Consider the following 288,358-nt stretch of genomic DNA (forward strand, 5'->3'; position numbering starts at 1 on the left):
TTTATTTTTCATTCTGTTTCTACAGTGATGCTATAAAAGAAAAAAACTGTTACATAGACTACTTTTAACAAGTATACACATGAGGAAATATTGATTACATAAACAGTCTACATTTTGGGACATTGAAAAGGAACTAAAATAAAGTGCATGGCAAATTAGAATGAATGTGCCCGCTTATAGCAAACTTGTTTGTGCTTTTAGTGCAACAAACTCTTTACAGCTTTTTCTTTGAGGCCAGTTGCCTGCAAAAGAAAAAGCAAACTGACCATGGACAGGCTGCATGGTAAAGGGATTAGAGTAGTGTGTGTATTTGCTGATCACTGCAAGACTGGTCCTCTGTGGCGAGGGCTGCCTGACTGCCACTCTGCTGGGTTCAGCAGTCTGAACAAAGTGGGTGTGAGTAATAGGATGTGTGTAGATCAGGAAATACCCCCACACTCCAAAAAATTGGACTTGGGAAATAGACTGTGCTTTCTATGTAACTTTGTAAAAGCTAAAATTCCATTTGCATTAAACATGTGGGAAGGTACAGTATGTCACTTACATTTAAATTTATTATAGGCTACTCATGTCTTAAACTCTAATTAATTTCTGATTTTGGCATACTTTAGTTTTGTGTAGGTCCTCTACATTTGTCTGAACTGCTTTGTTAACTACAGATCATGTTGCCTTTGACAAAATTCTGTCTGCACTATGCCTGTTCAGCAAATCTGTGGAGCACTGGTGACATCCAGTGGTAGCATTTGCTAACAAGGTTCCAAGTGATTTTGAATCAGCAGCAGTGTTGTAGTGGCACACTTGATGTGTAGATGACAGTGCAACTCCATGTATTTGAGTTATAGTAACAACTGAGAGGCCTCTAGTATCGTTTAGCTGCCAGTGTGTAGCACATGCTTTACCGGCTTTACAGTTGACATGGCACCTACATTCAAGTCCACATTTTTATATTACTGTTACATAGGATGTGATGCATTAAAGTAATAGATATACCGGTAACTGTATTTACACTACAAGGTATTTTCTCTCCGCTAAGAAAATTATCGCTTCTAAAGAGCTCATGAGCCATTGCTGGTCCTCAGTGTCCAACAGACTACTACATTTGTACCAGTTTTGTAGAAACTTGCGGCAGTAGGTTCAGTAAAACGGTTGGTTTGGTGAATGGTCATGATTTTCTATGTAGAGGCTCTGATGACTGAGCCTAACATGCATTTTTTTGGGACTCTTTTTGGATCTTCTGTGACCACATTCACTGGATAGTATTCAACATTTGGTACCACACTCAGCTGCACACTCTCTCTACATCTGCAAAATAGTTTATCTCCACACATTGCAGGCCTTTAAAAACAAGGTGATATGGTTAGTGTTCAAACCCAAAGCTTATCATATGAAACTTAATAAGTAAGTAAGTGAAAGAATATAAATCTGTTACGGGGGAAGGGACCCAAACGCACAGCTCAAAGTACTTATTTTTTAAAGGGGGAAAAGAGGGGAAAAAGGGAGTGGGAGGACGGAGGTGCGGACCCGGGGAGGGGAGCCAGGGAACCAGTGAGGGCAGATGGATGGTGCGGGAATGCCGGGGGTTGAGTCCTGAGGGGGCCGGGGAGCGAAGGCAGGGAAGGAGGATGCGAAACGGAGAGGCAGGAGGGCGAGTCCGGGGAGTAGGTGGCTGAGGAGAAGGCAGTGGGGGTCGGAGACTGACGTTGCAGCAGATAGGATGGATGAAGGGGGCGCCGAGGGAGGAGGACCAGGAGGGAGCCAGGAGCCAGCTGACCGGGGGTGGAACTGAGGATGGAAAAGACAAGAGAGGTAAGTACAGGGAGTAACATGCAAACAACAAGATTCAAAGCTTAAGCAGTCGGTTACTAGGAGTTCACCAGGTAGTAGCGACAACGATCAGGTGAGACTGGAGTGAAGAGCCGGTAGTAGAAAAACTGGTGGTGATGAGGGCAGACAGGTGTGGAAGGCGGGAGCGAGAGCAGGCTGGCAGGTGTGGAGGGAGCCGGTGATTGTACACGGGAAACAGGTGTGGGTGGTCAGCTGGCATTGGAGTGAGGGAGAGGGAAAAAACAAAAAAAAACAGCAGGCAGAGAAGCGGGAACAAAAGGCAGAAAGAAAAAAAAACAACACAAAAATTAAATAAAAGGACAGACTCACGGTCAGCCGGGCCCCACCACACAGTACCCCTCCTCAACGGACGCCCCCAGGCGGACCCCCGGGCTTGCCAGGGGGGTGCCCTCTAGAAATCATCCAGGAGAGTGCGGTCCAGGATTTGGCGGGCCGGGATCCAGGAGCGTTCCTCCGGTCCGTACCCGGCCCATTTCCCCAGGTACCGGTAACCCCGACCCCTACGCGCAGTCGAGGAGGCGGCGTCCCGGGTTTTAGGCCGGTGGCCGTCGATCACCGAGGAGGGGGTGGAGCTGCCACTGGGACGGAGAGAAACGCTGGTGGAGACAGGTTTGATCCGGGAGACGTGGAAGACAGGATGGACCTTGAGAGGGACTTTTAATGTGAGCTCACAGCAGCGGGGTTAAGAACGCCTCGACCGTGTAGGGACCATGAACCTCGGCGTGAGCTTCTGGATGTGTTTGCAGGGGGAGGTCTGGGAGGACAGCCACACCTTTGGGCCCGGGGCTGGTGGGCGGGGGCTGGTCTTCGGTGGCGGTCGGCCGGGCGTCTGTTGAGGATGACGTCCGGCAGCGCGGCCCTGGCCTCCCTCCATACGGGGTCTACACCGCCGTAGGTGTGCCTGGACTGACGGCCCGCTACTTCCTTCTCCAGGCCGGAAGAGCAGGTTTGAAACCCCAGAGCGCACTTGAAGGGGGACATCCCAGTGGCAGCGCTGGGCAGGGAATTGTGGGCGTATTCGATCCAGGGGAGGTGGGCACTCCAGGAAGAGGGGACAGGGTTACGCCACACACCTGAGGGCTGCTCCCAGGTCCTGGTGGGGCCCGCTCGGTATCTGCCCGTGGTTGCGGATGGTCCGGACGACGCTGGCCGTAGCCCCCAGGGTTGACAGAAGCTTCCAGCTGGGGAGGTGAACTGGGGTCCCGCAGAACACATGTCTTGGGGTAAGCCAGGGGCGGAAGAACTTGGAGGAACGAGAAATCCTTGGCGGTCTCCAACCCCGGGGAAGCTCGGCAGGGGTATGAAGTGGCTGCTTGGAGAAGCGGTCCACCATGTCAGGTAACGGGGGTTGCCCGGGGAAATTCGGCAACCCGTGACGAAGTCCGGCGATGTGGGACCAAGGCCGACCCGGGGATGGGTAGGGGCGATGACTGGCGGGCCGTGATGGGATGGTTTACCGCACCACCTCGCAGGGGGCCACAAATCCCGGCAGTCCTTCTCCGCTGTGTCCCAAACCAGAAGCGTTGGCGGAGCAGAACAGCGTGCGGGCCCGGCCGGGAGGGGCAGTAAAGCGGGAGGCGTGTGCCCCTGAGGACCTGGGAACGGGCTCCGGGAGGGGTAGAGTCGGTCTGCCGGTCCGGTACCAGGGTCGGGGTTGGTGGTCTGGGCACGGCGGACACGGGACCTCCACTTCCCAAACCAGGGAGGCCGCCAGGCAGGAGCGAGGAAGTGAAGTCAGGCGGGCTCTCGGATCATGGGGGCGTGGAGGCGAGACAAGGCGTCCGGTTTGGTGTTTCTGGGTCCGGGACGATTGGACAGAGAGAAATCAAAACGGGCAAAGAAAAGGGCCCACCTGGGTTTCCGGAATGAGTCTCTGGGCGGAGTGAAGGTAGGAGAGGGTTTTTTGTGGTCAGTTCCAGATGAAAAAAGGCTGCTGGGCACCCTCCAGCAGTGCCTCCATTCCTCCAACGCCAGCTTGACGGCCAGGCTCCCGGTCCCCCCCACGGGAATCCTGTTCTGGGAGAGAGGCGTTTTGGGAAAAAAAAAGGCAAGGGTGAAGCTTATGGTCAGAGGATGAACGCTGGACAAGTGGCTCCCACCCCGAGCTAGAGGCGTCTACCTCCACCACGAACTGGAGGGAGGGGTCGGGATTAGAGAGGACAGGGGCGGTGGTAAACAAGGACTTAAGACGAGCGAAGGCTGCAGCGGCCTCGGGGACCAAACAACGAAACAGACGGGGAGGTAGGCGAGTGAGGGGGGGGCTACGGAGCTTAGTGGCGAATGAAACGCCTGTAGAAATTGGCAAACCCAGGAAACGCTGCAACTGCTTAACAGAGGTGGACGGGCCAGTCCACTACAGCTTTGATTTTGTCGGGGTCGGCACGTAGCCGCCCGCATTCAAAGATAAAACCGAAAAAAGTGAACGGAGGGACGCGAACTCACATTTCTCTGCTTTGAGTATATCCGATTTTTTCCCTGAGCCGCTGCAGCACTAAACCCGGGCATTTCGGTTTTGTTGGGCTGGGTCCGGGAGAAGATCAGAATATCGTCCAGGTAGACGAACACGAAGCGGTGGAGGTAGTCACGGAGCACCCTTTAGTGACTAGAGCCTGAAACAAGCAGGGGCGTTAGTAGAAACCCAAAAAGGGATAACCAAATACTCGTAGGGACCCCAACGGCGTGTTAAACGCCGTTTTCCACTCGTCCCCTCCCGGATCCGGACTAGGTGGTAGGCGTTTCTGAGATCGAGCTTAGTAAAGATGGCGGACCGGGGGAGGGACTCGTGTACAGAATCCATAAGGGGCAACCGGGTGTACTTGTTTCTGACGGGTTTTGGCGTTGAGCCCCCGGGAATCGATGCGGGACGGAGGGTTTTTGTCTTCTTGGCTACAAAGAAGAAACCGGCGCCCAAGGGGGATGAGGAAAGGGGGGATGTGCCGGCGGCGAGGGACTCTCTGAGTACTGCTCCATAGCCTCTCTCTCCGGGACCGGACAGTTTGAAAAACGGCCACTGGGCAGGGAAGCGTCCCAGGAGAAGGGGTATGGAGCAGTCCTGGGGGTTTGGGGGGGCAAGGACATGGCCTGGTCCCTACTGAACACCAAGGCCAGGCGTGGTATTCAGAGTGACCAGAGAAAGGTCCGGGGTTTGGGAGGTGGTGTGTCAGCACGAACGTTTTTTACCGGGGGCTCGGGCGGCTAATAGGCAGCTGGAATGAACTTCGGGTCCAGTTTCTGATCTTCCCCCGCAACCAGTCCACATTAGGGTTGTGGTTTTGGGCCAGGGGAGTCCGAGTACTACAGGGGTGTGGGGGGGGAGAAAGAGGGGGGAGTGAGAGACGCTCGTGGTGGTTGCCGGAAGGGCAGGAGGTCTAGTGGGGGGGTGCAGTGAGGACGGTGGCCAGGTTTTGACCGTTGAGGCTGGTAGCGCGGAGGGGTGTATCGAGAGGAACGTGGGGAAAGCGAGTTGACGGCTAGTCTACATCAATGAAGCTCTCGCGGCTCCGGAATCGACTAGCGCCCCCAGAGGAACGGACACGTTGCGCCAGGACAGGGAAACGTCAGCAATAAGCGATGTGGGGGAGTGGTACGGCTCGCCAGAGCACCCACCGCTAATGGCGAGCCTGGTCTTTTTGGCCGCACTGGGCAGGTGGAGAGGAAGTGGCCCGATAGGCCCAGTATGACACAAACCCGAGCGGCGGCGGCGTTCACGTTCTCTGGGGTCAGGTGAGCTTTAAACCCAGCTGCATGGGTTCGGACGGAGGCGGGGAAAACCCGGGCCGTGCCGGAGGACGGTGGGGCGTAGCTGGGAAGGCGAGGGAGGGGAGACCCCTAGACGATGGCGGACTAGGCCGGGCAAGGTCGAGCCGCGATGGTGGCGTTCTCGGTCCCTCTCCCGGAGGCGGTTTCCAGGTCGGTGGCTACACCGATCAGGCTATCCAGGTCCTCCGGCTCGTCCCTGGTGGCCAAAAGGTCCTTCAGACGGGCACTGAGGCCAAACAAAAGGAACAAGCTGGGAGAGCCCTGTTGTTCCCCCCCCCGACCTGCGGCCAGGATGCGGAAGTCAACGGAGTACTCCGCGACGCTACGGTCTCCCTGACGGAGAGACATCAGGCAGAGCTTTTCCCCCAAAACCCCGTTACGGCTGGTCAAACACCCTCCTCAAAGGGGGATATGAGACAAGGAGCTCGGGCCTCGCCTGTCTCACCGCCGTGAACCAAGAGAGCACGCGGTCACGGAGCAGCCCGCCACAAAACACCCTGGCCCTCGGAGTGGAAAGTTCTGGTTGTCTGCTGAACACCAGGGAGCACTGCACTAGGAAACCCCGCACGTTCCCAGCACACCTGAGAACTTTCGGGTGGAGAGGGCCGGAGTTTCAAAAGGGGTGACGGAGCTGAATTACCCGGGTGGAGCGTGTAGGGGGTACGGGCGGAGAAGACGGCTAACTGGCGCTGGGTCAAAAAAGGAGTTGAGGGATCAGGGGAAGTGATCTGCCTGCCTAGCTGCTGTACCTCCTCAGTGAGGGAGCAAAGCGCCTCGGCCATAGCCGTAAGGGCAGAGGCATGATGCGAGCATAGCCCCCTGGGAGGGCCACAGCGAAGGGTAAGCGGGTGGGGAAGGTGAAGGATTGCGGGTTGGGGAAGAGCCGGCTGGGTCCATAGCTGACCTGATCGTACTGTTACGGGGAAGGACGGACCCAAACGCACAGCTCAAGTAAAAGTTATTTTTTAAGGGGAAAGGAAAGGAAAAGGGGAGTGGGAGGACGGAGGTGCGAGACCCGGGATGGGAGCCAGGGAACCATGAGGGCAGATGGATGGGGCGGGAATGCCGGGGTTGAGTCCTGAGGGGGCCGGGAGCGAAGGCAGGAAGGAGGTGGCGAAACGGGAGAGGCAGGAGGGCGAGTCCGGGGAGTAGGTGGCTGAGGAGAAGGCGTGGGGGGCGGAGACTTTACGCGTTGCAGCAGATAGGATGGATGAAGGGGGGCGCCGAGGGAGGGGGGACCAGGAGGGAGCCAGGAGCCAGCTGACCGGAGTGGAATGAGGATGGAAAGACAAGAAGGTAAGTACAGGGAGTTAACATGCAAACGACAAGATTAAGCTTTAAAGCAGTCGGTACTAGGAGTTCACCCAGGTAGTTTTCGACAACGATCAGGTGAAGACTGGGTGAAGAGCCGGATAGATATACTGGTGGTGATGATGGCAGACAGGTGTGGAAGGCGGGAGCGAGAGCAGCTGGCAGGTGTGGAGAATGAGCCGGGTTTATTGTACACAGGAAGCAGGTGTGGGTGGGCAGCTGGCTTGGAGATGAGGGAGAGGGAAAAAACAAAAACAAAACAACAGCAGGCAGAGAAGCGGGAACAAAAGGCAGAAAAAAAAAACAAAAACACAAAAATTAAATAAAAAGGGCAGATCACGGTCAGCCGGGCCCCACCACAACAAATCAGTGCTGATGAAACCTTTTACACAACCCTTTTACACAATACTGTCAGGCTATCTTCACAGGCTTCCTAATTATACTCTAATAAACTCTACACACACACTTATATTATCTTAATTTTATGAATCATTTTAAAATACTGTATTTCTATTTGTTTATTTTTTCAAACAGTTATGCACTAAAAAACAGCCCTTACTGTCAACAATGACTCACATACAGTGGAAAATTGCTAGATGATGATTGGTATAGAAAACTGTGGAATGTACTGTATGGCCCTTTATGATATTATGCGAAGAGCCTCCCTCTAAATTCCCCCACTGATTGGCTAGGGTGTGGCGGAAAGACCCCCACATTGTCTGCAGTTCCATGAGTGAGTTTCAGATGGTGACAAAGCTTATGACAGGACGTGAATAGACAAACAGGCTCCCTCGCCTTTCTCTGTGCCAGGATTCCAAGCAATGCCTCAGCCCTGAGATGACAGAAATAATGGATGGTTGTTCCAAGGATCTATGATGATGTTTGTTCAGTATGATTAGACTGGCATACCACTTTGAAGATACTGACACTTTATAAATCATTCTAAGGCAAGACAAGTTTATTTATATATCGTTGTTCAACATCAAGCCAATTCAAAGGGCTGTACATTAGACAGGAACAGATTAACCCGAGAATAATAATGACTATGCTCCTGCATTTAATTTAAGTAAAGAAACAGGTAAACAGAAAAACTTCAATTTGACAGAGTTGGAGATGACTTCAAGTGTTCTAGCACAAACAACTGAACGCTGCTTCTCCATGCTTAGTTTTAACTCAGTGGTCAATTGATTTTAGAGGTCTAGATGCTTCATAACGTGTCAGCAGATGAAACATGCATTATGGTTGTAGTTGTTTAAACTAGTTTTTGTTCTGTATTAGTAGAAGCAGTGAAATAGTACTAGCAGTTGTATTTGTGTTTGTAATAGTATTTTCTGTGTTGGAAATTGTGTGGCAATTTTTGTGAATCAAAAGGAATCCCAGTTCTAGATGACAATCAACCAACATTTTAAACACAAATTGTATGTAAATGTATTCTTAAATGCTTGTGAAGACAGTTTCCAATTAAATCAACAATTGCATTAATCAAGCCAACCATCAATAGGGTCTACAGTTATTACAAAGTGGTTCACTCAAGCCTGCATTAACAGTATGAGTTGTCAAGTTTGAAGAAGACCACGCAGAGCGTCACCATTCTTGTTTTGGGTGATGGGACTCCAGAGTTGTAAAAGGAAGACCAAGTCATCAGCTGGATAAAGAGGAGGAGACTATGCCTAACTAATGGTATTGGATTTCCTTCCTAGCTTTGTTTAGCCTGCCCCCATCTAATTCCTGCGTGGCCAGTGGAGGGCTTTTGAGAGAGCGAGAGAGGGAAAGAGAGCATGTGGGCTACAGACCACAGCCCCTTTAAGGAGCCATAGCCCCTGCTCTTAGAAATCCCAAGAAACTTCACACCTCTCTGTAGGGACTATAAATAGGCTCCATCTGTGCCTCTAGGCTCAGTTACAGCCTCATTCTTTTTGGCATGGTTGGAGGGCAGGAAAGGAAGCCCTCAGGGTTTGAAAAGGATGAGGGCAGTAGAACTAGAATCCAAAGCCTTGCTACTTTCTAGTCATCACAGACTGCACACTAGGTGACCTCTGCTGCATTTCGTGTGGCAAAGGAAGTCCATCGATGCTCCCTGTCATTTCCTTCCTTTCAGCAACCCTCTCAATGCTCCAACTCCCAATGGAGGCGAATGCCAGCGACGGGGAGCATCTTTGGAATCTTACACCGCACGGCACTTATGATTTTTTTTCAAGCTCAGGTTTTTCACATTTCATTAATCATGCTTATCACGGGAGGGTCCCAATGTTAGGACAGGCCCTCTGTCTTAAAACCAGTGCCTCTGTTGTTTCTCTTTTACAGAACCTTAATTGTATATCTCACAGTTTCATGATTGATGTTATCGTCCTGGTAGAGGTAACATTAAATGACGTGTTTCTGACAATTCTGTAAACTGTGAAACTGTATCACTGCAAATGCATTGCAGCAAGCAGGCATAAGTGCTTCAGATCACACCGTCATTCTTGAGATGTAGTAGCGTCTGTACTGGAGCAAACCCTGCCGCCAAAGGACAAAGCCAGAAAGTGAAGAGGTGGTACAGAAAACATGAAAGCGTATTAGTTTGCAAAAGAAAATCCCCTCATAACCCTTCCTCTCACTTCTATCTGTTTTTCAGTCTAAACTGACGCAATCCAAGAAAGCTTCTATGTCTTAGCTGGTAATAATCGACCTAGTTTACCACTGAGTCTGCTTCATTCAATTAAAATGTTTTTCATCCCTGTGCGTGACATCTTGTAGCCTGCAGCATCTCTCTCATAGCTGCCATTTCTCTGCAGAATGCTCATGCAAATTAGTTGAAATGATTTAAATAAAATAAAGTTGCTGGCTAATAATTGTGTTTTGTTTAAATGCACCCCATTTGTTCTGTTCCATTTGTACTCCACTTGGGTTGTTGCTTCCCATTAATGTTTTGTGATGACTAAACATCCCAATTTCCATATAGTCATCACTGATGTTTAATCCGATCTTATTCCCATCAGCCACCGAGTAATATTCATGATAATGTTTGAAACACGTGTGGGTAGATAGAAGCTGACTAACTTTAAACCTTTGTGTACAGAAGGCAACGGGGGTATCCTTACATTGTGAGTGCAGAACAACTTACTTAATTTCTACCATAACATTTAGTGTGGACTGGTTGCACACACACACTTTTGTTGGCTCAACTCTAAAGAAGGGAAAACTTTGACTGGTTGAATTAGAAAAGGGCTGAAGAACTACACTTTTAGATCACATGTTGGCCAGCTGTTAGACCATACTGCCAAAAAAAGAACACAGGTCAAGTACATGTCAATAGCTGTGACAGCTGTCATTCATAGTTTTGGCCCTACTTAGGATAATTACGGATCATATTGTTTGAGCTTGGAAGAAGACAGATACTTGTATAACTTGTGCATTGTACTTAGTGTGCTCTTTTCCCAGTACAGGTGATTGCCTTGTACATAGGTGTCATTCACAGGCAATCGGTGTAATCAAATCTGGAGCTTGTGTTGCTGTATCCCCATTAACATACAGGCCGAGACACCAGACCACTGGATGGTGAAAGGAGCTTTTATATGCTGCTGGTTTTTCATAAAACCAAAAAAATGTGTTATTATTTGTGCCTCTGTCTTGGCCCGGGTGTATTTTATTTGAGGGAGGACAGAGATATGGTTTACAGTAACACAATGCCACCAACTGTGTTTAAGTGGCTACACACTGGTCTAACTAAAAATCTCCCTTTGTCATAATAATATATCTGCCCATGAGGTGTCTGTACATAAAAAAAACTCCATACATACTAGCATAAAGACAAAATGAAAACAAATATGACAGTGTCCATGGGTCAGTGTCATTTTTGTTTTATACTTTTTTAATTGAATTTCCTCTTTCCTCATGCTTCCATTATGGACAGCAGCGGTGGTTGTTGAAATTGATCCCCACATGGCATGTGTCAGTGTAGTGACCCCCTTTAAAATATCTGACCTCACAGCTTCAGTATGGCTTTTCCAAATGAGCTGGACACTAATGATGAATAAGTAAAGGGTTACATGTTTTTCAAAAGGAGAAGACTGTTTATCTTTACTAATGTGGTACTGAGTGAATCAGTAACAGTACACTAAAACATATTTAGATCCAGTTTGGTCAAGTTGGTAAAGGAAACAATATCCACACAGAACAGACTTCTTTGAAAAATGCTTTATGTTATTTATCATGGGAACTGGCAATTGACACTGACTAACCCTGAGTTACAGTGACAATAGCAAACACTGCAATCCTACTCACTGTGGATAAAAAAACTTTATATTGATCCCTAAAATGCCCCTAAATGTGAAATGGATTATTTAACTTCACAAGCATTATATATACTTTACACAATAAAATGTGTTACACTTGATCAAATAAACACGATATCTTCTATATTTTTTTTATTTTCACAAGCTGACCTGCTATCACATCCCAATAAAGAACAGCTCCTCCATGCTGTTGAATCCATTAAGATTCTAAAGTGGAGCTCAGATTGGACTGCAGCACAGGGTGCAAGGACTGAGGCAGAGTTTCTATAGGGGGAGGGAGTGAAGGGAAGTCAGACTTTCGAGAAGGTGCAGTGGGGTGCCAAGGGTGAGCCCTGATGACAGCTGAGGGACTGAGGCTTTCTCTGGCTTGCCTTCATGGAAATGGGTCAGTGAAAGGGGGTGGGGGTGCAGGTGGGGGTGGGGGGCTATTGGGTGGAGGAATTCATGCTGTCCCTTCCTCACCAGGGCCTGTCATGGTGGTGGGGCAGGGCTGCACCACTGGCACTGGGAGACAGATATAGACAAGAATTAAGGAGACAGAATTTGCACTCTTAGCCTTGTCTGGGTTACTGGCATCAGCAGCTGAACACTCCAGTAGATCTCCATCACCCTGTACGTCACATCCGCCCTGGGAGTGGTGGTGACCTTTCACTCCACCAACGACCACCAAATTGAACACAGGTGCTGTAACACACTGAAATAAACAATGACTTATTATTAGAACTGCACAGACAACACTTCCACCACTTGTCCACCTCAAGTTTCTCAAATACAAATTTGAACAATTTTGAGCAGTTTCTTCTTCGCATGTTTTCTGTTGCACAAACTTCCACTTGCATTTATTTCTTCATACATTTTCCACACTGTTTGGCACTACAGTGATACATATATCCATATTCTAAATGTGTTTGTTTCATCGCTTCACTTAAACCAATGTAAGATGTTGGCACTGAGTAAAATATTTAACCACATGTCATGTTCTTGTGGCTACACCATTACATCAAATGCAGATATTCTAGATATGTTGTGCATCATTGCTTATTTAAATTTACCCCCAATTCCCTCTCATGTTGGCCAATATATTTTATATTTTTAGGAAACTGGAATCTATGCTATATTTCACATAAAGTTCAGTGCAATGCTTGGCTACACAGCAGTTGGTAAAGGTGGCGCCATTGATGCGTCCAGTAGAGTTGCAGTCTGAGATGAGTTACACTCACATCAGTAATATGATGAGTTAGGAAGTTTTAAAAGGCAACATCCATATTAACATTTTGACATAACCTCCTCCATTTTGAAACTGCTTATGATGTAGGCTATGCTGTTAATGTGAGACGTAACTCTTGTAGCTCTGGCTTAAAGGACAAATGTAGCCTAGATGAAGTCCTCACATTAAGGGGAGTAAAATATTTTCGGTGAAGTTACCCTTAATTACATTCGAGTCCGATCCTCCTCACTTTAATTCCACTTAGTTCTGACAATTAATTGAATGTATACCTGGTCATTTCATAGCGAAAACTACTCTCCATCTTTTAATGCTCAATTTATGCTTTAATGAGTTGTTTTCCTTGAGGCTAATCGCCAATTAGAGTGTTATTTATCAGAGTTGCCCTCGATGTAATCTAATTTGATAAATGAGCACATTATTCGTCTTTAAACATCTGCAAATTTTACAGCACCAAACCATCCTGAAGTAGCCGAGAACGTTTCTCAGAGGGGTCGTGCTTCATGGTGCGTAAACCTGTGCGTATAAGTAGAAATGTTTACTTCAGGTCCCCAGGATATCGCTTGTCCCCAGGTAACCTTCCACGCCCTTCCGTGTTTTCGTTCTTTATTAGCCTAGATATGTCGCGTAAATAGTTACTCTCTGACCCGCAGCCGAATATTCCATGTTTAGAACAGACCCATCCGCAATCACACACCCCCTTCCATCCACCATCCAATCCTTACACGGGGACAGCGTTGACGGGGGTCAAGAGGAAACATAGCCTCATATATATACGCCCCAGGGGCGATTTCATCCTCCGAGTCCCCTCCACTCTGTTACACTCCTTGTGTTGTCATCCGAACCGGGAATTGTTCGTGCTTCAGGAACACCGTAACTCTACTATCAGCTGAAATGGCACCCAAGAAGGACGCTAAGGCGGCTCCCGCCAAGAAGGCCGAACCTGCAGCAGCACCTGCACCTGCACCAGAGCCAGCCCCTGCTCCTGCAGCACCTGCCGCTGTCGACCTGTCCGCCGTCAAGGTACAACGACCGTGAATGCATGAGTAGCCTACTGCTATACACAGGGATGGAGATAGGACGAACTGGGATTTGACTGTGCTATTCACACTCAAAGTTGCATGACAAACGTAGTAGACCGACTTTAGTGGTTCCCAGAAGGGTGCTTAAGTGGGAAAACTAATCAATGTTGTATTCATTTATATGTCACAAATTTGAAGCAGGGACAATGTGAGAATAAAACAATTTTGTATAGGGCAATAGGGCAACTTTGATTGTACATAATATCCTAGAATAAGTATCATGGTGTTGGCGGAATTGGTCAAAATCTAAATTAAATTATTTTTTTATTTGTCTCTGTTCAATTCACATCCATTATCACTATGACTTAGGGTCGTACAAAAAAAACTAGTTTAAAATTTATACGAACCTCTATTAGTGGATGTACAGTTAAAAGTAAGTTTTTAAGAGAGCATTAGGGTTTAAAGGACTGTACTTGTAGTTGTACAGATGACTGAGGAGAATGACTAGAACCATGGATAGCTCACCATGGTTTAGACCACGCCCCCTGCTCTCTGGATTGGATAATAGAATGGTGACTAATGTATGATGGCTATGCAGGGTGACACCAAATGTGGACATGTTAATGTAGCTAAAGATGGACCATCACCGACCGGGTGCCACTATGTGAAGCTAATTTTGGCAGTGATGCAAGTTCAATCTTAGTGTAGATCTGATAAATTAGTCTAGAATAAATGCAATTGCCTGGTTATGCTGGCTTTTTGAATACAAGTGGTTGTGTTGATTAAATTGTCAAAACTCATGCATTTGAATGGGTTATACTAATATATGGCTGGTTTGTGTTGGCATCTAGATTGAATTCACCCCAGACCAGATTGATGGTAAGTACACCCCATTTTACCTTTGCTGTCACACTCCATACATACAGCTCAACTCATCCCTATCTTAAATATATCATATTTACATTGAAAACTATCTGAGAGTAAAACAATGTAGAGTACTTAAAGTGATCATGACAGATGTCACCACTGGCATTTTTGTCTTTTGACATTCTTGACATTTCTTGGAAACCACAAAGAAACCATTTCCAATATGGAGGTATTTTAAAGAAAAAAATAGTTCTTGAGTGAATGCCTTGCTAGTTATATATACTACAACAACAAAAATCTATACATCAAGTGAGTGTCAGCTGTTTCAAGTAACAGTGAATAAAAAGTAGTGTTTTGTGCCATTTTGCAATGGTCCCATCCGACACTGGACAGGACACCATTTGACAAGACTTGTCGTCTGACCGGCTGCTAGTTCCACTGCAGTCAGCATTCCCTACTTTTACTCAGCTCACCCACAGAAGGCCCTGCCTTTAAAAGGAAGGGGCTCATATTCTCAGCTATGTTTATCAATTCCAAGGTGGTCTTTTAAAGGAGCCAATACCAGTGCTGAGAGAGAGAGAGAAAGGGAGGGAGGGACGGAGGGAGAGGGAGATAAAGAGAGAGAGAAAGAAAGAAAAAGAGGGAGGGAGGGAGAGAGAGAGAGACAGACAGACAGCTGTGATAGAAATAGTAGGAGTGGTGACAGAGCTTGGCAGGAGTCAGCTATAGAGACGTCTTGCCCTTGTTACTGTATATGTTACCCTTGTTGTTTTTTTCCCTTGTTAGTTTGTAGAGGAGCTCCCTCCACCTGCTTGCAGGCGTGCAACAGCCACAGCTATATTTAGTGAAATGCAAACCATGGTCTTAAATAGCGGGAAAAACGCATTTAACACATACTGTAGAAAATGTAGAGATACTGTATATAATTAATTCAAAATATATTTGGAAGTTGGAGATGGAGCTGCATAGGTTATTATCCCTTAAAGGATGTTAATTATCAAACTCGACATATGATATGACTTTGCAGGAAAATAAAAAAATAAGTTAAGTATTTTAAAACAAAAAATACCAATACGTGTTAGCCAAGTGTAAAATGTCCCTTAAGCAAGATTAAAAAAATATGTTGTTCAAAATGATGACATCACAAGGTGCAGTTTAGGCATTCACACACTCACTGCTTAACACCTTACAAACAAACCAGTTCATGAACATTAACGTACTGGATTCATTAAGGTGTTGATATCCTCTTGTCCCTTCACTGTGCAGACTACAGGGAGGCCTTTGGTCTGTTTGACAGGGTGGGTGACAACAAGGTGGCTTACAACCAGATTGCTGACATCATGCGCGCTCTGGGACAGAACCCCACCAACAAGGAGGTGGCCAAACTGCTCGGAAGCCCCTCCGCTGATGGTAAGATAAACATCCAGCATTTGTTACCTTCAGATGTTTTTTTTCCTATTTGTCATGTTTCAATTTGATAATTTCATGCAAAAATAATTCCTAAAAAATCCCAGTATTCCCATATTGTGTGCGTCTATGCAGTAATCAGGAATGCATGGTTCCGCTTTCATTAATGTCAGTGCTGCAACATTTTTTTTAGTGCAACTTTACAGTAGGTATTTACTAGAAGGAAAACATTAATAGTGTCTGCTTTTATCGCCAGTCAAATTATGTTCAGTGAAACAAAATCAGCTGTTTTTCTTTCTGTTGAAATCAGTCTTTTTAGCTATGGAGAAGACACATGGAGTAGATCTGTCACAAAAATGTCTCAAAAATTAAGAAAATACAGAAGTCAAAATCTCCACCTTTAAAAAAAACGTATAGTTAGAGCTTAGTCACACTTACAGAACAAGAACTGGGCCTTACTCTGTACTGTGGCACAGTCAAACATACCAAAAAGAATTATAGATGAGAGAATTAGTGCCTGTAGTAGAAAAGTGGAGGTATATTATTGATGCTGAAAATGTGGAGCCTGTTGTCTAAAACCTGCCCGGCTCATTCACCTCTGGATGGAACTTCTGTCTCCTCTTATGCAGACATGGTCAGCAAGAGAGTAGATTTCGAGGGTTTCCTGCCTATGCTCCAGTCCATCATCAACAGCCCAAACAAGGCACAATTTGAGGACTACGTTGAGGGTCTGCGCGTCTTCGACAAGGAGGGCAACGGCACAGTGATGGGTGCTGAGCTGCGTATTGTTCTGTCAACACTTGGTGAGTCAGGCCAAGGGACACACATGCTGTCTCTCTAAGTGTATGTGTGTCAGTGTGTGTAATTAATACTGGTTTTCCTCTGCCTCCCCCTACAGGAGAGAAGATGAATGAGGCTGAGATTGATGCTCTCATGACAGGACAGGAGGACGAGAACGGTTGTATTAACTATGAGGGTAAGCCACAAGTTGCAACATTATAACTAAATAATATATGCTGATACAACACACTCTTTTATGTGTATTATTCATGGACTGTTAATATGGTATTATTCAACACATTCAACAAAGAAAAATGCTTATATTTTTTAAGGTGGCACCGTGCCATTTTTACCCCTTGCAATTTAGTTTACATGGAGAATACCACTCAGTGTGTCAGTCTTTTTTGGCTCGTAAAGGAGCTCTACAAACTTTGAAAAAAGAAAACTAATCCTGATGATGTCACCATAAGGAAAGATGTTTTGAGCTGTATTTTGGGAAATGTAGGATCCAACATTTTAGCTTAAGCCATACTAGGGACTAAAAGTCAGTAAACCTTAGCTTCTGCTGCTTCAATTTTTCCACTATTTTATATTTAAAGATGGGCAACTCATCTCATCTCTAAGTCCCCCATTTTTATGGAAGTGCATTAATAAATTGACCCTTTAAATGCATACTTAATCCAGAAAGTGACACAAATATTCCAATAAATTCAATATGGAGTATTTTGTATGGTGCATAAACCAGACCAAATACATTTTATTGTGCTTTAGTAAACTGTTTTATATCATCCATAGAAGTGCATTTTCAAGTTATAAATCCTTTAACTGATTTTATTGGAAAGTTGACTTATCCCTCTCTTCTGTCGTTTCTGTGTGCTGCCCTGGTCTTCATCTGCAGCCTTTGTCAAGCACATCATGTCTGTGTAAGGACCCTGCCACAAATGTGCAGACCCCACGGTGTCACGACATCCACTCACTGTTTCCTGTACCACCTGAGGAAGCAGGGGGAACTAAGGACTATGGGATGTCATTTCCTGAACCCTTCTTTTGTTTTGTTCTACTCTTCCCCCCTGTTTTGTTCAAATGGTGCTTTTTTCTCTCTCCTCCTGCTTTTTGGGGAGCCATCCTGATTTCCCATGAGATGTTTCTTTGCTCATCTTCACCCAAGTCCCCCTGTCTCATTGGGGATTCTATCATCACTGGTTTTCGAGTGTGAGGGGAAGGTGAGATAATGATGACAGTAACAGTCTGGCTGGCTCTATCTGCCAGTAAAGTGACTGGTTTGGCCCAGGACTGGCCATCAAAATGAATCCAATTTTCACCCACTCCATCCTTAGGTCTTAACTTAATGTACTTTCTGCCACAATAAACTTTTCACAAACTCCAGTTTTACTTCCAAATTTCTGACTCTATTTATGTGTTATAATTACTTGCTTAATTAATTCAGACAGATGCATGTTAAAGGAATAGGAGACATTTTGGGAAATACTCCTATTAGTTTTCTTGCTGAGAATTAGATGAAAAGTAAATGAGTGTTACCACTCTCACGTCTTTCCGTCAAATATAAAGCTACAACTAATAGTCGATTAGCTTGGTACATTTCTTTAAACTGGTTATTGTAGGTCAAACAAATGAGATCAATTGTATTGATTAGTATGCTTTAGAAGTGCTGGTAGCTGGATTTTGTTACCTTTGGACAGAGCCAGGCTGGCGGTTTCCCTGGTTCTGTTCTTTATGCTTTGCTAAGCCAATCATCTGCTAGCTGTAGCTTCATGTTTTCCCTTGCAAACATGAGTGGCATGAGTTGATTTTCTCATCAAACTCTTAACATGAAAGTATAAAAGCATATTTCCAAAATCAAACAACTGACTGTTAACAGTATGCCTTGTAATCTTAATAGAAAACAGTACTCCGGTATCCCTTTTTGTCTTTTTTTATTCGCATTAATTATTGTAATTGGTGTCATATCCACAAGAGAAAAACTGCGTACATCTACTTGACTTTTTAAGTACATTTACAGTTGCTGTAGGGTGGAGCAGGAGGTGGGAAGGGGGCACACACAGATGGGGTATGCAGAAAAAAACACAGAAGCAACAAACAATTGCAGGTGAGGGCAGTAATTAGGCAGGAGGCAGGCTATACCACAAATGGTGGCTGTAAAAGAAACTAGACCACCCAAACACTTTTTTTCTAACAGATTTAACAGGTTCAGAGTTCCCTCAGCCTTTTTATTTTTCTTCATGATTTGTCTTTTTAATGAATTTTCTCAAAATATTCCCCCCACCCACTTTCCTCCCACGTATTGCAACAAAACATCCAGATACGTTAGCATACGTCGTAAAACGGCATGAGATCTGCACCAAACGCGCACACACACAGACAGATTTTAAGAGTAGCTGCATCTTCTGCTAAATCTCAGGTCGCATTCGTAGCGTCAACAGACTGTCCTGATGAGTCCAACATCAGCCTGTGCTAGCGTAGGAACGTCTGTGAGCTCAGTATCTGCCTTTTAGCTGTAGGTTTGTGGAATGAGCTCCGTGTTGATTAGTGTTCTGATGTACAAACAGGCATCTATATTGAACTACTGAGCAGGTACAACGTGTATGATGCTGTTCAACAGGACTGAGATGCCTTCCTTAGCAACACCAAATCAGCTGTCCGACATTGTCACCAAGCATTACACTGTAAACAACTAATAACTACAAAACATGAACTTGTTTAATCTTTATCCAATAATTGAGGAAATAACTTACTAAAATCGTTGTTTTTTAAGATTACAAAATAGCCTCTTTTAATATTAGAATCAATACATGCTTGTCATAACATGACCTAGTTTTTGCAGTAATGCAATTTTACAGGTATATTTTATAGCCATATTGTCACTTCCTTTTAAAATGTTTTTTAGGACATGTAGATGGCAAAGAACTTTTTATACATGTTTCTATATATATTTGTTAAATATATTATATATCGGATGACAAGAATGACTTGCAATAAGGATACTTGGTTTGTTAGGGGGTTTGGCATCCATGCACGCATGTTTACTGAGTGAAATAACACGTGCTGCATGGTGTGCTAGCCACATTATTTCTTATTTAATGTAGAAAAAATGTTGCAGCTTCTTCAAAACACTGATCTAGGACCAGTTAAGCCCACACCTGGTCCCCCACTTTGTATGTACCACTTCATTTAGGACCAGTACTCAGACTGAACTATTCTATGTAACATCATTCAAAAAGAGAGAGGCCAAAAAGAAAATGAGTCAGAAATAGCACATATTTGGAAAATAAAGAAGATCAAAGTACAGTAGCTCCTAATTTGAGTCTCTACTTAGAGTTGAGTGATGGATATCGAAGTGGAGATGTTTAGAGGCTGTGGTTTAGCTGACGGTGGCCTCGGCGTGGCAGGTGTGGGCAGAAAAGTTTGAGGGGATCGGGGTGAGGATGTCCGGGGCGCAAAGCAGGAATCTAGAGATCCAGTGTTCACAAACCCTGCTTGGCCAGAGCTGCAGTCACATCCTCAGCCAGGGTTGCTAACTGCGGCGACTCCAGTACGTTGAGACTACCGGAGGATGATAGGTGGCTGCCCCGGTGGCGCTGGGGGGACACGGAGCTGGACAGGCCCGGCGACTGGACGACAATCTCAGCCCCGTGGTCCACTCGTGCCTTGGCTTGGTCGCGAAACATCAGCCTGTGGGTCTCAATCTAACAAAGGCAGGTGGTGTAACGTAGGATGTAGAGAAGAAATACATAATTTTCACATCACATAGGGTAAAAATGATTTAAGTGTTTTTTTGTAAGTCAGCTTTAGAACAAATGCAAAAGAACAAGTTTAACTTTGGAGAACCAGAGCAGTTTGTTTTCTAGACTTGACTATTTGTCTCTTAAGCCTGTGCTGACTTCAGAGCCCAAATGAATACTTGATGAACTTTGGTGTTTGGAGTAACCTCTACTGTACTTTTTTATTTATTTTTTTGATTTGTGGCAATACTGTACCTTTACTGGTACCTTCATAGGCAGATAAAGGAATGCAAGTTTTTGAAAGATTGGCTTGTAGGAAACACATTCATTTATATATATATATATATATATATATTTATATATATACACAAACATACTGTATATATATATATTACATGCATACTTAATCCACTTTGATAAACTTCTCTAGTTTTACTTTATAGTATATCAGACACGTATCTTTTAAGATTACAATAATGTTCATACACATACGGATGGTTTTTCTGTCTACATTCTCTTCACTTTACAGGTAAATTGACTAATTAAGGCAACGGAAAGTCTATGCACCATGACTCGCATAGGACATTATACTCAAAGCAGTAGGAGGTAGTGTTTATATCTAAAACTGGTTAGTAAGACAATCTCTCAAAAACTTGTCTTCCTTTAAATCATGTATTGGGAGCATGGAGCTCACACTCACCGTGACACAGCTTCCACCAGGAGTGTGCTGAGCATTTTCCAGGGAACGAACCTTGGCTTGGGCTTTGTCTTTGAAGTCCAACTTCACAGTCTCTATGCGCACGTTACCGCCCCCTGGGGAGAAGTGAAAAGAAGTGTAAAAACTGTACAGACAATTGACATGAAATATCAACTCAAGGTTCACATAGTGGTAAGCAACTGAACAGATGTGTCAGATCAAGGTGGTTGGAGGTTTACTTATACAATACATTGTTCTGTTGAAACAGATCTCATTGGGAAAGTGATGTGTATTGTTGTATTGAAAAAGCTTGCACGCTAAGCAAGCACTCAGTGAATAAAGGTTTTAAAATGGACAGACAGAAAGGACCAGCAGATGGGGCTGCAGCACCATCTGTGAGGAGAGATGGGGGCTTCCACACCTCACAACAAAACAACAAGGCCTCTGGAAACCTGTCAGCACAAACTGTCATTCAGAATCCCTGCAGGTTGTGTTCCGAAATCTTTTCAGTACTGTATTAAAAATAGGTTTGCAGTATTACTGGTCAACAGTAATTGTATTGCTTTCAACAGTACTAACTTCAAAGGCCAGTTCACACAAATGAAACCCTCTCTGCTTTCTACACACTCAGGTTAGAGACACACAGAGAGGCCAGCAGGAATCACAACACCTCCCGCTATGGTGCCTGTGGACAGATCCATTCCGCTGCCAATGTAGTTTACGGCTGGCTTCAACAGAGCCAGACCTTCATCTGACTGAAGTTTAAATTGGATCAAATTGCACTTTATTTACAGTTAACAAATAGCCACAGTGCATGTTCAAGTGCAAGTCTTACACCTTACCTGTGGGACTCTTTGCTCCTATTTACATCTGTATGTGTATAAATTATCTTAATAATGACATCCGATCCACAGGCATTTGCAAATTTGACTTCTTTATCACTTTTGTCGAGGGAAGACTTGCTAACCCCTGGTACTTGTTAGAAATTCATAACTAACTTCGTGTTCTGTTGGATCTCTGAGGAAAAGGAGGCTGAGGGTCGAATTGAGAATTAGGAAAAGGTTTAATGCAACAGCAGTGATGAAGATGATAAGACAAAGACAATCAGACACAAACAAACACAATAACACTGCAGCTGACAGCGGACTGATCCATGCTTCCCCCATGATGGAGTCACGTGAAACTCAACATACTACAGTACTTGTAGCTTTTGGCGGGCTTGCTTAAACTAGCAGGAAGAGGCGGGGTTAGCTGACCTTTTAACATAATGGGCTGATTTGTTTTTTCAAGAAGTTGATCGTACTCCATGGACTGCATTTACCCCTGGCTGAAATCCTATCACAATGCAGATCATATTACATTCCGATCACAATGCGTTTTGGGTGCTTTTACCTTGCATTACCATGGATTTTTTTTGTTATACAGATGTTATATTTAAATATCGATTGCATGTTAATGCTAGGTGCAAATGGGGTCCTTGAGTGGGATTTAATGTAATACTACCAAAAAAAGTGGGATTGGATGCCAAGCTGCAATTTCCCACACCTTGCAGGTCAAAGTTTACAATGGTTACCCTATTGCGCCTCTTGCCAAGGATTCGCTGCTCCTTACAGAAATGTGGGAGCCAACTCATGACATCTATGGGTTTTTTCTATCCTCACACACATTCAGGACTGGGAGCTGCCCAGTACCTCTCTTCACTTAGACCTAAGCAGTGCTTTAAGAGTGCTGTACATTCTCTTTATAAATTCATATCTCAAGGGAAGCAATTGCACCAACTGTTACCTGGCCGATGATGGATGTTATCTAGAGAGCCACACTTGGAGGTCACGTGGCTCAGGTCAATCTTCTTGTTCTGTATCATTACCTGTAAGAAGCAAAGTCAGGACAAGACAAGTTCAGGGCTTACAGTTCACAATAAGGTTATGACCCCCCACTGACCTCAAATAATGCTTACACAGAAGATCCAAATAGTATCTTCTCTTTTCTCAATTATAGAGAAAGGCTGTAATGTATCTGATACTCTCTAAACTGCAGCTGCTGTTTGAAGAAAATAATTGTGTATCAACTGTGTCTGTGTCTTGAGCTAAAAATGTTTTGGCACATTCCAAAAACCTGTCGAATATACATCATAACACTGCGGAAGAATGTAAAGTAGGAACATAGTTGAAAGTGGAGATAAGGATATGCAGTTATGTGACACACCCTGAGGATTGGAAGGGAAAAGCACAGAGAGATATGTTAGGAGTGAAGCGATGAGACAGCAAAAGAAGCAGAGCTATACAGCTTTAGACACAGCACAATGAACGGGAAGAGATACACCACACCCTGAGATGAATCACAGGGGAACGTCTGTGGTCAGCAATCATTATGCCAAGTTACCGATTTAGTACTTTTGTAACCAATGATTTCCAATCATTTTTGTCTGCTTTCTGACATATCCTAAGAGGGAAAAAGGGGGACAAGAAAAATGAGACGATGATGAACAGCGCAGGTTGAGCCATGTTACAAGCCACAACACCATGTGCACAAAGTACACTATGCACCATAGCCTGTTCATCTACCAGGGGTCCCTTACACATGCATAACACAAGCAAATATATGCAGCATGAGTTTAAACAGACAGAGGTGAGATGCGGTTTGTGCCAGCATGGCACAGATTGGCTCATCCTTTCAGCGAATGTATCTTTATGAAATCTATCAACTGTATTGTTGGAATCTTTCTGCATGATTTATTAAAAAAACTATCCTAGTAATAGTTGTGGTACGACAGGCTGACAGGATGGGAACGGTCCACTCAGAGTATCAAATAACAACAAAGATAGGCCTACATTATAAAACGTCAAAATTTGGTCCAGCTGCACTTGGTATTTTGGCACCTTGTCAGGTCTAATCAGAGGTACATAGAGCTTAAATAATATGTATATTATTATAATATTGGGTGTAATATGATATCCACCTGATTAAGTTTTAGATGAGAAACCTCTAGTCGACAATCTACTTGACCTAGATAAATGAAATAAATCTATATAAAGATTTTTTTTATTTAATTAGAAACCATCGACTGTGTTAATGGCTTTCCAAATGCTAATTTGGGGCCTTAATTTTGTGAACCAAGACACAGGGTGTAGACAGAGTTCACTGTGCACAGACCCCAACCAAACTATAATTTTTATTGGGCCAAATGTTAACTCATACTCCCTGCTAACAGGTAACTGTCTGAAACACAGTACTGAAACACAGTACTATGCATCTCCGACATTGTTCTGTTCATTAAGCTTTGGGGATCCACTCAAGTGAGCCACAAACCCTGTATCCTTGGCCTTCCCTTGATACTTGCCCCACGTTTTTCCCCATGTCAAAAGCTGCAATTATTGGCAATTGTGCAGCTAGGATTTAAAGTGAGCAGTACACCTTTTAATTTTAGGTGAGGAAGTTTGGTAAAATCTGTAAATAGGTTTAAAAAGTGTGTTCTGTTTATTTATCAATTAAATTTTGGCTCCATCCGCTGGCCAAAACATGCCATCAACGTCAGATGTCTCCTTAAGTTAAATTAATGATACTCTACACTTTTGTGTGTAATGCTACACGATTAGGAATTGCAAAACCTGTTGGAAGGAAGAAGATACAATGCCCCAGTAACCCAGAGTTTCCAGATGCAAATAAAAAGAGGTTTGATCAGAATAGACTATCCTGATGGAAGTAATGTAAAGTCAAGAAAGACATTTTAATTGTCTTATTGGTATCATCAACCAGCACAAACGAAGGTGAATTACTCAGTGCTTCATGCGGCTTGCTGTTGTGAATGAGAGATGTCGGCAAGAGTCTCTTTTTAAGCATTTAGATTGTTTACTTTCTAAGTAAAGTATAATCAGAATGAAACGTGCAAGCAAAACATGAATAACAGTGTTTGTGTGAGTTTTTTAAGACTTTAACAGTGTGACTTCACCAAATTGTAGTAAATATAATATCACAGGTAGACCGCTGCAACAGTCCTGAATGTTATCAAGTGCTGAAGGAGGAGCCGTTCAGTGTTTAGTATCAAAATTTCTCGCAGGACACAAACCACTACTGTGGAATGCTGTGTTGATTGAGAGCAGTTAGCTGCCTTAATGAGTGAGTGACTTAACAATAAACTGTAAAGTGAGGTGAAAAAGGAAAATGAAACATTGAAAAAACACGACACAACGGAGATATAACACCAGCATGAACACTGAGACAATGGACTTGCGGCACAAGACTCACGTTTCCACCTCTTGCCGAGTAGCCCCACCTGTCCAAGGACCCACACCTAGACTGAACATGGCTATAGTCCAGCTTAACATTGGGGATGAGAACCTGCAAGGGCGGAGGTGAGGAATGAGGTGGGAGAAGCTCTCAAACACCTCCCACTATATAAACTATTCTGGTACAGACATCTGAGTTTGTATGACCATAATGCACTGGGGTTTGTTTGTTTGTTGTGTGTATTTATTTTTTTTGTGGGGGGGATATTAGTATCATATGAAACTAAACAAACCTAGTGCATGACATGCTAAGGGAAATGAGCTAAATAACCAAAGTTAGGATACATTTTGGAAAAATTGGAATGACAATTTTTAATATCCTCATTGTAAATGCCCTCACCTTAAGATATCTACATGAAAATGGGTTCTATGGGTATCAACAAGTCTCCCTTTTACAGACAGGCCCACTATATGCTAATCTTATGCAGTTTGGGACAAAAACAATGCAGTTGTTTGCATACAGGATACATTTGTTATTTTTTGCCTGCATACTGGGTCCCTATACAGTCATACAGCATGCATTAGGTATGAATGGAAAGCTGAGACTTGTAGTGAGAGACCATTTTTTTGACTCGACCCCACTGTATACAATTAACTGTTGGGACCTCTAGGATAATCACAGCCTCACAAACCTGTATAACCATAAACTAAAGACCTAGGGCATTCAGAGGATGGATATATATCCTTGGTATTTTGACAATAGAAGAATTTCTGAGAAGTTTCCAGAACAGAAGTATATACCATCCAATTGCCAAAAAATGCAATTCTTGCAGAAATTTCAAGTCAATGTTTTTTGATACAAAATCACAGCATGGAGTTTTCTGAGGTGTTCCTCAAAGTCTTGATGTCTTAATGTGGTATTTCTGAAACCCTTCTAGAAATCTTTACGTCACACAGTGTGTCACAAGATGAGATACTGTAACTCCACAAGAACTTCCAGTATTTCCTTTATGCTTTTGCACTATGCATTCAGACTCAAGTAGGTGCAAAATAAAAGCAGTGAAAACTAAACCAGTAGTTTAGTGTGCAAGGATGATAAAATATGTGTGCTGTGATGATAAATGGTTCTCTGTGACTGCAAGGAGAGAAAGCAGGAGTGATATGCAGACACAGCAGAGTTGGTACAATACACAACACTAACAAATACATTTTACCCGGCAGCACAGTAAAAGCAATGGGAACAACACTGACTTACATACATACACTTTCAATGCATTTTTGCAGAAAAAGTACTAAAGATGTCTCATGAAGAGGAGAGACCATGAGGAGATACACTTAAGCATACCAAAGCAATACTCTGAAATACTGTAACACCCAGTATAAGAATATACTGTAACCACTTTGCCACCGTGCCGCCTAATCATATAGATCATGCATTCATTTCCCAATTAGCACAGTGTTTACTGTTGTGTCCTTCCCTTGAGTGAGCCACATAGTGAACAATTTGTATTTGTTTTGCCCTTGTGGTCTTAAGGAAGAGAACAAAGGTTGATATGTGATAATAGCAGGCTATGCAATCCTGAATGTTGGAGAGAGTAAAACAATAGAGATTAAAAAGGAAGCTGTACATAACCTGATTCATTTTCCAGAGAAACACTCATTTCTTTTATGATGATTAAAAAGGAGTGTTGTTCCTAATTAAAATAATAAATATGATTAAGGCCTTTCTTTCTTTTGACTACTGTACAGTAAATGAACAATGACAGCAGAAGGTTCACAGATTTATATATCCCGTATAGCATGATGAGACCCATAAAACCTCACATTGCTGTGAGTTGTGGGAAAGACTTCATGCTTAATCATGTATTCCTTTGATGGCATTGAGGAAACTAAGGGAAGCAGCCAGGATAAAACCAAATTTGAAGAAAATGAAGAAAATGATCACCAGCGACAATCAGAGCCATTACCAGGGAAGGCAAAAGGTAGAATTTTGATGCATTTCAGTCTTCAGTGCTTCATCAACAACAAAAACTGATAGTGAAAACTAAGTACCAAACACAAGACAAGACACAATATGCAGAGTATTAAAGGCTTACATGTGAAACTAACCATATAAAAATGATGGAAGCGATTTTTTGTAAAAAAAAAAGGAAAATTAGATTTTTTTTCATTCTTATTTAGCCCCATTCAATGGGAAGTCAAGCTACAGCTGTTGATAGGGATGGTAAGACATAATAAAGTGACGAGCTCAGGGACATTTGAGGAAGGCAGACATTTGCCAGCATATGGTTTGATGATGACATGAGGCCACCTTGGTGCCAGTTGGTTTATTTTGGGTTTTATGGCACTGCTCTCACAGCAAGAAGGTGGCTTAAAGTAGAAGCTGTCAGACCAGTTGCTATGTTTTTATTGGCTGCTCATTTGTATGTGAGTACCATATAATGCTTAATAGAACAATTGTGACGCTAAGCTTTAAAAGTGACTTTGCTTAACCCCACACAGTGTGGAAAGGGATACAATGAATTAAATATAAGCTTCAAGGTGAGAATCAAACTGTGGTGGAAAAAAAATGGAGTGTGGGTAAAAGACAAACTAAGGTACTACTAAATGATACTAGACCACCAAGCTATCCAAGCATATAGATTTGCATAGCACATCAAAAAGAACCTTGTTGCATGCCACTTATGTGGACTTGGAATATAAATATACAGTAGAAACAAACTAGAATCAAATGATGGCCTTCACAGTTCTCTATGTAATGATCAAGAGGGGGGGGGGGGGAACAATTTGTCACGACAGAAGGGTACATACATTGCCTCCACGGGGAGAGTGCTTCAGATTATCCTTGGTGCTGCATTTTGCACTCTGCAAGTCCAGCTTCTTGTTTAAAATATGAATCTAGAGAAATAGAAAGATAGCATGGGCCTCTTACATAGTGGATGGGGATGAATGCTTGTCATAACACCACAGGAAAGAGAGACTATAGTTTATACTGAAATGCAATGCAATAAAACAGGTTTCAGTTGATGAGTTTTGATAGAAATAAAAGGAAAAGTCTTTAAAACGTTGTCAAAACTTAACATTGGTGTGAGGCAGTCGCCTGCTAAACCCTGCAGCATATATTTTAAGAGTTTCTCCGAACTCAAACTTTCTCACCAACTTTAGTGTCCCACGAGCCAGTGGAACAGACAATCTACCAATCACACTGGTTATTGTTGCGTTCCCATCACGATTAAGTTGATAAACTGGCCGGGAGCTTTCGTTTTACTAGTTCAAAGATAATCAAATAATGTAATTATAATAAATAAGTATTGAAATGATGCATTCATAAACTCAGTTTGAAAATATGGAATTGCAAAATGACATACTTTTACAAATCTTTATTTACTTTACTTCGGATCGGTGTAATAAATAAGCGCTTTATTTAAAAACTGACCTCTCGAATCTAAAGATGTAGGCACCTACTGGAACAATTGAACTAAGTTGGACCTACAGAGCAGGAGCTCTGATTGGCTTGATACCACACATGAATCCTGCTTGCTGCTGCTGCTATGTGGGGTGGACTTCATTAAAAATATTCAAAAATCCAATGTCACTTATTCATATAAAAGAAAGAGTTAACAGAATTGTTAATTGGTCAAATAAACAATTTCATTAGATTTTTTTGCTTTTACTTTATTAATGCATTATTAAAATGCAAATGTAATCAATCAAGAATATTCTCTTTAATGTATTAACTTTAATGCTCCTAACCAGGCTTTATATAGTCTGGATCAACGGAAGTATATTTCCAGGATAAATGCCTAACACGGGCCATTTGTCCCTCACCTTTCGCTTTGGGAAACAAAACAAAACTTCGAGCTATCAAGCTACACACTGAAAACGGCAAGTTTAGAAGAAAATGTGGATCGTGCAACGAGGCAGGCCTGCTTGGTTATTTCAGGGAATGATTGTAAAGATTTACAAAAAATATATGTTTACGGCATTTACTCTCTAGCTGGGATGTTTTGGGCCTGATTGGTGGGAATTGCTATGGACGAAGTACAAACAGCAATACAATGGTCAAAGCAAATCACTTTCTAACCATGTATCCAGCTAATTTATATAGCAAACAGTTAACTTCATATTATCAATTAATTTAAGAAATAAATAAAATAGGTATTTGGCAACAGCGCTGTGGAGATAGGGTAATGCAAGACTAGGCTCTATCAAACACATGGTGCCATTATTAACCGTGGTGAGATGTACCAGCAGGTCTTGGGTCCAGGTCACACTGTGTGCCGCTGACAGGCACAGAGTAACGGAGATGAGGCGCAGCACTGACTTCCAGATCCAAGAGGCCCTGTGTTTGGCCTCTGATGGCATATTTTGGTCCTTGTGCTTCTATGAGGACAATCATTTAACAGGTCAGTGGCCAGGGCAGATGCCTATTATTGGCTGAGGGAGGCTAACTACAGCTACTTGGAAATTGGAACTACACGGACCAAGGAGTTGCTAGGAACTACTAGAGATCAGGAGAGGAGTGTATTGCTGTCATGTAAACTGTTAACTGGGTGACCAAAATTTTACATGGTCTACTATGGCTGGAGAGGACCAAAACACACCAGAATACTAAAAACCTGATTGGAGCTGAGCTTAAAACATGACTTAATTTCTTAGTTCTGACATTGTGGAAATAGGAGCTTACTGCATGACAACAGCAATATGCTACAGAAGGGTGATTCAGGAAGATATCCGTCACAGGGGGGAGCAAGACAGTGGGTTGGGAAGAGAACCACAGTAGAACCAGCTTGTTAATTCTCAATTTTCTAACTGTGTGGAGGAACTTAAAGATGATCTTAGAGGTGGCTTTTGCATTCCATTTCACTATACACTTTCAAATAGTCTGCTGTTCGAGGAAGTAGATAAGCAAAGGACACAAGGGAATTAATTGACCACTGTGCCATCTTTATACACCTTATTCAGCAACAACAGTGACTTTGTTTACATACACATGTAAAAATGCCTTGTTTGGAATATCCAAACGGAATATGCTGTTTACATGACCTGTATCAAATTCGAATATCACCATGCTCAGAATAATAGTGTTAATGTAAACTTACTTACTGTATAAACCTCTGCATGAACTGTTTATCTCTGTTAACCACAGCACATAGTTGAGATAGTTTTAAAAGACTGCATGAACCTTAAAGCAGCATCACTTTGGAGTTCAGCTTGGCTTGGTAACACTTAAAATGTGAGCTAAAATGGTCAAATTGTACTACTGGTAAATGCAATCCCAAATTAATAATGTCTTGAGGAGGCTCCTCTGTCTACATTTTCTGCTATTATACTAGTAGAAAGCACAGGGGTCTAATAGTAACAGAAAAGGAACAACATTGACAATGACTGTGTATAATAATATAATAAATCAATGTAGAATTAACTAAAATAATGTATACATAATATATTGTTTTCAAATGCCAGAACTCTTTTGTTGTATTTGTAGTTATTAGTTAGCAGAAAGGGGTGAATAGCTACCCCTTACTGAGGTGCTTTAGTTAAATTCACAAATAAATAGATTCCTTGGGGTTTTTCTAGACACTTCTTTTTGAGTCTCATAAAACGTGCGTATGCCTCTAGACACCTTGAGTCCTCTCGTCAAAAGACCATAAAGCCATTGCCTTAAGAGACAGATTCAATTTTAACTTTGTGTTAGACAGCTTGTGGCTAAAGAGAATCTAGGGAATCACTTGCTCTGCCCAGACAGTCACCCCTATGTTTAGACGAAAACTGCCATTACTGCTTTGTGTCTGACGGGAGACACCTACTGCCACCCAGAGGGGGGACACAAACGCGCACACACACACACAAACACAAACACAAACACACACACACACACACACACACACACACACACACACACACACACACACTTTGGGTAAATACCATGCCATAAGAAATACATTAATAAATTACTGTGTATCTAATGAGAAGATAACCTTCTTATAGGACACACTGTGTTACAGATCACAGCTAAACACAAGCACACACAAACAAAAAACGCTTATTCTCCTATCTATCTATATATATATATATATATATATATATATATATATCCTGCAGATGACAGGCAGGCGTTTGGAGCATGATCCCTCCCTATTTTGTGGCTGGCTGCACAGAGACCTGGTAAGTCATAAAGATGTCAGCCAAACGCTTAGAATCCTAATCAGGTCATCAGGGAAGGCTTGTAAGAGCTGATGGCTACAGACACAGTGCTGTTTTCATAACTGTTCTTCCCGTGGCAGCGCTGACTTTGTGTTTCAGACGGGAACATGATATTGTCAAACTGTAGGGTATACACTCCCAAACACCCTGCTAATGCAGATTCTATGCAGCAATAGAACACATGACTTGAAATGCAGATTTATGTTAGCTGAAGTGCTGTCCTATGTTCCCAGAGCTGGGAGAAAAGCTGAAGGGACAAATGCTGCTCACAGCTCCAACACTCGCCAAGATGTCAAAGTTATGTCACATTTTTTTTGTTTATTAAAATCCGTGTTCCCGGATTGTATCATGAGTACATATTTGACTTGATTTATCACAGAAGCCTAATTTTTACTTGAGATCTTGTCAATGGAAATATTGTGGCAAATCATTCTTAAAAACAATTTCCATCTCAGCTTTTACCCTAATAATCCATGTTATTAATCCATGGATGACAATACAGCCAGAGAAATGAGGCATATTGGTACATTTGGGTGTTTTATCAGAATCATGTTAAATCTGCTTTAAGCAATATTTGACCATTAAAAGGCAGATGGAGTCTATACAAACCTCAAAGAACCTTGATATACTATAATTTCTTGTGGTTAACGTGTTCTCAAACAACTGCTTACTTCTGTACACTTCTGTAAGACATAGAGTAACAAGGACACATACAGCGGCTGGCATAAGTTTACACACCCATGCTAAAGTTGATTGAAAAGAGGAATAAAAAAACATCTTTTGGAAATTGATCTTAATGCCCAAATTCAAAAGATATTAGGATAATCCAACCTTTTAAGGACACCAGTCTTTGTGAATGAATAATGTATTGTAAATAATTAAATGTTGTTCCTTAAAATACAGGGGGCATAAGTATATACACACCCCTATATTCCAATGGAGGCAGGCAGATTTTATTTTTAAAGGCCAGTTATTTCATGGATCCAGGATACTATGCATCCTGATAAAGTTCCCTTTGCCTTTGGAATTAAAATAGCCCCACATCATCACATACCCTTCACCATACATAGAGAGGCATGGGGTACTTTCCATAAGATCATCTCTCAATGCAAATCAAACCAGCTATTAAGCTAACTGAAATAGCACCATGCAAATGTGCCTGCCTCTATGGGAATTTAACATAGGGGGGTGTATACTCATTCCCCTTGTATTTTAAGGAAGAACAATTATTTATTTACAATACAATATTCATTCACAAAGAAAATTGGTGTCCTTAAAAGTTTTGATTTTCCTAAATGTTTTGAATTAAGGCATTAAGATGAATTTCCAAAAGATGTTTTTTTAATTCCTCTTTTGAATCAACTTTAGCATGGGTGTGTAAACTTATGGAAGCCACTGTAGATGCCTTTCATGCCATTTGAAATCTTTGGTTAAATAATTTCTGCTGAGTAACGGTATTATTTATATCAATGTTAGTATCAAATGTCAAAAGCAAAATGTCATTCCATATATCCAAAGTAATATCCATCCAAGTTTTTAAGGCCTGGGTATCTTGGTATTTCTTTCTGTAAAAGTGAAGAAAAATGTGCAAAATTTTATAGAATTCTATTACTTATTTCATAACTTTAATCAACGCACATTCTGTGTTTAATAAATGGTTTGAGAAAATGTTTTTTTCTCCTCCACAACACATCCTCCTTTCAGCAGGATGATTTAGGGACTAACAGTGGAAAGAGGTAGCAAAGAGACTAAAAGACAATGAGCGTGGAGCGGTAGGAGAGAAGGGCCATGGGATATAAACATAAGGCCAAAGAAAAAGCCAGAAGATGTTAGACAAATATGTCATTGTGGTTGTGGTTTTCTGTTATGGTATTTTCTGTTTTCATTGTTTTATTTTGTAGTCTTTGTTTCTCCCATGTCATGTCTTGTTTTACTTACTGCCTTTGTGTTTGTCTGCCCAGCCATGATGTGTTTCACCTGTTCCTGAGCTCTCGTGTCACCTGTCTCCTGTTCACCCTCCCTACCTTGTGTATTTAGTCTCTGTGTTGTCTTTGTCTGTGGTCAGATTATTGTGTGTGTCTGTGTGTGTGTTTGTTCTAACCACTTGTTGCTGTGAACTTTTTTGGTCTTTTATTTTTCTCAGCTTTTTGGAACTTTACTTTTATTATCTTTTTGCCTCTCTGCTATCCTCAGGTCTCCCTTGGTTGTTTTCCGTGCTGTTTATTAAATTCTCAAACGTTGCACTGCCGCGCATCTCTGCATGTTTGGTACCGGTACCAATGGTAGTACAGGGACATTTAAAGCTGGCCTCAGTGCATCCCAATGGTATATATTAACAGATTATTTCTTTCCATAGATACATGGTAAGGTTGTTGTTGTTTCTCTGTTTCTTTTATTGCCACTTAACCCTGTGCTGGTGCTTTATGGTTCAAGGACTTGTCCAGAGGCCTATACTACAAAGCAAGATTTGGCGTTAACGAGGTAACTTCAGGTTCAACCCAGGGTTTTCTGAGTCACGACAGGGGATCAGTTGTTACCGGGTTCAATCGCCATGGTAACTTATGCTGAACACCTAACCTGGTCAAGAGCAGTTTATGTTGGAGATTAAAGATCAACCTGTGTAAAAGCATCGCCTACTGACCAATCAATACTCGGTTGATAATGGCGTCATTGTTCTGAGAGAGAGAGAGGTGCACTCAGAAAAGAAAAGAAACACTTAGAGACCGACAACCCCGTTAACATTCCCCGATGGGTATCTTTATGAAAGACAAAGATTTTGTTTAAGATTATTTTTTGAGGGCTGAAAGGGACAGGGGGGGGGGGGGGGGCACACCACAATGGCCCGCAGGTCAGATTTGAACCTGAGCCGCTGCAGGACTCAGCCAACATGGGGCAAACACTCTTACTGAGTGAGCTAGAGACCGCCCCAAGATGTAGATTTTCAGAGGAAGGAATTACGTATAGGCTGTTTGTCAGCTTCTTGAGCCATGTGTTTCCAATGTGTACATCAGTTTGAATTATGTTTTTATATTTTTTATTTGCTCTCACAATCGCTTCCCAATGCCAAGGTAGTTCCTGAAATAATACGTTAAAGCAACGACAGTTTATGGAAAGGGCAAGTGTAATTATGATCAGATCATGGTCCTGACTGATGGGGAAGTGATATTGATAAGTGTTGTGATTTATGCATTTATAGCATTGGCTATTTTTTTTGTCAACTTTCCTATCTGTTTTAGGAAGCAGCGACTGTTTTGCGTTTTGCCTGTAAAACTGTGTCTGTGTTCTTCATATCTCATCTTATGTAAAATATGCAGCTCTGGTAGATGTTTGCAATTGGTCGTGCTGTGCAAACAATGCCACTTTTATGTGAATGCGCGCCGCTGGATTGGGAAACCCTGGGTTGATTGAACTACGGTGAGGGAAAAAAAGTATTTGATTCTCTGCTGATTTTGTACGTAAGAGAAATGATCAGTCTATAATTTTCAGGGTAGATTTATTTTAACAGTGAGAGACAGAATAACAACAAGAAAATCCAGAGAAATGCATGTCAAAAATGTTATAAATTGATTTGCAATGAGGGAAATAAGTATTTGACCCCCTCTGAATCAGAAAAAAAACAGGTAACAAGCTGAGATTTGGAGCACACTCTTAAAGGGAGTGCTCCTAATCTCAGTTTGTTACCTGTATAAAAAGACACCTGTCCACAGAAGCAATTAATTAATCATATTCCAAGCTCTCCACCATGGCCAAGACCAAAGAGCTCTCCAAGGATGTCAGGGACAAGATGGTAGACCTACACAAGTCTGGAATGGGCTACAAGACCATTGCCAAGCAGCTTGGTGAGAAGGTGACATCAGTTGGTGCGATTATTCGCAAATGGAAGAAACAAAAGAACTGTCAATCTCCCTCGGCCTCGGGCTACATGCAAGATCTCACCTCGTGGAGATGCAATGATCATGAGAACAGTGAAGAATCAGCCCAGAACTACAAGGGAGGATCTTGTCAATGATCTCAAGGCAGCATCAAAGGGATGATAGACAGGGCCATGTCCCGTCAAATCTTGGGTGATTGGGTCAAATCATCCTTCCCTCAGCCAGGGCATTGAAAATGGGTCGTGGATGGGTATTCCAGCATGACTATGACCCAAAACACACAGCCAAGGCAACAAAGGAGCGGCTCAAGAAGAAGCACATTAAGGTCCTGGAGTGGCCTAGCCAGTCTCCAGACCTTAATCCCATAGAAAATCTGTGGAGGGAGCTGAAGGTTCGAGTTGCCAAACGTCAGCCTTGAAACCTTAATGACTTGGAGAAGATTTGCAAAGAGGAGTGGGACAAAATCCCTCCTGAGATGTGTGCAAACCTGGTGGCCAACTACAAGAAACGTTGGACCTCTGTGACTGCCAACAAGAATTTGCCAACATTTTTGATATGCGTTAACATGCGTCTGGATTTTTATGTTGTTATTCTGTCTCTCACTGTTCAAATAAATCTACTATTAAAATTATTGACTGATTAATTCTTTGTCAGTGGGCAAATGTACAAAATCAGCAGGGGATCAAACACTTTTTACCCCTCACTGCCGTGACACAGCTTATGCAGGACTGCAGTTGTTAGGGTTAGTGAAGCCGGGTCACTGAAAGAAATACAGGGCATGTTGATCTTGACTCATAGTACAGGCCTCAGGGCATAGGAGTTATTTACAAAGTATCTTTGTATGCAGTTGATCATCTACATTTATATGAACATAAGGGGTACTGATAAAAAAAATTTAATTTCTGTGTTACATGAACTAACAAAAATAGACTTCTCGAAGACAATAACCATCTCTGAGATCATTAGTAAAACAAAGACAAATAGAAAAAAATATATATATATATTTTTTAATTTCTTATAAAATTATTTTTTTTTTTTAAATTGCAGAGGTAAATTAAAAAAGCAAGTAGCTACAAACAACAAGTTTTGGAGGAGGTGAGGGAAAAGAGCATCACCTGTCCTCCTTTGGGCTGGTACTTGATATTCTCTGTGGAGCCAATCTTGGACCTGACGTTCTTGAAGTCAGGCAGGGGCTGGTTGATGATGCGGAGCTGCTTGGGCGTGGTTGCAGGTGACTTGGGTGGGGTGCGGACCACTGCCACCTTCCTTTCCTGGGAAATCAAGCTGAGGGAGCGTGGGGTTCCAGGGGTCCTTGAGGACGCCGAGTAGCTGGGAGGGGTTCCTGGGGTGATTGCTGTGGAGCCAGATGTGCGGGGGGTGGAGTGGCCACTGCGAGCCGAACGGGAGCGCACTGATTCTGTAAGTGGTAGGAAGGAATATGAGGATAAAGGTAATAGCTGAGGAGGTGCTGTTTTATAAACTATTGGAAATGTTGGTAATGTCAATGTCTCGAATAAGAAATCATAGTTAAAGAGTCCATCGTTACTTCAGATGCTGAGATTTAAGGTTTTTAAAAGTAATTTCTCTGACCACCAGATATACAATCTTTCATGAAACTGAAACATAGACTATTTTATCCATATACACTGAGTTACAAGTTAATTAAATTGGGCTTATTCAATTTAATGTAATCCAATACAGCGATCACAGTGACAGAAGTATAAATATGCCACCTACCTGTCATGCTGGGGGCTCGTCCTGTCCTATGCTCTGCCCTCATCTCTGTGCGAAATGCTAAAGGAGGAAAAAGAGGAAATGTTTCAGATTTATTAAGGGGGGAGGGGGGGGGAAGAAAGAAGAAAATTACATTCAGGGGTTCATGGATGTCCAATTCCAAATTCACTCACCTTTATCTGTGCTGAAGACAAGTACAAACAGTACACAAAACACATGCATATAGCTACATAGAGATGGTGAAACAGTACTGTAGAGAGAAGAAGAATACAGCATACAGTGTCTTATTCAATGCAAAAAAAATATGTTTTCCTATTTTCTGGTAGAGTAGTAGATACCTGCACAAAACCAAGGAAAGTGTTTTAGCTTCTCTGAAAGACAGATGAAAGAAACTCATTGAGTTAAAAAATAGCTAGTTGAACAGAGGCTAGCTAGAAAGGGTGGGCAGGATGTGAGCTCTCTTTTGTCAAATTCAAGAAATCAATTATCAATTATCAGCACTGGTACACTATTTGCTTTCATATTCAATTTGCTGTGGCTCATACTGGAGGCTCATACATCTTGCTACTGGTTTTACCAAATACCGATACTTTGTGTAAGTTGATTAGAGGAGCTGTAACCTACACGTGGGTCTGCGAGGAGCCGTGGAGCCGGAGCTGGTGATGGAGGTGGAGCTCTCCTCATGGTCATGGTATACACGGCGACTCAGAATGGAGGCATGCCGTGGCACAGAGGACCCCTTTTCTGGGCTCCATGACCGACCGTCCTGTAGGGAAACCAACACCAGAGACAGGAAGTAGATCCTTAAGCCAATTATTATTTTTTTTCATTTAAAAAAAAAAAGGTGAAACAACATGTTTAGGTGGAAACATAGTGTAAAAATAGATAGATGTTTTGATGTTCTTTTCGGAACCTCTGCAGCACCAGTACCACTCTACCATTTACCTACCTTGGATTTGAGTCTCTGTAATACTGGGAAGCCTTGAGGCTCTGCTGAGGATGGGCGAGGTCTATCTAATGAGGCAGCCACTCTGGATATGGAGGTGGGGATCTTTGTTAGTGGCAAACGATGGGCATGGCACTGAGATGGTACAACGATGACGCCCGGCGGGTGAGTATAGCATGGCACCAAAATACAGGACACAGGGTGACAAAAAGAGGGATGAAAGTAACATGCATTATCAAGATCACATGTATCCTTTGTGTGATGAGGGATGAGGTATTAGCATCAGATCTTGTGTGTTTGAATTTTACACTAGCCCATCACAGCATCCATTCAAGCAGATTCATTGTGAACATGTTTGTTAAGAATTATATGACATCAAAATGGCAAACAAAAACCAAGAATCTGAAGAATATTGCTTATCATGCTCATACAAGATGAGCCATGGTAACATGGATGAACTGGAAAACGTGTGTAAAAATAAAAAAAAATAAAAAATGTGGGCTCAGAGCACACTTAAAGTATGCTGTAATGACATGACATTTAAGGAAAGCAGAAACTGCGTTATATTAGACACCAGAACTGTCATTACCATGGTGGAGGAGAGAAATGGAGTCACGACCACAGCCGTTGGAGAAATGTCACAGGATAATTCAACACCCACTCAGTAAAAAAATGCTCTAAATGGATCTGCCTTGTGCTACTTATGCAAAAACACATTAAACAACGCAACAATACATAAAATATAATAATACTTTTTCCCAAAAGCAACGTAACCATTTAAAAAAAATAAAATACAAAGGAAAACAAACGGGGTTAATACAGAAATTAAAACTGTTATTCATGCAGTGATTAAGGCTTAGACAGACAGAGGGAAGACAAGACAGCATTCGCTTAACCAGTATGTAATGTGTTTATCTTAATAGATGATAAGGTTGTTCTGGAAGTCACAAGAGAAAATATGTAACAGCTTTTTAATAAGTCTCAATTCTATTGATAATTATTCTGCCTAATTAATGTGGTGTTTATTGTTTCAGAGTCTGCATTAAAGATGCAAGAGGCAACTTGTGCATTAGTTTCGTATTAGTAGCAGGAGGTAAAGATTTGAAATTATTTTAGACTTTATAATGCATTAATTGCATACTGCAATGCAATGTCAGTAAATTGTGCACGGCATGCTCATGTTTAGCAACATTTCTGTTCTAAAGCTCTTTATACCAACGGCCAACAAAAAGACAGCAGATATCATTTTGGAGAGTGCAGTTTTTAATAGACAAAACAATCAGTAACTGCTGTTTAGGAAAACATTTTGTTTTCTATCTTCAGTTTCAGTTTGTCCTGATTGATGTTTATTGAATTGCCCTACTGCAAACCTACTTCGTAATTTAGGCTGTCTGCCAGTAAAGCTTTGATATGGTATTTCTCGGAGTGATTTCTGAGCCAGAGGTCATGCCATTGTTATGGCTGATGGAGTACACTCACCGATGCTCTGTCGCGAGACTGTTTGGCAACACTGAGAGGCTGACGACTGTCTGGTAGCGCCTCTGAGAGAGAGACAGAAACAGAATTACAGGAATATTAGAACACACATACATGTTTTGACCTTCATAGACTTAGGGGGAAGTAGTAAGAACCTATGAAAAGGCCATCTTTAAAGTATCATATTTTGTACCCCTGTGAGCATATTCGGTTCTCATAAATAAAGACGTATAAATAAAACTTTGTATTCCCAAACCTGGCATGGTGAGCTATATGACACATCGCATGTTCTGTGGGAGCGGGTTGCTTCCCCTCTTGAGAGCTCTGTTCTGCAAAGATTTGGCAAGATATCACACAGAATGGGGGATTTTGTGTTATGTAAGGCGACCCTGGAAAATAATCTAATTGGGGCAGTGCAGCAGTATACTGAGCTTTCATCATCAGTGACACAGAATTCAGCCCGTCAGGAGAAAATGAAGTGCAAACTGCCCCTGGGACAGAGTCTTTATGGTATCCGCTCTATAGAACAAAACCATGGATTACTAGTTGCCTGGCAACCATACGTTGAAAAATGCTGAGTGGGTGTCTAATTGTTAAAGACCAGGGGTCAGGAAAATTCTATAGGTTTTTCACACCTAACAGACATCCATTAAATGAAACGGACAAAGCTTCAGACCAACCTCAGCTCACCGAGAACATAAAAACAGATGGCTGGAAATGGAAACAGCAAACAAGGAAGAAGGATGCATCTTAGCACCTGCTGAAAAGCTTGCTTTTGCTGATATTCCGGTATTGATGTGGAAGTATACTTGGAAAGCGTTCACTGAATCCTTGAGTCACAAACTTGGAAAAACAAATGCTTTCAGCTTAGTGCTAAGATGCTCTTAAAAGAACAAAAAGGATGTGCACCAAAACAAATGAAGGCAACTGAAACATGTGTGGCAGTCCATTTTTTATTGTGATCAAAAACAAAACACACATGACAAAACCAAACCATGGTAACCAACAAAACAAAATGAATGCCAAAACCAAATTGAAGCTGACAGTGGAGGTAAGTTGAATTGGTGGCTGGGAGAGCAATAGTTGTGTGACAGACCAAGGCAATGTGTCACCTGTGGGTCTCCTTCTAGGACAGGAATGGTGCTGGGTGGGGCGGGTGTGGCGGACGGCTGTTTTCATCAAACTCCTCTTGGATGGGGATTGACTCTGAATCTCCATTTTTTTGGTAAGCTCGGCCTTCCTTATGACAGCTACCGGAGGAAACCGAGCCATTGACAAAAGAAGACACACAACAAAAAGCAGAAAAAGACACTGAACCATGTTGAAATATGGAATGCTGCAGGATAAACATTCCCAAAAAACTCTTTTTAGTTGTTGACTGTCTATTATGAGACCGCACATTGCTTTGACACAAACAGTTGTATAGTTAAACGATAAATCACAAGACACTGTTTTCAGTGAATCAGAACAGAAGAGAGCCCAATTTCAACACATATTTTAGTCAAGCCAGTTCTTTAAATAGCTTTACTGAACGGACAGGAAAATTAGTGTATAATAATATCCATTCCATTGCAAGTACTACAGTTTGAGCAGTAAGATATTTGGTTATCGATAACCTATAACTACAGCAATCATAAGTAACTACTACTTTTACAAGGAAAAGTGTAACCATTCAAAAGGAAAAGAAATGATGAGGACCTTTTTTCTTCTTGGTTTCCTCTCTGGGGATGTAGACAGGTTCTTTGCGGAAAGGTTTGCGTTCTGGTGTGGAGATTCGGCCTTTAGCCCGCCCTCCCTTGGCCTGTGGTTTGACTGGCTTTTCCTGGTTCTCCATCTTCTTCTTCTTTTGTGTTTGCTTGGTCTGGACCACAGCAGGCTTTTTGACCGGGCTGGACATTTTGGGCAAAGGCTCAATCTGTTCAGTCGCCATACTCTTATCATCATCTGCAGTGTTGCAAAGCAGGACATGAAAATTTGTTTATTTGAAGAAGGGGAAAAACAGCAATATGAAGGAACAAATCATTAAAAAGATCTTACCTTGTGTGTCAATCCAGGAGCTGTCCAAGATGGAGTCGTCCATTGTGGTTTCATCTCTATCGTAGCTCTCTGTTGGTCCTTCAGTTTCTACATTTTGCGCCTCCTTCTCAGGCGAGGCAGGAGTCTCAGGAACATCTACAACCTCCTCTAGACTTGCAGCCTCCATGTCTGCTTCTTGGGCCAACTCCACAGACTCCTCCTCTTCCTCCTCTTCCTCTTTCTGTGCAGCGACACCAAGGGCTTCAGCTTCAGGTGGACCAGAGAAACGAACGCTGTGTCCCGGCTCCTCTGCTTCATCAATGGTCTGGACCACAGTGATAAAATCGTCTTCAACTGTCACCACTGATTCGATGGCAGCACGAGTCTCTGGGATCTCCTTTACCACTGCTGCTTCTGCCCCTGCTTTCTCTAACACATCTTCCTCACCTTCCTCTTGCCCCGTTTTAGCCTCCACAGGGTTTTCAGCTTCTTTCTCCCCAGGCTTTGTGGTTGTTTTTTCCTTAGGTTTGTCTACAACTTTTTTGTCCATCTCAGCTACTTTCTCTTTCTCCTCTTTCAATTTCTTTTCTATCTTCTCTTTCTCTTCCTTTTCTATCTTCTCTTTCTCCTCCTTCTCTTTTAGTTCCTTCTCCATTTTTTCTTTCTCTTCCTTTGCTCTCAACTCTTCAGCTATTCTTTCTTTTTCCTCTCTTTCTTTCTTATCTCTCTCCTCTTTCCTTTCTCTCTCCTCTTGCTCCATCTTTCCCCTCTCTTCTTGTTCCTTCTTCTCTCTTTCTTCTTTCTCCTTTCTCTCTCTCTCCTCTTTCTCCTTTACTTTAATCTCATGCTCTTCCCGTTCTTTCTCCTTCCTTTCTTGTTCTTCCCTAAGAAGTCGCTCTGCCTCTTCTTTCTCTTTCTTTTCCCTCTCTTTCATTTCCTTTTCTTTCTTTTCTGCCTCTTCCCTGATTTTCCTCTCTGCCTCTTCTTTCTCTTGTTTCAGTTTCTTCTCAGCTGCTTCCTTCTCTTGCTCTTCCCTCATCTTTCTTTCTAATTCCTCTTTCTCTTTGTTTATTCCTGCCACAGGTGAAACCGTTCTTTTGGGGGAACCATACACTTCTCTTTCTTTAAGCTTTGAAGGTGAGAGCACAGGAGACAGCAGCTTGTCATCATCAATGTTGCTCTCTACAGACGAAGTAGGTGAAGTTTTGACAGGCCTGGCAATTCGGTCCTTGGCCATGCCGGTCAGCTGGTACACATCTTCGGCATCAACTTCCTCATAGGCCTCCTGGTGCACCAGCTTCACTTTCTCCCTAAGCTCCTGCAGTTCTCTTTCCTCCTCCATACTGAGAGGCCTGTCCTCCATCTCCAATTTGCGGATCTGCCGCTCATAGTCGGCAATCTCGGTTTCTGACACTGAACCCTCGCCACTGGCTTGTCGTTCAGTCTCACTCACCGACCTCCCGCCTTCTTCTAGAGTCACAGTGACCGTTGGTGTCACAAAGAACTCACTTGGCTGAGCAGGTGGCAACTCACTTGAAGATATTTTCGACTGTTCATCTACAACCTCCTTGCCCTTTTCTTCACCAGAATCTTTTCTTTCTCCTTGCTTCTGGTCTTTCTCTTCAGTGACATCAGCAACTCCTGATAGCTGGCTCTTGTCCTCCAAAGATGTGTCCCTGACTGCTAACTTTCTAGCTTGTTCAGCCACTTTCTCCTGCAAGACAGAGTGGGTAAAGACCTGTGCAGAAACGTTTGTAGGGCTGAATACATCTGCAGGTGATGGCATGGGTCCTGAATATTCACTGAACACACAATAACCCATCTCTTCCAGCTGGCTGTCACTCTTTCTGGCCCCAGGACTTAGTTCCCCTGAAACTAGGCTAGCCAGTGGGTCATCGGCAAATGCTGGGAAATCAGCTTGAATTGATTTTCTCCGGCTTATTTCTGGGTCAGTGTTTTCTGACTCCAGCCTGGAACGGGTACCAGCAAGGTCCAGCATCTCAGGCAAGTCTTGCGCCATTACTGTGCCATTTTTATAGGTGTTCTTAAGGTGCTCTGGTGATTCTAGCGACTCTAGTTCAGGACTGGGCTTTGAAAGTGGCTCAGTGGTCCGTGGGGGAGATGAGGAATCTGAAGTGATGGAAGCCGCAGTCTCCAGGATCAGGGGGGGCAAGGATGGAGGCTTATCCATGGAGGGTGTAGTGACTGGGAGGTAGTCTGCTAACTCGTCTAGACTTCCACTAGTGTATGACATGATATCTGTGGCCAGTGGAGAGAAGTTTCTAGGTCTGCCTTGGCCACTCTGATCCATTGCTCCAATGGTGATGTTAAGTGAGTAGCTCCTCTGCTCTAAAGCCAATTTACCTGGGGAAAGCCTGCATTCATTACTCCTGTCAGGAACTGTGAACAGTTTAGTGTCTGCTGCTTCACTTTCTTTTGTTTCTGTTTTATCCTGAGCTTCAGCAAGGGTGCTGTAGCTGATCTCCTGAGACTTGGCATCAACTTGACTCTTCTCTTCACCAGATCTGCTCAGTTCATAATAACCCTCACCCTTACATTGGGGAGCTTCATCAACCTCAATGGCTGAGGTTTCAAAATATGCTGACATGCCAGATCTGTCTGGAGCAGCCCTTGTTAAGTCTTCTCCTTGAACTTTGTTTCCCAGTGGCGAGGGAAGAGAGGGAGCACCGATGCTGCTGATGTCCACCACTTCCACTGATGGCTGTTTCTCTGACACTGTGATTGGCTCGCCAAATGCAGGCTGAAGTGTGAGGGATCTCGCTGATTCTTTGGCTTGGTTTTGAACATTTGGAAGTACAAAGGATGGCATATCCATGGTAGGGCTCTCTGGTACATCCATGGTAGGGCTCTCTGGTACAACTCGTTCACCAGCAAAGAACCCTTGCATCTGGGGCTCAAAAAACTCCTCCGGACGTTTCTCTAATCCAATGCTGTCGGGGCTCATGGAACCACTTTTCTCACTTGCCTGCTTGTCTGAGTCCATCTTCAAAGCTGAAATGACATCTGTAAATTGTCTGTTTTGATCAACATAGAAAAGTAATGCTTTGGCATGCTGTGAGTGAGATATTTGTAAGCTAAGGACTGGGAAAGCCGTTATCACAGAAACAGGCAAAGCTTTCCTCAGAAACTTACAGCACAATGATACAGCCATCACTGAAGAAGTATGGCGAGATTATGGGGCCCACCAAGTCACAGATGGATGAGAATATGAGATGGTATGTGACGGAACCGGCATAAGGCAACTGTGATGCTGATTTATGGAAAACAAGCAATAATAGATAGTAAGAACATCCATGCAACTCGTCAAAACATCAGATACAAAAAGAATAGCATTTCTGTCATTCTTTGTCAAGGACAAGGACATGAAATTATGAGAATTTCATCTGTTCAAATCACATAGTTTCATTAACATCAAATTCATTTTGTCTCCTAATAATGACTTTAGTATGCCATACTGTAATCCAAAGAATATTGGCACAAATACAGAAGAACCTTGCTAGTGAATGACAGAGGTATGCCATACGTTGTCACTAACAGACTGTTAGCTGACCAAAACAATTACAAAAAAAAATGAATTGGAACTTTCAAAATATCATAATGCACTTCATGAAATTTATATATATTATATAACTATACCACACTTAACATGAGACAGCCAACACAACCCTGCAAATTATGTACACAGAATCATGATAATAATGAGTGACTCATGTTTAGTAAATATGATTTATGGTTCCAAAAAGTGTGCAGCACTGGCATACCAGCACCAAGCTGTTTGCCACATGAAAACACCACGAGAACCTGTAAGCTTATAGCTGGTTATAAAAAAAAAGCACTATTACGTTCAGCAACATTTCACTTCATCATACCAATACGAAACAGCCGGCCCCGAAAACACAGCAAGAAAAAGAAAATACAAGCGCAAAGATAGCACACAATAAAACCAGGTTAAGTTAAAAGAAAGTGACTCTTTTCACCAACAAGCCTGTGTTGCCTTGCAGCCACAGCAGAGCGCAGGGAGGATTACTTGCCATTCCACCTAAATGCTTATGTTATGTGCTTATGGGTTCCTTTTGACACATCTGACGTTCTAATACAGTGGACAATACAGTAACATGCAGGCAGGGAGAGCAGAGGGCAGGACACACCTGTCTCAGGGCTCTCCCCACCCTCTGAATCCTCCTCCTCTCTGTCCATAGAGCTTTCTGCAGCAGCACTAGCTGCTTCGGTTGGCTCTAGGTCTAGATCCTGGGCCACGTCTATGGAAACCTCTGCCTGCTCTAAGGACTCAGCTTGGGGGCTGTCCAGCTCGGGCTCTTCCCCGCTCCACTGCTGCTCATCAAGAGCTGCTTCGGACTCTGCTGCCTCTGTACTCTCCTCCTCCTCCTCCTCCTCCTCCTCTTCCACCTCCTCCTCGTATTCAGCTGTAAGAGCCTCCACGGTCTCTTCTTCTCAAAAACAGGGTGAGAGGGGGACACATTAAGACTACAGGCAACACAGACTTGGGTTATGTGAGAACACAACTTATGATGAGACATTTCAGCTCTGGGAAAACATGACCTAATGTGTATGTCTGTTCACACATATAGGTAGATTACACATATAGTACAAAGTGTTGTGTGTGGGTGGTTTTTCATTCTGTTTGTATTATTTTCTATTTTGGGTGCTTAGTGTACCCAATATGCAAGGATACTATAAAGATATATTGGTTAAAGTATATTAATATCTAATAATATCTAATATCTATCTTTTTTTCTTCTCAGTATTTAAAGCACAACTCTCGCCAAAATACAACCTAGGCTCTTTCTGTGAATGTAACCCATACAAACGTTCATTTTAAAGCATAATTAGGGGGCGACCTCTAGCTCACCCAGTGAGAGCGTGCGCCCCATGTGGGCTGAGTCCTGCAGTGGCCCTTTGCTGCGTGTCAGTGGAGAGAGTTACGCTTTAATGTATATTCAGCAATTAGTTTTGTAAATAATATTTGCACTTCTATGTCTCTCTTTATCTTGCACACACCATGCCTTTAACCCAGACTGACCTACCATCATTGATGACTGAGGTTGTTTAAGGAAAATGGAAACATAAATTAGGTTGTAACACTTTTCACTGTAACACTGGCCTAACATTGCTTTATTGTAGAAGCACTTCTGTTCAGAGCACTTCTGAAATCCCTGGCTCTCTACAAAAGGGGACCTTGAAGGGCTGCAGTCCATTACAGTAAAAAGCAGAGATTCTCGACATTGCACAGATGGGATTTTTACCTGAGTAATGGTTAACGTGGGGGCGTGCAGCTTTGGTCTTCAGCAGACATTTCTGCATAACATTTTAAGTTCTTGCGTAGGTTACACAAATTCAATTCAGCTGCTTTGCAGCCAAATGTTTCTGCATGTGACATAGCTGCTGGTAAAAAACATTGTGTCCACTAGACTTTACATCAACAAGATTTTTACAAGATTTGAAAAAAAGACATAGATGGATAGCCATTTAGAGATTGGACAATACTTTTTTCCTAACCACATCAATGTTATGAATTGTGTTAGTCTTACTTAAAAATGCTACACTAGCAAGATGTATTACAGGAGTTAAGGTCTATCTGGGTATGTTTTGGGAGAAAGCAGAGGTAGCAAATGAAGTTGCTGTCTCTGATAGCTGCCCAGCCAAATGATTAATTTTGATGATTAGATAACATAAAAGGCTATATTGTGTAACAGCCTAAGTGTAAACATACTGAGGTCATAGGTTTCTTTCAAACTGCCTCTATCTTGTGTTTCTAAAGATAATAAAAGTGGAAGGTTATATGTAATATAAATGTTTGCGAGTGTGTGGAGCTGAAAGTCTTTCGTGTTGGCACAGTAAGTGTGTGAGAGTAGCTTAGGTCAAGTTTAGGGGGTTTGACATGGTACGGCATAATTAAGCGGTTAAGGGGTCATCTTGAGGAAGGCACCAAAATTCTGGGAGATGATTGGTTTGGAGGAATGTGCACTGAGGTTATCGATCATGCACCGTATCTCTGAGATATTTATGAAAGTCATTTGGACCTTACTTCTCGCTGCAAAAGTAAACCTTGGTGGCCATGTGGTCTTACTGATGAGAGATGTAGTGTATTTTGTCCACTGAGTGAATCCTACTTTAGAGACATCACTGCTATGTGTTGGACTTAACAGCACGGCAACCACAGGTAGCAATGGCTTTTGGTGAAATAAATGGAGGAAAAAAAAAAGAAATATGACTGTTAAACAAATATGAAATTGCTCAGAGTTTGAGCGAACATCACAAGGACACACAAACACACGCACAAGGACTGACGAAGAGACGAACTGACGGACGGAGAGACGGAAGGACGGGAGGGATGGAGGGAGGAGGTCAAATCACAGAAGGAGAGGAATTTGGTGTTAAAAAAAGAGAAAGGAGAGAAACAGAGAGAGAGAGAGGAATGGAGGGGGGAAATGGCAAAGAGGAACCATGCGTGGTTCACCTTCAATCTGTCTAAAGGCCACGGCCTGCCCTGTGGGGCGAGAGCCCGAGTGCGTCCACTCTGGGCTGAACAATGGGTGCTCATAGTACTCCTCGTCGGAGTGGTAGGGGTCGTCCTCGGGCACGGAAACTGAGATGGAGGGGGCGAGGAACTTGCACCTCTCCCGAGAATTTTGGAAGCGACGGAGAGGGCCTGCCTCCTCCTCATCCCCTACATCTACAAACAAGACAGACACAAGGAGAAGAACTGCAGGGAAATCTGGTCACACGGACTGAAAGAGAGAGCGAAGATGAAGAAAAAGATAGGAAAGAAGGAAAAGGAAGACGTAAACAAAAAATGGAGAACACACCAAAGAATGTCCATCTTAAATAAGATTTGACATAATATTGTCAAATCTAGTTTTTCTTTGAAAACATTGACAGGATGCTAAGTGAAAAGTGGTTTTCAAATTAGGTAAAAAAAGAATGAACAAAAATAAATCTATGCACACATTATTTTCACTTGTTTCTATTATGATTTTTTTTTTAACTAAAGAATGAACACCTTTCACAGTTTAGAAAAAAATATTCAACATTAGTTAACTACACCATGTACATTTTCTACATGTACATTTTCTAAGGTTTTTAGCGTTTTGGCATCTGTTGATATACAGAAGTAATTGTGTAGAAAATAGAAGAGGAATGTGTCATGGAAGGACAGTATTGTAACTTTGAAAAATGTTTTAGTCGGACCAAAGGAACAATTCCTGATCTTTTCATTGTTTTGGCTGACGTCCTCAGTTGGAATTTATAGTGAGAGAAGATACTTGTTTGAACAGGAGGTCAAACTAAATTAGCAGTTTAACTGGGGCCAGCTGTGGTCCTAAAATATTTTAAAACTGTTAAATGTTTATCATGTTCTTCACTACATCAAGTTACTTCTTAAGATGGACCTTTTTTGCAGTGAAAGGGGAGATAAAGCTTGAGGGGGGAAAATTAACGACGAGAAAAAAAAGAAGAAGACAAATCTAAAATGGCCAAACAAAAACCGAGAGGGTCACCAGAGAGGGAAATGCAAGAAGAAGACAAAGCTTGATCGAAAGCAAGAAAAAACACAACACACAGGACGTTGACAAGGAGACATTAACAAGCAACTCAAAGGTGACAAAGCTTTGGGGGCCAGCCATACTCTGGGACAAACAAAATTGGTATATTGCATCGTTTGGCAACTTTGGCGGAGGATTACACTACAAACTGCTTCATGTATGAAAAATTAAATAACAGACAAATGACACAAACAACTACAGTTATAAGACTAATACAGCATTACTTGTAGTTGCTACAAAATCAGTAACATGTGTTTTGCAACAGCCACTACACGTACAAACCTTTATATATTTACAAATCACAGGATCGAGTCAAACACCCCATCTAACCCTTATTTTACAACAAAGGGTAAGTTTTCATAAAAGAACACCATATCTAAGGTCTTGAGATGAATGAGCCTTTCAGTACTTGTTTTGTATCATGGCCCCAACAACATCCTAAATAACTAAACCTCTGACCACTCTTTTTGGTCAAGAACACACGACCTGTAACCTGTAACCTGTCACCAACACTGTAACCTTCTGTAGGAAACTCCTGTGACCTCAAATCTGTCCATACTTGTTATACTGTACTGTCCACAAAAACAATGATACCACAACTGACCATCTGTATTTTGTGCATGGCTGACCCACCTACAGACTCTCCTCGTTACATTCCAGCCAGAATGCAGACTGAGCAGACATGAAGACACAGGCCAAGCATGAAGCAGACTGAAGATCTACACTGTACAACAATTTTTTGCAGGTAGCTGCACTAAAATCACTGCTTTGCTTAAAAATAAATTTATAAGTCAAAGATAAAGAATCAACGTGTGTCACAAAGTTAAAATATAACTAAGGTATACAGTAATGTAATACATATTGTCATAGATACACACACACACACACACACACACACACACACACACACACACACACACACACACACACACACACACACACACACAAACACCATGATGATTAAGGTCATCTATACTGCATTTGTAGAGTTTGCAGTGGCATTATTATATTAGTTGATTAGCTTCAGTCTTTGGCTTTAGCTTAAGAGCAGTTATGTCTTCAAGTAATGTTTATAGTGCTAAAACTCTGATCTGTAGCCATAGCCAAATACACCCACAAAAAAAAAACACATACAAAAAAGACTGACAGGGGACAATCACAGGAAAACACAACACCATGATCAGACATGCAAAAAGAAAAAATCCAACCAAAAAGACAAGAAGTTGGAGGGTTACCTACAGTACATTGGCTGTCATATTAGTGTGTGGGAAGATGAGGTGTGGATGTTAGAAAGGGAAATAAAAAAGAGGGCACTTGTAACAAGGTGGTCATGCATGTGAGCGCTTCTTTCTTTTAGAGCTAAATGGTGATGACTATGAAGATACAAATTGTATCTGTTCTAGGTGTATGATGAAAAGGGAAGCAGGATTTAAAAATAAATGGATGTCTGAAAAATGGAGAACATGTTCCTGCTTTTAGCAACTCTGGTATGTACAGGTTTCTTGAACGGCTCCAATGTGTGGTTTGTCCCCTGTACTTGGGGCATGTCCTGAGAGGAGAGGATTAAAGAGTAGCCCCAGAGCCAACCATCATCAGTACCCCAATGTGGTGGTGATCACAAAACTGCAGAGCTTCTAAATGGAAAGGAAGAGAACTACACTATCCTCCATTAGAGACATACTCTCATACAAAACTCAGATCATATTCTTGGCCTACCTTGTTCCAGAGGACCAAAGTGCTCTGCAGCAGGTGAGGGGGGAGGAGAGGGAGGCAAATTTGCAGTGTCTTCAACTACAAAGGAACATAGAGGAAGAAACTGTATAGTCATATAAACCACATATTGTAAAGGACGTGGAGCATCTGCGGCCATTCACCTAAAATCAAGAGCTACAGTGGCTTGAGAAAGTTTACACACCCATGCTAAAGTTGATTAAAAAAAAGAATAAAAAAACATTGGCATGGTTATTTCAGTTAGCTTAAAAGCTGGTTTGATTTGCATTGAGAGATGATCTTATGGAAAGTTCCTAATGCCTATCTCTATGTATGGTGGAGGGTATGTGATGATGTGGGGTTACTTATATTCCAAAGGCCAAGGGAACAGATACAAATCTGCCTGCCTTTATTGGAATTTATTTTAAGGAAGAATATTTGTGTATTTACAATACATTATTCATTCACAAAGAAAACTGATGTCCTTAAAAGGTTGGATTTTCCTAATTTTTTTTAATTAAGGCATTAAGCTAAGTTTCCAAAAGATGTTTTTTTTTTCCTCTTTTTAATCAACTTTAGCATGGGTGTGTAAGCTTTCTCAAGCCACTGTATACAGGTACAAGTAAGGGCTAGACCCACCGTTGAAGAAACAGTCTTATCATCAAAAGCTGTGGATACATGAGGACAAATCAGCATCTGAAAAACTGCCATGCTACCTATAAGCTACCAGCGAATTACACTGTAAACATTGTTGAACCCCCAATGGTCAGTTTTAAAAAGTATTAAAATTGATGCAGCAGAACAGAGATCATCATCTTTTGTATTCTGCATTCTTATTCCTAGTCAAACCCTGCTGCCTACGTTAACCCACAATGCTAGTCGGCCACCAACAGTTAGTAGTTAAAGTTCCAGGTGTGTTATGTCAGCAGCTAATGAGTTATGGAGCTGGCTGACAACACTTTCCCAGATTTTTTACATTTTCAAACGTGTAGTCTTCAAGTGAAAATAGTGACATCACTTGAGGCAATTCATCAGACTTCATGCATATCCTCAATTCCCTCTGGAACAAAAACAATCCTTTTCATTTCGCTTTAATTTTGTTATTTGTAAAATGCTGTTTTACCAAATCTATGTAAAGTCTGTTCCTGCCTCATCTATTCTCACTAACTCCCCAAAACAGCCCAAGTCTTCTTTCGGTGAGGTGAACAAATACAGCAAAGCTTGAGTTAGCTCAGGCAGACAACTGCCATTCTTACACAAAATCCTCAGACACACTGTTGTAACACTCTCTCCAACCACAGTTGCAGGTTTTAGGTCTAGGTTCACATTGGGGTGGGGATTGCTATCATCTACCCCCAATCTCTTCTGTGCTGGGTTCAGTTTACCGGGAAGGATTATTTACTTTGTAAACATTCTGTCTTCACATGATACAAAAGAGGAATTTTGAATGACAGACCTAACTTGTTTGAGTGTGATCATTTTTTTCATTCATGTAGTTTGACTGGCTGCAATATTTAAATAGCAAAACCAATGGGTGTTTTGGTCTCCTCCCCAGACATGCAAGTGAATTGGTGCCTGGCGACCCATCCAATATGTACCCTGCCCAATGCCAAGCTGGGACGGGCTACAGCCCCCTGTGACCACTGGATAGAAAAGGAATGCAGCACTTGTACAAGTGTGTGTGTGTGTGTGTGTGTGTGTGTGTGTGTGTGTGTGTTTTTTGTGTCTTACCTGATGGCAGCCTTTGAGTCTCCTGCTCTCCCTTCAGTACCGCAACTGCCTCTGCCGTTACTTCCTGCACGATCCGTGCTGATACTTGCTCTGAACACAGACACATACAGCCACACACAGTCACCAACACAGTCACCAGTGACCAAAGTGGTTTAAATCCCAAGACTGGCTGGAAAAACAGATGCAGCAAATCCCCAGTTGTTACAGTACATCAGTGTACTGTGGTTGTACTGGGCAGCTTCCAGGTTTCAATCTGTGTGAGAATGTGTAGCAGGATGTTGCTGGGGGACGGCGTGTAACTTTCATGGGTTTTATCAATATCAAACACAACATTTCTGGAAAAAACACAACAATCTTATCTTCCATCCATTTCATTTTACTGTATTTTTGAGTCAAGTCATAAAAAACCTGCAATACAAGCCAGTATGATGGAGCTGAAATTGTTGCCATAACTACGGGGATGCTGGGGCTGCTGGTGAAGGCTGTGATTGTTGCTAAGGAAACCCAGCATTCCTAAACAAGAGCTAAAAATGAAACCTGGATTATTTAGCTACTGCCAAACTAAATGTGAACACTTTAATTCATAGTAAAAAAAAATCTAATCTGGACTGAATCCAATGTTTTTTGCATTTTCTCTCTTTTATCTAATATATGTTATTTTATAAGGGTGACACTGAAATGCAGTTTCAGCGTGCAGATAGTTAACATTCGGAAAATGAAATACTGAATTCAGTCTTTTCCATTAAAACCTAAGTACTACGTAATTTACACTCTTTGTGATAATACTAGCGTCAACATTTACAAAAAGCTGTCAACATTGTCTGGCTGTCTGACACTGGTGGGCAGTGGGAGCTAAACATGGACAGTACTGTAGGGAAAGGATCAAGCTTATACCTACTAAGAGCAAAGAGTAGGCAAATTTTGCAGAAAGAGCTAAATCCATGACAAGGATGTATGCATGTGTTTTCATGCAGAAATACAGCTTTTTCATCAATCTTTCCCTAAATTGAGAGCCAAACACGGACAATTTACTGAACTGGTCTCATTTGTCTGCCTGTATGTCTGTTTGTCTGTATCAGTGTAATATTGCATGCATTGGGGCACTGTAGAGTTCTAATCAAACCAGCCTTCATTTGCAATGCATATTAACATGGTTATGTGGGATTGGGTGATGCTTTTACTGCTGCTGTTTCAGGACCTTTTTCTATTCAACAACGCCCACACATCAATCCAAACAAGCTAGCAGGCATACACACATGCAATTACTCACACACACACACACACACCCCACACACACCACACACACACACACACACACACACACACACACACACACACACACACACACACACACACACACCTTCCGGAAACACTTAACAGCCCACTCACCAGCTCAAAGCAGCCGAATCCCATTTTCAATGGCTAGGGCAATATACAGTACATCCACTTATTCCACTTATTCATTGCATGCAGTCAAAAAACCCTTTCTTCCATAGACAATGGAAAAAAGAGCTGAAAAGTACAACGCCAATCACAATTAGTGGTTGTGACATCAAAAACAGCACCTAAAGCTTAGGTGGGGGGTTAGCCTAGGGGTCGGATGTGTGAATAGTTTTATTTTCTGAGTGAGACAACACCTCAAGATTGAGACTTTTCAAAATATTGGGAAAAATTTGCATGGCACAAAAACCACAATATGCTCCAGGTGTGTTTGTGTAATGTTGTCCATGGCAAGTCTCAAAATGCCTCAAAGCAATTAGTAAACATATACAGAAGCTATTTTTTTTTCTTAAGATTATATTTGGGCATTTTTAGGTCTTCATTTGTCAAGACAGCTGAAGACATGAAAGGGGAGAGAGGGAGGAATGACGCCTGCGTCGAAGACTAAACCTCTAAATATGAGCACCCGCTCTAGCAACTGAGCAATCTGGGGGCCCAATACGGAAGCTATTCTGAAAGAAATTCTCAGGATAAATGAGCTGATGAAAAACATGTGGCTAGTTAAGAAATAATCCTGACTTGTTATGTTCAACAAAGGGCATTTTCTCTTTGTCTAAGTTTTCTTAAGGATATAAACATCTGAATCCAGTCAGGATTTTAAGTAATGTCTTTGGAATTTCAAACAATTATCATCTGGATCACCTTTCACGTTTAGTTAGCGTTGGTGTCATTAGAAAACTGATCAAAGTGATATTTCAAAAACTCTTGGAAGTGTTATGTGGAGATCAGAAATTGAACAAAAAAAAACAAGATAGAAAATTCTAATGGGACTACTCCCTTTTATTCGAAAGAGGCTTTTTGCACATTCCTTGGAAGGGTACAACAAATGCTGTCTCTTTTCTGGACACAAACTTAAAAAGGGACAAATTTAAAAAGTAACATTGAGGGCACTGGGTTTAATGAGGCATCGTGCAGTCTCCTGAACAAATCCACAAAATGCACACAAAGCACATAGCAATAGCACTTTAAAAATGACCTGTCACATTGACAAAGCTAGCTGGCAGTGATAACAATAATGCTGGTCTGGTTGTCTCAGCACATCTCTGACAGAGTGATGTCAAATGACATAGTATCCTGCCTTTCATTGGCTTTGACAGGAGAATAACACACAATAGCTGTTAGATAGCCTTTGATAAAAGGAAAGATTGCATCATATCTGCATATCTACATCCATGATCAACAATGTAACATAACAGCGTACCTAAACATAGACACAGTCTCCCAATGAAGTAAAAGCGTGTATTACCTGTATGACAGGCAGACTGAAGCGAAGAATGCTCCCTCTCTGAGTGGAGACTGAGACTGGAAGCCCAGAGTCAATGCAACACACACACACACACACACACACACACACACACACACACACACCACACACACAGCCGAACTGCGAGGGCACGGAGAGAGCAGGAGTGCCGTTTGGTATGATACCACCCGGCACCCAAAATGTGTGTTGCCATAGCAACAGACTGTGGTCTACTGATTTGAGTCCCAAAGTAATTCAGATTTAGTTCAGCTTTACTTTAAAACCACTTCCTCCATTACTCCATTAATGTAGCCACATTCTCAGACGTGACTACTTTTACAAAACATATTACCCTTAATATTTACTTAATATTATATGTTTGTATTTTATTCACCTAACATTGTTTTTGCGTTTATTCATACTGTATATTCATTTTCCATTTCTACTTCTGTCTTCTCTGAATATACATCTATTGCATCTTTCTCTTCCTTGGCAGAAGAATCCCTCCTCTGTTGCTCTGTTTGGGGTTCGTTCATTTATTTTTGTGTAAAGTATTTTCTTATCCAAATTTAGGGTCTAAGAATAGAAGTCTTGTATTACACATTGTAAAGCACTCTGAGGCAAAGTTGTGATTCAGACATCCTCAAACTTTTGGGTTTGTCCTTTGTTGTTTGTGTCAACACCAGAGCTTAATTTGGTCAAATCCCTTCTCTGCTGCAGCAAAAAAATAAACTGGTTTAGGCTGATGAGATTGAAAGATTTTAACAACAAAAAACTTGTCCCGGCTTCTTGACAGTATGCCCAGTTCCTTGCGTCAGCTCAGTGACAAAGAAATCAGTCAATGCAATAACCCTAATGTAACACAAGGACGTCCTCGATCTATGCAAGTCAATCACTCTCTAGAAAAAGCTCAACCCCCTTTTGCATTGGTTTCTATTTCTATTAACTCACATTGTTTTTTTCTCCAACTCTTTCTCTTGACCACTTTCAGCATGGCAAACTGGCTTTCTCAACTCTGTCTCACAGGAACGTCAAGAGGGCAATTTTTGCTTCAATGGTTCTTGTTGTGTCTGAAGAGCTTTTCACAGGGAGAGAAGGCTCACTGAGTGCCAGCATCAGCCCTTCTGTCACCCATCCTGGCCCACTTACTCCTGCCCTGACCTGCTCTGGAGCAATGCTAATGTATGCTGACAAGAGGCTCTGCAGACAAACGCAGCTTTGGTTAAACAGCGCGACTCAGGGGAAAATGAGCATTATTGACAGTTGCAAAGGGAAGCCACCACCAGAGCGCCTTTCCGCAGCGCAGCTCTAGTGGGAACTCAACAATTTCTCTGCAGCTCTGTCCCTTTATTCAAACACACACACACAGAAGATTCACAGGTGTTGATGTAAGAGGGGTCTAATGCCTACGCCAGAAACCCTGGGCTGGCATGTACTCTAACTGACCTCGGATCTAAGGCTCTTGTTATCTTCTGTGATATGCAACAGTGGGACATTTATTGCCTTTTGTTTAGGCAGCAGCGACTGAAGAAACACAGACACGGCTTGAAAGAACATAGTATTGTTAAATGTGCATATAATAATAAGCATGAAAGTTATACTAATTAGGAAAGTTATACTAATTAGAAACAGCTACAAAGAAATAAGCAATAAAAGACTTTATAAAAATGAATTCTCTATCAGTCTGTATCAGTGTAAATATTGCATGCATTGGGGCACTGTAGAGTTCTAATCAAACCAGCCTTCATTTGCAATGCATATTAACAATGGTTATGTGGGATTGGGTGATGCTTTTACTGCTGCTGTTTCAGGACCTTTTTCTATTCAACAACGCCCACACATCAATCCAAACAAGCTAGCAGGCATACACACATGCAATTACTCACACACACACACACACACACACACACACACACACACACACACACACACACACACACACACACACACACACCCACACCACACACACACACACACCTTCCGGAAACACTTAACAGCCCACTCACCAGCTCAAAGCAGCCGAATCCCATTTTCAATGGCTAGGGCAATATACAGTACATCCACTTATTCCACTTATTCATTGCATGCAGTCAAAAACCCTTTCTTCCAATAGACAATGGAAAAAAGAGCTGAAAAGTACAACGCCAATCACAATTAGTGGTTGTGACATCAAAAAACAGCACCTAAAGCTTAGGTGGGGGGTTAGCCTAGGGGTCGGATTGTGTGAATAGTTTTATTTTCTGAGTGAGACAACACCTCAAGATTGAGACTTTTCAAAATATTGGAAAAATTTGCATGGCACAAAAACCACAATATGCTCCAGGTGTGTTTGTGTAATGTTGTCCATGGCAAGTCTCAAAATGCCTCAAAGCAATTAGTAAACATATACAGAAGCTATTTTTTTTTCTTAAGATTATATTTGGGCATTTTAGGTCTTCATTTGTCAAGACAGCTGAAGACATGAAAGGGGAGAGAGGGAGGAATGACGCCTGCGTCGAAGACTAAACCTCTAAATATGACACCCGCTCTAGCAACTGAGCAATCTGGGGGCCCATACGAAGCTATTCTGAAAGAAATTCTCAGGATAATGAGCTGATGAAAAACATGTGGCTAGTTAAGAAATAATCCTGACTTGTTATGTTCAACAAAGGGCATTTTCTCTTTGCTAAGTTTCTTAAGGTATAAACATCTGAATCCAGTCGGATTTTAAGTAATGTCTTTGGAATTTCAAACAATTATCATCTGGATCACCTTTCACGTTTAGTTAGCGTTGGTGTCATTAGAAAACTGATCAAAGTGATATTTCAAAAACTCTTGGAAGTGTTATGTGGAGATCAAAATTGAACAAAAAAAAACAAGATAGAAAATTCTAATGGGACTACTCCCTTTTTATTCGAAAGAGGCTTTTTGCACATTCCTTGGAAGGGTACAACAAATGCTGTCTCTTTTCTGGACACAAACTTAAAAAGGGACAAATTTAAAAAGTAACATTGAGGGCACTGGGTTTAATGAGGCATCGTGCAGTCTCCTGAACAAATCCACAAAAATGCACACAAAGCACATAGCAATAGCACTTTAAAAAATGACCTTGTCACATTGACAAAGCTAGCTGGCAGTGATAACAATAATGCTGGTCTGGTTGTCTCAGCACATCTCTGACAGAGTGATGTCAATGACATAGTATCCTGCCTTTCATTGGCTTTGACAGGAGAATAACACACAATAGCTGTTAGATAGCCTTTGATAAAAGGAAAGATTGCATCATATCTGCATATCTACATCCATGATCACAATGTAACATAACAGCGTACCTAAACATAGACACAGTCTCCCCAATGAAGTAAAAGCGTGTATTACCTGTATGACAGGCAGACTGAAGCGAAGAATGCTCCCTCTCTGAGTGGAGACTGAGACTGGAAGCCCAGAGTCAATGCAACACACACACACACACACACCACACACACACACACACACACACACACACACACACACACGCCGACTGCGAGGGCACGGAGAGAGCAGGAGTGCCGTTTGGTATGATACCACCCGGCACCCAAATGTGTGTTGCCATAGCAACAGACTGTGGTCTACTGATTTGAGTCCCAAAGTAATTCAGATTTAGTTCGCTTTACTTTAAAACCACTTCCTCCATTACTCCCATTAATGTAGCCACATTCTCAGACGTGACTACTTTTACAAAACATATTACCCTTATATTACTTAATATTATATGTTTGTATTTTATTCACCTAACATTGTTTTTGCGTTTATTCTACTGTATATTCATTTCCATTTCTACTTCTGTCTTCTCTGAATATACATCTATTGCATCTTTCTCTTCCTTGGCAGAAGAATCCCTCCTCTGTTGCTCTGTTTGGGGTTCGTTCATTTATTTTTGTGTAAAGTATTTTCTTATCCAAATTTAGGGTCTAAGAATAGAAGTCTTGTATTACACATTGTAAAGCACTCTGAGGCAAAGTTGTGATTCAGACATCCTCAAACTTTGGATTTGTCCTTTGTTGTTTGTGTCAACACCAGAGCTTAATTTGGTCAAATCCCTTCTCTGCTGCAGCAAAAAAATAAACTGGTTTAGGCTGATGAGATTGAAAGATTTTAACAACAAAAAAATCTTGTCCCGGCTTCTTGACAGTATGCCCAGTTCCTTGCGTCAGCTCAGTGACAAAGAAATCAGTCAATGCAATAACCCTAATGTAACACAAGGACGTCCTCGATCTATGCAAGTCAATCACTCTCTAGAAAAAGCTCAACCCCCTTTTGCATTGGTTTCTATTTCTATTAACTCACATTGTTTTTTTCTCCAACTCTTTCTCTTGACCACTTTCAGCATGGCAAACTGGCTTTCTCAACTCTGTCTCACAGGAACGTCAAGAGGGCAATTTTTTGCTTCAATGGTTCTTGTTGTGTCTGAAGAGCTTTTCACAGGGAGAGAAGGCTCACTGAGTGCCAGCATCAGCCCTTCTGTCACCCATCCTGGCCCACTTACTCCTGCCCTGACCTGCTCTGGAGCAATGCTAATGTATGCTGACAAGAGGCTCTGCAGACAAACGCAGCTTTGGTTAAACAGCTGCTGAGACAATATGTCATTTTTATGCTGATGATTGGAAAACAAAACATACATTGGTCATTATTATCATTACTGATTACTGTCTGCAAACACTGGAGGGAGGAAAGGGGGTTGTCTACAAGTGCAAGGCCACTTTTTTTTAAGGAAATCATTCATTTTATTAATATTATACTGCAGTGCATTTTTAGCCACTGTTTTACAATTCTGTTCCACTTACAACAACTGATAGCGGACACATTTGTTGGTAATCCTCTTACTTAAGTCAGTTCCCTTTGAGGACAATGAGATAGGAGTGAAAGCATAGTTCTATATGCCGGGCTTAAATATACAGTAGATCATTGACATTCCCCTCTCAGAGAGAAAAATACTGTTTTCTTGTTGACATTAGTTTCAAGCCATTACTTTGAAGTTGGAAGGAGGCTGATTACAGCTTTCATATATTTGATACATGCTAATAATGACCCAGAAGAACATAATGAAGCCTTTGCAGTTGCCAATTACTGCATAGATAGATAGATAGATAGATAGATAGATAGATAGATAGATAGATAGATAGATATTTTATTCAACCCAAAAGAAATTTTAGAAGTATATCGGCCCACCGGCCAAAAGATAGCCTCTAATTTTTATTAGAGCGCAGTGCATTGAAGCAATGTGACAGGCGTTCTGGACATAAAAAATGTGTCATCTTTAACAAGGGGTGGTCCAGATAATTAGCAGGGTATTCACCAAATATGTGTTTAAGACACAATTTGCTTGATTTCACTGGCAGAAATTCACCAGATATTTTTGTTGCAGAATTGTTGGTCTTGTCCTACTGGATTCAATGGGTGACACTCATTGTTGATAAGCAAAGATGTTGAAATTGTATAAGCCAAAAATAAATGCAACCTTTGGCAGTAGAAATATGCGTACACTGTAGGGACAACAACCATTATGTTCATATGCAAAGCAGTGCAGAGGCACAATGCACTCCCCAATTATATAAAACATAAAAAGGCTTCAGATGAGTTGTTGAACAATTTGTTTTGTTACTGTTCTATCACAGTCTGGAGACTCAGAAGAAATAACTTTACTGGTCAGAAACAAGTGTCTACACACAAATATTATGTTCACAGGAAAAGAACGATAGGATGGTAAATGTCCAAAAGCAATAGTCACAGTTTTTTTTTTTCAATATTGTATCATAAATGTTACAGCTGTTGACATATAATTGGTCAAATAATCAGTTTTTGTTCCAAGTCAGTCTGATTTGAGTGTTATGAATCAAGCGTCATTATGTAATTATCATATAACAAAATATAAAAGTGTTTGAGGAGAAGAGTCTTTTTCTCAAGCACTTTAAACTAGAGAATTTTATCAAGACTGAATGAAATTTAATAACTAAAGATGGGCATTGAGGGCATCCATGGTCAAATAACAATTTTCAGCTATACTTAAAAATACTGTTATTAGCCTTCAAAACTGGTGTCATTTACGCCCAATGAGCGGAAGGTGGGAGGTTAATTGAGCTTGTCATCGCATGCTAAATGGTCTTGTCTGTGGCAAGCTACAGGCAAAAAAAACAAAAGCCCTGGCAAAGTGAAATGTAGGGGAACCGTTTCCATGGTTACACCATTGGTAGATTATTGTTCTTGTCTCCAAGGTGGGAGTGAGAGTGGGGTTGGATTGGGGGGGGGGGGGTGTAAGGGAGTAGAGAGACAGATTTTGTGTTAATTATAGCAGAGTTAATAACAGTATGTGATTCTAGTGAGAGTGCTGCAAACCCACACACAAGAAGAGACAGGACACACACAAAAAACATCACTATCAAGCACAGAGACTCACATACACACATAACACCACATCACATAACACACAAACACTGTCAAAAGTCATAGACAAATTTAAGCTTAACAAGCACTCACACTCGCACACACATACTTACAAACACACATACAAACTCACACATGCTAACAAACAAATCACACAATACATGGAAAGAAAAGACACAAACGCATACTTATGTGTACACACTCACACAAACACACATGCTCACACACACAAGTGTACGCACGCACACGCACACACACACACACACACACACACACACACACACACACACACACACACACACACTTGAGTACTAAAAAACACAGACATACTCTGGTATGGACTTTCCTTTCCATTAACAAACACTGAGCACTAATTTCAAAGGGAACTAGACTAGTTGATCCAATTTGCCATGATTGACCCTGACTGCAACACAACACAAGTAATCACATAATTTATTGACAAACCGCTTTTCTGTGTCATTATTGTGCCTGCACCTCTGGACACCAAAATGAGCTCACCAGAAGGGTATTAGCTGGCTAAACTGTAATCTGTGCTTGCATCTTAATTTTTTTAAAGATGGCCCATCACATGCATCTCAACTGCAGTTCTACGGATGTGACGCTTCTAGATTAGATTTTGCAAAATGCACCTGTAATTGTTAAAGCATGATGTTGAGTTCTGTATATCATCAGCCAGATAAAAGTGCTTTGCACTCCGTGTTTCATTTACTTTGTAAAAAAAAAAAAAAAAAGAATTACAAAAATGTACTTTGTCAGTCAAAATGATGACTTATAAGTGTTTAATTTTCCCTTAATGGGCTTCCATAGAATTTCTTTACAATATACAGTAAATACCCCTCAACATAACAAGCCGGTGAAAATTTGCAAAGATGTTCGCCTGTGATTACAATGCCACATGTCCACTGACCCATTGAACCCTCTTGTTTGAGCAATCCATCAATGCAAATAGATGCCAGGTGACTCTCTGATGACATGTAAAAAAGAAAAATCTGAATATGTAAATATGGCTTACCTGCAGTTATAGCAGGGGCACCAGTAAGATCCCCATTGAAGCCATTTTCCCTGGCAGAGTAGGAGCCTGTGGTCATGTGGTGGGGCCCACCAGGCTGGCAGGTCCTGTAGGTGGAGGAAGAGTAGCCATTGGCTCCATGGGTGCCAGTGGGTTCCTGACCGCCTGATGGGTCCCACTGAGGGACACCGTCTTCTGGCTGTCGACTGTCTGCCATGCTGGTGCTAGCTAGCAGCAGGGGAGGGTGGGCTAGGTATGGGGTCTCTCCTTCTGACTGAGAGACATAGGGATTGAGGAGGGAGGAGAGAAGGTGAGGTATGGTCAAAACTCAGCATGTCTGCGTTATTAACTCCAATGTTAGCAATGTTTCATAAAGGAGAATGAACGGTGTGCAGACCAGAGGAGGCTCTAGGACACGCTGCATCTGTCACATTCACAAATCTCTTTTTTTGTTAGTCATAATCCCTGCTGCAGCTTCACTGTCACCAATTCGGAAAGGACATCTGCACTTGTGTGTGAGTTTGTGTGTAGGTGGTTGTGTGATATACTGTCCTCGGGTGTTAGCAGGCAGGTGACAGCCACTAGATTAAAACCTATTGATTTGTGTGTGTGTGTGTAATGACTCATATAGCAAGTGACCCAGGTGGAAATCACAACTGGTTGAAAAAGAAAAGAGCAGACCTTGGATGTGTGTGAATCAAAGAAGGTGGCAGGGATGTAAAGTTGGCTCTGAGCAATCTGATAAGATCTAGTTCCATGTTAGACAAATAATCTGAATCATGTAGCCGTTGCAGCGTAATTTTGTCTGATAATCTAAAAGCAAATATTCCAAAAATGTCACATTTCACTACACCTGTAAGGACACTGTGATCTGTTCAACAAGTATTTTTGGTGTTGACCAGAACCTTACATGCACATGCAATCCCATGTTGAGAGCAGATGATTGGTCAGAACAGCCTAGAGAAGAGATAAAGCAGATACAAAGGGGAGAAAAATATTGATCAACCCACATAAATCGCCTGAGGCAGGAACAGGCAGTAAGATTTAATGATCTCTTGGAAGATATTGGGCAGAAGGTGGTGTTTTTTTCTGATGACCATTTTGATTATATTTTATTTTCTATGTTCCATTTTCTTCATAAATATTGACATTGATATCAGCAATATTGTTTATTTGTGGCAATATTTGCGGAAACAGAGATAAACAAAGGACTGAGAGAGAAAAAGACAAACGTGAGCCTACAAAAAGACCCAAAGAAAGGAAATGCTTTAAAAAGGAATTCATGATTGTTGCAGAAGGGTTGTGGTTGGTGGTACTTCAAGAATTTGCTGAGCAGTTTGTGTAGTTGTGGAAAAGGGGATGTGTGAAGGAGTAATTAAGCATTTAGCTCTGCAGTCCACAGAGACTGAAGGGAAGTCTGCTGGAGAAAACAAGATTTAATAACCAAGGTACTGTTACAGTGAGCACTAGTCACTGCATTCACAATTTTTTCAATACCTGTACTATGGCGTTCTGTCTGCACAATTAGAGAAAAGAATAAAATAGAAAAAAACTTAATGAAAAAAAGAATAGAATACTAACCAAAGCAAGTATATCCACATATTTGGGTTTAACTACCAACAAAGTACAGCTGAGGCTACTGGAACGTTTTGGTTATAAACTGGTACTGTAACCAGTATCGGACAAATAGACATTTTGACCTGACCAGGGGTTCACCAAAGTTGTTAGAATTCATCTTGTGTTTGTTCCAAAATTTATAGCAATGCATCCAATCGTTCTTGAGATATTTTAATTAAATCCATTAAATCCAAAATTGTCATGATGGTGCTAAAGGAAAAGTCAGGGGATCACCATGAACATCCATCCAACAGTTGATGAGATGAGATTTCAGTCAGGACCAAAGTAGTAGACCTACCAACTGACCAACAGAATGACGTTACCATCACTCGAGCCATGCCGCTAGCGTGGCTGAATACAGACAGATCCCAAACATAGACTATTCCATGATTAACATTGTTTTGTAATTAAAAATGTTACAATACTCTGTTATATAAGTACTAGTGTTAAATGACAACCAGTTTAAAATCCATTAAATAAACATATTTGGAACATGTTTGGTCAATGAGGGGCAAAAGGGCGCTATATAAATACAGTACATTTACCTTTTACCATCGGATGGGTTGTTCTCGGGAACGCTTCAAACGGGCCCACCACTCCGATAAAGCTGCAACCAGCAGTACTGGGAACCAAGCGTTTTATAACTGCATTTTGTGTCAAATATTTGAGAGAATTTACACAATAAAGTCCTGAAAAAACAAAAACAAACTGTGAACCAAGCAATCGGCCCGTTCTCAACAGACAGGCACTCCATACGGGCGTTGCACTAGTCACATAAAAAAGACTAAGAACCACTGGACTAGAATCACTCAATGATAGAGCACAATGATAGAGAAATGCATTAAACCGACAGAAAGAAGAGAACTGAGGAAAATATGTGACGGCTGTAAGCCATTTGCAGCTTAAATGGATCAGAGTCAGGAGTCAATGGAGCTTTGCGTGACTCAGCTCTGAAGGGAACATCAGTGTGAATGAAGCCTCTTCAGAGAATCCACTGTCTCCTCACTCAGCCTTTATCCAAAAGCCACAGCAGAATATTTTGCATCGCTCCTTAATAGTCATTGACCCTTCTGTTGCTTGTTCAACCACTGTGTCCCTCCTCAAGCCTCCCCTGAAGAGCACTCTCAATATAATCACAGTCATAGTCATAAAATACTGAGATGAGACCGGTGTCCAAATGCTATGTCTCATTGCTGTCTGTCTGATGATGAAGGTCACTTTGAGCTCTGTGGCTGATTTCCAGACCCAACAAGATCATCCTGACTGGTGACCAAGCTCAGGGTGTCAGCTGTGATTCATGGGGGGGCAGTCTATGTTCTGTATGTTTGTGGGGAAGGATGATCTACATGTGTGAATGAAACAGCACCACCTGCCGGTTTAAACCCTGACAAAAGACAATTGGGGCCATTACCAAGCATTAAGAAAACTCAGCATGCTGTGTTTAGAGATTAGAGAGGCATTAGGCAACATTATCATGACAAACTATGCCTGAAACACAAATTGGGGCTGCAATGCAGTACAGTATCTCCTCCCTACTAATTATCATTCTATGCATTGCTCCATTGTGAAAAAACTAAACACTGGTTGAGGGCATGATGTAAAAATGTGAGTATGATGAGCACAGAGCATGAAGGAGGCAACTTAGTGAGGAGAGAAGTGCAGAGGGTTGATAACATAGAGAAGAGGAGAATAAACTTAAAAAGAAGAGTATTGTCAAGATCCATTTAGAAAGAAAATGACGGAAAGGAGCAAAGAGCAGAAAATTGTAGATTACAAGATATCAGACAATATATTATTCAGGTAATATACTGTTCTTAAGGCATTGTGTCCAGTGTGGAGCGAGACTGTATGAGATGGTGATGTGACGTTGAGCGTGCCAGTGGACAGCAGGTCTGTTGCACTTGGCAAAAAGCCTGTTGCACTTTGCCAGAGGGATGGTTGATGCTGATATGCTCTCTCTCTGTGCAGGGGGAGAATAGAGTTGAATAGTGAGCAGATGCTGGACACTGCTGCTACTGGACATTTTGGATAGTGACTTGTAACTTATTAAGGTGCTACAGTTGGGGATGGACGTAGCTCAGTCCGTAGGAAGTTGGGTTAAGAACCAGAGGGTCGCTGATTCAAGTGCCTGTACGGACCGAAGTACAGCGTGTGGACTGGTAGCTAGACCAAACCCCCAACTGCTTAGGGTGCTCCTCCAAGGAGCAGCCCCCTCACTCTGACATCTCTCCATAGTATGTTTAGGTCCTGAGCATGTTTGTAATTCTGGCCTGTGTTTAATGTGTGTGCAACTGTACTTACAGAGTGACAATTGTGACTCTTCCCTTGCAGGATAAACAAAGGACTTTTTCTTCTTCTTCTTTAGTAGTGTAATCAGCAATTAGATTTTAGCTAAAAATCCAAATGTACTGCTCTACATGTTTTGAAAATAATCCAAACACTGATTTATTTTCATTAATTAATAATAAATCATACTAAGCTTGCTTAAATTACAGAATAAAAACTAACTTTCTCTGAGTGCATTTTTATAGCTACTTAGATTTTTTCCTGTTAAATGGGTTTTCAATAGTAGCTGATCAAAGTGGTTGCTAAGCATGATATGTGTATGTATGTGTGTGAATAGTGATTATTGGTTCAAATTTGTTTTACAGTGCACATTAATAATTCATTAACTAAGGCAGTTCATGCAACATACAGCAACCTGAAAATGAAAGGGTTACAAGTGCACAGAAGGCTGAGTATAAAGGTTCAGTATTGCTGCTCCTTTTCAACTACTGCATGCTGGCAAATTGATTCCGACATTGAATCAGCAGTGACAAGATGCATTTTCCAACACAGGGTCACTATGAGGTTATGAAAATAATTCAGTAAATATGTTACACTTTTAGCCTTATGGAAGGCTCTAGTGCAGTATTACTGGAAAACAAACTAAAAGCCTTCTACAGATGCTACAGGGTGCAAAATTCACTTTGCCCTCAGAATAGACCACTCAGGATAACCACAGCTAAGCTGCTCTACCAGAACCACAGGAGGTTTAGTGCCTTGCTAAAGGGCAACTTGACAGCAATTGTCAAAAGGAGAGAAAAATGTGACTCTATCACCATTTCCAACCGTATGTTCCCAGTAAGGCAGAATCCATAGAAAATAACTGATGTTCAGTCAACAAAAGAAGATATACTGGCAAGGAAACACTATAAGAGGTAGAGTCACAACACAGCACATACACTCTACACAGCCATCTTAATGACCATAAAATAGACATCTCATAGTCTGACTGAAACATAAAAATTGTCCATTAATAACTGGACAGAAACAATTTTCATTTGTTACTTATAGTAAATGCACCTGCCACTCATCACATAGCAGGAACAGCTTGGTAAAGTAAAATTGCATGTTTGTTCAAAGGATAAAAGTAGAACTATTTCTTTTTCAAATTACCTCTTAACCCTTGAAGCCATACTAAAAGTTACAATAAGAAACTCTTAACCTCAATTTGTTATAACAGACAGAAATAAGTGTATTGTTTCTAAAATATGCAAACTGGTTGGGAGAAGTTCACTGACTTAACACAATGGTTTCTGTTAATTGTGTTGTAGAATTACTGTTTTGTATTGTTTGAGGGTTTTTATAGACGAACATGAATTATCTTAGCTCAACAAATGATCAAACAAGAGCTTGCAGATATCAGCGGATTGAAGACTAATTACTGGATCTCCTTTCAACAAAAATAGTAATTCCCAAAATCTAACGATGACTCATACAGCAATCAAAAATTGTCGTTGTTTATTTTTTTATGTGTGTTAAGCCATTTCATCCCGTCAATTCAAGCATGTATCACAATGTCTGTCCAGAGTAAAGAGATGAAGCAGGACAGGTAAACTGTCTGTGAACACATCAGCCGTACAAATTCTGCCCAGACAAGGTAAGCAACGGGCCAATTACTGTAAGCAGTCCATTTGTCAAATTCATGGCTCTTATCTGCTTCTCCTTGTCTTCTTTTGTCTGACTTCTTTGCATCCTTTCACTTATAAATATTCCTCCCACCTATAATTTCTTCTTCCCGCTTCACCTTCCTCCACCTCCTCCTACTCACTCCTCCTCCTCCTCCTCCTCCTCCTCCGCCACCAACTCTCAGCAGGCTTCATCCTTAGCTTCACTCTCTTCTCTCTCTCTTCATCGCCCTCCTACGATCTAAGCACTTTTACACGCCACCATCTCCCTGTGTGTTAGTGTGTGTGTGTGTGTGTGTGTGTGTGTGTGTGTGTGAGTCACACATGCTGCATTGCAGAGCTCTCCTCTCAGGGGCGTCTCACTGCAGGAGCCAGAGAGCAGGAGAGGAATTTAGTGATGCAAGATATAGTTCCTATAAGTGTGTGTGTGTGTGTGTGTGTGTGTGTGTGTGTGTGTGTGTGTGTGTGTGTGTGTGTGTGTATAATGTACTTATGTATAAGTGTGTGGCTTGCAAATGTGTACGGTTGCATGTTTGCAGATGTCATTTTTGAATTGACTAAGACTGATACATCAGAGTGGTGTTTCAATTTTCTCATCTGACTCTCATCTCCAATGAACACATTTCCCAAAAGGACAAACAATTCCTTTAACTGTATCAGAACAGCATGCTTTCCTCTGTCTTCCCATATTCCTTTAACTGTTTCAGGCTATAGTCTATATTTCTGTCACATTTTATCCTCAAGGCTGGTTTTGCTGGAGCAGGAGAATCTGGACTATCTTGTGAATAACCAAGCCAAAGTAGTTCAGGGTCGGGTAATTTTATCCACAGATGAATAAAGTTCCTTCCTATAAGGCCTAAAAAAGATGATTGTCATATTGAATGTAAAAGGTCTTTGCAACTTGCTTTCTTTGTCAGTAGATTTTCACAGTAAAACATAATCAGCAATCCTGCTGTTAAAAGAAGCCTCTTATTAGAGCAACTCTCAGCGAAGAGGGGTAACAGAGGTGTACTGTAAATGCGACTTCAAAGACTTTTCATCAGAGAAATATGCACATTTGTGATTTTTTGCGATGAAAGTAAAAAGATGATGAAAGCATAAAATAAGACTTCTTAGCAGCTTCATCCAGGAATTATGTTATCAGTGCTGGATGGGCCTTTAAAAACCTTTAACCCAAATATAGAGAGGGTACAACACAGAAAAACACCAGTTGCTTCCTTTAAAGGACCTACTGTGTATTTTGTTTCCTGAAAAGAGAATTATTATAGTTATGGATTCTAATTTAGATTTTTTTTTTATACCGATGGCCAACCCTTGTTAACAGATTATTAACTGTTAACCGACAAGAAGGCAACTGAGTCCCAGTTTGTCGTGGACACATGCAGCCACTTTCCCAGAACCGCTGGTGTGACCGACTTAAGTCTGCAGCTGTCGCCAGAGTGCATGTCTGAGCCTTTCTCCAACGCATTCACCCGTGAGGTTGTCAGCTGTGTGTCTGCCTTGCATACTCTGTGTTTAGGATGGCCGGTCCTCATTGTGATAGTGGCATGTGTCACTCACCAAAGCGCCTAAGCGTCCAGCAGAGGGCCACAAAAAAAAACAAGAGTTTACAATGCAAGTTGCTAGAGCGCTAGAGCTACTGCGCATAATTTTGAGAAGGAGAAAGACACAACAATTAGAGAATGGCAAAAGTTCAAAGAGAGTGATGAAATACAATCCGAGATAAAAAATAGTGCAAGTAACACCTGCAGCTCACAAGTAACATAAGTATTTATGTTTGAAAAATTAATTTCAGGCAGCGCTTCTACCAAATAGCTTCTTCAGGACTACATTCATCAGTTGCTTCAGTTTTTTACATATATGTTCTGCCCCTAATGTGCTGTTTCTGTCCAGTCTATTCAGTCTATTCTAGCATGATTCTGTCCAGTCTTGTAACTAGATAGATCACGATTTTGCATGAAAATAATAGGAATGAAAAACAAGTACTTGACCTCAGTCATACACGTGTACACAGACGATGGCAGGCACACATTAAAACACTATCCACTATCCATCACCAACCTCACTACCTGGAACTCTCTTTGTACAAATGCAGAAAACAAAGAGAAGCCATGAAAGCGTGACTGCCTTTCAGCAGGCCTTGGTGCTGATCGTTTCACTAAAGGAGCTCTTCGCTTCCCACTCAGTACCCACTTCCCACTCACAGCTCCTAGCAGCCTGCCCTCACATGTACATCCACCCACACAGCCATTTCATCTGTGGAGGTAACAGCCATTCTTTGTGCCTCTCTCTTTCTCTTGTTCCAAATGTTCCCTTTTCTCTTTCTGACAGGTATTCACCACATCCCAAGTCTTTAGGATAAATTAATGTTGTTCTGATCAGGCTTACAAAAATGCTGTACATGTATGTGGTTTTGACTGGTTTTGGCTTCAATCATTCATACATGGCGAGCCACCACAGCAATCCTGGTGCACCATAATGCTTTATTTCTCATCATCATATTGCCAGCAATGAATTATTACAGTGTATATGCTGTATAGATACACATCAGGGGGATAAAACTCTGAAAAAAAAGTGTAAATGTTGGTAACGCAACTGTACATAAAAAATCATAAAATAAAAAAATAAAATAGAGTACTTCCATATTTTAGTTTTACATCGTCATACATGCCTAGCCGGAGAGAGAGAGAGATAACGTTCACGGACATACACCTAAGTATGTCAAAAGTGAGTTGTTTTTTAGGAGATGCATTTATTTATAGCAGCTTGTATTGGTACTTTCAATGAATCATTTGATATGAATTTGATCAGTAATTTAGCTGTAAAGCAGCCACCACATTTGATAAGACATATGGCAGGAATCCTTGGTTACCTGGTTAGGTGATCTGGGACTAGATAATGAGTCAAGCGGGATGCAAAAAAATCTGTCCTCTCCAAATCTCACAGGTTTGTCGTCAAGATTGTCAGAAGAATGCCGAAATCCAAGGGGGACAGCCTCCTAGTCAGACCTGGAGATTAGGAAAAAGCAGATTGGCTTATTATGTTTTGATTCTTGTTTTTTTATTTTAACCTGTATTCCCATGTATTAGACTGGACATTACAAATGATGTCATTCCCCATTCAGACAGTAGATCAACAACAAAAAAGCAGCGCATTACACAATCACATATAGTGTAAAATATTAGGCAATTTCATAAAAGTCGAAAGGAGGAGAGGAACAGGAGAGGAAGAGATAGACTTTATCATGTTTTAAGACTTTCTGTGAGCCACTCCATGCTGATGAGGCAGAAAGAAAACAATAAAACACAATGTAATTCAATAGAACCACACACTGCAGCCTCCAAACTAACCTTCAAGGTATATCAAAGTCTCTCTTGAACAAAACCTGAAAATGTTGACCTTCATAAGTACAATTTAGCACACCACTGTGCTACCACTGTTAGCACTAAGTTTAGGATGGGTGTACCTAATAAACTGGCAGCTGAGTATAAATGGCCATAATAACCAATCATCTGCTGTAGAGATAATTTACAACAACCATTTGTTGTTTGCGTACTAAACCCAGATGGGAGTATGGTGATTAACTCAATGAAAAAGAAATAAAGATGGGCACAAACAAAATACCAACGTCATAGAACAACATCACAAAAAATGTAACTTCTGTTAAAAAAAGATCTGCAAACCCATGACACCACAAACTAGTACATGTTAAATCGCCATAGAGCTGAATTAACAGCTCAGTGACACAATCAAAAAATATGTAAACTTTATAAAAGGTAGTGAAAATACAGAATTAATTTCATGCTCACTTTGCTTTTTTCTCTACTTCTATATAGATACACTTGCAGCTCTCCATATGTTTCTAATCACAGCCACCAATAGCCTCTTTTTGATCACATGATCCATATGTCATTATTGTGTATGCCTTTATGTTGTATGTTCAGTGAGTATTTCATGACTACTGGCTCAGATGGGGCGATTATTTGGATCACCTGCAGGCACAAAATGAAGGAACACCTGGAGGCTAAAAACAGTTGTTCTACTTTACTACCAATGTTAAAACTTGCTGAGCTCTTACCACAGCTCCATTCAGCATTCAAAAGTATTTTTTCCCTTAATCAACACTGATGGCTTCTAATAGATCATTAATATACATAGAACATTATACTTGATAGAACTTGAAATCATTTCTATGTATGAGAGATGAAAGTGTTGCTCTCTTGCCAATATTTAAAATAATAAGACGACTAATGTCAAGCTTTTAAGCAGATTAGTTTCAAGCATCTTAACATTTCAATTTGTGTCTAGAATTGGTATAGAAACTCTCAGACAGATAGACACTTGTATACTTTTTACAAGGTTTTATGAGTAGTGTCCACAAATACTTTTTTTTATCTCTACTTTTGCCAGAAGATGTAATCTCATTTCAGTAAGCATTTTTCAGACAAGAAGATATTTGATTTAAATACTTGTCTTTTGCCTGTTGGCATACTCAGACTCATCTTGTAATTACCGCTGTATCTACTCCAAAGCAATCAATGCATTGACTCATGGTTCAGACAGAGAGCCTATATTGTAATGGAAGAAAGACAACTTGTCTGAAAAAATCAAATCATTAATCACCCGAGGCTCAGTGCTTTGCGATACCAGTCACTCTTATGAGATTGCTGGTATAGCTGTCTTTCATTAATTGGTGTCTGTCTTGTGTATCTGTATCTTTTAGTTTGTGTTTTATGGACCATGATTTTAATAATGAAGGCTATCTATCTATTAATGTTTTCCGCAATTCCATGGTTTTCCTTAATTCGATGTAAAAACATTTATCAAAACTGCAAATCAAATAATACACCAAGTTCTGTGAGAACACCACTATGCCCTCCCAGACTGTACACTGCTTTCCCAACCATAAGTCGTGGCTCACCAGTGACCCGAAAGTCCTTCTTAATGAGAAGAAGAAAGCTTTCAGGTCATGGGACAGACAGGAGCTAAGGGAAGTACAGCATAGACTGCGGGATGAACTGTGGGAGTGTATAATACACCTACAGGAGGAAGCTGGAGGCCAGTCTCCAGCAGAACAATATGAGGGAGGTGTGGACAGGGATGAAAGAGATCACCGGGTGTGGGGGGAGAAGAGGACAAACACCAGGCAGCCGTGAGAGAGCAAACAAGCTAAATCGTTATTTCAATTGGTTTAGCTAACAGCCATCCCCTGCCTCCTCTACCACTCCAGCAGTCCCTACACCCCCTCTTTTGTCCCCACACCTCCCCCCTCACTCCCCTGTAGTCAGCCCATCTGCAGTCAGCCCACGCCCCCCACCACTACAGCACATTTCCTCTCCCCCCCACTGACACTTCAAGCACCCCCCTGCTTTGCATTCACACCTGGCCAGGTGAAGAGACAGCTGGAGAGGCTTCACCAGCGCAAGGTTGCTGGCCCAGACGGCATCAGCCCCTGTGCCAGTCAGCTGTCTGGAGTTCTCCAGTACCTCTTCAACCTGAGCTTGAGCCTACGGAGGGTTCCACTGCTGTGGAAGACGCCCTGCCCTGCCCTGCCCTGCCAGTGACTCTCACATCCCATGTGATGAAGGTACCAGCAGAATGTTGGAGATGTTCTACCAGTCTGTTACCAGCAGAATGTTGGAGATGTTCTACCAGTCTGTTACCAGCAGAATGTTGGAGATGTTCTACCAGTCTGTTACCAGCAGAATGTTGGAGATGTTCTACCAGTCTGTTACCAGCTGAATGTTGGAGATGTTCTACCAGTCTGTTACCAGCTGAATGTTGGAGATGTTCTACCAGTCTGTTACCAGCAGAATGTTGGAGATGTTCTACCAGTCTGTTACCAGCAGAATGTTAGAGATGTTCTACCAGTCTGTTACCAGCAAAATGTTGGAGATGTTCTACCAGTCTGTTACCAGCAGAATGTTGGAGATGTTCTACCAGTCTGTTACCAGCAGAATGTTGGAGATGTTCTACCAGTCTGTTACCAGCAGAATGTTGGAGATATTCTACCAGTCTGTTACCAGCTGAATGTTGGAGATGTTCTACCAGTCTGTTACCAGCTGAATGTTGGAGATGTTCTACCAGTCTGTTACCAGCTGAATGTTGGAGATGTTCTACCAATCTGTTACCAGCAGAATGTTGGAGAAGCTGTGGTGGAGAGGAGGTCTCTGAACAAACAGTTATCCATCATGGATAACACCAACCACCCTCTCCACCTCACACTGGTCCAACAGAGGAGCACCTTCTCTAAGAGGCTCCGACAGCTCCAGGAAATCATTCCTACCACAGCCAATAAAACTATTTAACATTTCATCACTAGGTGAAAGATAAGACTCTGAGACATCACAATACTGCACTAAGTGCAACCTGCACAATAGGTTTATCTACATTGTAGCATACTATTTAAGCAGTTGCACATTTTTGTATTCCCATCCTTTATATATTCAAACATTTGTTCTTATATTTTATTCCTATTATTATTATTATTCCATGTATAGTTCATGTATATTGTATGTATGTATATTGTATCCTAGTATTTTATTTATATTTATATTCTGTGCTGTGTGACTGATTTTTCTGCTGTATCTATCTATCTGTCTATCTATCCAATGCTTTTTCGTTTGTTTTGCGTACCCGAAAGTACATATCTTAACAATTAAACTGAAGGAATGATTCAACAGTTCAGTAAAAACCCTTTTCTGCTGTCTTGCAGAGAGTTCGATGAGAAGATCAATGTTACTCTCATATCTGTCTGTTAAACATGAGGTTGATCAGATTAGTTCAGTATAAAGACTGGAAACAGCTAGCCTGGCTCTGGATAAAAATGCCCACAAACACCTCTCAAGCTCAATATTTCAACCACTTTTCACACTCTTTGAACTTTAATTATGAAGAGTACCTTTATTTTAACAAACTTTTTCTTTCTTGTACAATGTCTTACTCCACAACTGTTTCACCCTATCATGGGTTTATTAATACATTTGCCAGTATCTACTTCCCACAAAAGAGCAATAAAAAGTTGATGTACAACTGGGTTGCTATGAACTACCATTTGGTTTAATTTCATTCATTCTATCTCTAAATCTATTTGAATTGGAAAAGTATAAAGTGTATTTCAAATATACTTCAAGTGACAAATTGTATATTTTTATTAAATGCTGAAAGAAAAGCTATAGCCTACTTTTAATACAACACATTTAGTAATGTGACAATATTTAATTTTTCCCTAGCATCAAGAACCATCTTAACTAGAATAGAAAGAGCAGAGTGACTGTATTGAAATCAATGCAAGCCTGTGGCAAAGAAAGCCAAAGCCTCAGAGCTTGGAAAGCTACGTTTACAGAAGTAGAAGACACATCTTTATTCATTGCCTCGGTCTGACAACAGCTGAGGGTCACAAGTGAGTCATACATCAGACAAGGACCTTGGATAGGCCTGTATGCTCTCTGTGTAAATATGCAGTTTGGTTCCCACACAACACATTTTACCAGGAGAAAACACACCTCAGGCAGAAGGCACATCTCTACACCTTATACGTTATGGCACTCAATGGTGAATTCAACATTTCAGCAGTGTTTTTTTTTAATCACTTATATTGAGAAGGAAAAAATGTTTCATAGAAAAAAATAAGTGTTCCGTTTTTATAGTAGGACTGTAAAAACTGTATGTCGCATGAAAAGTGAAATGATCATAAAAATGAGTCAACCAGTGAAGACTGTATAGCCAAAGAATTCCAGACCAGTCTGCATAAAGAGTGTTAAAGCTCACTGTGAGATGTACTACGCTGCCCTACAGGATCAACCCATGCAACTTCAATTATGTATGGTCAAGAGTTTCCAATAAAAATGCAAATGAAGAGCCTTGAAGCGAAATAACTCATAATTAATGAACGAAAAAAAATCATGTTTGAAAAACCTTTGGTGGTTTCTTTTAGTAGATACAAATTTGAACTGTGGTGACAAAGCAGACAGAAACCAGAAGCTGGTCTGGTGAAGCCATGGCCAGTCTCTGGCAGCCACACTCACTAGTTTGTCCACAATGTCATTACAGCCTTTTGCCAAGCATCATGGGACTAAATGATATTGTGTGTTTAAACAGAGCCTGTCTATGGTACGCCTGGCAAACCTGGTTCCTTTTAAGGATTTGGGTTATCCTGAGTCACTCACTAAACTGAATTGGGTTGTGCGAGTCACTTGAATTACTTGAGTCAGTATTGCTAGGAATAAGAAAACTTTAAATTTTTAAATTGACTGTGTGCTCGACCTAATTCCATTTAAACATATTACATTTACACACAAAACCTACAGTAGGCCTAACTAGGCTACATCAAGAACAGTCTATGTCATTTAAGAAGTCAAAGAATGGCTTTTATCGTTGATTTGCTTTACTCTGAGCTCATTCATTTGCTCGTCTGCTACAGATCCACTCATTTAGCCGGATCATTTGCGTGATTGACTGACGCATGCTAGAGCTCACGAATCAGTGAGGACTCACGAGTTGTCTTTGAGCCGAGGTGAGCCGAGGTGAGCCGAGCCGCAAGCTTGCAATGTTTCGGACTGCTCGACTTAATTGCATTGTAACATACTACATTTATACAATAAAACCTACAATAAGCCTAGCTAGGCTACGTGCAGAACACTGTATGTAATTTCAGAAGTGAAATAATGGCTTTTGTTGTTAATTTGCTTGGTCAACCATCAATCAGATAATAGATACATTTTATTATTTCTGTTTCTTTAATTGCAACAGAGATATCCAGCAGACCAGGAATTCTGCCAGTGTTTATTTAAATAAAATAGATCTGAAAATACGTGGAACTGTATACAGGGTTTATTTTTAAGAATTATTTTATGTCTTTTATGTTACAGCATAAATAACTTGGAAACCTGGTCTTGGTGTAGAAGGGGCACCTTGTTGTGAATTCTTGTTAAAATAGCAATACACCTTGAGAGCTCAGACAGGGATGCCATGAGGTCCAGGTGCCCTGCACGGATTAATCATCTTTCCCAGATGAACAACTCCCCAGCTGAGGAGATACAAAAGGACCAGGACCCCTGCCCACTAATAATATTGAGGGCATATTGGGGCAGATCTTTCATGAGAATTAATCCAGACAAGGCACAAGACCTGACGGCCAAGCTCTCAAGATATGTGCAGACCTATTGGTAGATTTCTTCACAGAAATAAAATAACATTTGTTTCCCTACTTAAAATCCCCAATTGTCTTGATAAGAAGTGATACATTTCACATTAAAACTTAACCATACTCTATAACACATACCGGTAAATACTTTTATTTTTAACACCGTCAAACCAATTGTACGCCCGGAGACCACAAAATAAAGTGTTGAGCTATGCATCTTACTAACAACGAAGCATTTTTTATATTTTATTTATACCTTTACTGACCACATGCAAAAAATAATTACATTTCAATATCACCATAATTATGTAAATTGCAGGGGTTTTGAACTCAACTGTTAAAAACACTGTCTGTTACTGAAGAGAAATAAGCAAAGTAAATACAGACTCAAATGACTTTAAAAGTGACAATGCTTGAAATACTATACTATGTCATACGTTTTGAATTGAATTGACAGATGGACATGGAGAATTATAGTTATTTATCTCTTCCACCAGGGAATCTATCGCTTCCCCTCTCCAGGGCAGCAGGGCAGAAGTCCTGTAACTTCCAACCGTATAAACATGTGTATACCATGGCTAGTGCAGTGACAGGTTGGTACCGTCATACCACAATATATCCCCAAAGTACCAGCAAGAGGCTGCATCCATTCTGTTGTGAGTGATCTCAGAACATTTTGCTAATGTTCTAATTTGTATTTAAATTAAGTGAGACACAGTCTTTGGATGAAACTATTTTATCCCATTAATAAACTATTTTGGGTACCTTTTTTTTGGCCAATTACAGAAAGCAGAACAAGATGAAAACATAACAATGACATATTACCTTATTAAGTCGCTTAAAGAGGGGGAATAATTTGAGAGCTTCCTTTGCCTCTATAAAATCTGTTTGCTATAATATTTTTTATTACACTCATGCTTCTTTACACATCCAGCAGATACAGAAACTTCAACTCCGGTAACCTTTTTACTCAATTCAAACTTATAAAAAAATAACTGGCCAATCATTAGGCCCAACATAACTTTAACCCTCACTTTTTCAACCATGTTACTAGTGGGAAACAGTGATATTGGGTTATTTTACTCATCTAAACTAGTACAAAATGTGTCAAACTTTAAATAGTGTGTCCATTCATGTGTTGTCAAATAATCCTTTAAAAGGTTGTGAAACGTAATTAATTATAACATTATATGTCTGTTTTATGAAACTAGAAGGTGTGCTATAAGCAGGCAAGTAATCTGCACTGCTATCTGCATGATATTTTTTAACATGTTAAATATGTGGCCACACCCCTTCAGTGATGTCATAGCAGATGCCATGTGGTTGAAAACTAATTCACAAATATGATTTTGCTATAGGAAACACAGACACACACAGATACAAACACATACGCACACAGACTTGAGAGAAATAAAGTGTATGCGAATGATTTTGGACATACGGTATCTTTCCAAGTTATGCTGTCCTCCCCCAGTATGAAGGTCCTTTCTGCTTATTTATTATGCAGCCTTGTACCTCTAACAAACACACACAGATCACACACACACACACAAAATGAAAGTGCTTTACTCTGTCTCTTGGCACTGCACATCCAGCAGCCACCTGCCAGCCCATATTTAATGCAGTCTGCAGGGGGTGATGTGTGTGTCTCTGTGCAAGTTTGTGTGTTGCAGGTGACCGAGCTCTTTTCTGCTTATAAAAATGCAAGGTGCTTGTGTATTTGCAATGTGGACCAGTGTGAGGAGTTGAAATATATGTGTTGAACCCTCAAGGCCTTAAACAAAAAGCCTTTTTTTGACTCATCTTGATTCAGAATAGTAAGTGTAAAGGGGTTCCCAGATGAATGATTATATGGTTATGTAAAGCTTTTATTTTTAATGAATGTGTGCTCTGCCAGCTAAGGTCTTAATTTCTGCCTGTATGATGCTCACCTGGAGACGGTCCTTTCAAGAAGAAGGCCAACATCAGTTGTTTCAGTTCCCCAAAAACTACTTACGTTTTTGCATTTGGCATGGACAAACAACATATTCTGTTTCATTGATGGACGTATACTATCAAGGCAACGTCCCCTCTAATGTGTAGGTATGGACCACAATGTTTTAAGGGCAGATGACAATACTCAAATTTCTTGAAGAGATACGAAAAACCTCCATTTTGTCATTGATGAGATCCAGAAACTTCAAAGTACACTTGAAGATGAAAAGAAACTAATGACAGAAAGCAAAACAAAAAATCTTGAGTTACCTTAGAGCAAGGAGATTAGATTTCCCCACAAGCAATAACTGCATACGTGGAACCTTTAGTTAAATAGACAGTAATCTTTTTTCAAGACATTCCTTACCATGTCTAAGTGACAGCCTGCAAAAAGTAATACCAAAATGTAACTGATACCTAAAAAGAAAAATGTGTGCTATTCAATATAATTCTTGGAGAAAAATAATCACTTTCCCCAGCTGAAATTCTGCCGGGCAAAGTGATTTTTTTTCTCCATTAGCGTCTCATGTATCAGCCTACCAGAAATGTATGTGTGTGTTCGTAAATGTGTGAGTGTGAGTGAACTTACAACTATAGAAAGGTGCCCTTCCATACGTATTTCATTACTTTGAGGTAATGTCTGAAGTTCTACCATGGACTCTGTAACATATTTTGCCTTGGTTACCTTGTTTCAAGCCATTCTAGCGTGGTATAGAAAGCCTGCAGGAAGACTCAACTCGATTTGTGCCAGTTCTCTTTAATATTCAACAAGCTAAGCTGCTTGACTCTGATTGGCTAACAGCTAGCCAATGAGAGCCTGGTTATCAGCATCCTTTACCCAGCTCATTTGGGTGAGCTCATGAATAGTAATGAGCTCAGGCAAGATGACATCAGACTGACCAGCTTTTGTAATTGTCCTGATTTCTCAGCTTATTACTTTTCAGTGGCTAGAGCTGACAATGGAGGTAGCAATTCATTTTCACATTCACAACATAACACAAACACATATGGACCTAAGATATTTCAAAAAATGCAAGTAAAAACAGTTTTGTGTGGCAGGGCACCTTTAAGCTTTAATCAGACACTGTTTTATTTAAGAAGTGTTTTAGTAGTAGTAAAATTGTATGCGCAAGATGAGAAGAGATCCTTCCTTGAATTCTGTGTAACTGGTTAAAGGGCACTGAGTCCGTTGGGATTTTAGAATCCCAATTTCAAAGCCATTTGCCACCTCGTTCACACCAGTTGGCATTTTTGGCTGAATTGTGTTGAAATAAAATAAAGAACTGTTATTTAATTTAAGACGGGCATGAGTTGATTGTAAGCACTGCCAGAATGAACTGTTGTACTCTATCTCTTTATGTTAGGCAGATTCCACACAGGCTTAGTACAGTACTATTCAACTTAAATTTCAATAATTCAGTCTATCAAACTTGGACAATACAGTTTAACAATGAGACATAACTGTCTGTACTTCAAAGCACATTACGCCATCCATATATATACGCTCCTTGTAATTTAAGCTATTGTTTATGATGACCCAGTCTCAAAGAAGCATGAGAGGAATATGAATGATAGAGGAAAAGGAAGTGGAGGTGAAAAAAAAGCTCTCAATTGATTGCCCCTCTTTTAAGTTCTAGTCAGTGAAGTGTGTTAATAAGTAAGTAAATGTAACTAATTATGAGAGAATGTTTAACTGTAGTGTATCCCAATCAAACTATTCAGTATCTCTAAATTAAAACATTTTCTTGTACAAAAGTATTAAAAATCTAGACATTTGTTCTTGAAAACCCCTGTAAGACACAACAGAGCAATGTGATTATTGGCTTTCTTGCTGAGAGTTAGATGAGAAGATAGATAACACTCTGTCCTCTAAATATGAAACTATGACCAAGGGGTTGGTTAGCATAGCTTAGCAGAACAAAAATGTTTCATTATTTGGACAGAATCAGCCTAGCTGTTCCCGCCTGCTTTCAGTCTTTATGCCAAACTATGCTAACCATCTCCTGGCTGTAGCTTCCTATTTAAGACAGACAGGAGAGTAATGCTGATGGTCTCATCTAACTCTCAGCAAGTGAGTATATTAAGATATCATTAAAAAAAAAAGTCTCATTAAGTTTTAATCAATTCAACGTGATTACGGACATAGTGTTCTCATCTGATTAAAGCATGTTTCAAATTATTCTGTGAGGGGCCTTTATCACAGCTGTCATTGACCGATGGGCACTAGAGTTACACATCACTTATGGGGACAGAGCAATCTCAAGAATTCATCCAAAAACTACCAAAACCAACAATCTGTATAGCAACAGCATCCCACTCTGCCTTTCAGGACATCACAGGGATAGAAGAGTGTAAATAAGTACGTAGTTAGTTCCTAAAAAAATGTGATCGGGAGTTTATAGACAGGATCCAGCCTCAGTCTACAAGAAACTGAGCTCTTTTAATAAACATTTCCTGAGGCTTTCAAGTATAAACTGTTGCTTTCTGGGTTTTTTAAAATGAAAAACATGTGGCACACATTATCATTTGGTTTGTATTGTTTCTATACAGTCATACTTATCAATCTCTTGACTGAGACAAATATACATATCAGCAAATATTGCATGCAGAAACAAAATTGCTTTCATGTGTGAATATTTCACAATAATTCCTGTCAATATGTGAGTGCCTTGACAACAAAGAGAGGGAAGGACACCGAATTACAGTCGGGTAGCCGAGTGAGATGAAAACAAAACAAGAGACAAAGAGATGAAAAGAGACGCAGAGGAGATGTGGTCAAGAAGAGAGAGAGAGAGAGAGAGAGAGAGAAGGAAAGAAGATGAACGTCTAGCCTAAGGAGTGGGGGGAGTCTGGGCCATTACATCACTGCTGCAGTGGCTGACAACATGAACATTACCGACACCCTCTCTCTCTCTACGTGTACAGTCTACAGTAACTGCCATCGTACAACATATGGTTATGACTGTCCCACTCTTTTTTGCTTTTTTATTGGGACTATTACTCAAAAATAAAAATGCATTTAACATTCAAACCGCAAAAAGGCTAGAAGTCAAATGAAACCTAAGTAGGACCTCTTACACAAAGAAATGTAGAAATATTATGAAATATTATTCTAATGTTATAAATTACATAAAAGAATGTTAAGTCATTACACCTACAAGACATGCTCCAAGTCCTCATGGAAATATTGAAAGAATGTTTTGGAGGTTGGAAACACCTAGCTCATGATTTGTGTTTATTTTTTAATAATTCAACACATGTTGATAGCATTTCTCACCCTCACACTGCTTACATTTTTAATGTGGTCCTGTTGATTAATATAACGTCCCCTGACGATTTCATGACACAAAGAAATGTAGCAATCAATAACAATTTTCTTATTTAAGCTGATATTTTGTATGCACATAGAAATAGATTTGGTTTAATACAACCCTCAAAACAAGGTGAAGGTTTCTCAGTTCTAAGATGCTGGGATAAGGGTTTCTCCAAATATTTCTGTCCAGGACCTAAGGCAAATTAAATTTGTTGGAGGCTTATGTTTTGCATATAGTAAATAGCAATGTTTGTGTGTGTGGTAGATAGTCAAAAAAGAACTGTATAGTGTATAAAATGTGCAAATGATAAACTGTATATCCTTCCTATTTGCAGTTTATTGTAATTAGTAATGGACTGAATTGCTGATATAGGAATTGGAGAAATGGCTACAATGTAGCTGGGTCAAGACCGCCTGCCTTTCTGGTTCAGCCAGCAGTGTGATGGAGGGGTGAGGCGGAAAGAGAGGCTAAAAAACAGGAGAAGGTCAAACAGACCTGCTGGGTAATGCCACTAACATTTTCCCTCATGAAGACAGCAGGGAAGAGAAAGACGACTTACATGTTAACATCAGATATTTTCATTATGTTGGAATGTAAACATCGTTGTTGAAACCTGACAAAGAGCGCCCTGCTAGGGGTGTGTGTGTGTGTGTGTGTGTGTGTGTGTGTGTGTGTGTGTGTGTGTGTGTGTGTGTGTGTGTGTGTGTGTGTGTGTGTAAAAGGAAGGGAGCAAGAGCAAAATAATTGGTGGGGATGAAGCGCACCAAAGTATACGAAGGAGCTAAATGATCAATAGCCAGTGTAGAGTTCTGAATATTTGAGAGACAGTTGAATGAAAAACTGCCAGTGAATAGTCAGCTGTAGCCAGTTAGGACCTTCTAAAAAGTAAATTAAACATAAGGACAGCCTCATTAGAGCAGGAGTCTTCAATGTTTTTTAAGCCAAGGACCCCTTAATTGAGAGAGAGAGACCCTAACCAGGACATACAAGTCATTTAAATTTCAGAAAACACAGCACAACACAAACAATTTTTCTTTTTCTTTTTTAGCATCTGTAACCCAAAGTCATTTGACACAATGCTAATATAAAAAATATTGCCTAAAATAAATTTTAATTAAAAAAAAGAATAACTAGGGATTCTAATTTAGTTGTTTCTTTTTCTAAACAGCCGACCCTCGTTAACCGATTATTTACTCTTAACCGGAAAGCAGGAAACTGAGTCCCAGTTCACCCGTCTGGGAGGCTCTTACATATTTTCCGCGTTCAGTGTCCACAGATAGCTGCAGCTAGTTTCCGAAGAACCTCAAGTTCACAGCGGAATGTATGTCTGAGCCTGCTTAGCTGCAAGGTTGTCAGCTGTGTGTATGCATGGCATACTCTGTGTAACGGACCAACCAGTGCTCATCGATATAGTGGCGTGTATCACGTAGCTCTCCGCTGTGAGCGACAGCCCAGCAGTCGATTGTGAGAGCCACAAACATTAAAAAAAAAAGCTTGATACGCAAATTTAATTAGTAGTCAAAAAATAGATTGTATGGTAGGGCTGCACAATTATGGCCAAAAGGATAATCACGGTTATTTTGATCAATATTGTGATCACGATTATTCTCACGATTTGTTGATTTAAACCAAAACAATTTTATTGTCACATAGGCTGTTTATAACTGCTTTCACATCTGTATTATGTTACTATCTTCTTATGTTGAAGCACGTAACACACGTAAATGAAAATTATCTACCTGAAATAAATAGCGTAGGATATCTATATTTTTTTAAATGTATCTCTGAGAAAGCTCCTTTGCTTGTTTTCAATAATAACTGATTAAAAGAGCTAAGGAGAAAGGGGGAGTGCTACTTACAGAGAGACAGCTGATCACTATGAATGGGTCCAGCACTGGTTGAACGGCGGATACACACGTCGTGTGTATGAAATGTCTGTATCGTCACTGCGCTGCATTTTTATGAACTATGATATTCTGACCACGGGTCACATCTTTTGCAGGTACAGCAAACTCGGTCTCACGCTATTACTCTACGGACTGAAGTTAGTTGCATTCAATAATTTCTTCTGTGTTCTTTACCGTGGCCGCCGCAATAGCAGTTACCCGCGGAAACACTGGTACAAATACAGGTTTGCCCCCCATACTTAACAATATACAGCTGTGTCATTAACAATTAAAACTGTAGACAAATGTCAGAAGTGTGGACCGGCGCTGTGCGGCCGGGCTGCGCGGAGAGTAAGAAGAGAGAGAGTAGAGGAGAGATCCAAACACAGAAACGGCTTTACAGAAGAAACGGGTCATATAACGCACAATTTATATCTTCATATCCATATTCATATCCATATAAACAACATTGCAGCCAATGCAAGGACATTAGGTGCACCGGTGCGTCCTAGAGGAAAAATGTTACTCGCGCCGCAGACCCTGTGAGCTAACAGACGCTAACTAGCACCGCCACCGACTAGCACTGGTCACTGCTGTTGTCTGAATAACAGACGGAACAAAATGTTGCGTTTACTGGTAAACTGGTAAACCTTGAGACCGACGTATGACCGACTGCTATCTGTTGAGTTTCCTCCCGTTTCTCTGTCCTCTGAGACTGTCTACATCTAGAAACTAAGCCGCGCGATGCAGGGGACAACTCTGACTGGCACATGAGCAGACAGTGGTTTTCGGAGCGGTAGATGCGCTATGCAAAAAAAACCGGAACGTTCTATGAAATGACGCTTTAAAAAAAAAAAATCGCTTGATCACGCAAATTTGATCGTAGGAAGTCAAAATCGTGATTGTGATTAAAATTTGATTAATTGTGCAGCCCTATTGTGTGGCCTATTTTTCTTTTACCATGCAATAAGCTTTTTTTTATTGTTTGAATTGTATTTTTTATTTCACTTTTTTTATTAATATTTTTTTTAACTGTTTAACTGATAGCATTAATGGGTCAAAATTCCTATTGTTGGTAACCGGTTAAACGTTCAATTTTTAACAAACCTAAAACTAACTAAAACAGTAATAAGCAATGCTATATTATACAGTATTAATTTCAACATACTGGGTACTATGTTAAGTTTCAAAATAAATCAAGTGTGAACGCATCAGCAAAAACTAGCATAACCTCACCTACACACACCCAGCAGGTCACCAACTCCTACGATTTATTTTCTCTAAATGTCATTTGGCTTGCATCCATTGATTTGCATTTTCCTCCCCACCATTTCATGCTGGTCAGAGAAAATGTAATTAACTTTTGTGAGTTTATAGTTTTACTTGGGGGCAGTTGATGACAGCCATAGCCGCTCAACCATATGGACCAGCAAACCCAAACAATAGTCAGCAGAGAGCTGTGGAGTTAGATCTCAATTCTCGGCAGTATCACATTGCGGGGCTAGGGTTAATCTAAAAATAAATATGGTTATTTACATTTTAGTCCAAAGAAGATGAATTGCTTATTTTGTGTAAAGGCACGACATATCAAAAGGAAATAGATGTAAGGTTGGTAGTCTTTCTCTGGATGGTCAGCTGGACAATTTGTACTTCAACGTTGTCACTTAAAATTGGCAGAAAGGTGACCAGACTGGACTCCAGAAATACATTTTGGACTAAAGTGAATCTACAGTGTCTCAGTAGTCAGGCTACTACGGCTTTCCACTCTGCACTTGAACCGTGTGAAAATGAAACTGCTCAACAGAATAACTGTCTGGAGTGTCTAGACATGTTCACACGCACACACACACACACACACACACACTAATAAAGCCTGATGTTTTCACATATATTCATGGACACACAAAAATAAGTATATCAATATAAAATAGAAATGCCTATGGTTTTGGATTATTATTAAAAACATACAAAAAAATGAATTCAGTTACTCACACACACACACACACACACACACACACACACACACACACACACACACAACACACACACACACACACCACACACCACCACACACAACCGGTGACAGAGATAGACAGAAAAGCAGACGGGACAAAAGAGGGATGCGTCTATTTTGTATCTCCTATAGCAAAATTACAATTGTGTCTATATGAAACCGGCACGGTGACGCAGCATCTTTGCAGTGGCACCCAAAGACATATGGAGAAAAGGATAGAGGGTGAAATGCCAAAACAAAGAGAGAGGGGGAGATATTGAGAGACTTACCTGGCTAGATGGGATGTTGTCCGCGGCTCAGAAGAAAAGCTAACATCCGAGAACTAAAAGGGTGAGGAGATAAGGGGAAAGAACAGTAGTGAGGGGGAGAGAGGGAAGGAGGGAGAGGGAGAGAGAGAGAGAGAGAGAGGGAGGAGAGAGAGAGAGAGAGGATTAGATTTGGCTGCCAGTATTTTGGGAGGGCAGCGGCAGGTGGCACCTTGGTTAACACACACAAATACACACACAAACACACACTGTCCACATATCTTCGAGACAGATGGAAAGTAAGGGATAGAGGGAGACGTGAGAAAGTAGCTAGAAACGGAGCTGAGAGAGTATGACTGAGAGTGGTTTCCAATCAGTTGCGGATCTAAAGGAAGCCCTGTGCTATCGCCCAGCTGGGAATTGCAGAGTACACAGGAGAGACAGAGGAAGAGGTAAAGTGACAGCAAGAAAGGGAGAGCTTATCAGTGTATGTGTGTGCTTGTTGATGCCACATAAGCAGTGTCTATTAGACAGCATTCACAACAACTAAAGATGCTTCTCTTTGCCTCAAAACACACACAGTTGAAAGCTCCATGAAAGGGATACACAAGAACAGAGACACACTAGTTCGCTTTAGTCCAACAGCAACACAGTCTGAACCCACTAATAATTGTAGACACTGCAGGCTATCGTGGGTATTTCAGCAAGAGTGCAATGAGTTCATATACATTTAAATGGCACTGAACGAATAACAAACTACATAAATCTTCCATGTCAAAAATAATGAAGTAACATTTCCGATGCTCGGTACTTTCCCATGATCAATTTGGACTCTTACTTAATCCTGAGCATTAGGGTAAACGGAGACTCTATTGCTGTATCGTGTCCTGAATTAACCCTTACACTTTGGGGTTACTGTTGCCAGGTGCCAAAACCAGCCAAACTGACAAACACATGGCTAAACTCATTGTGGAGGAGCAGCATCAATAAAAAGGTCTAGGGCACTAAAATGCAAAACATGTAAGCTTTTCCTGTATAGTTGTGTGATGTTGGGCAGCAGCCATGGGTTAATATATTCAATTTTGTAGGTAAGTTGTATTGAAGAAAATAATCAGTAATCATTTCAGGAATTTATAAAAACAAACAAAATACCCCAAACTGCTGACTCAGAGTCGACTTGGACAAATTGTTGATTCAGGTGAAGCCCAACTAAGGTCCTTTCACTGAACTCATTACACTGTTGTAAACAGCGAGGACATTGACCTCTGGGACAACCTCAGCTTGAATGCTTGCAATCTCATTCTTCAAGTTATCACACAAAGCCTAAACGCTGTGCATTGTCTTTGTGTCAGAAATGTCTTGAAACTGGACTCCCTGCTCTGTTGTCTCAGTGGTTCCTGGTATCCACATGCCCACACAAACACAGCCCCTTGTTTATTATTATTTTATTTTTTTTAACACAGAGCAATTTTCAGTCCAAACACATGTCTTCTTTCCAAATCTTGTACCCCTGAAGAAAAAGGACAATACAGTGGTGTGAAAAAGTGTTTGCCCCCTTCCTCATTTCCTGTTCCTTTGCATTTTGTCACACTTAAGTGTTTCAGAACATCAAAACCCATTTAAACAATAGTCAAGGAACAACACAAGTAAACACAAAATGCAATTTGTAAATGAAGGTGTTTATTATTAAAGGTGAAAAAAAAATCCAAACCATCTTGGCCCTGTGTGAAAAAGTGATTGCCCCCTTGTTAAAACATACTATAACTGTGGTTGTCCACACCTGAGTTCAATTTCTCTAGCCACACCCAGGCCTGATTATTGCCACACCCGTTCACAATCAAGGCATCACTTAAATAGGAGCTGCTTTACACAGTAAGGTCCACCAGAAGATCCTTAAAAGCTACACATCATGCCGAGACCCAAAGAAATTCAGGAACAATTGAGAAAGAAAGTAATGAGATCTATCATCTGGAAAGGGTTTTAAAGCCATTTCCAAAGCTTTGGGAATCCAGCGAACCACAGTGAGAGCCATTATCCACAAATGGCGAAGACATGGAACAGTGGTGAACCTTCCCAGGAGTGGCCGGCCGCCCAAAATTACCCCAAGAGCACAGCGACGACTCATCCAAGAGGTCACAAAGACCCCACAACAACGTCCAAAGAACTGCAGGCCTCACTTGCCTCAGTTAAGGTCACGCGTTCATGCCTCCACCATCAGGAAAAGAATGGGCAAAAATGGCCTGCATGGCAGAGTTCCAAGGAGTAAACCACTGCTGAGCAAAAAGAACATCAAAGCTGTCTCAATTTCTCCACAACACATCTTGATGATCCCCAAGACTTTTGGGACAACATTCTGTGGACCGATGAGACAAAAGTGGAACTCTTTGGAAGGTGTGTGTCCAAGTATATCTGGCGTAGAAGGAACACTGCATTTCATAAAAAGAACATTATACCAACAGTAAAATATGGTGGTGGTAGTGTGATGGTCTGGGGCTGTTTTGCTGCTGTCAGGACCTGGAAGACTTGCCATGATAAAAGGAACTATGAATTCTGCTGTCTACCAAGAGATCCTGAAGGAGAATGTCCGACCATCTGTTGTGTACTCAAGCTGAAACGAACTTGGGTTCTGCAGCAGGACAATGATCCTAAACACACCAGCAAGTCCACACCGAATGGCTGAAGAAAAAACCAATGAAGACTTTGGAGTGGCCTAGCCAATCCTGACTGAATCCTATTGAATGTTGTGGTATTGCCTTTTAAAAAGGTTCTGCTCGAAAACCCCTCAATGTAACTGAATTAGGACAATTCTGCAAAGATGGTGGGCCAAAATTCCTCCGGGAAACGCTGTAAAAGCCTCATTGCACATTATCGCAAACTTGGTGCAGTTGTTTCTGCTAAGGGTGGCCCAACCAGTTATTGGGTTTTAGGGGGCAATCACTTTTTCCACAGGGCCCATGACTTTTTTGGTTTTTTTTTTCACCTTTAATAATAACACCTTCATTACAAATTTGCATTTTGTGTACTTGTTTTTGTCCTTGGACTATGTTAAATTGGTTTTTGATTTTCGGAAACACTTTAAGTGTGACAACCATGCAAAGGAACCGGAAAGGGGAAAGGGGGGAAAACCTTTTTTCACACCACGTAGGTATAGGAAATGGCACATAGGACCAGATGGCGGAGCATATAAAAACCAAAACTACACTGTGGGTCTATAAAAGCGTTAATTATTTTTGCCCATTACCTGCTTGATAAGAAGGGGGTAACACCAAAAATAGACATGTATCTGTTGTGTCAGAAGACACAACTTAAACATACAGATAATGATGCGGGGAAGAGAGGTGAAGGAAAGATTGAAGAATGCAGGGTTTTTTTCTTCATTCGAGCAGGGTATATTTGTTGTTCCTGAGAAATGTTGTTTAACTTTATCAGCATTACCAATTTGTTCTAGAACTCAAATTGTTAGCTGATTATTCATTAAGTCGATCAACGGAAAAATGATCAGCAACTATTTAACTTTTAAATGAGAAAATGCTTGCAAGTTGCAGCAGTTACAGTTTGTCATAAACACAAGGGAGACTTGTTTAAGACTTTTCGTTGTTGCAGTTTCAGATATTACTTGCCTTTGTAAAGCGTCATAAGCACAGTCAACCAGTTAATAAGCTTGTCTGTGCTTGTTTCACAGCTTCATCAGACTAATGCCCTCTGTATCTGATCAAAATGAAGACAGCTTTTCAGGAAGACAACAGTTCCTAGGGCTTTGCACCATTATTGCACAGTGTCTGTCTGAATTTCCATCATCATTTAAAATGTCTTGAAATTAGTAACCTTTTACCCTTAATGTGAAGTGGTTCCAGCAAGCAAATTTTTCCCAAGGTTGTAAATTCATGCTGGTAATGTTCTTGTTTCTGAAGGCTACATTTGAAAAAAAAGAACAAAGCATTACTAAAAGCTTGTCAATTTAATTTAATTTCCCGCTGTTGTAAATCCCCCACTATTGGTATATGAACCCGTCCAACATACCATGCTCTTCGTGAGACAGAACAGCTTATAGCAAACATCCCTACACATAACAGTACATGTGTATATTCGAACTTGATTGCCCTTTGCATTTCACTCCTGACAAATGGGAACTAACAAGTCATCAGAGAGCTCAGCGGGCTGTCCTGCTCAGCTTCCCGTCTGCCCTGGTGTTATAAACACAAACTATTACTAATCTGATCAAATGGTGTTTGACAAAGTCGCCGGATTCCACACATGACACAGCTGATGATTAACCTCTGAATCTCGTCAATGTGTCAGAGAAATTACATCTGCTGTGTAAAAAGTTTAATCTGTTTCAGCAGGTAGTGCCAAAGAGGTGAACAGATACAACCAGATGGCATTGGATCTACAGTCATGCTGTGGTGACACAAGTGGTAATTAACATTAATCTGATGACATGAATACACCTAGACATACATTTGAAAGTATAAGTATGCAACATCTTTATGGGGATTTCTTTTTTTAAACCACATATATACAGTCCATTTCCAATGGAGGGAAGCAATGGCGGTAACATTAAACATGTGTACACATTGCTCCACTATTTTGGGAGACTGTTTTTGTTGCCCCAACAGCACCCTGGATAGCTCAGTGGATTTCTTGGCTTGACAGGATTGGACTGAACAGCCCAAACAACATGGAGGAAAGTCTAATCCTTGCTCTATCTGGGCATCTGCCTTTATGACCTAATAGCAGACAGTTATTACAAGCAAAATGTAAGTGTTTATTTAAAAACAAAAGTTAGTTATATTTATTTAAAAAAAGAAGGAACACATATTTTGTTTCTGACAGTGCTCCAGTTATCCACTTATCTACTTGCAGCTGTACTGATAGTCTGATAATGAGTGAAGTTGTGAATGCAGCGTAACACCTTTATTTATCAGCATTTTTCTGTACATGATTCTCCTATTACACAGATTATGCCCTTTTAGGGACCTCTTAGCTATGAAATTACTGTAATTCAACATCCAGCCAAAGCCCAGAGAGTCAAACGTGAGTTATGACAAAGGACATCAGAAGTTGTCTTGGAGACTAAAATATGCTGGTGAGACACTAAATGCCAAATGTCAGGTTTGTTATTGTGGCGTTAGTGAGTTGATGACAGTTAGGTATATTTCAACCTGGAAGACAATAAACTGATCTTCTACTTGGGACAGGTTCAATCATCGAAAGGACACTTTTAAACTTTTAAATGCGGATAAGATGAGATTAGATTTCAGCAACTAAATTAAAAAAAGATAAAAGAAGAAAAAAAAGAAAGAACGAAAGAAAACTTGATCCAGTGTATGTTTGCGTCTGCAAAATCCTTGAAATGAGAGTAGGAAATCAAATCATCCACTATCGCCAGGGGACATCGACATTCAAAGGAAACACCTCGAACTGTTGGGTCTTCTGGAGGCTTCATTGGCACTTAAAAAGGAGGAGTCAATTTATTGTGCAAAATTTTAGCCCACTTTTTTTCTAAATTGTTGTAGATAGGTTTCCACAAAGTATAGTTATGTCTCTATCGGTGCTTTGGTAAAACAGAAACAGACTCTGCCCTTGTTATGCCAACAGGATATGCACTCCAAGAAGCAGCAGGACAAAACAAGCTGGGAGAAAATAGAAAAACTGAAAAACAGAGATTATTAGACTAAAAAAATTTAAGATTGATAAATTTATCAATCTTAAATTTTTTTAGTCTAATAATCTCTGTTTTTCTCTCTGAAGTTACCTAATGTCTAACTTTCCTTTCTCTCCCTGGGCAATAAACATAAGACAAATCCCATTTGGTTGTCATGATGGGGAGGGCGATAGCAGATTATTTAGTATTTGTTTGGGGATGCGAGTACCAAAAGAACCAAAGCAAGGCCAAAGCATAAAGATGAGTCAGATGTTGGTATTGGAATGACACCAAACTGAAACATGCAAACATGCCAAATTGCTGCTTTTGTCTGTTCCGTCATTTGAACATCTTTTGGCTTTTGGATGTTGTCTGGACAAGACAAGACATTTCAAGACCTCATCTTGGACCCCTGTTTTAGGCTTTTCCCCCCCCAGATATTTCATTGGCAAAGCAATTCATCGGTTAGCCTAATTGTGTGAGATTAACCTTCTGTTCAACAATATGTGCCTTCAAAAATCCCTAACAACCCTGATGAAGTATATATAGTAATATTCGTCAGGTTGTTTTTTTAGACTACACATACCTGTGCTATGCTAAGTGATCAGGTGTCGAGGCAAGTTTCTTTTGTTCTGTGTGTGTGAAATTGTGAAAGTGTGAAATATGTTTTCTTTGGACCAATTTTGGATCAGGTCATAAAAGAGAGAGAATGTGTACAAGAAAACGCATAAAGAAATACAGTTACAATGACAAGTTATTAGCAACTTGGAAGGTATTGAATCACATTCTAAATATCACTGAATACTTGTGATGGGCTTGGTTCAAAATTAACAAAAAGTTAAATTTTTACCATGTTTTTTTTACCAAGGGGAATACTCAGATCTGATTAGCTGCAGGGTGTCCTCTAAAGAGTGAAATAGGACACCTACTAAACGAGCTCGATGAAACTGACTGTTGACAGGTTCTAAATGAATGCGCTACATTAAAAGAAAAAGAATGTTCACGTTATTTACAACACTGACGGTAGTGCTTTAGTGCCTCGTTCTCTTAACACCACAGGACGGCGCTAACACACAAGCTGCAAGAAGTAAGTCACACTGCCCCTCTGAACGTAGTTTTTTTCACAGCGATCATATCTCATTCCGTTCGCTGTTCAACTCTCTACTACAGGCTGCGGCCGACAGTACACATGGCGGATCATTTGTTCGTGACAGTCTTTGTACTGATTTGGGGACAATGACATAGCTGGATAGCTAGCTTGTCTTGTTGTTGAACATGGTGTCAAATAGTGATAGAGGACATTTTGTGATGACCTCATTATATCCGTCTTATAATTTGTCAGTAAGCAATGCATCATCAAGGCTGTGTTGTAGATGTTGATGAAAGCCCCCTGCACAGTTAACCATATGCAGTGCACATGTCCATATGATGCACATTGCACACATAATTTGGGTGATATGAATGTAAGATGATTGCAGAAGTGACACTGAACTGAGTTTTTGTTTATTTTTTAAAGAAATGGCAAAGCAGATTCCGAAAACAAATCCAGTGTGGCGGGGTTTACATTTTTATGGTGTAAATTGAGGGAGTAAAAGCAGTATCGGCAAAATCGGCATTGGCACTAAAAAACCTATATCAGTTAATCCCTACTGTCAAATTACATTTACAGATTGTCAATCGTACACAGTGGTACTGACTTTAAATCTTGCTTTCTGGCTTGTATCTGTCTGAGGGTTCTATGAGCTTAATTGATTAACAATATCTCCCGTTGCCAGTCGGGCAAGTTGTATCCGAGGTCCGTCCTATTTACTGGAGCAGTGAACAACGTTTGCATTTAGGTACCTTATGGGATGGGAATGCTTGTTCCAGATTTTAGTCAAACCTTCAGTTGTTACCAGGGAAACAGTAGATACAGCTATGTTTATGGTCGCCTTAGTATTCCCCGCTGTTGTTTTTTTTTGCTTTGTGTAAGCTAAAAAAACATCCTCATGGAAAGTAGCTTGTGCTTGTAGACTATAACGGAAGCTTTATTGTTTGAAATTAATTTAAAAAAAAAATCCTGACAATGGACACCTTGTCGGATATTACATAATTTTCAATAAAGACCCCTATATTATTAATTTTAGAAAAGAATTGTCTACAACTTTTCCTTTTACTGGGGTATTTGTCTCCATGCTGGCATTATAGGGAGAAACACTGTAATGGTTAAACAAACTCAAGTCCAAACTGCTTGAATCCTGAGTGTGGCAATAACTTTCATCACATTCATCTTACTGTAGAGAGTTTAAAAGAAGTTGTGTGTTTATATTTTATGATATTTAATATTGGCACAAAGACAGTTGGCTATCCCCACTCTCAATCAAAAAGCTGTGTTTGGCTGTGAAGAGGTATCTGTGTGTACAGTAACCCACGGCTTAATCAGTTAAGCAGGTTCACTGCGTAAACAAAATCACATGACCACCTCAAATTCTTCTGTTTCATCAATTCTCAATTCTGCTAGGATGCTCATTTGTAAACATGTAAGGACTAAGAGGGTTTAGGGGCATTTAAGCGGCATTAGTGGTGGTGTGGGAATGGTCGCACACCATAGCACATTAACTTGTTGCTTGAGAGGTTGGCTGTGATTGACAGTTTGGGCAAATGATTCTGGCCCAAAATTAAAGATAGAAATATCAGATAAAGACCTAGTTCACACATTTTGTTTTGTTATACACAACTTTTTCTATGCGTTTTGGTTTTTCATAGAGTAAAGCATAGTGGGTATAAAGAGAGAGAGAGAAGCCCGGATCATGAGCCACCTCTATCGGTTTAAGTGTGGAAAAGTCTGACGGCTGTGGGGAAGAAGGAGTCGTGTGAATCTCTTCAATTGTGTTTTTGTATTTTTATTTGGATGGAGAGGTTTTTTTTTTAAACAGTGCTTATGTAGATGGGATTTCTTTAGAACGAAGAAGGCAAAAACACTTTTAAAAATACCCGTGTTCGTGTAGACTAGGCCATAGAAAAATTAGGCAAAGGTCATCAGATTACAATCTGTGAGAAAATGCTTTAAAGGAGGGTTTCAGAGTTGCATCTATTGTTGTTTATATCGTTGCTAAGACGGTACTTGTCTGTAATGCCTAACAAGTAAGAAACAGCTTCAATTATCTCAAAACTTATCCAAAAGAACACACAAAACAAATACGAGTTCATTAAAGTCTACAAAGTTGTAGCATCTTTCATTTTTACTAAATTATATTTTTGCAATGCAATAAACATTTTTAAGGTGCTCATATCTGGGTCTCATCATCCAGCCAGTTGGTATATCTAACCCCAATGAGACAGTAGTGTTTCTATTTAGCATACAACCCTTAATTTAGCATCCACTGCCCTAGTTCAACATGTTGTCCTCTAATCCTATTTAAATGACTGCAATTTCTTAAGGTTTTGATGTAGATTTTTTAATTCAAGTCACAACCCTGGAATCCAATAAAAAACCCTTGTCCAGAGGAAAAAAATATTAATTATGTAAAGAATGGTGTGAAAAGAAATACAGTCAAGAGTGCCATTGGTAGTTTAAAACAGCTACATGAAAGAAAAATACACACCACCAATCAAAGGAACACTTATCTTTCTCATGTTGTGGCTGCAATGTAGTGAAACACTATGTGGATCATGTTATTGCAGTAAATACTGTATCCACAATGCATATTGAAACATCCTTCTGTGGTGTGCTCCAAAGTCGATCAAAATAACCCCTAATTTCCATTCCTAAATGGAAACAGAAAAAATGAAATCAACTGGGGGATTAGAATTGAGAGAAAGCGAGCAATACTCTGAACACAACCTTTTTTACTCCAAATTATGGAAGTGAATTTCCTGCCCCTGCTCTTTTCCTGTTCAATGAATTTTATTTCTTTATTGTGTAAAAAAGAAAAGGAAAAGGAAAAGTAATAGCAAAGGCTACACACACATTAAAGAATAACTGACCTTGTTTCAATTAGATTTTTCTTTCTCTCTCTTGTCTTGTTTTTGCCTCTGTCCCCACTGTTATCTCTCCCTTATAATGTCCCTTTTTCTCTCTCTCTCTCTCTCCTCTCTCTCTTTCAGAGGCATTTCTCAACAGCCACAGTGAAAAAAAATCCATCAGTATTGTCAAATAAAATGCTCGCTCTGTCGGCGTCTTCAGATGGTGCTGCTCTTTACAAAAGAGCAAGCGTTTTTACAGCTTCTTTATGAGGTAGTGTGGGCTGCAATATAGACAGCACCACTCAATTATACTACTAGCAAGCTAATGAACACTCCCTAGTCTGTAATCTCACAAAACCACACCATCGCACACTGACCTATAGTACAGTCCAGGCACACACACATGCACTCACTAGCAGACTTATATGGACAGCTTATGCTTGCTTTTGTTTGAGTTTAGGTAGTGACAGCTGTCACTTCCACAGTAAAATTGGTGGCAAGAACAATCTTCAGACCCGTGTTCACTTTTTTTGCATTAAAGAGCACTAATGCTTATGGTATGTCCCTTACTGAGAAATTGGACAGTTTATTTTGGATAAAAAAATTCCATTTTGCTGTGCTTTGAAATATCAAAAGCACTAAGTCCATGACTGTGGAGTTTACCAAATGTAGCCTACTGTACTGTGTATGACATTTTTCTTTCTTAAAGGAAAACTTTAGCCTAACAATGATTCAGAAAATGTATGAATACATTTATACAGAGCCTTACCGATCTATTTTAGGAATCACTGGAAAAAGCAATGAGAACACAATCTACTTTGATCAGTTTTTTGTAATCTTATGGCAAAAAGGCATTCCATCCACATTATAAAGCAATAAGAAACAGGGTGGAGGAATACCTTATCATCAGGTGCTCTGGCAATGCAAATTGTAGCATGTCAATATGTTCATTTTAGCATGTTAACATAGCTACAATTAGTAGGTAAACATGTATGTCAACTGGATGGTAACATAGATCTACTGCTAGGCAAATAAAACGAGTCAGGCTTGCATAAGGTCCATGCAAAACACTTCACACAAAAAACTAAAACTAAAACATGTTCTGTGTGATCACAGCCTTTATAGCTATTCTGTCCTATATGCTTTATGTTACAGTAAAAAAAATTAAAGAAGTAAAGAAGATTTTAGCTGTAAGACATTATTGAGTAAACTGTGCTGACATTTTTGAATGTAGTCCAATATTGTGGTTAGTGTATTCTACGTTAAATACCATATGGGACTTACTGCAAAGCCAGTACTATAGGCTGTGTGTGTGTGTGTGTGTGTGTGTGTGTGTGTGTGTGTGTGTGTGTGTGTGCAGTATCACTATCACAGAGACTATCAGGGGAGCAGTGAAACAGTGAGCCATAGCAGCAAGCAACACAACCACTGTTGAATTAATAAACAACCCCAGGCAGCAAGCACTGCTCAAGTGTGTGACAGCACACGTTTAGTGATGTCAACATTTTGTTTTTATATATTATTATATATATATTATATATATATATATATAATATATATATATATATATAAATCTTTTATCTATGACAATGTAGCAATTCAAATTAATTCATGTCAAACTTTGTAACATAAGTATTCATGCATTTTACAGTATTAGATTAATTTTAAGCTATCGTAATGTAATTTTGATTAGAAGTAACTAGTTTCTGGATATGAAGAACTGATGAATAAAAGGCTAGGCTAGACTTTGGTGCAGATACCATCTGAGATGAAAAATGGTAGAATAACAGGATAGTTGGTTTGTAGCATAACCCATAGGACAAAATGTACTTGCATGGTGTAGCAAAAAGGACAGATAATAGTGCAGGCAGGTTTGTAAGAATAAACTGCTTAACGCTGGAAACTAGCATGGCTAGTTGGCTCACTGCAGCATTTCACAACTTCAATTCTATTATACAACACGTCACTGTCATTAACCTCGATCGTTGGCCATGCACTCACTGAGCAGGAACCCTTCCTCATAGCTACTGTATTTGCATTATTTTGCCATGCAGTTAAAGGATATAAACAATCAGTATTTACTGAATAATAGGTTGATCCCATTAATTTACTCAAATTTGCAACATTTTGCATGTTTAAGTCTAGTCAGATTGAACTCAGATCGCAAAAGGTGAATGAGGCAGGAACAAAAGCGTAAAAACACAATTTGCCCCCCTTCCTCATAGGCCATTTTCATGGCAGACATTTTGTCAAGCCACAGTATGAATAGCACAAGTGTAAAAAAAACAAAATGAATGAAGGCTGTACTTCATTTAGCTGCTTCGGTTTCAGAGTTGTACACTGTCACACTGTCATCTTTATGTCATGGAAACACTGCCATTGTGCTTTTTTGCCAGTTGTGTTGACCAACACATTATCCTCCCTGTCTCAATTCAATTTAAGCCTCACTGTTGAACTGTGAACAATATTGCCAAAACAGCTCGTTGCACATTTGAACAGAAATATATATCTGTCTTTAAGTATTAACTAAAAGCATACACAATATCTATTATATTCATACATCATAAAAACATACATACTGGGGTTGAATGTGTGGCTGTGCGCTCCTAATTATGTGTGTGCATTCAAATATATGTTTGTGAGGCATGATTGGCTCGAGGGAGTGGGGAGGGTTGCTGTGGGTGGTGATGAGCAGCTGCACAGTTTCCACAGCAACGCCCTAACTCAGTCAGTCTCCATGGCAACTGATAACAGCATTAGCTGAGTCAGCCCAAGTGAAGGTTTATTTCACAGGGAAGAAAATGCACACAAAACAATGTTTTTTTTAATGGCTGGTGGTGGAGTGGACTCCTGGGAGATACAGAAAACAATCCATCTCCTCTAAAGCCACCGGACCAAATGTGTAAAGGACAAAGTGACAATGACTGAAAAATATTTTGTTAATGTGGTGAACTGTTAAACATATATTTTGTGTTATGTAATCTTAAAGCACACTGTCACTTTAATTTGCAGACGATGAACTCTGGTTCGAAACCGTCTTAAGGTGTGTTCTGACTTAACCCACAGCAACGTTTCATGTTGACTGTGTTCATTCAACACTACAACAACAATAGCAAATGTACGGACTGTACAGACATTAGCAAAAGCCAGCTAGCAACGTAAGCACAGTATGTTTGTGTGACTAATCTCAAAATTGGCCGGAAATCATAAGCAAAGCCTTCGATTGAGTGCAAATTCTTTTTCTCAAGTTGCAGAGTTTCTATCTCAGTCCACTCACATCTTTGCATTAAAGTGAAATCACATGTAGTCATCCTTTTTGCAATCCAAAATTATATCATTGTGAAAAAAGGGGACAATATTAGCAGTGCTCCCTTTTGTCATAGTCGACTGGAGGGGCGTGTTCAATGTCTTGTTTGATTGACAGCAATAGGCAACGAGGGACAAAGTAACAAACCTGCGCTAGCTACAGTCATGGGCAGACAGCGTGTTGTTAGCAGTGATTTTAAAGAGTAAGAACCACACCAGCATCTAACCGGACTAACCGGAGCAGTTACTAAAATAACGTGGGAAGCATTTGGAGCCAAGCACAGTCTACGGCCCAACAAATTGTATTGAATTTCAAAGAATCAATAACCAGGGATCAAAGACAATGACGAGTACCTGAAACAAATGGTTGCAGAACCTCCGACTGATCTCACGAAATGGCGAATGTATGACACGCCAATTCGTATGCTATTATCGGCATGTTATCAAGACGCATACTCACTTTTTAGCTTGTTTATCAACGCCGTTTGGCCTCCATTGACTTAGATTACTTTGCAATAGCGTGTGAATTTACTAAAGCCAACCCCGTTCTTCTTTTCCTAAACCCAAACCGCCTATCACATTTCCAAACTCAACCATTGCCTTCTTCTCGCATTAACACGGCAAGTGGCGTGTATGTTTACGCTCGCTGTATATAGCGTAGACATACACGAGGATAGCTCAAAATGCATACAGATAACACGCTACTTGGCTTAAGAAAGCCTGCGTGTATGTTTACACTTAGTCATGATGTCATGTTGTTTACACCTGCACCATAAAATATAACCCAATTAGCACAGACACCACCTATATCAGGTGAAAACAATAACTTGACCTTGGTTTTAATATTCCCTCGAGCTACATTTTTCATTGCAAAGAAAACAACAAGGAGCGACTGGGTGGGATGGGGGTGAGGTTAAAGGAGAAATGAGCAAATAAGGCGAACACAGGCGGTGTAGCTTCGCTACTGTCAAAGACAAGTGACAATCAGGTGACACACTACTGCAAGTTTGTTGTTGACTATAGCTCAGTTTTATAAGGATTTCATAAAACAATGGATACTGATGACTCAGCTGTGTTGCTCAGGCATCTGTCTTTTTCGACACTAGTTTTTTTTTTTTCTTTCTTTCTAGCTGTTTGGACATTGAAGGGATAGCCACATGGTAGCAGAATATAGAATACATAAAAATGGTCCAAATAGCTACTTTATGCTCATCAGTTTGTGGTCGCCTTCCAAACGGTAGATAAGTAGAACTGCTACTACTACTACTTAACTTTGATTGTCTCTACTGTCAATACAAATGACAAGATAAATAAATGTTTTTAAGCTTGTCAGTCATCATGAGTTTCTTCTTCTCTCTGTGTCTATGTAAAAAATGCAAATCACCCAATAGTGAGCAGTTTTTATTGATGTTATCGCCACATCACAATTGGATCACTAGCACCAGGAGGACATGGAAGCAACACCATGAAACAATGGGAAACAATGACAGGAAAAATGATCATGCATCATCTAGTCTTGCATTTCCAAGGTTGTCCCCTGCAATAAATGACTATGACTATATAACTATATATATTATATATATATATATATATATATATATGAAGAGCAGGGGGTACAAACAGTTCCTTCTCCAGAACTCCTTCACCCCTCCCCTCATCCCTCTAGCCCCTGCTGCTGAAAAAAAGAAGAAGGCACATAAACTGATGTGCTGCAACCCGGCAGAACACTACAATGTGCCAATCAGAGAGAACATGTGCCTGCTGACATGGATTGGAGACTGTAAAAGACCTGCACGCTTTAATGTTTTATGTGCATGTGTGAGGACGGCAGGTGGTTTACCATAATGGCTTCCACTGGGAGAAAGCACATTTGCATTTGCTTGATATACCATACCTAATGGTGTTGGTCTGACTAGTATCAACTGTGACCATTCAGAGTGTGTTGGGGCTTAACTGAGTATGTCCGACCTCATCAGACTGAATTGGGGGTGTATCCTGGCTAGCTGGAGAAAGAAGAGATAAGTTTGGGCCAGAAGAATGTGATCATGGCAGGTAAGGTCACATTTCTATAGTTTAAGAATAACCTTTATTTATTTGGTAACACTTAAAAAGGTGTAGTAAATGATGTAAATCAAATGAACTTTTTGTCAAATTTAGCGAATACTGGTATATGATCACAGCTAGCTTTCTATTTTCTGTGTGCGCTGAATCAAAAAGCCGTATGGTGTTAATACACAGCCCTGGCTGTATTTGTTTGCAGTTGAGTTCAAATATCAAAAATCTTTGCGCAGCATCACATACTTAAACTTTAAACCATTAAGTAAAACAAAATGATGGATTATTTCCACAAGTCTTAAAGAAGACATGTTATGGAAGCCAACTAGTCCAAAATATCAAAATTGACCATTGCATGAAAAAAAATGTTTTTTGCCTAGCCTTAAATTTAACATCTCACACAACGACCTCAACTTTTCTCCTTACCTCTTTCCAACATTTTCTCAATAAACCAAATTCCCCCCAGGACATATCCTTCCTGCGATCATCTGTTTTGTATTTTATATTACATGTATTCTTTATGTTGTTGCAAAAACAGCTATAGTGAATATCTCATGTAGGTGTGACAAACCTTTGCAGTGGCATGGTCACATGCTCATAGTTACAGTATTAGTTGTGTGTGTGTGTGCGTGTGTGTGTGTGTGTGTCCTGCCAAAAGAATAATCCCATCCTCTGTTCGGCGAATGTAATCCTGTAATTTCCTCCATTAGGGAGATTACCACTCACACTTAATCATATATAAACCACCCTAATACTGGTAATCTAATAATCACTGTAGTCTTTGTGCTGCTCTGTGTGCAGGTTATTTTGCGTGTCTGGTAACCTTTATGGGTTTTTTTTCGTTTTTTTGTTGAGACAGGTGAAAGGTGAAGTCAATAGAGGTAGATGGAGATGATGAATGATGACTGGGTTATAAATATATTATTTTAACAAAATTTCCTGATTAAGCCCTTCTACCTTTTGTTGTGCAACTCTCCCTGAACCTGCCATGATTAACTGAAATCCAATCTTTATTCTATAAATATTTAATTATAGGCAGGGAGATGAAGTGATATCCAAGTATTAGTCGCATTCCTTACACCAAATGTGCGCAAACAGTTTGTACAATATAAATATAAATAGTTATTTATAAATATGAATTAAACCAAACAAACACAATTAAGGTTGAGAAGAAGAAATAAGCGACCTGTTTGCTGTGCGGCGATGGGACTTCAGGGATTCACAGCATTTTGCAACTGAACTTTTCTCCATTTTCCTTAACGAGCACGAATGGATCTCCTACAGGTCAGTAACATCGTCAATCTGCCAATTCATATTGTAAGTTTGCCAACGTATTTCTAACACTAATAACATAAATCCTTGCTTTAAGATTACTTCATAAGATGCTAGATCTATTGTTATTAGTCTTTGGTTCCTGCAAAGAGGGTGAAACAATATCAACACAGCGTGCCACGCCAGAGCTTCACAATAGACAACCCTTCATGCAAATGATGAAATTACTCGTCCACAAACACATGGTAGATGAATGCCTAAGCTATGTGAGCAAGATGTACTGACGCTTTTGCGCCCACTTCAGGCGTATGTGTTTTGCAACGGGCACGTAAAAGAATGGCGAGGTACGTGCACACAGGCCACACTGAGGTAAAAGCACAGACTGCCTGTCGCGGGGACGGAAAATTCTCAGCTTCTTAAAAGCAGGTGTAAACCTGGAAGCGGGTATTCCTCGCATAGACCCTGGTCGTTCAAGATTAAGCCATGCAATATTACAGTTACTGAAAGAAATCAAAGATGAAATTGAATATCTGACTAAGTGTTTTTTGCCCCCAACTTTTCCTTTCAGGCAGGGTGGCAATGGTTACGTTTAGGGTTAGCTGTCTGAAAGGCGACATTGGAGGCAAAAACACCATCGAGCTCTGACTCAGTCTGTTCACATTCCATTCCAGCAGTTGTTAAACTCCTTGCTACATTACAAATTTTGGCATCAGGATCATTTCATAGCATCAGCAGTGGTAATGTTGCAGTCTGCACACGTAAAGTACGTAAAGCTTTGCTACAATGCAATTTACAGTATAGCGGGTGGAGAAAGGAGCTGATTACCCGGTGAACTGCATGTTTGGTAAATACAACGTGAGCTGAAGTATCACAGTGCGTGCTTTCTGCGGGTTGGCCATGGCGCGGTTAACGCTACATTCGCAAATGTTTGTGCATCTGGTCCCTGTGTCTCTCCAGCGCGTTTTGTTGCCGGACATTGCGCACAATTCTTCGGCCGTACTGCACGCTGTATATGAGCAGCTTCCCAGCAGGCAGAGCCGGGCTTCCTGCGTCCCCTGCCCGGGCCTCAGTCTCGTCCACAGCCATAATGTGTGACGGCTACGTGGAAAACATAAGCAACACAGCAAATTTCCAGATGCGGCGCAGCCAAGCAGCGCCTGATTGGACAGCGCTGCAACAAGCGTTACCGGTTGTTTTTTATAAAAAGAAAGTATAAAAAAAACACACAAATATACAATGTCCTTTACCTATGACGTGTGGTAAAGGGCCTTCGACAGCACAGTACAAGTTCTGCATACAAATGTTTACTTAAAGTAAAAAGAGAGGCATTGTCAGCCAAGTGTAATTTAAAATAACTTACTGTCTGTTCAAGGTCGAGATTTCAACTCTAATAAAATAGCTAAATGAATAATAATAATAATACATCATAATTTATTATTATTATTTACTTTGTGAGTAAAAATTGAATCTGTAACATAACTAGTAACATATCCCTGTCCTGTTAAATTAGTTAAAATTTTTTGCTCTGAAGTAGAAAGTAAGTCAGTAGCATTTGCTCTTAGGGAAATTCTTTCAGAGTTGGCTGTAATGCACTTCAGAAGATTGTGTGCATTGTGCACATGGTTCCTGATCTCCTTCCACATGCCACTATTCTAGGACATAGAAGTGATGTTGCTTCATGTAATAGTAGTTTCTCAAAAGCTGTTTATTTACATTGGCATTTCCATTTCTGTGTCAATGGAAAAATGGCTTCTTTAATGCTCATTCTTTTATTTACTGCCATTTTATTCAGGAAATGTTTTTATTTATTATGTGATCTCTTTGAGGTGTTGTTTCATGTAATTGCTTAACATTTTTAACCCCCACTTTTGTGTTTACTGCATGTGGACAAATTGTTCCTCTGCCAAGCAATCCTCTTTTACCATGAGTATTATAGTATATTATAGTTATCTGTGGCTGGTTTGTGTAACTTTCTTCTACCTGTTATTGAAATTACATTGCATGTACTTTCTTGTACCTGTACCTAACCTATTGTTTTTACCCGTAAAAACAATAGGTTTTGTTTGTTTGTTTGTTCGCTGCTTTTAATGCACTGTAAGGAACCCTTGGGTGTCCTGAAAGGCACCCTAAAATGAAATTATAATTAATTAATTAATTAATTGATATTACCTCAGATGGTTTGACTGAACAGGTAGTTCAGCTGACAACATACGTACAGTGAGATGCAGTACGTCGTGTGAGGTAGGGCGTGATTAAATAGGGTTTGGCCAGAGCAGATGGTCAAAGATTAAGGCCTAAAAGAAGGGAGCTGCTTCCCCTCCCCCTGAAGAGTCAACCCACAGGTTGCTTTAGAGGAAGGACACACACACACACACACACACACACACACACAAAACACACACACACACACACACACACCAATAATAGATCTGTGATAATCTTTTGGATATTTTAAAATAAAGCCCTAAGTGGGAATTGGTGACAGCCCAGCTGAGGTTCTTTGATAGGGTTGGTTTGTCAAGAAAAGAGGTGTCTAGTGTAACATACAATGACACACAACATTCAAAAGGGTTCAGAAACAGATTGAAGAGTTACATCATCTATTCATCTCTTCTAATCAACTACCAAGGGATGTCTGTGTATTTATACATACAGTAGGTATACGTGAATGTTAATGTGTGCACCTGCTTTTGCTTTTTGTGTGGGTCTGCATTTGTGTAAGCATGAGTGTTTATGGCATAACTGAAAGAGGGACGGCTTGCTCCCCCAAGATGACTGCTGAAAAGATTAAACGTAACACTTCAAAACAATGAGGGAATAATTCATGTTCCGTGCTTGTGTCTAACTTGTAAGCTTTTACTCTCTGAATTCCAACAGATCTCCAACAAGTTCAGAACCACAGATCACAGACTTTACAAAGCGTCTGGTGACACTTCCAGTCATACTGTTGGAAACTGGGAAAGCCAACATGCCAGGCGATAAAAAACTAAAATCAGATGCCAGCCAAATACAGCATCAGCATTTTGTCAATTTTATAAATTGTGTACCTTTGTGTTTTACTAGGTAATGAATTCATTCACCGTGATTAAAATTCAATTCAATTACATCTCCAGTAGGGTTTAATCCCGTAAACGGGATTCCCGGGAAATCTGATCAAGACTATTTCCCGATTGCCGGATAAAAAACACAAGGAGTGTGCGTCTATTGTTATCATACGGTAACATTGATGCAGACGACGGTGCTGTAATGTAGCTCCGGTAATAAAGGCTCACTAAATTCATTACGCAGCAGTAGTCTACATCCGCGGAGGCGGAGAAAGTGTTTTCTATCTGCGGCCAATTTGTTACAAAAATCCAAAACCGCCTGAGAGCAGTCTATCAACGTTCTCTGCTTTCTGAAAGCACACTTCCAGAAGAAAAATAAAGGGCAGGGTGAGACTGCATTGTAAACTAAAAGAAATACATAGTTTAAGTTGTCACGAGTTCAATGCAATGCTGATATTGCAGCAGAGTGTTTAGGCATTTATTTATTTTTCAATTCAGTTTTCCATCGGCCTATGGCCCTGTCTTTTTCAGTGCACAGTTGTACATTTCTGTGGGTCGTTTTCTTTCATTTAGTTGAACTTGTATGTGTTTAAGAGAGAAATGTGCCTGCCCTGCCCTAATAAAGAAATATGTTGGTTAACTTTGAGTGATCATGCCCGTTTGCAGCTGCATACAACTCTCATCAGCCACAAAATGGATTTCGTTTAATAGAATGGTTTAGGAATCATTCAATGGTTTACTTTGGCACATTTCATTAGTTTTTATAATGGAGTTCTGTAAAATATTGGTTTCACACATGTTACGTTCTCTAATGCTACTCTGGCCTCTTTTTGGAAGAGAGCTGTTTTGTTTTTGTGTTTCAGGTCTGCCCCCCCCCCCCCCCCCCCCAGTGCCTGATCATCCACAGGTGTTTTCAATCTGGTTATCAAAGGCTGCATATAAGCTCCCAGGTCTAACCCCCCCCCCTCCTCTTGCCACAACTTCCTATCATGCTGGGTGTAGTTGGTTAACTACTCTCTGCTGGTGCATTTAAATTGGGAAATTAATTGAATTGTTATCTGAAGCTGGTAAGGGTTCTCTGCCATTTGTTTTGACCCCCTTTTACTCCTGTTTTGTGGACAGTCAGGGAGATTAGCACTGGGGTTTTTGGTTTGACGCTGTAGCTTAGTTGCCATTTTCTTTTCAGGTAGTATGGGTTTGTTTGTTGTTTGGCCTTGAAGACCCTGATGTTTTTAACAGCTTCTATTTTTGGTTGGGTTACTGTTTATTACCCTTTTTTTGTTTAACATCATCCATATATATAATAAAAGCTCACTTGATCACGCAGCAGAATTGATCATTGCAAACTGTGTTCTTTTGCCCAAATAAAACAAATAATTAAAAAAATGTCAGTTTGGGATTTGGGAACGCATGTATGAATGATCAATACGTTACTTGGGCTAAAAAAGAAAAGAAAAAGGCTATTTTCCGGCAAATGGGTCGGAGTCCAACCCGCGGCCACTGCGTCGAGGAGATCTATATATGTGCACGCGCTCTACCAAGTGAGCTACTTAGGCGCCTGCATTGTGTTTTTTTTCTTTGCCAAAATGCAGACTACTACACATATTACTATCTCAGATAAAGTTTACCCCTCTAATCGAGACTATAATCCTCATCTTGCTTGTTTTTATTTGGTATAATTACAAACTGACTGATAAGGCTTAACAATATTTACTACCAAAAAACTAACTACTAATAAACTTTGAGAAGCCTGACATTTCTGGTTAATCTGGAGCATAGTGACATTTCATTAACCCCCTGTTATTGTTAATGTGACTATATGCCTCTCAAACTATCCCTGGTGTAAATAAATGGACTTTTTACATAATTTAGGTGCATTTAAACCTGAATCTGGTGGGTTAAGTAGTTTTCTAAACACAATGCCATTATCTGAAACACGTGTCAATGCAACCATGAAGAAGGTTATAATGTGCTAAGTGCGCTCTGCCTGCTTCTCATTTAGTTGAGAAAGAAAAAGGCCAATTTCATTCCTCTGCAGCACTGTCACTTACCTAAACCTTAAGGGGCATCAACCTCTGTGCTACATCAAGACAAGCCATTAAGAGGAGCAAGATGGAATACGGAGCAGTAATATTAAAATATTTTAATAAAGTGATGCAAGATACAGTTATACTGACAGGGGCTGTAACAAAACAATTTATGTAAGCTTATGTACTGTGTTCAGTATCCACATGTACAGCATGTATGACGGTTTCCTCTTGTTAGAAAGGGATTTCTATAGAACTAAAATAACTATATACATTGTAACACAATGTTTTGTGATACTATGACACTGTTACACATAACAAATGACATACCATAGAAAATGTGCAGCCCATAAGACCAAATTTGAGCCAGGGCTTAATACATTTCCTTTTAATTCTGCTGGGGACTGCCTGAAAGCCCATCAACCTTTTGGTAACCTCTTTTCTATTTACTTCTGTCATAGATTGTTGCACTTTGATTGATGAGATCTCTCAAATGGTAGCTGAACTTTGGTATTAGACTGTGTGGCCTTTCATCAGAGCATGAAGAATTCCTGATTGAGCGATGCAAGAGGAAAATGTAGAGAAGGCTTGGCAATATCCGTGATATATGACTGAGATCTATTTCATTTTGAAATCCTTGTGGACAAGGAAGTGGTGGGTTTGGGAATTTGATGGGCACTAGGTGGGAAGATGGCTATCTTTAGATCATCTCAGCGGGTTTGGCTCTCTGGTAATGAGCCAGGTGAGTGCCACTGTCCGCGCTGCTCACAAACTTAAAAATACCATGGAGTTTTGGCCTACACTGTATATTGTATCAGGCCTATAATCAAGTCAATAAGATGGCCTTGATCGTTTTGATCAGCTTCTCAATAAGTATATGTGCTTATGTACAGGTACATTATTTGTTATTCATTCATTTTCATTTCACACATAAAATAAACTTGCTACTTGTTATTACTGTATTACCAAGATTACAATTATACTATTGAAATATTTCCTGTGCATTTCCTGAGATTTTTCTCCTAGAACAGTGATTATCTAACTGACAGCAATTTTAGCTGTATTTCTTTTCCCACACATTCTTCTATGAAACTGAATTGAATGAAAGAAACTGATTTACGGAATTAAAATAAAGCCTAGGATGCACTAAACATCACATAGGAGATTTTTCATTTTAAACACAAGAACATAAAACTGTAAATGATACCCACACATGAGCATACACTCCCACACAAAGACTGAGTGGTATTTCACATGAACACTAATGCACACACACTAAACAATCACACAGATGTATAACATGTGCACATGTTATACATCACTTTCCTAGAGGAGAGGAGCAGCAACAGTAAATAGTTTGGTGAGCTGTGACTCATCCTTATGTTTTTCTGGTATCAGCCCACATCCTATAGTTACATCCTATAGACTTCTGACATTAGACTGGAGCCAAAAATAAATTCCCCATTCAAAATTCGACTTGCATCTATTTTTATTTGCTGTTTTCCTGTACGTGATACCCAGCAGGAATGCATGCACTTCACAAACAAGCCCTGTTTCAAAATTTGCAAGGATTTTCTGGATTTTTTGTTCTTTGGAAGACCATCAACACTTAAAACAATGGCAGCTGGCCTATTGTTATCGCTGTCAGCCTACTACTTTGCTGTTCTGTTTTTTTTAGATTTTTTTTCCTAATTAATTTTTGGTTTAGTTTTAACAATAGAAACAATGATTTCAGGTTCTCAAGCAAACCATATGCCGTAAACTGCATGAAATTTAGCTTAATACATAAAAAGGATTGTGTTGCATTGTCTACTCCGGCCCCATTTAATGTCACATCTTAAGCCAGAGCTTCAGGAAATTGTAGGACTGTATTAGCCTAGACTGCATTAGTTTTAGCTAGCTGTACATAATAAACTGGCAGCTGACTGCTTTGACAAAAAGGAAGCATCTTTGGAACTGAAACAGAAAATTTGGTATTATTAAAAAACGGACTGATAAGCCTTTACAATATTTACTACCAAAAAACTAACTACTAAAAAGTTACATTCCTTGAAAGTGCACAGTAGTTCCTCTGTAACCGCATTTTCCATCAGTGTTTGACACCTTTGTTTTAACCCACATCAATGAAGAGGTTCACTCATGGAGGTTCGGCATGCTACAAATAGCAGTGGGCTAACCTGAACTCAGAGCTGTCAGGAAGACAGATAGAGTCTGGGTATTGGGACAGACCTTTGTGGGTTTGGCATGACTGCTCTAAGCCTTCCACAAACTAAATGTCAGTTAGCTGAACCCCAACTGTCCCTCAGCAGACAAAATAAAACATTCTAGAACAGAAGCCCACCAAGAAACTTGACAACTGATCATATCACTACTCTGTTTAGCATGTAGAAATCTGTGGATATCCTTTAGCTGCAGGTCAGGTGAGGTCGGCCATACTCCTGAACCACAAGCAAAAGCTTAGACTAGTCAATGTGACGGCCCACTCCCTGACAGAACTGTCAAGAACACAACAGCTGAGGTCCGACTTCATCAGTCCATCAGCCTTTTAACACTGATCTAGGATTACCACTTACACTTTTTATTTTATTTAATGATGGAACAATCTGTGAGTTTTTACTTTTAATGGACATGAGATGATAACCTGAGTCTTTTAGGTAAAAAATTTACTTTGACGTGAAGTCTATTCAATGGAGATAATGGACTGGGGAAACTTTAAAAAGTTCTACAATATATGTCAAAGTATGTCAGAGTCCATGAATACACTTACCTTTTCTGTATTAAATATGAACAACTGACAAGTTTCCAAACAGCTGCCTGCTGAAGAGCCCTGGAGCAACACACTGACTAGGGAAATACCAGCGGTTAAAGAAAAACTCAGGAGCAGCACATATTTGTATTCACATACAGTACGTGAAGAAGGTTCGAGAGACTTTGATAACTTACACAGAAGCATTTAATGGAAATCTCATTTGAGGAGAATTTAAGATTGAACAGTACAGTGTAGTGCCATCCCAACTTCTGAATTGAAACAATCTCAGCCTGTCCATACTGCATTAGAGCCTGTCCTTAGGTGTGTGTGAACAAATTGTGTTGTGTGTTAACTTCCTCCGCTGACCTTTGGTGAGATGGGAGAACTGGAAGCAGGAGTGTCTTATCATACAGCTGTTACGTCTCCCGTCATCTATGGAGACATATTGAGTTGAACTACTCCTCTGCCTGAGACAGGTTATGACCTACTGCTGTCCTGTTGGACACTGCCTGAATGAGACCTGGGTGCCACTGTTTTAACATACATAGCATGGGTTTGTAAGTTGGAATTTCCACCACCATGCCGACGTTAGCCACATGCTCGTAATGCAAGTCAACAAAAGTATATTCTGATTAAATGTTTTGGGGCATATAAACGTATATCTTACTGGATCACTATATGTAACGTCAATGTAAACAGTGTAATTGGTATCTCTAATCAGAATGATTTCAAATTGGGTTGCAGAAATATTGCCCATAGGTTAGGTTATGTGCAGCTACTAACTCTAAAATGTGAATGGACTGTATTTCTATAGCGCTTTTCTAGTCTTAACTAATCAAGTTCAGCATCGGGGGCAACTCTGGGTTCAGTGTCTTGCCCAAGGACACGTTGACATGGGACTGCAGGGATCAAACCACCAACCTTCCAATTGGCAGGCAACCGCTCTACCACTGAGACACAGCCACCCCTACCGCCGCTACACGCTAATAGTTTCCTTTTGTAACTGACCCTGACCTGAAATAGAAACCTACAGGGATCAATACCATTTTATTATCACACAGGTGGTTTAGACATAATCTTAACAACACACTCAACAAAAATCTATTATTATATACTGACCACAAAGCCTGATCTAATCTCAGTTGGAGACATTAAATTGTTGCCTTGTAGGTAGGGCTGCACAATTAATCGAATTTTAATCGCGATCACGATTTGGACTTCCCACGATCAAATTTGCGTGATCGAGCGATTATTTTTTATAAAGCGTCATTTCATAGAACGCTCCGGGTTTTTTGCAAAGCCAATCTCCCGCTCCATAAAGCCGTCTGCTCATGAGCCAGTCAGAGTAGTTCACTGCACCGCGCAGCTTAGTTTCTAGATGTAGACAGTCCCAGAGGACAGAGTAGCGTGAGGAAAACTCAACAGATAGCAGTCGGTAATACGTCAGTCTCAAGGTTTACCAGTTTACCAGTAAACGCAACACTTTGTCCCATTTGTTGTTTTTCAGACAACAGCAGTGACCAGTGCTAGTCTGTGCTAGTTAGCGTCTGTTAGCTGTTAGCTCCTTTAGGACGCACCGGTGCTAATGTCCTCGCATCCGCTGCAATGCTGTTTATATGGATACGGTTTAATTTTGCGTTACATGACCCATTTCGTCTGTAAAGCCGTGCCTGTGTGGGATCTTTCTACGCTCTCTCGTCCTACCCTCTCTCCTCTTACTCTCCGCGCCCCGCCACACAGCGGCCGCCGGTCCACACTTCTGACATTTGTCTACAGTTTTAATTTTTTCATTAACCAGCTGTATATTGTTAAGTATGAGGGGGCAAACCTGTATTTGTACCAGGTTTCCATGGTAACTTGCTATCGCGGCCGCTACGGCGAAGAAACACAGAAGAAGTTTTTGAATGCAGCTAGCTTCAGTTGGTAGAGCAACAGCATGGGAGACGGAGCTGCTGGACCGAAGCCTGGACAGGACCAGAGATGTGACCCATGGTCCAGAATATCATAGTTCATAAAAATGCAGCGCAAGTGACGATACAGACGTTTAATACACACGCCGTGTGTATCCGCGTTCGACCCGTGTGGAACCGTTCATAATGAGTCAGCCGTCTCTCTGTGAGTACGTCCATCACACTCCCTCTCGCAGTTATAAATAGCCTATGTGACAATAAAATTTGTTTTGGTTAAAATCAACAAATAATCGTGAGAATAATCGCGATCAAAATTTTGATCAAAATAATTGCGATTATCATTTTGGCCATAATCGTGCAGCCCTACTTGTAGGTATCCTTGGCCCTTTGCCCTCCACTGTACAACTGAATACAAGCAGCCAGACCATGTTCAATGCCAAGTGCTTTATTACACAACATACTAGTTGTTTATGGCCCATGTATTCTAGCTTATTTTGTTTTATTTACTCTCCCTACCCTCGAAAAGAGGAGAGGTCAAGTTCAAGTGCACAGATAAGTGAGGTAATCCTGGATCTCAGTACTGAAGTCCAGGCAGTTCGCAGTCATTAGATGACGCGAAGCAAACAATACAATATTAGTAATACAGCGATTCCGACAGGCTTTTGTGAGACTATGTGGGTTGGACCTCTGACCCTCTATGGGCATGGTCCCCCAGAAGAAGATTTTGTACATTTTGAAGTTAAATGCATCAATCTGGAGCACTTTAAGAAAAACATTGAGAAGGTAGCTCTATGAAGAATCTGTGCTTTTGTAAACAATGTTGTCTTGTAAGCAATTTAATCATAAACACATTGTTGTAGATATGAATGGTGATAACACAGCAAAAAAGTGACACCCACAAAGCATGGTAAACGAGACGGCGTTTAGTTTATGGTAAAAACACAAAAGAGATGAGCATATATTTGATGCATCCAATCTCATCTCCATGCGTGTCCTAACTTTGTCTGGGGTACCCACCCCTAGCCTATCTCACCACAGATGCAGGAGGTAACCAGCTTCAACTAGCATATTGCTCCCAATAAGTGACAAAATAACATGTTCCTATTTACATGTTATGATTTGTATAGTCACAGCATGTACAAAAAACAAGGTCACATGAGACACAGCCATCTACTAACCATTTACAAACTGGGAACTATTCTCAGAAGCCGAGGCACTGCAACTTTTGCTACTTGGGCGGAGTGATTTGCTCAAAGCACACGAGAAGCCCCGTGGTGAGGAGCAAGTAAGTTAGAGTTAGAAATGTGCTTTTCGGGTGTTCTGAGAATATACTTCCCAGTTTGTATACGTTAGAAGATGGCTCATGTGACCTTGTTATTTGAAGACGCTGTGACTATACAAATCACAACGTGTAAATAGAAACATGTTGGTGTTACTTTGTCACTTATTGGGAGCAGTAGCTAGTTGGAGCCAGTTACATCCAGCATCTGTGGTAAGCCAGGCTAGCGGTGGGTGCGGCAGACGGAGTTACGACACGCACAAAAACGAGAAGGGTATGTATGAAGTTATCTAACTTTTGGGTATACGGTGAATAAGTTAAGTTACAATAACTCAGCGTGTTTCTCTAAGTAGTAATTGCACTTTATGTATAGTCTATAATGTGTGTGCACTAAATGTAGCCTGTCGTATGCTGTTTTATACAATGTCGTTTTAATTGAGGAACCGAAATTTGCGTTCTAATCCAGTCTGGTTCCTATGGGTTGCGTATTGGCCGGTTCCATAGTGGAACCGGGTTTTGGTGCCCAACCCTACAAGTTGACACCTAAGTGTTAGCATAGGAGCATCTTCTCACTACTACAGGTTGACCAACGGGGTTATTTAATCTTCCAAAAACCTGGAGGACTTCACTTGAGCAGAGGGGGGGGGGGGGGATTGGCAGCTAGAAGGCAGACATGCCGGAGTTTAGTGTGTGTTGGTGCTGCTGCCAAAGCTCCAACCAAGTGTTTCTTTTTCATAAAAAGAGCCTTTCCCACATTGTCTGACACACAGACACACAGACACACCGAGCGAGGACTGCTTTTGTATATGTGTGTCCGGCTGCGTAAGTATCTTTGTAGGAATCCGGATTAGGTTGTTTCATGGAAACACAAATCTTATGTAACGCTGACCTACACAAGTGTGAACTGGCCTGCTGCAGTGCTAACTACCCCTGCTGGCACCTCTGCCTGTGCTGCTCACTCCAACAGCTGACTGTACTGAAGAAAATGAAAGTAATCCATCTGGTAAATGTTTCCTACCTATCCAAAAAATGGAGTAGACAATTCCTCGAGTAAAAAGAATTCAATGCTGTGTCCCCCAAAACCCACCCCCACACAAACCACACCACAAACACACAAACACACACAAACCCACACACACACACACACACACACACACACACACAAATTAAAAATAAAGGAATGAGAAAAATTTTGGTTCACAGTCAAGACCACAGAATTTTGGGATTGTTTTAAAAGCGAACTAAAAGACTGTTACGTTTCTATTTTAAAAACCAAACTCCACCACACAGCCCAAGCGAGGCTTCAGCATCCAGCATTTTATGACCTCCCGAGGTCTTTGACACAAGGAAACATTAAAAAGCTTTTGACGTAATAAATAGATTGCTATTAAATTTGGGGGTCCCCCTTTATCTAGCGCAAAGCCCCTCCGCCAACGGATTAGCTCACACACCCCTGACACAAAGTTAGCTGATTGGGTTTAAGATCATTTTTAAGAGACCTCATTTTCTTTTAAAAATCTTTTTTATTCCGCTTTTAAAAAATATACCTTCACTTGTGAAACGTTGCAGATCGTAGAAAAATCAACTAAAAGAAACGATGGCGCGGCCCGATGAAGCTATTCAACAGTTTCCCCTTCAATCCTCCAACTTTTACACAGCTGTAACTGTAAATTAGAAGAAATAGAAAGCATGGCACGGCAGGAACAGTTTCTGTACAACAGTCATAATAATTAGGGGGCAAAAAACATGGGTCAGACACAATCCCCCTTTAACCCAGGGGTGTGCCCAATTTTGAATTCGGTTTCGGTTTTGGGCCCCAAAAGATTACCAAAATAGTACAATCGGAAAAAAGATTATTTCCAGTTTGTTTTTTTAAAAATTTCCTTTGGGGGTTTTGAATGGGGGCGCACACACACTCATCCACCCGCCCTCCCGAAAACCCAAAACCTTTTAGCCTACCTGTCAGGGAGGCAGTCCGTGCATTTCCCCCCTGGAATTTAAAAACTTAGGAAGTAAAATGGCAAAAGGGGGCAGCCACCACGTTTTGGAAACAAAAAGGGAAAACCAAATCCCTTGTCTGGGAACAGTTTGGCTTCGAGGAATCCGACGACGAGCAGAAACATGCTACGTGCAAGATTTGCTACAGGGTTTAGTGGCTGCAAGTAAAGGGAACACCACGAATTTGTTTAAGCACTTGAAAATTAAACACAGAGTGACCTATGACCATTTAAAAAGAAACAGAACGGCAATCCACTCCCTCAACATCCTCCGTAACCCAGACATCCATAACAATCCCAGAGGATATACCCTCGGCTTTCAAAAACGGGCAAGAAAATACCTCTGCATTCCAGCTACAAGTTTCCTTTTCAGAGAGGTCTTTAGTAAAGTGGAAACATTGTCACCTGCTTGCGTTCATCTCTTAAACCGATAATGTTAACAGATTGGTGTTTCTGGCTAGAAACATTTAAGAGATTATTTTAGCAACCCTACTAACTGGTGACTTAAATAATGTTTGTTGTCTTTAGTTAACTTATTTGCTGTTAATGCTGGGGCCCGATGATGGGCCAGCCTTTTAATTTCGTGGAATGAGTTGCTGGAATTTGTTTATATTTTGCCAAAATGTTGCCTACTTGTTTTAAAGAGATTGTGGAAGTAAATACAGGGAATAAATACTTTTATACTTTGATTTGAAATTTATATTTATATTTATTTTAATAGTTCAAAAAGTACAATAAATGTTCAATGTTTTAAGAATTGTTGAAAGGTGTCTTTTTAATAAATGCAACACGTTTCCAAAGTCATGTGAAATAATCGTGTTACATAATCGTGATTTCAATATTGACCAAAATAATCGTGATTATGATTTTTCCCAAAATCGAGCAGCCCTAGTTTAACCTAATTATCTTATCTAATTTACAGGAGCTAAAAACAGAGTTGAACCTAACATTTATTAATCAAACCATTCACTGCTTTCTTAAGGTACGTATCTAGAAACAGTCACACTCTTTAATCTCGTCTTCCTTGATTTTTTTGTAACTCTTAAGCCCCTGACACACTGACCGAGTTGGTCAAAAAAGTACCTCGGAACACACCAAAGTGACAAGACGTAATACGGGTCTACATCAGCTAGCTGCGCTAATCTACATTGTTGCCTAAAAATGAAAACTGGCAGCTGATTGGACAAACACGTGAAGTGGGTCTGGTTTCTAGCGAAGTTCAAAGCCAGACTGTCATGGCAGCTTGTTCAGAATACAAGCTCATATTTTACTCACTAAAACATGTTTCTGAAAGCATTTTAAGCAAAAAATAGGCCATGCAGTTGCTGAATCTGTCTTCATTCCAGATTGACAAAGGTCAGTTTAAAAGACTTTTGTCAGATTTTGTGAGACTCTAGTCACGCTCATCCCGCTCCTCGTTTCCGGGTCTGCGCTCCACCAATCAATTTTGGACTGCCGGCAGTGCCCGCCTTCTGTCTGAGCATGTCAGGTCGGCCAAAATGAAGGCCGACGGACCCTCCGGACCTGTCCAACGGCCAATTATCGGGTTGGTGTGTCACGGCCCTTAGGGAGTCAGTCAGTCTCCCCTGCAGGTGGTCTAAAACGCTGCCACCAGGCTCCTGACCGGCACAAAAAAAGAGATCTCTCAGTACTTCACGAACCCTCTCTACAAGGAGAAACAGAGCTGTAAACCAGTGTAAACAGTCTGATTCTGCACGCCTCCCTTGCTGATTTTGACTGATTTTTGAGAATGCTCTGATTTATACATGCTAACAAATAATACTTTCCTTTGATGACGGTTTATTTTTTCAGCAGTTAGCACCAAGCCTTGTCCAATGTGCTCCAGGCTCTGTGGAGTTTTTTAGCTTTTGACTTGTTCTCTCCCCCTGACCCGCCTTCAGACCCTTTTACTTTGTTCCAGGACCTACTGAATATAACACACAAAATATACCAAACTCGCACAGTAATGTAAAACCATTGTTACCATGCTATTTCCTTTTTTCTTCCCAACCATCTGGCAACCCCCAGAAATGATCTACCAAACTTTTTGGGCTAAATTATGATATTATTAATGTGTTCTATGTGCAGGTTAAATCATACTTACAAGTTGAGTTTATTTGACATTGCTACAAACAGTGAGAGCAAAAAAGACCATGAAAGTCCCACATAAGAAAATCACTGAGCTCTCTGTTACATCTTCTGATTCCTCATTCTGATATCTGCCTGAGTCTTTCAATCCAACCTCCTACTGCATCGAACGCACACAACATTCATTAGCTCAGGTATAGCACCAGACAAGTATTTCAGCTGATGTCTCATCACCTGATTAATACTTCATAAATAATCACCTACTATCAAATAAGTCTTTTAAATCAGTTTGTTATGTACTATGCACTGTCACAAGGAGTTACAGAATGACTCTGGCACTGGCCAGCACCCATCCCTGGGGTCCACTTACCAAAACACAATCAAAATCGGAAAACTCAGCCTGCCTACCTCGTCACTCACACCAAGTTTCACAAAATCTATTTCAAGTATTCAGCACTATAAGTAGTCGTTTCAGTCTACATAAACAAATGCAAACACAATCATAGAATTGCAAACACAAGATGCCAATGCTAATGCACTTTAGAGGTTGCAAATAATAATCTACCTTTTTTAATGAAACATGGTTGTGAAAAACAAAGGCTATGAAATGTAGGCCTACTGTATGTCTATGTAGATCACAAAAAATCATGTCAGTATTCAAGGGCTCAACAATTAATTGGAATTGTATCAAACTCGCAATATGGACTAATGCAATATCCAAATCGCAGGCGGAGCAATATTTGTTAAAAGCAAAATATGTGACAAAATACCATTTTGAATTAAGTATTGTGGTGTTACAAACCTTATTCTACAGACTTAAAAGAAAAAGATCTATCGTTTGCTACAGATCCTTGCAAAATATAAATAATTTTTAAATAATTAAAAAAAATACACATAAATACATTTCAATATACTTCTCAATGAAAATGAGAACAGTGACGCAAAAAATAATCAATACCTCCAATTTCTTGTATCACATTGCAATTTCAGTCAACATGATCGCAATTTCCATTTGTCAACAGAGACATGACAAATTATAGGTGTACTAATGTCCTCTGTCCTTCCTTACAGTCAGGCTAGAAGGATCACGTCCGTATAGCTGAATCTTCTCCTGTGCAGACCTAGGTGGAATGACACATACCGATAGCAACCAGCCTGGTCTTCCAGGAGAGCCTACTCCCCTGGCGAAGAGGCGCTCCAAGCTGCTTCCCTGACCGTTTATGATTCCATGCACCCCAGCCTCATCCTGAATGCATCAGGCATGTAAATGTATCTGCACACACTGTGGGCAAGTGGACATGACAAAGGGAAATCAATAGCCAGCCCCTTTTGTAAATTAGATTGAACTGAAGCCTACATGTACTGAAAACGACCTATCATGTTTAAGATTACTATTTAATATGCATTCAGTATGGTAAACTATATCTGATATAGATATATATAAATAATAAAAATATCTGGTGTAATTACACTTATATAGTTTACCATACTGAATTAATACTGGGCTGTTAATACCGTTAATACCGATTAACAGCACAGACTACTTTAGCTGCCTTAGGTTTATGATGAAGCAGTGGTTCATTGAAGAGATCAGGTATTTATGTAACCAGCTTTCACATTCATTTCAAATGGAATCAAATCACCTCAACAACAACCACCACCACCACCACACAGCAGCTAAAAATGTAATGTTCTACATTAACTACCACGGAAATTATGACGATAACAAACGTGCACATATTGGGTTTTAAATTGTGTGATCCATCAGAGAAGCGTCAACCAAAATGAGTCAGCACCTGTACTTGCACCCCTTTTTCTCTTTCTCTCTCATTAGGCAGCGTTGCTCAGACTATAAATCACGATAACATTTCTATAGGGGCGTGTATTGCTCAATGGGTTTTTTCACAGTGACTCAACGTTATAGCTTTTTTTTCTTCATTATGTGTTATATGCGTTACTACAGTCTGGTAGCTGTGCACTGGCAAGTTCCCGCAGTGACCGCAATAGGTAACCTACAGAGCCTTTATGTAGCACAATGCAGTCATCATCCTTTTAAACCGTGAACAAAACAAGCATTATAGTGCTTAATTGAATCAACACTAGCAAATGCAATCAAGTCAATTATGTCAGAGATGTAACTCCTAGATCTGTTGCTCAGATGTGATTTCCTATCAGACTTGCTGTAATTCCGCTACACTGCTCAGCTAAACCTGGCTAAAATCAAAGATGAGATAGAAGGAAGCCCTAGACCCAGTTCTCCAGTAGGCGAACCATGCCTCCTTTCTGCATCCACACACAGAGGGGCACCTCATTATTTCAGCTTCAATGCTTGTAGAAACGGTCATTCACTCTCGGGTATAAATACTCCCTCTGACCGCAAATATTACACTATTTTGTCTTATAATTTCCATTCATACATATTATCTTGTTTTCTTAAGCTGTTCTGGAAATAAATAAATCGAATTCCTACCTGTTCGGCTCAGCGTCTGTCGGTGCAACTCCGAGTCTGTCGGACACAGAAGGCTCTGCAGCCTACATTTACCGTAATGACCGTACTAGTCACGCCGGTGTATTGTTACTGTGTAATTACGGTGTTGTGCTCCACTCGTTTTTTGGAAATTAGACAGACATTAACAAAACTGTAAATTAATTTAAACTTGGAGAGAATTAAATGCAATGCTTATGTAAATGCAACACTCGTATTGCTTACCTTGGCAGCAGTGCCAGCTATCTTACGTTATCTGTAGCTCCATCCATCATTCTGCAAAATCAGTGACAGCCTAATGATGAAATGTGCTGGCAGGTTCTGTGTAGCTTCCTGCTGTTCATTAAAAGTAAACCATGGTGTTATTATGTACTGACCACATGCTTCATAACCGTTTGTTGATCGTAAAACGTACAAACACGGACATGTTGCTGTTAACTTGGGGTATTAACTTTAGCATAATGTTACACACATAACTTAGCTAACGTTTGCTAAGCTAGCTCCTCCCTCGAGGACGCCATTTCTGACACATTTTTGCGACTTGCTTTTAAAATAAGTGTGAAGCATTTTAACCAGGGCTCACTGTATTATCGTATTGACAATGTTTACAAAAATACTACTTTGTCTGTCTCAAGTTGCTAAGGTTAAGCTGTAACGCTCAGTCTTGCTTTCAGGCGAAGACGGTAGCTTTGTTTTACGTAACCTAAGTGCCGTGGCGGTTTTCACAAGACAAAAGAAACACAGGCGTGGCCTACAGGCCTAGGCCAGGTTTATCTTATTACCTCCTTCTAGTAGTTCTTTCTCCACAATATTTTATTTGCTGAATTTGAGATTGAGAACGGCATTGTGTTTATACCGCTGAAAGATAAAATGAATAAATAAAAAAAAAAATAATAGCAGACTGTCTGTCCAAGAAATTTGTGGATAACCCACATCATTTCAGTTTGATCAGCTTTCATTGGAACTAGTACCCTGGAAATCCAGAATTCTCGCGAGAATCTTTCAGATTTAGGTCTGGATTTCCAGGCTATGGAACTACCGTAGTTTCTAGAAAACAAATAGTGAATTTGACCAGATGTTTTTGTAGTGATATTGAGATCAACATTTTATTTTCTTCAACTAAATTGCAGAGGTGGAGGTTGTGTATGAATTAATGGGCAAGCATATAATTGCATTTTAAAATCCCAGTATCCTACAGTAAAATTATTTAGCAGTAAACGAGCATTTCTATACAGTATGTTGTATTATTATATTGTCGCACTACATTACACAACATCCAATTTTGGGTTGTTCAAGCTGTTCTCTAAATGTAGAGCACTGTAGTTACAACCATGTAGAAATACAAGTGTATAAGTGCAAATACAATTGCTGATCTTCCTAGTTGTGTAGTTCTATAGTTATGTATGTATGTGTGTGTGTGTATATATATATATATATATATATTATATATATATATATATAATATATATAATATATATATATCACATATATACACACATAATCATATATATATATTTATTAGATACTATATATATATATATATATTAATATATATATATATATATAATATTGTATTGGACTAATAAAACTAACTAAAATAAAGGATTTTGCCCACAATTTATCATCCATTTATTCTGATAATTCCAGTTCTATTAACTGATGCTTGAGGCATTCTGGTTTAATGTTAGCTGGCTTCTAAGGAGCAATATGGCCCCCATGTGGCCACCAGACGCTCATTTTGCCTGCCAGCTGAAAGAAAAAGACGGATGTGGCTGGGTGGACCACCTACAGGAGAGGTGAGACTGCTGGCTCCCCTTTCCCTTTCTGTGATCCTGCACATTACTATAGACACTTAAAGAACATTACACAACTTTTTTTCTTAAATAAATATCTAGCTTTTCCAGAAAACCCAGGAATAAATTTAATATCACGAGGGGAGGAGGCTTGTTTGAGAAAGAATTAAAACAAAAAGTTGCCTCAATTGACATCTGACTCATGGAGATGGAAAAACGTCTTCAGCAAAAATCGTATTTACCCCTACCAACCTGGAATAAGATAATCATCTGTAAATTAATTTAATGTGATTGAGTTTCTAATTCTGGGCATTCTGTCTCTCATTCCCCGTTAAAAGCAAATCCACATACTACATGAAGAGGAGAGGGACGACCTTGACCACCATCTGCCCATTAGGCCTCCTGCTAGTTGTGAAGGATATCATAAGTTATGCATATGGAACCAAAGTAAGAGGTGTTGCAGTGGGAGTATAGCCCGAAAACACGGTGACCTCCTTAAATGTTAATTATCCAAACCACTGAAATGACCTCACATTACTTTGTCCTTCCAGTACTAGCTTGTATCAAGACATCTTAGTTAAGTACACTTGGCGGAAGTTGCCGACATATTAGGCGTGACTGAAATAAAAACTAATGACTGATCAGATGCTTCACTTAATGTGTTCATTTTTAGAATGGTTGCATATCAAAAAGCATGTTATGGATTTAAATTGTCCATGTCTTGACCTGTGCTCATACATGCATGCTATAATTAGATATTCCTCTTTTTCATTCTTACTTTTCTGCTTTAAGAGGAAATTCTCAATGGTCACATACAGTGAGATACAGCATGACTTTGTGAGGATAGAGGAAAGCTTTTTGCCCCCAATTCAAAATAAACTTATTCCCTGAAGTGGGATCCCATGTGGGGAGAGCAGAGAGCCAACCTGTCGTCTGATACACAATGGTTGGTGCTTTCCAATAATCCCACGCCCATCATGCAAAGGCCTCAACACAACAGCAGGAGTCAAGAGCTGCAACAAGGATGTGATCCCTCACCAGGTGGCAGTACCACTTTTGTGCATCAGACAACTCTAGAAACTACCAGCTGGCAAAGTATAACAACCGGCACTATGATTATTAATGTTAATGTTTACTAATAACTTTCTTAAAAAATATGTACAAAAATTACAGCGTCAGACAAAAAAAAACATGAAATTATAAAGCACATGTAAATCAAGTAAAAAGTTACATAAATATGTGTTTGTAATTTGGTCTTCCTATACAGACTCTTTTAAGACAACTGTGGAAATAAATAGTAAGTGACAACTACAAACAGTACACGGACCTGAGAGTACAGCGGAGTCCTTTTTTTAAAGTATTATACAAATAACATCAAATCGCTGTTCTGGAATGTATTAAGTATCCCATTAAGGTTTCCATGGCACATTTTCTCCTCCTTGTCCCAGACATGTGGAGTTCTGCAGAGAAAATAAAACAAGTATTGACATATTTTTATTGGCAAATACAACTATTTGAGTAGCCGTCAAAAATACTACTATATGTTGACTCTCAATGTTAGATTAAGATCCAATGACTGAATGGAACAAACCTTCCAATCTTTCTTATTAATATTTAACTTCCTAAATTACCTCAAATTCCTCTGAATAATGAATTAATGAATTATGCCTTTGTTAATTATTCCTGCATCAATCAATCAGTTAGCACATTCTGGAAAATGAAACCAGGAACCATTAACATATGAATAAATCATTTGCGGTGAGCTTTACTTATTGGACAGATGCATAAATGCACAGATAAACAAAATGAATGACTAAATTATTGAATGAATGACAAAGAAAATGATTTACTAAACTGACTACTAAACATGACTTAATTAGTGTGAATTGTCTTTTTTGATAAATATCTTACATCTGATTTATTTATTGACTTACAAAAGAAATTATATAGTAAAAACTTGTCAAATGAATGATCAAATTGAGAATTTATGTAGAACAAACAATATAATAATTCAGCAAAAAGTTCTGGCACACACAAACAAATCAGATCAAACGGGATTCTCAGTATTTCCGAACTTACATTTAAAAGTAAGGCACTGCTCTCTCAGCTGCCATTGGGTGTGCAGCTCTGGCTTAGTCCACCACACGGCAGTGTAGCGCCAGAGGACGGAGCTGGGGAGAGATGGGAGTTGGAGTTCTTTGATGTGGAGGAGGCAGCGCTACACTCTAACCACCCTAATGGGACTTGTTCTCGGTTATCAGAGTGCAGGGCGTCTTCCTCGTCCTCACCCAAGGGAAACACTCGTGGGTCCCAGGGTGTCTGAGGCTGCCAGAGGACAGAGGGCATATAATGGAATTGAGAAAATCTAAAAGTATGTACATATTGTACACATGTGTAAATTGAATATATTTGACACGTTGGCATGTTTTAGAGTTTAGAATGGGCTTTAGGTCTCACTTTCTATAGACACAAGGATGAGAATATAACACTTTTATCCATAAATCAATTATGTACTGAGCCTTATATTTGCTTAAAATTTCAAAAGCTACATGAATAAATGTGCAACAATTTATTGTAAGTATGAATGTATGTAATCCAGTTAATGTAATATTCTTATGAAATAATAGAGACCTCAGGAAAAGCCGCTCCTGTTTAAGACAACAGAAGCTAATGGGGATCTTTATAAACAAACTAAAAAGTTAAATTGTGAAATATGTATAAAAAAAAAAAAAAAAAGTTTCCCAGAATAATTCAGGTGAGTGCCCTCTCAAGTCGAATAAACAACTTGGAAAGTCGGCAAAATCTTTGTTCCATGACTTTGACAAGTCAACTTTGACTTTGGCGTCATATTACACAGTGATATGGTAGACAAAAGTAAATGTTGGGTGGATGGCAAGAAACCATTTATTAATTCACGTATTGCATATCAAATTCTTGCTCACATATGATTTGTAATATGGTATTAGGTCGTAACTGTTGGTTGCTGTACACGTAGTGTAATCTAGATTAGATGGAAAAGTTATTGGTACAGTGGTCTGCCAAAGTTTGGGCAACCTTGTTAATTTCCATGATTTTCCTTCATAAATCGTTGGCTCTTAGGATAAAAAAAATCAGTTAAATATATCATATAGGAGACAAACACAGTGATATTTGAGAAGTGAAACGAAGTTTATACCATTTACAGGAAGTGTGCAATAATTGTTTAAACAAAATTAGGCATGTGCATAAATTTGGGCACCACAATCAAAAAAATAACTCAATATTTAGTAGATCCCCCTTTTGCAGAAATAACAGCTTCAAAACGCTTCCTATAGCTTCCTATGAGAGTCTGGATTCTGGTTGGAGGGATTTTGGACCATTCCTCTCTACAAAACACCTCTAATTCAGTCAGGTTTGATGGTTTCCGAGCATGGACAGCTCTCTTTAAGTCACACCACAGATTTTCAATAATATTCAGGTCTGGGGACTGAGATGGCCATTCCAGAACGTTGTACTTGTTCCTCTGCATGAATGCCTTAGTAGATTTTGAGCAGTGTTTAGGGTCATTGTCCTGTTGAAAGATCCAGCCCCGGCGCAGCTTCAGCCTTGTCACTGATTCCTGGACATTGGTCTCCAGAATCTGCTGATATTTGGTGGAATCCATGCGTCCCTCAACTTTAACAAGATTCCCAGTCCCTGCACTGGCCACACAGGCCCACAGCAGGATGGAACCACCACCAAATTTTACTGTAGGCAGCAGGTGTTTTTCTAGGAATGCTGTGTTGTTTTTCCTCCATGCATGACGCCCCTTGTTATGTCCAAATAACTCAATTTTAGTTTCATCAGTCCACAGCACCTTATTCCAAAAGGAAGCCGGCTTGTCCAAATGTGCTTTAGCATACCTCAAGCGGCTTTGTTTGTGATGTGGGCGGGGGAAAAGGCTTCCTCCGCATCACTCTTGCGTACAGCATCCCCTTTGTGTAAAGTGCGCGCATAGTTGTACGATGCACAATGACTCCATCTGCAGCAAGATCATGTTGTGTGTCTTTGGTGCTGGCCTGTGGGTTGACTTTGACTGTTTCTAACCATTCTCGCTTCTGTTTATCCGTGATTTTCCTTGGTCTGCCACTTCGAGCCTTAACTTGAACTGTGCCTGTGGTCTTCCATTTCCTGACTATGTTTCTAACTGTGGAAACAGACAACTGATATCTCTTAGACAGCTTTCGGTATCCTTCCCCTAATTCATGATAGTGAACAATCTTTGTTTTCAGTTCATGTGACAGTTCTTTTGAGAATCCCACTCTTCAGAGAAGATTCACAGAGGAGGGAAACTTACAATTGCCCCCCCTTAAATATTCTCTCATAATTGGGTTCACCTGTGTATATAGGTCAAGGGTCACTGAGCTTCCCAAACCAATTTTGAGTTCCAATAATTGGTTCTAAAGATTGTGAAATCAGTAAAATGACAGCAGTGCCCAAATTTATGCACATGCCTAATTTTGTTTAAACAATTATTGCACACTTCCTGTAAATGGTATAAACTTCGTTTCACTTCTCAAATATCTCTGTGTTTGTCTCCTATATGATATATTTAACTGATTTTTTTATCCTAAGAACCAACGATTTATGAAGGAAAATCATGGAAATTAACAAGGTTGCCCAAACTTTTGCAGACCACTGTATATATAATCCTGATAAGACAAGTAAAGCAATATTTCCCTGGTTTTAGGGAATGTACTTGTACAGCAATAAGTCTGGGATAAAATCATTCATATAAAGCTTTAAACTGGACATAAAGACTTGAAACGGCTATCAATGTGTTGTTTAAACACTCTGAGCAAAAGAATTCAACACATCTTCTTTGTAGCGTCACATCGAAGTCAGACGAATAACTTCCCAACTCGGGAAAAAGGACCGTCCAAGGAGCAAGTGAATGCAGCATGTCCAAAATTCCGATATTTGCTCTTCCAACATCAGTCCCATCAAATTCAGACTTTGACGGCTGTATCATAGTGATGCATGGCTTTAAAGCCTCTTTAAAATGGAGTGCATAAGAATTGCAAGCAGTGAAGAAGGGGACATTTGTGCTGTGGAGATGGTTGATTTGGCCAGTCTGGTTAAGTAGCAACCCAATCCTTCTACAATCAAAGTGAAGTGGTATAGATCACTGCAATCAGAGTATCAACAAGTGGAGCAGAGTGGAGACAAGTATCTGTGTAGACTCTCAAAGATGCATTTTGGCTTTTTATCTCACACAATATGACTGCCTGGGAAATTGTATTGATTATTCTGAAACCCATGTTTTCCTCTCTATACTCCTACTCCCTCTTCTGAAGCTAAAATAGCACAGAGGTGTCTTTTCCTGAAATGTTACATAAATATACCTTCAGCAACATTTAGGGGTTGAAGTGATAAAACAATAATGTGGCCACTATGTTGGAGACATGGCATCATAATGTAACAGCCAACAGAAGATTGTTGTGTATGACTGAGCACAGGTTCCCTTTTATGGCACCTGAATCATCATACTCCGACATTCAAAGTTAGTTTTGGGGATTTGGTGCTTCAGCTGTGGTGCTTTTGATCTTACCAGCCACTCCTCTGAGCTTTGCTGCTCATCAGTATCCAACTGAGCACAACTCAACTCCACAGAGCTCTCCTCTCCTGATGTGCACATCCCGCCCCCACTGCCTGACAACCTGCTGCCAGATCTGGAGTGAAAAAAAACAAGCATAGCCCATGAAACTTTGCAAGGAAATGACTCAACATTTCCCTTTCACACAGCGTATGTTTACATGCACAGAGATGAGCAAGCCAAATCTGCAATAGTTGCAACTGCACCGTCAGCACAGACAGTGGGTTTAGGATGTAATTGAATTGTCAAATGTATCTATTTGTCATCATCTTCTGATAAAAGCATGACATGTGACAAACACTGCCTGACATTTCTGATGTTTGAGAAAGCCAATTCATTCTCCCAAACCCACCTGAGGCATGAAGTTCACCTTGTAATTTGGTACCACCTGATGTAACATTATTCAAATGATTGCTGCATTGTGTGTGTGTCCACCTTTTAGGAAGCCTGCAGCATTTTCTTTTTCCCAATGATGGCCAGCGCAATTTCTCTCTCTGTTCTAAGTCCAGGTGTCTCAGGGAAAACACTTTGTTTGTGAGATCCTCCACCTGAAACACACACAAAAATAAATACATGTTTTTTCAAAAATCACAAAAAGCTAATTTCTAACGGAATGAGATATTACCTGTCCCTCCTCATTGCCCTCCTCCTTCTCTGCCTCACTGTTCAGAGATGAGGTGTCAACAACCCGCCAACTGCAAAGAAAAACCTTTTAAGGTGAAGGACAATAATGACGGACAGCGTGCACAGCATCTTTCTGCGACAGAGTAAAAACAGTGTGTTTAATTATAGTCACATTGAGACGTAACAGAAGTGCATGAAACGCACCGGAAATTGTGAAAATGATTAGTAAGACAAAATAAGTCGAGCACTCAAATTTATTTCATGTTTTTAAATGAAAACATAATAAACAAATAACTACATGCGTAAGAATCTAGAGGCATGATCAAGAGTCAAGAAATTATGAATTACATTTTTGGAGGCAATGATCAGCAAATGTAATGTGCTGCGAGTCTGACTGTTCATTTACAAAAAAGTCTGTCGTGAGCTAAAATACAAAGCCAGCGTCTTCAGAATTCTGTGCATCTTCTTTAGAGGCAGCTTTGTTCCATACCTGGGTGTGAGGATGTCTTTGTACTGCAGTTTTTCCACTTTAGCCAGAGACATGGGGATGACAATGTTGTTGATGTTGTACTTACTCTCTCCCTGGCGTTTGCGAACAAAGCCCTAAAAGGAAACATGGTGTGACAGTTAACAGCGATGATTCAGAGGCGTTCACACACTCAAAGACCTTCTACATCACCACGTTGCCAAGATACAGGGTTTTCGTAAAATGACCACCTTATTCAAGAGATGCTTTTGAATGTATAGGATAAGAGTGTGTTTTATAATTCTAATCTTGATCTTAGCTCCGGTTTGGGTAAGGATAAGGGTTAGGGCATTACTGTGTATATCAATGAGGGTTTTCACAAGTATACACATTACAAAAATGTGTGCGTGTTACCTGTGAGGCATGCTTGCGTGACGCCTGTGTAAAGCCTTCCTCGAGCACTTCATCTGAACTGTCACAGCGCTGGTACAGGATATCTTCCTCATCTGGGTATAACACCCACATGAGCATGCACACGCGCACACGCACGCACATGCGCACACACGAGCACACACACACACACAAAATATAGTTTTTACTGTAGCCATACGACAAACTGAGTTTCTATAAACCTGGTATACAAGATGAACACACACCTTCTATCAGCCTGTGGATGTGTGTCGTCTTCCTTTTCTTCTGATTGGCTCTCCTGTGTCGACTCTGAGCAGAGCCTGCAATCCTGATAGGTGACAGACCCATAACTCTGCTTTTATGATGCCTTGCATGCTGCCTGTATTTGTGACCTATAATGGCACACACACACACCACACACACACACACACACACACACACACACAACACACACACACACACACACACACACACACACACACACACACACACCACACACACACACACACACACACACACACACACACACACACACACACACACACACACACACACACCACACACACACACACACACACACACCACACACACACACACACACACACACACACACACACACACCACACACACACACACCACACACACACACACACACACACACACACACACACACACACACACACACACACACACACACACACACACACCACAGTTAATACAGCACAAGAATGTCCATTCATTCCAATCTGCCCTTCACTCCCTCAGGGATTTTACGCTTTGGTTAAAGTGTACAAAAGCTAATCCTTAACCATTTGTGCCATTATCTTGGCAGGTGACAGTTTTCTGTTCCTTGCTCACAGTAATGATAGGGCTCAACTTTCAAAAACGTAAATTGTTTAATCTCTTCGTAGGGCTCACGCAGTAGGAACTAAAACATGAACACGATTCATACCATAATGTGTAATGTTTCAATTTCTTTTGTTATAATGGATTTTATAAAATTGATATTGAAAAAAGTATCTTTAGGACCCGGTATCAAAGTCAAGGTATTGGTACCGTTATCAGAAAGTTTTGAATGATACCCTGCCCTACAGAACAGTGCAAGTTTGGTAATCAATATTGGTAAAGGGCAGGATCTTACTATTGTGCAGTGGTGTGGAGCTGTGTCTGTTGTAGTGTGTTAGACTGGATGGTGGGACATTGAAAACCAAAGGCCTTTGGGACCATTCCTCTCTGGTCAGGACCCTGTTTAAGTGGTGGGACCGAGGAGTGTCTGGGGAAAAAAAAAAGATAAAAATATAATGACAATTCAGTCATAAGTATGCAGTCAAAGCAGTTTGAACAATCTAACACTTTTATAATCAATTACTCAGCACATCTCCCAACGCAAGCAAGCAACACACTGGCAGTGTATGGCCCGCAACAAAGCAACCACATCCACAGTTTTCTATGCATTCCCATACACAGTAGCATCCTGATCACGATACACCACTGATTTAGTCTACTTCTGTTTGTCACGTCCGGTGTGCTACAAATGTCAACTGGCAAATTATCCAATATGGCCAGCGTGTGTTGCACCTCAGACAACATACTGTCTGCTAAGTCAAATGTGAAAACAAGAAATTACTCTTGTGAACTACACCTTTTATAAAAAAGTAAATAAATCAACATTACAAATGTCTTTCAAAGGAAAAACATCGGCAGCCGGGTTAGCTCAGTTGGTAGAGCAGGCGCACACATATAGAGGTTTGCTCCTTAATCCAGCGGCCGTGAGTTCAACTCTGACCTGCGGCCCTTTGCTGCATGTCATTCCCCCTTTCACTTCTTCAGCTGTCCTAAAATGCCCCGAAAAATATTATTTAGATAACATTTTTTTTAAACTAAAAAAAACAACCATACAAGCAAACATTGCTTGGAGTTTCCTCATCCTCCTAAATGTTTAAGATTTATAGGATTTTCTCACTAGCAAATGTTATGCAACTATGTTACTGTGGCTCCTACCATATGAAAAAGACAGCACAGGGTGCGATGTGAAGCCGGGGGTCCTGGAGTACAGGGCCCTACTGGAGCTGCAGTCTGGATCAGGGCACAGGACTACAGGATCACAGGATGAACAACTTGAACAGGAAGACGCTGAGAGAGAAGAAGATAGGGTGGATGTGGACTTCCCAGAGTCCTGAAGCACAAGAAAGAGAAAACAGAGAGGAAATTAGTTTTGACATGATAGTAAACAAGAGCATAGTTAATGAGGTATAAGTCAGTCAGGACAGGTTTCTTTAACTACAGTATTACCTGTAGACAGGTCAACTTGTCACTGCCTGTTAAAACTGGCTTAAAAGATTAAAACATACCATATTAAAGCTGCATTAATGATTTCTGCAACAAAGCCATTCATCTGAAGTTGTTTTTTCTGCAAAACGTAAAAAGCATTGTGTATGTGATTTTTGATATAATTGTACAATGTGTAGTGTATGAGTTAATATTACTAAAAATGTGTGAAGCTCAGTAGGGCATTGGCAACTAAGTGACACTTGACCTGGCAAGAACATACAAAAGGTCCCCTGGCTAAATAACGGCGCAAGCTTTAAAAATTACATGTACTTGTTTATTTGAAGCAAATAGCATTCCAACACTAAGGCCGACGTAGGGTGATTGCATGATAGCAACATTTGACATGAATAATTTCAATGAAATAAATGAATGCATATGTTTTACAACTTCTACACATCAGCCAGCCTACAACTGGGATTTATAAGTGGTACATTGTTAATTAAGTATATTGCTGGGGGGGGGGGGAATGTATTTTAGCATCCATCCAGTATCTACACGGGCTTATACTGCACAGGGACATGGGCGGCACTAATGAATAGACACTAATGTATCCCTGTGGGGAAATTGATTTGTTTCAGAAGCGCAGAGCAATTTTAAAATAAGCAATATGGTGGCCGGGTCGGGTCAGTGGGTAAAGCAGGCGCACATATACTTCAAGGTTTATGCCTCGACGCAGAGGTCCAGGGTTCAAATCCAACCTGGGACGATTTCCTGCATGTCTCCCTTCTCTCTTAGCTGTCCTATCAAATAAATGCGGAAATGGCCAAAAAATAATATTAATTTTTTTTATATTTATTAAAATAAATAATAAAATTAAGTGGACACATTGTAATTTAAACAGAAAATAATCCCAGAAATAAAGACATAGCTTCTTCAGGTACAGACTTACATTGTTGACAGGGATTCGTACATGTACCCTGTAGCTACAGTATTCCAATTACGGGAAGATAAATATTGAAAAATGTGTCCATGGTCTGAGTCATGTCACAGAGAATGTGCATGTGTGCTTTGACAGTTGTGAATGTAAATGGTTCAGATGGACAGGCTGAGAAATGGGGGAGACTGCATGTGGGCCTACCTGTGAACTGCTGGGGTTGCAGGTGTTGAAAGTGAACAGTTTAGGCTTGTGGTAGGTGACTAGAGGTCGGGTCCGGGCACACACACATGACACATCAGCTTTGAAGAGCCTCCTGGTAGCCAGTCTCCTTCTCTTAGAGCTCCCAGGCACAAAAACACAGTCTCCTTTCTGACCACTGCAGGGGCGAGATCAGGTGAGGTCATGGAAATGTCAGGGATATGATTCATGCTGGGATCACAAACACTCAAAAAGCAAGTTTTTTCTGATGTGTTGTTGGTTTATGATCTCCTCTAGCAACCAGAAACAAACAATACCTTGTTACATGCATAAAAAAGCAAAAAGTATATTTTATCACCTGACTTTTATCTTCCGAGCCGGACAAATAGAGTTAAAAATGCAGCAGAAAGGAAAGACATGAAGGGATGATTCAAGTCAGGCCAGATGGTGGGGACCGACCAGTATTACTGTATTACTGGTTATTTTACAGACATGGAGCATGCTTTCAGCCTTGATAAGTATAGACTTTAGGCTAAACTGGACAATGGGCAAACCTCTATCAGTACAAGTTTCTCTGTTCTGTATTTCATATTACATGTACATATTGCGTGAGTGAGTATGTGTGTGAGTGAGTATGTGTGTGTGCGTGTGTGTGTGTGTGCGTGTGTGTGTGTGTGAGTGTGTTCTCTACCTTGTGAAGGCTCTCTTGCCTTTCCAGGTGTGTGGTTGTGGTTGTTTTGATGGAGGTGAAAAGCTCAGAGGAAGCATCAGACTGTTGACAATCTGGCTGAGCTGAGCACTCTGCAATGAAGACATCACAGACAAGTGGTGAATTAAACTTCAGGGTGAAAAACACTGTATCTTTATAGCAGCAGTGAGTGAGTAAGTAAGCAGTCCATTCAAGCAAGATGGAATAACCTACATACAGTGTTTAGACTCTCTTGGCCTTGGATATTATTTGCTATAAGTGATTATGGACTGATCAGACTGTAAAACATGCGAGTACACGGTGTGATGTTGGAAAAGATCACAGTACACATGATGATTCACAAAGAAAATGCTCATTTAATTCAGGTATTTCTGTGCTATTTGTGCTTCCAAGTTGCACATTTGCCTGGTGCAACACTAAAGGATTATTCTGGTTATTTTCATTTACCTGGGCCTTATTTTTCTATTGTTTATTGATGCTTTAAGAATCATTCAGTTGCTTCACTGCAGAGCCCAGTGTGGCTCAAACATGCCTACTGCTGCCCAGTACACAACACAAACGTGCTTTAACATCCAAAGAACATTTTTTGCACTTTTCTGGCCAAACAAACTCACTACTGTCAAGTGAAAGCAAAACACACAGCTGAGGTTTGTAAATGAACATCAGTTGGGGCAGGTGCTCATTTTGGCATTAAAGGCTATGGTGAGTAGTTTCCGTTGTTGTAATGACGACAACACTGTCGGCGCGCCCACGTGAAACAAGCCTTCCGTGATCACATACAGCCCCCACCCCTCCTCCACGGCGTTGCTAGTAGCCGAGGAGGACACTGAGGATTAAACAAACATGGAGTCTTCAGAAGAGGTAATTTTCTTCACTCGAGCTTCTGCGCGCGGAAATTGCCGGACATCACAATCTTCTGAACACAGCCATACTGAGTAATACAGAGAGCGATCAAAAAGCTACGCACTAAAGTTTTACATTGTACATGAGTGTTGGCCTGCTCAGACCAGTTTTAGCTGGGGGACACAGTTCCCTGATATCATATAAATTCTGTAGTGTAATTTTAAACTTATGTCAAATCTTTAATATTCTTTTTTTTTTAAACTAAAATAGATTCAAATGCACACTGTAAGTATAGCTGTAAGTATAACTTTTCATACCATTAAAACTGCACGTCTTAGATGAGATTAACAGACAATTCTCAGCATATCAGCGCACGCTCCCTTTGGGTATATTAAACACCTGTAGGCTTCATAAAGCAGCAGGAATTAATGCATTCCAAAGGTCAAGCAGAATGCATACTATAAGTGGCACTGGAGATTTTATATATATATATATATATATATATATATATATATATATATATATATAGTCTGTAGCTGCCTCGCGGCGCATTCATATATTTTTTGAACATACAGAACAGACCAGTACAATTGAACAAGTTGCTCCTTTTTGCACCGTTTGCACACATATTACAAATTCATAACCTCCTGTGCTTTTCTACATAACACTGATTGATACACTGACTGATAAGCTTTAACAGATTTAAAAGGATATTCTCCTCGTGACTTAGTGTATTAAGTTGTAGTTTACTATTTCTCTTGATGATTCCAGACTCTTCACACACACACACACACACACACACACACAGTATTTGTGTGTCTACTAGCTCCTTCCTCTTACCTGTCTCTCTATGTTGTGCAGAAGGCGTGTGGGGCTGCAAGGTTCAGTGTCAGCATTCGAGGCTGTGCAGGACAACCCTTCCATTTCTGTCAGCAGGGTCTGCTGAATTTGTCTGTCTGTCAGTGGCTGGGACGTTGCAAGCACCACACCACCCTGACACCACACACACACACACACACACACACACACACACACACACAACACACACACACAACACACACACACACACACACCACACACACACACACACACACACACACACACACACACACACACACACACAACACACACACACACACACACACACACAACCACACACACACACACACACACACACACACACACACACACACACACACACACACACACACTACTTTGGATGTGGTCTGCATGGATTAAATTATGTTAACTAGGTTTGATGTTTGGAAATTTCAACACATGATTCACAATTATTAGTATTTAAAAGTAGAAAGAACATATTTTCAAGTCTTTAGTTTTACACTCTGCCACGCATCATACATTGAATATACAATTATTACCACAGAGTATTCTCTTTGAAAAATGACCATAAGGACTATTAATACATTTAACCTTTCATAGAGATAGCAGATCATCAAAAGTTGTTTGCATTGTTTAATGCAGCTTTCAAATGTAACTATAGTGGCTCACATTTCTATTCAATACGTAAAGCTAAAGTGCCAATCATTTGTCACAGTAAGACAGCAGAAGTCGGTTAACATTCTCTTCACACAACTGACTTGTCTCAAGGGCCCTTAATGATCTATGGCTGCCAGTTGGTACATTATGTCAACCGCCACTTATTGAGCTGGATACAGAGGATTCCTGTCTTACCTTGGTAGAGCGGATGTGCTTGTGGAGCTCCATCAGTTGTTGTGTCCTTCCCTCCAGCTCGGCCAGACGCAGCTGCAACCAACTCCATCTGCTGCCCAGCTCCGCTCTCTCTTCCAGCCACCGCCTCTCACAGCTAATGCTACTGCTGCTGCTGCTGCTGCAGGCCGAGGGGCAGGGTGATGAAGAACAACAGAGAAGGAGACTTAAAACTCATGTGGTGCTATTATAGTATTCTATTAATTTGTGTCAAAGGCTTTATGTCCTGATACAGCCGTACAATCAGATCATTCACAATGCAAATTTGGCCATGAAGGCAGAAAAATGTCAAGATATTGAATGCAGTCTAAACCTCCATTATGGCCATTAACTGGAAGTGCACCAAGAGGTTAGCATATGAGAGTCGTTAGCAGGAAATGTGTCTCACAAGACGGAAAAGTTACACAAAGTTGGAAGGAGGACAGAGTAACACAAAGAGAGCACTGACAGACCAAACCATTTGTCAATTCACACATTTGAACTGCAGCACTGTCATCTTATGACCTATTTTACACCAAGCATGTTGCAATGTAGTGTGTAAATTGTTAAGCATCCTAACAACATGGGGGGGATTTTCCTAAAGCACAAAAGCTTATCTGGGCCAAAAAATAAAACTTATCTACAGTATGTTTCCAAGGGACTAGCCTGTTCAGTTAGCATTTATGTTCTGTGTGTGTGTGGTTGGCTGGCCCCAGAAGGGCAATAGTTGCAGTTGCTATGGCAGTGCTCTTGGACCTTGGCTACGACAAGGAGGGAGTCCCCCCACTTCAAACACTCAGATGTAGGACGGAGAAAGGTTAGGCCAGTCACCAAGCAGCTACACACTGAGGATTTGACAATACTGATTGGTATTATGAGGTAGGTAATATTAGTGTGTTACCCAAAATGTTTTTGCTTGCCTGATCACACTTAGGCTAAACACAGTTTGTAGTAGAACGCTGCAAATGAAAACAAAGCCTTGGTTAATGACTGCTAAAGAAGTAGGATCTCTCTTTCCTGCACAGACAATGGCCAGACTCGGCTGCCTTGCAGCTCTTTTTAGTTTCATAATGAGAATCTTCCTTAGACAAGCAGTAGGCGAGTCAGTGGGAGAGGACAGGAGAGGAAAGGTAGGCCATAAGGTGAACTAAGAAAAGGGTCTTGAATGGGATTTATGTTCCAAAACCTGGGCACTACTTTTTAAATGTGTTTTTGGTTGCTTTATACCTGTAAGTGTGCAAGAAGCCTACATATTTACATACACGTTTTTCATGGAAATATTAATATTGCTGAATAACATTTGGGGTCTAGCAATCCACTGGCTACCCTCCAGAGTGAGAAAGTAAAGGCCAGCCCCAGCAAGTTGCTGTGGGTTTATGAATTCTCCTATTTGAATAGTGTTTCTTGGCTCCTGCAGAGGCATTAGGGCTTTTGGGTGTGTCCTGCATTTAAACTTTCCAACACGTAGTCTTTCACAAAAATGACAAACGTACTGAAAACTGAAAATGAGCAACAGCTGGAGGTGTAAAGGTCTGCTGCCAGTGCTGTGTGGTTTCAAATTAAAGTCAGACCATGTCACTGCTTTACGAGTTCGTACTTAGAATGTTAAAGATCAACAATTTCAACATTTTTGGAAGGAGGACAATGACCTGTTGCGTCTCCAGCAATGAGATGTCCTCTTCAAGGAGGAACCTGCCATAAAAAGTCCCCGGGAGAGGTTTACTCACAATCCACAGCGCATTGTTCAGCAGACTTGTACAAAAGAGAAGCTGACGATTCCAAGATGACTAAAGCTGGCCAAATAAAAAGACACACACAACACTCGTAAAAAAAAACCTCTCATTCCTGTTCTCAGTGCTAATAAACATGTCCAATTCCCCAAAAAACGCCTGTTTATTTCACTGATTCAGGAAAAAAAAACAGAAGGGTTGAAGAACTACATCTAGCCTAACTGAAAAAATAAATGCTGCACTTATACCAGACATGACTTGGTCCAAAAAGAAAGGTCTAATTGGACTAAAGCCAAGACCCTAACTGTCCTGACATGGATGTCCCCACATTTCTGAAGCAGATATGCAGTATACCCATCTGAATGAGAGCTTTGTTTGCTGGACAATGTTGTCCTCAAACCAAAGACTGTCCAAGCTTGACACGTTGCATACATTCTCTGAAATATTTTTGACGTTGTGTATGACCACTGAAATTCTCATCCAAGCACAGTAAACGCTCCTTTCCAGGATGTCCTGGAATGATGGGCAACTGGCCTAAGAAGTATTCTGCAGTTCATTTTTAATTCCAGTTAGGCCTATTGGATATCCCTGTTTCTCTCTTTTTCTTGGTCTCGCTCCACAATGTTTCCTGTCACTCTCTACTGTCAGCCAGAAAGATGATCTTTAAAAGGAATATTTTTCATTCCTTAATGATGATGTGGGGTGTGGGTGAGGGTCATGTAGTTAAAAAAAAACAAAAAACAGAAAGGTTTGTAGTTGATTAATTTACCTAGAAAGTGCCCTGAATTTGACTGTAATTTTCTTATTGTTGTTGTTTTTTGGGAGACAATTTTAAGATCTGTCCAGGGACAGCGGATGAAAAATAGCCTTTTGGCTAATTCTGGTGCATTTACAGCAATGTTAATTAATGTACACTGTCCCTGTCAAATATATTAATAAAAAAAATTGATATGTTTGCACTTGGTCTGTTAGTCATTGCATTTTGCGCCAATCATGGTGTATGCTGCAAACAAGACACCAACATGTTGGATATGTTATTGACCCAAAATGCCCCAAATTATTTGTTTGTTGTTTTTGAAATTCTATTTTAACACAATTGCTCCCATTCCCTGTATTTAAAAGTGGAGAGTTTCTCATTTAAGTATTTATTTGTGGACATTTGCCACTATATTAACCAGACCAATGCAAAAACATATATAAAATTCTGATAATAATAACTTTGTTTGCAATGTGCACAGTTTTTTGCAAGTTGATTCTGTTGTGTGGTTTGTTAGCACCCTATAAAAACTCTCCTTACAGGATTTCCATTTTTTTTCCTTGCCTTTGACATTACGACTCACAGCACCGCCCATCCAAACCACATACACACACACACACAGACACACATTTCATAAATATTTTTCACTAAAACTAGGAGCACTAAGCACGGTGGCCCAGAATGGCTGGCATGTTCCAGGCTTGCTGGCATGGCAATGTTTATTTCCTAGCCCATGGGTAAAGAGAGCTGGCTTGTCTGCTGAATGTGTTATGACTGCAGCATAGAAAAAGAATGTGTGTGTGCATGTCTAAAAAAAACGGCATCACACTCTCCATAGCTGGGAGGACAAAACTTGTGCTCATGACAACCACACTGTAAACTTGACTGAGGGCCAAGTGAAATATGCACCCAGAGGCACAGTGACAAACATACCCCGAGACAGCTGACTTCCCAAAACTTATACTGTCATCCGGAAATAAGTCTCTCCAATTCACACCATATTTGTATTCTTAACAAACTAGTAAGAACTTTAACCCTATTGCTGTGTTCGGCTGTCGTTCTTGTCCTGATCTTAAAGGTTGCCTAGAGTGAGAATCTTCCTCTGTGTGGCCTACTCTGAATTAAAACAGCAGCTCCAGCGTGAACCACAGCTGGGTTCTGGCAACCAAACCTTTCAGCAGTGAGAGTACAGTGACATTTGTGAAACGGTTTCTGATTGTTTTTGTCAACACTGGCAGGTAACTTCATATCTGACACTGTGAAATCATATGATTCACCTCACTCAACTTGATAAGCAAAATACCTGGTTGAGGGGATTTCTAAAGTCTCTCCTTTGTAGCTTGTTTATTTAGCTGGAATAACCAGCTGTGACACATGTGATACACACTGTGGCTCTTAGAAACACACAACGTTCAAAACGAGAAAAAATACCTCGGTTCTATGGCAGCCCACAACTTAAGAGACAAGGAGACTGGTCTCACTTAATTTGCTAGTCATACACCTTCAGGGCTTTAAAATTGTATTTTTTTTTTTAATTCATGTGCAGTTTCACAGGATGTATGCAGCTTCATACAAACTACTTTCAGCTGCTGGGTACTCACAAAGGTGAAGTCTTGGTTTTGCTGTATATCTTATCTTCCTCTTGCTCCTCCTCTGAGCTGCTGCTGGCCGTGGCCTCGGAGTCCAAAGCCTCCTGAAGGCCTCTCAGCACCGCCTGGCTGGAAAGGTTAAACTCTCTGAGCTCTATGAAGGAAGACGAATCTGTGGACAACTCGACCCAGGAACAATTATCTCCCACTTGCGGTATGTAATGTATGGAGTCCAGGCTGTCCAGAGACACCCCCCCGACTTGACAGTGCCTTTCTAGTCCCTCCAGCTGATGATTGCAGTGCAGCAAAGCGTGTTCTCCTAGTAGGGCATGCAGTCTCCTTTGCAGCCTCTGAGCCCGGCTCTGCAGCCCTCTCTGCCTGGAGAGCTGCTCCTTCACAGCCGCATCTAGCACAGCCCTGAATGCCAGCTGGTTAGAGTTCACCTTGCCACTATAAGGCTGCACTGGAGATGGATGAGGACAGCCCATTCCAGCCACTTTCCCCTTTGTCTCTGTAGGTGGGGGTGCAAAGAAGGGAGTGCAGTCCAGTGAGCTTATCTCCCCAGAGGAATATGAGGGAGGAACACTGCTAAGGACATGAGAGGAGTGATACACATCACCACCATCTGTCCCACATTCAGGAGTAGCATTGCATCCATGCAGCAGACAAGCCTCTTGGCTATTGTGCTCAGGGACTAAAAACATGTCTGGCACACCTGGGGCCACCTGATGAGAATCTCTCAGGCCTTTACTGAAGGAAAGGAAGCTGAGGAGGGAAGCAGGGCTGGGGAAGAGCAGCGTCTCAAACTGGCTGGCAGACGCCTGCGGACATGAGGAAAGCAGAGGGTTGGCAGGGTCGTCCAGGGGGCTAACGGGGAGACTTGAGTCCAGAGAGGGGAAAAGGGAAAGGTTCAGCCACATCTTCTGGATGTCACCATCATCTGTTGACCTCATCTGAGACTCCAGCTCAGTACTACACATGGCTCTCCCATCCGAGTCCATTCTGACAGAGGCAGGAGGCGAGGACAGGTGGATCCCATGGCCATCTTTCAGGATTTTAGTCAGGGCTGGGGTCATATCCCTGATGGTCTAGGTAGCCAAGATAGCAAAGTTCACAGACTGCACCTTAAATCACCTGACAGTAAGAAAAACACATTAGTAGCTCATTTCCCCCCCTGATGCAAAATAAGCCCTAAAAAACTGAACTGCAATCCTACCAGAATTGTAATAATAGTTCTACACAGATTTGCAAAATACTGTTTGTCTAGCAATACGGATTACAAAGACCATAAAAAGTGGTGGAGTAAGATTGATACGCACTGGAGAGACACTATAATCTTGTAACACTGCTGGGAAAAAATAGACAACTTTAACCATACCTGTAGCCAGAAAAACTAACGTTGAAGCGTTTTATGGTTAACTTATGGTTATATTTTGGTGGTGACACGCAACAAATGGGAACATAGCTAGCTAAATTCCTCAATTTGTTCCTGCTGCACAGATTTTTTGGGTTAACCGTAGTGGATTCCCTGTTTTATAGTGCTTAGCTAGCTTACTTCTCGTATTTCTCGTCATTCTCGAATTTTATCCGTTTTTAATTTCTAAACTGTTTTTAACTGCTCTTTAATGTTTTATGTAAAGTACTTTGAATTGCCTTGTTGCTGAAATGTGTTCTACAAATAAAGCTGCCTTGCCTTGTCTTGCTAACGGATGATGTTAACTAACGTTAGTTAGAAGCTGTGTTGTTTGGAAGCAGATTCCCGACTTGTTAACTATAAAGTTAGCTAGCTAAGTTTCCACAACAGGTTAAACGTAACGTTACCGTTTAAACTAACCACGACATGACACGTACAGTCACTTAACTGTTATATTGTTTTAAAAACCAGAGCTAGCTAAGATAGCTAAACCGAATCCAATAACGGACGCTAACGTTAACACTCTGTACAATGTTGTAATAACGTTAACAGTAACGTTGATTTCCTCACCTGAAGAGGAGGGAAACCGTTGACTTGACATCGTTTATTCCAGTAACGTTAACGTGCGGCTGAATTTGATGTTAAATCTTTCTCTTTCTTTCTTTCCCGATCCAGAAAATTGGATCTGCCTTGTTAATCAGGCAATCCAACTGATTGTCCGACGGTGACTTTTATGTTGCCCAGAATACCGAGAGATCCTTACACTGCGCCTCCTCCTCCCATCAACTGCTGAGACAGGACTAAACCCAGCTGAACGAGGAGGGGCTGGACCAACTCATGATGCCTTCACGACCTCTGCAGTAGCTCAGACTACCAGATGCCGTACTTTTCCTAATTGGTTGCATACGTTTGAAGGGCACTGCATTCACCAAAAAAATCTCAGAATCTATCACTTGATTAGGCTATTTTATAATTTTTTAATTTAGCATCTAATACCCAACAATTCTTTAATTATGGCAAACTATCTTGAGATAATATAATATGAGATCTTATTTCATAACTACATGACAAGTATTTTCATAATTACAAAATCTGGATATTGTAATCATGTAAATTTTAGTTAAATAGAAGTTAGAATTTCTCATAATGATGAGTCATCATACAGATTTTGCAATTGTGAGATTGTTTCTTTGTTTTCTCCGATTGTGTATTACATCTTGTAAAAATATTACCAAGTCGCAATTACTACATAAAGTCCAATTCTTTTTTTTTCTTCTGATGAATGCAAAGGGCTTTCATGAGATAACAACAACTTAAACTTAAATTCAGTTTCACAAACAGTTTAATTAACCGTAACTGTCCAAGTGGCTTTGGCACAACTGTAGACAGATGTGAAAAGGGTAACAAAATAACAAAACAATATATAGACTACTAAAATATTACTAAAATTTGTCTTAGTTGTATTAAGTATGCAACAGCAGCACATAAATCATTTCAATTACAAAGAATGAGGAATAAAAATACAGAGCAAACATGTTAGATATATTTTAATGACGAAAAGTAATAAGCTTGAGCACTAAATGTTAGACAAGAATAGCAAAAGAAGCATGCAGCTGTACTAACAATTAACAACACAAAATAATATAAAAACAGTAGGATGCACACCTTTGCCACTTGTTCTTCAAAAGGTTTGCCACAATTCAGCAACTTGTATTTAACTATGCTTTTCTCTTACATTTGGTAGATTGTTCATGTGTGTTTACTCTGGATTGCAATATTTCCGGAAGATCATGAAGGTATCATTTCAGAGCGTTTGTCCTCTGCCAGCAAGGAAGGGCAAAATCGTTGACAGAAATATATTTTCATCATTCTTGGTGTTTTGCTGTGATCTTTGCAAACCAGCTGCAGTGGATGAGGAGAGCTCTCTATGCAGGTACAATCTGGGTGTAGTGGGAGAAGTTCAGCCCAACAGAGGAGCTCATAGTGGTGGACAGTCTGCTGAGTGCCACCCCATGTGAGATTTGAGTGACTTCAATGCCTTCAGCTTGTAGTTCAGGAAAGACCATCAACAAAACTGGCATCAGGTAAATGATTGTACAGCACATCAAGGTCCCCAGGAGAAGCTTCAAAGGTCGCTTGATCCTTTCTTTATGAAGTGGACAGACCAAGCAAAACATGTAAAATGCATTAGCCATGATGTTGAGGACAACTAGAGGCCCATTAATTATGACACATGTAAGATAGTTCATCTTTAATCTGTTTGCTGTTTCCATTTTGGTGTCTTCTGTCCTTGTAGTGAATGTATAAATAAAACCAGTAAGGTTGTCCAAACACATGCAATGTAACAAATCTAAAGCCTTTGCATCTCATGCAAATCAGAAAATGTAAATAGAGCACATTACCGTTAAAAATTGCCAAGAAAAAGTAATACGGACATTACCCTATGTTTAACTCCATGTATTTTAAACAAGATTATTTGTGTGTTTACAAAGTTTGACTTCCAAGCACAATGATTTAAGTGTAGAATGTTGACATTTGTTTGTAACATAAATCAGAAAGAAAGTTGCAGCATCTACACAGTAAGACTACACAAACTGAAGAGAAATATGTATTTGAAATGTAATACAGGCTTCCAGATGCATCTTACATTGCCATTTTTCCAACAGATAATGAATGTAACATCTTTAAATTGATTTGATTTTCAAGATGAACATAGCTTTCTGCAGGTACAATCTGGGTGTAGTAAAAGAGCTTCAGCCAGACAGTAGCCCATACTGGTAGTCAAATAGCTGACACCAGGTACGTTTTTCTTCAGCAAATCAAGGACCCCAGAAGAAGCTTAAATGTGGAAATAATAACAGGCCCTGTTAGGTTAGGTTAGAAAGTCCATTCCCATTTTTGACTGTAGTAAAGACACAGTAGTGACAAAACATTGGTCTGCAGATAAATCAGTGTGTTCCAGTCCTCATTTCATTCTGATGTTCGCTGTCCTTGTTCTGAGAAGAACCTGAGTCAGATGCCTATTCACATTGCTGGGAGATGCACACAGAAACCCTTTTCCTCCATCTTCATATTCTTACTGACAAAAATTGTGAGGTACTCAAACTCTGAGTAATGTAGCTAATCTGGGGTGTTTGCATGTACAGTAGAATGTGTAAATATTAGCATATCACTGTGAAATCACATAGGTAAACAATCATTACTCAATGTTTGATTAATGATAGTTTTTACATTTATTTGCAGTCCTACTGTTCTGAGTAATAATTAAGTATTGCACTTTTTTAGAGTCACAGGAGACAGAATTTTAAAAAGGGAATGGTTGGAGTCGAAGCAGTGGAAACTAAGATATCGCGACTTGAAGTTTTTATGGGTCAAGCTCCAAATAAGCAGGATTCTACATCCCATATTGCAACTCAATGTGGGAATTTCACTGGAAACCCTAGTGATGTCATGAGGGTTATTTTTTCTTCTTTTAAAGCCCCAAAAAGCATTATATAAGAGGGTTCACAGACTGAGTAGTTCCCCTTATGAAGAGTAAACTGAACTTGCTGTGTAAAATCGGTGGAGTGCTCCTTTAATGATGTAATTACACACAAATAGCCTCTTTGTGTGTGTTTACATACCATCATTGCAGCACTTTATGGTTTCTATTGATGCCAGTCATTACATGTGTACATTATGTATCTGCTGTTTGTCCCAGCATGAAGTGACCCTCTTCTGGCAGCGTTTTGCCAGAACAACCCACTGGACAAAAAAATGTACATCTATATTTATTTTGCTATACATTCATCAAATGAAACCTCACAATATAGATAAATGATTACAAGTAACACTACCAAATAACGTGCCCAATAATAATAATAATCACACCGACATTTGGACATCAACAGTTACAGTATTAGCGATTTCACCTGATGCCAGCCGGCCGGGGTTTGTTTTTTAATATCACGTGTTACCATGCCAACGCCACACATTGCTTTGAGTGCCTTCCAGGCATCAACTGCCCTTTGCCTGAATATACCCTGACCAATGGCCAAGTTGACCGTGGGGCCTCATGTGTACAGCGAGGTGGACGTGAAGGAGAACGTAGCACTAAAGTAAAAGTCGTATGAAAAGACGTTGGTGAATACATCAACAAAATAGAAAGTGACATAGAGGAAGTTGAGCACTCCTTGAGAGATCCCAGTGACAGTGACTCTCATCTGACTTTGAATTCTACTTTGAAAAAAGACGCTTCTCCGCTGTGTCACATGTTTTATGTGTCTATGCAGGTATTGGGCGGTGGAAAAGCTAGAACCCGTCAATATACACAGACATAAGAAGATATACACGTTGATGCATAAATAACAAACGTTGCTTGTGTCCATCACAAGCAACGTATCCAGTCCCTGATATTAGTGAGCCCACTGCTTTGAAATACTTCATCTGCAGTAAAAATGGCACTACAGAACAAAATAAAGAGCCTGTTAAAAAGCAAAATCATGTACATGATAGACTTGATGTTTTTTTTTTACTGGGTAACCAACAAACATGGACCAGAAACGTCACATTATGTAAATAGTACCCACCACCCACAAAGGAAGGAATAATTTAGCATATGTTTCTGAGAAGCACCTTAACTGACAATGTTAAGTCATGTGTTTAATGTAAATCAGTATTTAGATATGGCATTGTTTTGTTGAAGTGAACACAATGTAAACAGTGATCGTTACGGTGGCAAGATATGCCTACAGTACATCCAGTACATAATAACGGTCGGAGTATTCGTTGGTTTTTAACTTTTTCTTTACGAACTACATTTTATGCATCTGCCAAGTGCTTTTGTGTTTCGATGACCCAGCTTTTTTCCTGGCAAAGTGACCGAGATTCCAAGAGATGCTGAGAAGTCTCTGTGCCTGGCGGTTGCTCTCCGAGAAATAGTTCCAACACTGTATTCATAATCAGAAAGGATTTATTGCCAAGTAAGTAGCACTTCCAAGGAATTTGCCTTGGTTAATGGTGCATATATAAACATATTCAATACATATAAAACATATTCATATGAAATAAACAGTCAATAAATAGAGACATATGACACGTACAAATAACTATTTACCATTAAGAAAAAAAGAGGCTGTATGGATGAGCAGGAAATGTTGAGGGATGTGCAAAAGTTCAGGATAAATAGAATGTGCAGAGGACAGGTATATAGTCCAGTATGTAGGTCAACCAACAGTATGTAGGTCAACCAACATTGATCCTGTTGATAACCCCAATTTTAATGGGTAATCTGAATATTTCTTTATTTCTCTAACCCTGTAAAATCTAAAATGAAAATAAAGACTAAAAGAAAAGCAGTGACTCTGAGATATTTTGTTTGTCCTGTTCCAGTTGCGCTGTGTGCTACTAAAAAATGATATGAATGCGCATTACCACTCAAACACATTAACAGTAATTTTGTTTGAACAATTTTAGACTCAAACCGTTCAAAATCAAGGATTAGAATAACCTTAAAATAATTAACATCAGAATGGAGTCGAAGAAATTCCGCTGTGCAAATTTTTTTATTTAAATAAGCACGTCTGACTAAAACGCCAGAATGAACAAATCATATAAAAACACAAAGAAGTAAAACAGTCATAAAAATAATACTCCATGTCAGAATAAGTAATCTAATTATGATACACCTTTACACTCTTTAAATTCAAACACTCATTGACAGTTATGATCCTTCTGGTATACAGTTCATTACTCCTCTCACACACACACACACCACACACCACACACACACACACACACACACACACACACACACACACACACACACACACACACAAGTTTATCCGTCTCCAGTCTGTCAGTGTGTATGTAGGGTGTCCAGTATGCTACATGTCAAGGACTTGGACAAAGAGGGAATAAATAAACGTTGTTATCAGAATTCAAAGTTGTTCCACAGTTTCTATTGGCATTTAAAACAAACTTTGCGCATCCTTCAGTGGTTTTGTTATCTCGTTCCATCAATACTTTATTCTCAGACTATTATCTAAGAAGAAACTGATTATTTTCAAATCACAGCAGTGGCACGTACATATTCATACTTCAGCACTTTAAGGACCGTATCAATGTTTTTGCATGTTCTAGTCTATTTGCTACACATCACATACACTTCCCATCACTGCTGTTAAAAAAAAAAAAGTAATGTAATTGTTTTTCTCCCACATTCCTGGTGGTCATAAACTCACATTCCTGTCTTTGAGCACAGTGAGTATTATAACTGCTTTTATTTAATATTGTGCATTAATGCAGTGTAGGTATTTCAAGCAAAACTGCACTGCATTAAAATGCAGCAACAAGGCAGATATGATTGTTTCCTGTCATGGATTGCCTACCTCAAACACATTTCAAGCATCTGGAAATAGTTTTTCATCACACAGTGAAGTAAATGAGAATCCGAGGCTGCCTGCAAGGCAGGAAAACCACATTAAACAGTCTTTAACAACACAGTGGCAGCAATGTAATGTGTAAGTAGAAGCAAATGAGATAAAACATGCAAAAACACTAAAATGGCAATAACACTTGCAAAGGAACTATTTCACTTGAAAAAAATGTGCACTTCCACAATCTGCAGACATACGCGCACACATGCACGCACGCACGCACACACACACACACACACACACACACACACACACGCACCTGCATTTACATAGTTAGTGTGCAGCCCTGAATGCAGATGGTCAAATGGGCTCCCACTCTCACTGCGAAGGAAAACCATTATAACACATCACAATTGTCAGTACAAGAGATAGTAAGTTTTGTGTGTTTGTGTGTGTGTGTGTGTGTGTGTGTTCTTGGTGGGGCAGTCAGAAGTAGTCTCTCCTTCGTGAATCGTCACTGATAAAAGACGGGTTCCACTGGGCAGGGTAGATGCATGAGTGGCGAGAGCCCGGCAGGCCTGTGAACGGGTACAGGCCGTTTCTCTCCAGGTCGGAGTTCCGTAACGCAGGCTGAAGGAAAGGGCACAGAACACACAGAAAATGAATGATATGTACTTAAAAGGTTCTTCTAATAAAGGGATTTATAAGACATATCCAAACACTCAAAACAAAGCCTAATAATAATGAAGACAAAAGAAGGAGTGGGAGGTCTAATGAAAGTTGTATTGTAAGTCTCCTCACAGAGTAGTAAATGTCAGTCATCTGCAGCAGGTTCTTGGTGCTGCCATTCTCTTGCATCTCTATGGTCTCCCTGCCCCACTCTGTGGATATGCGGTTGTTTTTGGCAAAGTCTGCATACGGGGACATCTGCATGTCTCCACTCTTGAATATGATCTTGTTGATGTCATTCTTGTCTTTCCTTGTAGATCAAACATATATTTAAAAAAAAAAAGTTAAATCTTTACCACATATTACCAATATTATTCACTTCACCAAACCATTGAAATTGAGGAAATGTGTTTTTTTTGGTAATTTGGGTAAACTGATGCTTTGAAATACTCTTGAAATATTCAGCCAGATAGTTACACTTGTTTTATAGTCTAGGATCTCTTGTTTTTTTTATTTATCAACTTGAAAATACTGTATAGCAAGGCTATCACCAATAGAATAGTTTAAGATTCAAAGGTTTTTAGTGCTAACAATATCAGCAGTCTTACTTGCAACAGGTGACAATGAGAGCAATGATGAGGATGAGGAGCAGAGCGCCCCCTGCAGGTGAGACCACAACTGCAATGAGCTTGTAAACTGCGAAGTAAAATAACAGCACATTAAATACTTAACTTTAGAAACATATGTAAAGATCACAACAACAAATTTGTAACTTTAGATTACAAAAAATATATCATCTATTGAAGATGAATAGGATATATTTTGCCTGTTCAGGAATTTTTAGGGTCACTTACAATTTCCACAGTTGAATCCTCCAAATCCAAACATGCACCTTAAAAGTAGACATAGAATCCTCAGTAAGAAGCTGGACTTAAATTGTTCAGTATAAGTGGATCCATACTGGATCAATACTTTAAGGAAAAAAATAAATTAAGCTGAACTTACGGAACACAGGTGCCATTTTCCAGCTTGTAGCCATCCCCACATTCTGAAACAAGATGTTTTGTTCAAAAAATGTTTGTAATAGGGAGGTCTAACACCAATATTGGTTTCTTGATACTCCTTATTCTTCATTTCAATGAATTTCATGTGAAATTTCAATATGTTTCTATTTTGTTTTTATTAGGAAGGAAACCTGGTTGACCGGGTCATTTTAATCATGCTTGGTCAATTTTAATCAGGTTAATTTGTGGTTTGCTTTTTCATGTATACATAAAAACCCATGCCCTCACAGTAAGTAGCACACGTTGAGCTCACCTAAACAGGACAGGTCGTCAGGGTTGTGTTTGTAGTATCCTGGAAGACACTGGCAGTTGGCTGTGCCGCTGTTGTCTGTGCAGGTGGAGCGCTCTGTATCACACTGAGTCTTCTGGGCCACACACAAACTTTCCACTAGAACACAGTGTGCACACAATAAGTCAGGACTACAGCAACACAGGAATCATGGTCATGATTTGGACAAGATGATTCCAAGATGTCAGAAAACCCCAAAATAGCGTCCTTGTTTCTCTAAATTCACTATTAGGTTTTATCTCAAGAGCAAGTCAGAATTTATTAACCTACAGTTCTAGTACACAACAAGCATCCTACATAACATTGCTACTGTGTGTGAGCTCATAGCAATCTTTTTGTAGTGTTTTATGGTAGTGCACGGTTGCCCTTTGGTGTTATTGTAGGATTCCCTGTAGTGAAGGGTGGTGCAGCCGGATGAAGAAGTTTTTAAGCGATGTAATTATGTAACTGTGGGAGCTGTTTATGGCTCAATTTTGCCCTCTAGTGGATGTAAACACATTCACAGCTACTTTTAGTAGCTTGTCCTCAATCACAATAAGAGTATGCCAGTTAAAACATGTAATACGTTTGGTTGAAATCAGCAAAAATAAACCTGATGATGTTCATTATAATTACTGGCTATTAGACTCACAGTGGTAGGTGAGCTGGTGGAGCAGGACCATCCGGCAGTGGGCCAATGAGGAGCTACAGTTGTTTAAAGACATCTGGATGCTGTTGTAGACCTCTGTGCTCGTCACATCGGTGGAAATGGAAAACATGTTGACAGCTGAGATACAAACTCCAGTCTCTCCTCTGTTGGAAAGAGATCAAAGGTCAAAACAGAGGAGTACACTGACAAAATGTCCAGGTTGCATCATTCATCTGTTTTCTTTCTTACATTAGATTTACTCTAATGCAGAGATCTTCCACAGGGGGTCCTCAAAGTTGCTGCAGGAGGGCCAACGAATTATTGTTTGATAGTTAAAAAAATATATATGACTAAATATGTCTGAAAATATACATTAACATGAATCCAAAATATTATTTTTAAAGATTTACACAACATTGATGATAGGTTTACTGGCCGTGTAAGCTAGCCATCAACAGATACAGCTACTGTTCCACATTTTAACATCAAAACATGATGTATAAATATATGATATTCCTTCATCCATCCATCTACATCCGCTTATGTCAACAATTATTATTTTAACACCTTAATATTGTATGCATCATAAAAAAGTATATCTAAAGGCTAAAGGCCGCCCTGCACTTTAAGTTTAATAAAATTAATTTTATACATTATATATAGGAGTGGGTCCCTGCTCCGTCTCTTTTTAAACTAAGGGGTCCTTGGCTTAAAAACGTTGAAGACCCCTGCTCTAATGAAGGCCTATGTAATGTAAAGGCCGGGGTGGATATAATTATAACCATGTTTTCTTTTGTTATTTTGAAAATATAACAAAAAATGACTGAAAGATCACAGAAATGGAAGGGTTTAGTGATGGCAAAAACTTACTTCTTACTTAGCGTTGAGCGGCTGTAACCTTGGAGGACTGACAACGAAGCATTGAGCTGAGGTGAAAGACAGGAAGAGAGTGTGTAACAGATATGCAGTTATACACATAAGCTGAATGGAGCTCAGAATTCTGCAGAGACAATGCAATAACGTGTGCTACCGCTCACCAGCTGAATAATCTCTCTCTGGATCTCATGCATGGTGGCGCTCTTGAAGACAACGGGGTCATGTGGCAATCTGTTAACACTGAAAGTTCCCAGAAACGCCTTTGCTGTGGAGGGGGAAAAATACTGTCGGTGATCAAAAGAAGGCCTTTGGGGAAACAACTTTGAATTAATATATACTTTGTGTTTGCATATTTGTATCATCTGTGATTGATTATTGTTCTACTGTTTTACCTCTGGTGCAGGTGCGTCCGTCCTCCAGGTCGAAGCCCAGCGGACATTCACAGCTGAAGGAGCCTCGCGTGTTCACACACCTGGAACCAACAGGGCACTGGTCCCTCTCACACTCATCCACATCTGCACACACCAGTGCATACAAGTATAACTATATATGTTCTAAAAGAGCACTCAGGACAACATAGAAAAAGAATATTTTAAACTTGGATTCTATTTTATAATTTTCAGGAGACAATCTGAAGATCCAGAGAGACAAACATTTAAAGAGATAGACCCCTGTCTTGCTAAAAATGTGTTGAAAGAAGAGAGCGATCACTCCTCCCTCCCCCTTCTTTAATATAGATATTTTGTTTACCTTTTCATATATACATACATATATATATATATATATATATATATATATATATTTTTTTTCTTCTTTTCTTTACTTTTTGTTGATGTTTTCACTTTATTTATTTTTATTTATTCACTTATTTATTTCACATTTTTGGTTGATCAGATAGTTTTTTATCTTACTATGTATGCCTGTGCTGAAAAAATATTTTTTCAGAAAAAATATTTTTCTGAAGATTTCATGCTTGGGTACAGTGCCACACAAAAAAAGTTGCTTGCTGTTGTCAATCTGTCAGGAAGAAAAGGAGAGTAGCTCACCCTGGTTGCAGGTCAGCCCCGTCCATGCCTGCTGACAGTGGCAGGTGAATTGATGCCCTTTATAGCTCACACACATCCCTCCGTTCATACAAGGGTTGGACACGCAAGGGTTCCCTGGAGTTTAGAGAAGAGAGGAGGCTTTTAATTGAAGTTTTTAAAAACAGGGTAAATTCAATTTCACACAAACATTCATTATGTCTGATCAATCTCATAATTTGAATGGTTCATAATGCATTTGTATGCATAATAATGCGTTGTATATCTATATGTAAATAATATATAATATGGAATGTATACAAAGTACATCACTTTTTTTAAGTTTTTGGTCCACAGAGAGTAACATCATTCTTGTTGTGAAAACTGCATGTCAAGGATTGTCAGTTAAAATGATGGAGTACACTGAGGTCTACTGACCTGGTGGTGTTGGCGGTGCTTTGGTGGGGGTTGTGGTCCAAACCAGCTCTGTAGTTCCTCTGTCAATCTGCTTTCTGGTGGTCTGCAGAGCCTCTGTACTCTTTGTTGGGGTTCTGTGGGTGTAGGAGGTGGTGATGTGCTCGCTGTGAGTTGTGGTGATTGCCGGGGTGTCCGTGCTTGTTTCTATCTGCAGGGTGGTGGCGTTTGTGGGGCTATCCATCCTAGTAGAGGGGCCCTGGGTTTGGCTGGGCGACACGCGGGGAGTTGCGTAAACAGCAGAGGTCAGGAAGGCCAGAGTGGTGGAGGGCGTAGTGTATGGGACGGTGGCCTCAGTAGGTGACCCTGGAGTAGAGCTGCTAGCGGTGCTACTGAATCTGGAGGATGAGGTTGCAGGTAAAGGAGGGGTGGTCGTTGTGGTGGTGGTGGTGGTGGTGGTGGTGGTGGTGGTGGTGAATTCAGTGGCTTTGACAGTGTCTTCCTCTGTTATCTGTGATCTGTTAAAAAGAAACCCTTTCAACGAAATCTCTTACAGACTGCTGACAAGAATTAAAAAGAGCATACAAGAACAATTTTCATTTTTACAACACCTGGACTGACATGAGAACTTTATTAATCATATAATCATTTATAACACGTACCTTTCTGTAACAGTGACAGGTGTGGTGGTGTGAAAGAACTCAGTAACGAGCACTGGAGTGTCTGTTAGAGAGTTGTCCCCTTCTGGTGCACTACTGACTGTTGGGGGTGCAGTGGTCAGAGCCAAGCCAACGCTTTGGTCACTAGTCTGGGATGAAACCCCTACAGTGCCCTCCTGGTTCTGAGTGCTGGAGCTGTGGGCTCCGGTGGAGAACTCAATGGAGGTTGTAACACTAAAGCCCGTCCCCTGCTCTGTCCCTGAGATGTTTGTAGGGCCTTCTGCAGGTGAGGTGACAGAAGGTGTGGAGGAAACGGACAATTCTGATTGGTCAGTGCTGGGCTCTGTTACTCTGAGAAGTGGTGTCGAGTCGGAGGTCTCCTCTGATGTTGAGGTGTATGTATGATGGGTGGCATTAGGTTGTCCAGTTAAACTTGTCTCTGGAAATGTCCCCTTGAAGGAGTGCGTCATGTGCTGGTCTGTTGAGTCTCTGCTGTCAGTCCTGGTGGATGGCGCACTGTGGGTGTAGTCCTCAGTCTCGGTAGCCCCAGCAGAAATCCCCCAAGTGGAAGGGGGCTGATGGGAGTTGGAGTCCTCTGTTAAAGCAGAGGAGGTACTGTTGCTTGAAGAGGAGGTGACAGACAGCAGGGTCCTCTCCCCAGCTCGGCTGATGGCAGTAGAGGTGTAGGTGCTGTCGGTGTGGACGGCTGTGTGGGACATCGAGTCTGAGGCATCTCCTAGTCGGAGGGTGGTGTCTGGGCTGTCCTGGGGGAGTCTGGCGTCTTCTGTCAACATCAAGTAACTAGCCTCGGAGGACACAGCAGGAAAAGCGTCTGACATGTGGTTTGTGTTAGTAAAGTCCTTCCAGGCCCTGCTGCTGCTACCAGTGCTGCTACCGGTGCTACTGCCGGTGATATCAGTGCTGCTACCGGTGCTACCAGTGCTGCTACCGGTGCTGCTACCGGTGCTACCAGTCCTGCTACTGGTGCTACTGCCAGTGCTACCAGTGCTGCTACCGGTGCTACTGCCGGTGCTACCAGTGCTGCTACCGGTGCTACTGCCAGTGCTACCAGTGCTGCTACCAGTGCTACTACCAGTGCTACCGGTGCTACTGCCGGTGCTACCAGTGCTGCTACCGATGCTACTGCCAGTGATATCAGTACTGCTACCGGTGCTACCAGTGCTGCTACCGGTGCTACTGCCGGTGCTACCAGTGCTGCTACCGGTGCTACTGCCGGTGCTACCAGTGCTGCTACCGGTGCTGCCTCCAGTGCTACTAGTGCTGCTACTGGTGCTGCTGGAGCTGATACCAGTGCTGCTACCAGTGCTGCTACCGGTGCTGATATCAGGGCTGATACCAATGCTGCTACCGGTGCTAATATCAGAACTGATACCAGTGCTGCTGCTGGAGCTGATACCGGTGCTGCTACCGGTGCTAATATCAGAGCTGATACCAGTGCTGCTGCTAGAGCTGATACCAGTGCTACTACCAGTGCTGATACCAGAGCTGCTACCGGTGCTAATATCAGAGCTGATACCAGTGCTGCTGCTGGAGCTGATACCAGTGCTGATACCAGTGCTGCTGCTGGAGCTGCTACCAGTGCTGATACCAGTGCTGCTGCTGCCTGTGGTGATGCTGGCCTCAGTGGTGGCTATAACAAGGGTGGGGGTGAGTGGCTCAGTAGACAAACTTATGGCTTCTAGTGACCTGATGCTTGTTTCTGTGAAGGTTTGCGTCTGATCAATGTCTGTGGAAAAACAAAAAAGAGAAAATATTAAGTTTGCATAATAACTCGCTTCCTACAAGACACTTAAAACATTCGGAAAGCTCTTTATTTGTGTATCACAGTATCATAGAAAACACAGTTTATTTATGTAGCTCACTTCAAACATTGGCCACCAGAGGGTGCTCACCAGGCTGCATCGGGCCTGTACAGACTGCAGAAAGGGGGAAGATGCTGACAGAAGGACTGTTACTTGCTGCAGAGGCAATGATTTTGGGTGGAGAACAATTGGCAGCCAGGCTTGTCTGCTTTAACAAAGACGTGAGGTCCTAAATATGGCGGTAACTGTCTCTGCTGGGAATTGGCCATTTCCTTCCTAAAGCTGAGTGAGCACAAGGCTCTGGCAGAAAACTGTCACCAACCACGGATCTGGGCGTGTTTTAATGTTCAGTGTCTGTGGATTATTTTATTTTTTTTAGCATTGTTGTTAAGTCATTAACACCATCCAAACATTATAAGAAGTAAAGTGTCAGAAATGAATGTTGCTGTTGATATAATAAATTGTTGTTTTAGAATAACTTCCCTCTGACAGTTGACAGTGGAGATAGACAAGAACCATGCATATAGAGCAAGGATGACAAGCAAACAAAGGTCTCCAGCTGGAATCAACATAGAGATGTTGCAGTTACATGGTGTATGTATTAGACTAGGCCTATAACATGTTAGCGTACAGTTGCCTTTTTACACCTCCAGCAGGCACGAGGTATTTGCATTCATTTGACACTGACATACATATGTCCAATAGTTACACTCCTTTAATTCAGCATGTTTTATTCAGTTCACTAGCTAGCTTTGTTTCACTGTGATTTGATGCAGCGCAAGAAGTGCACAGTAGGTTTATCAGTGCTGAAAACAGCTGTCTGCTGTAGCTGGAAAGCGGTGCAACTGAATTGAGGCTGTGGGCCGTAAAAAACAAATCAAAACAATGAGTTGAAAGACGCTAAAATGCACCATAGAGCTGAAGGGAACTGTAGAGTTTGGTGATAGTTATCTGTGCGTTCATCACTGTAAAGTACACGCATAATCATAAAATCCATTGTTTACATAAATGAGTGCAGCTTTAAATTACATAACTAGTGAGCCCATGTGCTTAAAGGTCCCATGACATGGTGCTCTTTGGATGCTTTTATAAAGACCTTAGTCAGCCTTGGTGCAGAATTACAGCCACTAGAGCCAGTCCCACAATGAGCTTTCCTTCGTATGTGCCATTTCTGAATCTGTAGCTTTTGAGGAGGAAGGTGCAAGGTGGAGGCTGGGGGTGTGGCCTTGACCAACTGCCACTTTGCTCGTTTGAAATCCATGATGTCTCTCTCTCACGGGTGGCCCAAATTCTCTGGGCAGGCAAAGCAGAGAAAGGGGCGGTAAGATTCCAGATTGGCCCATCTGAGTTTTCATTTTCTCCAAGGCAGAGCAGGATACCCAGGGCTCGGTTTACACCTACAGGCATTTCTAGCCACTGGGGGACCAAAGGCAGGCAAGGGGAACTCATCTTAATGTTAAAAACCTCATAAAGTAACATTTTCATGCCATGGGACCTTTAATAGATCAAGATATTATAGTATCAAGTGTATGTGAGAGACAAAAACCTACACACAAGCCAGCAGGGTACCAAGTCTGTGTGTGTTTGAGGTCATTCTCTGACCTTGTCTTCCTTTCTCTTCCCATCACTGATGCTGTCTGACAGCCTGTTATCTGGCAAGTCTCTAACAGCAAATGACTGGAACAACAGCACTATGAGGATGAGGCGTCTGTGCTGGATGGAACCAATGGAGGGAGAGAATTCAACTGCAGAACAGCCCGTCCACTCGGAATCTGTGAGGAGAGCTGGGCCACTGGACTCTATTTTTTTCTTTCACTTCCTCTCCATGTGTCTCACTCATGATTTAATTTTCTCTCTCTGGATCCAACAAAACTCAGACTGGAACGTGGTGTTGGCAACAAGTGAGGGACACTCCCAGATTCTCTGCTGTTTATCTCTTGGCTCTCAACTGTTAACACGGCTGTCAGTGTCGTCTTTTCACATCTGTTGTACACCAGAAGCTCTGTGGCTTGCATATTCATTTAGGCAAAAGCAGTGGGGTAAGCATATTAATGAGGATGGACCCTGGTAGGACGCAGCATTGAATATATTGGCTGTTATTTTGTTGCCAACAGATCAAATAGGTAATGTATTGCTGTGGACTTTTGCTATATTCAGAGTTCCAGATGACTGTAACCGGAAGACCTGGTTCAGGACAGAAAAGGTGAATCTGGGTGAAATCAGGGTGAGGAAAGTGAATCATTTCCACTCTGTCATTCTTTACCAGCAACTACTCTTTGCCCTTGAGATGAAGCATTTGACCTTCACATTGTTTTCCGTGAATTGCAGTCCTGGGCTAGCCTGGAAATCCGGACCCAAATCCGAAAGATTAAGGGTCTGGCATGGAGTAATGAAAGTAACCCATCTGGAGGGGCGGTACCAAGTGGGCATTTGAAAAACTCACCGCACGCAATTGGATAACACTACGACCAATCACAACAACACAAAGGGTGACATATCCAGAGCCCCATCCACTTAGCTGCCAGCGGGGCTAACTGGTAGATTACTGTGGCCCGTCTATACAGATACACCAATGTGATTGGTGCAGCTCGGCTGCATGGGCATAGTTAATGAGCAGCATTACTTGATGCCAGAGTAACTCGCTGTGCAAATTCAAATTGTGCTCTCGCGAGAACTTGGGATTTCCAGGGTAGAACTGGGCAGCACCCAGTCCGAAAGAATCAAGCATGATTGAAACCACGCAAAAATCTCACCGGACAGACAGATCTCGAACATCGCTGTTCAACTTGTAAGAAGTAATGCCTGTGCCCAGTCCGTCTCAGACTGTCCGTGTTTAAATGCAGTGTATACTTCAGGTTCACTTTGGGTTTAAATGCAGAAGCCAGTGATAGTCTCCTTCGAGTAGTATACAATCATACAATATATATAGTCAAGAATAACACAAAAAGGAATAAACTAAAGCATCAGAGAGACACGTGCAATGCAGACTTTTATATCAAGTCAACTTAATGTATGTGTATCTTGTTGTTATGGAGACAACTAGCATAGAGAATTCAATGTAAAACTGCTTATGTAGAAGTAGTTTATGTTATAAGTAGGCCTATATAGAACACTGTATTGTGATGACAAACTGTAGCATTAGTAGTAGCACAGTAGTAATAATGGTAATATTATGTTAAGACTGTTGAATGTTAACTATATTAAAGTCATACATAGAGAGGCAATTGTGTAGATTTGAACAGCAAAACAGTAACTCCATGACTTTTACACAGAGCAGGTGGATCGCCCAAATTCATGACCTGTCTGTAATAAAGGTCCAGTGCTTCTGTTCATGAGGTACAGGCCCCAGCCATTATCGAAAGTTTTATGGTACCTTTCTTGGTATCATACTCGTCAGTGGTTGCATTATTCAAGCTAATACATTTTCTGAAATGTCTTCATTTGTACCCTAAAAGCTTAAATCTTTCTTTCTTCCCTGTGGCTGAAGTTTAGGTTAAAAGCACTAAAAGTAGTTTGGCAGGACTGTACCTCAACACTTTATTTGAGGGATTGAAAATGGTTAACTAAATCTACCTAAAAAATAGATACGTATCAATTAAAGCCCTTGATTCTTGTGTTTTCTTTTATTTTACTTTAAGCCCACACCAGAATGGTGCAGGGATGTTTTGAGGCATGCTTTCCTGGACCAACAAGCTGTATTTGTGACATGGGTTGAGCTCATTAGGGGTCTCTACTGCCACATGCTGCACGTGAAAAGAATCATCTTGACCAATGGCTACAGCGCCCCACACACCTTATCAACACCGGTGTAAGCTGCTGTGAGCTGTGGAAACACCTCAGCTCAATGGCTAACAGGGAATCTCAAAAGAAGTTAGGCGGCTGATCAGATTGGATATTTAGATTACGATAGCAGTGACACATTCACTGGAGGGTCTCTGAGTTTTCATCAAACTAAGTGACTGGGTTCAACTGGATAAATGGTGAACCACATTTAGTTAATTTGCATTCATCAGTTGAGCGTTACATCTAATTTTTGAAAGCAAAAGTGCCAGAAAATGTACTGGTTCCAGCTTGTCAAATGTAATTATTTTGTTTTTCCTCAATCTTCTACAATAGGCTACTAAACTAACTCTTGGTAAAGCAGTTTGAATATGTTAACTTGGGCTTTAGGAATTTGTGATGGGCATTACTTACTATTTCTGACAATTTATAGTGCAAGTGATGAATTATCAATGGAGAAAACCATAAACATAAACATTTAATGAAAATAAGTAGTTACAGCTCTATACTGAAGCAAACTAAACAAAAAGAGCAATGCACTTGTTTCATGACAATGCGATCTGCACACAGGACGCAACAGGAAATCTTCAATTTGGTTGTAATTAAGAGATTATAGCTGTCCTACATCTTATATTGAGATATCTCATATTGGACTACATCAGCTTTGCTGTTGTAATTCTATTGTAGTCTGCAGCCAACCCTTATTTTGAAAAGAACAGTAGACATTTACAGAGCCTTAGCCTACTTTGCAGGGGAAAGAAATGCAATGCGGAATAATTGGGATGAACTCAGCAAACTGAACTAACTTTTGTGCCTGAACAGTTACACTTGTCTTTGCAGGCCTCAGTAACAGTGATCTTACCGAAGTTTCCAGCTGCAGCAGTGTGTGATTCAGCGGTGTGTGTGAGCAGGATGTTCCTCTGTGATGCTGATAAACTCTCGCTGGAGGATGAAGTTGAAGTGGCGTTGTTTTCCATGTTAGTGAGTTCATCTGTGACGGTTGAATAAGAAATTCCTGCCGTTACCGGATCCGTGCTGTTGTTACTTGGGGTCCCAGCCCCTAGGGGCCCCGGTAGACCCAGGAGCAGGACCGACAGAGACACCCCGAGGACATGATGCAAAAACCACGTTTCCATGCTTTCCAAGACCCCCCAACGGTCGCCGATAGTTTCCGTAAAGTCGAGTAGAGGCCGGGGAGTCTCCCGGGGACACCATGGGAGGAGCGCTCCAGCTAGAAGTGAAGTTTCACAAAAAATGAATAAATCCTGTTGCAGGTCCGGATGAGATCCGCTGCTCGGACGGCGGGGAACGGAAGATAACAGAGACGAGGCAGCAGCCTGTTATCACAACGGAGGAGCCCGGGCTCCTCCTCCTGCACACGCACACGCACACACACCACACACACACACACACACACACACACACACACACACACCACACACACACACAACCACACACACACACACACACACACACACACACACACACACACACACACACACATTCACACACTCACACAAAGCACCGTGCTGGCTGCTCTGCCCTGTTGTTCAACCCAGTGGCTGCATTTGCTGCGCTGCCTTCGGGTGTTGTCGGAAGTCCTGCCTTTAAAATAAATGAAAATGTTCCCCTTTTTTAATTGCTGATGCTTCAGAGCCTCAAACAACACAACGCTTCACTGCTAATTCCTCTGCATTGGATGATGTGGCAACCCATATTTGCCATTTAAATCCTATTATTAAAACCCAATTACATTTCAAAGCCATACTTTTGATTCTCCAAGACATTAGGACTACTATTACTGTAAAACTTTATTATTATTTTTTTTTACTATCGTTTATAACATTAGGCTATTTGTTTTTCTGGTGGGAATGGGCTTGAAAAGGCACAAAAAGGTAGCAACTACAAAAATGTTGACTGCTGATACTCGCTGCCAAAAAGGGTTCTAGTAATATAGAATACAGTGTACGATACAGGGATGGCTATTGTGCAAATATAAATTCCGAGTGAAATAACTTAACAATTTTAAATGAATTAATTTCTTAAGGACAGTCATTTTCAAGGATCTTCCCTTTTGGTTACACAACCCTCCTACTGCTTATTTTGGCAAGTATTTGAAACTAAGGTGGCAGGGTGTCATTAAAACAATCCTAATTTAGGCTACAGAGGAAAGGCCAGTGCTGGAGATTTTTTTGAAGGCTTTCCAGACAAATATAAATCAATTAATTTTGTAAATTGTGTAACCTCTTGAATCCCTCCCAGTGATTAGCACGAGTAACAACAGAGACACAACACCCACACCTTAGCCCTTCATCATGGTGGTCTGTTACACATAATGGAGTATTGACAACTACTACTGATTGAGTCATCTAGAGACTCCAATAATCATGTTGGCAGGTTGCTGATTTGATTAAAAAAAACTGTCAGAGAAAGTGTTTTTCACAGCTTAGCTGTTGACTTTAAAACCGTGTGAAGCAAACACTTCACCCAAATAACACCTTGTGTATTACTGACAGTTGAAACACATTTAATAGCGTATTTTGGTTCCGACTGAACCCACTTTAACGCTTTATCTTTAAATGTGGCACCTTTTCCTTTTTCCACTGACACCACTGGTTTGATTTTGCTTAGATTAAAAGAATGTGTCTTTGGCAGTGTGGTCCAGCATTTAAACATTTAGATTTCACTTAGTTCTGCCATTATTAAAAGTTATTTTATTTGAAAACAACATACCTATACTATCAGTCATTCCTGGAGGAAGGCTGTGAGTAAAGCTGGGCTGATGCATCTTCAACTACAGTAAAAGGCTATTTCTAAATTATTTATGCAAGAGACTTTTTTTTCTTTAAACCAGTTGCATCTAAAAACCTAATTTTACTTCCTGATTTTGTGTTGTTTTCCTGTGAAACATTTTCAATGAAGTGAACATTTCTTCTGAGTCTTATTTTCACATATTTTCTTTGAATCAGATGCCACTGATGAATAACAATTTTGTCGTTCTTTGTTATTTCTAAATTATTTTAGGTCTGCAATGACAGTTAGACTACCTCTGAAGTCTGACGAGGAAAAGAAAACTAATGACCGGGGGGGGGAATTTCAATGAACTGTCCACATGCAGTAAGTGATGTAACACATTTTGTTGCACATACACAAGCCGCATAAGCACCATGGTGGCTGGACTTCATGGAAGCGACCCAGCAGTCATTTCACAACAAAGATTATGATACTTTAAAAAGGTTATAACCATACAATTATACTAAGACAAAATAAACTATTTCATCTTTTAATTTAGATTACTTTTAAGGAGGGCAAATGATCTATTTGTGCAGAATGGGGCCTACAGGGCAACATGAGACACAGTTTGAGGCAGAAAATGTGGTTTCAGGCTGACAGCTACTGTATATGACATGTAACAGAGGCAGAGTTAAAGTCAGTCAGTGGAGCGGAGCGGCGGTTGCACCATCTTCTCCGTCCTGATGAATGACGATTGGTGATAGCGGTGACGAGAGGCAAAGTCGGCATTTTCCTCTGTCAGCTGCTTGGTTTTCAGCCCGACCCTGAACATAGAGGGGGTGACTACCATCTCATCCCGGAGAGATCCTTTTCCCCTGAAAAACGTACGGAGAAACAGCTTTCAGGGGACAGTGTGACATGGGAAATTAACACATAACTGAAAAAGGAAAAACATACAGCTAATGTTTGTTTTCATACATTCTATGTCCTACTGTAGTAATACCAGTATAACAAATTACTTTAATGTAGTTTTGGTCTGTACTTTATTAATGCAGAATTTAACAGACATTTCTACGATGAATGACATTTCAATCTCATATTTGTCCAGACAGTACCTGCGAAGCCATTCAATGTTGATTTGAGCCACGAGAAAAAGCTGAATCGATCTGCGATACCTGTAAATACATAGAATCCAAACTCTTATCTGGAGAAATAAGCTCAATGAGCTGGAAAAAAAGTTGTCATATAGTTACATTTAAATTGCCTATGGAAACCCTTTTCCTTGTGTCAATACTGAAGTTGTAACACAGTGCACAGAAGTGCAGTAACAGAGTGGGGAGAAACAAGTGTTTAACACTTGCAGTGCTTGTGCTCAGAAATGTCGTGAGTCAGACAGCTGAGACACACTGTACTGTGGTGAGTTTAGTGCACAGATGCTGGCTGTCCCATCCAGCTGTTCTAGAAATCCTAAACCACAACAGCTGCCGTCCTGCCAGGCAACAAGACTGCAAGTGAAACTCCAAGAAATATGCCAGAGTGCATTACCAGGTCACAAAACAACTGAGCACGGGTTGAGCAAATTAAAAAGCTAAACTGCAAATCAGGAAAATTTGTTGGACCTACTTTGATAATCTAAATAATCTAACACAAAATAAAAATGCAGGAATCGTGCCTCAGTTTATATAAAACAACATTACTTGCAGACTACTCACAATACAAGTTTATGAAATTACCTTGTAAATGTGCAACAAAAATAACTCACCAGGCTTACAGAAGACTTTTGATAATAATAATAATAATAATAATAATAATGTATACTTTATTAATCCCACAAGGGAAATTACAAAGTTTTACCTTCTTTCAGCGACATTAAACCAATTAAAACCAAGAATGTATGATAAAATATGTTCACTGAAAGCATAGCTTTTAGAATGCAAAAGGCAATTCCAGAAGTCCTCTATACATATCCTGGAAAGACAACAGCATAAGCTTCATTTCCCTGTTTGTTAGTATAATGTATTCTTTTTCCGGAATTATAAGCCAGTTTCCACTATCTGCTAAATGAGCAAAAACTGTCAAAACGGTGTAAATTGCTATATTCCTACTTAAATTACTCTACAAAAAACCAACATGAAAAGCACTTTCCACAATTGGAACAAGCGTACGCATTGAACCTGATCTGATTAGGTTAGTCTAGCTCAACAGATTTACATTGCTGCGATAAAGACTGACGTCTGGCGCATCCCTTTCCTCTCGCTATCTACGCTATCTGCCCTGCCCAGGATGGTTTTGATTGGTTTAAAGAAACACAAAAAAAGCCAGAGGGTGTTTTTCCCCCTATCCCAGAATAAATAGGCGGTGAAGACCATACTGTACTTCAGCACTATGGAGATTTGTCTGGCACTGCAAGACTAGTAACTAATCAATAATGTTCAGATCAAATCAAACCAGAACTGTACTGGCATGTCACACCCAGTCCATCACAGGAAATGTGGATTAGGCCAACTAAGCTAACGTTATCTATAGGTGCTAAGCTCAGAGCCGGCTGTGGTACAGAGTCAGAAAGTTTGTTAACTTTGGCCTACCGAGCTGGAAAATTCTGCACAGGTGGTACATATGTTAAGACACAGAAAACTCACTCTGTCCCACATAGTGTTAGTACAGCATTTCAACAACTTGTTTTTTTTTTATTTGTAATGCATTTGCTTTTTATGTTAGACTGTCTTGTCCAAGTCGGGACATTTGGTCACCAGAACAGGAGCTCACCAAGAAGCAGGGCTACCAGTGTGTCTAAACAAGGAATTAACAGATGGAAATTACCTATAGGTAGTCCAGGGCTTGTTTTCCCGATGTAGAAGAAGAGAACCAACGCAAAGACTATGTTTGCTAAGGCATAAGCCCACTGAATAACAAACATAATCAACATGGAGCTTAATGCCTGAAAGAAAAATGATAAATTCATTAAATATTATCTAAACCCTAAGCATTAGAAAAAAATAAAATAATGTACATTATTAATTGAGTAGCCTACCCCAAAAAGAGCAACCCAGTGGTTGCAGAATTTTGCATACAATGAATTCATGGCTTTAATTTCAAAGCTCTTGTGGTCAGCTTCAGCACCTAAATGATGTGGTAAAGGGCCAGGTTACTAAAAAAACAAGTACAATTAACATCTATGATCAGTAATCATGTCTGCTTTAGACAAGTGAAGTGTCGATGGTTAGAGCTGATCACCTGCGCTGTGATTGTGAGGGTCAGCAGATGAATCCTGCTCAGCATGGTGCATTTTTGAACGGCATTTGACCTGTTGTTCTTCTCCAGCTCTGTGCTCCCCGCCTCCACGCTGCACCTCAGCTTCCTCATGTGGTGGAGCTGAACTCATCACCTCCACTTTGTCTTCGGAGAACATATCCCTGTTTAGATCCAAGCTAAAGCTTTCAATCAGCATCTGCTCAGTAGGCTTCCTGCCCTGGTATCTACTGCTGAGCTCTTGCATGGAGGTGGTCCTCTCAAGCCCAGCATTAACATTTGACATGGGGGGAAAGATCTGGTCCATGTCCTTGGTGAACTCCAACAGTGTGCCTTTACCCCGCGGACTCTCGTCTCCACTCCCATAGCTTGGGAGAGTGGCCTTGATGAGAGGCTTAGAGTCCTGCCTGGCTGACCCACACCGGCTTCTTTTGGCCGGGACGAGGGTGTCCCTCTTGTCCCTCTTGTCTTTATTCTGCAGCTGGAAGGCCATGGCCACACTGAAGTAGGAGTAGTCTACGAAGCTGTAGGTGAGCATGAAGTTTATGCTGACGATGGGGGCCAGCACGTTGGCTTGACCGATGAAAATGAAGGCCATGGTCACCATGCTGGTCAGACAGATAGCTGCCACTGGAGTCTTGTTTGGGCCTTTCTGTTAAGGAGGGAGAGAGTGTCACAATATGCAATGGCATTGTTGTATAACAAAAAAAACTAAATAAAAAAAACATTGGTGGATTTATAATTTTGTTGTGTTAAAATTAAGGATTAAGTGTTCCTTTATGGGTTGACACACCTTAACACACCTTAGTTAGATAAGTAAAGCATTTAAAAAGCCATTGGATGGGGCAACCTCTAGCTCACCCAGTAGTAGCCATCAAAAGCCCCAACAATTATCTTTAAAGGGCAAAATGCCATTGGATTTACTGAAAAATACATGGTCACAAAGCTGAAAACAGACCTGTTTTAATGAACTTTTTAAATAACTCATGAAAATGTGTTGTTGATGCTTTGAAGATACATTCACAGGACAGTGACAGTATGAAAAAAAATCCCCTTGTGGCCCTGAGTCAACACAGTGCAGCAGGGACAAAGAAGACTGTCCCATTCCTCCTCTGAGATTCTGTAGCTTCGAAACATTCCACCTTTTGACCAAATAAAAAACTTTCACTTATGGACATTAAGGAACAACAGCCACCTACAGAAAAGTTATATTTGACTAATGTAAAACCCCACCAGTAGGAAGTTAGTAATTGTTTTAACATGTGGTTTATTAACCAGCTTGCTTTAACTTCACAAGTCCTATGTCACAGTTTAAGGAGCACTGCTGTGTGCCTGGCGGGCCTCCAGAGCACACAGCGGAGCTGGGCCCTGCCCGTCGCCCTTCCTGCGTTTGTTCTGAAGCTTTGATTCGGGCCAAGATGTCTAGGGCCTCACAGAGAGGTCAGACACTGCTGCCACTCAGGGAAGTCTGAGGAAAGTGGGGGTGAACAGGGTCGGGATGTCAACGTGACTGTATTGTGTGTGTGTGTGTGTGTGTGTGTGTGTGTGTGTGTGTGTGTGTGTGTGTGTGTGTGTGTGTGTGTGTGTGTGTTGAGTTGTAAGTCTTTGCTGTGATGTAATCAGTCCACTCAGTTCTATGGAGTGGATTTCACACTCTCGTAGTTAGGCAGTCCTGTCACGGTTTCCTGTTGAGTCCATCCACCACACCCCCTGTACATCCAGACTGCACACACTCATTAGCAGTGGTGGAGTAGTACTCAGATCTTCACTTTGGTAGGAGTACTAATACTATAGTGTAAAAATACTCTAGAACAAGTAAAAGGTCTTCCAATGAAATTGTAAAAGAATCTAACTATAATCAGGAAAATGCATTTATACTTAAATGTATTACAATTAAAGTACTTGAATGCAGAAAAAGGTCCCTGTGACTATTATACTATTAGAAATTATAATTAATTCAATAATTAGAATATAATTACTCACATATTCATGGATTTTACATTAGATTTATTGTTGGTTGAGGCGGAGCAACAGTACAGGAGTGCAACTATGGATTATTTTCAATATGGATCAATCTACTGATTGTCTCCTTGATTAAACTTGATGGATTGGTTTGGGTGTTTAGAAAAATTATATTTGCTAAGATTTACTGCAACTATTACTACTAGCGTTTCACTGAGCTTTTGACAGGTCCACAATAGTTTCCCACAGTCTTGATCAATAGAAGCAGTTTGCTTTGATGTCATTGAGTCAGATTGACATGGGAGCTTCGTAGTTCTCACTTATGTTGGCTTAAAAAGTTGAACATCAAAGTTTGATGCAACAGGGTTGAAAGCTCTGCCAAAAGCCAGAAAATGGACCACCAATTGGGATTGTTTTGTCAAACAGCCATTTCCAAGGTCATTAACTTTAATAATTAATTTTTTTCTTTTTGTTTCTTCTTGTTTTTATATACTAAATGTCACTATCCTATGTCTTGTTTACTGTAACTTCAACCTGCCTATTGAACTGCAGACGGAAATTACAAAAATACAATTTGGCACATTTACGTGTACTGCTGTGCTTGTTCATCAATGTGCATTGTCCTGAATTAATGAATAAATTTAAAAATTATATTGTTAAAAAAAAGACCATCCAGCCATCAATCTCCTAAAAACTCAACAGCGTGCTTCTTTACTTTTGAAAGAAGCTGCTTCCCATAGACCTAATGAATTGATCTAAGCTAGGCTAATCTCACTAGCTAGGATAACTAAATGCAAAGACATGAAAAAGGCATCTATGAGTTGTCTAATATAACGTAGCAAAAATAGTCATAATCACTAAGATTAAATTGAACTACACTTACACTAGTTGGTCTTGTGTTTTCCACCTCAATGCATTGCAGCTTAGTCTTATGACCTATCATGTGTACGAACAGGTGCAATAAATACTTTTGTCACCGAGGTAGTGACAGGGTGACTTTACGATAGGTCCTGCTTACTTGGATCATCTCATTTTAACAATTTTAATGTGACAAATAAAATTCATTGTAAAGTATTGTATTGAAATAAGTGAACTCAGTGGTGCATAAACACACACCCTCACTTCATAATCTGCATTTACATCATGGTGACTATTTTTCAGTGCACTGTTTATGTCCAGGCATTCCTCTCTTTCTGGGTCCATCCATCCATCCATCCATTCATCCATCCATTCATCCATCCACCTACCCCTCTTCCCAGGAAGGCCAGAGCAGGGATGACCCTCTCTTGTGCGATGCACTGGAGGATCCTGGGTGCTCCGTACAGGCCACCCATGCAGGAAGCCAGGGAGGAGATGTAGAGGCCCAGCAGAAAGAGGAAGCCCACCAAGGAGACCTGGAGGAAGAAGGAAAACAAACAGAGTGTGGAAGAGGATGGGGTGGGGTTGAGAGCTTCCAACAGCTACACCCTGTTCAATTCCGCTGCAGCCAGCCCCTAATGAAAACAATGAGAACCACTGACGGGCAAGTCAAGGATTTTTTTTTAAAAGTCAGTGATTGTTCAAAGCCAAATCAAATGACAATAATAGCGAGAGTTTTGCAGTAATACTACACCATTTGTACACACTGATCCACAATATAATATACATATCCAGTTAGGACTGGTTAATAATGTTGGAGTTAGAGGCTAAAGAACTCTGGTTGTTAGGTATAACTAAAAAAAATCCCTAATCCATCTGTAGTTTAGGCCCTGAAGCATAAGGGCCAACTGACACATAGCTTAGCTTCATCCGACATCTCGTTGTTCTTCTCTCACAGCCCAATCACTTACTCCCACTTTTCATGGCACATGGTCTTCCTTACATTAGCTGTGCAAATGAAGGACAAATGCAGGCTCAGAGTTCAAATGTCAAACCGATGTGGAATATACAGTGCGTGAGACTGTTCTGCAGCATGATCTGTTTCAATTGCTCAACTCTCTCAGATAAATATATGCAAGAGAGTAGAAGAAACTAATCAAAAGGTACTCGCAGACCTTGAAATGGTAATGAATATTTGTTTCCAATTGGATTTTTGAAGTATTAGACTGCACAACATTTAAGGTATATTCCACATGAAGAAGACTTGTTTGCTGAAACATGTCACATTAAGCAATGAAATAAGCAATGTAAATCTTGTTCACAATACTTACATCTCTACATTATATTCATAGGACAAATCTATCTGTAAAATTCTGTTTATAATAGTATATTAGTATAGGAAACTATTAGAACTGTTGGGTCCTTGTAAATTCTGGAGTGTGGTCTATCTGTAAAGTGTCTTGAGATAACTCTTGTTATGAATTGATACTATAAATAAAATTGAATTGAATTGAAAATTGAATATTCAATTCTATATTTATTCAGTACATATCCATGTCCTGCACTTATGAAACCGTTGTATATCCTGCACTTACTGCTATTGCACTTCTGGTTAGACCTAAACTGCATTTCGTTGCCTTGTACCTGTACCTGTGTAATGACAATAAAGTTGAATCTAATCTAATCTAAAATGACAAACTGAGGCCAGACTATTGAGAGGCTGTGCTTTTGGGGTACTGCTGTTCTAACATGTAAACACAATTATGTAAGCGCTTAATAATCAGTCTGACACACTTGCCAATTTACGATTGGAAAAGTAAAGTCAGTGATCCATCCAAACCCATAGCAGAAGCCACTTTAACATTGACAGACCACGAATACATCCTCATATTACATGTGATAAATGCTTCAATTTATCAATGCACTTTACTTGTGTTTGTCTTATTAAAAAAATGTGAATTTTTACTTACTAGTCATTAACTCACTCATTTAACTTCACTGTCTACTTGCTAAGACAATGCCCAAGAGGAGTAATACAATTAGGAACTACTGTACATAAGAGACCCAACATGATATTATGATATTAGGTATTAGATTTTGTCAAGGATGTTTCATCATTAAATCTATCAAAGGATATGATATTCAACATTTATCTTGACAGTGCCAGATGTGTGATATTATTCTTATCAGTCCAATCAAGAAGAACAGATTATTTGATATGATAACATCTGTGGAGGCTCTGCCATAACTTTGTAGTGTTTGGATGTAAATAATAATATACACGCTGAATTGAACATGTCATATATTTAAATTTTTTTTATTTCAGGCTCTCTAACACCACCGACTAATCTGCTGGGAAGCTTTATATTGAATTGTGGGATACACATTGCTCTGAAAAATGCTTCGAAGCAGTATTAGAAAAAGTGACCATCAAGTGTGGGACTATGGGTCAAGTGGGCTGTGCATTTGTGAAGTCTACTGTCTCAGTGGTTCCCAGATTTATTCATGTCAAGGAACCCTAAACTTACACAAATTAGACCACTGACCCCCATTTAGTTAAAGAGATTTATTTATCTATTAAGATTTAATCCCAGGGCCTCGATCTGATAGGATTTTTGCTCTTAAGAGGTTTTATTACAGAAAGTGTATGAAACCCGTGAGCAGAATAGTCATACATTATGTCATTGTGTTACTTATGGATGGAATTATAGTGAAAATTAGTATTCCCCTTTTTGAAGGGGAACCCCTGGCAATCATTTGAGTGGTCCTGGGGGTCCCGTACTCCACTTTGGGAATTGCTGTACTACCTGGGGAGTGTGTGAAAGTACAATTAGGTGCTTAAGAGCCCCGGTGTGCGTATTAGGTCGGACCGTATTTGTTTTACACACTTGAACCTGAGTATGATATAATTCATGAGTATTTCTATTTGAGTGAGACTAAATCAGCAATGGGTCCAACATGCCAAGGCTGAGAACGTATACAATCAGAACCTGAACTAACCACACCACATCAACAAAGTGAGCCATCGTGGGGAATCCCCTCACTTCACCCATTTGGGTGAGAGGGCCTCTCTAACGGGGCAGGATGGAAACAAAGAGGGGAGTTTACCTTTTCAGCTATCAAGATGTCATAGCGCAGAGCTTCTCTGGTGCAGATGGCCCCCAGAAGGAAGACAAAGACCAGATACAGGAACCACCTGTGGTTCACCAACAGTACACCACACAGGATTATTAACAACTGCTGCTTTGTCACTAATAATAGAATTGTGTCATGACAGCTCCACAAGTGAGTGTCTGATGGGGCCATGCTGGGAAAATGGGTTTGTGTGTTCTCTCCATGAAAGTGGAAAAGGTTGCCCTTTTGATAGAAGATACCACAAAGTAATCAAAGGGCCCCACTAAAGTAAAATCAAAGGAAATCACCATTTTGGATTATTCATACCTAATGGGAGAGATTCCACAGTAATATTTGAAAACAATCCTTGTAGCATGACGTGTAGATCAATAGAAATTTCTAAGATAACTACAATTATTTTTATTATCTGACATGTTGGCACTAAAACTTAACATTTTGCAAATGGGGCACTTCAGGCTCCACAATTAACTTTCACTGTAGGTCAGTCTGTACATTTTTACAATAGTTGTTGTCATATGTACCTAAGTGTGTAGTGTGTTCTTATTTAACAATATTGTTGGTGTGTGTGTTGAGGAGTTGTCATACGAGGTGAAGACAGCTGCCAGTGTTCCCAACGGGATGTTGTGTTCAGGCCGCTCAAGGTCTGAGCTCATGTTGAAACCCGCCATAACCCCTACACACACACACACACACACACACACACACACACACACACACACACACACACACGCAGTTATTATACTGTATATGTAGCTGCAAGAAATGAAAGAAGTGCTGGAGTGTACGTTCTGGACATGTGCTATGTAAACTCTAAGTGTGCAAGTGTTTCCCACATTATTAGATCAGAAAAAGATAAGAGAAAAGAAAAGAGACACCTCACCTGTAGCAGCAGGGAAGAAGACTCCAAAGACTGTGAAAAAGTTTTCCCCTGGTGTGTAATCTGGCAGTGTGTTGCTGTTGAGCAGCTTGGCTGAATAACCAACAAAACCATGTTCTGAGAGGAGACAACAACACACACACAGCATATCAGTTCTGAACATTATACCTGGGTAACCAGCATGTCTTCATTGAGTAAAGAGTCTAAAGTAATAGTATCAGCAGTGCAAACCTGTCACATGTCTGACAGAGGACATTGTGTCATGTTAAATAAGTGTTTGACATGTTTTCATTATTGTGATGTTTTTCATTTGCCTTTATTTTCTTTCTTGCGAGATGATTATTGGTAAAGTTTTGCACTGCATTTCCTGGAAAAGTTGAGACTAACTGGAAATGTAAACACATCACATCTGCACCACGGGACTTTCCCATAAAAGACCTACATTACCAAACCCCAGGTGTTATATGACACCAATATATACCACAGGTTTGGAAAATATAGCATTTTATCAGTAAAAGTTCAGTCCTACTTGAAACAAAATTGGAAGCTGTAACAACTGGTACATGACTCAAGGATGCTGGTTGCCAAAAAAAATTTCCCATTTAACTTTTTATAATCCAAATTTATTACAGTACTACCTGAACTGGGATTCCATGAATCTGCTACATCTTTCTTTTTAGATCAAAATAAATGACAACAATGGGTAGCGAGTCACTTTAAAAGTATGTCTAAAATCAGGACAGGTTAGTTCAGGAAGGTCAATTTGTTGAACACGCAGGGGGAGAGATTGTTCTGCACTGGTGGGGGTTATTTAAACCACAGTCTGAAGGGCAGGCCTGTGTTACAACACCGGACATTTCCCCCTTGGTTATCTTGCGATGGGAAAGAATGTGTTTTCTCAGATTAATGACATGTTTATCCAAAAGGAAGTCGCCACCCTTTTCAGAAGCTCAGCAGCTTCCAAGTATGAGAGAAAGAATGAGAGTGAGCGAGAGAGGGAGACAGAGAGTGAGAGAAAACAGAACACGAGAGAGAGAGAGAGAGAGAGAGAGAGAGAGTGTGAGTGAGAATGCTCATTTATTTCCTTTTGTTTTAGACAGTTACTCCATATGCACATGTTCTCCAGGATAGGAATTTAAGGGAACTGACCTCAAATAGGACTAGGTGCCCAAACTCTTGTTCACTCTGTGACCCTGTGAGACCGCCCTCTGTCCAAACAATCACAACCAGATCCAGGGCAGTCAGTGTCTATGTCTGCACCATGGGCTCCCCACCCATATTACAACACACACTCCAGCATCCAACCATGGATGACCCTCTGAGCGTTCAACTGGAGGTTGTTCGATAGCTATTTCTATGAACACAAATTCATTGCTTGAATACACTGAAACAAACAAATGTGTCTTTTGTGTAGAATGTTTGTATAAGTTGTCTATTTTCTGGTGGAACTGCATATTCACATTCCCCATACCATGCTCCTATATAAAAGGCATAGTAAGATTTACGTAATTGGGAGCCCCCAAGGCAAAAAATGCTGGGCCCTAGTTGCCTTTGAGTACAGTGCACACAGCAGACTAAAGATGACGGTTTCATTTTTTTGTATGTCAGTTATTGTAATTCGATGAAACACAAACAGTATACCTGCTAAACATCAGCATGTCAAAATGTAATTTTTAGCGTGCTAGCATGCAGATATGGGCCTGTTGTTCAAAGCACTGCTGTGCCAAAATACAGCCTCACTGGGCAACTTGAGGCCACATTTGTCAAAACTCTCCACTATAATTAATTGCGCAGCTGCTTAGGTAGACAAGAAATGGGAAGTATGGAAATGACACTCCCTTTGGACACGTAGGCCTAGTCTTGTTGAGTATATTATCTTTAAATATCATGACTGGTTGAAATCAACTGTAAAGTGATATGGGCAAAAGAAAAAAACATTGTTTTATGAAGGCCTACAGAGCAAACAAGCTGTCAGATAATGCTATGGTGAAAGCACTCATGTTACAGCATTATATTGTCTAAAGAACAAGTGTATAGGTAGAGTGGGGCTCTTTTTTGAACTCTGCATTCCTCTGATAGAAACTGGAATGTGTAGTCAGATTACATGAGTGTCTGAGGCCTCTCCCTCTGTCCGGCCGACCTCTTACTCTCCCACACTAACCAGTATAAACTGCTTTCCATGGAGAACAGGGCAGGCTGTGATGTTACAGAGGTGGGGCAGGTCCCACCAGGATGATTGGGAATTATATATTATAGTGTGGATCACAGGGAGAGATGATGTAGCGGTCTCAGGAGTAACAGCAGGCCTCAGATCTCAGTTCCGTTCTTTTCTCCTTGTCATTTTCCAAAAATGTGGGTGAGTTTGGTTAACACCCTAAAGCCCAGACCAGCACATTATAGCTTCCTGTTCTGTGGGGAATAGGCATCCACTGAAGGGGCTGGGTAAGCATGTCAGATTGTATTTCATTTGTGCGCCACAATCGGATTGCTTTGCGGTTGACTTGTTTGGCTGTAGAGACAATATGTTGTCAATGTTACTGACCAAACTAAATAATTGAATACACAAAGACAACAATTGGGAAAGGAATCGTCCTCCCATCAGGGATGATAAAGCACATGTCTGAGGTGTCTTTCATTTTGTTGCTACGCAGCTTTTAAATTCCAAATGTCACAGCACTTAAGATCCTCAATGCGGGGGAAATTGGGAAGCCGAGCCTGTCAGGTGATAGGTCATGTGCATATATAATAGTAGAGGTCAACAACTACTGTTAATAGAAGTCCTTCTGCTCATGATACCAACACAGAGTTGTCAGCATGACATGTACACATTTAGATAGATGGCTGAGAGTGTACTAAGATGAACAGATGACATAACAGGCCAACACAAATAAATACCAAATCCTTTTTGGATTTTAGCTGTTGATGCCCTTCACGGTTTGATTTGTACCAAACCCCCGGGAAGTCAGTTTTTCCCCTTTGTTCTTAGAGTTTAACATTCCCTGAAACTGAATTAAAAATTTAGGAGAATCTCATCGTTAAAACTTAGGATAGTGATACATATTACATACTGGTTCTTGAATTTTCATCTTTGCAATAAACACATCACGGACTGCAACTTACGACTACTGATTAATTGGACGATTATTTTCTTGATTAATCGGGTCTATGAAATGTAAAAAAAAAACAAAAATATGCTCAGTTTCCCAGACAACAAAGAGACATCTCAAAACATCTTAATTTTGTCTGACACAACCCCAACACCTAAACATATTCAGTTGATATGTTATGATAAGATGTAAAACAGAAACACGCAGCAAATGCTCAAGTTTGAGAAGCTGGAACCAGAGAGTATTTGGCCTTTTTGCTTAAATAATATCTGAAACAATTTATCTATTAAATTACTAAACATTCACTTCTACCATTCTACCATTTCAGATCATGAATTACTGACAATTTGATGTCCAATATCCCATTATAGTTTTGATATAGTACATCACTTTAGTTACGGCAGTGATGCACCATGGTGTCTGAAAGTGTACATAAGGGAAGTGTTATCAAACTGTGACCACATGATTTTGGTGATGGCTTTTTCCCTTCAAGATGTGCCTTAGTGAGTTCAGGCTAATCTGGGCTATGTCACTAGCTAATGGACCTGCTGGTTCTCTGCCAACCACGAGGTCATCACAGCATACACAGAAGCTCTTAATTGGAAAAACCTGGTGTGGCCATTATGGCTGGTTCTCCCACAATTCTTCAGGACTGCAAAGTGGCCTCTGCCTACTGTAACATAAAGAAAGCTGGAGGTTGGAAGTGGTGGACAAGTACAGGTTAGGGGTAGGATCAGAATCTGTTTTTGCTTTGTACACTTAAGTTTTAAAGCTTAATCCTGCTTAAACTAACCACTGCGCACAGACGAAATGGTACACTGAGTTCCTTGTAGTTTGCTGGGAAAAAAGCAAAAAATGGGATTGTTTACTATGTAATATATTGCATATTGTTTATGTGTGTATTTATATAGTGTGCACTACATGTTCGTTTTTTGTCTTCTGTTTTGTGCTTATAATGTCCTATTCACATAAAGACTTGGAACACTTTTCTCTTCCTACTGGACAGGACGTTGATAATCAGTGAGAACAGGAAATGTTGGGAAGGACTTCCTGACGGCAAGCAAAAGAATACAAACGACTCAAAAAAGGCAACATTTCCTCACCACAAAAGAAAAGAAAAAAAAATCTTCAGAATAAACCCACTGCCAGTCTCAGACTTGGCTTAAGGGTTAGGGTTAGTCACATGAAAACAGCACATGAAATGGTTCTAACTAAACCAACCAGCCACTGAGGAAAAATAAATGTCTTATTGGAGAACTTATGACAAAACTGGGTAAAATTTGTATCAAAAAGGTTTTTGCTCAGAGACAAACCTCATGAAGAAGTCAACTGTAGCGATCTAGTCTCAGTAGAATTCTAGACTAATGCTGACAATAATAAGTGATACTACAGCTACACCTACTGGCCTGAACAGGTCACAGACATTCACCACTGAAGTCAACAGTCAGCGGTTCCCAAAACTTTGGAGGCCAAACTTAATTTCACACACTCCTCCCCGACATAACTACATTTTTATCAACCAGTAGGAATGCTGTGGAAACTAGTAACAAAATGAGCTAAAAATCTGACTTGGAACACAACCTTCGTATATTTTTGTTACACCTGTAATGCAACAGGTCAAATTGTCAGTTGTGATGAAATTGGTTGTCTGTTTTTCTCTTGGTCATGTGCTGCTACAACCTGCTAGCCCTCTACCTTCTCCATCCTGACCATGCCATGATCAGATGATCTGACTTCCAAAGTCAGTCAAAGTCAACAAGGAGACACGTTTTCTTCCCCCCCCACCACCATTTGCAAACACAGTTAAAACCCATCTGTCCCTGACTAACAGCTGCTCATCCAGCACACACACACACACACACACACACACACACACACACACACACACACACACACCACACACACACACACACACACACACACACACACACACACACACACACACACACACACACACACAACACACACACACACACACACACACACACACACACACACACACACACACACACACACACACACACACACAAATGATATCCTTGATGTTTGGCTACTCCAGGCATGTCCAAAGTTTGACCTAGGGGCCAATCACGGCCCGCGGCCAGATTTCAGCCTCAGTTTGTGAAGGACAAGAGCCATTTGTTGATAGCTTAAATGTTAACAAACTTTGCAATACTCATAATAAGTCATGTTAAAAATGAAGTTGAGGTTAGGATATTTATCAACTTTAAGTTTAAGGTATTCCATACAGTAGGTTTGGTTATCCAACTACAGATGTAAAAATAAGTCAGAACTGTTTTTGTTTACGTCTGAGTGGCATTCATTTGGATACATTGCCATTTAAAAAAAAAAAGATAATTGTGACAATGAAAATAAAAATTGTTATAGATCAGTGCATTTGTATGTCACTTTTATTGTAATTCTTTATCAAATCTGGCCATCTTTAAAAAAAAAAAATTGGGGTTACTCACTCAGTTGACGATTGAGGCATGCATGCTTATTTTCCTGTTTAAATTTCCTGGAAGTGGTTCTGAATACGAGTGTCTGCCTAAAGAATTGTAATCTGGCTAAATGCTGCTTCAGAGGCTTTGACATTAATATGATAGTATATAATAATATAATAATATAATAGTTTGAGGATTATTTTGGCTTGAAAATACCCATACAGAGTATTAGAAGACAAAACATCAGTACTGATTTAAACCTTCCCATGATCCCTGTTACCTTCTCCCTTCATATATCTATATTCATAACCCCTAGCCCTACCTGGGTCAAGGTGCGTGAAGGTGCCGATGACAAAGTCCAGCGTGGAGATGGCCAGCACAGCTAGTAGTAGCAGCTGCAGTCGGACAATCCACTTGACACCGGCCAGGTTAATTCCAAGCAGTGCCAGTAGCACCACCGCCGACATGCTGCGCACCGCCCACTGGTTCTGTAGACCCAGCAGCTCCGCCACTGACTCAGAGAAACCTGTGATGTACATGGCTCCAGCTACGCACTGCAAGGTGGGAGGCAACATGAAAGGGGACAAAACATGAGAACATGTGTGGATCCTTCACAGACAGACACTCAATTCTAACAGAACATCTGGATTTATGACTCACTTGCCCAAACACATAAAGGAGGCCAACAGTGCCCCCGACCCTGCCACCCAGGACGGTGGAGATCATGGAGTAGATTCCTCCACTTCCAACACCGCAGTGCTCACACACTCCAATCCCCGACATCACCGTCACTAAAGCAACCAGCACAACCACGGAGACCAGAAACATCCCAAGCAGCACGCCCGTGTTCCCCTGGATGACGATAGGAGACAAGATGACACAAAATACTGAGTCATCTATGCACATACTACTGCATATGTACATCTCTAGCATGTAAATCATCAATATCTTCAAGTTGAATACACTTTTAGTGATGTACAGCTTGTACTGAACATATCTGCATGTTTACATTTTCTAGACTATACATTTACTGTAGGCTTTGTATGTAATTCACTGCGCACTATACACCCTGCTTGTAGCTTTTTCTCCAATATTGATATGGTTTATATGTCTGCACATTTTTCTTTCCTTTGTTTGTCTTGGTATCTTAAAGACATTTTCAACCTTTTAGTTTTACTTTGTGTTCAAACTGTCGTCCAATATGTTTAATAGTCATAGTCTTATCTAGGAGAAAACTGGGAGAAATAGTTTACGCCTATCATGCATTTTTTTACTTTCTCGCACTATTATCTACTTCAAATCCCCATAATTTTATTTCAGCATTAGTATTAAGAAAAACTAAGGACAAGAATACACGTTTGAAAACATAAACTCTTTACTTTTGTACAATGAGTAATAAGGTAGCAAGTAATTGATGGTAAGATGCAACTCATTCTTACTTTAACATCACATCAACGGTTTAAGGCCAAAATACATTTCTGCTACTACACTATGAACCCCCCTACATCAAAGCTGAAGACCTTGATTTTGATATTGTCTGTCTTTAAATAATTGTTAATTTCTTTTACTGCACTGTCACTTTTATTCTCGTATTTTCTTAGTTTTTAAATTGCTTTTAACTGCTCTTTAAAGCACTTTAAATTGCTCCGTTGCTGAAAATGTGCTATACAAATAAAGCTGCCTTGCGTTGCCTTGCCTTACATGTTTTAGCTGGCACATTAAATCCAAATGAATGTAGCAATTAAGATCGCAGAGTCTTTGGAGCTGTGTCCCGTGATGACACATGCACATTAACTTGTTAGGGATCCACTGACAGTGTAAGACATACTTATTTAATGATGGTTGCAGCTAAAAATAAAAAAAAAGCTTCAACAGAGCTAGATGGAGCTAAAGCACACAGACATGAGTCTAGATATTACGAAACTTTACAATAATATACAGTCTTTTCCATGTAATTCATCGGCACACTGAGTCCTAAAACCAGCCTTCCATGGATGTTTTAAATAATCCATATATAAAGCAACAATCTCCAACATCACTTGTCACAAGACATTTCATGAATGAGTCTACACACTGTCTGATGTAGATCATGTAGCCTCAGCTTACTGTAAACGCTCCACACTATATTAACAACCATGAGACAGGAGTCCCAGTGGGAACCTCCAACACTCCAACAGTGGAAATTTCTGTTTAGGAAAGTAATTATTTCTTTGCTCTAACTACATTTAAATACACCGTTCAAGCACACTTTTCACTATATATGCACTTCAACAGATTTCAACTAACTGAAATGATAAATACACAAATGCAAAATCCAATATGTATTAGTAGGGGCAATCAGTTTGGGGAGCCCATTAAAATAGGAGCATAGTGAATGATTGTATCTTGGGGTAGATCTTTTTTTTGTTTTTAAAATATAACATAGTAAAGGAAGGAAATTATGGGATGCTACAGTTGACAAAAATTCTCAACATACCAATTCGACAGTCATTTGAACCTTAGGCCAAAGTTTTTTTTACAGCATTTTGCTTCATCAATATATAAAGTTCTAGGAAAACAATGACTTTCAGCATACACTGACACATAGTTTGTGATTAGGATTTAGATTAATTTCATTCCGTTTTGTCATTTTTTCCTCTTCAATAAACCGAATTCCTTTTACTGTATGTCTTGCTTGTCTATTAATGAGTGCAGTCTTTTTATCATTGTTTTCTAATATTTACTAGAATTACATGTAAAAGAAAAGGGAAATCGAGGTAGAGAGAGCAACACCGTATAGTCATACTAACCACCAGGTAGCCGGTAAATAGGAATAGCACCACACCGAAGATATTGATCATACAGGTGGTGAAAACTCCATCCCAGGTACCGAAGAGCACCGGCTCCCACACAAACATTTTGATCCTCCACCATGGCTGGCTGGACAGCTGGAAGCCCTGACCAAAGGACACACAACAGTTAGAGCAGAAACACTGAGAGCTGAGATTTCAACATTGACATGATCACATTCGTTTTGAGGTGCAAACACCATACCTGTGCATCTTCATGAAACAGATCATGGACGTGTGTGTTTGAGTTGTTGTCAGTGACTCCCCCCTTCATGAGTCCTGCCCTGTCACCCTCCTGCTGGTCACAGGTTTGCAAAGTCCAACCTATTGGCAGGGTTTCCATTGCAACTACAGGTGTGAAACAGTTGTGTTACTCTTCTACAGGTGGGCCTATTTGAAATTAATCATGAATGGGAAACTACAACATACAGAAATTCAGCTTAGGCGTTTGACGTGACCACATTAGTTAAGGAGCCTAGATGAGTTTGTGTTGAAACTTGACAGTATTGGCCCCGCATGTCCCGGTTAAACAGGAACCGCACGAGGACACCCGGATACAGCAGGGTGTGCTCCGGACGCTGCAGCTGAATCGACTCTGTAATGAGTCCAGCGCCAGGCCAGTGTAACTACTAGCTAAAATATTAGCTCTGGAATAGTCTGGAAGTTTACAGAAGTTAGAACATTGGCATCAAAAAGCGGTGAACAGACGTTCACAACAGTTTTACCTCACTTTTAAGCTACATCAACCCTCGGAACTCTGTTTAAACACATGTTGCAATTGTCATTTAAAGACCGTCGAAGCCAGACCTAATTAACAAACTTTTCAATTTAAAGTTAATGGTGGCGATATGCTCGAGTTACTGGAATTCACACTTAAATGAGCCGCAAAACGGCATCTTAATAAATCTTACGTGTTTTACTGAGTTGATTTGCCAACAAAAGTAGGCAAGGCTAAATTAACGTTTGTGACAGAAGGGTGAAACAAAACGTCTGTCATTTTAAATGTTTATACAAATATATACCATAAAGGCCTATTGAGAGGCACCTCATTCTGAAAAGGTCTTAAATCAAATTTGACAAGCCATCGCGATGCTACCTTTTTAAACAGTGTTTGGCGTGATGCCATCTCCATTCATGGAGCGTCTCAGCTAAACTCAACAGTTGGCTAGTTACCTACCTTTCGCTGAGTCCCATATCATTTAGAGAAAAAAAGACAAATCAGTTCATTGTTCCATTGTGCCTCAGAAAAGACTTCAGTCCGTATGAACAGGACTCCCAGCTGTTATGACAACGTCAGCAGCCCGCAGGTAACATTAGACAGTGGGTGTGTTGCTGCTTTGGACAAGGATCCTGTGTTAGTTTTGGCAAAGCCTAAGCAATGTTGACTAATGATTAAAGCTGAAAAGGGCATGTACCACTCAAAGGAGACTGTTTTTGGGGACATATAAGGCTGATAGCGGCCAGGCCTGCATTAGGATGTTTCTGACTATTTCTGCCAGTGAACAGTTACAAATAACTGTGTATTTGTTAGGATTGTACAAACCCGATTCCAAAAAAGTTGGGACACTGTACACATTGTGAATAAAAACAAAATGCAATGATGTGGAAGTTTAAAATTTCAATAGTTTATTCAGAATACAACATAGATGACATATCAAATGTTGAAACTGAGAAAATCTATCATTTTAAGGGAAAAATAAGTTGACTTCAAATTTCACGGCATCAACACATCTCAAAAAAGTTGGGACAAGGCCATGGTTACCACTATGTGGCATCCCCTCTTCTTTTTATAACAGTCTGCTAACATCTGGAGACTGAGGAGACAAGTTGCTCAAGTTTAGGAATAGGAACGTTGTCCCATTCTCTTCTAACACAGGCTTCTAGTTGCTCAATTAGGTCTTCTTTGTTGCATCTTCCTCTTTATGATACGCAAAATGTTTTCTACAGGTGAAAGATCTGGACTGCAGGCTGGCCATTTCAGTACCCGAATCCTTCTCCTACTCAGCCATGATGTTGTAATTGATGCAGTATGTGGTCTGGCATTGTCTGGCGTTGTTCTAGAACTTGGACATACCTTTCAGCGTTGATGGTGCCTTTCCAGATGTGTAAGCTGCCCATGCCACACGCACCCATGCAACCCCATACCATCAGACATGCAGACTTCTGATCTGAGCGCTGATAACAACTTGGGTTGCCCTTGTCCACTTTAGTCCGGATGACATGGCGTCCCAGTTTTCCAAGACAAACTTCAAATTTTGATTTGTCTGACCACAGAACAGTTTTCAACTTTGCCACAGTCCATTTTAAATAAGCCTTGGCCCAGAGAAAACGCCTGCGCGCCTGGATCCTGTTTAGATACGGCTCCTTTTTTAGACCTATAGAGTTTTAGCCGGCAATGGTGAATGGCACGGTGGATTGTGTTCACCGACAATGTTTTCTGGAAGTATTCCTGGGCCCATGTTGTGATTTCATTACAGTAGCATTCCCGTATGTGGTGCAGGGCCGTCTAAAGGCCCAAAGATCACAGGCATCCAGTATGGTTTTCTGGCCTTAACCCTTACGCACAGAGATTGTTCCAGATTCTCTGAATCTTTGGATGATATTATGCACTGTAGATGATGATAACTTCAAACTCTTTGCAATTTTTCTCTGAGAAACTCCTTTCTGATATTGGTCCACTATTTTTTGCCGCAGCATTAGGGGACTTGGGGATCCTCTGCCCATCTTGACTTCTGAGAGACACTGCCACTTTATACCCAATCATGTTGCCAATTGACCTAATGAGTTGCAAATTGGTCCTCCCGCATTTGAACGTTTCCGGCCTCTTATTGCTACCTGTCCCAACTTTTTTGGAATGTGTAGCTCTCATGAAATCCAAAATAAGCCAATATTTAGCATGACATTTTAAAATGTCTCACTTTCAAGATTTGATATGTTATCTATATTATATTGTGAATAAAATATGAGTTTATGAGATTTGTAAATCTTTCCATTCCTTTTTTACTCACAATTTGTACAGTGTCCCAACTTTTTTTGGAATCGGGTTTGTACACATCAGAGAATATATCTACAAAGTGATTTAAAATAATGTCATTGGATGTAACAGGCAGCAAAGCTGGGGTTTTTACTGCACCAACCACTCTCTATCTCCACCTTCTCCTATGTGAGCATTTGCTTTTCTCTTTTTCTGTATTTTATATCAGTTTTTAGATAAATATCTTTGGGTTTGGGACTGTTGGTTAGACAAAATCTGACATTTAAAGACTTCATGTTGTACTCTGGGAAACTGTGATAAACGTCTTTCCAATGTCCTGACATTTCGACATTTCCCAGGGAAAAAAAATTGATAAATTGTTAATAAAAAAAAATGCAGCCCTACAGTTTCCCCCATTTTTGCTATGGACCACCATAAACTCATGTGACCAAGAAATGGACTTATTAGACCACAGACCAAGTATAAATTGTAAATGACATTGTGAATAGCACTAGCAACTGAATGGCAAAAAACAATTCAAGGTAAAATACTGTGGATTATTTTATTTATAAGGGACATGACACACAACAATCAAAACAACAATGTAATCAGATCGTTTACAAATCATAATATATTGCAAAAAATCTAATCATATGGGTTACTTGACTGAAATTAATCAGCTACAATTAAAGCTGCACATTATTCATAAAACAAGTTCACTCGACCCAACAAGTTAGAGACCATGCAAATAAACCTTACTGTCTAACTTAAGAGCAACCTTACAGTGGAGCAGTAGGGCTTCCTCGTCAAGTTCTTTAAAAGTATGAAAATGCCAAAGTCAAAGTAGATTCCCATCGGCAATTGAAAGATCTTGACACAAACGACTTGTACAGAGATAAATGAGGGTAGCAACAGTAACTGCATATGATATACTGTACATATCAGTGCCATAAATGACGTTTCAAAAATAGTTTTTATCAAAAAATTCAATAATTCAGATCTTTTTACACAAAACTTTTTTTTTTTTCTCTAGCTTATACAAGGACACTTAAGGCCAGGTTACAGACAACAGTTATTTAAAAAGGAAAACAATACCATAGTACTGCTAATATAATTCATGAATATCCATCATTTTAAATTGCTTAATTGAATTAAAACTTCTCCATGAACAATTCATGGGATACCGTTTACCAAAGCAGAATAACTCCTCCACACTGTGCTTTCAATAACTGCTTACAATGAAACGGGTAGCTAGTGAATTATTTCAACCACAACACTTATTTCTTAAGTTGTACTCCACCCAAAAGCTACTTTAACCCGACAAGAATTCAAGCTGACCACAGCTATTGAGATTAAATACATAATGCTAAAAACAATGACTGATTTCAGGTGGAGTATTACTTTAAAACCAAGTGAACATTTTCTGGGGGTGGAGGGCTTTTCATTACCAACAGCTACAGTAAATCCCATCATAATGCACAATCAACTGCATTATACAAAAAAAAAATCAAAATTCACTTTAACCATTCATCAATAAAACTGCAAAAGTGTTAATTCTCTTCAGATAACAGTGGTGAGATATATACAAACCTCAGAAAGCCGCATTGTGTCAACAATAGAAATGGATTCATTGTTGAATGTAATAAATGCTGGAAAACCAATCCATGTGCCTTCCACTGACAAAAAGTGTCTCTTGCACAAGCCTCGTCTCTCTATTGACACAAAGATCCAACAGTACTTCTCAGAACATAAAAATATACAATGTATTTACAGCAGGGTATCTTCTGTACATTCTAGTGGGAATGTTTGATGAGGAAAAAATAAAGCATTCGATGATTAATGTGGGTGCTGTCTGTCCCTGATTGTCCGCAGAATTATAACAAGAGGGAGCTTAACATCAATTCTCAAACCTAATGTGATGGTGCATATAAAAACAGTGTTTTACACAATAGCCCTATGCCAATCACACATACATTCATCCATAACAGGGAAATACAGATGCTATTTCATCATATTTCTTTTACAGGTCTGAGTGGTGTATCTACTGGTTGATAAGATAAAACTACAGATTCTGAAATGATTCTGTACTTCACCGATCCCAACACCTACACACAAGCTCACACATTCCACACAATGAGTCACAAAACACAACACACACACCACACACACACACGACCAACCATGACCACACACACATATACAACACCACACCACCACACACACAACACACATCACACACAAACACACATGCCACAAAACACAATACAACACACACCACACACACACCACACACACACACACACACACACACACACTGCAGCACAGTCAATGAAAATGCTATGTCCTTCCAACAGATAATAGTTTTAAAATTAAACTCTGTGCTATTTCTTGATACAAACAATATGATGGGCAAAATTAAATAAAGCTCCCAGATCTCAACATATTACAGACTGAATAGGTTGATAGCTTATGTGTTTGTTGTTATTGTGCAAGTAGAAATAGTAGCATCAGCTAGGGCCGCACAATTAATCGAATTTTAATCACAATCACGATTTTGGCTTCCCACGATCAAATTTGTGTGATTGAGCGATATTTTAAATGCGTCATTTTGTTCATATAACACTCCAGGTTTATTTGCAAAGCCAATCTACCGCTCCGTAAACCACTGTCTGACCATGAGCCAGTCAGAGTTGTTCCCTGAACTGCGCAGCTTAGTTTCTAGATGTAGACAGTCACAGAGGACAGAGTGACGGGAGGAAAATTCCACAACAGATAGCAGTCATACATCGGTCAAAAGGTTTACCAGTTTACATGTATGAGAGGCAAACCTGTATTTGTACCAGTGTTTCCGCTGGTAACTCTGTTAAAACACAGAAGAAGTTATTGAATGCAACTCATTTCAGTCCGTGGAGTAATAGCGTGTGAGACGGAGCCTGCTGGACCGGTCGAGAGATGTGACCATTGGCCAGAATATCATAGTTCATAAAAATGCGGCGCATTGACGATACAGACATTTCATACACACCGGGTGTGTAACTCCGCTGACCCGCCATTTGACCCGTGCTGGACCCGTTCACAATGAGTCAGCTGTCACTCTGTGAGTAGCATACGTCCATCGCCCTCTCTCTCTCTCTCTGGCTCTTTTAATCACTTATTGTTGAAAACAAGTGAAGGAGTTTTCTCAGAGACACATTTTTTTTTATTTTTATTTTTTTATATATATCCTAGGCTATTTATTTCAGATAATTTTCATTTACATGTGTTGCAGCTGTAAGTATGTATAACAACTTCAACAAAAGAGGAATGTAGCACAACATGGATGTGAAAGCAGTTATAAATAGCCTATGTGACAATAAAATTTGTTTTGGTTCAAATTAACAAATAACCTTGATAATTAATCGTGATCTCAATATTGATCAAAATAATCGTGATTATCCTTTTGGCCATAATTGTGCAGCCCTAGCATCAGAACACTAACTAAGAAAAAAACAATACATATACAGGAATAAGTAAAGGAAAGCCTGGAATAAAAAAGAAAAAAAAGAAAGGTACAGATGCAGAACTGATAAAACTGGAAAATACCTACTTTCCATTTGTCCTGTTTTTCCTAATATAGCCTTGATAGCCTTAATGAAACTTTGAGTTTCAATCAATACAAGGTGGCCTAATCCCATTGTTGTTTCCCCAAAACCTGTGCATCTTCCAAGAACAATCAAAGTACTAGAAAACTGCAGCACTAAGAGCTACTGTCCATTATAAGTGACAAAAGCAACAAGCATTATCTGTAATTTCAAATAACCCTAATCTGAAAGTACATACTACATTCCCTGTAGTGAAAAAGTGTGCAAATTGTGCAAAGGTTAAGCACAATCTTCTTAAGTAATTTCATTACAACTAACTTATACTGCTGAAGGAAAAATAAAAATTGACCTGGCAACCATTAAATGAATGCAGCTTTTTGATTCCTAAATCTTTTTCTTTTTTTAAAGCAGGGGTACGGGGCGAGCGGGTGGGGTTATTACACTGCCTAATCTGCACTAATCACAAACAGCTGTGCCGAGAAATTTAGGCACAAAGGGAATAAAATGATGAATGAATTCATTTACTTTGAATGAGAACTATAATTCCTTGTTTTTGGCCATCACACCAACCAAACTAGGCCCAAGCTGTAAATGGAAAATACACTAGATTCCATTTGAGATGAATACAATCGGTTGCATCTTTCCTGTAAAGCATTCATCACACATCATGTGGACACACCCGTCTCAGGTGACAGTAAAGTGACTTCATTATAAAGTGAAGAATCAGTTGTAATCATGGTGTCAGTGTCAGTAGACAATTTACCAGGAGTTACACAGCTGGAATAACTAGGTTCTAGGAGTGGACTTAAATATAACCAGATAAACAGCAAGGGGATGTATCTACAGTAAGAGCAAGGTGGTTATAAATAGGGCCTACGTTTTAGTAAGTGGAAATATTGCATTAAGCAGCAATAGTGACTTGATCATTTTTTGTGCAAGGCAAACTGATTGACAAAACATTAAAATTTGGTGGCAATGGCATGAGGAAATATTTCCCCATATCTCTAGCATTACACTTTGGTCGCCTAATCTCTCAATGTACATTCTCGAGCAGGAAATATACCCATGCGCAATTACAATTAATTTTTTTCTTTTAAAAGGGGAAATGCTAATTATGATTTATCAATTTCCATTCTTTCCATTTTAGGAGGTTGCACCTAACAAAAACAAAACAATAATATGTTTTATAACAAAATGCTTAGAGAAAGAGCACATGGCTGCAGTGGGACTTGTTCTGGCAAAACAAGTGACATGAGATAAAGTGCCGCTGAAATTATGAACAGAAAATTAATTCTCTACCCATCCGTTCAGCCAAAAGTTTCACTGGATGTAACATCAGGGGAGGAGTTCAGTTGAGACCTGGTCTCAGTAACTCTGACTAGGGGGAACTCTGAGAAGTCTGTGCTGTGTCCTCGAAGACTTAATTGTCCATTGGCAACAGTAAACTGTGAGGAGGATCCAGATCTTGAAGTCTGGAAATGAGTTTTGAAGTTCTGATCAAAGGAGCTAATTTGAAATGTCTGCAGTATGCCTTGTGAAGTGTCTGTCTTTTTGGAGGGTGAGACCTGCTCCAGAAAGTCCTCCTCAGCTGGGGACACGGCGGAGGGAGGGGTGGTCTCATCACCTGAAAATGAAAATGAGTGCTGGGAGTCCCCGACCAGTAATCCAAAGTGAGGTTTCTCTAAAGTGGACCTTAGCGGAGAGCTCATCCCTGATTTGAACCTGCTGGGGGAAGGGAACGGTTTCTCGGTGGAGAACAGAGGTTGTCCAGCTAAGGTTGGGTTTTCGGAGACCAAGCTGAGGCTCTGGCTGGTCAGGTAGCTGTCGTTCTGGCTGGTCCTCTCCAGTGCTTGCTGGAGAAACTTGGAGTATTCCTGTAAGAGACTGACCTTCTCAGTGGCTGGCTGAGCCTGGGCGGTAGAGGCTCCGAGGCTCTCCACAGGGCTGCTGTCTGAAACATCAGAGGAATTAATGGATATGCTTGATGTCACCTCTGTGTCAGCCACGCTGAAGGAAATGTCTGATTGCCCATTGGCTTTGTTGGAGTAATGGTCCAACAGCGTCTGAAGAACCTCATCTGGCAACACACTCTTGTCATGTGCGGCTTTAATATCTGTGTTGATGGGCTGGGGCTCCAGAATGGTGGCAGGGACAGTCTCCTCAATCACGGCTGACACTACAGTTTGCGTAACAGGCGGCTGAGAAGAAATGCTGCTTGAGTTCAGACCGTAATCCCGACTGTTGTTGGCAATTGCAGCCTGAAGATAACGTTTCTTTTTGAGAAACTGCATGGCATCGTCATAGTTTGTGCTGCCGGCTGCTGGCTTTGCTGGTCCTCCTTGAAGAGTTTCAACGGACTCAAGATCAGTGTTGCTTTCCACTTCTAAAAGGCCTTGCTTGTCTACAATTTCAAAGGTGTACTGTGTGACCTTGGTATTTTCTTCAAAGGAAGACAAAGTGGACAGGCAGGGAGGAGTTTGTTCACTGGACTGTTTAAGACTCCTCTTGGGGACTTTCTTTAAGACAAGTTTGGGAGGAGTTGTGTCTTCTGTTGACACTTCTCCTTCTTGGTGTTGGCTAGCCGTTTCTTCAGGAAGTTCCACAGAGTAGTCTGCAATAACATACTCATGTTTGACTTTGGAGGACACAGCAAAGAGAGGTAGACCTTCAATTTTATTCTGTCTCTGCTCCTCCTTCTCTTCCGTTTCGACAACAGCGACAGTGTACCCATCTGTCTGGGCAGCAGTGGAAGCACCTGAACGCTTGTCTGTACACTTTTGCCGCTTTTTCTTAGGCAGTGAACACTCTTTGGCAAGAAAGGGGAGGCCCAGAGAATCTGCTTCATGCAAAGGCCCAACTCTACCAGCTGCCTTGTTGGCCTTTCTCTCTCTGTTCTCGTGACACATTCGTCTGTGCTTTAAAACCCGGTCTGTTCTGGAGAAGTACTGTGCATGGAAGACAAAATATATATATTTTAATGTAGTGATGAACCTTAGGTGAGGCGATACAGACAATCTCATTGTTGTGTCTTTATTTTTCTTTGCCACTCATATGAATACTGGGTTAAACTATACAGAGACTTTGGCTAGAATATCATCAGTACACACTCTGCGTTCTGATTTCATTCTGCAGTTTGGCACATATAAAAACCAAACAGATTTTATGCAGTTTTTAATACCTAATTTGATTGTTGTTTCCATGTGCACTAATTTACTAGCAAATAATAACAGCTCACCTGGTGACAGTAGTCACATTGGTAAGGCTTCTCTCCACTGTGCGTCCTCTTGTGTCTCTCCATGTGGTATTTCTGGATAAACCTCATCCCACACTCATCACAGCGAAAAGGCTTTTCACCTACACAAAGAGACAAACAAGGAAAAAAGAAAAAAAGACTTGAGACTAAAATAAAGCTAAATAAAAACCTAGTGCATACGGATTACATTCATTCCTTACTCACCAGTGTGGATCTTTTCATGTCTCTGGAGAAGATATTTTTGAATGAAGCGCATATCACACTGGCTGCACTGAAATGGCTTCTCACCTGGAGTTTGAATAATAAACATCAGTATACAATAAAGATACTGTATTCCATATCAAATTACAGGCAATTTATTAATTTAACATTCCCCCTCTTTTCATCCTGTAGTTAACCAATTTCAAAGTAAGAAATTAATATAATGGCCTTTTTAAAACGTGAATGGGTAATTCATACCAGTGTGAATGAAGACATGTCTCTGCAGATGGTAGTTGGTTCTGAATGCAGCATTACAGTGAACACAGACATGACACTTGGGGTTTTGTACGCCCAATGATTCGTCATCATTGATGTTGAGAATCTACAACAGCAAAGGGAACAAAGACATTAGTATTTAATTCCTTCTTCAGTAACTGTGGAAAACTCTCACACACACATGCAGGTCAGCCCATTAAAAAAGTCAATTTCTGAGATAAAATTGATTTGCACCTTTGCTGGTGAACGCTGCTTCCTTTTTTTCTTCTTGGGGCATACCATCAGGTCCTTAACTCCTTTTTTGTCCTTCTTTATCTGGTCCGGTGTCTCAGACAGCTTCAGTTCCTGCTTGATGCTCAACTGTAAAAGTAGGACCATAGAAAGGAAAGCCATTTAACAGGACACATAAGCTACTTTAACGCCCGCCCACTCATCCAGCAGCTTATCGGGGTCAGGCAGGTGCAAAAGCCCAGGCAGAGGATAATCAACCAATGTGAGGGGAACTCACTAGCAGCTTCTCCTTCACAATTTAAGAGGCCAGTTAATGTAGTTCAAGCATCCTCTGAGGATTACCTCCTGCTGAGGCATAATACACCAAAAAGAAACGTATATAACCTAGGACATTCTGAGAAATCACATCTTCCAGCTGGCCTGGAAACATCCGCAGATCTCCCATATTATGTTTGCAAATGATTTGGTGAGTACAATACTTTTCTAACACACAGAAAAAATGGCCAAAACAATGGATATAACATCCAAGTTAGAATAAACAGGAATTAAACATGCCCTAAGCCTGATCCCATGGATCTGTTTAAGTCATCCTCGATGTTCACACTCACAAAAATAGTCTTTTCAATTCACATGTGCTGTATCTTCATTCCTTTTTAATGCAAAAGATTATAAAGCACAAACATTTCAGCTAATGTCTTTATCTCTGAAGGTTTTGGCTTTTTTGTCTAAGTGGAAACCAGGTACACAAGGGGGAGGGAGGTGATCCCTCACAATAGATTATCCTTAATTTAAAGTTATTTCAATGATTTTCTGTGGGGTGACAGGCTTTCTACTTGTGATATTTGTGTCACATGGTTTATATCACTGTTTTTAAAATGTAATCACTGTGGTGGTTTTCATGTACTATTAACAAACACTGTATAGGATGACATGAAAGGAGGACTGTCTATAATGACATGGAAACCATAGGACCCACACAAATAGTCTTATCAAAACATGAACTACTTCTTAACCGAGATGAACTCACTGGCATATGTAGCAAGCAAGGCAACTTATTGGTGAGTTTTAGGGGGAAATGCACGCCCACCTCGCCTCCCTCCTCTTCCCCTTCTCCTCTACCGTTCTTTGTCATCTCCTCCTGCATCATAAGCTGCTCGGGAGGGACCAGGTCATGAGTAACCAGCGAGCTTCCAGTCAGGTCCTCATCTTCATCTTTATCATCGTCGTCGTCCTCAGCCAACAGAGGGTGGTTTGCCAGTGATCGTTCCCCCAGTGTCATCACCACCAGTCCTCCTCCGCTGCCCAGCCCAACTCTGCCTCCTCCATCTATTCCTCGACTGCTGCACTTCAGCAGGATTCCCTCCAACTTGTCCTCAGTGTTCATCTTACATAGAGTAGTTCTTGAGTCTGTAAGAAGAAAGAAATAGAGAGATGAATGGACAATGTTGGCAAGCTAAATATCAAACATACATTCATTAAGAGGAGGATGTGAAATCACACATAACAAAAACAACAACCAAGATAAAAAGTCCAAAGCATTTCCAATGTGATTTTATAGCAACAAAGAAAAAGAATATAGCAAAGTTGCAGGAGTCCAAGTGACTAAGATTTAACTAGGGTTCTAAATTTACACTTCCAAGTTACCCATACGCCCATAATTTACCTTTTTAAAATTGGGATGATTACTTATTATTTTATTGTGGAAAAGTAACTTTTTTTTCTCTCCAATTCCTGGAACCATGTTTGTACTGAACCCCAGCAAGAAGAAGTCAACAACACTAGCTCTGAGTTTCCCCCAACTCTATGAAGGTGGTCTCAGGGGCTCTTTTGTTATGAATATGATTAAGATTCTAGTTCCAGTAGGTTTCATTAACTAGTTGAACATATAGGATTGTAGGTCTAAGAATATGATTTACAACCTTACAAAACATTAAGACGTATGATCCCACTCAGTCCCACAGCTATTGCAAGTACAATGCCTCTTCCCAGTATTGTGTCAACTTTTGCAACTGGGTCAGCTGTTGTATCTGTGATCGTATCCTACAAAATGCACTTTACAGTGTAAAGTGATAGCAAGCACCGTAAAAAAAGTTCTGAAAGATGAGATTGACAATGTATTGAAGTGATGTTCTGCTTTTAGATGTTTATCTATTTTACTCATAAGCCAAGCACGCTTTTTTAATGTTTTTTTCCCCCCAATACGAATACATGTCATTCTACGTTGACAACTTGATGTGTCCAGAACCAAAATAGTTAGAAACCAGCTATGCATTTCTAGCTGCAACATTAACTACACTTGCGTTTCCCTTACTTGGCGTTAACGTTTCACTTCAACAAGACCGAATTAGCTAGCTAGCTAGTTAACTAACAGTCACTTGGTCTTAAACGTAACGTTAACGCTAGCTAACGTAGCATTTGTCGACCGTTTGATAACAGTTTTGACAAAGTAGCTAATATAGACTGACACTAGCAGAAAAGTATCGGTCACGGCTTAAGCACACACCAACAACCACTTATTCCCATATGTAAACACACTCACTGTGTCACTTAGGTTAAGTGGGTTACGTATCTTGCTAGCCAGCGAGCTAGCCGCGCTTGTCAAGGCTGCTACATTACATTTGTAACAAGTGCTGGAGAGATGCAGGAAAAGAGAAGAATGTGCCTTCAAAATTAAAGCTTTATCACCACTTACGTTACACATGAGCACACTGGCCAGGATGACAAACCGAATAGACAATCCATTGTAACTATTAATAGAAATTGTTCATACAAACATACAAATGCTACCTCTACAACTGTGCCACAAACAATAGTAACCATATACAATATAAACCACTCTCCTTGGCAATAGTTTTGGGTAACTTTTAGGTTCATTTGAAACCATTACGAATAATTTTTCTCGAAACAACAATATAGTCCTTATGTTTGTGAAGGTTCTTAAGTCATCCAGGTCTTTGTAGTGCTTTGCGATAAGCAAAGGCAACTAGAACATTCTTGAAGATATTTCGCCTCTCAGTGGGGAGTTCCTGCTCCCATGGGACTCTTTAACCCTCATGTGACTAACGACCCATAGGTGACAAACCAACAGAGGTTAAATATACGGAACTCCCGACTAGTCAATCAGACGTGAAGAAGTCTTTTGGATGAGGCGAAACAAGTGCATCACTAGATGCTTTACTTTGAAGGCTGTGACCGGAAGCTCTATTTCCCTTGTACCGACTTGAAAAACCTCCAAGGCCTGTTGGAAGCTAGTTAGCTAGCTGCTAGCAATTGCTGCAAACATTGGTCTGTAATGCTGTAAAGACACCGCATCCTCATAGCATTAGACGTGCAGTATTTTACAATACATTTTCGCTCACATCAAAGGATATACATGGCACAAAACACAACTTTCGTTTCTACATTTCACCAAACTTGTCAGCAGGGCTTGTACGCTTTGGCGCTATCGCCTCAAGCTTCCTCAGCCACTCTGCTCAATAGGCCCCAATGTTATTGCCTGCTAGTAATGCTAACTGAGACAAACAACATACGTCTCATTAGCGCTGAAGTTATGTCAGCTAAGCTGCACTGTTTCATCTTACCTGCTGTGCGTCTTAAACCCGTTTAGCTGTCATGATTGTTATGCAAGCCAACAGTGTAATGATGGTGTGCCGAATAATCAAGTACACCATCACATTTCAAGACTTTAAAAAAATCTATTTGTCGCCATCTAGTGGTTAACATTGGTCGGGACAATGGGTGCCAGATCACTGCTGATGATTATGTTACCACATGCTTCAGTTTGGCTACTACTATCAAATACATTTAATAATAGTGTCTTAATGTGATTTTTTAAAATATCAGATTTTATGTGGATTTTTCAATAGGCCTAGGCTAATATGTAGGCTATAGGTTATCAACGCATGGTCAAGCAGAGATAATAAATTCTATTAATAGCCTGTATGGCAACATATCTTTTGTGGTCATCTGATAGAATCCATGCCGTAATTAATGTGCCCATGTTATGAAAAAAATACTTTTTCTGGGATTTGTGGTGTTATTTTGTGTCTCTGGTGCTTCCACATGCATATAAACCTGGAAAAAAATCTATCCACGCTATTTTGAGTGAGATACAGGTTTCTGATTTTCCTTCAATCAGAAAACTTCATCTACGGGTGAGCTGTTCAAAGTCTGCACATCTTTCTACGTCACTAGCCGAGATGAGGTGGCTAACCGTAGCACATGCTAGTGCTAGCATTATAGCTCGCTCTCAATGGTGAAACACTGCTACAACACACTAGTTCACCATAACCTACAAAAGAACTACTTCCATGTCCCTGTTCTGCAGGTATTCCACAAGTGTGCCCTCATTTAGAAGAAGTCTCCCAGCTAATCCTGCCTCGTACTGACCAAAGTTGGAGAAAGAGTTATCTAGTTGATGTGATCTTACCTAGCTACTGCACATGTGCAACTCCCAACAAAGATAGTATAGAAGTGAGATGTCTAACTCTGTAGCTAAAACAAGTGAGATTTCTTACTCCGTAGTTAAAACAGAGACCCAAAGACAGGGTGAAAACAAGATCTGCAGTACAACAAAAATATGGTGTTTTTTGAAAATGAAAACCATGTAAACCTATTCTGGTACAACCTCAAAATACAATTATGAACCTGAAAATGAGCATAATATGGGTGCTTTAAGCACAACCCTAGTGGATTAGAGGAAACTATATGAAACTGCAGTTTCAGTCAGTCTATGGTTATGGGATGTTTCAATTTCCGGATAGTTAAACAACAAGAAAATCCTCGCAGATTTTTATATTTACTGGGTGATAGTGATCATGTAGCTATAGGCCCAGGCTCATAGGCAGTGGATGAGGTGGAGGTTTGGGTAAGCTAATGTGTGAAGGAGGTAGAATCGCATAGCCCAGCCCGCATACACTTGATCCTATGTAAAAACCCATAGACAGTAAAAGAAATGGACAATGTGACCGCGTTGATTTCAACCATAGACAGTGAAAGAAATGCACCAACAGATCCTGTTGCTCTGGACAGTGACAGTCCCGGCCCTCCTCCGAGAGACCTTGGGTTCCTTAAGTAAATTTCCCATTCACTTCTCCTATTGACGTCTCCGTATATAAAGAGTTTTAGACCATGCCTTAGGCTAACCAGCCAGCACGTGACTCATAAACAAACAAAATATAATTTAGAGTGAAAAAGCAAACAGAAAATACAAAAATGTCAACGGTACAAGACTGTGTACATATTTTCATTTTCTCCAATTGTCAATGGAGAAATTGCATTGTGTTTTTTACTTCTAGAACTTGCTGTGGGCGGGACTGTTGAGCTTTAATTTTAGCATGAATCCAACAGAGGCTATTGCATTTTTTCCTGAATACCTTGCCACCAAATGTGTCCGTCTCCACGTACCAGCATCTTCAAAGGGAAGAAAACAATTGACAGGATTAGAGGTCAGAGGTCAACTTAATGTTTTAGCTAACGTTAGCTTTGGTTAGCCCAGCTGGGTGTATTATGTAACTTGTTAACTAAATGACTATAATACTTAATTAGAGCCAGCCCAATAAACTTCAAAAGATGATAAAAGTCTGGGGTTAGTCTTCACTGTCTTCAGTGTATGTGAAATTTTCAATGCTCGTTGTAATACCGTTTCAATTACATTTAAATCTGAATAAATAAACTTGGCTAAATGTCTGTGTACACTACAGTAATCATTATGTTACCAGCCAGTCTCTTAATTTTAACATCTGAAAGACACCAACAACTCTGAACTTCACAGAGGAAGTGCAGTTCATCTATGGTGTTCTTTTTACAGAGGTAGGCCAACCATGTATTTATGTGTGTTGCTGCTCCAGCACTTTCAAGCCTATATAAGCATTTTACATACTTGTGCATAATGGCTTCCTTATCTGTATGGGTATACTGGTATATTTTAAAACAATATTGTTTAAAAATGTAATCAATTTGTTCTGGTAGGCTGTCATAAATGGCCTGGGGGTGTTGCAAAATGTATCTTTGCAAGAGGCTGAGCAGGTCTTCTTCTCTGGGACAATTGTTTTTTTTTTACACAATGTCATCAAATCAATTTAAACTATTTACTAATATTTGCAAAAACAATAATTGAAAAGTAGAAGTGAATGCATATTTTGTAAGTGGCACCAATATGCTTAATAACCCAGCAGTGATTATGTTGTTCACTTACAATTTCAGTGAAGTGGAGGAATTCTGCAGCTTTGTAGGGAAACAAATGTCAAAGGAAGGCAGACCACTCAGTTAAAATGTAGGGCTGTTACCTGCTTCATGTGGGTTCCAATATTATAATAATAGTGTTAGGAAAAGTCAAATATTAATGGTGCTCTAAGTGATGTCACTCGTGTTTTCAGCTACAACATTTGTTGTCACATACAGCAAACATCTCCTCACTATCCGCGAGCTGCCTGTCCCCAGAACACACTGTAGAAAACTCTGTGGACAGCCCAGGGTCTACAAACAGCAAAACCAAACTGTGCCCACCTGCACCACGAAGCATACACAGCCAGTGTTCCAGTGTACAGAAGGGAGGGGAAGGGGGTGGGATGAGGAGTAAGGAGGGGCAAGCTGGTCTTGTTTCGAACATCAACAAGAATTAACGTCACCAAACATCGCTTAGAACACCTTTAACAAAATTTAATTTATATTGCTTTCTTGCATCTCTCTCTCTCTCTCTCTCTCTCTCTCTCTCTCTCTCTCTCTCTCTCTCTCTCTCACAGGAATTGTTGTGTCTGTTGAGTGTTATAACATAGGAACAACAGGGTTATGTGGAAATGCCAAATTAAAAACTTCTTTGACCTATTTGATTGCTTTTTTTCTCCGTGGGGTGGGTATTGTAATGTTATTCTTTTCAATTGAAATTTATTTTAAAAAGAACATCTTTATTGTATCTGTTAATATGCTAATTACAGACATTGCCCAACATGCAAATCTTAGTAACCAAGTTACACTGCAAGACATAAAGTAGTATCTGGATGGAAAAAACCTTTTTAAACTTAATAATATTCGGTAGGTGGCATTGAAGTGATAAACTAAAATCCTGGAAGTACAGTCTTGAAAAACGCAACCTTCCGGTACGGTAGGTGGCGCTTTAATAAAAAAAAAAACTTTTAAAACTGGGGTGCTGGAAACTGTTTAACCTGTGACACACCAACCCGATAATTGGCCGTTGGACAGTCCGACAAGGTTGGTGACTCGAGTCTTTTCGGTGTGTTCCGTGCCGTCGTCCGTCCCGAGTGGTCCGGAGGGGCCGTCGGCCTTCATTTTGGCCGACCTGACATGCTCGGACAGAAGGCGGGCACTGCCGGCAGTCGGACTTAAATGGCCATCTGATTGGTGGAGTGCAAACGACACGCGTGACTAAAGTCTCTTAAAATCTGCCAAATATCTTTTAAACTGACCTTTGTCGATCTGAAATGAAGACAGATTCAGCAACTGCACTGCCTATGTCTCGCCTAAAATGCTTTGAGAAACACGTTTTAGTGAGTGGCTGCTAGCCGCCAGTTTTCATTTTTGGGCGACAAGACAGATTAGCGCTTCCTGCTGTTATGGAGACGTATAACGTCTGGTCGCTTTGGTTTGTTCCGAGACAGCTTTTTGACTAACTCAGGGAGACTGTTCATCAATAAAATTGTGCATCAACCAAAAAAAAAGAGTGGCACGCCAGCGAGATTTACGTCATTTTGTCACATTGGCGCGCGCAGCCTTGGGTGCGGCTAGTATACCGGACGCTTAAGTCTACAGTACCTGCCGCCCCTGCAAGGCTGACTTACTAAAGGGCCACTGTAGGTTTGGTAAGCCTATCCTAGGCTATATGTTTGTCAAAGCAGATGCCCCTTCCATAAAAAAACTTTAGCCTATCAAATTGTCACCTTGTCGACCTAGTTCATGTTCTGAAATAGGCTTTTACCATGACTTGACAAGAGTTTCTGACATTTGAAGACCTTTCATGGAATTTTTGTGGTATTTTTTTGAAAGGGTGCGTTAAGGCAAGTAGCAACTTTAAAGAATTAGCCTACATAGGCTATGTCTAAATTAGCAATGAAGAGTGGATCAAGTGGAAGTGGGTTTAATGTAAAAACCATCTGGATCCATCCATTAATCCTTCGACTGACAGCTTTGCTGCAAAAGGGATGTTGTGGGTCGTGATAAAATGATAGTCTGTCACGCAGTGCCATCACATAGGTTACACACACACACACACACACACACACACACACACACACACACACACTCACACACACACACACACACACACACACACACCACCATGAGGAATACTAATCAACCTGTTTGCCGTTAGAAGCTCGGCGCACAACTTAGGACTTCTCCATCCTGAGTCTAGAGACGTCTCTGTTGGATTCATTCTAAACATCCACCTGCTGAATTTCATCGGGTTTTAGTAGTGCAACCTTCTTTGAACGAACTGCGGCTGTTATCATTCTGTCTCTTCTGATGTGCGACAGGAAGCCAGAGAGAGTGGATTTGGAGACAGACAGCCCACTCCTGCGCCGCTTCTAGCAAGGGAAACCCCCCACGCGTTGCGCGCCCGGATCGCCAGTAGAAATTCGCGTCGCGGAGTGCGTGTGCATGTGCGTCAGGCTCTAAATGTGTGTGTTCGTGCACGACAAAACCCCGGGCTCCGTCCTCAACAGTTGCTACCGGAGCGACGGAGAGGAGAGGTGGAGAGCGAGAGAGATAACAGACTGAGGACAGACGGACGCGGAGCCCCACGTCGCTCTGCCCGGCTCTGCTCCTGACATGCAGTCGTTCATCTCTCCTGTGACCAAGGCCATCCTAGTAGCGCTCTTCATCTTCGCCATACTCCTCATCCTCTATGTGATCCTTTGGTACATTTGCAGAGACGTGGACTGCGACCACGGCATTTGAGGATTCCAAACGGGAATAACAGGAATTTCACAATGGGGTGCACAGCGGAGCCCGTAGAGCCCAGGGTCATCCCGTAAGTCTGCTGTCTTTTTTTGTCTTGTCTTTCTTGACATGTATGCGTGTTTCTATGTCATCTATGGATGCATATTTGTGTGTATTAATGTCTGTACACGCGCGCTTTCCTGTCGTGCGTAATGTTAAATGCGCTCTGGTTAGAAGGCAGGAGATGACCGAAGTGCGTCTCCACCGGCACCCGGTATCCCGAACCCTAAAAAAAAGCAGAGCCCCAAATTCCTTTACGTTCTACTTGACAGCGATCATTTATCTGTGCCGGCTTATGAATGACAGACCCGGGATTGTAACTGACAGTGAATACTCAAAGGTGATACAATGTCATCAGGAGGATATCGAACTGGTGAAAAACGGAGAATGGTGCGGGCGCGCGTGTGCGGGCTCTCAATTAATGGAGCAAGAAGACCGCCGGTGACATTGCGGTAAACGGCGTGGGTGTCCCTTAAGGTCAAGAACAACAATGTTTACACGAGGTTGCCCCCCCCCCCCCCCCCCCCGCAGCATTAGTTCATGTTCAGTTCATCTTGGTCTCTGAGGATGCTTTCACATCGGTATTTTACATCAAACGAGATAACAGGATTATCTCTATTGGCTCCTGTGCGTTTGATTCCTAATCTGTTTCGTGCCGTGTTTTTGACTCCTTATCACGAATTCACCGCTAATGCTTTTACGCATAGCGCATTTATATTCCCCATGACATGTCCAATTTTAGTTTAGGAAGATGCTCTTACATTTACTTGTACACACTCACACACCACACACCACACACACACACACACACACACACACACACACACACACACACACCTCACACACACACACACTCACACACACACGCACGCACACACACACACGCACACACGCGCACACACACACACACACACACACACACACACACACACACACACACACACACACACAGCATCTATTGGCCACGCTTAATGAAGGACTTTCAATATTTCAGGCACGTTGGTCCCCAATGCCTACATGCTGTCACATGGTCCATAAAGCTATTAAACATGTGAGATATGATATGATGCCAGTTTTCATCTGGGTCTCAAAACATTTTGTTTTCATTCACAGCACCTCAGAACCAAGAAAATCAACAAATTGTACTCATTCTAAAGTGGATAATATGAAGGACACACCAAGGACATGTTGCTTTTAAAAGGGTTTTTCAGGACAGTTAAGCAGGAATATGAGGATGCCTCCCAACACTCTTTCATCTCTGACTTATTTGCACAAAAGTGTTTGCTCATCTTTTTAGGCTCCTGTGAATCTTTATAATATTCATCGTACACATCTTGATGTAACACGGATTGCCTTTTTACTGGGGGAAAGGATTAGTCAATCCCCGATTGCTGAATGATATTCATTGACGGCAGCTAACAGTTTAGCCACCCTTTTATATTTTTAACGCCACGTCTCTATTTTCCACCTTAAACACCCCTGAGGATTTAAACAGCTGAGCATCTCCCCTTACTCAACGAGAATGTGCAGGTTTAGGCTTAAAAGTTTCAAACCTTCTTATTTTGAACTACGGGCTAGTCAAAAATCCATAAGCAGCCTAAATGCTGGATGCAGCAAAGATGGAACCAAGCCGCCTCCTAAACTGCTGTGTGTTTCTCCTGTGGAGAAAAGGAGATTGTCTGGTGGGATGGCAGAAGCCCTCTTCAAACAAAATACAAAATTCCTGTCAGCCATTAGTAGATATACAATACAACCACTCTGCATCGCCCCTCAACACACAAACTGTTGGTGTCTGTCTGTTTAAACTTGTGCCCTGGATTGGTTGGGATTGTGTCCAGCAGTGTGTGTTAAGGTGGAAAGAAGGGAAAAAGGTGCATTTGTGTGTGTGCGTGCCAGCGTGGCAGGGGGTTAAACTCAGTCATGCTCCAGAATGACGGATGAAAAAAAAAAAGTGGAGCAGGGAAGGCTCAGAGGGACTCAGCATAGGAGAGGTAGGTGTGTTTGTGTGTGTGTGTGTGTGTGTGTGTGTGTGTGTGTGTGTGTGGTGTGTGTGTGTGTGTGTGTGTGGTGTGTGTGTGTGTGTGTGTACGTGTGTGTGTGCCTTTGCATGCATACATGAGCATTACTGAAATTCACTCAAATTTATTGAAAATATTTTCCTTAATTAAATACATGAGTAAACTGTAATATTGCAGTGTAGCCTACTAACCATGTAATGGCAGAGGTAATGGTTTATGTGTGACCTAAAATAACGTGATTAAATAATAATTCTAATCATTAAGGATTGTCAAAATGCCAATTAACAATACATTTTACCTTAATTTTGTCTAAATTTCACTGCTGGAACAAGTACATTTTTTGGTTATCTTTTTTGTCACAACTCATACATGTGATATGGGAGTGTCTCCTACATATACAACATAGTAATATCAGCTGTGATGCTGTGTGTGAGACAAGCAGGCACAGACTGAAAAGTTTCTTTCAGAATGCTGGAATGTTAATACACATTGATAGATTCAAGTTCAGTTGAGATTGACTTTAGGAAATATGTGGGGATAAAAGTAAATTGTTGAAGCCTGAGGCAGTCGAGAAGGGACTTGTTATCATATTTTGGCATCATAATGTTTATAAACTGTATGAAACAAAGTGTGCGTGTGTGTGTGCGTGTGTGCGTGTGTGTGTGTTACCATCAGCTATTCGTCATCACCAATACTTTTTAATGGATGGACACGCAGCACTAGACCCCCATGCTAATAAAGTCCTATACTGCCCTCATAAATATAGATCATCAGTGGGGTTTCCCATCATCAAACTATACATGTGACTGTAAAGGTCATGATTTTCTATTTGGGTTACTGAGATGTGGTGTTTCAGTACACAGACCAGAAGCTGCTTCCACATCTCACGGTAAAACAACCCCACATTCAATAATGCTTTTCTTTTGCATATTTCCTTTTTTGATATCATACATATATTGATATTGCTGTAGACCTCCATCATTACTTGGTCCATAATCAAATATACAATGATGTCTAGCTACTAAATAAAGTAAAATATCACACTTTTTAAACAGAACTTTATTGATTTACTAAAAATTTGGAAATGTAACCCTAACCTAAAAGTTGCAGTATTTATTTAAAGTTTCTGGATCTTCATGTGTGTTTGGAGGTTAGAAGTCAGGGTTGATAGCACTGGAGCTGGAGGGTACGTGTCTTGCTCAAGGACACTCCAGTATGAGTGGATATTTCATGGTACAGGGACTTGAACATGGCTCGTTGAGTTAAATTATTGTCCCTCATACTGCCTTGAACATGTGCTATTTAAATAGTGTTAAATAATAGTTACATGTAAACAATGTTGAAATATTTATTGGACTCAACACATGTTACATAATTTAGACTGTTAAAATACAGTCTCAATTATCAGCAGTTTTTGTCTTATATATGGCATTTATTTGATATTTCAAATGTTTGAAAGATGTTTAAAACAAGTTTAAATATTGTGCAAAGGGAAGTAGGACAATAAATGAAGGATGGTGTGTTATTCAGTTTTTGTGTGTTTTTCTGTTTTGGGACTACATTCATTCTCCTAGACTCTAATCCTAACCTCATAGCTGTCTTCACATTGAGGTGAATCACATTTAATTTATTGAATTTACATCCATACATTTTAGGCTCTGTTAAAAACATTATTAGTTTGTGGATATGTTTGTTTGTTAGTGAGCGGGATATCTTGCAGAAAGTTAGGCCATAGGCCAAGGAAGAAGTGAGTACTATTTGGAACAGATCCAGGTCCATGGATTTTAACAAGGCCCTCCTTATATAGAGCATTTTTACCTTTTCACACCACTGGGGCAAGTATAGTTGTTCCAAAGCTGTTTATATTCTAATGCATATCCAGAAACAGATTACAATTTCTAAACATTTTCTATCATTAACAAAACAAATTCAGAGTGTTCAGCCTAGTTGGAGGTATTAACTCCTTATTGCTCGCTACTTACTGGTACATCATCTGAATTTTTAGAAACAGTATTGACATTAGTTTCTCCACAAGAAAGTGAATTTTCCAAATAAAGTAAAATGTCATTCTCATTACATATCAAGGGCACAATTCTACTACATGTAAACTTTTAAATTATTGATTACGGTATCATCCTCAAAAATCCCTGGCCCATACTACTTACTAACTTCTACTCACCCTAACAAATAAAGAGACAGAGGACAGGTATTCTCTGTGGACCCCAGGAAGAGTAGCTGCGACATTGTTAGCAGCTAATGGGGATCCAAATAAAGGAATAAAGGAATTCTGGGCAGACATCAACCGCTTTTATTGTGTGCCTCCTTTTTCTACATCACATAACTTATTTTTGACACTTTTTCTCTCTCTCTAGAATGTGTTGTATTTTTTTGATTGTCTTACCCTGACTCATTCACTGCCATCAGCCCTACGTGCCTGGGGCATCCTGTTGCACATCCTTCTTGTCTCTCTCCTTTCCTTTCCTATGAGCTCAGCTCTCTAATGTACTCTCATAAAGGCAAACAGTTCCCCAAAACACTCAAAAAAGCCGTGCATCCCCCAGCCTCCCTTTACCTGATCCTTATTCAAACGTTAACCTTGACCTGAGGACCTGAGTCTTCAAATGGCGCTTTAAAACAGACAAAGCTTGGTCAGGATGACCACAAAAAATGCCCTCATTCTAAAGGTCTAAAACTCAAATCTGCTCTCAGAAAGATTGAAGCACTGGAACACACACACACACACAGACACACACAGACACACACACACCTTAGAGCCATAAAAATAGATTGTGTGTGACTCAGCCGTTATGTAAAGTCCATCTCTGATAGGGCCACCTGGGGCTGTTTATGTCAGTTTAGCTTGATGGCGCAGAAGCTGAGGTGACACGTGTCCGCTGTGTCCAAGTTTCAATACACACTCACACACATTATACACACACACACACACACACACACACTTTCCCCAGAATATGCGTGCAGGCCTCTCACTCACTCTTCCTTCCTTTTTTGTCGACATTCCCCCAGTGTGTGTCCCTTGATCGACAAAGATGTGATACAGTCACCGTAATGGACTCCCTCCAGCCCAAACAGCAGACATTATTAGCATTTCAGCGCAGACTGGGAAGGAAACACCACGTTAGACATAAAACACAACCGCCATCCTTCTGGCCGGGTGGACAGTTCAATCAATGTTGGCAAACATTAGCAAACCAGGACATGTCTCTAGAACTGTACTGATCCATTATTGCTGTTGTCTTTATTTAAAATCTGACCCTGTCTGTATCAGCCACTTCTCATAAAACAGATGTGTAATTATGTATTTATCATCTGCACTGGTTTCCTATGGGGAAACTGTAACTTGTATTAATGAGACTTTTTTATCATCCTTCATGCAATTATGTTAACCCCCTTATTAAACTTAGTATGAAATTCATGGAGAAACACTACAGGCTAGCTAAATCTAGCCAAAAGTGTTGTTTGCCAACCGATAACCCACACTGGTCCTGCCCTCATGTGCTTTGATTTAAGGAAGATGAAAGTAACATTAATGGAGACTTTGTAATAAATGCTTTAATGATCTTACTGTCACACATACACCACACATAATCCGGGGCAGCATCCAATTCAGATTACATTTTCTCTGGCACATATCCCAAACAGAATGTGTGACTGTATGTGTGTGTTACACACAATCACACACACACACCACCTTAAAGTCTCTCTGTGTGCACATAGCCCTGAAGTAAGGGACAGAAAGTGAGAGAGCACGAATAAAAGACTTCTCACAGTCCTTTCTCACTCACAACAGGTTTCAGACAGAAACAGAGGCACACACACTGACTCACAGACTGTTAAATTAAATGTGTTAAACATTGTGTGTATCTGTGTGTGTGCGTGTGTGTGAGAGTGTTGCACGGAATTAATGACAGACTTAATTGGTGCAAGCAAATATCCCTCCCACTGCTCCTCATTCTACATCTACTAACGGAAAGGCATCTACTCCCTGAAGACAGTAAGGAGAAACAGTGTGATGATCTATTTGATAAACACACACACACACACACACACACACACACACACACACACACACACACACAGACACACACACACACACACACACACACACACAACAACAACATTAATAGCACACAAAACTTGCAAGTCTAATTTCTTCATAAGAATGGCATCTACAGGCACATGGAAATAGATGTTTCTAACTAAAAAGCATCCACAGACAATTGAACTAGACCCTATAGAATTTGAAACTATCTATAGTATTTAGGAAACGCCTTTGCCTCTGTTTTGATTTCAAACTAGGGACTATACATATATACAAGGACCCATGATCATGCACCTGCATGGTCTATTCCTTCCGTCAAACGTAATTCAAGTGTTGGAGTTGAGCCTGAAAATTGGAAACAAAGGCCGTACAGTTCAAGGAATAGTGTGTTCAAGTGGAAGGAAGTTACATATTGATGAGTTCTGTAAAGCTGTAACATTACATTATGTGTAAAAGAAACCCTCGATGGGTTTTCAAGAAGTGCAGCTATTACAACGGCTAAAGAAAACCCTCAGATTTATTTATCAGAACCTCATAGGAGCTCATTATCACATACCAGCAATCTAAACAAAATGACAAGTACAACTCTTGCATGCTTACTCCTGAGTTACTTTTACCCATTCACAAAAATGAAAGTGCAGTTTATTACTTTTGGGGTAGCCTAGTCTATATCCTTTGCGTTCCAATTCCGGGATTGCTCTGGTGCTGCTGGAAATTCCACCGGATGCGTGTATTTTTCATTTCCTCCCGCTTTCTTTGTGTTGGAATTTTAAATTTGGTTGATTGATGAGGATTACTGTTGATTGTTCCTCAGATCTCTACATAGTAAATTGAGACCGCTAGCTAGACCATCTGTCCGATCTAAGTTGTCTCTCGCACGACTATTTTGCAGCGGCTCTGAGTGGAGTTTAGCACCGTCCATGACGATTGTGATTGGTTTAAAGAAATGCCAATAAACCAGAGCATGTTTTCCTCCCATTCTCGAACGCTATGTGGAGTAGCCAGACCCTCCTTCAGCTTGCTGTGGAGGAGGTTCTGGCATAGCAAGGCTACTTTTGGGACATTTGTGACTCTTTTTGTTGTGAATGCCTGTAAGTCAAAAAGAGAGACATGAGTCCCAGACCGGATGTGAATCCAGGATGTTGTTATATGCTGTGTGAAGTTACCCACTGCAAACACATGCAGAAATATCAGGATTTACTTTCATGTTTACAAGCTGGCCTTTGGCTTGTCTCCCCATGGAAAGCCTGTGGCGGTTGCAGCTGAGGCGACACAACAATTACCAAATCTGTCTGCGCACAGTCCACTGCCTCATCTCACCCTCGGCTCCTACAGCGCACATCCAACCATTTGTAGAGAGGGGATCGCACTCTGAATTGCCTCTCCTGAGGTTTCTTCTATTTTTTTCTCTTACTTTTGATCTAAGCGTTAATGTTTGATTATGGAGATTTCCCATTCAAGACAGAAAAGCTTAGCATAGAGAGCTGGGGCTGGGTTAGAAACTCATGCTGTTGTGAGCAAATATCGTCCTCTGAGACACTGTATGTGCTGGCCTTTAAAAACAATCTCAACTTCCTGTAAACAAGTGAAAGTCATCATCCTTGTTAGATGAAAAGATCAATACCACTCTCATGTCTGTATGGTAAATAAGTGGCTGGAGCCAGCAGGTGATTAGCTTAGCTTAGCACAAAGGCTGGAGGCAGGGAGAAGCAACTAGCCTGGCTCTGTACAAAGTACAAAAAAAGTCTGCCTATGAACACCTCTGAATTTGAACAGACCCTTTTCCACAGCATACATTTTAACTTGGCAAATCAGGCAAAACACGGGTTTAACCCTTGTGTTGTCTTCCCGTCAGAATTGAAAATTAACACTTTTGTTGACGCTTTTTATCAATTTATTTTTAACTTTTTCTTACGTTTTGTCCCTTTTTTCAACACTTTTGACACTTTTTTCAATGTTTGTCACTTTTTTTGATGTTTTCAACACTACATAACACTAACTTATTAACTTTAGTTTTACAGTTGCTTTTGGAATTTATGGTCAATAAACCTAATTTATAGACATTAAACCTAATGTTTGAGTTAGAAAAGCAGAAATTAGGAATTATTTAGACTAAAATTAAAGGAATGTATGTTGATGGATAATCACAGACAGGAATATGTCAACCTTTACTCAATACTATTTCAAAACCACTTTAACTTGGTTTTCAAATGCTATAATATTGAATAAGACACCCCAAAATTAATGAAAGTAGAGATTTGTACTTGCCAAAGAGAATCAATCATGTTATTTTGGGGTAATTAAAAAGAACATTACATTAATATAGGAAAATTGGTCAATTTGACCCAAGGACAACACAAGGGTTAAATAATATTATTTTTGGTGTATGCACACTGGAACTGGCTCACTGGCTCAAACATGGAAAGTGTTCTGCATGTAAAATATTTTTGGGTTACGCAGCTCAAAAACGCCAGCTGTCTAAAACAATGTAGGGTAATAAGTAAAATGTCAAATACTGAGCAATTACCTATTGCACCCCCCCACACCCATTTTTAATTATTGCTAAAGAAAATTGTGTACACACTCTCCCATACTTCCCAGTTTTACCAGACACATTGGTGTAACTGATTCCCTCCTCTTTTTCACTCACAACACATGACATACAGTACATCAACAGTGATATAGAGTATCAGGTGGTGGCTTGCTTCAAATACTCTTTGGGCATTTCTTCATCTTCCTCACGGTTACCAGCACGTACAGATATACACCTGCTGCTATTTACACAAACCAGGTATACTCACACAGACAAACCACAGGCATTCCCCACGGGTTTGTCTTTCTTACATAATACATGCGCATCCACGGTCTCATTAGGGGCTGGCGACTGTGTATCCCGCAGCTCTGGCTCAGTCTATGAGCTGTGAGTCCTTCCTTGTTTGCCTGCTTCCCAGATGGAGGAGACTTCCCAAGGAAAGCTCTGAAAGAGGCAGCTCAAACTGGGAGAAAAAGACAGCATCAATTCACACCAGCTGTTGCATTTTGAAAAATCCCCTTTCTCTTCTTTTAAAACATGACCAGCCATCTCCCCATGGCAGGAGTTGATCAGCAACAAAAACAAACGTGGGGTAATGTGTTAAGGAACAGCATGTGAAAACCGTCCTATTGGAAAACTGTTAGTGGCATTGCTGCTAAAATTAACAACCAGCTCTCTACCTTCTCTTCTCACCAGGAATACATTTTTGCGAAACATGAAATAAAGATTATTATTTTAACTGGCAGCATGCACACATACACACACATATGTGATTCCGTAGAGCTGTTGTCAGCCTGGATTTACAAACAAGACATGTTGGGCTTTGCCGCCAGCCAGCACTTGTCATATAAGACTAGGTGACTGTTGGTTGAAGCTATTTTGATGCTGTTCACGTTATTTACATCACACACCCCCCTGTCATGTCCTGTTCCCAGCATGTCTCGTGTGTTACGCAAATCTTTGTTTGTGTGTGTTTGTGTGTGTGTGTTTATGTGCGTAAAAGACTGTCTCCCTGATGTCCCATCATCCCAAATAATCATCCCATAGTCATGCGTGAGATGCGATTTCCTTTAAACAATAGCAGGCCAGCTCGCCTCGCTGACCCCCCAACCTCTCAGGCTGCTGCAGAACACGCACACACACACACACACACACACACACACACACACACACACACACACACACACACACACACACACACACACACACACACACACATATCCTTTCAGCTTGCATTAACAGCACACACACACAGCCTCCACAGCTCAGCCTCCATCAGTGCAGTGGCGATGACACAGTCTCTTTGTTGCCTTCTGAGCAGACTTTAATAACTGGGGCCAACTACTTGTCAGCATTGCTGTTTTTAGCCTGACATTATGTTACTATTGGATAGTGGGCAAGAATCAAACTAATACTAATGATTTTCCTGTCAAACGAAAAAAAAGAAAGTGATTATGAATGTGCCAGAGCTGTCTTTAACAGACTTGTAATTTAGTTGAAAAGAAAGACATGGATAGTTTGGTTGGCCTACTTTGAGTTCCAGTGATAATTCAGCAGGCTCCTGGACTAGGAGTTAAACACAGAATCACATCCATCGCAGCAGTAGGTTGTCTGTTCAGATTTGTGTTGTAGAACTGTAGCTCCTACATTACGTTTAAAGGTAAACATAATGGTGTTCTGATTTGGTCCAAGAAATGTTCAGCCATTTGTGACTATACTTGCTCAAGTTCCACTTCAATCCACCTTCTTCATTGTTGAATAGGAGAAATATACAGTGGGAAAAGTACTCAGATACCTTATAAAAGTTGAACTCTATTACAAGTGAAAGTCCCAAATTCAAAATCCTAATTATTTGAAGTACAGAAGTATTATCAGCAAAATGTACTTAAAGTTTTTAAAGTGTAAAGTACTTCTGGCTCCTGTGACCGTTTATTATCATAAATCAAATTATCCATTGAAAAATACCGATGCAATGCACATGTAGTTTTTTACTGTTATAGCTGTTTAAGATGGAGCTATAGTTTTAAATTGGCCACTTTATAGCTAGTATATAGTATATATATATATATAGGTATATGTAGCTCAGTATTTAGTCTTTGCTCTACAGTATTTAGCCTAAGGTCACTAGATAAATTGGTGGTATTATGAGATGATTAATGGGAAAGAAAAGAAGAAGGGGAAAGAAAGAGGGGGATGACACAGCAAAGGGCCGCAGGTTAAACACGGGCCGCTTCCAAGGCCTCAGCCTGGAATACATCTACACTACCAGTCAAAAGTTTGGGGTCACTTACAAAATCCATATCCCTCCATTATAGACAGACTACCAGCTGATCTGAGTGGGTGGCTGATCTTTAATGTAACATCTACATTACCCATTATCAGCAACCATTCATCCAATGTTCCAAAGGCACATTCTGTTTACTAATCTGATATCATTTTAAAAAACTAACTAGAAGAACCCTTTTTCAATAATGTAAGCACATAATGTAATCTGAAAACTGCTGCCCTGGTTAAAAAAAACAATGCAACTGATCTCAGCTGGTATTCTGTCTATAATGGAATGCAATGGAAATTTCTAAGTGACCCCAAACATTTGGCCGGTAGTGTAAATCTGGGCTTTCCTGTACTTTCAGCTAAGCTTTTGTAGTAAAGTATGCCTTTCTCAAAGAGATGGATGAATAAATGACGTAAATTAAAAAACAAAAGACCACTAAGCATATATTTACAAGGATGCTCTCATAAGTGAAGTCAGGTAGTAACTTGGTGCACGAAACAAGTCTTTTAGCACCTTGTGCAGCAAAATTTGATCACTCAAGCACTGAAACGGCTGAAAATCACTGTTTATTGTTTACAATTATTACCATAGTGAAGACTACTCTCCCTTGGGTCTAACAATCACTGTTCTCTAAAGTGTAAGGGGGCTCTAGGGTGGAAGTGACAAACTTGGCTGAAGAAAACTTCAAAAGATTAAATTATTTAAAAAAAAGTCAAATTGACATTTGATTCTTTAAACCCAGGCAAATGTCCAAGATGTTCAGTAGGGTGTGTTGATACTGATTGAAAGTCATAGTGTGCGACATTAAGTGTCAGAAGTGTATCTCTGGAAATGGAGTAGGATTTCACTCTGTTACTGAAGCTGGAATCAATCCTACAATACATGCTAGTCATTTTTCTTCAAACTAATATTTATTACATCTAAAAAATGTATGTATGGAAAATACATGATTAGGTAGATATTCTACATGCAACCCATCTGAGTCACATCATAGTTTCATGAATCATGACTGATTAGACTCAGTGATCAGATGGCTTAAAGAACTAAAGTCTTTTTAACAACTGAAGTCCTATTTGACTAATTATCACAGTAGCATGGTAATAACTCAAGCGATCCCAGGAGAGAAAAACTTGGCATCCACCAGTCAGCCCCAGTGCAGCCGGAGAGCTGCAGACAGGAGCTACGCTTCTCCAGAAACCTGTTCTTTAAAGCCTATCCTGGGAAAGGATGATCAAACTAGTGTGTTGTGCCTTTGTTGCTTTTGTCATGTGTGACCTCTATGGCAGCAGTTAATGAGGTAGTCAGTTAGCAGAAGGGAGCAATATGCCGGATGGATCTACAGAGTCATATGGCACATCAAACAGCTAAGCAGCAGCGACGAGTCCTCTCCATCATACACTAATTCCACCACTACAGATAAGTGATGGCTGGCATTAGTTCTTTTCATGGTCAACTAGTCAGGGAGCTGCCAGAAATAGAAAATGCCTCTTTTTTTTAATTCAGTGTGAATAGGTCCCGAAATAACACTCTCCACTGCATGTTGTAAATATGTATTGAAAGGTACGATAAGGAGGGAAGTGAGGATGGACGACTTCATATTGGAACGTATCCCATAGACGGAACTGGACCTTTTACCCGGAGCTGCTCCTCCTCCTCTGCACTGCTCACTCCGTGACAGAACGGCTGAGATGTTGTCAGCTATCCGGTCTTATCTTCTACCAATTATCAAACTTTACCTGCTTGGTTTGAAGGTTCTGTTGGTTCAGCTGTTCAGCAGATCTTTCAGATTGCCAGGTTGGTTCAACTCATTATAAGTTGCTGTGGTGCACTTTCTTTCACAATGTCACACTCACATTCCGTTAACGGTTGGTCTTTTGAGTCTTGAACGCTGCTACATTGTAGTAACTAGCTAGGCATGTTACATAAATAACTTATATAACTGGTAATTAGCTAAAAGCAATTTCCATCTCAGTGTGGCTGTCACCGTGGTGCAGTAACGTTAACTTAGCGTTATTGCTAGCAAAGATAACGTTAGCAAAACGTTACGTCAGTTAGAGAGAAGTGGAAAATTTGAAACACAAGGAAAAGTGTAGTCTTTGCGTGTTGTTATTGCCGAATTCATCAGAACAGCTTAGTAGTTCCTCCTCTTCTCAAAGTTTGTTCTTTAAAGGGTCTACATTTGTCGCCAACTCCTGTTGGTTTAAATTTCTTCTTTTTATAACGCAGTTTGGTACAGATACAGTATCTCCCTGCAGGTCAATGAAGATGCTTCATTAACAGCACAACTGACTATCAACCACTGTACAATAAATTGCTAAAAGTGCAGAAAATTTGTGCTCCAGTTGTGCACTCAATAGTGTTTCAGGAGTTAGGTTATAGATACAAGAATTATTTAGGAATCTTGTGGTATATTGTGTAGCCTAATTAGTGGTGACTAAATTACGTAAATAAACGTTGTGTTTAATTGACATGTATATAATTAAATAATAACAGTGATGCTAACTTATTTACAAAAAGCATTATATAGTTAATTACAGAGGACATATATTATTAATTATATTATTATATCAATTTGTTACAGTATACTGTAACAACTTAATTAGTAAATTAGCCTAATACGTTTTCACAAGTTTTAGCCAGTTTACGAGTCCCAAAAAAATTGTAATTTAAGGACACTATAATAGTCAAACAGTGAAACTGTGGGATACAAAAATTGTTAAGAACACTAAGGAACATACAGTACCATAGACATTTAAAAACCCAAATAAAGTTCATCTGAGATTTACAGATCTACAGGTCTTACTCTGAACTTCTCATGTCTTGAAATAGCGGCCTGTCTTGAAGCAGCTTTCTCATCAAAGACATTCTCCCTAATATCTGCGTGTCTTCTTCTGCCTTTACCAGTGATGCCCAGACAAGATGGCAAGGTTGCCATAGTGACAGGAGGAGGGAGGGGAATCGGCTATGAGGTAGTCCGCCACATGGCCAGACTGGGGGCACATGTTATCATAGGTACAGTATCAAGCACCGCCACTGACACTCAAACCTGACTTAAGGGCAAGAGATGCACAGGACACACATAAACACGCGATATAAAGAGTTGGCTTCCACCTGTTTAAATTCAAATTTACAAATGTAAATGGCCATTCAGAATTACAATTTTACACAGAAGGATTGGCGCTATGATAAGTGAAGTGATTATTTTGAATTTGTATCACATAAAAGTAAACCATATACTGCAATGGATGTCCCGGTCAGTATCACCTGTGCAGAGCAGCAAACATGACTAAGAAATCTGTCAAAGCACTTGCATGCAGATGTGAAACTGATGGCAGAATTGAGTCTTGTCTCGTCACAGTTAATGTTGCCTCAATCAGTGCTGGGATTAGTTTCGCCCAGTTGTGCAGCAGTAATACAAGGAGAAGTGAAAAGACCTTTCAGGCTGTGTAGCGGACAGCTCACTTTAAGACTTTAAGAAAGTAACACAAAAGTATAATAATAAATAAAGGGAATCATTTTCTTGTTGACATGTTAACACGTTATGTAACGATTTAGCAACTTTAGAAGAGCAATGAGCAATTATTAATGAATTACTTTTTCAAAGTGTCTTCCAAACACTTGTTGCAATTACATAGGATACTCCATAGAACTCTCTCTTTTTTACTATTTTATTATTACATTATCTTTTACTTAAAAACTGTTGCCAGCAAGGTCTGTGGAAATCTAAGTGTTGAATATCTTACACTCTGGACAATGAAAAAATAACTATAAGCATGGCTGGATTCCAAAAGGGTTGAGTGGGAAAACCCAGTGAAATCCTTTAGCTGAACAGAGTGGGATCCATGATCCATGTTGGTGGGGTTATTGAACTACTACGCTACAAATGTATGTATCTTTTTATAATAAATTAATGTGTATTGTACAGTAAACAAAACCAAGACCCTGCAGTGCCAGTCATATTAAAGGTATCCTGTGTGTGCCTACTTAAAAGCCTGTCGCTGTCAGAGATGGTTCATTAGTATTTAGGACTGGGCATTGTTTAATATCTTTTGATCCGGTGCCACTTTCGATACCTCAGTTTTGATATTGGTTCCTAACGATACTTTGTTTTTGGGATCAAAATCAACAAAAATACATTAAACACAAAACTTTTATTTTCCACCTTAATTGTGAATCAAAACATGTGAAAATTTAAAATTCTGGTAACACTGCTCACTCAGAGTAACATTAATACCACAGGTGGTGCTTTTTGATAGGGATGTGCCATTCAGTTACTCAGGATTGGTATCAATCTGAACTTTAAAAAATTAATTAAAAAAAGAGAAACCTTTTTCCCCACAATATGAACATATTATAAATAATGAATAAATAAACAAATGACATTGTGTACTTAGTGACTGCCCTGTTATCAACATTGAACTAATGGAGAACTAACTTAAGTACAAAGGAACGTAATGAAATTGCCTTGTTGCTGAAAGGTGCTGCAGAAATAAAGTTGCCTTGTCTTACAACCTCGGCCTAGTCAGTCACCAGGGCAGAGTACCTGCATGTCTCAGAGGAAGTAAAAACACAGCATCACGGCCGCTTTCGGCTCGTCATTAATTATTGCAGGAAATGCTGTTTGCATGAAGTTTTAACTATAAAACTATAACCACACTTAAAACCACTTAATATTATTGCTTGATTACACAACTGCAGAGCTGACGTAGATTGCTCCTCCGTCCGCACGTGTGTGTGTGTGTGTGTGCGTGTGTGTGTGTGTGCGTGTGTGTGCGATGCATGTGCGTGCGTGCGTGCTATAGATTCAGCTGAATGAATTCCAAGTGTCCATATTTATGTCCATCTCTATATCTTTCTTGCTTCCTTGACGTGCCATAAAGTACCTACTTACCGAGGTGATGTACTACATCGATCACTCACTCATCCTGTATCCCCGGAGCCAGTTGCTAAAATATGGTGATCACTTCACCTCTGATGTCTTCCCTGTCTTCCTCCTTAATGTTATGCAGTTCAAGGCTCCGTCTGTGATTAACGGTTCAGCTCCTTCACACACTTCAGCATTTTGTAGAGTCCTCTTCTCTGACTCTAGGCTCTGAAGTGAATCCTTTGGTGCACTATTGACGAATCTGTAAATAGGCCTCTTTTTGACCAGAGAACACGTTTTATCTCAAACCCATTTGCTGTCATACAGTATCTGTGCTTACTAGTGTTGTTGTTAACAGATGGCTGTTACAGAAAGAGTCTCTTGCTGTAAGAGAGTTTTATATTCTGTGATGTCGCCATGTTGTTGCCAGTGAGCTAAGGCAAGGAAGTTTCCCTGGAGCAATACTTTTCATTGCTGATTTATAGTGTGTGTGTGTCTGTGTGTACAAGAGTTAGTTGGAAAGCTTCGTTTAGCTTCACAGGTTATCTGTGTGGGGATGTCATCGTCCATCGTGATGGTTGACCGGCATCACAACGGAGAGCCACAATCAGAATGCCACGCCCCTCACCCTGTCAGACACACAGCAATCCTAGTGGATGGGAAATTGACAACTGCTGCCCCTTAAGTGGAAGCTACATCATATTTCCCTGCACTACACCTTGAAAACACAGCACAGAGTTGTTTCCTATCTATTCCTCTGGATAGAAACAAACTGTTGTTGTTTTTGTGGTTCAATTCTACATGAATTTGCAAGATGTCCTGAGTCCTTGAGACTTCAGCTGTCAGTCATGGCCGCAGCCGTTCTGCAACAAATCCGGACCTGGTGGTTATTGACGGACGGTGACACGCAGCGGAGCCGACACGCAGCCGTTACGCATCCTGTGGAAATTTGGGGTTAGCCCATAGTAGTCTGTTTAGGTTCACAGAGACATTTGCGTGTATTTAAGCATAAGCAAAATTAAGTTTATATCTGCAGAAATGATCTGGTCAACGGGTACCAACTTAGAAACTTAAAACCGGTAGTTCCTGATAACCAAAACTGACAGACAGCAGAGTGACAGTGGAGCTTACAATCCACATGGTCTTACATTACAAGTGCTGCTTGGATGTCCACAGACATGTCACGAAATATGTGTCAATTGGACCCTCTCAGCCACGCAGATACAGAAAGTATAATCTGCCCTTCAGAAACCAAGTCTTTTTTGGCTTTTTCAGACACTCCTGACTAAATTTCAGAGCCAACAATCTTGAACATTTTTTATTGTAAAACGTTTCTTCTTTTGTGAATTATATGTCGTCATTATAAACTTTACGGGAAACTAGGTCACTAGGGCACCCCAATTGTGTGTTTTTGCACATATGTAAATATAAAAGTATTATTACAGTAACAATCCTATAAAATCAAATTTGTCAAGCAAAGCTTGGTAAACAACTACACAACAACCATTCAACTGATTTGTTACAGTGACAGGCCTTTTCATAATCTGCCCCACAGCATCTGGAGCGTTTTATATGTTGATCGGTTGCATCTATAGTTTTCTCTGTGGTAGAGGCAGGATGGCATCCTGTTGAATTGATTGTGTTGTTCTTTTGTTTGAAGGGTTGTGCTGGGGATTTATGTTTATCTTTTCTTGTTTGATTTCCCCCCAAATAAAAAAAAAAAAATCCCCAATACTCCTCTACTGGCAGCTGAGCTAACTGCCATTAGAATCTCCTCAAATGCACACTCCTTTGGGGCTTGATGCCATTTCAGTTTCTGCAATCAAACCAACATGATCAGGCTTTGCTCTTTATTCTCTGTATAGTTTGCAATTACTGGGTTTGGTTTCAGCTTACCTGTAAATCAATAAATCAGAGACTTCTTAAAGACTTGTATTTGTGCAGGAATTGTTATACTTGTACCAACTAAACATGGATTTAAAATTCTACATTTTGTGGAAAGCATAAACTGTATTACCTAATTCACAAATCACAGTACATTACATTACTTAGCTGTTGGTTAAGGTGGCCAGCATGGACAACATGGTCTGTATTTGCAATAATTGCAACTTTTAATTGGTCAAACAAAGATATTTTCCATTTTTTGGTGAGACATAATGTCTTTTAGTCATAAATTTCTTCAATTTGATATTGTTTTTCCCCCAAAGATAAGCAGTGGTTAAAGGCATACATTGTCAAAACAGACTAATAATAAACAACATATAAATCAAAATAAAATTCAACTTAATGCAACTGCAATAGAGTATAAATACAAACTTAATTTACTGAGTGTGAGTGTAATCTGTAATCATTTCTTCCTACAGATTATCCACACGTCTTAAAAGAACTTGGTTTCATGGCATGCAATAAAAGCTTGCATACCACTGCATAACAGTGTGAAATAAAAAAAAATAATAATGAAGAACTATATCAGTGGCTGTAGATTTCTGTTTACCTAAAGATGGACTCAGTCAAAGAACTCCTTCAGATTCACGTCGAACGACAGTAAAAAAAATCTGCAACTATTTTGATAACTGATTAATGGTTAATGTCAGTTTTAATCAAACATGTCAACAATTCCCTGATTCCAGTTTCTCAAATGTGAACTTTTTTCTCATTGAAGAGGAAAATGAATATTTGAAGTTTCAAAGTGTTAGTCTGGGGATAACGAACAATTTGATGACATCAGCCTGAGCTTTGAAAAACTGCGATAAGCATTTTTTTTCTCACTATTTTTGGATATTTTATAGACAAAGCAATCAATCCATTAATTGGGAAATAATCAGCTGACTGAACAGCGTACTTAACAACATAGTCTGATAATAATATCTATTTCTGTTAATGAAGCAGCTGCTTTACTCAACAGCGTACTTACCAACATAGTCTGATAATAATATCTATTCTGTTAATGAAGCAGCTACTTTACTGTGCAGAGTCTACATCAAAATAGAAAGCAGAGATGAGTAGAAGGAGGGAATGTGGTGTTACACATTCCAATTAGACCAGTACCACAATAAGCCACAGGCATTTGAGGTGAAGATGATTACTGACCTATTCAAATCTTGGCATATTCCACGGCATTCTAAAGTTCATAAAAGCCCTCTTCCGCTCCATGATCTAAACAACTCCATGAAGTTGGGCGTGCAGAGAACAGCAATATGTTTCCATGCGCTTCTGGGGTGAGACTGCGTTTTCTATTCAGTTCACAAGCTTTACAACTTTGAAGAAAACTCTGCTTTATTTATTCAGTGTGTATAACCCAAAGTCAATGTCAGGGTATCCTTGCAGATGGTTTGTGCAGAACATAAATCAGACTTGAGCCCTACGTGTGATTACACACACAACATCAAAAATTGAGTAACTTTGTTAAGTGTTTGTTACAATTCTATCTGCATTGAAGCTGATCCCACAGGTCTCTGAGTGTATCTCCATTTCAAATATCCACGCCTCTTGAGATAATTTATGAATGTGAATATGTATGGTTAAGTGGATTGATCTGTGGTAATGGAGTGGATGCATATTCCAGGTGGAGTGATAGTGCTTGAGGAGAGTTTATGTCTCTAGCCTGCCTACTGTCAAATATCAGTTGGATATTAACCAGGGTGCAATTGTGCTTGAAGTGTTTTTAAGTAGTTTCAAATTAAAATGGTGCCTTTTAGAGTGTTTTTAAGATAATGTGTGTTGACCTGAATCATATGAATTACAGCATGCGTGTTATGCAAAACCAGTTGATCCTTCCAAGAAAAGAATGAAATAAATGAATGAAGAAAATGTAAAATGTGTACACAAATAGCACATGTGCAGTATGAATTAATTGTAAGCTTAATTAATAAGCTTTATTTGTTTGACAAACATGGACATGAGTCATTGTGTATAAGATTATAGACGCCTTTACTGATCTGCAGAGGGGAAGTTGGATAACGTTACTACTATAAAGCTTTAAAAAGGAGAAAGGGTACCTTGATGCATCAGCTTTGTCATGGTTTGAAGAAGTTACTCATCTAAATATCAAAGCAAGATGTTATGTTTTCATTTTCCAAATTGAACATAATGTTTGAATTTCCTAACAAGGCACTCTGTAATTTAGATATCTCGAAGAAATCAAATTACAGACTTTTTGTCTAATTCTATCTCTTATGTCCTACATTTCATAAAGTCACGAATAAAGGCCGATGCCAATTACAGAAACAAGTTTATCGACCTTTAACGTATGCAGTGTAATAGTTGGATGCATGACTTCATTACTTTACTCTGAAAAGTGCCATAAAATTATTGTAGGTTTATGTAACAAATGGTGATATCCGAGATTCATGAATTAGACTCACAAAGGAAATCATCTGTGTCCTTTGAAAATCTACATTACTGCATTTGATATAGTTAAATTGTATGAATGAGACAGTTTAAGTGGTGTCTTCAGCTGTCTAATTAGCACACAGACGTTAAATTAATATTGAGTTCACTACAGGTGTATGTAAGGACTTTTTTACTCTGTGTCACGCTCATTTATTCTTTTGCTCAGCTGCTGCAAGATTGAGTAAATTAGTTATGTTACATTTTTAAACCCCAGCCCAAAATATTTAGTACACAACATAATACCTTGGGGCATTTTTAATCAGTGGCTATTTAAATGGAGAGCTCTGCCCAAAACCAGCTGTGCCGAAATGTATATTTAATGATATGAAGCATTCTCAGTGAAGAAGAGTGACTCAGAGAAGCCTGTTGAAGAGCAACTATTTGTCCAAAATGATTCATTTTTGCGTTTGTTTGACCCGAAAAGCCGCATCATTCAGCCCAGGCTGAAGCGCATGTATCAGGGTCGATGATGCTGTGCCCTTGAAAAGGCCTGTGTGATAATCCAAGATTAGTGTGTCTGTATGTGTGCGGAGAGAAAATTAGTGTGCATGTAGGCTATCTGTGTGAATGAAAGGAGAGTTTGCATCCGTGAGTGTTTTCACACAGGGTGAATGTTAGTGGGCAACAAATCTGAAAAGTCGGAACCAGCTAATGTTCGAGTTGACTAATGTTTTGTCAATCAATTATTTGTCAGTTGACTATTTGCTTAATTGACTAATTGTCGGCACAAATTCGTAAGAGTGGGGTTTTATGACGTTCAAGTGTTTGTTTTGCCGATCGCCCTGTGTGTACATGCGACTAACTTGGAATGGTTCTTTTGAAAACGAGGGTCACCAACTCTGTTTCTTTTCATCTCCCTGTGACTTTATTACATTTCTATTCTTTGTTTCTAAATACTTTCTTCTTTATTTCATAGAGGCAGTGTTCATTTGTATGCAAAATAACAAGCTATTTAAAAATGTCTTGTGTGCTGTCTGGAACATGTTTATTGCCTGTTAATAATTTTATAAAAACATAGACCCACATTATGTATTGTCAGCTACAGTTTATTAATTGTAAGGTTGATGTACTTTAAATTAATTTACTAATCCTATACAATCCAACACTAGTTAGTTCTACTTTGATTGGTATTTAGTGTAGTAGATGTTTTACATGCCATTTTGAGTTCTAAATTAATGCTATGGACCCCTTATTTTAAGCCAAATATTAACAAATTTAAATTAAAATGTTGAATTCACATTTAGTATGTTTCTCAATGCCATATTCCAGAATGATACAGCTATTTCGAAAATTGAGTCTTTTTAATCATGGTGTCATTCACCATCAGGCTTACTTTCTGTCTAATATCTTATACATTATTAATGGTGTGATTTTTTTTTTTTAAGTACCGTATAGTTAGTCTTCCCTAAACGGCTCAATGGTTGTATCAAGAACTCTTTTTATTTGAAAAACCCTACAAAGGAACATGTTTTTTATAAGATGAAAGAACACAGGACTGTGAGAAAAAAAGGAAAATCTGTATTTAAGGGCTTGTCAGACATTGTATTAATCTGTATGTGTCTCCTTCTCTTTCAGGTGGAAGGGATGAGCGGGAGGGTCTGGCGGCCGTCAGAACTATCTGTGAAGAGTACAAAGAGGCCAAAGGTACCATTGCAAACACACAGAGAAGACATTCTCAAACACACACACACACACACACACACACACACACACACACACACACACAACACACGCACAAATGCTTGTTCACGTATGTACTTGTTTTTCTTACGCCAGTGTTAGAGGATAAAGGGCAAAGTTGTGGCAGTGTGTCCCTCAGGATTGTTTGTACAGGTTTTATGAGGCACACACACATAATTGCACACTTGCAGGTATACACTTGTATAAAGACACATAGAGCATCCGTGCTGGCTGTACAATGTCAGGACTGTTGAGGATCTAGACGTGAGGAAGAGGAGGATACAGAGGAAAAGGCTACGAGAAGACAAGGAGATAAGTCAAGGGAAATGTAAGAGAGGAGGGGTGGAGACAGATGTGGAAGGTGGCAGAGGGATGGAGAACATGATAAATAAAACAGGAAAAAGAAAGATAAGAGGGAGGGATACTGGAGGTTCAGATGGAGGTGATGGATATGAGGGGAGACAAACGATAGCAGCAAAGACATTTATTACTCGATTGACTAACACTTATAGTGTTCTCTGTAACTCCCATGTTGAGAAATTGATTCAGCTGACCTTCACAGCACCATAAATTCCACCGTGGACTCATGACTAAGGAGACTCTTAAGTTATTCTTGTCTGTACCAAGCAGCCTTGAGTCTTTATCCCCTGCAAGGCCTTTCAGTGGCGTTTCAGTGTTTGCCTCAGGGGATGTTTAAAGATTGGATTGATACTAATGCAGAAATCAGTGGTGGTTGAATTACTGTTTTTTAAGAAAAACGGAAATTTGATTATTTAGTTACAAAATAGAATACATTACACATATTTCATTTTTTAAAATTATGATCTTTATTTATAGAGCAAAATCCACTTTACAAATGTTACACAAGGCAGCAAAATAAAAGTCAAAATATCATCAGGTTTAAAAAAGAAATACAGATGAAAATAACATTTTTAGTAAAATAAGACAGTTCAAAAGAATTTAAAGTCAAGTAAAATCAGGGATGGCTCGCTGATAAAATTATGTTTTTAACAAGGGAGATCACTGACTCAGCCGACCTGATTTCCTCGGGCAGATCATTCCTGAGCCTCAGGGCCCTGAAACACTCTGTCCGCTGCGGTTTTCAGCCGGGCCACTGGAACAGACGAAAAGGCTAACGCCTGAGGACATCAGATTCCAGCGATATTAAAGAGTATACAACTGGTCCGATATATTTGTTGAAACAGCCACTAAACTTGAAACCTCAGTTGTTCCATGAGGGGCCGCTTACACACACAGACTCTAAAGCTGGGAGAGCGATAGGCTGCTATACATTGTGAATGGGACCTGGCATTGCAGCCTGGTGCTGCCCGCTGAGCTACAGAGATTTAAAAGGCGCCGGCAGCACTACAGGGGAAAGTTGAGAAAAGCTCTATGCATATGTCCTCCAACCAACAACCAGGCGAGAGCAATCACGCTCAGTCTAGCAAGCTATGTTATCTTTCATGGGCCCATTTTAGCAGTGGTAATTGACCAGACCCTCAAAACATTATCAGCAATGGGTAATGGATATACCTAAGAAAGACAAACAGCGGGGGGGGTGAAAACATCACTTTTATTTTACACTTGACCAAGCTTCTCTAATCTCTATTTGTGAAGCTGTTGAAAATAAAGTATTAAAAAAACACTTTGTGAAAACACAAATATTTCCTCAGTTAAATTACTGTACATCAGTCAGTGCACAAAATCAATGATCACCGCAGAACAAATACAGGGGGCGTTGTCACTGCACAAAAAATGATGTCAATTTTGTTTCAACTTAATTAGGTCAAAACAAATACCTGGGATATGTCTTTATGCTTTTGTGCTAATATACCTGGTATGTAGCTTGCACAATAATAAAACTCTGTGCACATTACTTGCACAAAGGCTAATTCTTATTTTTTGGCCATAATTTGGTTTTAGTGTGCATTTTATTTCTTCTCTCCTAAATACCCAATTTCTTCTCTTGTAATTGAAAATGACTTTTCCGTTATTATTTTTTTTACCCTATTTAAAAATGCAAACGTCTCTCTCCTCCGTGCACACAGCGTCTGTCTCCATGAAAACAGTGTTGCCAAACTTAGATTTAGATTTAGCGGCTTTTCAGACCCCCTTAGTGACTTTTTTCCCCACAAAAACAACTAGCAACAAATCTGGCGACTTTCTGTAAAAAAGCGAGTACTCTCATGTGCGGCAGCACTGTGCACAGTTCGCAGGCAGATAGAAAGGGGAGAAGGGACAGTGTGCGGGGGAGAGACAGCAGGACGTGACGGGAGAAAGACGAAGCTGAGCTGGCTTGGCTTTGGGCAAGCCAGCCTTCTTTGAGAATTCTTTATTGATCTGAAGTGAAATACTGCCCTTCTATCTGGTGATTACAGTAAAACTCATTGTTGAAAAAGAAAAGTTATTGTTACCATGTCACACCATGTCACACACTTCATACATTATTTAATTGATATGTGTCAATGAAGTCAAACTCCAGTGAGTAAAATAATGATCATCTTATGAATAGCAAATCTGCTGTAACTATATTGGTTAGTAAGTTCTCAATGGAGGAGCTGGTTACAGATTATGTACAAAACAAAATAAAGCGCTTCCTTTTTTGGAATGAAGCCGTAGTTTGTCTTCCTTGGCCTTACAGTTGAGAGCAGCAGAAAGCCGGCTGGCTAAGTCCCTGTTAGTGTGTAAGTGGCTGTCAGGTACAGAGACAGTGGCCATGTAGCTGGTGTCATTGAAGTCGATTTCCCTGGACGGGGTGGTGGTGGAATTGATTACTTCTTTTGTAATTGGCAGACACTGACGCATAAGGAACAAGGGAGGTGTCTGTAGCCAGATGCTTGTGCACTGACTCTGTTGTGTGTGTGTGTGTGTGTGTGTGTGTGTGTGTGTGTGTGTGTGGTGTGTGTGAATGAAACGGTAATGGATTCTCATTAGTATGCGAAGCAGGAGCTTTAAACATCTCTGTCCAAACCGCCTTTGGCATCCTTCCTAGCGTTTGCACATTTGTCTTTTATTAGAGATGGCTGACAGCTATAATAATCATGTAGGCTGCAGAGGTGGATCTCAAACTGGGGGCCTGTGGACAATTGTAGATGTCCTTTAGGGTTGTCACCAATGACAAATAATTTAATTTCACTAGAAAGCATCTCTATATATATATTATTATAATATATATATATATATATATATATATATATATATATAATATATATATGGAATATAAAATATTGTGTTTATTGGATTCACTTTGAAAATAATGAAAGGAAAATTCTAGTCATTTTTTAAACCGGGTCTTATTATCAGAATTTAACCAATCACAATACTCATGCTAATTTTGAACTTGCCACCTACATCTGATCTGATCAACTTACACGCATGGATGAAAAACAGGCTCGGTCCTAAAAATGCTGCCGGGGTTTGGGCCCGGGGTGGACTTGGACACAAACTATGTGGGTTCAAGTAGGGGCTGATTTTTTTGGGCCAGATTATAGCTTCACATCTAGAGTCTAACACTGGAGTCTAACACTTATTATGTATTTAAAGTACAGGAGACTCCAAATGTGTACATAATGATACACATATTATTCAAATTCCAGTAACAATCACCTCAGCTTAGCACACTCTACTTTTCGGTTTATGTCCTAGTATCACTCGGTGTAACTAAGGCACTGTCCCTAGCTTGAGTACAATCCTGTGGCAATATGTTAATGACTGAAAGTGGGCTTTAGTCAATGAGGCTTAAAGCATTTTAATTTAAATAATATAATATAGTGGTATATAATATATTATATACCACATTATTTGTATGTGTAAGACAGCCTTACAATATTCTTGTGGTGCAGCCTGTCTTTGGAGGAGCTTATACTGGCACAATGCCCAGACATAATATTCTTAAATAACACTGTGGTGTTTATTAGGAAGTTTAAAGTAAAAGTATTTATACTTCCATGTCACCTAATAAGAAGTTGTTTGTGTGTGTCTTTGAGGGGGACAGTCAAATATAACCTTTTATATACTTACTTTTTTTTATTGTAAAGAGGTGATGCATGGAAATCGAAACTAAACTGATCTGGCCTGTTTGAATGCATTTAGCAGATATGTATATATGGGTGCACTACACTTGTAGCGCTGGCTGATTTGACCATGGAGATGTGAGTAACAGCTGGATTGACAGCAGTGCATGATGGCATGGCCTTTCTCTTTAAAAAAAAAACCCATTATAAATAATAAGGGAAAACAATAATTACTTAATTATCTCATTATTATAAGATATCAAAGTCCATTTTCTCTAGATAACAACATAATGAACTCGTTATCAAAAGATAATTGCATTAGAAAAATAATTGATAAAGGATAATATAAAGGATGGCTGTTCTCTGCTTCCATACATTTGACCACATTAAGACATTGTTTTCCATTCCAAAGATATCTGACAGTAAAGCATTTGGCACCAATGAAATGCACATCAAGGGTTTACTGTCAATTTTAAAAGCATGTGAGTAATATAGATCTTTCACCTTTTGGCAAGCAGCACAGAAAATCTAACGTGTTTGCCAACGATGCATTTTAATATCCAATTTAGATTTAATATAGCTTTATCATTTCTACTGTTGTCACAGTCAGGACATGAGATGCATGTTAAAGTCAGGTGGAAAGAGAAAATGTTATGATAAATGAAGCAGGTAGTCCTTACTCATGACTTCTTTTTATTTTTATTGTTTTTTTTATTTTTAAATGTATTCCTTTATGCACAGAAACACCAAAGATGCTGCAGAATGAATGCCAGAAATTGACCTCTTGTACTATGATTTGTGTGAATGAGGCGTGGGCATTTGCCAACTTACATATTAATTACCTTATGTTCAGGATGTAGACTCAGCATGTAAAAGTGAGATTAATTATGGACATGTACTGTTGCATGCCAAAACCTACCTGGGTAAAAAAACAAAGAAACAGAGTGCATTTGTAACTATTCACAAATTCAAATTACAATTGCTCCATGCTACATGAAACAGGATTAACTACTAAACAAAGTGGCACAATATGTTTCAGTGTCTGAACTGCTATACTGCTGTTCAAATTTTAGTGCAAACAGATTCAACTTAGAAAACTGTTCATTGATTTTCCATTACATTTTTAGGCTTAAACATAAATGCACACACTGTAAAAATGTAGTGCTTGCTTCTTATCATATGAACGTATTGTCTTAATATAACTTATAAACATATTTAGTTTATTTGTAGTATTTGTCAGAGTATTCTTACTTTCCCTCTTCTGTAGTTAAGGGGATCTTCTCGCATGAAAGCTGAATGAACTCTAGAAGCCTACTGTAAACAGTTTTTTTTAGATGTTCTTGTACTACGGTGGCTCTGATTGTGCAGTGATGTGGCAGGAACCATTTCTGCCATCACTTTTAGTGTTCAAAATGATGCACATAATTGCATAACACTTTTGTGTCTGCTTTTTTAATTACAAAGAAACACTAGTTGAGATGCAAAGACAGAACTGTTTGTGTGGTAGAAAGGGGGGAAGTTAGAAAATCCCTAATTAGAGTTAGAAATCCCTAATCTTCCATGAAAATGTTCTTTGACCTTTGCCCCTTCAAGACTTAACAAATACCAAAAAGCACACTGTGGCAAAAATCTGTTGTTTTGTAGCAGTTAAATAGTATGAGAAACGCCACCTTCACCTTTCACCTTGGAATAATATGAACTCAAAGGCTTTGTTCTATTCAAGAGTCCCAGTAAATCATATGACAGTAAGCCAGCATTAAAAAATATAAGGACCCTTAAACCGAAGCAGCTAAGTGGAATTCAGCCATCATTCATTTTAATATTTACACCTGTGCTTTTCTTACTATAACATGTCAAAATGTTTGTCTGTAATAACTTGATTAATGAACAGATGGAATCATTTAAAAACTAAGATTGGAAGTGGGATTTGATGCATTTTATTTATTAAATCTGAATTCAGAATAAATAGTACTTCTCTACTATATCTACTTATATTTGGCAGTTTTTGTCTGGTTGTTGAGGACATAAAGGACATAGACGTTTTAAAATCATGGCACTTTAAATTTTACAGGACTCAAGCATTTATCCTCTCCCCCAATGTGCCACAAAGATCACTTAATTCTAACAATAAGATTGGCGTCAACAATTGATTTCGTTTATGCAAACATGTACAGTAAATAAAGTAATAAAGTATAATAACATAAAATTGATTTAGACCGTCTGAAATAGTGTAAATTGGCAGTGCATTAAACAAAAAATCCTGTCTAAGAAGAAAATGACAGTCCTTAAACCTGCATTAAAGCGCCCATATTATGCTAATTTTCAGGTTCATAATTGTATTTCTAGGTTGTACCAGAATAGATTTACATGGTTTCATTTTCAAAAAACACCATATTTTTGTTGTAATGCACATTGCTGTAGATCCAGTTTTCCCCCTGTGTGTTTAGGTCTCTGTTTTAGCTACAGAGTGAGACATCTCAGTTCTATGCTATCTTTGTTGGGAGTTGTACATGTGCAGTAGCTAGGTAAGATCACATCAGCTAGATAACTCTTTCTCCAACTTTGGTCAGGATTAGCTGGGAGACTTCTTCTAAATGAGGGGACACTTGTGGAATACCTGCAGAACAGGGACATGGAAGTATTTCTTTTGTAGATTTTGGTGAACTAGTATGTGTTGTAGCAGTGTTTTGCCATTGAGAACGAGCTAACATGCTAGTGCTAGCGTGTGCTACGGTTAGCCACCTCATCTCGGCTAGTGACGTAGAAAGCCATGCAGATTTTGAACAGCTCACCCGGAGACTGAAAGCAGAGGACATTTAGAAACCGTATCTCACTCAATCACAGTCAGTGTTTGAGTTGAGGACGCTGAGCTTTATAGAAGGTCCTGGGGTCTTAATTGAGGGCTGGCGGCAGACAGGTCCACAACAGATCGATGGCACTTCACCCCCAATGGGCTTTCTAGATATGACTGGCCTGTCTGAAAGGGATCGGTCCCCAATGGAGTCCACTCAAAAGGACGGGGGAGGACTGACAGGCAGGACACACGCGCACATTTGCTTGCTATATACACAAGCCAAATACACACACATTCTGATATACACTTGGGCTTACGGCCATTGAAATGCATATACTTGCTTTTCTTTCTCCATCTTTCTCTCTTGCACACAAACGCACGCACGCACGCACGCGCACACACACACACACAACACACACACACACACACACACACACACACACACACACACACACACACACACACACACACACACAACACACAACACGCAGAATGTAAGTGGCATGGCTTGGAGATAAGGCTGCTATCAGGCCTTCATCGGTAAGGGCTGCACTCACATCTGTCATGGTGGCTTTTTTTCTCTCCTTCCCCAGTTCTCTTCCTGTCTTTGTCCAATAACTTTGACCCTCTACAGGCTTACTGGAGTTACAGGGAGGAACAATATATAATTTTTCCTGATGTTTGAAAGACATGGTCTTCTTTCTGTATCATGGCAGTGTGTTCATGTTTTAGTACTTTGTCAGCAGATGTTTATCCAAAAAAGGATTGACCGAATACCAAAAAAGTAATTCAAGACCAACAGGAAGCAAAGATATTTACATATTTTGATGGGGTTCACTGTAATTTGCCATACATTTTGAGGGTTTGGGTTGGACTGAGGTCTATTATATGACATTATTAATAAAAAATCGGAACAAGGCTTACGTGCAACGTGGACACTTGTTAGTATAGATGACCTCCTGGTTTCTCCTTACATTGTTATAGAACATAATATTGATAGAGAATATTACCCCTGTCACCTCCACATATGGGAGTATGTCAGAGAAAACAATTCCACCGTTGAGTATTGTAACTCTTGGTTTTCTCCAGCCTGCAAAAGGAAAAATAAAATGAAACACCTCAACCTGTTGTAGTTGCCAGTATTTGAACACATTACCAAACCTGAAATACAGCACAAGAGAACATCGTTCAGTAAATATGTTTTATACTTTTGATGTGATTTTATTTTAACACTACTATAATATTACTTTTATATTTTCCATACGTATAGATAAGACCTGTTTTTTGTGGTTTGGTGCAAACCAATGCCAATTTAAAAAAAAAACAAAGGTTACAAAAAGGACATGCAGTATTTTTACATTCTTACAATTTTTTTTTAGCAGTACTGGGAATAAAATGAAAGCCTGTAATGTGCACACAAAGCTTGATGTAGGGTGGACATTTAGAGCCATTATTTTTCTTGATGATAGAGCTTTCAATTTACTTTTTAAGATTAGAAGCGGCTCTGCAGTCCATTGGAAGGGTCACTTTACCAACAGAGAGCCTTTTGAGGAAAGAAAGGAGAACACAGAAAGAGACAGGAATGGACTCAAAAAGAAGTTAAAATGCAACGCTTTAGAGCTGGCCAGATAATAGATAAAGACTACATGCCAAATCATAAGTTTTAAATTGAATTGGCAAAACTCTCAACCCAGCATGTGTTTAAGTAAGTTTAAATATAATATATCTACTTTCTTAGATACACACACAAACACCACAGTATAAAAACTGCGACAACTCAATATGACTCACTCCTACAGGTTAACCATAACATTTACATTAATCCTATATAATTAATTGGCAAGTTAAAAGAAAGTCTCATTTTATTGTTGTCCTACACATCTGCAGGTATTATGCTAATAGTGCTGCTTGAACATTGACACTCTTCATACTGTGCATAGTAGTTGGTCTCACAAGAAGTGTATGTCTGTCAAGCTGTGACAGTATACTTAGTGTTAAGCATCGTCAAAATTATTTGTCTGCATACACTACAGTATAAACACAGTTATTCACACATAATCACTTTCACGCTCAGAGGACACAAGCTGCTGGGCATTGCTGTCTTACCATACATTAGACCTGAAATATTGGTGTGTTAAGCTTTGATGGAGCTGAGGCAGAATTATTAGGTTTAAAGTAATGTGCTGGAGCAAGAGAAGCATAGCGCTGCCAGTATTGTAGTTAAAGAATCCACGAGCCTGCTGTAAGAGATGTTTAATACACTCTTGATGTCTCACAGCCAAAATGGCGAGCAGAAATAATCCGTTTACAATGGCACTGAAGTGTGTGTGTCTCTTTGTGTGGTGTGTGTGTGTGTGTCTCCTTTCCAGTCGAATTCAGCAAACTGGACCTAGCCTCTTTGGAGTCTGTCCGTCAATTTGTCAAGAGCTTCAAGGAAAGGGACCTGCCGCTAAACATTCTGGTCAATAATGGTGAGTGATGGCGATGTCATGTTCTTGCCATGTGTGGACTGTATACTGCAGATGTAGAGTATAGTATTCAGTGAGAAAAGTTGGAATACTTTACACAGCGGTGTAATTAGGATAATTTTACACACTTTTACAAACAGTATATTTCAGCATTTTTAAACTATGTTTAGCATGTGCTCCATCTGGCTGGGTCCTCAATTAGGGAAACCTTTTATATCTGATCTACACCCACAGCCCTGTCAGATGAGCTCAACAAGCCCTTCATTGATCCTCCAAATGTGTTTCATTAAACTGATTTCTTAAAATGGATGTTATTTAATACTTTTAATGATATGAAATTAATATTGTTGAATCATTTTTCCACACAAGACCTGGACCTGAAATTGTCAGTGTTTAGACTCAGTCTCTTTTCCGTGGTCCAATTCCATGAAAGTCCCTTTCTTTTGGCTATCAATTTCTCTGCTCCGTTGCTAACTAGTTTTCATGCACTTTTAATCTCAACATGTAGTGTTCAGGCCATAGGTGCAATCTGTCTCCCTCATTGATGAGCCAGCCACTAATACATTTCGTATTTATATGAATATCAGACTAAAACAGAAGTTGCATGCCAGTTAAAGTTCCAAGCTTATATCGTAAAGAACAGGCATAACAAACTCTGAGATTTTGTGTGCTTTAGATTCTTGTGTATGTTTGTGTGCCAAGCGGGTGTTATGCTGATTCCCGAGGGTCGTACTGAGGATGGATTTGAGCAGCACTTTGGTGTGAACTACTTAGGCCACTTCCTGTTGACCTGGCTGCTCCTGGACACACTGAAGGTTTCTGGGAAATGTGGTAACTTTTCGCGTGTGGTCAACGTCTCCTCCTCTGCCCACCGCATCGGCGAAATCAGACTAAATGATTTAAATAGCTGGTAGGCTCTCACTTACTCACCACACACACACACACAAACACACACACACACACACACACACACACACCACACACACACACACACACACACACACACACACACACACACACACACACACCTTTGCAATTTCAAATGATACAAAGCTGATTACAAAGTTGGCCTTTTACAAAAATAGTGATGTTTAAAATTTTTTAAGATAAGATGTAAGATAAAACTCCATTTTATTTTAACTGGGATCTTATTTATTGTAGTTTTGGCCATCATTCCTATTAGTACAGTATTAATAACATTGGAGCAAGGTAATTGAGATCTGGGAACGCAGATGATCAAACAGTATGCAAACAAACCCTAATGAACGCATCTACAAAAATAACACCATATATGTATTCAACAGTAATTTTTTATATTCTTGAACAGCTGAACGTTTTAAATCCCAACTTGTCACACTCACTTGCACTTCCTCTACGCTGGCATCACTAACACAAGTGCCTCATTTTCCTGTTGGCATTAGTGGACAATTATTGGCTCTGTTTGGCTCTGCATCATTCCAGTTAGAAGCAATGGTGTCCAGAAGCATTATTACCCTGGATATCTTCAATGTGTTATTATATTACCCTAGCAGTAGGTGAAGGCCCATATCAGTGTGCTTAGCCTCACACAACATGTTATTATAAATTATAAAATAATCCATAATATTCTTATTTAATTCAGAATTCTTTCAGTTCTAAATGCCATTCTCCGCTATGATAACTGGCTGAGCTTTAGTGATGCTATCAAGGGTCCTTAGAAGATGACAAAAAAAGAAGTGCTTTACAGTAATACACAACTAAAAGTTGAGATGTTCAGTAGTGAGGGCATTAATGCAACTGCCTTGTAGCTAACTGACAAAGTATAATAAAAAACAAAAAGATAATATAAAATTTTAAATTTAATATCATTATCATCAAGTGTATATTAAATACTTAAAAAGTGTCTCATCTGGTTTCACAGATGTGTATTTCAAAACAGCAGATAGTAAGAAAACAATCAAAAGATGCTTTCCTTTCCTGTAGATGCTGCAGATGAGCATGTGTACACCTGTAACTGCAACTGATGTCACCTTATTGCAGATGGTTGATGCAAGTTTGACTTGAAATCCAGAGTTGTACAGTAGATCTTTGTAAATTGCTAAGTGTGGCTTTGCAGTCAAATGATGTTGCCTGGTTTCAAATGCTATCAATGACTCTGAGCATCCTTGTTTGCCAAATTTTACATGAACCCGAGGAGAATTTGGCATTGTTCAGCAGAACTATATTACCTATTGTGGCAACAGTTTATTATAATAAACAAAACAAAAATGTGAAAAAATACCTGTTACCTGCCTTTTATATGCTTTCTCTCTATTCAGCCAGTGTTATTCAGCCCATGCTGCTTATTGTACCAGTAAGCTGGCCCAGCTGTTATTCAGTTCCCACCTCCACCAGGATTTGCAGCGTGGAGGTTTCCCACTGAGTTCATGTGCTGTGGATCCGGGCATGGTGGATACTGCGCTCTATCGCCACCTCTGGACACCCCTCTGTCTGGCACAGAGCGTCATCGCCCGCCTGCTTTTCAGGGTAAAACACTGAACGTTCATCTGCTTCATTCACACATTCGATTGTTGTCATTCTGCAAGACAGCAAAGCCGGTATGATATAAATATTAAAGAACTCTTGATCATTATCTGTGAAAACAAAGCTTTAGTTTGAGTATTTCCCACCATTATTGATCAAAAACTTGATTTTACAGTTTGATTAACTAAAGACTTTACATCATTAGGATATATATTTATCCCCCAGTCATTTTATTGTTCCAGACTACACTATGTATTTTTATACATACCAACGAGTGATTTTCAATAAATTACTTTATAGTTGCAGGAATATTTTAAGGACACCAAGGATTTAATTTTGCAAACCAAACATTTTGTTCTGTTGGAAGGAAAAAAAATATCTGCACTGTAAATCTTCTGCAGTGATACAATACATCAGACTTGTAGGAGAGCTTAGATTTCTATTTAATAAATTTACAGCTGACTCAAACTGATTCCTCCCAAAGTATGTCAACTTGAAAACTTGGATCACTGTTGCAAAATTGTGATGACTATAATCCTTTTCCTACTAACTGTCATGCTAGCTACTATGTTAGACGTTTAAAAAACACAATACTGGTCTGCTCTCCTGAAAAGGAACTGGTAAACTTTGTGAACCACACTGACACATTTTATTTTACAAGCTGTAACACAGACACTCATGCATGCGCACACACATACACACAGCCTATCCACATCACTGAAAATGGAAGCTCTACTGAAAATTAACGTTCACTGTGTGTTATATTTTAAAACATTTCTTGTTAAGCTTAAAGCACTGACTGTAGGCTACCATTAATGTCCCTGGGATTTAATGAAAGAAGACTTATGTGCGTGTTTAGACCCCAAAACTGCAGTTGTCACAGGCATTTGCCTTCGAGCACAACCTTTGGGATTGTTCTGCACCACATACGCAAACACATTAATCACACAAACTCATTGACACACACACACACACACACACACACTGAACGTTCTTTTCACTGACGATAACATACAGTGACTTCAACCCTCCTCTGGCATTCACTCAAATACAAACAAACACACACACACACACACACACACACACACACACACACACACACACACCACACACGACACACACACACACACACACACACACACGTTTTTTGTTTTTTGCAGTTATAACTTCTTGTTGAACTTGTCATCCTGCAGTCACTCCATTTCCTTTTGATGTATCTTTGGTATGCAGTGATTTATTTATATTTTTAGATGTGTGTGTGTGTGTGTGTGTGTGTGTGTGTGTGTGTGTGTGTGTCTGTCTGTGTGTGCGCGCGTTTGTGCTTTTTCCTCAGACTCCTGCAGAGGGCGCTGTCACTGTGCTGTACGTCGCTCTGTCACCGGCCTTGGAGGGGGAGTGTGGGGGAGGCTACTGGGCCAATGGGCGCAGGGAGATGACAACACCACCGATCTTTAACCCCCAGCTACAGCAAAGCCTATGGGAAACCAGCGTCCAGTTGCTGGCCCTGCAGTAGCCTGCGACGAAAGGACAACTAACTGGACTAAACCTCGAAGAAAACATTAGACAAAGACCCTTAACTCTGGCCAACCAGCCACTCTCTCCTTCTTTTTCTCATTATTGTTTCTCCATCCGTACCTCACGTCAAGGTCTTCGTAGCAATTTATTTTGACAGTCTCACAATCCACAACTGGACTGTGATTGGTTACTAGGGGAGTGAAGCCCTCCTTTTTGTTTCAGACCTGCCAAAGAAGGGCTACATGGGATGGAAGATGTTTTTTTTGCAATGAGCATGCAATCATATACAAACGCACGCTAGGGTATTCCGGCACCGTGCCGGGTCTCCGACGTACAGCCCTGAGGAAAAATATATAGATAAATTTGGGAACTTGTATGCGGTTTAGTATTTTTGAGTCAATTGATTTTACCTACCAATCATATGAGAGGCACGCAGCTCTAACTAAAGCAGACTTTAAACTACTCGGGCCTAATGCCGGATTTCTGGGCTTTGACTATTTTATTTTTGTTATAAATAAATTAAAAAGTCCACATGGGATTTGTTTTTGGTGTGCTAGGTTTAATCATCGCACTTCCATCTACCAATGAATCAAGTTCTAGCCAATCAGATGCAAAGTAGGGAGGGTTCTTTCCGAACAGTGAGAGTGCGGCGTGTGGTCTCCATGGTAATGCAGCTAAAGAAATGTAGATGCAGCTTTAGTTGAGAAAGGAGTTGAAAACAAATGGCGCTGGCCATGAACAGAGGACAAGAGGAAAAGGCTGGAGACGGGAAGTCGTTTAGCACTTGGTGCCTCAAATTGAGCACCCGGCTCCAGCGTATGTTTAAGGAAGATCAACGGCTACCGCTGCGACTACGCCTTCGCTGACCGACCGTGTTGGTGATAAAAAAACAACACGTGTGCACGTTCTTTGCGGGACATGATTTGTCATTAACGATGGCCACTGTGTAGACTTAGACTTAGACAGACTTTATTGTCATTCAACTGCACATTCGCATACACAGTTCAGCAAGATTTTGTTGCAAGGCTCCAAAAAAAGGAAAATGTATCTAAATCCCAAACTGCCTTGACAAAGCTGTCTGTCTGGAATCAGCATGGCAGTTATTTGAACATAACGGCCAGACCCAGAGTTTAGACGTCTAGCTATATGAAAAGCTAAACAAAGCAAAGTTTTTAATAAATGTGCATGAAGCAACTAATGTCTACATGGACAAAATCATGAATGTACTAATTCACTTTGTTGATGACCTGGTCAAAGTAACAACACATCTAGAAAGTTTGGTTTTCACAATGATTTGTGTGTAGGATTATGGTATTATTTCAACATGAAAATCTACATTGACTCTCAATTTAACTTATGGCTGGAAGAAGTAAAAATGTATCCAAAAAGTTTTATCTTCTTAAAAATGACTTTTATTATTGTGTAATGTAAGAAGGACTTTAACTGTTTTGCCAGTCGAATTAACTTTAATGACTGCATCGAAACATTACACTGTGGACAAACCCCCTTGGTTATATCAATTTATGATTTTGCTGTCATAGATACTGGGCCGCTGCTGACGTTGGCCTTTAATTATAAATAGATGTCATTAGTTGTCATAACCAACCTGATGTCTGGCCAGAGAAATCGTTCTATAGTTTCATATTCAAAAACCTGCGATAACACCTGCCTCACTCTGCCTTAAGGTCATTAATCTGGCTTTCAGTGAAGATGCTAATTGTCTCTCAGTGATGAACTTAATTCTGTTTCAGAGCCTTTTCAATCCTAAAAAATAAAAATCTCAGCAACCATTAAGATGCTGCTTGGGCATAATAATACTTTAAAGCTGAATTTTGGCGTAGTATACTGGCTTCAAAATCATGTGTCGGTCAAGCACTAGCATTCACACACACATTCATGCACCTTCAAATCTGAACCCACCTTGCCGTGGCGGAGGAATGTGATGTCAACAGTTTGGGCTGACACATCACAATAGTTTAAAAGATCGCCAAGGCATCCCACTCGTTCAACTAGGAGCACTTTGTTTTTTTGGTCCATTAACTGAATCGTCATGCTAACTGCTAGTAGGTGTATTATAGGCTGCGTTTTAGGTGAATTCTGTTTTTCTCATGATGCTGGGAAAACCATCAACTCCTCTTTTGTCTCTCTCTTCACGGCTCAGCAATCCAACAAAAGACATTCCTTCGGACTCAGTGGGTTTGGGAAAACATTAAAAAAGGAAGAGATCCCATGTAAAAGTCGGCTTTGGAATTTTCTGAGGCCAGGGTTTCCAGACGTTTCTGTTTGCTTTTGTCTGCTCAGAAACAAAGATGGAACGATGGGGAACCAACCACCAATTCAATCTATCCCCATTTTCCTGTGTGATTTCTGTTAATCGGTTTTACTGTGTCTCTGATACAAGTGTGTGTGTGTGTTTTATACACACAAGTTAAGAATTTACTCATGCTCTAAACCCAATTCATGTTGATGGATAGCTAAACAATGGCCATTTCTGGCAGTACAGTTACGGGAAGAAGAGAGAGAGGAGAAGCCCTTTCCCCCCCAGTATTCTAGCTGTGATTGGTTCCTCATTGCTGCTGCTGCCGCTTCCTCATTTGGCGCCGCTCCCAGTGCATTGTGGGATTGAAATTTCCCAGTGGTGAGAATCAAACTCAATCTGCTAAGACTGACAAACACACACACACTCAGAAACATTGGAAACCGTACATCCAGGGACAGGCTTATCTAAACAAGCACACAGCAAACAAACACGCCTGTTCCTGATGCAGGAAAATACTCACATACTTACACACAGACATAGACATTGTGCCATAATGCCATCTCCACTGTGATAAACCATTTTAGCTGTGATGATAACAAGTTTTATCCTAAATTAACAAGATTTATTTTGACAGTCTCACAATCCACAACTGGACTGTGATTGGTTACTAGGGGAGTGAAGCCCTCCTCCTTTCAGACATGCCAAAGAAGGGCTACAGGGGATGGAAGATGTGTTTTTTTTGCAAACTCACTCACCATCCCATTGCTGTATGTGCACATTAATGCTCTGAATACTGCCACTAAGCATCCAGCACGCGTTATATCTGCCGTATGTGAAGCAATAGAATCACTGTGGTAGCTTATTCAGCCAGTCGCCAGAGCCAGACATTCAGAATAGGAAAAGAGCCCAAGAGTGTGAAAGTGTATGAATGAAAAAGATACCAGCTTCCAGTTACCCATAATATCAGGAATTCAAAATTTCTGTGTTTAAATGTATACTTTATGAAGACGTCAATGTGCGTTGTTTTGTGTGGTTAAACTTAAAGTTGAATTGTTTTTCAAGCACTTTAAAGATGTGTCCAAATTCAGGGCTGAATCCTGTGAAGGATGCGGCCCACAACAGGTCCGGCTGAACCTGCTCCTCCATGAAATATCTAGCCAGTCTAGACTCATGAAGATAAAAATCTAACGTTGTGTTCAGGCGCTCCTTGTCAACTCAATTGTAGGATCTTGCCATCATACAGCCAATAAAATCTGCTGTACAAGTTGTGATTTTTAACATCAACACACAATGAACACCAGGTAAATAGTAGACCAGGTTAATGGTAAATATATCCATTTATTTGTAATGCCCTGTGATTAACATGTCCATGCTGCAAATAGTGGAGTTCATGCCTGGCTTTGATTATTTACAACCCATTGTTGGTCAACTCCATGTGATATGATTACCAGTGATAGATGACCTCAACACAAATACCTGGTGAATATGACATGATCACATGAATTTATGAATTGACAAAGATCGCCTGTTGATCAGCACATAGTATTGTTGAATCTTGAGATTTGTCTTCCAAAATGTTGGTTAAAAAAAAACAACTAAAGTTTCTTTTGGTCCTTTTATGGAGGAGCCTTTGGAACTGGACAGACCTTGTTGGCTCATTATGATGAAATACAGAATTTGGAAGCAACCATGTTTAAACAAATGCTGTGTTCATGTCATAGGGGAGGGATGGATGGATGGATGGAGAAGATTCCCATGTTTGCAGCTTGTGAGCATTGACAACACCTAACAACTAAAGATGGTTGGTCCTATGTGTTTTTCAAATACTGTTAAATGACAATATAACCCTGTATATATCCATTATATTTGGGTTCAGTTAACCCTTGAATGATAGACTTTGGCAAAAATGTATCAATGCGCAAAGAAAAATCAGAGTTACAGAGTCATAATTACGGAGTTATTTTGGATGTTGAAAGGTGGAACCTGATAATTACAATAACTCCAACATTACATGAACATAACATGAGGGCATCATAAAAGGAAAACACATCACAGCTTAACTTTGTCTTGATTGGCTCTCATTACAGAATTACTTGAATCTGTCCAATTTACTGTAGGCCAGTATTCAGTATTTGCACTTGAAAACCTCGACCAGCAGCTGTACCTCATTTGAATGAGAGTACTGTAGCTGATTTCAGTGAGCCAATCAGGGTTCTGTGTGTTGAGGATTTTGATTTAATTAAACAAATTCAATTCAGCTTTAATTGTTTTTAGAGAAATATCACAATCCAGAAGCTTGGTGTGTTTAAAAAGGATGTGTGGAATTCTAATTTAAAGCAAACATCTCTTAAGTTTGATGGCTCTTTCTAGTGTAGTGGTTGTGTGGAAATTTACTCTAAATGCCAGCAATACTCCTCAGTTGTTGAGTATCTAAACAGCTTATCATCTCAGTGCTTCCTTGTTTGACTGTGTGATTCCCTGAGGCAACTGTAAGGTACTGACTAAATAACAGAATAACAAACAACAAAACCTAGGCCCGTTTAAACAAATGCGCTCGCTTCCCTTCTCACAAATGAAGACACCAGCTTACTACTCAGCAGCCCTCATTTGTACAAGGCAAAATGTACAAGGCTCCATACAGTCAAAGAGCAGTCCAGCTGCTACATGTATAACAACCTGAGAGAAAGAGAGGGAGAACGTCACTGACTGTCTTTCCTATCTGAACGCAAGGTTTCCCATGGACAAAGCGAGGAGGAGTGTGTGGATCTGCCTTGGTGTTCTTGTTGTGTCAGCACGCAGAAGGGAGGTATCCCAATAATAACCTTGTTGTTGTTATATATTTACCGTACTCCCTAAGCGCAAGAACAACACAGGGATTTTTCCGAACTTGAATTGCGAATATAGAAAAAGAGAAAAAAATGGCTCCAACCGTCTATGATATTGTCTGTATGTGATTTACTTGTGTATGATCATTTCAAAGCATTGTTGCCGCTGGAAATTGACCAGTAGATCTGTATGTAGACTGACGATGTTTTAATAGCCATTCTTCTTTCTGACTTGGGATAACATTTATATTAAATGTTTTAGTCCCAGGTTCTGCAAATCTTAAATGTGTATATATATATATATATACAGTATATAAGAAGAGAGATAATATAAGTACGTATACAGGGGGTAGCCAGATGAACTGAGTTCTTACTCTGGAACTTGTCCAGTTAAGAGAAAACACATGCAGACATGTGTCTGTCCTTCCACCTTTATTGCCATATTCCCCTATACCATTTTGTCCTTTGGTGCTAGTGCAACCTTTTCACTCGATTCCCTGGGGGTTGCAAATAGAGTATCTTCCCACTTCAAATCCAGTGTAAATATTCAGTTCACCTGGGCCACTGAGGATTTCGGAAACGTGAAAAAAATGTTTTATTTTTATCATTATTTTGTCGTTGTTGAGATACACATCGTATTGCTTTTGCTGTGCCTAAGAAGAAAGCCTCCCTCATCTATATGTAACTGTGAATTTTTCATGTAGATTTGAGCTTGTACAAACTGTGATTACCGTCTTGTCCTGTGTACTGCCGTAAGTTTTTTTCTCTCTTTGGACTGATGGGAGTGTGTGTGTGTGTGTGTGTCTGTCTAAGGGAGTTCATGTTTTTTCTGTCAATGGTTGTGACATTCCAGCAGCAGCCATCACCTTTTCTATTATCCAAAGCCTCTCAATAAACATATCATTGTGCCACTCTTGCTCTCTGTTTTTTACACTGTGTGGGAGTGAGATACTGTCAGACTGTCAGACACGCAGCATGAGACAGCACGCCTCGAGCAGTGTCTGAACTTTTGAGACATTCTCAGATCCACCAGTGAAACACACACACACACACACACACACACACACGTTGGTCCTATCTTAAATATCCGATTTGGTATTAAATTAGTATTTTGTAGTATGTAAACAAGTCAATGAGTCAGACGCCAGTTCACAGATGTTAGCTTTTGTGTTAAAAAAATGAACGTTAGTTGAATCTGGAAACACACTGACCCAAAGGTTTAATCACTATACAAGCTTTACGGTGCATGGCAGATTGGAGGGGCCCCCCATAGCTGCATGACAACGACTCGATCCTCCTGTGAAGATGTGACGTTTTCACTGGAGGACAGTCAGTTAGGTTTTCACAGTCACAGCTCTCTACCAAGAGACTCATTACTGAAAATATACTGGTACAATCAATTCTTGTCTCTTCAGCGGTCAATTGATGATTTTTCTATCTGAAGTCATAGAAAGTAAACTTTTTCAAACGATGACAGTGCTGCTCCAGCTGTTTGACTTGCAAATCTGAGTTTTTTTGTTTTCTAAGGTCACAAAAATAGATTTGTGCCCTTAATGGACAGGACAGAAGTAATTAAATAGAAATAGGACTTTCTCTTATTTTTGGATTTAATTGTGTTGAATTACAGCAAGCTTTTAGTTTTCTCATTTCCCAAGCGTTTAACTTCACCACAAAATATTGTTTAGTTATTTAGTCGTGTTACATAATACTTTATGTGGCGTGAAATTTAGCTGAACGGAATTTAAACTTAGAAAAAATATAAATGACAAAGAAAAAACTGATATCTAAACCATACATGTAAAAAGTAATACTAATCATTTAAAATTTAGTTTGGGGTTTAGCTGTATAAGGTGTATAAGGGATGGACAGGAGGGAGAGTACAGAGCGCTGGTGGATGAATTTGTGGAGTGGTCTGGTAAGAATCGCCTACTGCTGAACGTGGATGAGACCAGAGAAATGGTGATGGACTTCCGGAGGAAGGGAACGGCGCCGTAGCTCCTTTGCATCCTGAAAGAGTCATGGACATGGTGGAGGAGTACAGATACCTGAGTGTCAACATCGACAACAGGCTGAACTGGAAGATCAACAGCACTGCTTTTTACAAGAAGAGGATGAGCAGACTCTATTTCCTGAGGAAGCTGAGATCCTTCAACCAGTGCAGCAGAATGTCGGAGATGTTCTACCAGTCTGTTGTGGCCAGCGCTCTGTTCTCCTCCGCCATCTGCTGAGGCAGCAGCATGGGAATCAGCGGCACAAACAGACTGAACAAACTGCATCTGATCACTGAGCCAGCCTTCCTGATCAAACAGGACACTGTTGAAGCTGTGGTGGAGAGGAGGTCTCTGAACAAACTGTTATCTATCATGGATAACACCGACCACCCTCTCCACCTCACACTGGTCCAACAGAGCAGCACCTTCTCTAAGAGGCTCCAACAGCTTCAATGTCACACAGACCTCTCCAGGAAATCATTCCTACCACAGACATCAAAACCTTTTAACACTTCATCACTGGGTGCAAGATAAGACTCTGAAACATCACAATACTGCACTAAGTGCAACCTGCACAATAGGTTTATCTACATATTTATTATACTGTTTAAGCAGTTGCACATTTTTGTATTCCCAGCTTATTATATTCAAATATTAATTAATTCCAATATTTGTTTATTTATTTTATCCTATTATTTCATGTATATTATATTCATGTATATTGTATCATAGTATTTCATTTATATTTATAATCTGTGCTCTGTGACAGAATTTGCTGCACTATATTTTCCCATTTTATTGGGATCAATATCTATCTATAAATTTCAGTTCAGCTTTATTGTCCCCGAAGGGTAAAGTAGGTTTACAGCCACAGTAGGCCAAACGTAGCCCAGTCCACCAAACTCTTGTACATTTCATTTGTACGGAGAGTCTGGCCACTCTCTATTAACAAGTGTTAACTTCCTTGAAGGCGGGTACTCTGTTGAAGTTTAAAACTATTTGATCTGTCCAGAGCCTCTCTGGTTCTGCCATAACCCATCACAAATATTTGGTAATGACGTATGCTTAGCATCGCTAACCTTAGCCTTAGCTAACTCCTTCACCACTGACTGGAAAATCAAACTTTTCCCAAACCTGTGGGGAGTAGGTCCACAACATCATGGCCACCAACAAAACCTAGCAAAGATTGTTCTTGCTCGGGCTTTAACTTCTGGATATTTGGCAGCGTTGCCACAACGTGCCAAATGACTTGGCTCGCATCTTTCTCCGCCGCCAATAGGAACTCCTTGACTGTTACCGGACCTCAACGCCATTGTTCTCAGCCACTCCCTCTGTTCGCTGATTGGACCGCCAAATATTTGGATGGAGAAAACCCACAAATACACCGCAAACCCGAGGGAGTAAGCGAGCATCCACAAAGCGTAGCTCCTATGGCGCCATTTTAATGCTACCAAGCACTTCATTAGCATTCCATCGACTGACATTCATTTTGACAGCGAATAACAAGTGTTTAAAAACTTTAGTTGTCCATTGTTTATTTCTGAAGAAACTCAACAATGTATAAAAAGGCTCCATTACTTGCTGTCGCATAGTAGACAAATACCTGTATTGTCAGGAGAACCATGCAGACAGTTTTGACTTACATTAGCTGTTTAGGTTTAATTACTAATGTTAACTAGCATTTTAGTTAACAATAATTACCCTGTGTCTATGTTATTTCCTGACATATACCTACGCTCTCCTTCTCTGCGAGATTGGGAATAATTGAGATTTCTCTTGGCACAGCTACCAGTAGACTTTCAACTTTCAGACAGGTTGCTCACGTCACATCTATGTCGTCAAGCTCAGTTAGAAGCTGTGCAGTAACGCTCAGCACTCACCAGAAAAGTGCTTCTGACATCCTTCACTGGTCTCCGTACAGAGCAACGAGATCTGTTGGTCCATTTCTTTAACTGTCTATGTGCAAACCCAGAGTACTGAAGGAAAATGAAAATGAAGCGGAAGTACGTAGGAGGGTGGACCCAGGCTAGGCCAAACAGTCCATAACCACAACAATTATAAAAACAAAACATATCTCATTAAAAATAACTTTCAATCAGTTGTATTGTAAAGTGCAGAAGCAAATGTTCAGAAATAACAGAAAATTAACTTGAATCTCCAGTACAGGGATCATTTGAAGGAGTTCAGCTAACCAATAGCTACTGAAGCAAAGGATACCCTGGATGCTCTTTAACTTCATGATTTAGATAACATAAATACCGATTTTCTTTTAAATGAATATGTTTTTATTTTTCAATTCCACCGCCACCACAATGGTGCACTATAGCTTAATATTCTGCTAAAATTAAAAAAAAAAAATCAATTAATTTTCTCTTGGCTTGCATTTATGGTACTTTATGGTAAAGGGTGGGGGTGGGGGACATTACTGCAGAGACTTTAACTGAGGATCATATTTCAGAAAGGGAAACAAACGAGACGTAAAACAAAGAATCCCTCTCCTGCTTCCCACTAAATACATTCATAAACCTTGAACCCAGACACAGTGTAATAAATGAATCAGACATCTCTCTTCCTGTATGTGTGACAATAGAGTGATAGCGGAGAAGTTTCTGTCATCTTGTCTGAAAAAAGTGCCATTGAGACACTTGATTAGGCTGCTGAGCCGAAATAACATGAAAGTCACGAGAATCACGGCAGAAAATCATCAAGTTGCATTTGAATGGCAGGCAAGCAGAGGTACATCATGTATATGCCAACTTGTTAGAATTAATATCTGACACATTGAGGATAATGAGGTGCTGTCTCTTCAGCTCTTTGTAACATGAGGAAAGGAAACAGACAATACAGCGTGTCTGCACTTAATTGTCGTCTGAGCCCACTGGGGCCGAAGAACAGAAAGAGGGAAAGAAAGAGCAACCTGAAATGACAATATGATCATCCTCATTGATGTCCTGGTAATTAATGCTAGGATACTTGGGACAGATTATGGTTTATAGCAATGAGTATAATCCGCAAAGCAATATAAACACACTTAATGGGTCCTTATTCAGCCATTACGTGGCAGCTCTCCCTCCATAAATTCCTTGTAGGAGATTTAATGAAGTCATTGCATGCACACTCATAAACTAGGAAGTGGCTAATAAGCATTCATATATCTAATTGTTATCTATCTATCTATCTATCTATCTATCTATCTATCTATCTATCTATCTATCTATCTATCTATCTATCTATCTATCTATCTATCGAGGGCTTGGTCGTAGTGGGCGGCAGCCAGAGGGAAGTTTTTCAGAAAGGTGAGGATGGATTTAATGATGAGTGACAGAGAATTAGTGCACCATCATTGACTTTGGCAGGTTGAACTTCTTCAGCTGCCGCAGGAAGTACATCCTCTGTTGTGCCCTTTTGATGAGGGAGCTGATGTTTAGCTACCATTTGGGGTCCTGAGAGATGATGAAGCCTAGGAAGCGAAAGGACTCCAAAGTGCAGACTAAGGAGTCACCAGGGTGATGGGGGCGGGTGAGGCTGCATTCTTCCGGATACCCACAACCAGCTCCACTGTCTTCAGTGTTTAGGTATAAGTTGTTTTGACTGCACCAGAACACCAGACAGTCTATCTCCCACCTGTAGGCGAACTCATTCTCAGCAGAGATGAGTCCAATAAGGCTGGCATCGTCCGCCAATTGTTTCCTTACTGTTATTTCAAAGCTTCAAACCACTGACCTTCTAATCCCAAGCCTACCTCCAACATCTTCACTGGTTTTGCTCACACTTTATTAAACGTAGTTTGATTCAGGTTTTTTTCCTGATCTAAGGTCAGTCTGTTAACAGATGTGTCCAACAGATGTCTAAAATATCCACTGATGAGTTTTCTCATCTCAAACAGAATAACCTTTTCTTTGACCTCCTTACAACAGGAACCTTAGAGGAACTGGACCAAAAACCACTACAGTGTTATGAAAGTGTGCAAAACCCTCGAAGCAGAACATACCAAGACAAAGATACCTGTATACACAATTACTGTAAGAGACATTCTAATTGGCAAGAGCATGTCTTATTAGAGGAAAAAGCAAACTAAACCTTGTGTGATGGTAATAGTAAGGAACCCTATAACACTGATTCTGAGGGTCTCTTTTCCTGCAAAGTCCGAGAGAGGTCTGTCTATCTGCAGGCCCACCTATTACAGTCTCTCAGTGAGAGATTCAAACAGCCATTAATCTTTCAGGCAGCAGTGGCTTATAGGGAAAGCCAGACAGCCCAGGGCTAATTGATACATGGACCTTGGCAGGACTCTTGATGGAGGGATGGATGGGTTCATGCTTTTTGTTTTTTTGGAACGGTACAAAACAACAATCATATGGGGACAGGGAGGCTTCCTCTAATAACCTTTCCCGTGCCACAACTCCAATGATAAACAACTTCCATCACCTGCTGCCTGTTCTCGAGTCCCGGCACAGAGGTGAAACTCTGCCTCAGTATCTGGAACAGGTTTTTGTGCCACATCCAGTGCCAATAAAAGAAAAAAATCTCATTGCACAATTTTTCATTTACTGAAGTCCTAGTTTGTTTTCTTTGCCTCTCAGTAAATCTGTTTTTAATTATGGACCATTCTATGCTTTCTAATTGTGTCACCAGATTGATTTGGTGTGAGCTCTGGTTTATGTGGTAGGCAGCAGCAGGAGTGAGGCCAGAAGAAACGCAGAAGGAGAGCTCTACTCCAAATGAAATACTGTTTGTGTGCATCGGTGGTGTGCTTTGTATCATATATTGTTTTGCCATGTATTGCAGATGCATGTATGAGTCTCTGTACGGTAATTCTCATCTAGATAAAACTATATTTCTCTTTGATGAATATAAAGGCACCATGCCTTAGTAGCTAAAATAATGTTATCCATGTATTTTCTCATATATGATATGTCTCTACCTGCCAGGTTCCACTTTGTAAGCCACTATAATTCTTCCAGGTGATTCTGCTCTGCTCTGATTCTGTTGTAGTTTTATTCAAAGTATCTGGTTGAAACGAAGGTCTATTGTGATTTTCTTTGCAAAGAGGAAGTAGAATTATGGGCAATGTATGTTCAGTGCATGAAAAATATTAATGTTTAGCATAAAATTTACAAACCCACATTTGTTGTCATTGTGCATTCAAAAAGGTCATGTAGTTGTTACACTCAATACTTTAACAACCTGTTTCAGATAATGGTTAGCCAATCATGCATCATGGGGTCCCAGCAAAACCAGTAATAAAGTATGTTTCATCTCATCATCTTGATGCATTTTGGTGGTTGATTCAGCATTTTGGATAGTGAGCCGCAGGCATCAGTTTTCTGGTGATGTGTGTTAACCCAGAATACCACAATTTCAGCACCTCAATTCTTTATGAAACAGCTGGCAGTGGGCAGTGAGGTGAGATAAGATAGCGTAACATTACTAAGCAAAACTCTCCTTTGTAAAGGCTCTGTTTATTGACAGTCTCAACCCTAGGGCTAAATCTGTGATCTCTACATACATCTGAGCCCATTTAAATTTTGGTTTGCATGGATTTCTTCAGACATATCTGATATGCATGGTTCCATCAGCGGGCCCTGGTTCAATTCCAACATACCTGCGAAGGCCTAAAAATGGCCAAAGAAATCTTTAAAAAAATATGACAAGAAAACACACATGGCCGACACAAGTCGGTCAAAGTGAAAATCCAGCCATAGGATTAGACCAGGCTGAATGTTGGACTTAAATTCCATGTTGGATATTAGCTAGTCATGCTGTTAGTTTGTTACTTTTTGGCCTTAGTCACGTACCCCACACCTAACCCAAACACAGCAGATTGTCTTGCAAAGAGTTGAAGAAAGAAAAGAAAACACGTGACTTGGACAACACATCTGTTTTAATTGGTAAAAACTGCCAAAACATCACAAATGAGTTTCACCAGACTGATGTAGAGTAAACATTCAGTGATTGATTGGGCCAGTAATGCACATTTTAATTTCATTCAAGTCAAGCACTGTGTAAAACCATGTATTCTAGTGAAGAATTGGTATCAGTGCCTTCCCTCTCCCTTTTCCACAAATGCAAATGGGATTATGTTCAAAATAGCAGTTGGTAGTTTACACAGTGGTGCATTGGTCAAAATATCATATCCGGTCACAGTTAATGTGTTTTGAAAAGTACAGTGAGACGGGTGAGAAGGTGAGTGCTGGCACATTGCTTAGCTATTGTGTCTCTGTCCGTGTTGTGGGTGTATTTGTTTATCTCTTACTATCTCTAAACACACACACACACACACACACACACACACAGTAGGAGAGGATGGGATTTACTGTCTAAAAATGGCCAAAGACGACGAGGAAGAGAAGGAGGGGAGGAAATGAAGGCAGGGTAAGTGAGAAGCTGTGTGGAAATGAGACAGCGAGAGAGGAGAGGAGGGGGATATATTTCTCTCTGAGCTGACATGGAAAGGAAAAAGAGAAGAGAACAAGTCATGAGGTAGAAAGAAATTTGAAGGAAAAAGGAAGAAAATCCGAAAGATTAAAAAAAAAACTGAGAAAAACAGCTGAACGCAAAATCAAAAAATGCATGGAGGGCCAGAAAGACAGAACACAAGCTGTCATTTTCTAAGCAAGATTTGTATATTTGTAGGACAACAACGATGAACCAATAACTCATTTCATTTATTTACGCAAGCCCAAAAAAAAGGGGATTTATTTTTTTTTGTTGGTTTTAGGGGGTCTGCAAATACACACACAAAAGCCTTTGCCCTACACACCCAAGGTTTTTGGGCCCGTCTAAAAACGGAGGCCCCAAACAATCTCCATCACAAAAGCTTAAACCCCCCCCTAAACCCCCGCTGAGGGGGGTTTAGGGGAAGAAGAGAGAATGGGGGGAAAAAAAGGGTGGGAGGGGAGGGGGGCTGTAAAAAAACAGGGCTATACAAAGGGGAAAATGGGGAAAAGAGAGAGAGGGAGAGGGAAAACAGCAGGGGAAGAAAAAAGGGAAAAAAAGAGCGTTTTTAAAAAAATTAGAGTATGGGGGAGGAGGATTACACAGCACAGATAAAAGGGAAAAAAAAGTGTATGTTTTCGTCCATCTGCAGTGAAAGGAAAAAATCCGGGCAGCCTCAGAAAGCCCGCTGAATGACCTTTATCCCTCTCCGGGGGTGCGTTTATCTTCCCTTCCCATTCTTTTTTTTCTTGGGGAATTAAAAAAATTTTTCCGTGTTCATCTACACCGTCCCTTAAAATTTTGATGCACCGGGGGTTTCCGGGCTGGTTGATTTCAAACCCCCGGGAATCCATTAGAGCCCCCATTCGTGATGCCAAGCGTACTAAAATCATCAAAGGGCAAAAAAACTTTACAGTGTAATCAATGGTTTACTGTGGGAAAAATAAATTTTGGGGTCAAATTCCACCTAGTGTAAATTACAGTTCCCACCAGGGAAAAAAAAAAAAAAAAAAAAAAAAAAAAAGGGGTTTGGGCACAGGTTAGGGGCCTTTTTGTCATATTCCCCACTTTAAAAACTTTTTGGGTTTTTTTGTTCTGGGCCGGGAATTTCCCCCGAAAGTAAATTTTTTTTGGATGGGCTTTTTTTTTTGGAAAGTCCCCCGAACCTTCCGCTTTATTTGTGTTGTGTTTTCCCCTCCGGGGGTTTTGGGGCTATGGTCAACTGCTCCTCAAGGGCTGCAGGGTAAATCCAGACCTTAGCCCGGAAAAATCGTTTGTTACTTTGGTAACTCCCGTTCTATTTGTAGGGGGGTTTTTCCCTTTGCGCATGCCAGGGGTTTAGTTTTCTTTCCCGCCCTAGCTCCCCGCTGGGGCCCCAAATACTTTCCCCTTTACTTTCATATATACAGAGCGGGGCCCTTTTTTTTGAAATCCCAAAAAATCGCTTTTTTTTCAAAAAATTTTCTAGGAAGGTGGCCCGGACCTTAAGGGCTCGCCTTTTACTAAAAATGGGGGGTTTCCCAAAATAAAAAAAAATTCCATTTCGTAAGGCCTTTGCCCCTTTAAAGGGGAGCTATGGGTTTGGGCGAGGGGATGATTCCCGCCCCCTGCGGACAAGGGGCCACAAGCCGAAATCACCACATTGCCCCCGCAACAAGTACAGAGGCTAAATAAAAGTCCTCCTGACAAGCCGCCCTGCCAAGGCGTGGGCCCGGAAAAGGGTTTATGGGCCCCCCAATATGATGAAATAGTACAATTATTTAAAGGGGGGGTTTAAACGGATTTACCTGTCGCGCATGCAAAAGGGGAGACATGATTACTCCATCCCGTGAAAAATGAATGACAACCCTATTAGATAAAAGCGGAGGGGGTTGATTGAGGGGTAAACCACAATGGGGGGGGGGCGCGATTCCCCTGGCCCGGGTAAAAGAGGGAGCTGTCGCTCCGCATGCGGCAGCGGGTTTCCTGTGTGCTTTTGTGGGGACGCTGCATTAAAAACCCCGGGGCGTTGTTCCAAAGGGAAAAAAGGGCGTTGGGTTTAGGGGGAAAAAAAAAAAGACGTTAAGATGGGAGGGGGAGTGGCCCTCTAAAATCCGTTGTGGGTTTTCCCAAATCTCAGCAAAGGGCAAAAACGATCCCCCCGTCCCTTTATAGCCCGCGTTGCTGCTTTCTGGGTGGTCGGGAGGCGGATTTGGGCCCCGGTGGGGCCGCCCCCAGGTTTCCCCCCCGACCCCGTGCGCCCCCCCGGCCCAGTGGTTTTCCCCCCCTTTGCTGCGGAGGGTGACCGTGCCGAAAAAAAAACCCTTCTGAAGCTAAGGGGGCCCTACAGACGCCAAAATAGCGTCTAACTGCCGCGGTCAGCTTAGGCTGTGGAACCGTGTTTCACTGGGCCAGTCTGCCAAGCCATGACCCTGGACAGCGCCACCGGGCACCGTATCCGGGTGAGGAGGCGGTGGCTACGTTGTTTGTGCTGCCAGCCTGGGAAACCTGCAGCCGTGTCCCTTGAGCCCGATAAACGGGGCGTAGCGAGAGACGGGGCCTTCATTTTCCCAGGTGAGAAACCCACCCGGCCGAAGCTCTTGGAAGCGCGCCAGAGGGGGCCCGTGAGGGGGCGGCTCCGGAGCTTAACATCCCCGCTAAAAAAAGGCCGCGAGCGGGGGCTGGCAGCTCCATCGGGAGTGCTACGCCTCTCCGCTCTGCCGCCGTCCTCTGCCCCCCCGGCAGATCACGAGGGGGGCTTGGCGGTGGAGGCTGGGGCCGTCTGGGGCAAAGGGGAAGGCCGCTCGGCGGTGCCCTGGCCGTTCGGGAGACGGAGAGAGCTCCGTGGGAGACGTCGTCGCCGTCTCCAGGCCCAATTCCTCCAAAGGGGTAAGGGGGGAAAAAAAAAAGACCGGTAAGGGCGGCGCTGTCGAGAACAGAGCCAGCGGACTCATGCTCGTCGAAAGACGCCGTCCGCCCGCGGATCCAGGGTGTCGCCGGTTTTTTTCCGTCTGTCTGCCTTTGCTCCGTTCTGCCCGCACCCCTGGCAAGACCAAAGAGTTTCCCGCCTGTCAGTTAGCTCTTTAGATGACAGGCGGGCGCAAAACTGGCAGGGGGCGTGCGGGTGAGAGCCTGGCCGGCCCGAGAACGGCGCCGAGGCAGGTCCCCAGCGGGGGTGAAGGGCCGCGGCAGATTAGCCGGTCTGGCAGGAGGTCGAAACGCGGGCACCACTGGAACTTCTTGTCTCATACTGCGTGAGCTTTAAAGAAAAGTGGGAGTGAAAACGGGTCCGCTCTGTATATATGCAGTAATGGGAAGTAGTTTAGGCCCGAGCTGGACGCTAGGGGGAAAGAAATCTTCACGACTGCGCATGCGCGAAGGGGTAACCCAATAGCGTAGCCTTTGAGGGCGAAGCCCATACGAAATAGAATGTCCAATCTGGTTTGTCTTCACAAAAAAACAACAACCTTTGAACATGTAAATGTTCCACCAAAACAAGTTCCTTCCTGAGGCTATTTGGCAGAGGAGCCGTTACTCCGCTCCGGCCCAAGACAATTGTGATTGGTTTAAAGAAATGCCAATAAACAAGATAATGCTTTTCTCCCATCCCGGAATGCTGTGTGGACTAGCCAGACCCACCTCCGCAGCGCTGTGGAGGAAGGTCTGTCAATGCGAGACTATGACCTTGTTATTGGTGACAATATGTGACTGAATTTGTGAAGAGTTTCCTTACAGCCTGTAAGTGCAATCTCTAAACTGTAAATGTGCTGATTTTTATAGCGCTTTCCAGTCTTAACAACGCTCAAAGCTCTTTTACATCACAGGGAAAAATTCACCATTCACACACATTCATAACTGTGGCCAGGGCTGCCGTACAAGGTGCCACTGCTCATCAATAAACTTCACACACAGTCACACTCCCATGCGCAGCACCGGGGCAACCCCGGGGTTCAGTGTCTTGCCAAGGACACTTCGACAATGACTGCAGGGGGAAAGGGGTCGAACCACCAACCTTCCGATTTGGGAGGCAAACCGCTCTACCACTGATCACAGCCGCCCTGTAAGTGGGGTTAAACATTATGAGTAAACTTTTTTCAACAGGTGTTGTTTAAGCAACGTTTTGACATTTTAGAGTATGCACTTGTTTTAACGTCAAACCAGAATCTGATTTAGAATATCAATTAAACCTCTATTATGTTCAGGATGTGTTTAGCATAGGTTAGCACTAAGAGAAGAAGTAGGGGGGAAGCAGTTAGACAAAATGGCTCCATCAACAGTAAAATAAATACAATTTGTCCACATCTGTATTTTTAACATATCCTGTGAAGCCCTCAGTGGATATTGTTTGTGAAACAATTCTGGTCTTTTCTGGAGGCAGAGCCAGGAAACTATTGGTTGGCACGCAGGTGGCTAACGATAGACCTTCAGAAATTAGATAAACAAAAAAACTCTTGTCACGTCATTTCAAGTGTCCTGTCTCCAAACTGAATCCAGATGCGATTCTTGACTTTTAATTTACAGACAGCCACATTGGCCAGATCCCAAATCTGATCACAATCTTTTTTGTTTTCCTGGCCTACATGTAAGTTGATTTGGCACTACTCCAGTACAGAGGGTGATGGTAATGCAGCTGTTGTAAAACAAATGGCAGAATAAGAATAACTTCCACACTTTAGCAAGCTAACAACTATGAATGAACTTACATATCACATTTATGAAATGTGTTTATAAATTACTAGATTTTTAGACACCAGTTGCTCTCGCTTGATAATTTTTTAAAAATTTGTTTATTAATCCCCAGTGGGAAAATTATAATTTACACTGCGTACACACTTTATTAGTAATCACACACAGGCCTGAAATACACACACGCTCAGGACCCATGCATGCACTAATGGAGAGATGTCAGAGGGAGTGGGCTGAACAGCGCGGGGGGGTGCCTTGCTCAAGAGCACCTAACAGTGCCCAGGAGGTGAAGTAGCATCTCTCTAGCTACCAATCCACACTCCATACTTTTTGGTCCATATGGGGACTTGAACCAGTGACTCTCCAGTTCCCAACCCAACTCCCTACGGACTGAGCTACTGCCACCCAATTAATGTACTCCCTCTGAACAGCGTAAAGAGTAAAGTGCCAGCTTTATATGTGATCATCCCCTTACGCGCTTCTGTTCCATTAACCCAGGAGAATGGCTCTTACATTAAAGCAACGGTTTTACACAGATAATTTAAAAACAATTTTAATTCATAATTACATTAGAAGGCTGCCAAGCAAAGAGTGGAGGACATCCTCCTGGACTCCCAGGCAGCACCCTCCACAAAATTATTTTAATTTACTTCCATTAGCAAAGAGGTCTTACCGCACTAACAGGTAAATGGAAAAAAAAGTACTTTACTCCATTGGCTACTGGCGTTTAAAACAGAATGTGCAATGTGGTCCTCTCATTTCTGGCTTTTTCTTGAAGCTTCCTCTGATGATTACCATAGTGACAATGTTAACCTATGTATTTTATGTATTAATTATCCATCGTGAGACAAATTACACCTTAGGGACAGTGCTACTCAACTCTATAAAAACAGGCTCAAATAACGACGTGCCAAACCTCAGCTAATTGACAAACAGCAAAGCATAGCTCACTTTGGAATAAAATTCTTCTTTTTGAGGAGCTCAAGTATAACACAGCCACTTCTTTATTTTCATTACTGCCGTCGGTCCATGCTGTCAGTGCAACCGTGTTTTTTTTTAATCCCGTCATCGTCAATTAACACAAACGGATGATGACATTCTGCTCTGCGTGGGTTTAATAATTCTTAGTGAACTGGTGGACAGGAATCAATGTTTAAGCAATTTAAGATGTTGTTGCTTGATTTAAAGTCAGCTCATGAAGGAGGCTGCTAAATGAAATCCATTATAAACAATCCTGCTCCGGTTTGTCCGTGATGGATTTTTGACAGAACAATTTTGATATATTTTTTTAAGTTATTACCTGAACGTTATTTATCAGAATATAAATAACACTTAACTGCACAGTTATTGCTTTGGACTGTTGTATTGTAAATCACCGTAAGATTTCAAAATGTCACAAAAAAAACTGATAAAAGGGCATAGGGTTCTTGATCTGGTGCCCAAGGGGCTTTTGAGAAGTATAATTGATGTTTGAGAAAAAAATAGCTCTGTGGGTCCAAAAAATGGGGGCACACTAAACAACACCTTCTAAAAAAATTTCGCAAGTTCACTTTTCAAGGTTTTATTGGTGACTAAATTGCCCAAAAAAGAGGGTAAAAATTTACACAGGAGACTGAATAGATTAGACCCAATGAAATTAATACACCCTGTGAACGAAACAGATACTATTTCCCAAGTGGCCAGTAGGCTGAGAAAGGGCATCAGAGATTTTCCGGGAGTTCCCAAGAAATTGAAAGAATCTCACAAGTAAACTAGCCACAAAAGGTCAACAACTACTGGAAAAATAATATCTTAATACAATATAGCCTCACAGAAACAGACGCATACCTGCTATATTAATTTGTATATACACAGGAAAATGTCTTGTTTTCACAATCTTTTAGAAGCTGTGATATCTAGTCAGTCCAAGATAGAAATCTGGTTTTGGATCACCATGAAATGTCTCCCTCTGGATGAATTGTTAACACTTTGGGTATCCTCTGACTTTTCATTGAACGCTATCAAACGCCATTAGTCAACATTTCACTTTTTCAATTTGATGTCTAAATATCTGCAAAGCCAATGGCATTGCCAGCTTCAGCTGCACTTTGTGTTTAGTGCTAATTAACATGCATAGCTAACATGGTTTCTAAGACGGTTAACAATATACCTGCTAAATGTTGTTAGCATCTTCACTAAAAGAATATTAGCATGCTGACTTTAGCATTTAGCTCAAAATACCACTGTGCCTTAGTACAGTTTAAACATACAGTACCTGTTAGTATGAGGTGTTGTTTAACCATGGGTGAAGGCGTTAACTGCTGTCATGAAAGGCATTTATTGTGTTTTACTTAGATAAGTTCAAATACTGCATACTGTACATGTTCACCTCTACCCAGTTCCCACTTGGCCAACAACTGTATACAATGTGCATTCATTGGAAATGTATAACGGGAGGCTTCAGTTTGACAAGGACTTCATCTGAGGAAGGATGATTTAGTCTTGTTTACAATATAGGACCAAATGGGAAGAGCTGGGCCCAAGGTACTCAGAAGACCCAGAGCCACAACGTAATTCTGAGGACCCTTTGATGCATCTGTGCCCATGTCCATGCCTCCATGTGTAACATATTCTCATATTGTAAATTTGGGAATGTTCTTTGCAAGCCTGTTATAAAATATAATTACATTTCTTCGGGGCTTCATGAAATGAAGAAAACAGATGCATGTAGTACTTGCATGTAGCAGAGATTTGTACACCACAACACACAACACACACACACAACACACACTTTTTACACAATAAATGAAGCTCCACCCCGAAACTCAATTTCACTTAAATGGACGTGTGTGAAAGGGGTGGGGGTGTAAGTTTTCCTGACCCTTCCTCATCATCTTCCTTCACTTACAGGTCTTTGAGAAGATTATGAAGGATCAGCAGTTTAAGAAGAGGAGGGAAAGGATCAAAAAAGTGAAGGATCTATGAGATGGGAAAAATGATGGGTGGGGAAGTACCGGTTGAAAAAGGAAAAACGGGGGGTGAAAAAAAGAAGAGGGAGTAAAATTAAGAACAAGGGGGGAAGTGTGTGGGGGCAAAAAATCCCTATAGTGAACACGGGGTGTGTGTTTTGTAGTGCACAAGGACAAAAAGGAATGCAGAACCGCAGATGGGTTGAGACAATTTGTCATCAGTTCTACCCTGACACAACACACAAAAACACACCCCCCCCCCCCCCCCCCCCCCCGGGGTTTTAGTTCCAACGTCACACAAAGCATAACTGTATACTTATTGCATTTCCCTTTTTCATCTTCAATTTGGATGTCTATGATAAGGGTGCATTCGATTTCTGTTCGGGGTTTCAATCTTTCACGTTCACCCAAAAGAGACCCCCAAAGGGGTCTACAAAAGTGTTTAAAATAAGACCAGAGGGGAAAAGTTTTTTAGTTTTGAAATAGATTAGAATGGAAAAAAATTGTTTTAGCAGCTATGAAAGCAAATCATAGAAAAGTACTGCAGCGGGGGGTAGGCAATGATGATAACACAGAAAACAAATGTGATTCCAATAGAAAGGGGGGGTATCTGTCAAGTTACAAGGGAAACCAAAATAGATTCCCGATGATAATCAGGGAGGGGGTTTTATACAGTGGATGCCGGTTAAAAAAAGGTTATCTCCTTTTGGTGTCTTAGCGGCGTTTCTTTTTTTTTGTTTTCTCCCTTTACATCTTTTTTTAAATGCCCATGAAAAAAACACCAAAAAAACCCCTAAAAATTGTGTGCCCCTTTTAAATCACTATAGCAATTTTAAAGCAAGCAATTTTTATATATCGGGAAGAAAAAAAAAAAGGGATGGCCAGGGCCCACATCTTATGTAAGATGATACATCATACATACATAAAACTTTTTCGAAGTAACATTTTTAAGCAGGCTTTTTCTTTTAAAAGAGTTTTTTGTGTGGTGTTTGTTTTTTAAGTAAAGGTACAAATACTTTTTTCTAAGCAAATCAGAAAAAAACCCGCGGGAATTTGCGGCAAAATATCCTGGGGACCCCAAAAGGGAAGAAAAAAGGACCAAAAGGAGGGAATAGGAGAGGGTTAGTAGTTAGAAGACACAGTTTAATATTGCAAACCGATACAAAAACCTGAACAGCTGTCAGGGCCCATTTTTAAATCAAAAGGTTTTCATGGTGTTTTCCGCCCCTTTGGCCACACCTTCCTGAGGAACAAAAAACCTTTGCCTGTAATTTCTTCTCTGCCAACCCTGTTATTTAGTTTTTTCGGCAACAGTTAAGTTTAGAGGAGATTGTGGCCTTTGGGAAATATTATCAATAGGATAAATGAAAATTTCAATAATGAACCAAACCCCCCCCAATTTTTCTTACCCCCCAAACCAAAGAAGTAAGAAAAAGGAAAACGGACAATCAAACCCAATCCTGTCGAGAAATTTAAATTTTTCAAGTTTTTTTTGTCAAAGAAAATTTTCGTCTGCAATTTTTATTTGATGTGATGTGGTTCTCCTGCAGTATTTGGACACTCACAAACCGCTTCCAATTTTTTTATTTTTCCCTTCACCCATGAATATTTATAAAATTATTTCAGGGGCATACCTTCCCCATCTTTCCATAAAAAAACTTGGGGGGAAAAGGTCTCACAGAAAACCCACCCCACTTTTGTCTTTCTACTTTTTAATTTCTCAGGGGGGCCAGCAGCAGCCCCCGGACCTGAGGGATTTTGAACCCCCCAAACTGCCCCCCTGACCACAACTAAACCGGGAAAACTGTAATTTAAAAAAGCTTAGGGGGGCATACCTTCCTTTTTTAATTTCATATGTTCTTAAAAAGCTCTCCTTTTTTCACAGGTTCCCTTCAAAGTTTCTCTTGTACAAGGGGGAATGGCCCTTTTTCGAAAACCTTTTTTATTTTGAAATTTAACATGGCTCATCTATCCTAAGCAGTTCAGTGAGTCGTTCCAATCCAAACCCCCCCTAAGTAAAATGAGATCTTATAGTTTTGAAACCCTGGCTTTCCCTTTAACAGAGGACTTTAAACATGCTGCTGGAAAAAAGTCTTTTCACCCGGGGATTTTTTTGGACAAAAAATTTATTTGCAATCAACTTCCCTAAATTAGCAGCCCCCTTCCTGCTTGCTATCTTAAAGGGCCTGGTTTTTGGGGAAAAACCCACGGGGGTTCAGTATCTGTTGGGGGGTCTTAACAAAAAAGAGGTTGCTGAACCGGTGGGGTTTAATGCAAACCAAACTCCCTGGGCCCCCAAAAAAAGGGTAAAAAATCTGTGAGGGCGGGTAAAAAAATTTTCCTGCCAACAAAATTTAAAAAAAAGAAGATGCCTAATTTTTTAAGGTTTTCCACTTTGAAGTAAAAAGACCAATGGCGCTTCCCAACACGTTGCTTTGCATACAACTTACATGTCAGAATTTCGAGGAATTATCTGAACTTTGTGGCTGAGCTTTGAAAGTTCACCTCCCCCCCCATTTAAACCGTAAAAAAAAAATCAGTTTTTAAAAAAATTTAGTTACAAGGAAGGAACTGTCGGGGGAATTGTTTTAACTCAGCAATCTCTGCTGACCTGATTTGTACAAAATAGAAAACTCAAAAAGGCACAAATCATTGTTAGAAAACTCTTTTTAGTGCCTGTACATTTACACATATAAGCTATTCAACAACCCTGGGAGCACACACACTTGGAGCACAATCAATAAAAAACACAAAAATAAAGAATGAGCAAACCTTTTTTTGTGTTGAGAAAGGGGCCCTAAAAACCACGGCAAATTCAGGGGCTGAGATTCAGGCTTGTCTTGGAGCAGAACAATACATGTGAAAGAGCGCATGGCTGTCCACAATGGGCTTTGGACTATCTTCCTCTCGTTTTATGCACCCTTAAATGTGAATGCCCCTTTTTTTTTTTAAGAAAAAACATTTCAATTTTTTAGTGTTTTCTTTGATCAAGTTTAGTGTTTTTTTTTAATTATCGCCATTTGTTTTTTTAAAAAAGCACCTTTTTGACAAAAACCAAGACAAAAAAACGAAATTATGCAGCCCAAAAGTTCTTATTTTAGGGGGAAAAAAAACCCCTCAAACGAATACAAACTGGTATATTGAATTTTTTGCAGTGTGCCCCCACCTTTCTCTTCTCCAGTTATTATTCAATCCAAGTCCGCCAAGCTCTTACTCTGTGCAGTGAAGTGCCAATTATTATGGTAATGACTGAAACAGATATCAGATGGGTTTCCCTGGAATAAGCTTTTCATATTTCACACGTGTGTGTGTGTGTGTGTGTGTGTGTGTGTGTGTGTGTGTGTGTGTGTGAAAAAGCAGCAGAAAAACAGAAGGGAGAGTTTTCTTCATGTGCTGTGTGGAGGTTTCTCACCTTTGGTGGCTGAAGTAATCCTTTAGGGGTAAATTCATTGGAAACGACCTGGCAAAAACATTACTTTGAACACTTTGGACATAAATCGAGGTAATGAAAGGCGTTGGTGTCAGTGACAGGAATTGCACACAAGAGAGATGACAGATCTGTTTCCAAGGTCATTGCTCCATCTCCGTCCTATTTCATCTCCTCAACCTCTTTGCTGGATTGATTCATGTGTTGCCCTCACAGCATCATATGATGTGTTTCATCAAATGTGTTGGAAATGCTCAGGGATGACATTGCAGTTCAGGTCCATTTTGGGAGCTAGCAAAGACGTTGTGGTGTGCACATCCTGTTCTATATTTAGGCATGATGCAGGATAACAGATTCCATGAGGGAAGCATGAAGAGTATCACGCTGGCTTGAAAATCTGGACTGAAAAAAAAGTAATGTTTGACACTGCCGGGTCTTTATCAGGCAACTGGCCAACATGATGAAAGACAATGTGTACTGTACATGGCAGACATATCATTAGTCAGTGGCTATGACTGACGTCGAAAGATCTAATCAATTTTTTGAACATACCTGCATGGTAGAGGGGCTTTGGAAGCAAATTTTTATTTTGTTAGGTGATGAAAATCAAATTTTTGTCATTTCTTTTTTGATGGTTTTAGTCTACAAAACTGGTTTAATCTGTAAAATATTGGTCAAATCTCGCTACATACAGTATTTTTGATGTCTTCTTATGTGGGGCTATACTAAAGCTGTGAACGTCTTTGGCGTGTCACCATGGTTGCAGGTGTCATTTTGCGTTTATCGTGAAGCAAGTGGATAATTTATCACAGTGCCTATGTCACTGGGCTCTGCTGTAAATCCACAGACCGACTCTCCTCGGTAAATCAAGTCGTCCTTCCAAAACTCGGCTTGAGAACTGCTTGCTCTCTGTCATTCTTGCTCACTTTGCATTAACACAGCTATGTAGGGGGTTTCTGCTGCAGAGCGAGCTATCCCTTTAATCCTGCACTCTTTAACGACTGCCTGCTATTAGAAAAATAGAAAACCAAAATATCTTACGCTATGATTTATTTGTTACGATGTTCTTATATGTGTAGCTTTGTTGCATAAGATAACATTGCGGGAAATTCACCAATATTTAACATACACTGTAAAAGTATTAAAGGGTCAAAAAAAGAACATTTTAAAAGCAGTTTAATGTAAAAGCCCAAAACTTGGGACTGAAATAATTCCTATGTTCCTCTAACAATGGCAGAAACATAATGGTATTGAACGCAGTATAACTAATTAGGAGCAATGTGTGACTCCAACACATGCATGTGTAAGCAGTGGGTTAAATATGGTCACGTGAGACGCACGGAAATTAAGGCTCGGCCGGTACGCGCTGACTTTCCTTTTCTGCGGCTGTTGCTGCATGGCGTGCTGTGTGGTCGGGACGGGCTTTCGGTGTGGTGTGCAGGTTCGCTGGATGGTACAGTCAAGGTACCATCCAGCGAAGGTACGTTGTTTGGCATGTTGTGCTGCATGTTTTGCCAGACAGTGACATGTCCTAACTGTTGTTTCTTTCCGTCCATACAGTCAAGTCATAGCGCTGCTGCTGCTGTTTTGCCTAGTCTAGATTGTTTACTCACTTACTCAACTGTTCCAATTTTCAGATTACTCGCACTGGAATCTGTTTTGTTGTTAATGATGTTTATTTGTATGGAGGAAAGTTTGTCCTGGGGTTAGGGTGTACATGTTTTAGTGACTCTCAATCAGGCCAGAGTGTTTTTAGAAACAGAGTGGTTGCTTAATAGGTGGTGACATATAACTGGCTCATTTTATTAGTATATTGCATGGTTTTAGTGTTTTAACATTTGCATGTGGTGTTTCATTCACGGTCTTAATCTTGTTATACAATCAACCTATGAGGACCGTTGCAACCATTTTAAATAGTTTCTTCAAATTCCTTAAACGCTATTAACTATAATGAATTTCACTCCTCCTGTATCTTGGATGTTTGGTTATTTTGTTTTCTTTATTGCATTAGTTTTGTTGCCAACTCATTATTTTATAGTTATGTTTAAGTGATTGTTTTTTTTATTTTTAATTTGTAATAAATTATTTTTAGTAGCTCAAAACAACCACGTCTCTGATCTTTGCTGTGGGCTTGCCTGTGTAGTGGGAGTCCCCAGGATTGGTTACAACTAAAATCTTATGTTAAAACTCTTTGGGTGAAAGTCCCAAGGTGGCATTGTCAATTGTTAAATTGATAAAGTTTGGCTAAGCCCTCTATTGGGCTTGGTTACACATGCTTTTTTTGAATAATTTAATAATGTATTTCCCTTGTCTGTCTTTCACATGGTCTTTTTTTGCTTTCAACAAATATTGTTCATCCCAGATATGAACACTCATCTCTTGTCTCTGTCCAATAAAGTGTTTTGATACCACCATGTGGCCAACAAGTCATACTCATTTTTTCCTTACAACTAGATATTATAGGTTGATTTCGACAAACAATCGTTCCATTTACTGCCGCCTGGCGGCAGTTTAATCATGTGACTAGTCACTTAAAACAAGTCACTATAAATGACTACTACATAAATGAGGACGTCACAACGTTATTGTGTCGCGGACTAAGAGCCGTAAAAAATTAATTTGTAAAACTTGATTTAAAAATGAATGAATGTTGGTTTCACCTGAGACACCAACCCCGGTCTGCCATGTCCCGTGTTTGTCTGACACATCCACCACCCCAACCTGCTCTTACACTTTCTCACCTCACTTCTTCGTTTGCTCTTGTGATAATTACGACAGCCACGGCATATAATGCTTATAAATGTAATTATAGTGCCTGAGTGACGCTGTCCATTAATATTCCACTGAGTGAATTCAATTATCTAAGGACAATATAATTAGGGTTGATACAGTATGCGCTGCAGCTGTTGCTCCCAAGGCAAAAACAATAAATAAACCAAAACATTTGTTTTCATTCTATTCATATTCAACACAGTTTGACATATGGTTAAAAATAAAAAGCAGCAGCCCTCTGTTACATCAGTATGGAATGGTGGGAAGGCAGGCAAAATTCAGCTTCCAAGGCAAAGGTTTAATGAACAAAAATAAAGTACAAACCAACAAAAGGTGTCCAACAAAACAGGCAGGCAAACAAATTCAAAAATGACAGAAATCACAGGATGACATAGGCTAACCACACAGATAGACCAAACAGACATAATGATCAGACACAGGACAGAGAAAGCACAAAGACTAAATCCAGAGGGTAACAGGTAACTAGAGGCAGGTGGGAGGGCTGGGAAACAGGTGGAAAACACAGATAATCACGGGAGCTGGAAAACACAGGAAGTAGAACTAAATACCAGACCAGACAGAGACCAGACTTTCAAAAAAACAGGAAACAGAACACGTACAAGACAAGACCAAAAATACCTAACAAAAAATGCAAGACATGACAGAACAAGGCTAAGAAATAAACACAGGAAAACAGACTACCACAATAAAATAAGACAAAAACTCCAAACCATAACACCCTCAAGATAATCACAGCATGGATGTTTAAAGCATCCCTTCATTTAATTTTACATTGACATGCTTCATTGCTCTGTTTATTTACACATATGAGAAATAGTGTATACTTATAGAACATAGACACAAAAAAAAAACCTCTTTGGTCTTAATTCTCCAGAGTAAGTGCATTTTAGAGATGAATGTTATAGCCTATATAAGAAACTATTTGTTCTGTTGTCAGTGCACACTTACAGTGACATTAACACATTTCATGCACATAGCATAAAAATTAAAATGCATATAAATGTGCAGTTAACTGTTGCATGTATGCAACTAGTCTGTCCTGATTTAAATATAGATTAGCGTAAATTCTCTCAGGAAGACCAGATTTAATCAATGCTCTCTACCTAACTCGAATCAGCTGTTAGAGGCGTTCACATTCCTGCTTAACCAGTCAGAATTAGACAAATTCCAAGGGGCAATTAAAGAATCACAATCCCTGCTTTAAAACAAATCTTTGAAATGTTTGTATAGCGATGGAGTCTAATCGCCAAATTCAATTCAATTTTATTTATAGTATCAATTCATAACAAGAGTTATCTCAAGACACTATACAGATAGACCACACTCCAGAATTTACAAGGACCCAACAGTTCTAGTAGTTTCCTCCAGAGCAAGCAACAGTGCGACAGTGGCAAGGAAAAAACTTCCTTTTAGGCAGAAACCTCGGTCAGGCCTAGGCTCTTGGTAGGCGGCGTCTGACGGGCCGGTTGGGGTTAAAATGAAGAGTGGCAATAACAAAAATAGAAATAATTAGTAGTTTGTAGCAGTTCTTTGTAGTAGTTCATGGCATAGCAGGGCACTGTGCGGCATTACAAGGCACAGCAGGACGTAGCAGGGCACTGCAGTGTAGCAGTTGAACATGGCATCACAGAACGTGTAGCGGGACCATGGCGACAGCTGCAACCCTGATTTTGGAGCCTCTCTGATCCAAGGGAACATGCTGGGGAAAAAAGAACACAAAAGACTTTGTACATTTTATTGAGCTGTACAACAAACCTCATTTGCACATCTGCAAACATGTCTCTCCTGATTGAAATAAAAATGTAGTTTTACCTCTTTCCTTGCTTTGTTCTTACGTACAGAAAATGGATTTCCAATTAAACTCAATATCTCAAGGCATCAATCAAAAACTTGTTACAGTGAATTACAAGAAGGACATTTCTTGAAACATTCAAAAGTCTATCTGGCGTTTTTGTGAGAGATTTTACCGGTTTAAAATGTAAGTTCAAAAGGAAATTGCTTTTTTTTTTTTCATTTGCGATGAAGCCTCACGGCAAACGTTGTGATTGAAGCTATAACTGTACATGAGGAGGAAGGTGATTTGCTGCTCCATATACCTTGTAATTTGGTACCAAGAAAACATCATCAAAAGACTTAGACTTCTCTTTATTGATCCTTTTGGGATGACTCCCGCAAGGAAATTGAAAATTCCAGCAGCAGTTTTAGCAAGAGAAAAAGAAATTAAAAAAGATAGTATAAAGACAACAAAATAATAAGAACATTTGTCAAATAAACAAAGAAAAGACCATAAATTATTATTAAAGTGTCAGTGTTGAGTCCAGTATTGAAGTGATAAAGTGACTAGGTGTGAATTTTTCTGAACTGAAAAAAAGTCCAGGTGTGCGTGTATGTATGTCTGTATGTGTACTGTGTGTATGTATGTACAGTACACATACATACAAAGGTGTTGTGGGGAACAACATAATTAGACCATTTGTACAGAGACAGATTTCTGCAAAGAACTCAAGGACTAGCTGCGGTATTATTAACCCAACATAAACATGCACCACTTGTGTAGTGATGCAAACGGCAAGTGCGATACATCTCAAAGCATACTAAAAAAAAAACAAAAACCACACAGGTCAGACTTTAGGGCTGGGCCACTTTCATACAAAAAGGACTATGTTCTGTTATTTACAGCTGCCATACTATAGAATGAAAATTTGCATTACTTAAAAGGACAATGTCACAACATTAAGACTGCAAATCCTTACATAGACATTTCAGTAAATTGCAAAAATAATGGCGCTGTCCTGATAAAATTAGGTCTCTTTAACTGTTAAATGCTAAGCTATGTTCGCCAGCTATTTGCTAACTCTGTGTGGCTTTTGGTTTTTGGGCAGGTAGCGTACAATGCTCATCTGTTGATGCTGACAAAGTAGATGAGAGCATTGAGAGTTGATCAAAACAGTAAGCTGAAAGACACTTAAAAGCTCCATAGAACTGAGGAGGACTACACAGCTGGGTGATAGTTATCTGTGGGTTCATCCTTATGAGCCACCACTTTTACATTACACGCAGTAATCTGGGAGCCTATAAATCAATACTAAATGTAAAAAAAACACATTCATAATAGATACTTCAATTGTCTTAGTCTAATGTTTGGAATAAAGTTTATGTATTTACGGACTATTCTATCAGACACAGCATCATAAAATCAACAGCTTCAACAACAGCTTCTCAAATGTTCTGTTCCAGTTTGCACTCACTAATTTAACTTCACATTTGTCATGGTTTATTTAGCCTCTCTGTTGATGTACTGAATGCACTGATGAGTACAGGAACAAAGCGTTGGACTGGAGCACTGATGTCCTGGGACATTTTTGGCCCATAGGAGAAGGCTGTGTTGTTGGTTGACCTTTTGACCTAAAGTTCATTCCCTACTAAATTAAACCTTATTTGTTGCTCTTTTTGACACATTGGCTATCTCCATCACGTTAGACACCACATTTGCATGCTTCATCTTTTCACAGTAATTTTGTAATAGGCTAGGTTTATAGCCTGGCTAAACATCTAATGATGAATATGTAATTTTTTTTCCCCCTTTGCTTTTTTAATTTGTTACTTTCTTTGACATTTCAGTCCCATCCAGTGGTGTAGTCTATGTGTGACATGCAGGTACAGTATACGCAGTGTACCCACTAAGAAAGTTTCAGGATTTCCATTTACCCACTTAAAAATGCCCAATAATACGCAATATACATACTCCATTATGTTTAATATATTTTGAATTTTCATCTCTTGTTTTTTTCCAAATAATTTAATTTATATAGCGCTTTAAAAAAAAAAAAAAAAAAAGGCACTTTACAAGGTCAATGAAAAACCCCACAATAACTGATTGGTAACAGGATCCGTATTAACAAGTAGAGCTACATATATGGAATTACATTATGGAAGCAAGATTAAAAACCAATGGAAAACAGCTAATTTGGTTACAAGTTAAAAGCCCCTTTAAAGAGATGGGTTTTGAGTGCAGTTTTGAAGTGAGCAAGTGATGCTGAAAGTCTGAGGTTTTGGGTGAGAGAGTTCCAGAGGGAGGGGGCCATAGAAGGGGCTGCAACGGAGAAGGCTCTGTCCCCCAAGAATTAGCATAGGCTAAATAACGGTCTTTCCACCATAAATAGGTGCATTAAAGTGTATCCAAATGCAGAAAATTAAGTTGCTGACGCTCAAAACTTCCCAGGGAGAGGACACCCAGACCCCCCCCCCCCCGACACATACAAAGTTGTAAGTATTAAACACTCAACCAATGATGATTTTTATTAGCGGATAGCTGCGATCAGAATACCACAGCAGTAATGTGACATTTCCAGGGTAATCACTGCAACATTGAAAGAAACCTCTGCACACTAAAATGTGACATAAGTGTCACATTTTGATGTCAATAGAACAGTTTTCCTGCAATCAAACTCCACATCAACTTCACTGGAAATTCATCAATGTCGCATCACATTCTCTAGCTTGACGGATTAAGAGGAACAAAACAGCGAACTAAAAAAAAATGCTAAGAAGCAGAACGCAAAATGTCACACATTACTATGAACTACTTTATTTTCATTTTCTGACAATCTGAATGGTGTTCAACAATGTCCTTCTCACAAAGGCCACTCGTCACTGCATTATGCCAATTCCCTTTCACTGTGCTGATGCAGTCGTTATCTGTCTCATTGTTTCCTCTCCGCCTCTCATGGTTACCAGCAACGACAGATCTTTTTTGGGTGTGTTTTCTTGAGGATGCTGTGACGATGAGCCGTACTGTCTCTCCCCGTGTTCTTTTTTGGGAGTTTTCAAATGTCAAGGATGAAAAGATTTTCACAAAAGTCAAAATATGGGAGAAAAATAAGCCTTACTTCACTTCAGAGAAATAAAGTATTTCTTCACCTTCACCCTCTTTTGTGTGTTTATATGCAGAATGTTGTGCACTCTGTCATTGTGAAATATATTTATGTACAACATGTTCTCTACAAGGTTGGTTTTACGATAGTTCTGACAAGTATTGCACTCTGTCTGCCTTCCAGTGACAATGTACTGGGAATTTAATTTCTTCAATGTAACTGCAGTTAATCAGATCATTAATGCAGGTGGTTTTAGAGCAGTATAAACCTCAATGCCCCATTGTTTCCAGCTTCTTAGATTCAGTTGAGTTCTACTAAATTGTCATGAAGAGAGGAGCAGGTGCAGAAACACAGGAGACTGCAGGCAATAGGAACTTAACGAAATCCCTTTTCGAAGTTTGTGCAGACAAGGAAAAACTGATCATACAAGAACAAAGGCTCCAACAAAGACTAAACTGAAAACCAGGACTTAAGCTGCGTTCCAGGCAACCCATAACTCGTGTTTTCACACTACAACTACTACTTTGTACTTGTGAACTCCTACCAGATAGTTGTACTCCCAGTAACAGTTTTGACGTCACACACACAAACAACTATGGCGACCCCTGTTGATGCCATACAGACACCGTGAGAAATTTAAATAAATATATATATAAAAATAGGCAACGTTAAGTAATAACACACATTGTAATCCAAACAATACACATGCAATTGTGTAATTCTACAGGTTATGTTTATTATGAAAATGAAGCCCAAAATATGTCACAGATGAGAATTTGTTAGTATCAGCCAGTGGCTAGCTAATGCTAACTAGAAGGGTTTGTGATGACGTTGCCTGGAATGCTACCTATGCTATGACTCAAAGTCGTAACTTACAAGCTAAAAACTGTCTGGAATGCAGCATAAAAGACAAACTAACCTGATGAGGAAGTGCAGGTGGAGAGATGGGCAGAGAAGCTCAGGTGAGGGAAATGAGGTCATCAGGCAGGAGAACAGGCCAGGAGCTGATTGGCTGGAGATAAAAAGTCTGGGAGCAGGGAAGGACTAACGAGGCTGATTCAGAGCAGGTGTGTTGGGCAAAGGAGGTGAAGGCAGCTAGGAGAAAAAAAACAGCAAACAGAAAAGCCAAAACAGCAACAACAAACAAAATTGTGAGTTCTGACCAGAGCAAAAACGGACCAACTAACACTAATTGTGTACAAAACTAATATGTTTTATACTATACTAATCTAATATACTAATATGTGTAATAATATTAATGGTGAGAAAATTCAAGATCAACTTACATTTCTAAATAATGTAACACGTTAAACATATGAATTAAAGGTGTGTCTACAAACAAATTCAAAGTCACATGTTACATAATACAACACACAATAAAATATATAGTCAATATTTTTATTTATTTTTTACAGTTATCAATACAAAAAGTCAAGAAGGTCCATGGTTTTTGGAACCCAGTATCTTGAAATCTTGCGGAATCTCCAGAAAAGAAAAGCCAATACTTTTTCTCCATTTTAAACAATAGGATTATTACCTTTGTCTTTCAAGACAATACATAGCTAGATAGTGAGATGCCTTATCATATTAGTGTGCACAGATCTGTGACTCTGGGTAATGTAGCATCCATATTTCAACAACAATAGTGCCAGAGGACCTCATCCTTCACTACTGCTTGAGAGTATACGAATTACATTACATTCCCATACAATGAAACTGCCTTCTCAACCATGTTTTGAGGTAACAGTGACAGGCTAATGTAAATGTGCTGTATTTATATAACGCTTTTCTAGTCTTAACGACTACTCAAAGCGCTTTTACATCATACAGCATACATTCACCATTCACACACATTCATACACTGTGGCCAAGGCTGCCGTACAAGGTGCCACCTGCTCATCAGATAAACACTCACACACATTCACACTCCGATGCGCAGCACCGGGGGCAACTCGGGGTTCAGTGTCTTACCCAAGGACACTTTGACGTGGGACTGCAGGGCCAGGGATTGAACCACCAACCTTCCGATTGGCAGACAACCGCTCTACCACTGAGCCACAGCCGCCCCAGGTGCACATTGTGACACGGTTGCTTTTTTAAACACATGAATTGAGACAAAACTTAGTTATATTAAGACAATGGTTTGGGTTAAAGTATGTTTGTCAAGTAATTTAAGGTAGGCTACGTATGTAAGTTAAGTATGTTGCGTATGTGACGTAGGTTACATATGTCACGCAAACAAGTCAACGTTGACATTTGGTTTCACACGGGACACGAACAGCAGACTTCCACGGACTTTGATTAGAAACGTATTTGTGATACGTCAAAAGCAAACCTCATCCAGGACAAAACACGTTTCCTTCAAGACAGATAATTGAGAATGCAGTTTCATGCATGAGAATGTCATTTTTAGGAGACAGGGTGGAACAAACCCAGGCATTGCACATTGTTTGTTTCTGTTAGCTGTAACATTCAAATCAGTCCAGAGGAATGCATAGAAGTGATCCTGCGAATTATTTACTTAAGAGGTACTGATCCGTTGAATTATAGTGATTGAATCACAGGATACAATGACATAACTGAGGGGTTGGTTAGGAGTTGAATAATTGTTTTTTCATTAGTTGTATTTAAGTTAAAAACAACATTTAACATTCCACAAACTGACACTATAACATTGAAAAAACAACAACAAACATATATAATGTGTGAATTTTATACAATTATACAGAATTATCCATATGGGGAATGGTGCCGGTAATTTGACCACAACGTTTGTTTCTGTTTTTAAATAAGATCACAATTGTAGTGAACTGGACCTAAATTTGTGATAATTAAAAAAAAAAGAAGCCAAATTAGGTTTGTTCTCTTTCATTTAATACTGTATTAATAATTAATACTAATCTTTTTTATATTGAACATATTTTGCAGTTGTTTCATATTATTTGCTCTTGTTATTTTGCATATTCATCATTTTAATTCCTACCTGTTAGTTCTTGACATGTCAGTGTTATACCACAAATGTTCTGCATCTGTTTTGTTCTTATTGTCTTTATTTTGGGCTGAATCCTGGTAACGCCTTTTGCTGCAATGACCCAAATTTTTCCACAGAGATCAGTATATTTTCATCTAATCATTGACGTCCTCGCGTACATCCTGCTACATTTACTCCTTACCACGACTGTGACAGTGTGTTTTGTGATTTTGTGGGATGCTAAATGTCTTCTGACAACCCTGAACTGGATCTTGCATGGGTAGGCTGAGTTGCCCCAGTTTCATAACCATGTAATAACAAACTCACCAGAGTGCCTGCAATGCATGACTCATAAAGATATGATTTTTAAAATGCTAATGATGATTATACATGGAGTGGAAAAGCAAGATAGAGACAGAGTGAGACTCTAAAACAGAAGGTAGATATACTCCATATCTCGTTCGGTCTTCTGCTTGAGCTGAAAATCAAGGTTTCTTCCAGAATGCATGAGATAGATTTTAAAATAATCTTACTTTAGCTCCAGCTTTAGTATTTCATGACTTTGTGATGAGTCAGAGAGAGAGAGAGAGAGAGAGGAGAGAGAGAGAGAGAGAGAGAGAGAGAGAGAGAGAGAGAGAGAGAGAGAGAGAGTCAGAGTTCAGGCAGTAATGCCTGCAGCACTGTGAGAAGCCTCTTCTTACTTTTTTCTTCTTCTCTTCAGCATATGTGTATGTGTTGATCTCCAGTGCAGTGAAAAAGGGCTAAACAAGGTTAAAAAGAAAGTCAAACACACATGGACACAGTTTGTCTCCCTCCTGTCATTCCAGCCACATGAAACAGCGCTCCTCCAGGAGAGACTCAGTTATCTTTGTTAGTACAATATACTGTATGGTCTGGATCACTGGTTGATCCACTGGCAATTGGACAGAGGTTTTTATCTTATTGAAGCCAGAAAGCAAATGTGCAGAATGAGGATTTATTTCTGTAAGTGAGCTATCATTCCACACGTTATCTCACTCATCTTTTTTCCAGTCTTCAGCTCAGTGAGCCTCTTTCCTCACGTCTCCTGCATGTTTTTGTGTTCCCTCACACTCTCGCCCTCATATAATTTGTCTCCCTCTTCTTTCTCATCATCCTCCTGCCATCTTCCCAGCATCTCCTCCTCTTCAATACACCTCCATCATCTTTGCCTTCTTGGTTTTTTCATGTACTACGTCTCCTCCCTTCCCTTGTTATTATCCTTTTTCTTAACATTCCACTCTGCTTCTGTGTTCCCCATTTCCCGGCATGTTGAGCTGGTGAAGGTCATTTTAGTGTTCGAGGCGGGGGGAGGGGATGCAGCTTTATGCAACTGCTGCTCTGGATAACTGCAGGAAGAAAGATGGATGGATGATAAGAGCGGAAATGTGAAAGCAGAGAAAAGACATAGGGTGAGGGAGACAGAATTTCCTGTGACCTTTGTCTGCGTCCTGATGAGGACACACTGTGCTAGTGTGTGCGTGCCTCACGTTCACGTCACACTCTGCCATAGTGTGCATCAATGCGTGCTGCTGCCATTTGTTTTCATTAGTGGTCCACCGTGATGATCACCCCTCCAGATTACCTTAGTGTCAATGACAGCAACGTTATTTGCATTTTGCAGTAAGAATTAAAAAGTGCCCCTGTAACCCTAAGATGACCGTTCAGCAACCCCTCCCCCAAACAGAGATCGAAATGTCCCATTCAGGACTGGCACATCCACTGTATCCTGCATGGGAGTCAGCCTGGGTGCTACACAGTATATCAGAGTTATTTTAGTAACTTTAGCAACTCTGTGCGTGTTACGATCTGGGTCGATGTTAAGATGACCGTAACGTTAGTAGGAGGAATGTGGAGGAACCCAAACAAAAGGGAAACGAGGGTAAAATGAAGGTAGTTTAATGACTACAGTGGATAAACAAGTAACACAAAGAGAGGTACTGGGTGTTGTGAATAAACAACAGAACAAAAGAGGCACAACACCCATTAACTTACAAAATATAATATATAACAAACAAAAGACTAAACAACAAAAGTACTACACAAACAAAATCTAACTAGTAACTCGTACTAGGTTTACAATAATGTTTTCGCTCAACAGCTTTCTAACAATGATTACTAAAGCAAAAGGTTTCTAAACCACAATCTAGCTGCAAACACAATTGCTTCTAACCAAACCAAAGGACATTAACCAACCGCATGGCAGACTGAACTGAAGGTTCAGCCGCCCCAACTGGAGAATCACAGCGGTATTTGAAGTCATCCGGGTTTATTGCAGGACGTTGATTGGCTGGGACCACGGCCGACGCACCAATCAACAGCATGGCCTGGAACAAGGCCATCTTCGTAGGCCAATCCTCTTCTGGCAATCACACATTCGGATTTATACATCCTAATGATGTTCTTAAAGGCAAGGGCCGTAATAGTGCTGCATATTTAAGATGCCGTTACAGAGTTCTTGTTTTAAAACGAATCAGCTGGAGATTATCAACTGACCCAAGTTAACACTTACTACAGAAGCTAGCTAGTTCAAGGAAAGTATAGTTTCAAGCTAGAATTATAATACAGTTAAAAATATGCAGTACAAGGTCCTTTTTCTTTTGGTGGTGTTTGGTTGGTTACCTTAGCCTCAATAACCGGTGAGAACTATAACTTTGGCATCCATTTGACACTGAATTTCATCTTTCTGAACAATGTTATTTGTAAAATATAATGTTACTGTAGGGTTCAAATATGTGGGAAAGCAATTCACATCCACATATAGCTACAATGTCGAGGGAGAAAAAACAGGCTGCTTTAGGAAACCACATTCACAGTTTCATTTAGGCGTACATCAGAATGGGAAAAAAGCCCTCAATGTCAGGCCCCCTGCTGTGTCATTGTCAGACATTCTGCTTTCTGCTATCTCTCCTTGGCTCCTGATTCTGTATTTTGCAGAAACTTGAACCATTCCTTGCCTCTGTGAAAACCTCTGTATGAAAACGACAGAGAAAGAGTTCTGCAGCAGAGCCGAGCCTAACACCTATCCCTGCTGCTCAAGCCAACGCACTGAATCAACAGTGGAGGTGGCTAATAATCCGTGGAATTAAATGAAGAGGAGTCATTTCCCTTTGTGGATGTTCTAATTTGACAGTATAATACAGATTAGTGGCACTCTGTATTCAGATAGCATGTAGAAGAGAAGGTGCATGTTTTCGCATGTAGAGTTAGGTTTACTGATATACCTATGCCCATGGATGTTGTTAGGCCTATTTTGGGGGGTTTGCACGGTAATGGTATGTGGACAAGTGAGGGAGAGACTTACTGACGAGAGAGAGCGCCAGGCAGCATTAAAACAAAGCAGTAAATCAGAGAAATAAAATGTTGTTTTCACCGGTTTATCACTTGAAATGCAACTGTAGCAAGTCACTCACTATCATTAAAGTTATCCAAATTCATTATCAGAAACAACAAAAAAGCCGGAAAGTCAAAAGTTAGACTGAAGAGCAATGGCTATGAAGAAGATTGGTTTAAAGTGGCAGCTTTCCGAATGTTGCAGACCGGTGTGTATAGACTGTTGATACACAGTCTATGTAGCTGCAGGATTTATCTTGTCTTGTTGAAAATCTTTGATCTGGACTTGCTACTGCACCATAGACTATAGGCCTATTATATACAGTCTGTGTACCGCACACACAGTGAGTGATACAGAGTGAAATTGTAAGTTATTAACAACTTTTACTTGCTTCACTTTAGCTACATTTACTGTACTTGAGGTAAAGATAAAGGGCTAGTTTAGTTGGCTATAGATAATTGTCTAGGTAGTGTAAACAAGTGAAATACAAGAAGTAGTATCCAAAGCTCTCTATTCTTTACCATCAATACAGCCTGCTATCTCTATTAAATAAAATATTAGTCCCTAAATATCATAGTGTCACTGTTAATGCTATTGTACCAGTATATCATTCATTTCAATTCAGAGAGAGAGAGGGAGAGAGATAAGCAGAAGTTTGGCAGGGCAGCAGAATCTAAGGGAAGCGGCTTGATTGAGGTTTGTAGTGGTCTACAGGGTTTTTCTTCTGACATGCATTTGTTGGCATGCAGGTCTAGGCGATAAGGCATAGCCTAAACTGAATTATTTCATGATATTTATTATATATGCTATATTCTGACCAACTTAACATTCTGCAGTACTTTGCTGTAATAAAGTAAACAAGTATTTATAGATGGTGTCTAAATTTAGACTAGGCTATACAAGAGCACACATACAGTACATATATACATACTAGAATTTCTATTCACCTCACCATCAGGCTATTAAATGCAGACATACTTTAAATAGGATCCTTGTCAACCATATTGCAACGAGCTAGTTCAGCATATCATGCCTGACTGGAGTAGTGTGTTTTTCTGGCCTAAGTATATCCCCCCATACAGCTTTGCTGTTTCCAAAAGCTAACATGAGAGTTTGTAAGTTTGATTTTGCAAGTGAAAGTTTTGCATAGCCTCGTGGCTAAGCCCCCTCTGTCTTTCAATCCTAGTGACGTCCCTGCCTATGCCTTATAAATATTACTTAGCTTCCCCCAACCTTTCTGCCCGTCAAACAGGCAGTGTGTGCTTCGCCTGTTGTGATTCCCTCAGGGGCGAGGACTGCCTTGGCATTTACACACTAATAAAAACAATCATGGGAAATATGTTAATCTGCCCGGCTGTGGTTGGCTTAAACAAACTGTGCTCTTTTAAAAAGGCCAGATGCTTCTGTGAGTAATCACCTATGGCAACTGAATCCATTTAACCATTTTGGCTCAGTATTTGACCCATGCATGTGATGTACTTGAAACACCGTGCAGAGTTACAGAGAATAATATCAGGCTTTTTTGCCATTGTGTCACAGAGTTGAGATTATCTATTCATGTGGGTAACATTTACAGGTAACAACCAAAGGGGCAAAACGATCACATGTGACAATTATCAAGTGGGAACGATTCTGTTTGACAGTGCAAAATGCTAGAAATGATCAGTTATCCACGCTGGACTAATCCTGGTAAACCAGAACAAATGATGAAATGAGCTGAGCTCTTCTACAGAGCAGTGGATCCAGTAATGCTGCTGGAACTGGGCTGATAATGGCTGCGAGGGAAGGAATTACTCAGGCTCGTACGGACCTAAAATGCCTAAGACAGAAAAATACATAGCAAGGTACACATACTATGTGGCAGGAATGCATGCAACGTGAATGTCATTCTCATCTACATGGAATTAATATGTTTAAAAGTTTATGCACTTCTTGTACAAAATTATGAAAATGAATCCCCTCAGGAAAAATAATAAGAAAGGAAAAAGAGGACAAACACACTGTATTCACTCTTAGTCACAGTTACACTTCTTTGGTATTGGAGCAGCTAATGAAGAAAACAATCACTAAAAGGAAATAAAGGCAAAGTGAACAATACAAAAGTTAATAAGCTCTTGACACCCATTGAACCCAGTTGAATCACATCTGCCTTCTTTACACAGTGTAAGCAGTTCTATTTTGTATGGTCTTAGCCCTCTAAGGGCTGTTGCTATAGGGTAATCCCTTTGCACGTGCACAGTTGTGAAGATTTTTTTTTTCCCATCCTTGCACTCAGCACGGGCCCAACTACGTCCCCAGATATTGTATATTACAGGAGGTCCCAATTTTTCTTCAGCGTCAAGCAGTATGAAAATTTCCACCTCCAGTGGTGTTTGCTAGTGATGGCCAAATGAAGCTTTGTGAACCACTTTCTATTTTTTTCTGAGCCCACTAGATGGGGCTCTCTCTTCAACAACAGGTTGAAAACCCAGTGAATTCCCATTTCTCTAACCTTTTTCTTTAAATAGAGAGCGCCATCTAGTGAGCTAGGAAATTAAAGAAAATAGTTTGCGAAGCTTTATTTGGCCATCTAGTGTTCGCCTGTGCATCCTACATCCTTTCCAATGGTTTCTGCCTGAGCTCCGAGTCTTGCCTCGGTCCCATCCATGCCGGCCTGGCGCTCACCCCCCAGGCCTCCGGCCAGTTCTGCACCCGCCTGCCATCTGAAGAGCATAAACACCAAGAGGATGCATTCCTTGTGTTCCAGGTCGATGGGGGCAGCAGCTGGGCGGATCAACAGAACCTCAGCGACATCCTGGAACTCCCGGAGGAGGAGGACCTCTTTGGCGAGAAGGAGTCCGCTGAGTCAATTCCCGCCGAAGACAGTTCTCTCACTGGCTCTCCCTCCTGCCTGCTTGGAGGACTGGAGCTTGGGACACATGATGACACTTTGCCACTGTGGCTCTCCCTGTACCCTGAGCAGTCAGAGGCTCCGCCTCACGGCGTTCTCCTCTGCATCAAGCGGCTCTTCTCCCCACCGCAAAGACCTTTTTTATGGACTTGCCGGACATCATAAAGAAAGCTGCGGACCTGAGAGTCATCGCGATGCCAGCTAAACAACCAGCCCCTGCTCTACTCTTGAGCGGGGATGTTTACATCCAGGAGCCACCGTCCAAACATGCACCACTCTGGCCGCGTTTTACAAAGCTCCGGCCAGAGCGGAGGAAGCGTTTGCCCAACCCGGGAAACTGAAGGCTCCTTTTTCCCACTTTGCACCGTTTACCAGGGTTCATTGTGTCACGGAGACGGGCAATAACATCGCTCTGTTGGCTACTACCTCCGGAGCTGGTAACGGAGATCAGCAAAGCTATGACTGCCGTTCTGACCCTCACAAATGCTTCCACTGTGGCACTGTCAAGGATCATGGCGTGGCAACCGTGGCACAGCAGAACATGGGGCTCCACATGGCAAAGCCACCCGCTGTTCACATGGCCCAGCTGAGGTCAGACGCGAGCTCTTGGATGGACCCATAGCCCCCAATGGGTTATTTGGGCCGCGCTTTCAAACCGCCAAGACCCACATGACCCAAGCGGTTGAGAAGGCAGAGAAGTTGGGGTGGCTCGGCTCGGCTCCTGGAGAGCGGCGCCCCAGCCACAACACTGTCGTTCCAAGAGAAGGCCCCCTGCAGCTTCTGCTGCGGTTGTGCCGTCTCAAGCCCAATCCCTTGCTCCTCCGTCCCACCCTCCTTCTTGCAGTGGTAACCTACCCCTTCAAACTGAGAGGCCCCAGGAGGCTTGCAGGCAGTCCCCACCAGGTCGAACCCACCCCCGGAGCCGCCTCACAAGCAGCGGCAACAGTAGCAATAAATGGGAGTGTGAAAGGTTGACTCGTCCCGGTTGAGAACTGGAAACACAACAGTCCTTTTAAGAGCCACTCCACTTTATCTAAAGAGCAGTTTCCCCTCACCCAAGCGTCCACTCAAAACAAACGAGCAGTGCCACGCAGACATCCCTCTCCCCCCAGCTGTTCCAGCGCGATGAGGAGGCCTCAGACCCACATTACATGGCTGAAACCGGCCACTGCCTTTTTGACAAAGCCATACCTTGGGCTGTGCGATACGATCACTTGTCTCGTGCAGCGGCGGAATGGGCTCTGCGTTCCCTGCTAGCTGTGTCAATCAGCAGCACACAGACAGTCGCACGCCGGCTCTCAGAGCACAGCGTTGCATGATAAAGCTTGACACACATGGACTAATGGATGTCAAAGCTGATCACAAAGGGCTACACGTTTCAAGGGGCCCATTTTCAGTACAACCGGCTGCCTTTCGGTTATTCTTTAGCCCCTCGGACATTCTCCAAGTGCATGGAGATGGCGCTTCAGCTTCAAAAAAGGCATCAGCGTCCTTTTTTACCCAGAGAATTTAATCGTTTTGGCCCCCTCCTGGGAGAAGGCTGTGCTTCACACTTTGGAAACAGTGCAGCACCTCCAAACGCTGGGCTTTGCCATAAAGTGGCAAAATATCTCCCTGTTCCCAACACAGACAATAGTTTATCAGGGTGTGCACATAGACTCGACCATCATGAGAACCAGACTGTCTGTGCCAAGGCTGGACACACTGAGCTCTCTGCTGTCACGCATCAGGCCTCACTCAACAGTGTCAGCGCTGTCTTTGATGTGCTTCCTGGGCATGATGTCTGCGAGTCACGTGGTAGTCCCCCTGGGTCTCCTACCCATGGCAAAGATTCATAGGTGGTTCCATAGTCCGCACCTAGATCCAATATGCCACAAGTGGCAAATTCTGACCATCCCTCCTTCTCCACAGTCAGACCTGGCATATTGGGGAAACCCCCAGACCCTGTCAGCCAAAGTTCCCCTGGGCAAAGGGACGTCACACGTGATGGCGTACACGAATGCATCCCTTACAGGTTGAGGAGGAACGTGTGAGTCACAGGTAGTGGGGGCGAGATGGCAAGCTTCCCTTCTCCCCCACATGAACTGCCTGGATCGGTCCACGGTGCTAAAAGTCTTACAGCACTTCACCCAAGTGGTAGAGGGGAGAGATGTCATCGTGCGGACTGACAACATCACAGCAGCAGCTGACATAAACCGTTAAGGGGGCATGCACTTGGCTCAGCTGTCAGAGATAGCCAGAAGACTCCTGTTATGGGCCCACAGTCACCTTTTGACCCCGGGGTTTTGAACCGGGCGGCAGACCTAACGTCGAGGGGAGGGCCCTCTCACAAGTGGAATATCACCCCATTATTTTTCAGAAGCTATGGAGCAGGTTCGGGAAAGCGAAAAGGGGGTCTGTTCACCTCACGAGAGAACCCTGGCCTAGAGCCATCTCATACGCCTTTCCCCCGGCCCATCTGAGCCCTTGCCTTCCGGCACGCATCTAGAAGGAAAACCTGTCGGTCATTCTAGTGGCATCAGAGAGCACAAGCGCATCCTGTTTCCCAACTGTGGTTCAACTATTGACGGGGCCCCCTTGGCAACTGCCGTGGCGCGAGGACGCACTGTCTCAGGGTGTGCGGCCAAAAAGAAAATATTCACGGCTGCGCATGCACGTCATGTCATGTTGCCAGGAACAGGAGTGACAAACTTGTGGCTGAAACATGTCTGCCAGAGTATGTGTGTGTGTGTTTGTGTGTGTTTGTGTGTGTGTGTTAGACGGACTGTATTTAGTCACGCTAAGGGGCACGACAAAGATACAAAAACAGAAGCAACAATAAGTGACAGAGAGAAGGAAGGGCAACTAAGGGATTAGTCATTATCACCACACACAAACACACACATACACACACACACACACACACACACACAGCTTCATCACCTCTCCAAAGGTCTCCACTAACATTCTCTGCTTCTCTGTTTTTATAGCTCATAAAACTCTACGACCACCTTTGTGTGTGTGTGTGTGTGTGTGTGTGTGTGTGTGTGTGTGTGTGTGTGTGGTGTGTGTGTGTGTGTGTGTGTGTAGCCTACAGGGCAGACATCTTTGTCCTCAGTTCAATTCTGCTGTCAGCGGCCCATGAATTATGGAAGTGTTTGGAAGTGACAAAGCACGGCTTACAGCCAAGAGACACTTTTATTGAGTTGTGTGATTTGATGTGATGTGTGTGTGTGTGTGTGTGTGTGTGTGTGTGTGTGTTTGATTTTAAGTGTCACCATGGTTGAGATGAAAAGACAGATCACCTCTCTCTCTCTCTCTTTCTCTCTCTCTCTCTACTCATCCCCACTTTTCCTATTTGTCTCTCTGTTGAGGCAACACTACCATCCTCTAGCTTAACATACAGCTGTGCCACAACAAAACAAATATCGGTTTGAATGAGGTCTCCTAGCTGACAGCTAGGAGCAAGGTGCAGTTGTCCCGGTGACATTGGCTTTACTGTGGATTTATGGATATTTTTGTTTAGTTTTTAACATACTGTACATATTTTAGTTAATAGATTACATAGTTCATATCTGGGTCATGACCATGAAACTGAAATACTAAGTAAATAGGTCATGTCACATAAGGTAAAATGTCCGTTTTCGAGGCAGTGTGTTTATTTCTAGAACAAAACTGTGCCCCATCAGGTTACTGTGGCAACACATTTGGATGAACTTTAGAGAAGATTCCTTTTGCTTTAAATGCCAAACCAAATGCTGTTATCTACCTCCAATGAATCTGTGTGTTACATATTATTTGGTGACAAAAACACAATACACGCAAAACGTTATTGATTGAGAAAAACAGTTGTTAGGTTAATGTAGAGATTATAGTCCATTTGTGAGCATAGGATGCAATAATTCTTTCACCAAATAAAAAGGAACATGTCAAAAATGCATGGTTTAGATTATCACTGTGAAGAATAAATAGTTTAGAAATACGTTTAAAAAACACAAAAATAAAATCTCTCCCTGGTGTGTAGTTCATCGACTCTTTTGATCACGTTGAGATTTTCCAGATGAATGCTGAGATGTTAAACTCTACTGCTGCTCGAAAAAAGAGAAAACAGGTCTAAACTTTCAGTTCTCCTTTTCAAAGTTTGCAATGAAAACATAGATACATCACAAAAAGAGCCAGGAGCTCTCATGAGCACCACACACATACACACACATCCCCACAAACACACAGAGTCTGTGGGCATAAACTGAGTGTGTTCCCTGAAATGCCCTAAAGTTGTTATCGTAAAGTGGCATTGTGAAGCTTGAGGGTGGAAAGATGCGTGACTTGTGGAGCAGATTTAGAGTGTCCCTTAAGAGTGTAGTACAGAGCGCGCACACACACACGCACACACGCACACACACACACACACACACACACACACACACACACACACACGAGTGGCCGTAAGTCATCACTTTTACTTACTTTGCCATAATTAAGAGATACTCTGGAGAGTTCTTGTTTTTTCTCATTGCTAACTTACTCTATTTCCCGGAAGGGAATGTGATTCTATACGAGATGAGGAATGTGTGAGGAATCAGATCACACACACATAGGTAAGGTTATTTTTGCTTTATTGAACATTTTGAACATTATGGTTGCTGTCTGGAATCAAACCAGAGGCATTGTGGTGACACAGTAAGCATCAGAAACCACTAAGCAACAAGGGTACCCCATGTCTTTGCATCACTTTGGAATTCTGTGTCCTCTCAGGTTGGACTTGAGTTGCATGTCTAGCGTAGGGAGAAGTGCCTGAACGTCCTCAGCTCACCTATCCTCTTCTCCATCGCATTCCCTTCTTTTTATAGCTCTAACTTTCTAGAACCATCCATAAAACCCACTCAGACTGAACCTGAGGCTGGCACAATAACGGCCCCATGAGATGGAGCAGTAAATAGAACTGAAAAGTGGAGAGGAGAAATGTATGCACCTTTCTCCGCTGAAGTGGAAAACATTGACCCGAGTCTAAATCATTGACGAAAAGTGAGGTGGGGGGGGGGGGAGCACTTGAAGAGATACTTACACAAAATTACAGCTGATTTTCTACAGCATTGGAAATCTGTGATTTTTCAGGAGAGTCAAGTGAATAAAAGTAAAGATACAAGTTCATTATAACAGGTTATGTGAATATTGAGTCCAGGCAAAAAAAAGTCTTTGGTGCTTAGACTCTACAGAGAGATTTGTGACTGAGGAGCAGCAAGATAAATCCCAAGAAAATAATGAGTGAGCATGCGTGAGAGGAGTGAATGGCAGGCTACATAAGAAATCAAACTACAGACCTAAGCATAATGATATCTTGACTGAACTATATGCTATAGCTTCATTTCCGAAGTGAATAATTTGGAATTTGGATACTACCTGCTACAATTCTTCTAACAGCTTTTTATATATACATTTTCACTATTATGTTCTGAGCTGTCTCATTTGTTAGAATTTTAACTTCTATCCCATAAGATATAATTCTCCAAAACCCGGCACCAAGTGGTACGCAGCACCAGTTCACCACCATGACACTAGTAAAACTGCACCGGGTCTCTGGGCGCTATCATTGTCTCCGCACAGGTCAAGATTTCTTCAGCCTCAGGACTTCATTTCCCTTCATTAGGCCGACTCTCTGTAAAGCTGTCCACAAGGATTTGACATCAATTCTAATTTGTTGCACTTTGAAATCTGATTAATTCACAATTACTTGGAGAGAAAGAACGAGAGACGCAGATGGAGAGGGCAGTGAGAATGAGTGGGTGTATAGAAAAGAAACAGAGCAGTGAAGAGCAGACAATGCATTCGTGTCTAAAGGCTGATTATGATCTTCTTTTCAGCTGCAGAGTCAGACAACTGATATTTTGTGCAATTATCTTTTGGCATGCTCATTTTATAATAAATGACATTTTCTATTAATGTGGCTGAATATAAATTATATTCACGGATACTTGTGTGGAAGTTTCTCGCTGACAGTGTTGTGTTGATGCAGTTCAACCATCAGAGATGTTGCAGAACGAGAAGCTGAGCTTTAATAAAAGGGTGATATCTACATTTTTACTACATCCTGTGCGCAGAAGAGGACAGAGGTGAAATAAGAGATGGGTTGGGCCAATGTGAAGGAGATTTACTGAGTCACGACCATCATTACAAAGAGCCTGGTACAAAGACAGCTTTACTCGGCTGCTAAGAACAGTCAGAGGCGAGGGGTTCAGACACAGGGCTTAGGATTGAGTGATGAGAACAGATATGTAAGAAAGTTCATCTTCTTAGCGATGAGACTGGAAGATCACACTGCACACCATCTAATATAGGTTGACCTTTGCAGTGTGTGGCTAATCATTTAGAGCAGAATCCGACAGCACTGGGATTTGTCTCTTACTTGATTGTCAAAATGGGAGGCAGGTGGTGCGTGGTCAGGGAAGGCTTGTATCATGCGGACGCGCCGGCAGTTTTGTCGTCATGACTTAGAATTCCTCATGGGGGAGGCTGAATATACGTAGTATAGCTTTGCACGGGGTGTTCATTTAAAGAACAGCTGAACACTGTGCTGTCCTTTATCTGGTTCTGACGATAGCCTTCCAGAACTTCCTGTAATTTGTCCGAAAAGTCTGAACAATTCCAACAATATTTCACTCTAGAAAAGAGGGGAGCCATGGTTTATTTTGATCCAGAATGAGACCACCTCTTTTCATTGGACCAAGGGTTCACACCTGTAATTATTATTTCATAAGTCATTCAGATTCAGTGAAAGAGCAGATAGAGAATGTGGTATTGTCAAACATTGTCAGAAACGTTTTTTATTTAAAGAAACTCACGGTGAAATTTTAATTGAAAAGAAATCCAAAATAGTACAGTATTGGTAGTAGAACATTTTTCTTCCAGGTGGTGTAAGTTTTCCATCCTGGCACACAAGTGGCCTTCTTTGTCGGTCTCATATCTCCTTGTGTCCCAGCACGGCGTCGTAGATCTTCCCGGTGAGGCGGTGCTGGATGTCGGTGAAGCCGACGGCAGCCAGCAGGGCAGCGTACTGAGCAGCTGTCCTCTCTTTGCCCTCCGTCTGTACCAGCATGTTCAGGGAGTAGAGCTGCACCGTCACAGGGCCAGAGCCGTCCTCATTTAGCAGTGCCTCCACTAGAAACACAGCGCCTCCTGCAGGACGGAGCAAAAGGTCAGCTTTGTTTGTGTAATAGTTCCCTTTTTTTTCATTTGTTTGTTTGTTTTCTCTTTCTTGGTTTCTTTCTCTAGCTGATTCGACAAGTTTCCTGACAAAGTTTTGGTAACTAGTGATAGCTTTTCTGTTGCTTTACTGCAGAATTAGTCGATATATATCTACTTTGTTCTACTTGCGGGATTTCCCCGTTGCTGGATTTCACTCTTTTTGGCCGGATGTTCAGTACCTTCTGCTTTTTCTGTGTTGGAATTTTATACTCCGGTTGATTTATAAGGACTATGGTTAACTGTTCCTCAGATCTTTGCAGGGTAAATCCAGACAGCTGGCAAGATATAAATTTTATTGCAGACCCATCAGACTAACTGTGCAATCTGAGTTTTCTGTTTGACGACTAAAAACAACTTTTGAACATAGACTTGTTCCACCCAAACAAGTTCCTTCCCGAGGCTATTTTGCAGAGGCGCTGTTGCTCCGTCTGACGCTTAGCTCCGCTCAAGATGATCGCGATTGGTCTAAAGAAATGCCAATAAACCAGAGCACGTTTTTCTCCCATCCCGTAATGCTGTGTGGATTAGCCAGACCCCCCTCCGCAGCTCTGTGGAGGAAGGTCTGGCAATGCGAGACTACTCTAGAACTGATAAAGCTTCTCAAAGACCTTTTTCATTGCAGATGTCTTGGCTTGTCAACAGGTGTAACTAATACAATTGTTAATTGCTGCATTGCATTGCAATAATTGCTGGAAGAGAAACATCATTAATGTTATAAGTAACACCTGTGATTTCCTGCTATAAGTCCAAATGTCTGCTGTTGATAAGGTTCTGCTGTCTGAGAAACTACTTTATACTACGACAGGTTGTATTCTCTGTCCAGTGTAACTAGGCTTCCCTAATTAGTTTACTTCTTCGTTTTTCTTCCTCCTACACACACACACACACACACAGCTACACCTTATTATAAAAATGCATGAGAGGGTTTTCTGCTCCTAATAACACCTGCTGCTTCTGTGTGTGTGTGTGTGTGTGTGTGTGTGTGTGTGTGTGTGTGTGTGTGTGTGTGTGTGTGTTTGATCAAAGTCACAAGGACAGATTTTTCTGGGATCAGCTGCATTGTGGGATACAATCTGGCATCTCATTTCAAGCAGGATAAGAAAAAAAAATTGTACACACACACACACACACACACACACACACACACACACACACACACACACATCAAACCTGGTTTGCAGGCTTTGTAGACTCTACTGAGTAGCTCTATGCAGCGTTCATCTGTCCAGTCGTGGAGGATTCTGGCGAGGATATAGAGGTCAGCTTTTGGCAGGGGGTCTTTGAAGAAGTCCCCTACACACACACACACACACACACACACACACACACACACACACACACACACACACACACACACACTTTCAAATGCACTGAATTCCTAAGACATTTTTCATTATTTTACATAACTATGAATTCTCTTGACAAGCCTTTCAGTATTGAGACAACATTAAGAGGCAATTAAATTACTTGTTTACATACTCAAATATAATTAATACAAATGGATGATGTCTGTTGTAATTACATGTCAAAAGCATGTGACCTACATATATCCAGCTACATGTTTTACCCCTGCATAAACAGTACTAAAATAAGTCTGTATTTGTTCCCCATTCAATTTGTCCTCACTCTCCATTATAACTATGTGAGCACAATGTTTTAACTAATGTGAACTAAAGCACACAGTCTGCACTAATAAAAATAAACAGGGACAAAATTAGCACATTTTACTGTCGTGTTTTCCATGTTACAGCTCTTGTTGTGTTCAACACAATTGCGGCAATGAGAGCAGCAGGAGAGCTTTGGGTTTTCAAGATCGCAGGCTGCTGTGAACTCTTTATTTCCCCATTAGCTTCTTTGTTGGGGAACCAACACAACACAAGTGTGAGGTATGAATTGGAATATCTTCAGTCTTATAACAGTTCAGTGGGAGCTCAGAGAAACACAGGTGATAACATCAATAGTGCCTTTATCCGCTTTTATTTTCAGATCAGAGTTGTATTTGATTGTTTATTAACTGAATAATGTGCACACATGGAACTGAGTTGCAAGTAAATCTACCTATACTCTGAAATTAGTTCATCCCACCATTTCAGTGTGAAATAAAAAAAAAACTCATCTTCTCTTGCATCTGAGAATTCTCAGAAGATTCTTCACAATGTGTTTTCTGTCTTTTCTTCATGCTTTTAGAAGGAAACTAGACAGATGGTGGCAGACTGGTAGGATTCAGTTGGAGTTCAAATTTCACACCTCAACTCAGCACTTATTCTTAAATCAAGCACACACAATACTTTTTTTATCATCGTATGGGAAAATCCAAGAGCCCTTTAATGGAAGAGGTCCTTCACCCGTTTCTGAACGTTTGCTAATGTTTTGGAAATACAGGAGTAAATAGTGCATTTGTGAGGACTGTTTTTGGCAACAGAAGTGGTGTACTAGTGAGTATTTTCGGCACTACTCAAATAAACTACAGTGCAAATGTTCATGTTAATGAAGGAACATGTTGCCCAGTGCAACAGTGTTGCACATAGGCACAAGCTACACAGTCAAAAATCGTTAGCAGAATCACTTCATTGTTGGTTTTGGTCTTTCTAGGGAATTTGTAGACAGAAAGAATCATTTTAACACCAGTCATGATCCAGACATTTGTTGCTCATGGCTGAGGGCGTGTCAGTACTTGCAAGTAGCTTGCTCATTAGCAAACGTTGTGTTAATTAGCAACCTGCAATTTCTCCTACAATTTATGTGATGTCGTGCCAAGGAGTTTGGCAGATTTTGGAGTTTTTGGCAAATCCATAGCCGACAGGCTAGCACGCATTTTGAAATAGTTCCATTTTACTTGATAATAAATGTCAAGAGATTTCCCCCAGATGCAATTGCATTACCTTCGTGGAAGCTAATCCTCTGGTCAGCCTCCGTGACAAAGTGTTTCCTTGACGTATGCACCACCTTGGGGAGGTCAAAGATCGTAACACTGCATTCTGGGTAGGCTGACGTGCACTGCTTAGCTAATGCTCCACTGCAGCCTAAAAAGAAACAGAGACAGAGAGTCACATTTAGTTGAATGAATACACACAACCTTCATTAACAAGGTGCATCACTCACACACACAACATGCACACGGAGTCACACAAGTGGAACAGATGCTATGTATGTACCCATTATTTATTTGCATGATTGGTATTCAGATGTATGTGGCTGCTTTGGGATTATGGTTCATCTAACATTCATGCAAATAAAGCAGACTGAAATGAACTGAATATAGAGTGCCTGAGAGACAGGCGCTTTATACAGAAAAGGGTCTGCCCTTGCTTGTCTTTCTAGGATCCTACTAAGAAATCCAATCTGTGAAAAAAGAAAGATGCACAATTTGATTGTTATCTGACTGAAACGTATTTCACATGCATTTGTATTTTAATTTTTACATTTGAAAATCCTTGTTTTTGGAGATGCTAGCTGCATGACTTTTAGGATGGCAATGTCTGATTGTTCCACCACTTTGGTCCAGAACGAAATATCTCCAACTATTGAAAGGGATTACAATGAAATTTGGTAAATACATTAATGGTCCCCGGGGAATGAATCCTACAGACTTTGGCAATCCTTCTTCTTGCACCATCATGAGGTTCACGTTTTTGTTTTTCTATCTAAATGTCTTAACAACTCATCAGTTGCAGAGGATGAATTGTACTTTGGGAATCCAACTATTAATCTAGTGCCATTATAAGGTCAAACTTTTATTTTGTCCAACACTTTGGTTTATGACCAAATACCTGCAAAACATCTGTGTAAATTATCCAACGTTAGCATGCTAATATACTCAAATAAGATGGTGAATGTTGTAAAATTGTACCTGTGCATGTTAACACTAGCATTTAGCTCAGTCTCACAGACCTACTAGCATGGCCAAAGATTCTTAGTTTTGTTCTGCTTATTATGTTCTAGGGCAGAGGTAAGATGGAGGTAAGGGCGGAGGTAAGACTTGGTGATTTGAGTGAAAAATAAGGTATGAGCATTTGAGCAAATGAGCATACAAACGCACACACAAGCACACAAGGGGCGGAAATAAGGATTTAATGTGAAAATATGAATATTTCTCCTTGAAGCTTTGGCAGCATTATTATCAACATTCGTGCTTCACAAAGCAAACTGAATTTTAAACAATGAGAGTGAGAGAGAAAGTGTATGAGATAAAGTGATAGAAGAAGAATGTGTGAATGGTAAAGACTGATGGAAAGGCAGCGAGGTGGAATACAGGATCAAAGGATCTCATAAACCTACAAAGCCACCCAGAACAAGGTGCGAGCGAGCGAAAAAAGTCTCACTGCTTCTATACAGATTAATACAGAAGCAGTAGATCGTGTTAGGAGGAAGGCATCACCTGCGCTTTCTGCACGTACACACGTACACACGCACACATAAACACACACACACTGGCTCTCACAATAAACAGAGGTTAGCAGAAGACAACAATCAAAGAGCAGCAAGGAGGAGCCAAACCAACACTCCGTACAGGACCCCGAGTTAACCTGGCTGCCTCAGTTTGTTAATGGGATCGTTTGATGGGCGTTTGTGATTGTTACAGTCTGTTACATTTGTTGTATAAAATTGTTGTGTTTTTCTTTGTGTTTCGTTTTCTCTCTGTTTACTTTAACTGTATGTTATGTGATATAGATTAATTTGGAAATGTGCAATAATAACAATAAAAAACACCAAAATCTAGTGTATTGCGCAAT

At 40.5% G+C, this 288,358-nt stretch overlaps 8 protein-coding genes across 22 annotated transcripts in view; 2 read left to right on the forward strand and 6 right to left on the reverse strand.

Annotated features, from left to right (window-relative positions):
• Positions 1-13,169: 13,169 nt before the first annotated feature.
• myl1 (myosin, light chain 1, alkali; skeletal, fast) lies at positions 13,170-17,879 on the forward strand. Its single transcript, XM_032529965.1, has 6 exons — positions 13,170-13,440; positions 14,291-14,318; positions 15,573-15,716; positions 16,343-16,516; positions 16,612-16,689; positions 17,392-17,879. The coding sequence occupies exons 1-6, from the start codon at positions 13,312-13,314 to the stop codon at positions 17,418-17,420; spliced, it is 582 nt and encodes a 193-aa protein (XP_032385856.1). The 5' UTR covers positions 13,170-13,311; the 3' UTR covers positions 17,421-17,879.
• A 534-nt stretch (positions 17,880-18,413) lies between these two features.
• On the reverse strand, positions 18,414-120,645 carry map2 (microtubule-associated protein 2). The gene is made up of 23 exons (XM_032529959.1): positions 120,535-120,645; positions 86,773-86,825; positions 71,043-71,178; positions 62,607-62,877; positions 52,432-52,521; positions 50,707-50,781; positions 47,907-48,122; positions 45,577-45,876; positions 42,332-44,419; positions 41,429-42,016; positions 41,090-41,335; positions 40,504-40,641; positions 39,395-39,456; positions 37,919-38,050; positions 37,594-37,735; positions 36,973-37,029; positions 36,351-36,652; positions 29,405-29,539; positions 27,968-28,054; positions 25,176-25,268; positions 22,716-22,797; positions 20,934-21,046; positions 18,414-20,197 (listed from the first exon to the last, which is right to left on the reverse strand). The coding sequence occupies exons 4-23, from the start codon at positions 62,818-62,820 to the stop codon at positions 19,976-19,978; spliced, it is 5,382 nt and encodes a 1,793-aa protein (XP_032385850.1). The 5' UTR covers positions 62,821-62,877; positions 71,043-71,178; positions 86,773-86,825; positions 120,535-120,645; the 3' UTR covers positions 18,414-19,975.
• A 3,044-nt stretch (positions 120,646-123,689) lies between these two features.
• On the reverse strand, positions 123,690-142,451 carry kansl1l (KAT8 regulatory NSL complex subunit 1-like). 5 transcript variants are annotated; one of them, XM_032529713.1, is made up of 16 exons: positions 142,183-142,451; positions 140,211-141,332; positions 136,108-136,258; positions 135,256-135,408; positions 133,555-133,664; positions 132,867-133,041; positions 131,459-131,633; positions 130,599-130,730; positions 129,703-129,849; positions 129,461-129,552; positions 129,071-129,183; positions 128,582-128,651; positions 128,392-128,504; positions 127,912-128,032; positions 124,422-124,670; positions 123,690-123,802 (listed from the first exon to the last, which is right to left on the reverse strand). In XM_032529713.1, exons 2-15 carry the CDS (start codon positions 141,272-141,274, stop codon positions 124,446-124,448), a joined length of 2,841 nt encoding a protein of 946 aa, XP_032385604.1. In that variant the 5' UTR covers positions 141,275-141,332; positions 142,183-142,451; the 3' UTR covers positions 123,690-123,802; positions 124,422-124,445. The 5 variants fall into 5 exon arrangements, with proteins under 5 accessions (XP_032385604.1, XP_032385603.1, XP_032385600.1 ...); XM_032529712.1 differs by having other exon boundaries at positions 136,108-136,261; XM_032529709.1 differs by having other exon boundaries at positions 136,108-136,264.
• On the reverse strand, positions 133,499-160,567 carry heg1 (heart development protein with EGF-like domains 1). 6 transcript variants are annotated; one of them, XM_032529705.1, is made up of 17 exons: positions 160,055-160,567; positions 154,522-155,336; positions 153,593-154,482; positions 152,955-153,448; positions 152,541-152,654; positions 151,887-152,009; positions 151,656-151,759; positions 151,489-151,544; positions 150,879-150,917; positions 150,627-150,782; positions 149,955-150,094; positions 149,643-149,685; positions 149,492-149,529; positions 149,246-149,333; positions 148,770-148,947; positions 148,416-148,598; positions 133,499-133,540 (listed from the first exon to the last, which is right to left on the reverse strand). In XM_032529705.1, the coding sequence occupies exons 1-16, from the start codon at positions 160,326-160,328 to the stop codon at positions 148,455-148,457; spliced, it is 3,696 nt and encodes a 1,231-aa protein (XP_032385596.1). In that variant the 5' UTR covers positions 160,329-160,567; the 3' UTR covers positions 133,499-133,540; positions 148,416-148,454. The 6 variants fall into 6 exon arrangements, with proteins under 6 accessions (XP_032385596.1, XP_032385595.1, XP_032385593.1 ...); XM_032529704.1 differs by having other exon boundaries at positions 133,515-133,547; positions 148,421-148,598; XM_032529702.1 differs by lacking the exon at positions 133,499-133,540 and having other exon boundaries at positions 147,141-148,598.
• Positions 160,568-162,568: 2,001 nt separating this feature from the next.
• Positions 162,569-181,742, reverse strand: slc12a8 (solute carrier family 12 member 8). Its single transcript, XM_032530039.1, is given in 16 exon segments — positions 162,569-162,823; positions 163,036-163,100; positions 164,746-164,863; positions 164,957-165,045; positions 165,160-165,826; positions 168,384-168,530; positions 171,103-171,190; positions 171,715-171,802; positions 172,010-172,123; positions 177,880-178,111; positions 178,218-178,409; positions 180,347-180,493; positions 180,591-180,733; positions 180,815-180,828; positions 180,830-180,969; positions 181,563-181,742. Coding segments are annotated over 15 exon segments (2,379 nt in total). The 5' UTR covers positions 180,904-180,969; positions 181,563-181,742; the 3' UTR covers positions 162,569-162,622.
• A 5,604-nt stretch (positions 181,743-187,346) lies between these two features.
• znf148 (zinc finger protein 148) lies at positions 187,347-194,606 on the reverse strand. 5 transcript variants are annotated; one of them, XM_032529900.1, is made up of 7 exons: positions 194,483-194,606; positions 191,989-192,308; positions 190,905-191,030; positions 190,653-190,776; positions 190,398-190,481; positions 190,176-190,294; positions 187,347-189,885 (listed from the first exon to the last, which is right to left on the reverse strand). In XM_032529900.1, the coding sequence occupies exons 2-7, from the start codon at positions 192,283-192,285 to the stop codon at positions 188,248-188,250; spliced, it is 2,388 nt and encodes a 795-aa protein (XP_032385791.1). In that variant the 5' UTR covers positions 192,286-192,308; positions 194,483-194,606; the 3' UTR covers positions 187,347-188,247. The 5 variants fall into 5 exon arrangements, with proteins under 5 accessions (XP_032385791.1, XP_032385787.1, XP_032385792.1 ...); XM_032529896.1 differs by having other exon boundaries at positions 191,929-192,308; XM_032529899.1 differs by lacking the exon at positions 194,483-194,606 and adding an exon at positions 194,304-194,326 and having other exon boundaries at positions 188,248-189,885; positions 191,929-192,308.
• A 4,666-nt stretch (positions 194,607-199,272) lies between these two features.
• Positions 199,273-235,272, forward strand: LOC116698026 (dehydrogenase/reductase SDR family member on chromosome X). Of its 2 annotated transcripts, XM_032529736.1 has the most exons (8): positions 199,273-199,887; positions 212,303-212,536; positions 213,647-213,754; positions 221,574-221,642; positions 230,855-230,956; positions 231,656-231,863; positions 233,251-233,458; positions 234,789-235,272. In XM_032529736.1, the coding sequence occupies exons 2-8, from the start codon at positions 212,431-212,433 to the stop codon at positions 234,966-234,968; spliced, it is 981 nt and encodes a 326-aa protein (XP_032385627.1). In that variant the 5' UTR covers positions 199,273-199,887; positions 212,303-212,430; the 3' UTR covers positions 234,969-235,272. The 2 variants fall into 2 exon arrangements, with proteins under 2 accessions (XP_032385627.1, XP_032385628.1); XM_032529737.1 differs by lacking the exon at positions 213,647-213,754 and having other exon boundaries at positions 199,275-199,887.
• A 47,244-nt stretch (positions 235,273-282,516) lies between these two features.
• asmt (acetylserotonin O-methyltransferase) overlaps positions 282,517-288,358 on the reverse strand; it is a 16,786-nt gene continuing 10,944 nt past the window's right edge. The window contains exons 6-8 of the mRNA XM_032528853.1: positions 286,508-286,648; positions 284,796-284,918; positions 282,517-283,556 (exon numbers count right to left, since the gene is read on the reverse strand). Of these exons, the coding sequence (XP_032384744.1) occupies positions 283,339-283,556; positions 284,796-284,918; positions 286,508-286,648 (482 nt within the window). The 3' untranslated portion in view covers positions 282,517-283,338. The remainder of the gene's footprint in view (positions 283,557-284,795; positions 284,919-286,507; positions 286,649-288,358) is intronic.

The sequence above is a fragment of the Etheostoma spectabile genome, chromosome 11 (assembly GCF_008692095.1).
Source record: "Etheostoma spectabile isolate EspeVRDwgs_2016 chromosome 11, UIUC_Espe_1.0, whole genome shotgun sequence".
Lineage (NCBI taxonomy): Eukaryota > Metazoa > Chordata > Actinopteri > Perciformes > Percidae > Etheostoma > Etheostoma spectabile.

Coding starts and splice junctions, on each gene's coding strand:
- myl1 (XM_032529965.1), top strand. CDS start 13,312: ATGGCACCCAAGAAGGACGCTAAGGCGGCTCCCGCCAAGAAGGCCGAA. Junction 14,319..15,572: donor CACCCCAGACCAGATTGATG/GTAAGTACACCC, acceptor TTCACTGTGCAG/ACTACAGGGAGGCCTTTGGT. Junction 15,717..16,342: donor CGGAAGCCCCTCCGCTGATG/GTAAGATAAACA, acceptor CCTCTTATGCAG/ACATGGTCAGCAAGAGAGTA.
- map2 (XM_032529959.1), bottom strand. CDS start 62,820: ATGGCAGACAGTCGACAGCCAGAAGACGGTGTCCCTCAGTGGGACCCA. Junction 38,051..39,394: donor AGTCTCGCGACAGAGCATCG/GTGAGTGTACTC, acceptor GTACCATCTCAG/TGCCATGCCCATCGTTTGCC. Junction 20,198..20,933: donor CTGGTGGAAGCTGTGTCACG/GTGAGTGTGAGC, acceptor TGCCTTTGTTAG/ATTGAGACCCACAGGCTGAT.
- kansl1l (XM_032529709.1), bottom strand. CDS start 141,274: ATGACCCCAGCCCTGACTAAAATCCTGAAAGATGGCCATGGGATCCAC. Junction 135,409..136,107: donor AGCACATCCGCTCTACCAAG/GTAAGACAGGAA, acceptor GTGTGGTGTCAG/GGTGGTGTGGTGCTTGCAAC. Junction 130,731..131,458: donor TGTGCTGTCTTTTTCATATG/GTAGGAGCCACA, acceptor TTTTTTCCCCAG/ACACTCCTCGGTCCCACCAC.
- heg1 (XM_032529705.1), bottom strand. CDS start 160,328: ATGGAAACGTGGTTTTTGCATCATGTCCTCGGGGTGTCTCTGTCGGTC. Junction 148,948..149,245: donor CTCATTGTCACCTGTTGCAA/GTAAGACTGCTG, acceptor TTGATCTACAAG/GAAAGACAAGAATGACATCA. Junction 148,599..148,769: donor TGACTGACATTTACTACTCT/GTGAGGAGACTT, acceptor CCTTTCCTTCAG/CCTGCGTTACGGAACTCCGA.
- znf148 (XM_032529896.1), bottom strand. CDS start 192,285: ATGAACACTGAGGACAAGTTGGAGGGAATCCTGCTGAAGTGCAGCAGT. Junction 190,777..190,904: donor AGCAGCGTTCACCAGCAAAG/GTGCAAATCAAT, acceptor TTGCTGTTGTAG/ATTCTCAACATCAATGATGA. Junction 189,886..190,175: donor AATGTGACTACTGTCACCAG/GTGAGCTGTTAT, acceptor TTCCATGCACAG/TACTTCTCCAGAACAGACCG.
- LOC116698026 (XM_032529736.1), top strand. CDS start 212,431: ATGTTGTCAGCTATCCGGTCTTATCTTCTACCAATTATCAAACTTTAC. Junction 212,537..213,646: donor CAGATCTTTCAGATTGCCAG/GTTGGTTCAACT, acceptor TGCCTTTACCAG/TGATGCCCAGACAAGATGGC. Junction 233,459..234,788: donor TCGCCCGCCTGCTTTTCAGG/GTAAAACACTGA, acceptor CTTTTTCCTCAG/ACTCCTGCAGAGGGCGCTGT.